The 288,358-nt window shown below is 43.9% G+C and overlaps 1 long non-coding RNA gene and 1 other non-coding gene across 2 annotated transcripts; both read left to right on the top strand.

Annotated features, from left to right (window-relative positions):
• The first annotated feature begins 62,378 nt into the window (after positions 1-62,378).
• LOC118906642 lies at positions 62,379-194,909 on the top strand. The gene is made up of 3 exons (XR_005022562.1): positions 62,379-62,625; positions 175,130-175,260; positions 194,703-194,909. It is a non-coding gene; the product is annotated as an uncharacterized LOC118906642 (long non-coding RNA).
• On the top strand, positions 63,875-63,947 carry TRNAE-UUC. The gene has a single exon. It is a non-coding gene; the product is annotated as a tRNA-Glu (tRNA).
• Positions 194,910-288,358: the final 93,449 nt, after the last annotated feature.

The following is a 288,358-nucleotide window of genomic DNA, read 5'->3' as shown; positions in this document are numbered from 1 at the left end:
TGACTTACTGTCAGCCCGTGGCAGATGGAGGTTCAGAGAGGTAGCCGTGGCAGGCGGAGCTTTAGGGCAGGTGTTATTTCCTTTTGGAAATGAGCTCTGGGAAGGTGACAGAAGCCCATGGAGTTGAGTTTGGGGTTTAGTTACTCCAGAAACCCCAGGAGGACAATATATCTCATGCATTTTCATCAGACTTTTGGAAGGGCTCCTTTCCATCGAGTGTGGGAAATAGGGAACACATGAATAGAGCTGTGCTGTTGCCTGGGTCTGATCTGTTCCTTCTCCCCACTTCTCTGTGCCCAAGAAACTAACCTGCATGGGCTGCCTCAATGGACCGTTTGCCCTCTGGCTTCCATTTAGGTTTAGCCAATAGGAGGCACCAGCTGGAGAGGTGGAGGGAGGGAGGAGAGAGAGGTTGGTGTACTTCATTCTATGGCTCCCTCCTTTCCAGGTGGCAGGTTTTCAGTGGCTGCTTTTCTATAAGAAAAGCCACATTTCTTCTCATAGCTCTCCTGCAGCTTCACCAAGTTCTGATAACCTTGCAGGTGTAAGTGGAGTAGATAGCATCTTCCTGATTTTCCAGAGGGTTCTGCACCATTGCTTGTCCATTTCTCTGAACATTGTCCACAAGGTTATGAAGAAACACTCCCCTTTGGGGTATGCTGGGTCCTGTCAGGGCTCTGTCTGAGGCAGTATCTCTGTGGATTGGCCAAATTCCAGAAGTGGGCCATGTTGATGCTTTTCACAGCACGGCCAAGGGGCAATAGGATGTAATGGTTAAGAGACTGGGCTCTGGAATCCAAGAGGTTGAAGTCCTGTTTCTATTACATTCTAGTTGTGTGACCTTGTACATGTGACTTCATCTTGCTGATCCTCAGTTTCCTCATCTGTAAAATGGGGACAGTAATAATACTTACCTCCTTGGATTGCTTTGACGAATCATTGAGGAGGTGCCTCTTTAAGTACCTGGCATTTTAGTGCTGTTACTACCTGTTCCATTTATCTATTACTGCATAACCAGTCACCCTAAAACTCAGGGGCATGTGAGGCTGCCTATGAGCCTGTTTGGGGGGGCAGGATTTCGTGGGGATGACTCATCTTTGTTTCACACATTGCTTGGGGTCTCCATTGGGATGACTGAATTGTCTGGGGGCTGATTGGCCATTGCTGTCTTCTTGTATAATCTCAAGGTCTCCCATGTGGTCTCTCCACACAGAAATCTCAGGGTAGCCTGACTTCTTACACAGCAGTGAGCTGGGTGGAAGAACAAGGCTTCTTATGGTCGAGTCTAAGAAGTGCCAGCACTTTTTACCACATTCTATCAGTCATACAAAGCAGTAAGGCCAGCATAGGTTCCAGGGTAGAGGACTTAGACCCCACTTCTCAATAGACAAAGAGGAAAGGGTCTGTGGCCATCTACATTATTATTCACAGAAGGGCCCGGTAGGAGGGGGGGAGGGGAGGGGTTGTCGACTACAAGTAAAAAGGAAAATTTGGGAATTTCAAGCTGACTCTTCCTGTTTTAGACTGTAGCTACCATCAGTGACTATTTACTGTATATAAGTCATGATATCAGGCACTAGGTTAATCAGGAATCCTGTGTGTAAGTGACAGAAATCCAATTCAAATTATTCTTAACAAAAATAATAATAATAATAATAATAATGGTAGGAGTGTATTTATTGGCTCATGTAACTAGGAACGCCCCAAAGTACTAATTGATCCGGGTCTTATGGATTCATCAGGCACGGTCTCTCCAACTCTCAGACAGACTCCCTCCACATGATGGAAACCCACATTTCACATTCTCCAGCTCCTAGAGAAAAGTCCTGGAAGAATTTGGATAATTTGGTTTCAGTTATGTGCCCACTAGTATGGTGATGGGTTGCCAGTAGAGAAGAGGGGTCCTCAGACCATCAGAGGAAGGGGAATAAGGAAGCTAGTCTGCAGAGACAAGACCACTGTGGTCAGTCTATTACAGGCACTTTATACGCTCTTATACTGATGCAATTCTGATGCTAATCATGTAGAATTAGTGCAGACCCTACAAGATAAGGGTACAGTCCCCAACAAGACTGCCCTTGTTTCAGATGCCAGTCACAAGCTCAGGGGTCCCCAGGCCACCCATACGTTTAACCATCTGGTTTTTAAACTCAGGGGTCCCATGATTTCCTCAGGTTGGACAATTCACTGGACTGATTCAAGGAACTCAGGAAAGTGCTATACTCATGATTACAGCTTTATTGTAAAGGATACAAACCAGGACCAACCAAATGAAAAGACACACAGAGTGAGATCCGGGAAGGTTCCGAATGCAGAATTTTCATGCCCTTTCCTCATGGAATCAGGATGTATCACTCTCCCAGCACACTGATGTGTTTGGCAAACAGGAAATTCCACCAAGCTTTGGTGCGTAGAGTATTTATTGGGATTTCATTACATAGGCATGACTGATTCAATCACTGGACATGTGTTTGAACTCATTCTCCAACTGCCCTCCTCTTCCCTCAGGTCAGGCTGGCTCCAAGCCCACCCTTCTAATGGTCTTTCTGGTTGACCAGTCCCTATCCTGAGTCATCTCAACTCTTAGCATAAACTCAGGTATGATTCAGGGGGCTCATGAATAACAAGGACACCCCTATAATTCAGGAAAGTCCAAAGATTTAGAGTCTCCAACCCACGGACAAAGGTCTGTCAAATTCTTTATTATACAATACATGCATTATTTCATTTAACATACAAAATTTCCATAAGAAACATCATTGTGCCCACTTAAAAACGAAGGCATTATGGATATCCTAAAATATACAGGATTTGAGCCCGAGTTTTCTTGAGCCCATTTTGGAATGTTTTTCTTACTATCTCCCAATGTCTGCCTTTAATGAGAAACCTACTTTGCTCAATGAAATGCCTCAATGTCCCCCATCTCCAATGGGGGAGTCTTAATTATTCCATGCTCAATGAATAGTACAGTTTAATGAGAGAATTCAACTTACTCTTTTTTTTTTTCTGGCAAAGGATTCTGGGAGTTAAAAGATCTGAATTCTTGTCCCAGTTCTGCCCATTAAGTACAGTTGGATGAATGGCTTTACCTCTCCAGGCTCCAGTGGAAAAATAAAGAGACTGAACTAGCTGTCTCAGAGGGTCTTACAAAGCTCTAAAATGTTCAGAACTCACTGTTACTGAACTCTGCAAGGTGGAGGTATCATTTACCGTTGGGATGACCTAAGAAAATTAATTATACCTTCCAACAGGGGAACTCTACATCCAGACATTCCCCTCTTTTATTCACCCTTCCACAAATATATTTTTGAGTACTTGTATATACCAGGGAGTGCATTAGATGTTGGGGATACAGCAAAAGAAAGGCGTACATGGAGCTTACCCTCAAGGAATTGAAGAATGTTGAAGTCAAACATTAAACCAACCATTCAAAACATGATAGAAGAAGTGGGGTATTTGGGGCATATGATAGGGGACCTAACTTCATATAGGATTGGGGATGTCTTCCAAGAAGAAGTGGCATTTAAACTGAAACCTAGAGGATTTGAAAATATTAGCAGGCTTAAAAAAAAGGTCAGTCACTGCGTCCCAGGATATTCCAAGAATCCCCAGGAAGGCCAAAGTTTGGCACATCCAAGCTTTCCCTTAATAGAGGGAATAACTGCCCAGCCTCTATTTGGCCCTCAAATTTTCTGATAGAATGAGTGACTGCATGAATATATATTCATTCCTTAATTAAAATGTAAGCATCTTAGGGGCAAGGCCAATGGACACTTCTAATACTACAACCCAATGCTGGGAACACTTCAGTTTTTCAATACATTTCATTTAATAAGTAGTTGTTGGTGTCTATGAAAGTTGGTGGAGGGAGGAAGTACAAATTAAAACTAATATATTTTTTTAATTATTATTTTTTTAATTAATTAATTAATTTATTTATTTATTTTTGGCTGTGTTGGGTCTTCGTTTCTGTGCGAGGGCTTTCTCTAGTTGCAGCAAGTGGGGGCCACTCTTCATCGCGGTGCGCGGGCCTCTCACTGTCGCGGCCTCTCTTGTTGCGGAGCACAAGCTCCAGACGCGCAGGCTCAGTAGTTGTGGCTCACGGGCCTAGTTGCTCCGCGGCATGTGGGATCTTCCCAGACCAGGGCTCGAACCCGTGTGCCCTGCATTGGCAGGCAGATTCTCAACCACTGCGCCACCAGGGAAGCCCTAAAACTAATATTTATTGAACACTTCCTATGTGCCCAGCATTGTTCTAATTGCTAATATGACAGCTCACATAATTCTAATAACAAACATCTGTAAAATGCCCCCATTTCACAGATGAGGAAACTGGGACACAGGGAAGCTAAGTAACTTCCCAATGTTCACACAGTTATTAAATGGTAAAGCTAGGATTGAAATGCTGGCAATCTGCTCTTGGCTATTATTATCAATACATCATGCCAATCATGTTGGAACAGGAAGATAAGTGAGATCTCATTCTTCAACTCAAAAGAATATCACATAATCAGATGTTTTGACTCTAAAGCCCACCTGGACCAGATGTATTGAGACAGATGGTAAGGAAAAATATCAACTAACATTTAAAAAATGTGCTTATGTACCGAACATTATGGGAAGGAGACGGTTAGTTTGTATAATCTCACTTCATTCTCCAATTAACTCTAGATACAGGGGCTGTTATTATAAATCCTATTGAAACAGAGGTTCAGAGAGGGTAAGTAACTTGCCCAAGCTCGCCCAGCAGAAGGGGCAAGGTCTAACTAGTCCATGCAAGTGCAAGACTCTATCCACTTAACCGTTTAACGGTAAAGCCAGGGTAGACACAACCCTAGATGGGATACCATTGGAAACATGGCAGTGCGGCTCAGCATTTCATATATTTGTAAGGACCGATGCTCACTGGAGGTCTTTGACTGGGTCCAGACACAGCCTGGAGCCATGGAGGTGTCTGCCTCTGCCGATAAGTCCCTCCCGGCTCTGTACAGACAGCCAAATGTCTCACACCCTCCCGTGGCTCCTGGAGAAATCACTTTCACACTCAAGGGAGGTGGAGACGTTCTTATCTTGACACTTCAAAGAAAGCCTTCTCCCTTGACATCTCCCTGCCCTAAACAGCGCTGATGTGGAAGCTGGGTGATGAAGGGTTTGCTTCGTCGCTTTGATCCTGGGGCAAGCTGGGCGACTCCTGCTCTTCCAGGCCTGAGGAATGCTGGGCCCCACTGACTTTGCTTCTTGCTTCCTATGATATTTACAGCTTCCAATGCCTCCTTTGCTTATTCAGTTTTGTCTAAAGAAAATGGCCAGGAGTTAAAGACCAGATTTCAAAAACGAAAAGAACCATGTATCTGGTGGTAGAGTATGAATTGGTTTCACCACCTGGATGGTTCTGATGTTGTTCAATGCTTCTTAATACCCATGTTCCAATTCTGTTTCTGCTCTAGCCTATGGTTCATAATTTGGGTATCATGCACCCCCTTGATCATCTATTGAGAGCTATGAACTCTCTTTCAAAAACATTACATGCAGACAGGGAAATTGGTGAATGCAATTTCAAAGGGCTCACAAGCCCCCTGAAGCAGTCGCTGGTTTCCCTGGGGGGGGGGTCCATGGATTCAAGTTAAGACCTTTTAAAAAACAACCATTGCCACTCAGAACAGGGTAGTGGCTAAGTAGCCTACTCTAGAGTTAGGCAACTCTGAGTTGAAATCCATGCCATGACCGTTTCTTCCCACTTCAGTCAATTACCTAGTCACTCCGACCCTCAGTTTCTCTGTTGGTAACTTCTAGCCCACATCTTATATTGTTGTGAGGATTACAGGAGTTCATGAATGTGGAATGTTCACCACGTGTGTCATTGGGAGTCATAGTGCCATTGGCGATAACCGCTATTACAGTGTGATTTCCTGCCTCTTCCGTTCCTGCCCCAGGAAGGAGACTCTCAGGAGAGGAAACACTTTATATACTCAGGCCTCAGTTTTCTCCTCTGACAAATGAAATAGCCCTGACACATAGCCCTATCCTGTCAACACACCACCTTGATTAGGAGGCACAACCAAGCTAAGAGAAAGGAGAGGGTTCTGTTAACTACAGATGCCATGAATGTGTGTCTCTGGTATGATTATCATTCTTTTACATGGAAAGTTTTGTTGATCTGTAGTTGGGGAGCTTCCAAATCTATAGGCATGTGGGGCTCCCTTGAAATTCCAAGAAGAAGGAGAGCAAGAAAACTAGCTTTCTGGTGGGTGACTAATCCCAAATATTTGTGTGATGCTAATTAATATTTCACAAAATTCATCACGTCAAAGCCATATTCAAGGATTCTCTCCCTTGACTTCCTAAAAGGAGAAGATAACACAGATATAAAGGAATTCCTTTAAATTTCAAAGGAGAGAGGAGAGAGACGGGGACTTGAATATTCATTGAGCCAATACATGTATCTGAGCCCAACTCAGCACACCTAAGCAGCTCAAGGGAAGGTTACAAGGCAAACACACTGATGAAGAAAGAAAAAGTGGTCCATAGGAGGAAGAAACTCTAATCCCCAGAATGCACCCAACATCCATCCATTCCCCAGTGGACTAATAACATTTTGAATGACAGGCACTGTCATAGACCCTAGAGAAACCAGGATGGATAAGGGTCTGGCTTGGCCTAAGGAGCTGCCAGAATAATGAGAATAATAATAACCATCAAAGCAGGCATCATGCCCTGCTCTTTACCTGCATCAATTCACTCAACAAATATGTACAGAACACTTCTTATGTGTTGGGTGCTGTTGTCAAACCCCTTCCCTTTCCCTGTCTTCCTGGACCCTGATGGAATCCTTTTATCTTTGGCATGAATACATGAGGGAAGATAAAGACGAAACCAGACAGAGAGGCATAGAAAAGCCAGCCAGGTGAGGAGGAGAGACGGAGCTGTCAGGGAACAAAATTTAGAGGACTCTTGTCCGTCCAGTTCTATGAAGACACAGTTTCACCATCCACATCATTAGCAGACAGTTGCATGGGGTTGTGGGCTAATTTATGACTTGGAGATTGCTGCCTGTAGCATAATTCACCCAGGGAAGTAAGGCCTATGTCAATATATGTTTAAGTAAAAAGGTTCTGGAAAACCCCCAGGGGTCAAGCTGGGAAAGAGGCCTCCGACTGCCAAGAAAGGAGAAGCAAGGGTGGAGACTGATGGCAGGGAGAAAGGAAGGGAGGTGAGAAGCATTGAAGCTCAGTAAATACAACTATTTTATGCCCAAATGCAGTTCTATAGCCACATGAGAACCAGAGAAGCTAAGGAAGTGAACTTGGAGTTCATCTGCCTGCTTCCTTTTGTTTAATCTATTTAATGCACTAATCTATTCGATGTGTTTCAACATATATGGATTTAATATACTTACTAAATTGATTGTGTATTTAAGAGGACAAATGGCAATATCACATATATATGCAAATCTATGTATATACATCCTTATCTGTCTATCTACAAATAGATACCTAGTACATTGATATAAGAAATAGTATACTTCTGAATATACTATTATATTCTGAAATATACTGAAACAATAGAGTTTCAGTTTTTACTATTTTATTTGACAAATTCTTTAATGGTTAGTTCTCAAAGGGATCTGAGAAAGTTACAATATTTATTTACACATATACACTAGTTATGGCAATGAAATCAGTTAAGCATTGCATTAAGAGCTAGATATGTAATCTCTCATCTGATTGCTGAGAATAACCCTGCAAAAGGCATAGTGTTAGCCCCATTCTATAGATGAGAAAACTGAGGCTCAGAGAGGAGATTATTCCACTTACACTCTCTGCCTCTCGATTTTCCCATGTGCAATATGGGTTTAATCCTGTCTGCCCTCAAGTATATTGCAGCTCCTCTCAGATTCTTAGCCTCGTCTTCTCTAAAATGATTGTTTGAAGGATAGTAAGAGATGGGCAAGTACAACCAGGCTCTAGACTTGCATGCGGAACAAGTGATTTTCCCAGAAACTTCTCAATGTGTGGTTAACCTGGGTATAATGGCAGCTAAAGTTATCACGTGTCTACTGTTTTCCAGAACCAGAAAACAGTCATTTTAACTCCCAGCCTAGAGACTTATTTTTCAAAGGTTAAGTAGAGAAGTGGGGAGATAAGGATGAAGTGTGCAGGTATTATTACCCCACTTGACAGAACAATATATTGATGTAGAAAGGTTTCAGCATCCTCACTTTGCAAGCCAGCATGCCTTCCAGACCTAGCTACTAGCTACTTAGCTGCATCCCTTGGAATTTAAACACCTACAGATCTTCTCTCCACCTGTCTTATCTGTATGAATCTTAATGTCCTTATAATTTCAGGTAGTTCTGGCATCACATTTTTGATGCTCTATATCTGGGTTCTCTTCCCAGGAGTTTCTGGAACTAGGCTCAAACATCATGCCTAGAAACCCAACTCATCATTTATGTTATAAATTCCCTTCCTTCTTTTATTCTAATCCATCGTCCTGGTAAATTTTGGGGAACTGAACTACAGGATGGCTGAACTACTGTGAGGGGATGTTGCGGCCCCCATTTTCACTACACGAAAAAATTCAGAGCCACAAATGAAATCCTAACTGCCTTAAGTCTTCAGATGGAGCATGAAAGATGGGCCAAACGTTTTTCCAGATCCAAAATTGGAGATACAAATCTGGTTCAGTGCTAGGATTTAAAGATTTAACAAATAAAAATGCAAGATGCTAGGTAAATTTAAATGCAGAGAAATGATGACTAAAATTTTAGTGTAAATATAGCTCTTGTAATATTTGGGATCCACTTATAATAAATAAATAAATTTTTTAGTTATCTAAAATTCAAATTTAGCTGGATATTCTGTAGTTTATCTGGCAATCCCAGTTGGATCCAAAGCTTGAACATTGGTGTGAATTTAGAAGAAATTATAAATGAATGGTAAATTATAGAAAATGGGTAGATCCAGCCCAAATATTTCAAGGTGGAATGTCTGAGCACACTTCTCCTGTGGCTACCTCGAGTATGAAAATAGCCAGCACTGACTAATTCCAAGCATGAGTCTCTAAGACAAACACGTTACATGCAGGCACTCAGCAGCTTACCACAACTCCATGAGATGGGCACTAACAATGTCCCCATTTTGCCAAATGGAAAACTGAGGTCTGGATATCTTAAAACCAATACGTGGATTTTACTAAAGCTAGAGCGTTTTAGGAATCAATAGGACCAGACCCCTTGGTATTTCTTATAGATCACAGAGGTACAGAGACTGAAGGTCACTTGCCCCCGGTCCCACACTGGTCGTCAACGGAACCAGGGTTCTGACCCTGTCTGTGTGCTTTACCGCTCCTTTCTAATTTCTTCCAAATCTACACCAGCTTTGATCCAACTCAAGTTCTACTGAGCCAGCTTTAGAGAAATTGAATTTCCTTAATAGGTTTTCCTAGACAATTGGCTTGAGAGCCAGGAAAATTCCAGGAGAGAATTAGGTAGATGTTAGAAGTCCTCCATTCTGTTTCTGGCTCTGCCACAAACAGGCTGTGCAGACCTGGGCAAATTGCTTGCCCTCTCAGAGCCTCGGTGTGGGGTCTGGCAAACAAAGGGGGACCTACACAGCGACCCCCAAAGTCCCTTCTGCAGTAGCACTCTGCAGTTCTAAGATGCCCAATCTCCTGCAAGCTTCTGCACTGGAACCCAGCCCTCACACACCCAGCATTTTAGGCTGATACAATAGACAGCAGACAAATCCCATTACAGACCACTCTGTGAGTCTCCACTTTGTCACTGACTGTTATGTGACCTTAAATAGGCATTCTGCCCTAATCTCCATGGGCCTGGCCTCTCCTATTAGCAGCTGGAGACAAGGATATTTACCTGTAATAAAGCTCTTTGAGCTCCTCAGATAAAGGGCTTTGCATTAACAAAGCTCAAAGCGGATTTTTTTTTTTTTTAATGGACCAGCACACTGGCTTTGTTTTGTGTTTTTGTGTTTCTTTTCCCCCTTATACTCCAGAGAAGTGCAAAGTCGTGTTTGCCCTCCAAATTCTCTCTGGGTTAATTCATTGTTCGCTTCTGGGTTTGAATAGACCTTTTTTTTTTTTTCTAGACGATATGCTCCCAAACTTTCGCAGTTCATGATGAGTTTAGTATCTTAGTAATTTTTTCATTATGCCCTTAACAATTCTGTTTATGAAGTCATTAGCTTCAAAAAATTAGTATTTATGCCCTAACAAGTTAGTACCATTTGAAAAAATAACACATGTAAAATAAAAGAAAAAAGTATTATTTCATACTTGAGCCCAGTTACTTACTAATGGGATATATGTGCCTGTTGGACCCTGCATGATTTCTCAAGCCTTGGAATCAGATTGATCACTGCCACTTTCATTTCATCTTCCACATTGATTTTTGTGAGATACTTGCTGTTTTTTTTTTTTTTTTTAAACACGGTCAGTCTCAAAAACCCAGCTTCTCAAAGACATGGAATTGTTGGAATTAAAATAGTGAGACAAGACGGGTTCAACTCATCCCACTCTTTTCCTCCTGCTAATTATAACTAAAATCCCTGGAAAATGTACATAAAGCAACTATTGAAGACTCTAAACGGTAGAGGAAAAAAAGAGGACCGTCTAGAAACCTTAGCCTTCTATGTATTCACTGCTGGGCATTAGAATAGCTTACAACCGAGACATACCAATGGGTACAGACAAACATCGCCCCCAAGAATAAAAATCCTGCTCTTCTGAGTTGACAGACTGGGGAGAAGACAGCCCTGCAGGACAGATCTCTTTTGACTATACCTGCTCTAGTCTAGGTGAACACTACAAAAGAAGCCCCATCCTCCCTTTTCCCACCAGGTGTTGCAGAGATGAAGGGGTAGAGCCCTGTTGACCATCCCCATCCTGCCCTAATGTGGAAGCACTCCTTCCCTTACGCATCAAATATTGTGGTGACTGTGAGGTAAAGCCCTGTTGGCTATCCCCAAATAACAACAAAGATGTGGTACATCATCCGCTTCTAATTAAAGAGTAAAGAGGAGTAAGGATTACAAAGAGAAGGGAGCTGAAGAAAGGGATTCTTTAAGTCTGTATGTAGAATGCTGGGTGTATCCTCAAGTAATCCATGCATGAAACTAACCAGAATCAACACACACACACACAAAACCTTTAAGAACTAAACTATCGTGGAGAACACCACTCAGATTTTGGAATGGCATCTAGGTAGCACATAGGTGTGGCATACCAGCATGGTGTTGCAAAGGCTTTGACGACTAGATATATATTCAAATCAGAGCCCTGCAAAAGTGGACTAGAATGTACATTCTGAACCTCAACTTTTTGACTGCTTGCTAAAATATAAGTAGGAACCAGAGTCGCATACTACTCAAAATGTCTAGGATACAGTACAAAATCACATATACCAAGAACCAGAAAAATCCCTTTCAAATGAGAAAAGACAATCAATAGATGACAATACAAAGGTGAGACAGATGCTGAAATTATCTGATAAGAATTTCAAAGCAGTGAACATTAAAACATGCTACAACAAGCAATTACAAATAATCTTGAAACAAAAGGAAGAGTAGAAAGTCTCAGCAAAGAAAGAGAAAATATAAAGAAGAACCAAGTGCAAATTTTGGAACTGAAAAACATACTGGCCAAAACAAAAAACTCATGGGATGGGTTCAGTATCAGAATGAAGATGACAGAGGAAAGAATCAGTGAACTGGAAGATAAATCAATAGAAACTAGTCAATCTGAACAGAAAGAAAAACAGACTGGAAAAAAAATTAAAAAAGGAATAGCGCTTCAGGGACCTGTGAGATAACAATAACAACAACAACAATAACAACAATAACAAATATAATATTTGTTTTATCAAACTTCCAGAGGAGAGGAGAGTGTGGGGCTGAAAAATATTTGAGAAAATAATGGACAAAAAAATTCCCCAATTTTGCAAAAGACATAAACCTACAAATTCAAGAAGCTAAGTGAATACCATACAGAATAAACCTAAAGAAATACCTACTCAGATGAATCATAATCAATTTTCTGAAACCTAAAGACATTTTTTAAAAAATTAAAAGCAATCAGGGAGAAGTGATGCATTACACATAGGGGGAAAACATTTCAAATGACAGTGGATTTCTCATCAGAAATCATGGAGGCCAGAAGAAAGTGTCATATTTGTAAAGTGCTGAAAAGAAAAGTCTATTGTAAATTCTATATCCAGAGAAAATATCCTTCAAGAATGAAGGTGAAATAAAACTTTCTCAGATGAAGGAAGACTAAGAAAATTTATCACCAGCACACCTGCTTTAAAAAAAATTGCTAAAGGAAGTTCTTCACATAGAAAAGAAATGATAACAGAAAGAAAATTGGAGCATCAGCAGTGAAGGAACAGCAGCGGAAATGGTAAATATCTGGATACATATAATAGATTATTTTCCTCTGAGTTTTCAAAACTGTGTTCAGTGATTGAAAGCAAAAATTACAACATGGTCTACTGTCGTTCTCAATGTACATAGAGGTAATATTTACAAAAACTATATTATAAAGGGAGAGAGTTAAAGTGACATAATTGGTAAGATTTCTATGTTCTGAGTTTACTGGAAGCCATAAGACTGTTATATATATATATATATAATATATGAATATTGAAAATATATAACAAAATATTATATTCATCTAATATATGAATATGATGTGGTAATATCATACATCATATTAATATAGTAGACAAATATAATATATTATCAATATTATTAATATATAATATATTCAAGACTATACCATATTATATTAATATTGAATATTATATGTGTACATATAAATTCCTAGAGCAAACACTAAAAATTAACACAAAGAGCTATACAAAAAATACTACAGATAAATTAAAATAGAATACAAAAACATGTTCAAGTCCTGCAGGAAGATAAGAAAGGGAACCACAGGAGTCAAAAATGGGACAAACAAATGCAAATAATAGAATGGCAGGCTTAAATCTTAGTATATAAATTATTACATTAAATGTAAATGACTAAACACATCAATTAAAAGATAAAGACTCACTTTAGATATAAAGGGATAGATTGGTTGAAAGTAAAAGAATGGAACAAGGTGTATCATGACAACACTGATCAAAAAAAAAGGAGTGACTATATTAATATCATAGGAGGTAGACCTCAGAGCAAAATGAATGTAGTGCAGTGTAATATTAGAACCGTGTACTTCTTTGATAGATGTAGTTCATATGGTGTCCAATAAATGTTAAGTATCTCTATTTCCATTAAAAAATTAAAATATCTTGTGCAACCCTGTGAATTCTATGCATCATCCCAGAAAGCCTTGAAACACAGTTTGGGAATCACAATTCTAGACCCAAACAAGCTGCACAATTTTCAGTTGTAAGTTGATTCAGCTGGCCTCCATTCCTGGGGAAGCATGAGGAGAAGTTGAGGAGGTGAGGTGTTATAGTAAGTGGTCAACTATGGCCTGCTAGGAGGACAATGCTGGGGACATTTTCCAGGGTATCTATGACTGCATCTCCTTTCCCCTCTCCTCTGATGATTACTCTGCTCCAGCCTCAAAGTCCTCCAAGTTGTTTTCAGATATGCCAGGCATGCTCCCATCTAGTGGCCTTTGCATTTGCTGTTCTCTCTGCCTAGAATGCTCTTCCCCTAAATATCTACATGGCTAATTCTTCAACCTCCTTAAGATTTTGACTTAAAGCTCATCTACTAGTGAGCCTTTGCTTGATCACCCTGTTTAAAATTGCCATGCACCCCTCTCTCAAACACTCCATATGAACTTTCCATTCTTTATTTTTCTCCATAGCACTTATCACCATGCAACAATCAATATCTGTTTGCTTATTTGATTAGTATCTCTCTCCCTCAACTAATGTAATATCCACAAAGGCAGGGATTTTTAAAATTTATTTTGTTCACTGCTATGCCCCCAGCAGCTAGAATAGTGTCTGCTACCTAGTAGGGATTTAACACATATTTGTTGAATAAATGTTAAAAGTGTTGATTGAGCTTCGAAGAAGGTCTCTCTGACTCATGTTATAATTCTGCACTTGGATTGAAGATTTAAGGGAAAGGAAAGTATCGGAGATTTATGGGTGAGGGAAAATGAAGTGAAAATAATTGTTTTTGATGATTAATAGTAACAATAATAACCACTCTTTATGGAGTACAGACTAAGTGTTCAGCGTTTTCCATACATGATAATCAATTTACCTCCCTTATCACTTTTCCTGCAATATACTCACCACCGAGAATTGTGCCTGACATAGACTGGGCACTCAAGGAATATTAGTTGAATGGATAAATGAACGAATGATCACAGGTTTTGTTTTATGGGGAGATTGCTCTTAAATAAGGAAGGTGCTTTATATGCTATATTATCAACCACGTTCCTATAATATCTTCATATCTAAAAAGGTGCTTTTACCATCACCTACATTTGTATATGGATATGACTCCATCCTGGGATGTATTCATCATTATCAACACATTTTATGGATAAAGGAACTGAAACAAAAGAAGACATATAACGACTTAAGATTATGCATCTTCTAAGTGATAGAGTCAGGAACTTATTCTAGCAAAACATTTATTTTTAACAGAAAATACAGCATATTTTAAATGTTTACACCTAACACATGAAAATATTTACACAAAAAAGCAACACAAAACAATCATGCTATATACAAAATAACCAATCCTTATGTATAGCAAATGTTTAGAAAAGGCACCCTTGTTTAAGGTTATATGAAATTATATGAAGTGTGTCTATGTGAGCCTTTGTTGAACCTCATTTGAAGATAATGTCAAAAGCCCAAATTTGAGATCTCTGTTTTTCTAATTGAAGTATAATTACATCCAATAAAATGCACAGATCTTAAATTTATAGTTTGATGAGTTCTGACAAATGTATACACCCGTGTAACTAACATCCCAATCAAAATGTAACCATTGCCATTACCCTACAGAGTTTCTTCATGTATTTTTTTCTGTCTATCCACTCATCCCTGTTTCCAAAAGGCAACTACTATTCTGATTTCTATCCCTACAGACTAGTTTGCCTGATCTTGAACTTTATACAAATAGATTCATACGGAAAGTAGTCTTTTGTGCTGACCTCTTAGCTCAATATATAATAGTGTATAAATAGTACGTGTTTGGATGGTTATACTCTGTTTTCATGTTTATGAATTTCTGGATATTTACCACATTATTATTCAGGATAAGTCAACATAGGCTTAATTTTAAATAATGTTAAGTAAATTATAGTATAGATGGTATACACACAATGGATTGCTGTTTGGGAAATGTTGAATTCTGGCGTGGTAGTTAAGAGCACAGAGCCTGTGGTCACCATTCCTGGGTCCCTGGGTCTCTCCCATTCACTAGATTAGTGATTGGGTGGTAAACTAAAGCCTCAGTTTTCTCATTTGTAAAATGGATATGATTTTACTAATGCTCAATGGATTGCTGAGAGAATAAAATATATTTAAAAGTTTTGACTCAATACTTGGCACAGACCAATGGCTCAATACATGGCAGCTCTTATTAGATTCAGGATGGTTAAGAGGTTAAGTTATTAAGATTTTCTTTTTAGCTTTAGGGCTCAAACCACTAGTACAACAACTACAGACTACTACTTTCTTGGCTACCTCTTCCTGCTCTCCTTTGGGATGAGCTCCTAGCACCCTCAACTGGAAAGTCAGAGGAGCGTTAGAGTGGGATGGTCGCTCCGATTATTTCTCAGAGTTATAGAAATTCCCATTTCCTCAATTATAGGCATGAGTTTCACACTCAAGCTGTGAGTTAAGAAGATATTTGGGCATAATGTACTTTTCTAGTGTTTTACTGTGTAGGTCAAATTTCTCACTCTGGCTGGAAGCTGGAAATGCGGTCTCTACTCTACACCAGAAATTTCTCTCTCAGCTTTTCACTTGTGCATAGCCTCACTTCTACTGCCTCAAACTTGCGTCTTGCCATCTGGAATAATGTAGAAGTCTCTCTGTCTGATCTTCCCCACTACAACGGTTTGGACTTGGTCCACGCACAAAGCTCATTGGTTCCTTCCTCTACTGAGACTTGTTTTAGGGCCCCAGAAAAAGCCATGTCCCCGTGTGGTACCCAAAACTTGTCAGGGGCTGTCTCTCTGGGCTCATCTCCCATCACTCTGCCCCTAGAACTTCAAATTCCATTCCACTCTCCATCAACACTGAGCTACTTGGAGCTCCTTTTACATCTTACTTCTTTCCTTTATCTCCTTACAGATGCTGTTTCCTCTTCATTGGAGCCTTTCCTCCTTGTCTGTTTGGCAAACTCCACTTCATCTATCACAACCCTTCTTAGCTGTAACTTCTGTAAAGCTTCCCTCACTATCTCTCTCTTCCATCCCTTACTTCTTCCCTAGTCTTTCTATTGGTTCAGTTATTGCAGCATTTGATGTGTCTGCATGTCTGCTTCTCCACTGATATTAATAAAAGCTAACATTGAGCAGTTACCATGGATCAGGAGCTGCTCTAAGCACTTTTTAATTTTGCCTCATTTATTCCTCACAGTATCCCTTTGGGTTGAATTGCTACTATTAACAAACACCTCCATTTCACAGATTAGAAAACTGAGTGAAGCCACTTCTCCAGGGCTCCATGACTTGACAGTGAGCTCCATGACTGGATAAATGTAATAAATATTGGACACCCACCCTTGCGGATGGGATCAAGATGGTTGGAAGGTTGGGAAGCCTTTAGACTTCTGTTTTCTTTCCCTTCAGCTGCTTTTTTGGCATGATTGGAGGAAAGAGAGCTGCCGTGCCTGGACAAACCATGTATGGCTCCCTAATTCAAATTTCAGATTCGGTCTTCATGTACTCTGTGGCCAAAGGCTGAAATCAGAATTCTTGGTCTCAGCTCTTCTCCCTACAAGCTGGTAGGGCTGCCAGATTTAGCAAATGAAAAAATAGGATGCCCATTTAAATTTGAATTTTAGATAAACAACAACTAACTTTTTAGTATAAATATGTCCCCAATATTGCGTGGGACATACTTACCCTAAACATTATTCATTGTTTGTCTGAAACACAAGTTTAACTGGATGTCTTGTAATTTATCTGGCACCCTACACTTGAGATAATGCTACCTTCCTGGCTGGGGCATTCAGTAGCCGATAAACAGAGGGAACATACTCTCATTCTGCACCTGCTTTTTGCCGAGTTTTTGGCATCAAACTCTACATTCATTAATTTAATCCTCCTAATAACCTTGGGTGGGTGGGTGGCTATTAACTGCTCTATTTTATAGATGTTTTTTCTAAGTAAAAGTTATCATTTATTGGCTTCTTATTTATCAATGAGACAGATTAAAGATGGCTGCATATTCTTTGGCATTCCTTCCATTGAGAGGTGGGAGTATATGTCTCCTCTCCTTGAATCAAGAGAGAGTAGTGGTATGATATTGCTTTGACCAACAGATTATGGTGCAAGTGATGCTTCCGCTTCTTGTCTCTTGGAACATTCATTTGGGGGCAAAACAACTACCCTATAACGAGTCCAGCGACTCTACACCACCATGTTGTAAGGAAGCCCAAGCCAAATGAAGAGGCTCTGGAGGATGAGATGCCATATAAAGAAGGATAAGTGCATGGGAGTAAAAAAAGACATCTTGGAAGTGGATCCCCAGCTAACTCCATGTGGATCCTAGTTGAACTGCCCAGCTGAACCTTTCTCAAATTCTTGACTTACAAAATCATGTGCAAAATGAGATGGCTGTTTTAAACTAAATTCTGGAGTTCTTCATCATGCAGCATAAGTAATTGGATCAAATCCAAGACCATTGACTGAGTTCTGGCCACACCATTTATTAGCTCTGTGACCTGGGTCTCCATTTCCTCACCTGTAAGATGGGGATAATTTCCAGTTTGTACAAGACGAAATTGAGGCTCTGAAAGGCTTAGTAACGTACTGGAAGCCACACAGCTAGTAAGAAGATCTGGAAGAGCCCTCATGTGCCCAGCTCCAAAGCATGGCTAATAATATGTCTCCATTTCTTCCCATTCACACTAGCTTTGAAATCTATGCCTCAATTTCTCCATCTGTAAAACAGGGATGCTAATAATACCTTCTATATAAAGTGTATTAAAAAACATGTAAAGTGCTTAGTTTAGTGCCTGGTACACAGTAAACAGCCAGTAAACATTCACGGCTATTATTATTTTATTATCTTCCCTGCCGAGGCTGGCAGCGAACATCCATTCTGTGCCTGCTTGCTTTTTCCAGGTCTCTAACTTGTGGGAAACCTCATCAGGAGGGCATGTTTAACTGAACAATCCAGAGCACTACCTTTTAATATTTAATGAATTCCTGAGACTCTTGGAGAGCAATGTGAGACATATCCTGTAAAAATCTCTTAGTGTTAATAAAATACCACCCAACAGGTTGGCCATTACCAGCAGTTAAAGTTTTCAAGCAGGTCAAATAACTCCTTGCAATGATTTGTGTGTCTCCCTTTTCTGCCCACCTTTCTTCATTTTTAGGGAAACGTATGTTATTTCTCTGTTTAAGGTGTTGGACCTTGGGCTGTCTTCCCTCCCAATTCCAACCAGTGATTTCAAACACTAACGAGGTGACTCTGTTCCCTGCTCATCCATCACAGATGTGTGAACTCCAAGCGCCAAATAATAGCTGAGAAATTCAAAGATGGCTGCCAAAAAAGAGACCTTTTCAAAAGGAGCTCTCTTACCTTTTCTGGGATTCAAGGGAGGCAGGAGGGGAGGGAGCAAAGTGCTCTTTCCTGATGGGAGGAGAGAAGGGAATTCATGTTTCCCTGGTGGTTAATACATGCCGGGACCTGTGGTAGGTGTCTTTCCATGCATCCCTTATAAAATCTTCATGATAAGACAGAATGGCTTTATGAGCTCATTTGCCAAATGGAAAAATAGAGGTTCAGAGAGGTGAAGCTCCTTGCCTAAGGTCACACAGCTAGGCAAGGGTAATGTCAAGATTGGAACCTGGGTCTTTAAGATCCTGAAGCCTCCAGTGGTCATTAACTAGAGGTGCTCTTCAGAATCACCTGGGGAGCATTTTTGGTATTTGTGTGTCCGAGCTTTCTCTGCCTCCTCCCCTTCTTCTTCTCTATCTCCCTGATTTCTTTCCCTCCCCTTTCTTCTTTCCTTTCACATATCATTTATTCATCACATTGCATTAACTGAAGTCCTCCTTTGTGCCCATGTTAGTATACTGGCAAGGTCCTTTGGTCGAAAACTACATAAATCAATTTCGGCTAGCTTAGGAAAAATAAAAGAAAGACATTTATTAGGATGACATGGAGATATCTCAGGATGTCAACATATAGCTGGACAACGAAGATTCGAGAAAGGAAGGGAAAAGGGCAGCTCTGGGGTCTTCAGTAGGGGAGGTTTCATGGGCCTTCACCCCACCGTGCTGCCATTGACATGCCTTGTGTCTCACCTTACCAGTTACTAGTTTCCAAGAAAGACTCTGATTGGTGACTGCCCCTGGACCAATCAGCTATGATCAGATGAGCAGGGTCATGTGATGCATCACTTAGGGTATATCTGGAAGTAAGGCAAGATGTTTCCCCCAAGGAGAGAATTACCAGGAGCCTGGCATTCACCTCAAAAGGTGCCCACAGTCATACACTGGGCTGCTGGAATTGAAATGAAAGTCTGCCTTCAGGCTGATGAGTATCTGGCATAAAGGTAGCCACAAGGTTGGGTCTTAAGCAGCCATGGTCACTCTTCATTCATTCAAGCATAAGCATATGCAGTCCCCAAAATGCAAGCTCCTTGAAGTCCACGAATATGACTCTGGCTCAAGACTGTTACTGCTGGGCCTGGCTCAGAGCCTGCAGCATAGTTGGTACTTGTACTAGTCAAAGCGTTCTAGGTTCTTCTGCACTAATACACTTATCCCTTAACCTCTGTATCTTAAATTAACAAATATTCATTTCTCACACACATTTCCTGTCCAGTGCAGTCACTCAGGAATCCATACAGTCACTCAGGGATCCATATGGTCAGGGATCCAAGTTGAAGGAGGTTCACCATGTGGAGTTCATTGGTTTCTGCAGCAGGGCAAGATAAACTATGGAGTATTATCTAGGGAATTTTCCTTGCAGTGACATATATCACTTCTCTTAATATTTCTTTGGTCACAACTAATCATATGACTCTTCCTGACTGCAAAGAGGCTGGCAAGTATAGACTCCTAAAGGAACACCAGCCACCAATGATAATAGTAATATCTGCCACAGTAGTCAACTAATATATGCTCAATAAAAGACTAAAAATATCTGATATTTTTGAGCCTTTACCATGCCCCACACATTGTGCTAAATGCGTGACTTATCGACTATCTCCTTGAATTCTCACAGCACCCTATGAGTTGGCATGATTATGGTTCCTATTTTACAGATGAGCAATTGGAGGCACAGAGAAACTAAGGCAATTGCCCAAGTTTACACAGATAGAAGTAGAGGGACGAGGCTTCAAACCCAGGCCCTCAGACCCTGGAGCCTGCCCTCTTGGTAGCAAGTTACCCATTCTAACTACTCGGTAGGCACGTTGGCTACTCACTGTAGTGCAAGGCAGAATGTTGCAAGTATGAAAGAGGCCAGGGAAGCAAGGGCTAAGAAGAATGGAGTTGTTTTTTTTTTTTCCCAAGGAGGATGGTCATGGAATAAATTGGGGGGATAGTCAAGGTCTTTGAGCTGGATCTTGAGTTCTTACAGGAAGAACTCATCAAGCAGATAAATGTGGGAAGTACATCTAGTCTGAGAATGTCCACTCCACCAGGTCAAGGCTTTGCCATGTTCACTGCTGCATCCCCAGTGCCTAGGCAGTGTCTGTCTAATACAGAGACAGAACTCTGGCAATACAGAGCCTGAACGTAGTACCTGCTCATCAAACACTTGCTCTCAGTGAGCCATGAATGAAATGAAATGAGCCATGATACAGTGTAAGCTCTTCCCTGATCCAGGCTGCAACTGTTCTCAAGAGAAGGAGGAGCTCGAGCCATGACTAAGAAGGGGGCAAGAAGATGTCTTTCTGGAAGAAGTGCAGTTTGCAAGAATGGTGATCCCAGATTCCTGGGCTGGTGTCTTTCTGAGAAAACTGTGAGCTGGAAGAAAGCAAGTCAGACAGTCCCCAGTGGCATCCTGCTCTGAAGGTACAGAGTTTAGGAAGCACCCAGGTGTTTCTGATCATGAATGAGCAGTGGGTCTGCCCTGTCAGTGTTCTCCTGTTTGGGAGACAAGAACAGATGAATGGAATGCGGAGGATGGACGTGAGCAAATGTCACACTTGCAAAGCAGTTGCTGGAGGGTCACTGAGATGGGAGCCTGGAACTTTATCTCAGTTAAATCCCACTAAGTTTTCCCAGATTAGAAAGGAGACTTTCTTTTCTTTAGAGGCTTGTTTTATTAAAGTTTGCCTTCTCTGCTCGTGACATTCTACAATAATGGTAATAAAAAAGGGAGTAGTGGTGACTATCTCCCGTCCTCTTTTTTAATAAGGGAATTTTACAACATCCTTTTAAAATATGATCTGGTAATTGGGTCACTGGTCTTTGAGATTCTTCCCAGGAAAATCTGTTGTTTTCATGTTGGTGTCTTTGTGCACAATCCTCGTTTGGCAGGTCTCTTACCGATGATGTAACAGATAACAAATGTGTTTAAAGCCCACGCACATCATCTTTCGAGCCTGATTTCTCAGACTCACAAACGTTTTGGACCTGTGGTCCTTAAGGATCTGCTTCCAGTTGGGTCACACCCAATAGCGCACAAACTGGACACTAAACTTTTGTTTAAACTCTTCTTTTTTTTTTTTTTGTCCGAAAGTTCTCTCTTTCTATCCCTACACATGTTGCCTGGCAAAATCATTACTTCCCTTTCATGTGTGACTCAGCTGCCATCTCCTCTGAGCAGGTGCTTAACGAAAGGTGAGGTGACAGAACCGAGAACCGTGAACCCAAGCTCTTTCCATCACTCCACATTGCAAAGGAGTAAGAGAGAGTGAGGCAGAAACTTGACTGTGGTTTTCTCATGATGTCACCTAACAGTATGGAGGCCTAAGTGCCAGGCACTGTTCTAAGTGCTTTGTGTAGATGAGTCTAGTTAGCTTGGGGTGACCAGATAGCCGGGTGACTCAGGATATTTATGCTCAATGTACCAGAGCAATTATTTATAGTGTCACCTTTCCCTCTCAAAATTTTCCTGGTTTACAAGAGAAATTGCAGATTCCCCTGATTTATTGCTCACAATAGCTTTGTGAGGCAGATGCTATTATTAGTCCCATGTTACAAGAGTGAAAACTAGGACTCAGAGGAGTGAAGTGACTAGCCTGAAGTCACACAGCTAGGAAGAGGTAAAACTCGAATTTGAATCCTGATAGATTGAATCCCTATCATGAAAGGGAGAATACTCTTTATCTCCAAGAATTAAAGAAGAGACAGTGATGTGTCATTATAAGCTGGGAAACATTTGGACACCCCGAATGGCTTTATAGAAGTCAGGGTGGGATCTGATCCTTTCATCCATTCATTTAACATGTATTTATTGAGTGTGAGTGTGTGCCAGCATGCAGGTGCAGGGTGCAGGGTCGTGAGTCTACACAGACACACACACGCGCGTGCACACACACACACCCTCTCTGCCCTTAGAGAGTATGAAGCCTGGAGGGGAAAACAGATGAAAAACCACGCTGATTACCACCAACAGAGCTTTCTCCTATACTTCCATTTTACTCAAAAACAGAGGCCCAAACTGGCCTCTTTCTGGGCAAATCCAAGATATTTGGGAGCTTACAGAATAATTTTTTTAATAAAAAATTTTTGACAACAGTAAACATCACAGAACTTCACACTTAAAATAATCAGCCAAGTTTTTTATTTCTCTTGAAAAAAATTTGGTGGGTGTGCTAATATCCGGCCCACCTTCTTCCATGGCAGGGATTGGTTGAAGGAAGTAGCAATTCCGCTCTTTACACGAGAATTACACTCTAGAGCTTAGCAGAAGCCCCATCTGGGCCACAGGAATCATTCTGTCACCTTCCTGGTACCTAAAGGCATTTGAGTTTACAATTCCTGTTTACATGTAGCTTCTTCCTTAAGTTTTCTTATGGACTCTTTCTTTTTTTTTCTAGGTTTTAAATATACTTATTTACTGAGTTTTCTATTTATCCCTAACCTGTTGGATTCTAGGTATTTCTTTTTTTTTTTTTAAATAGCTCTGCTTATGCTGCAACTGCCTTATATGATGCCCAAGGCAGACATTGCTAATCAATCATGACTCTCCTGCCCATTGAGCCTGAAGAGCCTCCATTGCTCATTGCTTTCCCCACACAGCTCCAGGCAGCCACTACTAATCAATCAGGAATGACATATACAATGAAACCCATTTGTTTTACTAACTTAATATCTACTGAAACTCCTTAAAGGCTGAGATGTATATTTTGTTCTTCTTTACTTATCCCCTGTCCCTCGAGGCAGGTCTAATGCTGAGACTTTCCCAGTGCAGTGGGGGAATAAACTGTTCCATGATAGGCCACGTCTGAGCCCATCTGTCTGCCCACAGGGGTCTACTTACTGGGCTTCTGGAAAAGGGGCCAAGTCTTCTGAAGGGGGGAGAAGAGAAAGAAGAAAACAGCTCCAGTTAATTGTCCCTTTCTCCTTTTTTTTTTCTCTTTCCCTCTTGCAAAAAGGAGAAAAGAACAATACGAGCCAGCCAAAAGCTCATTAATGCACTTGACCTTCCGAAAGAAAATTAATTCCAACTTCACACCTACCGGCTGTGTTGCTCAGCTTTGTCAAAGCTTGCCATCATTAGGAGATGACATGGCTGGAGGGCACCAAGAGTCTGCCACCTCCCTACGCTGGGCTGAGTTAGTAGGAGCTGGCAGAAAGCACGCGGAGGCGCCGGCCCTGTCAGCTTTTCACTGTGAATTAAGCTCCCTTCTGTTGGCTCTGGAAATTGTTATCACTGTCGAGCTGCCCTGATGATTCTTACCAGGCTCCCTGACAGTGAAGGCCCGCAGAGGAGTGGCCGTGAGGGTCTTATGTTGGAGGGATGGCAGATTGTGTGTGTGTGTGTGTGTGTGTGTGTGTGTGTGTGTGTGAGAGAGAGAGAGAGAGAGAGAGAATATGGGCATCCGAGTGGGTGTGTGTATGTGTGGGTGTATGTCTGTGCATATAGGTGTACAAATACACTCAAGTGGGGACCTAAAAGGGTGTGCTTGGGTATCTGTGTCTGTACGTTCGGGTGGATATAAATGTCATCCTGTGCATTTGTGGGTATGTGTGCTTTGCCAAGTGCATACATGCCTATACATAAGGGGACACATGTGCATACATGTTTAGAATGTGTGTGGTCACATATATGTATGTGAACAATGCATGGAGAGTGTATATGCAAGTCTAAGTGTGTAATTGTGAACATGTGTGCACATGTGCACGTGTAACACTGTGCATGTTTCTATGTGGACATGTCCACATTCACGCGTATGTGAGATTGTTTTCAGTGCTACATGATCCCACACAAGTCTCAAGGCATGTTTGAGCAAATCATAGACACCAAACTCCCTCCTCCTTTCTTAATGATGCTGATATTTGATATTGAAAAAAGTTAAGGTAATTATTGTGACAAAGGCCAGAACTTTCTGGACTTCTAGACTCTTTATTATTTTGATTTTAAATGATTATTTTGAAGTTTATGAGAGTTGGAAGGAACATGATCTTTTCATTGTTAGGAGCCTAATCTGGCCCCGCTGTACACGTGGGCCATGACACATTATGCACAGAAGTGTGTGTGTGTGTGTGTGTGTGTGTGTGTGTGAGATGCACATCCGTATTTGCCTGGGTATTCATATGAACAGTAATTGCCTGTGTAGGCAGTTCTCCATGCACATTGGTGAAGTTTCAGTTTAATTTGAAAATACATGCAGAGCTTCATCTGTATCAGGTAGCGTTTTAGGAGCTGGGGAGAGAGGGGAGAGAGAGAGAGGCGGGTAAAACCCCGTTTCTGTCCTCGAGAAGTTTCCTCTTATTGGCCAATTATAAATATTTACCAGTAGATCCTCATGGCTCTATGTGGAGCTGGATTCTGAGGACATGTCCAGGCTCATCAAGAAGCCATTATTGGGCTTCCCTGGTGGCACAGTGGTTACTAATCCGCCTGCCAATGCAGGGAACACGGGTTCGAGCCCTGGTCCAGGAAGATCCCACATGCCACAGAGCAGCTAAGCCTGTGCGCCACAACTACTGAGCCCGCGCTCTAGAGCTGCAAGCCACAACTACTGAAGCCCGCGTGCCTAGAGTCTGTGCTCTGCAACAAGAGAAGCCACCACAATGAGAAGCCCACGCACCGCAACGAAGAGTAGCCCCCGCTCGCCACAACTAGAGAAAGCCCACGCACAGCAACAAAGACCCAACGCAGCCAAAAATAAATAAATAAAATAAATAAATTTATTTAAAAAAAGAAGCCATTATTGATTAGTGATGTCTGCCACAGACGTGGGATATGGGGTTTGTAACAAGTATGTCATTTATTTGCCAGAATCAGAATATCACACCCAAGATGACTCTTTGTAATCCTGGGTTCAATGTCCTCATTTTATAGCTGGATAAACCATGGCAGAAAAGGAAAGGGAGTTGCTTAAGCAGGGCTGAGTTTAGAGTGAAGGAAGTGAGGAGCTTAGGTTGCAAAATTTAAGGAGACACTGTCAGATCTGTGCAAATGCCCCCTCACTTGCCTGTCCCTGAGAGTGAGTGCCTCCTTAAATTGTGTGCCCTAGATGTCTCATTTGTTTCACCTTAATCCCAGCCCTGGCTCAGTGTCACATTTAAAAGGATCACCACACACTCTGTTTGGAGACAAAGTTCAGTGACTCTATTTACTAGCATTTGTCTGATTGAAAGAAATAGAAATCAAATGAAGCTTAAGAAAAATGGGAATGGGGTGTCTCACAGAACCTAAGGGCAGGGGTTTAAGTAGGGTGAAGAAAGGTCTAGAACTTTGACCCTGGAGAGAATTCTATCTCTGTTTCTAACACTTGCTTCCATTATTCTTTCTGGGCTGAATAGCTTTCCCTGCTCCACCAGTTACCAATTCTGTCCATCTGGGAAATTTTCTTGGTTTTCTCGTCTATACAATTATTATTCATCATTTCCTTACCTCCTTACCTTATAGGGTTTGTAAGGAGTAAGGTACATAAACCATTCAAGTGGTTGACAGAGTAAGTGATATCAATCATCACCATCATCACCACCACCATCACCATCACATTGTCATTGTCTCATCATCATCACCATCATCACCACCACCATCACCATCACACTGTCATTGTCTCATCATCGTCACCATCATCACCACCACCATCGCCATCACACTGTCATTGTCTCATCATCGTCACCATCATCACCACCACCATCGCCATCACACTGTCATTGTCTCATCATCGTCACCATCATCACCACCACCATCGCCATCACACTGTCATTGTCTCATCATCGTCACCATCATCACCACCACCATCGCCATCACACTGTCATTGTCTCATCATCGTCACCATCATCACCACCACCATCGCCATCACACTGTCATTGTCTCATCATCGTCACCATCATCACCACCACCATCGCCATCACACTGTCATTGTCTCATCATCGTCACCATCATCACCACCACCATCGCCATCACACTGTCATTGTCTCATCATCGTCACCATCATCACCACCACCATCGCCATCACACTGTCATTGTCTCATCATCGTCACCATCATCACCACCACCATCGCCATCACACTGTCATTGTCTCATCATCGTCACCGTCATCAACACCACCATCGCCATCACACTGTCATTGTCTCATCATCGTCACCGTCATCACCACCACCATCGCCATCACACTGTCATTGTCTCATCATCGTCACCGTCATCACCACCACCATCGCCATCACACTGTCATTGTCTCATCATCGTCACCGTCATCACCACCACCATCGCCATCACACTGTCATTGTCTCATCATCGTCACCGTCATCACCACCACCATCGCCATCACACTGTCATTGTCTCATCATCGTCACCGTCATCACCACCACCATCGCCATCACACTGTCATTGTCTCATCATCGTCACCATCATCACCACCACCATCGCCATCACACTGTCATTGTCTCATCATCGTCACCATCATCACCACCACCATCGCCATCACCAGTGTCATTATTATCATCATTGCCATCATTGCAATCATCATCATCATCATCATCATCATCATCTAAATTCCATGGAAAGGCACTCTGAGTTGCCCAGATTGGGCTAATTCTGATCCAGTTAATTACAGCCACATTAAATGTCGACCTTCTGGGATCCAATCCCTGTTGTTTGTTGGCAATTGGTGGTTAAGGGTGTGAGCCAGGCAGACACTCCCAAAGTTCTGGGGTATTCTCTGGTTTGGTTTTGTTGGAACCTTGCTGAGGGCAGCGGAGGGTTCTCTTCTGCTCCATTTGGATCTGTTGTTCAACCCACCCCCTCACCTGTTGAAGACCCCAACAGTGGTTCAATCTGCTCTACAACCATGCCTGCCTAGCCCCAGGTTTTGAGGTTTGAGCCCACTAATTGAGGGCTGCAATTAGTCTACAATTGGTTCTGATCTAGGGGATGCCACTGAGCCCATTGGATCCAGGATAGGTAGGATTTTGTGATGCAGGGGTGGTAGTGGTGAAGGGACAGCAGGATCAGGGAAGGTCTGAAACTTTGCGTATTGCTGAATCATGATGGTTGTGGGGAGAGGAGAAACCCCAAACCCCAATTAGAATGAGAACCCAGGAGGGGAAGATGGCAACAGAATGTGGAAGGGAATCTTTTTCTTTTTAATTAATTTTTATTGGAGTATGGTTGCTTTACAATGTTGTGTTAGCCTCCACTGCACAACACAATGAATCAGCCATACACGTACAGATACCCCTTTCCTTTTGGGCTTCCCTCCCATTTAGGCTACCACAGTGCGTTAGGTAGAGTTCCCTGAGCTATACAGTATGTTCCCATCAGTTGTCTATTTTATACATAGTATCAATAATGTATATGTGTCGATCCCAGTCTCCCAATTCCTCCCACCCCACCCCTTTCCCCCTTGGTATCTATACCTTTGTTCTCTACGTCTGTGTCAGTACAGTGGCTTTGTCTGATGGCAAAGAAGAAGAAGAAGGAGAAAAAGATGGCGGAGGAGGAGGGGGAGGGGGAGGGGGAGGAAAAGGAAGAAGAGAAAGAGGAGGAAGGGGGGGAGGAAAGCAGTGAACAAAGGAAGCAGTAGCAGGAGCTGATGAGAAAAAAAGATGCAGCTGCTGCCGTGATACATCGAAGAAGCTGATAACGATGAAGATGAAGATATTTCTGAGCCCACCCAGCTTCAGGGGAGCCAAGTTCTAATTAACACAGACTTCTGGAAATGGCCTCCTTCTCCCTCATTATGCTCGAATCTATAACGCACACCTGCCCTCTGGCCCACCCCCCAGCTCCCCCTCCCCTAAGAAGAAAAGAAAGGACCCTGGGGCCCCCAACAATTCCAGAGTTCTGGTTCAAAGGAGGGTGCTCGGGCTTGGAGAGCTGTGCCCTGTGGTGGAAAGGGGGCTGTAAGGGTAGCTGGTAAAACATTTACCTATGTGGCTGGATGGAGGAAATTGCTGATCCCGTATCACCAACCCCTGGAGGTGGGGATGAGGCCCCCATGACACAGGCTTGTCCAGGTGTGGAAAATATGGTTGTGCCTTTGCTTCCGATGCCCATGTGAATAGATCTCACTTCTTCTTTTATCCAAGAAAGCCATGGAGATGATAATTAAACTAACTTCCATGTCTTGAGGGATCACAGTTTACTGGGTGCTGTGTTCAGCTTTTACGTATTTTTCAATCCTCACATGGGCACCATGAGAAAGTTGTTGTTATTAAATTGAAGCTTATGAAATCACTGACATTCAAATATTGCTAAAGTAGGAGATGGGCATTTTCATACGAGTCAACCTATTATTATTATTGTTTTTGTTGTTCTTGGAATCGCAGAGAGGTGAAATAACTTAGCCGAAGTTACCCAGCTCCAGTGTTAGGATAAGCTCCTTACCATGATTGGGAAGCTCACATGTTCTGGGTGCTATTATCTCCCGGGTCTCCATTCATAGCTGCTTCCCTCCCTCCGCCTCTCCAAGCCTCAGTTTCCACACGTGTAACTGAGGATATGACAAAGACACTGCCATCTGTTAAGCATTAATATGTTGCGGCTCTGCGCTGACCATTCTACCCCCGTCACCTGATTTTCTGCTCCCAGCCCCTCTCTGATACAGGAATTACTCAGAGCTGATGCATGCGTGGGTCTGAGCTCTGTGTCTGCACCTAGCAGAAGCCCAGCTAATGTTGCCCTTATTCTTGTGACCCCTCTTTCAGGAGCCTCAGCGTCAGAACAGGAGGGCAGAGTACACTCTGCGACCAGGAAGTAAACCACCTTCCTCCTGGCCCAGCGAACGCATGCAAGGCAAGCAGCGGTCCCTCCCGTGGCTCATTCCTAGGAAATCAGAGGCAGACAGGAACGCGAGTCTTCCAAATGTCTTATCAGGGAGCATCAACACGTCTCTCCTGCAGATGCGGATGACCCTTCATGGTGGGTGAGTCTGGTGAGATGTTATGCCAGATCCTCTTCCTACAGCACCCGTTGGGGAATGAAAGGAGGGGACAGAAGGAAGCAAACGCTTGTCGTGTGCGCATTCGGGTTATTCGGATCACTTTGTTCTATTGCTGGTTCTTTGGTCAAACCATTCATTTGCTAACCATGCATGAACAGGGACTGTTCTAGGTGCATCCAGTAGCTTCTGATCTCACCGATCTTGCACATTTGTGTGTCTTTTAACTCTCTGAAGCCTGCAGCCTGAGACAGTCCCCCTGGCAGCCACTCCACTGGCGGCTGGTCCGGCTCCCTGGGTGCTGTAGGTGCTTAGACACTGACGGCTGAATTAGACTGTGTCACACTAAGGAGAATGGTACTGACCTCTGTGAGTTCATGTCCAGGCTCATCGAAGGCACATTGAAATACTCAGAAAATATTTGTCAGATGGAAGTGAATTGGAGCACAGACGTTCACATTTCTTCCCAAGTCTGGCTGGGGTTTGGGGAGAGGAGAGGTAGGGACTGTTTTTATTTGCTGTCGCTTTGGTTTGATTTTCACCGTATCGACTTCCCTGGAAGGGAAGGGGCCCCTCAGGTGAATGGCGAGGAACCCCAGATCAGGCCTGGCTTATATTCTCGTAACTTTCTCATGTTACCAGCTCTGGATACCACCCCACAGGCCGCCTCATTGTGTAAAAGTCTCCCAAGCATACTGGTGGACCCTGCGACCATCCTAAATCCCCCCAGAACAAATCCCCCAGGCATAACAGACAGGCATTCCCTAAAGTGAGTGACCCCCAAGCACACAAAAGGTGCACAAAAGGCAAAAAATAATAGCCTGCCTTCATTCCGCCTGAGGCCTGCGATGCAATGCCATAAAGCATTTGCTTTAGGATATTAAATGCCATTGGTGATGAGAACGTCGTGTAAGATTTGCTTTGCGATGTCTTTCTTCTCAAACTGTCATTAAACATGAATTATAGGTGAGACCGCGTCTAAGAAACAACACGATTAGAATTGAGGGTTGGAGAGATCGGGTTTCCCGGGCAGTCTTGCCATGCCCTCCCGAGTCCCAGAGATGAAAAGCCTGTGTCAAAGTCAAGTGCGTGTATGCAGAAGGAACACGTGTTCCCTGCTGAGGTGAAAACAATGAAGCCTTGTAGGACATTGTAAACTGCCGGTTTCAAAAGGAGGATTCCAGAGGGCCAGGCTGGGGGACACTCCTCCTGCAGAAGCCCGCGGAAGTGAGGTTTTACCCAAGGCCAGACTGGCCGCTTTCCAAACTGCACTAGAAATGTTGCTGTCAGAGTTTTACATAATAAGAACATAAGGTCTCATCTGTAGTTTATGTTTATTATGTGCCTGGCACTTGTCACAGCAACCCGAGGATTCAAATATTATTGTTATCATTCCTATTTCACAGATGAGAAAACGGAGGCTCAGAGAAGTGAAGTGTCTTACTTATAGTTGCACAGCTGGAGTGAAAGGATTTGAACCCAGGCAGCCATGCTCCAGATCCCACAGGCTTAACTCACTATGTACACAGAGTTGTAACTTCTAATTTAAAGTGAATCCAAATACCCCTTTTGCTTCACTTTGTCCATATCTCTCTCTCCCCAAAAGTTGCCATTAACTAAGCACCAACTATGGGCCATTCTCCTGGGTGCTTGCTATGTGTTATGCCTGATCCTCATTATAACTCTGCCAAATTGGAGGTGTACTTTACTGTATTCAACAGTAAATTGAGACATAAAGTCACACAGCAAATAAGTAGCTAAGCAGGGAATAAAATCAAGTCAGCCTAATTCCAAAGAAAACCTGCTTGCCATGAGGCCATGTTGTGTAAAACGACTCAGAAGCATTGTTTTGGGGTCTGAGAGTAAGCATGCTTCTTATAGATCAGAGTCTCCTGGAAATCATGGAAGGGTTTAGAAGTTAGGGTGGGTTGGGGGATACTCTGGAGTCTGACTACTTTGGGGTCTGGATTGCCTCTGCCTGTTGGACCAAGAAGGTTGAGCTGCTCTGGATAAGCTGGTTGTCGGAGGACAGCATCCACTATTTTATAATTATTGTTGTTACTGTTGTTGCTGCTATGGTATGGTTGCTATGGTATGTTAGAGCAGTTTTCCCTTATAGAAGTCTCCATAAGTGTTTGCTGGAGGAGCTGAATTAATAGAGATGAAGGAAATGTTTGAAACAAGGAAAGAGAAAAAGAGGAGAAAAACAATTCATCCGAAATTGCAAATCAAAGAAATGGCCAGAGACTTGTTTTGTGTCATTTGTATGCTGTTTGTATCAGTCACAATAAGTTTGATTATACTGCAGTAACAAACAGCCCCCACGTTTTAGGAGCGTAAATAACAAACATTTATTTTTTGCTCTTCCAACATGTTCATTGTGTTTCTGCCGGTGGGATCAGTGGGGTTCCTTTGCTCGTTTGTTATTACAATAACTTAAGAACTGAGGCAGAGTGCTTATCTCTTCATGTGCTTCCATTGTAACTGAGGCAATGAGAAGAATCTGGGGGAATACTGCGTTGGCTTTTATAGTTTCTACCTGGAAGTGATGTGTGTCACCTCTGCTGACACATAGGCCAAAATGAGTCACATGGCCACTCCCAGCTTCAAGGGGACAAGGCAAGTGCATGTCCATCTTGTTCCCGGGCAGCGGCAGCTCCAGAAATATTTGGTAAATAGCACCAGTGAAAACCACAACGTACACATAGTTTTTAACTATTTGCAAATACCTTGTAACTAAATATTTTATATGAATTTAGAGATCTAAGTTCTCTGCACAGAATTGGAAGATCTGGCAGCACTGACCCGCTGGAGGCAAGCAGTGGTGGCCCTTTAGAAGAGGCGTACACTTTCCATTTTGCTGCTGGCCCCACCTGGCCCCCTTCACTCATTTTGGTTAGGTGCCTGGCTCCTGGGAGCATTTGGTGTGCAGACGTCTGGTTTGGAAGGATGAAAGTAGCCGCTCCAAGCTCACTGTGGCATTTTGTTTCCATCACCAGATGCGTTTGTAATCTACTCCCATCCCAGAGATGAATAATGCTAATACCCTAGAAGTGCCTTGTGCAGCCCAGGGATCAGACCCGATGGCTGTAGCACTCAGGCTTGTTGGCAACAGTGGGATTGCATAAGCCCATGAAGGGAGTATTTAAGGGATTCATGAAGTTGGGGGAGGGAGTGTGAATCTGCAGGAGGAATTGCAGAGCCCATGCCCCTGGTGAGGGGATGCCCAGGCTAGTGGGAGCTAAGGCAGGCAGCTGTTTCTCCTGGTAATGTCCTGTTTCATTCAAGCTGCCACTGCCCATACAACTACTCTGGGTTCCCAGCATCCCCATATGAAAGAGGCGTGGGAACCCTCCTGTGCAACCAGCAGCTTGGGTTGAGACAATGTTTTGTTCTCAGTTGTGACCTAAACCCAGTAGGGTGTAGAAGGACTACAGTGGGAAGGTGTAAGGTTGCATTCAACAAAAGAGAGTGTATCAGTCTGGGGAGGTTAGATTATGTTGCAGTAACAAACAATCCCAGAATCTCAGTGACTGAAAACAACTAGAGATTATTCTCATTCACTATTTTCACTCACTTGACATGCGGATCTTGAATCAACAGGACCCCAGCAATCTTGACTCTGCTTACAGTAGCCACTCATGGTAGGATAATGGATTAGCCACCATCTTCACAATTGTCAGTCTCCATCCTAGAGTGAGAGAGCTCTGGAGGGTGCCACATCAGTAATCAAAAGCTCCTGCCCAAAAGTGACATGTGTCTTCCACCCTTCATATGCCCCACTCAAGTATGGGGTGGGGGGACAGGAAATGCGCAGGAACAGACATACTTGGTGAACAAATTTGTGAATGACCACCGTATTGGGAGAGGAGACTATTGGCTTTTATAAACACTATAAATAAAAAGACGTTATTAGACAAGGGCATCATTATTAGCCACAATTCAATGCATCCATCTTCAAGACCACCTAGCCTCTGTACTTGCTGTTCCCTTTGCCTAGGACACCATTCCTTCTGCTCTTTGACGTGCTTCTTGTCCTCATTCAGGTTAACTGCCATCACCTTGTGGAGGGCTTCCCTGACTACTCTATCTAAATTGACCCCTCTTTGCCCCCTCCCCATTCTATTGTGCATCAAGTTTGAAAATTTTTCTTCCTAGCCCTCATCACTCTCTGGGCTGATGTTTCCAAAAAATGTATGTGTTTGTATTTATTTCTTGTCTTCGTTCGTTCTCCCACACTAGAATGCAAACACCATCAGAGCAGGCACTGTTGACCTTCACAGCTATATCCCCACCATCTTGGGCAATGACTAGCACATAGTAGGTGCTCGATAAAGCTCTGTGAAATATATTTGAAATAAATACATGCCCCCTAAGTATGCGTGGATGAACCTATCCATGACTACAACTAGTGTAACGCGTACTTTGCTACTCTCCGCATCCACCTTGCCAGGCAGGCACTAGCATCAGTCCCATTCTGCAGAGGAGAAGACTGAAACTCAAAGAAGTAAAATGACTTATGTGAAGCCAGAACTAGAAAATGGCAGAGTCCATATTTAAACTTGCCGAAGCTTATGCCATTTCTACTGGGCTCCGCTGGCCCTCAAAAGGCAGCTATTTATGAAGCCTCCTGGGTGCCAGGCATGGGGCCAAGTGCTAAGGGGAGGAGATACGTTCTAATTCATGGTCTTTGCCTTCTTTTCAACAGAATTCCACTTTACTAGTCTAGGGTCTCAGTGATTCTATTTATTTAATATTTGATTTACAGGTGGTAGTGGGTTAATGGTGACCCTCCAAAAAGATACGTCCACATCCTAACCCTCAGAACCTGTGAGTGTGACTTTATTTGGGAAAAGGGTCTTTATGGATGTAATTAGGTTAAAGATCTCAAGGTGGAATCATCCTGGATTACCCAGGTGGGCCCTAACCCCAACGACAAGTGTCCTTATACGAGACAGAAGAGAAGAAGACACAGACACAGAGGAAGATGAAGCAGAGATTAGAGTTATGTAGCCATGAGCCAAGGAAGCCAGCAGCCACCAGGAGCTGGAGGACGCCAGCAGGCGTTCTCCTCTAGAGCCTTTGGAGGGAATGCAGCCCAGCTGACACCTTGATTTTGGACTTCTGGCCTCCAGACTCTGAGCGAATACATTTCTATTGTTTTAAGCCACGAATTTGTGGTAATTTGTTACAGCAGCTACAGGAAACTAATACAGGTTCATATCTCGGACATGACAAAGTTGTATATTTTGGACATTGGATTGTATTCATTAGAAATATCACAGCTCCAGTCCTTTGCCCACCTCCTTAGGTGCCCCTCACCCCATGGTCACTCATGTTCTGGAGTCATGTGCCTCTACCCAAGGCCAGAACCCCATGGTCAAGCAACCTCATAATGCACTTGGTACCTACTATGACAAAGCCCCTTGTAACCTTCCCTGACAGTTTGCACACACTCCTTCCCAAGTGTCTGTCCTCTGTTGGAAGTGTAGGGCTGGACCCACAGTATAAGATGCAAGCAAAGTGCAAGGAACTTAGTAAATGATAACTGCTTCGAATCCCAGCTCTGCCACTCAGAGTCTTGGTTTCCTCGTCTGCAAAATGGGCTCAACCTTAACTTCATAGGGTTGAGATGAGTCTCAAAGGGGCAAGTATATTTAAAGCTCTAAGCAGAGTGCTGGCATTCAGTGCATGCTAGCAATTATTGCTATTATGGGACCAATTTGAGAAATATAATTATTGGAAAGCTACATTAACTCATCCAGCTCAATTTAGTTTAATAAACTCTGCTAAGATGCTGTGGGGATGCACAGCAAGGTAGGATACTGCATGTGCTGTGGAAGAAATGGCTGAGATGTTCATCATAAGATGTACTGGGTTCAACGGTTCTGCTTAAAAAAGAGCAAGAGCCTTGCCAAAGTACCCAAATGGCCTGTTTGGGGGTAAAATCTGGGTTAGAGTCTAGTTTAGTAAAAAGGAAAAGGCCACATCCTCGACTAAGCCCCGTAAGAAGCATATAGAGAGTAACAGTACTTCCATATTTCTGTTCAACAAACCAGATGGCAAGAAATGTAAAATCAAACCTATTAGGAGAAGACAGAAGAAACACATTTAAATGACTGTTTTCACCTACGTGCAGCATGACATTGATAAAAATGCAAACTATAGTCGTTAAAAGGAGGATCTTTCACCAAGAGACGTCTTTGGTTACACGGTTCAACATTCTTCTTTTGGTCCAACACTAGAAGAAAGTCCATGTGACATGTTAGTGTCTTGATCAGTCTTTGAAAATTAATGGCCGAATCAAAGGCTGTCAAAAGGCCCTCTTCTCCTCTTAGCCTTTGAAAGAAATATATTAATTTGCGCATCACGTTGTTTCCCGGCATTCCGGCTGCCATCTGCTATTCTCCCGCAGAAAAAGAATTCTCCAGAATGCCCACAAGTGTGAGCGTCACTGTCATTTCTCATTGGGTTTTGTTTGTTTCGGGCATTACATGTCTAGGCTGTGTAATATGGATTCAGTGCCGTCTCATTAATAAACCCAGCCTTTAGCATGTGGCAGCTTCAATTCTCGCCATCCTCGGCACTATTCAAAGATGCTTTCCACTCTTCGGATTGGTTCACATCGACCCTCCAACCTCATTAACCTGAATCCTGTCTCTCTTCTCCCCAGGGGGAGGAGAAGCATGCCAGCCCTTCATCTTCCCCCATTCCTCTTCCTCTCCACAGTCTGGGACAAACTCTCTCTGGAGAAATCCTCTTGTGTCGGGCATTGCAATCGCAATCACCGGTTTCCTCAAGCAGAATTCTGCCTGAGATGATGGGGGTGTGTTTTTCATTTGAAATGAGTCCACATCTGGGACTCACTTAACTTGATTTGGGAAGTCCTGTGTTTCTGATCCAAAAAAACAAAACAAAATTTTTTGTGAAAATAAGCCTGATTTTTTTTTTTTTTCCCCTTTCGGTGTGGATTGATTTGTCTTCCATTAGATTTAGCTTAGAAGGAAGAAAAGAAGAGAGGAAGAGACAGAGAGAACAATGAACACTGAATCCACTTGGCTTCAGGACCGCCTTCCCTTGCTAGCTGATGAGGCCTTAACGTCTGTGGACTGATTGAATTATCCACTTCCACTGAAAGGGAGAAGGCAAGGATGGAATCCTCTTCCTGATTGCTGTCCCTTTGGGTTTCCTGCCCAGAAAAAAATGGTGCAGGATGAAGGGAAGGCTATTAGAAACCACAAAGAAGCAAAATCAACTTGTGTATTGGCTGGCCTGAATTACCAGGATATATACTCGGAACTTTATTCCATAGTAACTGCAGAGCCCTGGAGGATATCTGGATATAGAAAATATGCAATGAGCGCCACCCCAACTCATCTATTTACTAGGATATATAGACGATTCACCCAGTATGAGAAAATCCAAGTGTAAGAATCAGATGTATGTGGGGGATGTGGATGACATACAGAGATGATGATTTACATTATAAAAAATTCATTTTCCCCCACAGGAGTACACTGTAATTTTAAAAAATTAGTTAAACCCTCTACTTAAATTTCTATCTAATTTGCAAAGAATGAGTGCTACGTATTTTTTTCACTATAGTTTTTTAATAGCTAAACCCTCTACTTAAATTTTCATTTAAATTTCCAAAAATGAGTGATACATGTTCCTTTAATGTAGTTTTTAAGAGCTAAACCCTCTACTTAAAATTTTAATCTAATTTTCCAAAAAAAATGCATAGTTTTAAAAGAAATTTGCCTAAAGTGGAGATGTATCTGTGACCCTCAGCAATTGAGTCTAACTTTTCATTTAAAAAATATAACATGGAAATATCACGTGTGAGAAAAAGAACGCACGTGCGTGCACGTACACACACACACACACACACACACTTGGGTATAACCTGCCTGACCTGTGCTTGTCAAAATCCCCCAATCTCCAACAAATCATAAATAACTTTGAGTATGAAATTTATGTATTACTATAGCACACAATAATTATTTACATTTTTTATTATGATTGTATAAGCAGGGTGGAGATGGGAAGTCTGGAAATATTACAGTACGAGCTCTGGTATTCAAATCACTGTTCTACCAGTGACTACCTCTGTGATCTTGAAAAAGTTAATCTCATACGTGATAATAACATCCACTTTATGGGGCCTTTCCAAGGGTTAAATGAGCTAAGATACTTAACACAGTAACCGCTGCTTGATTCATTTTTAAAAATGATTATTTCAAAATCAGAATTATGATTAAATATGATGAAATAAAATAATGTATGTAAGCATTCAGTAGAATTCTTGGAACTCAATAAACATTCAAAAATTTTTAAGGATCTAGCCAAAGAAATAATCAACCCAGACATTGAATACATTTAATGGAAAACAAGGGTTACATCAGCTGAAACAAGCCTATAATTAGGACAGGAAATAGCAGAGTTTAAGTTCCTTCACCAAGAGAACTGAATTTGACTTTTGCGGCACAACCAAAATTTCAAACTGAGTTAGATCAGCTTTGGAAAGAAAATCAACCAGTCACCATGCCATGAGGACCCTTCAAATGCTCTGAACAGTGCTTTTAGCTAACATTTGTTAAATGCTTAATGTATATCAGTCTGTGGTTCTAAGCTCTTGACGTGTATTAACTCAGCTAAGGCTCACAAGAGCCCTTTGAGGCTGGTACTGTTATTAGCCCATTTTACGGATGAGGACGCCCAGAAGCACAAAGTTCAGTTACTTGTCTGAGACCACGCTTAGCGGCAGAGCTAGAACGGACAGGAGCCTGCGTTTAACCAGGACCTTTACTTCCTCTCCTGTATCTTCTCTGTGATAGATTCCAGCCAAAGAAAGCCCTCTATCTAAAGATAAAAGATGCAAATACCATAAGTTGGCATGCTAGGCAACTAAAGAGTGGAAAAGGAGAAGCGAACTTAGCCTGGGAAGCCATTGTGGAAAAGTTGGTTGGAAGCACCTTGATAAGCATCAGACCTGTCAGTGTGGCCAATAGGAATGCTCCGTACTGAATGGTGGCCCAAAAAAATGTCCAATAGGAGTGCTGCATACTAAATGGGCCAAATCAAGCCAATCCAATGATCTCTTGTAGAACTTTATTTGGAAATCCTCAGTGCCTAAGAAGAAGGCTGCTTATTTAGGTCAAATCTCTGTTGCTAACGGGTGCTGAGTTACTGTTTTTTTACAGGTAATAGTTCTCTAATGTATTGAACAAATATTTACGGGAGTACTGCTATATGCCAGGCGTGGGCCAGGCACTGGGGAGAGAATAGTGAGCCGGACCCTTTTGGTTGCTACCCTCATGGAGTTTGTAGTCTAGTGGGAGAAACAGAATTTGAAAACTTTTTCAACTATGTAATTAAATTTTTGACAAGTGCATTTGAAAGAGAAGTCTAGGTTACTATAAAAGTATAAATATGTAGATATGATATTGGAAGTATTTAACAACCAATATAGCCTACCAACATTTATGACTGATGTAGGGCTTAAATAACTCATACGCCTGTTCAAGGTAGGTCCCTTTTGGGTAGGACTAATCTGGGCAGCAGGGGACGCAGAGAGGTCTCTTGAGGAAGCGAGTTTATTTTTTTTAATTAAACCTTTTATTTTGAGATAATTGAGAGTCACATATGGTTGTAAGAAATAAGACAGAAAAAGCCTGTGTTCACTTCACCTGGTTTCCCCCAGTGGTGCCATCTTGCAAAGCTATAGTACAGATCACCACCAGGTAGTTTAAATATTTTTTAAAATAAATTTTAATCTGAGTTTTGAATAGGTTCTCCATGCTCATGAGAAGGAAGTTAAAATTTACAAAAGGGGAGACGGGGAGGGGGGGAAAAGTGAGTCTTCTTTCTTCTGTGTCTTTCAGACACCCACTTCTCTCTGGAGTCAGATATTGTTACAATGTCTTGCATGTCCTTTCTCAAGTATTTGATAAATTAAAAACATTATAATCTTGCGTGTTATAATACACATAACAAATACAAATACATACACATGTATGCATTTTTCCACCGTACAGGTGACGGCCTACTATATCCACAATTATGAGCCCTGCTTGTTTTGTTTAATATCGTGGAGAGCTCTTTCATTAAGAAGTGAACCTTCAAGGTGGGTGTGAGGAACCTGAAGCATGCTGTAAAGGCATTGCTGGCAAAGGGCACTGCCTGAGCCAAGGAAACAGGAGGGACACGGATGCTTTGAGAAAGAGGAAGGAGACCACTGTGGGTGAAGGGAAGAGAAGGGGGAAGATGGTGGCCAGATGGAACTCTGGTTCTCAGACCTCTGTCTGAAGGACTTTGAAGTAACGTGTACATTCTCCATGCGGTCCGTATTCTGAGGCCCGAAGTCACCCTATGGCTGATGAAGACACTTCCCATCTCCTATGACAAACGTCCATCACTGTAGGTCAGCTCCTTACTGCATGGGCCTGCCTGATGCGCTGAGGCTTTTGCCTCCTGAGGTCTGGAGAAGCATGCTCGGAACCGGCAAGGGACTCGCTGGTTTCCCTCAAATCCTACATTCTTTCTCCAGTCCCTCTTCGGGACTTTCCCCAGCCCCTGTAGGTCTTTTCAGACAGCCAAGGACAAGGCAAAAAAAAGGAGTGGTGACAGACAGCAAGTCTTGACTTTTTTTTTTGCTCCAATTTGCAAGAGACAGCAAGATGGAAAAACGTGCCTCTGATCATGACCCCTCTGTGCTTCCTAAAAGCTTCTTTCTGAACTTTTAAGCCTCCTCAAGTTTCAAGTCCTCTCTTTTTCTTTCCCCTGTTCTTTTTTCCTCTATTTAAGCTAATCTAAAAAAGCCATAAAAAGCCTCTGACACTATAAACTCCCCTGTAAACCTTGGTTTTATAGGTTTAATTGCCCCGTTTTACAATGCTGCGTGCCTGGGTCCTGAAACACTTCAGTTTTGCAGGACAAGTTCAAATTCATGGCAAGAGTCTGGGCCACCCCGTGATGGGGTTTTGAACTCTGGGAGCCCACGAGGCACCTGGTTCTGGCCCTGGCTGAACAGTTTCTTTGCAGGCAGCTCCAAGTTGCCCAAGTTACCCAAAGGGAGGCTTGTTCCTAAGTGAGAAAGTTGCCACATCCTTAGAGAATGCCAAGTCCTCTGAAGTCCCCTGAAGCCCAGACTTGGTTCTTGTTGGAGAGAACTCTTATTTTTTTTTTTTTTTTTAAGCAATTCACCTTGGATTTCTAACGACTTTATTTATTTATTTATTTATTTATGGCTGTGTTGGGTCTTCGTTTCTGTGCGAGGGCTTTCTCTAGTTGCGGCGAGCGGGGGCCACTCTTCATCGAGGTGCGTGGGCCTCTCACTATCGCGGCCTCTCTTGTTGCGGAGCACAGGCTCCAGACACGCAGGCTCAGTAATTGTGGCTCACGGGCCTAGTTGCTCCACGGCATGTGGGATCTTCCCAGACCGGGGCTCAAACCCATGTCCCCTGCATCGGCAGGCAGATTCTCAACCACTGCGCCACCAGGGAAGCCCCGGAGAGAACTCTTATAAAAGCGCCATCGATAAACAGAATATTTACTATAGCCATGCAAGCAATCACTATTTATCGAGTGCTAGTAACTGTGCAAATGTCTTTTACGGGGGTAATCCTCACTACAACTCTGTAGGTTGAGACCACTATTCCCATGTGTATTACAAGAGAAGACACCTAGGCTCAGAGATGGAAGTTATTTGCCTGAGCACACACAGCAGGTCTGGAACTACAATGAGAAGGGGGAGGCACTTCTCTTAGACACAAAATTTATGGGACACCAAAAACCCCAGTAGTCAAATAAGAGTTTAATGTGATTTGTAACAAAATGAAGCTGATAAACTATGTCCCGTAGGCTGCCCAGCTGATTTTGTAAATAAAGTTTTAGTGGAACCAGGGCCAGGATTAGGGTGAGTCAAGTGAGGCTGAGTTGTACACGAGCAGGGTTGGATCCCGTCTTTATTTAAACTTTTGAAATTTTCTTCATTATGGATACTTGGCATTCAGTTTGATTTTTGAAATGCTGCATTAAAATATTATTTATCTCGATGATGGTGTTTTCTGGCACCCCCCTTAAATTTCATTTCCAAGGTGAGTGCCTCGCTTGCCTAACCCTAGTCCCGGCCCCGTGACACAGTGAGGAGCGCTGATCCCATGGTGGCAGTGTGTTCATCCAGCTGACTTCCAAGGTGATTAGGTGTCGTGGCCAGGAGGCCACAGTTTCTCCCAAGTGCAGTCACTGCTGCTTTGTGCAGTGGCAGCGAGTTGGGGCAAGTCTTCCCTGCAGACTTCACCTGCTCAGGCCAGAGAGGGGCAGTCTCCGGTATCAGATTGCCTCAGGAACACCCAGCAGCCTCAAGTGCAATTACCCTGATGCTCCCTTGTGACACTGTGTGCTCATCAATACCTTCAGTCTCGAAGGGGAAAGCGGGAAGGCCTTCAAGGCAAACTTTCTCATCTCATACACTGGCAAGGTCCACATTTTAGTTCTATTTGCACTTTTCCCCTCTGTCATTAATTATGTTCCATGTAGGAGCCAGGAGCCCTGGATTTCAGTTCTAGAATGGCTGTTGATTTCTCCTGGCTTCATCTGTCAGCTTCCCTCCTCCAACCATGCGGGTCCTTCTGTGGCTCCTCTCACATTGTGCCCCTTCCTGCCCCTGGATCTTTGCACAAGCCATTCCCTTGACCCTGAATGCCTCCACCCTGCCCCCCATCACCTGGCTCCCTCTCCTTCACATTTCTGTTCATGCATCTCCCCCTCAGGAAGGCCTTCCTGAAAGGCTCCTCACTGTACCCCAGACAGGACCCCCTAGCCCCTGCAACCTCTCCTTTGCTGCCCTGTGCACTCTGATATAAATTGCCCTCATTATTTATAATGGTTGGTTTAATTTCTGCATTTCCTACCAGGCAGCAAGCTCCAAGTGGCAGGTCCAGGGTCAGACTTGTCCACCAATGCCCATCATGGACCTGGAGCCCAGCAGGAACTCAATATATGTTTGTTGACTGAACAAGTGACTCTGTGGCCTATGATACTGCTCTTAATCTCCCTGACCTACAGGATCCCACAAGTAGAGTGAGTGCCGTTTCATTTCAAAGGGCCTCTGACATTCTACCGTGAGTCTGCGATACCATCTGGGGCCTAGTTAGGGAGGACACAGTACGTTGGAGTTTGTCCAAGGCCTGGGGCTCCCATGGCTCCTGTGAGATGAGATGCATTCTTACTGACCACTGAGCCAGGGAAATGGAGACCGGTCTGGTCTTTTCATCTCAGTTAAGAGATCGGAATCTCCGACAATACCAGAGATTATCCACCCTCCTTGATTAGTCTGTCTCAGACTTGGGGGCCACGGGAGCCGCTTGAATATTATCCAAATCCATGGAGGTTTCCCTAGGAGTCACTTTCCAACTCAGAGCCTCATTCTGCTTTGGGAAAGAGGATGATGTCATTATTAGGAATTAAAGGCGTCAAACGATAATCACGGACATCCATTAAGGGTTGGAAATAAACTATGTTTATTTCACATTTAACAACTTTTCAATATGGAGTCGCCCAGCCTGGTAAACTTCTGTGCAGGCTGAAGGCCCACAAAGATTATTAGCAGAGCTAGTTTGTGAGGAGTGGGGCATAGTACTCTGACAGCTCTGGGTGAAAGGTTTTGATGTTGGGCCTGGGTCCCCCACTGCTGTCTTCCTGCCCTGTCTGAATTTCAGTGGATAAGAACAAACATACACCCCCAAACGCTCTGGTTCTTGGTGTATGCGGAGGGCAGATGACCACTGGGGGCCCAAGTCTCACTCAGATCTTCTTAGACACTTTGGTTCAGACTTTTACCTTCTTCTGGCCTTCCACATGGCGCCATTTGTGAAGTGCTTTGGAAGGTCGATGGGAGAAATTCTATAATAATTCTTTGTAAGTTCAACAAAGATGCTGAGTCTTATTTTACCTTTAGAGATAAGGTATCATTCTAACCATACTCCAAGACTTGTTCTCGTGCCAGAACACTGACCTGGGGATAGCATTTTAATACCATTTGGGAGTTCCCCTTGCCTCCTCTACATAAGAAAGCCAACATGGCCCTCACAGCCCCTCTGTGGCTCAGTGGGTACTGGAAGTAGGCAGCCTTGGGTTGATTTCTGGTTGTGCTGCTTGCCATGGGTTACTTAGGTGTCAGAGTCGGTTTCTTCGACTATCCACCAAGCATGATGATGACAATTACACCTACAGCCCAACGTCTGCTGTGAGAGTTAGGGGAGATGCTGGATGTCAGGGCCTGGCCCCCAGTTCACACTGATTCACACATATCAGCCATTGTAATTGCTATTTTCCACTGTCTGGTTCTGATTCTCATGCTCTGCTACTATGTTCTTCCCTTCCCTTCCTGCCCCAGACCCCCATGCCCCACCCCATATGCCTTTCTCCCCCGTGACGCCATTCCATATCCAAGAGCTGAAACTTCCTCAGGCGGTGCCTCTCTCCATTCTGTAAACCATTTCTTACTTCTCAAAGCCCAGTTCTGAGATTGCTGTGAGGAATAAGCAACATGGCACTTGTTCAAGCACCTGGCATGTATTAGGAGCTTAATAAATGGTTTGCTGAAACTGTTGACTGTGAATTAAATGCCTTAAAAGAAATCTGTAGCTATGAAAGGTTGCATTTCCTATGTCTTCCCACAGCAAAATCTCTATTTTGGAAATTCTGCAATTAAAGATTTGTTTCTTTGGCAGAAGCAAATACGGGATTAAAAGCAAATGCTGGTTTATGCTGGATTACTAATGTTGCAAACTGCGTTAGGCTGTATTTCGTCATTTGCACCCTTGCGTGAGTTAGTTTCTCCATTCCTACTTACAAGGAGCTGAGGCTCAACTTTTAAACTGTGGAATGTGGGGTGGGGGGAGATAGAGCAAGAGAGAATTGAAAAGTTGGTGAGGTAAGAGGGAGAGAAATCAGGAGGCCATAAAAATGTGCTGAAAGAGGATGTAGGAAAGCCCCAAGGACAAACTTTTCCCATTTCACAGAATGGCTAAAACTTAACTCATGTGTTTGTTGAATGAATAACTGATTGCTTTCAAATTTATATCTATTCTTTCTGTTCAGTTTCAAACCTGTGGCTAGACTTTTTTCATTGATTACGTCGGTCTATGTGCTCCTAGGTTTTCTGTAAGGTTGTCCAAGTTTCAGTTAAATTTCCCCATCTCATACAGGCCCCCAAGACCAAGGGAGAAAATATGACCTATTTACTGTCATGAACTCAGCCTGTCACACAGTGACTGTCATGTATATAATTGGCACTCAACTCAATATTTGTTGAATTCAACATTCGGCCTATTCTGCCACTAACTTATGTTGGAGTTTTCCTCTTTAAACTTCAGGTCTTCTACTGTCTGCTACCATTGTACCAGGCTTACCAAATCAGCTCTCCTTACCTATTGCATCTCAGGTCTAGAATCTCTTGGCTTAAAAGTGAACCATGCTTCTCAACATATGTTTTCTGCAATGTCTTCAAAAACTTCTGCTAGCTCTTGTAACTATCTTTCTGGTTCTACAAATAATTTCATGAGTCTGGGCTCCTTCGTTATTTGATATTTGATTCGACTTATTCCACGAGTTTATTGTTTATGGGGACTTTGCATCTCATTTTTCTCCTTTCACGAGCAAGAATAGAGGGAGTGATGGGAGGCCCTGTTTAAACAATTTCTGTGGGAATTTTTTTTTTTCCACTGCTCAGATCTCAGGGGGGTCCATGTTCCCACTCATCAACCCCTTCCCTTTTTTGGGGGGGTACTTTGTGTGAGCTCTTTTCCTGCAAAGCCCTGACCAGGTGAGGGATTGGCAGGATGAGGTAGAATTTTGGCCAGGCTGTGGGTGGAGAACCGAGTTGCTACCACTTTGGGATTTGTCCATTCATTCACTTCATTCAGTAAACATTTATGAAGCATCCCCTCCTGGCCAGGACCTGAGGACAATGAGTGGGGGACTGGATGCAATCCCTGTCCTAGCAGAGCTTACTGTCTGTGGGGAAAGTCAGACAGGTAAACAAGCAATGACAATACGTCATGACGAATGGGATGGCTCAGGATCATAGAGATCACCTGGTACACTGAGTGCCCACTGGGTGCCAGGAATTGTACACAGTCCTTTTGTATGTATGTATGTATGTATGTATGCATTTTGTTGAAGTGTAGTTGATTTACAGTGCACAGTATGTTTTACAGTTTCTCTGACTTAAGTTTTCTCATCTGTCCAATGGGAATCCCCATAGGGCTTATTTCATAAAGCTGTTCTGAGGAGTGAAAGAGTTTTCATTGTAAAGCACTTAGAATAGTGCCTGGCACATTAACCCGCTAGCTCACCTAGTTTGTTTATGGCACATCTCCATTTGACAGATGAAGAAACTGAGGCTCAGAGCACTGAAATTGTTGGCCTTGAGTCCTGAAAACATCTGAGAACACAGGAGCAATCTGGGAGATTTCCAAGACCCGCCTTTACATGATACAAGCCTGAGAGAATTCGTTGGGCTCACAATTTGGATCTTAGATCCTAAGATCTAATTCCCTCAGATCAGACTCGTGGAAAACTACTACATACACGCTCTTCAGGAACTGTGGAAAAAGTCAGATCTAGTCCAAGGGGGAAAAAGTAACTATACACAAGCTAATTGCAACACCAGCTATGGTTCCCCCCCGCCCTCCTCCCACCTTCTCCTGAGCTCTCTTAACTCTGAAGAACCAGAAAACCCATTTACTAAGAATAGATTTTCTCCTATGATTTCTGGATACAAGGTAGGTAGGAAATAGGAGAGAAATAAATGATTCAGAGTCCCCAAACGCAATCATCTTTGGCCTGTGGTTTGGAGAGGATTTAACAGCTGTGAGTGAAACTTCAGACTCGAGCCAAACCTGAATCCTGCTTGCAGTTTGGCGAGACCACAAGTGCAATTTATCTGAAAACACGGGAAGAATCCTCTTCCTACTGCCAACTGGGACCCCAGCAATGGAAATGTTGAGAACTGGCCTGATCTTACTGCACTTCCAATCATGCTTACCTTGCCACGAAAAGCAAACAAACAGGAAAATAAAAAGTCCGATGCCTTCAATTCTCTGATGACCCTTTCAGCTCTCAAACCAAACAAAATAACGAAACTAAACAAACTCAATTCTACGATATAAAATACGATATAAAAGCTCTGATTCCAAATAATGAAATAGGGGGCGAAAATAAATATCCAGCTTAGGCGAGGGGCTGTTATTAGGCAAAATATTACATCCATATGGCAGAATATTGAGCTACCACTGAACTGATCTTTAAAAAATGCTTCTGGTATAATGTTAAGTTTTAAATAAAAAATGGCAGAAACTTGGGTGGGGTCAACCGCATAAAGAAAATAAATACAGATGGGGAAAAATGACCAGAAGGAATTATTCCAGAACATTTGCCTTTGGGTGGGATGAGTCTTGGTGATTTCTTTATTTATCACCAATTTGATGGACTTTACTGCCCGGCTCTTCTCCTGGCAGAAGTATTCTGGGAGTAAATCATTACAATCAGAGAATCATTCCAGTTCTTAACAGTATATCAGTAATTGCAGCTGACCTCTGGGAGTGGCCCAGGTAAGACAGAACTTCCTGTGAAGGCTCCCCTTTTATCTTTAGCGCAGAATGACATATCTAATGCAAATTAGCATGAGTTATGTTATCATAGTAGTATTTCCCAAAATACATTTTACAGCACATGAATTCTGGGAGATGTTCCCTCCAGAAGAGCAATCCATTTGGGAATTTGTCAGTCACTGGATTGCCTGCAGTTTCCCACTCTTGAAGGCTCAGCAGGCACCGTGGTGATTACAGGCTCTGAGAAATCCTGCGTTAAAGCTTATTTACTTTGTTGAGACCAGATTTTCACAGATTCTTTGATCACACTTTCTTTTATTTCCTATAGTTCCTATGATCCTTTCGTGGGGCTAGAGTTCCAGGGAATGACAATAGGAAATAAACTGTTAGATTGCAAAACTGACCACAGTCTTTCCCCTTTCCCAGTATCCATGCTTTTTGCAGTGTGACTGTAGCATTTCCCATCAAGCACTGGGGAGTACTTCCCTATCTTTGAATCTAGGCTGGCCTGGTGATTTGCTTTGAACAGTAAAGTATAACAGGAATGACAAGGTAGCAATTCTGGGCCTAGGCTTCAAGAGGTCCTGCATGCCTTCATTTTCTCTTAGAATGGTACCACCACCATGACAGTGAGCCTGAGCTATCCTGCTGGAGGATAAAAGACCACACAAAGGACTGGCAAGAAAGTCCCAACAGAGGCTCCGCTGGGTCAGCCATCACCCAGACAACCTGGCAGCTGACTACAAACACGTTTGTGAATCCCGCAGAGATCAGGAGAACTACCCAGCTGGACTCAGCTCAAAAGCTGACGGGAATAATCATGAAGTAAATGAACACTGGTTTTGGTAGCCACTAAGTTTGGGAGTAGCTTGTCATGCCGCAAAAGCTGACCTATACATATTCTATAAAAGGGATCACCTTGCATTAAGAAAATTATATTTTTCAAAAGTGAATACTCTGCAACTTTTAGGACTTCGTTATTTGTAACAGATACTGATTCTGATACTACCCATGTGTGTGTCAACCAGTCTGGATGGAGAATCTACTTTTAAAGACACATGCGTGGGGTTTGGGCCATATCTATGCTTTTTCCAGGAGAAAACAATCCTGCTCCCTATGTATGCCTGCCCACAGGGCTCCCTTCATAATCCTCATCTCATTCAACAGGCTTCTTGGGCTTCCCTGGTGGCGCAGTGGTTGAGAGTCTGCCTGCTGGTGCGGGGGACGCGGGTTCGGGCCCTGGTCTGGGAGGATCCCGCATGCCGCCGGGCGGCTGGGCCCGTGGGCCACGGCTGCCGAGCCTGCGCGTCTGGAGCCTGTGCTCCGCAGCAGGAGGGGCCGCGACGGTGAGAGGCCCGCGCACCGCGATGGGGAGTGGCCCCCGCTTGCTGCAGCTGGAGAAAGCCCTCGCACAGAAACGACGACCCAACACAGCCAAAAAAATAAATAAATAAATAATAATTAAAGGTGCTAATAATTAAAAAAACAAACAAACAAACAAAAAAAAAACAGGCTTCTTTTTTACATGCAGCTTCACGAGTTCCTGCAAGCCAGTCCTCTGTCTCCCCAGATGGCAAATTCACTTTGTTTCATCCGTAGCTACATGGAATGGGGAAAAAGAGCAAAAGAAGATAAAAGTGAGGATTTGCCAAGGGCAGGGCCTGAGGCCGGTGCTAGGGGTGGGAAAGGAGGCTGTCCTGAGCTGTGGGAAGCCAGAGTGAACAAAACAGAGGCAGCCAGTTGCAGAGAGATCTGGAAGGAGAGCATGTGAACAGGCAAAGAAACTCCCGAATGAACTGGTTATTGATGGAGTCAGCCTCGCACGCAGCTCTGCCATCTTGTCAAAAGGCTTTTATTTGTCCTTTTTTGTGAGAGTCCTGGGAAGCGATCATTAAAGGAACAGACCCGAGGCAGTCCGTGCTGATCTGGGCAGCGTGTGCGCCTGTGCCCGCCCCTGCCTGGCCTCCCTCTGGCCCCCACCCCCCTTTTACAAGGGCCAACTGGGTTGCAAGGTTAAAGCCAGAGGGGACCAGTTGGTGTTGCGGGGTTTTTTACAAAGTGCAAAGGATCAAAGTCATTAGCAAAGGGCGAGAGAGCAGGCCTGTTCGAGAGGGAAGCCAGCCACCCAGCGCCTTCCACGGAGCACGGCTAGTCTTTCCCAGGTCTGCTGTGGAAGCCTCCACATAGCACAGAGGAATGACACATTGCAGCCCCGCGGGGTTCTGGAAGGGGCTCCTTTGGAATCAGGCAGGAAGTGAACCCAGAAGGAGCCAATTCCAAGCCAGGAGAGTTTTGGGGGGATCTCCAGGTATCCTGAAAGGAAGATGTGAGCCTTGAGTGAAAAGTTCATGAGGAATCTGTCTGAGACATTTCATTGCTTCCTTCCTGTTTCAGATGGAAACTCACATGGCCAGAGCCAGATTGGCTATGTGAGCACTTCCAAAGCTTATCAACTGTGATGTGGCAGGGCAAGACTTATGGAGCAAGGGATTGTCCACAGAATTATTTTAAGTGGCCCACAGACAGGATTATAAATTACATAGACTCACTCGACAAACAGCTCCTTCCCTCCCTCCCTTCCTTCCCTTCTTCCTTCCTTCTTCTTCCTTCTCTCCCTCCTTCCCTCTCTGATTCTACCAAGAAGAAAGTCTCTGTTTGGTGCTAGTGTGCTGTGATAAGCAGAATAATGGCCCCCAAAGATGTCCACGCCTGTGAATATGTTACCTTGCCTGGCAACAGGGACTTTGCAGGCATGATTAAGGTTAAATCCTTGAGATGGGGAGATTACTCTGGATGATCCAGGTGGGACCAATCTAATCCCATGAGTCCTTACAATCCAAGAACTTGCCTTGGCTGCAGAGAACCAGAAAGATGGCAGCATGACAAGGATCCAAAGGTCCTGAGAAGTTGGAGGACATGTGTAAGGACCAGACGGAGGCTGCCTGGAGGTAACAGTGGTCCCCAGCTGACAACCAGCAAAGAAACGTAGGCTTCAGTCTTGCAACCACGTGGAAGTGAAGGAGCAAGGAAACGATTCTCACCAGAGGCTTCAGAAAGGAACGCAGCCCTGCCCCTCGTGAGACTTCTGACTGCAGATCTGTAATAGAAACATTGTTTTAATTAACATGTATTCCGTTTTTTACAAATAAAGTGAAAAAGAGTATGAGTGCGAGTGTAAGTGAGAAAGACCCTCCTACTCAAAACTTCGGGAAGGTTCTAACACCCAGCTAGGATTTGGTACCATTGTAGGGTGCTCATTGTTTTTATTTCTAGGCTTCATTTCTAGTTGTGGTAAGTGCTAATGGCTTTCTGTTTACGGTACTGATTTCAGTTTTCCTCCTTTGGGGTGAATTTATTTAAGAAAAACAAATTGAGTTTAAAAAATATTAGTAAGTAATAATGTGGATTTTGTGAATTGACTAATATTGAAATATCTAAAAATTGGGAAATACCAGTCCAGAGTTTTCTGAATAGCCCTTTGCGGGTTCAGAAAACTGACAGGTAACTCTGCATGTGATTTGCATGTATTTGCATTCATTATATTGACCCACACAAGGGCCAGTGAGAGGCAGGGCAAAATGGCCTCAGTGTTCTTTCAATGGCTATGCTCAGTTATTACGTATTTCTCAGCTGGCCTTTGGTATTAGGACTGGAAGGAAAACAAGTGTTCAGAGCAGCCAGCCAGGTAAGGCTTTGTAGCGTGGATTAACAGCCAGACTTTGGAACCAATCAGTATTGGCTTTGAATCTTGGCTCTGCCCCTTAAAGCTGTGTGACTTGTGTCAAATACCGTAACCTCTCTGAGCCTCAGTTTCCTTACCTATAAGAAAGAACCAATGAGAAAACTCTCATTGAGATGAAGTGAGGATTTAACAAGGTACTATTTGTAAAGAGCCCAGTTGATAACATGTAGTAAACAATATCATCCGTTATTATTACTCTTAGCTGCCTGCCAGTGGCCAGCCTGTTGGCTTATTGCTTGTGGTCTCTGCCTCTGGCGTTGGAGGACTTCCCTGAGGGGTCTTCTGGGCATGGCTGGGGCAGACAGGCTCCAGGCACGCCAGGCCTGGGCTGGTCTCTGTCACCCTGACATGCAGAGAAAAGCAGAAGGAAGGAATCCTGCAGAGCTGTATGAAGCTGGGTGGCCAAGCCTGCCTGCAGACGTTCTTTCCCCTCCACACAGAGGCTCTGGCCCTTTTCAAGGATGGAAGTTGAAGAGAGAACATGCCCTGGCTGGGAACAGAGAGATGCAAGGCTTCTCAGCTCTGACCAGGGAGGTGGCATGGAGAGGCAATTTTGCTTGGGAGTGACTGGCGGGGGGGGCAGGGAGAAGAGGGCACAGAAATAAAGGGCCTCTTTCTATCTCTGCTGCTTGGGTTGTGCTTTTAAAAAGTGTAGCTTTGGGAATCAAACAAGCTTGTTTGGAATCCTGCCTCTGCTAGCTGTGTGACTTTGGACAGGTTACTTCCCCTCTCTGATCATAACTTTAGTTAATGTTTATTAAACCCTGACTTTGTGGCAGGCTCTATTCTAAGCGCTTCACGAGTATTGAATAATTTAATCTTCACAATAAGCTGGTGAGGTAGGTATGATTATTATCTCCATTTTCCAGATGAAAAGGCACAGAAAGTTTCTGCAGCTGGACCCAAGTCACACACAGCTTATACATGGCAGAGCCAGGATTCAATCCAAGGCAGTCTGGATCTAGAGTCTGTACTTTGCTAGTCTTATGGTGATTTATTATTTTCAAGACTCTCATATTTGTTATAGCCTGCTTAAATCTTTAAAGGCTATGTTTTCTGAACCTGATTTTTCAGATTCCAAATATAGTCATCAGACTCTGAGGTCACACAAGTGTGCTTATTACTATGTGATAGACTTCGGTATCCTGTCTTAACAGCCAGAGAGCTCTTCTTTCTTCCTCCCTCTCTTCTTCCTTCCCTCATTTTTTCCTTTCTTCTCTCCCTCCCTTCCTCTCTTCTTCTGTTCATTCAACCAGCACACACTTATTCTCTTCCTACTGCATACCAGATACCGTGCATACGTTATGTTCCTATGTTACTCCTTCTTGCCCTGTCCCCTGCCCTGGTCGTTGACACGCTCTCAGTCACCCACTCGCCCCCATTCTTGTGCTCAGGAGGCCAAGCCCTTCCTAGATCAGAACTCCAAGCAGACAAAAGTGCTGGCAGAGTTTCCCCCGTCATTTGTGACCCTGTCAGCAAGCCATGGCCCCGCTGAGAGCTGCGTTCTCAGCCGAATTAGTGGCAGAAGCAGCCGCTGTTTAAAGGAGGCCTTGCTGAGACCCACACTGTTCCCGGACAGCCGCCAGACTTCTGGGGGTCTTCAGCTAAAAGGGCAGACCCCACCCAGGCAAGGCTCCTGGGCTTACATTCTGTCTCAGAAGAAATCCAATAGACGTGGAGCCAAGGAGGAGGCTGCAGGATGGGGAACTAAGTCTCAGACAGGGGTGGGGGGTGGTGGAGCCGTTCCCAGAGCAGGTTTTGCCAGTGAAGCTCTGAGAGGGAGGAGGACCTGGCGTTTGGGGCCTGCTAAACGGAGGCCTATAGATTGATCAGGGTCCTCAGGACACAATGGTGATGTCCAGGCTCTTCTTTTCAAAAGAAAAACCATCAGTGAGTTTGAGGGCAATTTGGAGGGTGTGATGGTTGAATTGCAGCTCAATCACTTAACTCAATGGGGGACTTTGGGCTTGTTACTTCATTCCTCTGAGCCTCAGTTTTTGCATCTGTAAAATGGGCATGCTGACGGCCTTCCGTTCACTGCTGTCTTTGAAGGGGATTCTATGCTCCATTTTTTTAGTGAATGTGCACTTAAATTTCTTTTATAAACAGAAATACATCAACATTGTTCCAAAGAATTCATGAAATTTCAGCAGTAATGCTTACAACAGTTATCTACCATTTATTTGATGTCTACTCAGAATGTCTTCAACGTTCATAACGGGGAATGCTGCTCTCAATCCTTATCTTCCTTGGATCTGGTTTCCCCACACCACCTAATCCTCACATATGCTGACATTTTTCAGGTCTTAATTCCTCTCTTCCTCACTTTTTTTTTTTTTAAATCATTTTCTTCTCCCATGATAACCCGCATGCTATCTCTTGGTGCCTGTGCTCATGATTTTGAGCTGCTCTGCTTCCCTGGTTCTTCTCCCTCCCACTGCCTTCCTGTCTTAGCAAAAGTTGTTCTTTCCACCCAGAATGCCTCCCTTTTCTAATTGCTGCCCACCTAAATTCAAAATCTTGTTTGGCCTTCAAGGCCCTGATGAAATGATTTTTCTTTTGAGAAGCTTCCTTTGGTTCTGTCCCCTCTGTGGTTCTGTGATATCGCTGAGCACCTATTGGTAATAATCATGGCAATGACCACCCCCAGGAAGAGCAATGGCATGTGCCTACTGCATAATGAGTGTCTTTAGGTGCTAATTATTATTGAATGTATTGGCTGCACCAATTCCCTGTAGCCATGCTCTTTGCCCTGTCACTTGTCCTTTTCTCTAACTCTGGACTCAGCCATGTAGCTTGCTTTGGCCAATGGGATGGTAGCAAACTTGATGGAGTAGAGGACTGAAAAGTCACTCAGGCATTTCTTTGCGTGCACTCTCTAGGACCCCTGTGACTGACACAAAAACATGCCTGGGTTAGCCTGCTGGAGGATAAGACAGGTCTTTGCCTCCTCTCTAAGGAGAAGGTCCAGTTATTACAGCCAGGGCCATCCAAGATCAGCCAACAACCAGCCAACTATAAGATATGTGGGTAAGCCCCAGCCGAGACCAGAAGAACCATATAGCGTGCCCAGTCAAGACCAGCAGAAATACCCAGCTGACTCCAGGACTCATGAGTAATAATAAATGGTTAAATCTTGGGACGGTTTGTTACACAGCAATAGCTAACTGATAAAATCACCATCAATTTTGTTATTGCTGAATGCTTTGTATGTGTCAGAAAACCCCACTACACCCTTTACAAACATCACACGATTTGGTCCTCACCTAAACTGGGACATGATTTCCATTTTAAAGATCAGGAAACTAAGGCTCAGGGAGTTTGCCACTTTTCCAAACCATTGGGATTGGAAAGTGGCTCAGTACCTTTCCGAGGAATCTGGTCCTGCCTTCTTTACTTTTATCATCACTGGCGATCTGACCTTTTACTTTTAAAAGTTTCTTTTACTTTTTGTGCTTCAGTTTCCTAATCCATAAAATAAAGATGATAACAGTCACTATGGTTATGGAGTTCTTATATGGAGATGGATATAATGTTTGCAAATTGCTAAGACCAGTGCTTGCCTCATAGTAAGCACTTCATAAAATATTAGATATTCCATTTCTCTTTCTCTTCCTTTTTTTTTTTTTGTTTTCGATAACCTGGTACAGGCAGACCTCAGAGAGTCCAGCCGTTGCAACAAAGCGTTACTGCAATAAAGCAAGTCACATGAATTTTTCTGTTTTCCCAGTGCACATAAAAGTTATGTTTATACTATACAGTAGTCTATTAAGTGTTCAATAGCGTTATATTTATAAAAGAAGTACACACCTTAATTAAAAAATAGTTTCTTGCTAAAAAATGCTAACCATTATGTGAGACTTCAATGAGTCATAATCTTTTTGCAATAATCACATCAAAGATCTCTGGTCACAGATTGCCGTAACAAATGCAAAAGTAATGAAAAAGTTTGAAATTCTGTGAGAATTATCAAACTATGACATAGAGACATGAAGTGAGCATGTGTTGGAAAAGTGACACCGATAGACTTGCTCGGTGAAGGGTTGCCAAAAACCTTCAATGTATAAAAAGCACAATATCTGCAAAGCACGATAAAGTGAAGTGCCATAAAATGAGGTCTGCCTGTATTTTTTTTTTTTTAATTTTATTTTATTTATTTATTTTTTATTTATGGCTGTGTTGGGTCTTCGTTTCTGTGCAAGGGCTTTCTCTAGTTGCGGCAAGCGGGGGCCACTCTTCATCGCAGTGCGCGGGCCTCTCACTATCGCGGCCTCTCTTGTTGCGGAGCACAGGCTCCAGATGCGCAGGCTCAGTAATTGTGGCTCACGGGCCTAGTTGCTCCGTGGCATGTGGGATCTTCCCAGACCAGAGCTCGAACCCGTGTCCCCTGCATTGGCAGGCAGATTCTCAACCACTGCGCCAACAGGGAAGCCCCTGCCTGTATTTTTATAGTTGTCATCTCCTATGTAGGCGAAGGCCCCTTGGAGGCTGGGTTCATGTCTAGCTATTCTGGGTGACCCACCACAGTGCCTTGCCCAGAGCAGTTGCTTAGCAAGTATATATTGAAAGTCTATTTTGACTCATTTCACTGGAAAATGAGAATGAACTTAGTGTCCTCAGAAGAGGAGGAGACCAAGAGGACATGGAGGAGGAGGGTGGGCTACAGCTATAGTGTGAAGGCTTTAAGTTAGACTCAGAAAAGAACTTCCGGGAAGGTAGAGAAACAACATTTTTTTTTTTTTTTTTTTTTTGCCAAAGGAAATGTCCTGCTTTTCCCTAGAGCTCTCTGAGCAAGTTTATACACTCTCAACTAGGCATAATTTTAAGTCTATTTGGAGACTAGAGGGTGGTACTGAGAATAGTGACCCCACGATGCCCTTGCCCACTCCAGGGATCCTTCTGAGGCTTGAGGCGAAGGCAGACAGCTCTCCTGCCTGTTCCTTTCCACTATTTTTCTTTGCAGCTGTCTCTGCATTTCAGATTTCATGGCTCTGCCAGAGACTCTATTTTGGGATTTGTGGGAACAGGCTGGTTTCAGCAAAGAGGAAGCTCTAGAAATCTCAGTAAGCTCATTCCCCCGGGCCTCCCAGCCTGCTCTGAGGGCAGGAGGGATTCAAAGAGGCTGCTCCGGGGTCCAGTGTCCCAGACGTGTGCGGACTGGAGAACAGGATGCGTTTTTCCAGCAAACTCCGGCAGCTGGGGGCAACCCGCATCTCTGCTGAAATCAGCTCGCGTCCAGGCTAGCTGCCCTGAGGGCCAAGGTGCTGCTGCTGGGGCCACATTCCCCTGCAAGCCTGCAGACACCGAGCTGGGCTTCCGTGAAAACTGACACCGAATTCCCACCGCATCCCCGGTCTCTTTCCACGGGGAGAGAAGTAGCAGGTGGCAGCTTGAGGGAGACCAGCTCTGGCACTCAGAGGAGTATGGGGGCCAACGGTCACGTGTCTGTCTGTCCACACGTAGATGGTGGTGTGGGTTTGTGGGTCTGTGTGTCCGTGTGAATATTTGAAAATCTGTGTATGCAGTGGTGCGTGGCTGTGTGTTCATGTGGGTGTGCTGTGAAGGTGCATATGTGTGTTTTCATGGGAATGGGCATGAATCTATTGATTTGTATGTGTGTATGGATTTATGTGTCCATTTTCATCACATTCTGGAGGCCGTTATCTTTAAACTTTTAATTCACTTGATTTACATAAGTAATATGAGTAGTATTGCATGGTATGGGCAAACCGCGGATCATTTAACCTATCAGGCACTGGCCAATGTTTGGATCCTTTTTGTCCATTGCAAACAGAACTGTAATGTGCATCCTTTTAACCAATGTTGTATGCACCCTTCTCTGCGTGAAGGAAGTGAAGGAGTAAATAGGTCAAAGGGTGTTCACATTTTGTTAACTTTTGCCCACCATTTGTGTTGGCACACAGTAGGTGCTCAATAAATGATCGTTGAATGAACTAACTGGTGATTGAGCATCAGTCCAGCTCTGGAACGACGGGCACCCTCACACAATCTACCACCTCCTTCTAGCTGTCAAAATCTCAAATGAAGCTGTGGGGCTTAGGAAAGAAAACAGAGAATGGAATACCCCCACTGAGGACCACTTTCTACTGATATGGAGGAAACAGTCAGTCTCTGAGAGTGTGTTCCCTCCGCAGGCACCTGCCCCGTGGCTGGCTCCATCAGCGCAGGAAGAAGAGGAAGAGGGACTCCAGGTGTGACGTCCTAGGTCCTGCTGCCATCCATCAAAGGCTTCCGAATGTACTAATAGCCCTAATGTGTGAACATCGATTTCTGGGGTGACGCCAAAGCCGAGATGATTTACATTCAATTTCCCATTGGTGATGCACCATTGATCTCCATGGGTACTAAAATATTTATTAGAAAATATTTATTAGGAAGAGCAGGACTGGAAGGGCCCTGGCCAGGGGAAGTGAGCAAGTGACCCATGGGTGAGAGATTCAGGAAACGAAGGAGAAATTCCCAGGAAGAAGATAAGGGTGGCCCAGGGACCTCCAGGAGCCAGGAAACCACAATGGGCTCCAGGCCAGAGGTGGCGGGGGGGAACCTGAGCCTTGAGTGTGTCCCCCAATTCTTGAAGCTGACATCAGATGGTGCCTCCTTGGAGATGCTTTCCCGGACCACCCCGCCTGAAACAGCCCGTCACTCTGTGTCACATCACGCTACTGGCTCCCTACTTTTTATTGAGTTTTGATTGATATACAGTAAAATCTACCAATTTTAAGTGCACTGCTGAGATGTGAGATGGCGCCTCACATGCCCCTACAGGATACACCTTTATGTGCTTTGGCACTCGGGTCCACATTCCCACACAACACAGCTTCGGGTACACATGCATACCCACTTAGCAGACGCATTACCTACCAAGCGCACACTCGTACACAAACCTACTTCCACAAGTAATGGAGCACGACAGAAAAAACACAGTTAGTCTACCCGTATATTTATCCAAACAAACATTCCTACACATTTGTGCAATTGTCCACATTCTCAGGCATACAAACTCACACACATATTTTCCACATAGACGTACATAGATACACACGTATCCACATATATAAAAATATTCCCACGCATCCTCTCTTGTACAATATTTATATGTAAACATCCATATACCCCAGTTAGACATGCAGACATACATATATGTACCCATACCCATGCACATTCACACGCATCTACACTCAGACACGCATGTACATCGGTTCCATGCAGACATGCATATATGTCGTATGCAGGATAATATATATGCATAGGCCCTGTGTACAGAGTCAAATATAGAATACACATTTCTGCCAACATGGACCCTGACACACAGAAACTTGCACACATGTGCACCCCATAAGACATATGTACACATATGTACACACATATCTAAACATGCCTTACACGTGTGTATCGCCAGGCATATCTAGACATGTGAAGCCATATGTCACATGCGTATACCCATATGAAATGTACACATATTTGATCCAAACATGCACAGAAGTTATGTTATGCCCCCTTCCCTTATTTGGCCCTGAATTCTAGAATTCTTCAATTTGGTTTGCCCCACTCAGCACCTTTCTGGACCTAATCTTCTCCCAATACATGGTCCCTGTGAAACTCTCATTTCCTGCTTGGAGTATCCTAGCAAAATGCCCCATCATGACACACCTCAATTTTTGAAGACACTTGATAATCTTTGGAGACACACAGAGGGCCCTGACGTATTCGCTGGAGATCCTAAGGGGCCTGAACTAGGTGGAATCTGGAGGTTGCTGACATCCATTCAGCAACCTCCAATGAGATAGATAAATGTTTATTTATTTGCAAGCAAAATCACAACTCCCTTCGGGACTATTTGTCCCCTAGTCAGAAATTCTCTCGCCCTCTCTGCCCTCACACTGCACATTATTTATACCTGTGACTTTAAAGCCCAGCTCCTTTGCCCTAGTTTGGAGTCTTCGGGAGACTTTGAGCTCCCAGAGGGCAGGAAAAATGTCTAAATTGCTTTGTTTTTCCCATGGCTGGGCTACCGGGTACCCAGTACTTGTAGGTATTCAATAAAAGCAAATTGAAAGGACTACTGTTTTCATGCTGTAATGAATGAGCCTAGGTTGGTGACAGCATGTCAATCAACATTTAAACAAGCAAGCTGATCAACCAGCGTCTTCCAGGAGATTGCAAATTACCATAGTTCATGGACTCTAAGATACAACTGACCATAGATGTACCATTATTTCATATCCTGCTAAGGAAAGAGAAACAACGCTCTCACTCAACTTTGACACATGCTTCCTTAATCACTTAGCATTCTTATTTTATACTCATTGAAAGAGCCCTTTTAGACTTATTTCAACATGTAGTTTCATCACATATCACTCTGGGGCATACTTTTTTTTTTTTTTTTTCTGGTGCATACTTGAAAAGGGAAATCTAAGCAAAATAAATAGGTTAAGGATTTCCTAAAACTTCTCCAACTCTGAGTCTTTCAGATCACACTAAATCAGCGTTGTTGACATCCTGATTTTTCATAGGATTATATCCTTGATGGGCACATTCACGGCATGGATGTCGCAGCATGTCTTAAGAAAGTTCTTCTCTATTATTTCTAGTATTTTCTTCCAAGGTTCTGACACCCATTCTGCAAGTTTGGATGCTAGTACTTTCTTAATCTTACCAGAAGCTGCCAAAGGAACATTCTCAGACCACAACCAGGGCACACACTGGGTCCGAATTGCCTGTTTTCCTGCAGGTTTACCTCTATAGACAGGATGGGGACTTTCTTATCTGCTGTCTTTGGCATATCGCAGCTACTCGAACTAGAGAACATGCCACGGACAAAATAAGGGAAGAGGTGGAGTGTTTTTGAACTCTCCCACATATTCTGAGAGGTTCCCTGAGCTGCTGGGCACCTTCTCTTACCCACGAGACTGTGGAGGCCCCAAGAATGAAGCCTGGCGTCATCTCAGACTCGTCTGGGCCAGTGCTTGGCTCAGAAAAGCAGGTGGAGAGGAAAACATAGATATTCTGGAGTAGCGGTCAGACACCCAGATTGTGCTTAGCTTCAGATCCTAGCTCCTCTCCTTTGCCAGCATGTGTCTGCGTGGGGACAGTTTACGCATCTCAATTTCTTTGTCTGTTGGGGGGATATACACATGTTCACTTCACTGGCATGTCATGGGGGTCAGCCATGCTTTTATTTCCTTTTTTCATTTGACAAATGTCACTCCATCACCTACAATAAGCCAGGTACAAGGGATACAGGGATGAACAAAAAGACAGAGTGTGTCCCAACGTAGGATATAGCAACAAGGACAAGATCTCAAACCTTAGCGGGCGCCAGAGTCCCCTGGAGATATTAGGTAAAATGCTGATGCTGGGGCCCCACCCTTCAGAGAGTCTGAAGTAATTAATTGGCAGGCAGTAAGACCCACCCAGGGGCATTTTTTAAAGGTTCATGTGATCCTGTGGTACATCAGGGTTTAGGGTCATGATGAGTAGCTAGTGCATGCAAAATGTTTTAAAAAATACACAGTGTCGGGCTTCCCTGGTGGCGCAGTGGTTGAGAATCTGCCTGCTAATGCAGGGGACACGGGTTCGAGCCCTGGTCTGGGAAGATCCCACATGCCACGGAGCGGCTGGGCCCATGAGCCACAACTACTGAGCCTGCGCGTCTGGAGCCTGTGCCCCGCAACAAGAGAGGCCGCGATAGTGAAAGGCCCGCGCACCGCGATGAAGAGTGGCCCCCGCTCGCCGCAACTAGAGAAAGCCCTCGCACGAACCGAAGACCCAGCACAGCCAAAAATAAATAAATAAATAAAAATAAAAGTAGCTATAAAAAAATACACAGTGTCATTCTTATCTTTTACTTCACCAACATTCATCCTTTTATTCCCCCCAAATTCCTTCACCCATAACAAGTTAGTGAAAAACAGATTCAGCAGAAGATCGTGTTAATCAGAAGATCTGGGATTTGAAACCAGGCTTGTCTGGCTTTCTGGTCTCTTTGCCTTCCTTTCCCCCTTTCCCCAGTGAAATATTGCAAGCAAATAAAATGATGGAGAAAAACATAAGGACACCATGGATCCAACATCCAGATTTTTCAAGTTCATCACTCATTCATTCAACAAATATTTATTAAGCACCATCTAGGTAGCAGGCTTGGTGCTAAGCATTGAGGATAGAGTAGTCGACCAAACAGATACTGCTGGCTTCACAGAACTTGCATTTTACCATATTTGCTTTACATTTTTTCTTCCTAAGGAAGATATCTTTTTTTTTTATAATTATCTTTTTTTTTAAATTAATTAATCAATTTATTATTTTTTGGCTGTGTTGGGTCTTCGTTTCTGTGCGAGGGCTTTCTCTAGTTGTGGCGAGCGGGGGCCACTCTTCATCGCGGTGCACGGGCCTCTCACTATCGCGGCCTCTCTTGTTGCGGAGCACAGGCTCCAGACGCGCAGGCTCAGTAGTTGTGGCTCACGGGCCTAGTTGCTCCGCGGCATGTGGGATCTTCCCAGACCAGGGCTCGAACCTGTGTCCCCTGCATTGGCAGGCAGATTCTCAACCACTGCGCCACCAGGGAAGCCAAGGACGATATCTTTACTCACAAAATATATATACGTTCCCTATGCAGCTCTCGCTTCTCGCATTTCTCTCCCTCCCAGTCAGGACATAAACACCACCCTGATTTTTGCTGTTACTTACCCACATATTTACCTCACATTTATTCATCAACACTGTATAACATTGCTTTGTATGTTTTAGAGCTTCTCATACATGGTGTCATTTATATATATATGTATATATATCTTTCTATATATTTTATATTTATAAATCTTTCATCAACAACTTTTAAATTATTTTGTTCTCCACGTGTCCATTTGATGCACATAGCCTTGTTGTTTCCCTGTTGTATGATATTTGACTATACGATGCCATGGTGATGAATTTAATCATTCTCTTCATGATGGACACCCAGCTTGTTTATACGTTTTCCCTAATATAGACAACACTGCAATGGACATCTTCATCTGTGTCCACCAGTGCATGTTCGTGAGAGTCTTGTGTGTGTATACTTAGGAGTATGATTGCTAAGTCATACAATATTCATACGTGAGCTTTGCACGGTCATTCTAAATTGCTCTCCAAATTGAGCTGAAACCAACTCACTCTCCCAGTAGCAGAGACTGAGACTCTCTGTTATTCAACCACATTTGTTTTTCAACCCCTGCCAAGCAGATGAGTCTGGAAAAAAATCTCTCCTTTTGGTTGTAATTGACACTTACTTGATTATTAGTGAGGATGGACCTCGTTACTTATATTTATTGGCTATTTGGATTTCCTTTTGCTGTGAAATGCCTGTTCTTCTCCTTGTTCCATGTTTAAAAATCCGTTTATTTATCATTAGGTCTGAGCTCTTCACCACTACACCCAGCCAGCTTCTTCAACTGAGAAAAACAAATGCATCTGATAAAGGGAGTCAAAGACATCACCCTTCTTCCTCCAAGGGCTGAAGAAAGCAGCCCTTATTGACTGGCTTCTATCACTCATCTGATTAAAGGTACCACTTACTTCCAAATGCTTAGAGCCGGGGCTGGGAGCCATTCATAAAACTCATATTGAACGATCAGCTTTCACAAAGTTTGCCTTAATGTTTTTGCCTGGTATTGATCTGTGGGGGAACTATAAAAATTGACACCAGAATAAACTTTGAAAGACGGCTCTCACTCAGCTGAACTGAGATCAATGCAAATCGACCAGGGCAACAAGGGAGGGCATGAAACAGCCCCTTCTCCATTAGCTGGTCCCTGCTTGACCAGCAAAACTCTTCTGGGTCCTTCTTGGCCGTGCTTAGGGACTCAAAGGCAGACACAATGGTATTTAGGGTAAGTGCTGAGATAGAGGAGAAACTCTGCATCCTGGGATGCGGGACTCCTACGTTCGTAGTTATCAGCACCTGAGAAATTCGATTGTTTTTAGAAGTCTCTTTCCCCCTGGGATGTTAGTGATGGGTGGAGGAGTCATGGGGCAGAAGGAGTGGGGTGAGCGGTTACTGAGCACTTACTATGCCCTGTGTCTGGACTGGGTACTTTGCAAACACTCAGAAGGCAGGGTTGGGTTGGCTCCACTTACAAGTGGCTGATGACAGGCAAGTGACTCAACCTTCCTGACCTTCCATTTCCTCCTGTAAAATGCAGAACATTGTAACACCTGCCTTACAGGACCGTCTTCCAGTTTCAAGCATGGTGCCTAAAACAGAGTATGAACCTGTGGTGACATGTTCCCTACCACCTCCCTCAGTCCTAACAGCAGCCCCGGCCATTTGAACCTCGTCATCCCCATGTTGAAGAAGTAGACACTGAAGCTCAGAGAGGTTAAGTGATTTTCCCAAGATCACACAGCAAGTAAGTGACAGGATTTGAACTCGGGGCTCTCTGGCTCCCAAGTCTATGCTCTTTCCCTGAGAGCACACTGTACAGTTATCAATCTGGGGGTGGGGCAGGGAGCGGGGCAGCTGTCTGATCAAAGACAAGATAGCTCCCATGGCATGCGTGAACTGTGGGTTACCTGAGGCCTTCTCTGCCACAGTTACACTCCTTCCTGCATTCTGTCACTCTAGGATGATCGTTGTTAGCCAACCCTGGGAGCATCTCTTCCAAGGGACCTCAGATAGAGGATGCTGCATTTGCAAATTCTCGGAAGTAGATTCAGAATAGCTGGGCGTTGCTGGGCTGCCATGTGGGAAGTAGGTGTGGAGAAATAAAGGGGTCCTATCCACTGATTTTTTCCAAGAGTACTTATTGGAGAGTTCCCTGGTGGTCCAGTGGTTAGGACTTGGCGCTTTCACTGCCATGGCCCCGGGTTCAATCCCTGGTCAGGGAACTAAGATCCTGAAAGCTGTGTGGTGCGGCCAAAAAAAAAGTACTTATTGGGGCCCTACTACGTGTCGAGCACTGGGCTAGGGGCCAAGGAAATAACGCTGAACATCGCTGATATGAAGAGATGTAGAAACATTTGGTTATGACACGGAGTACATGATAAACTCTGATTGGGGACCATGCAGAGGGAATATGGACGTACAGGAGAGGGCTTCCCAACCTGGACTTGGAACTCCAGGGATACGTTCCCAGAAAAAAAGACATCTCCATTGAAATTAGAATGACTCAAAGAACATCTTCAAATGCAGACTCTCAGACTCTTCACCTAAAGATTCTCGTTCTGTACTTGGAGGGTAGGGAGAATGAACCCGTCCCCAGGTGAACAGAGAGCCAGGCTCTGCAACCCCTAGGCTAGATGACTTCTTAACAAAGTCTTTCTCAACCATGGTTGCACGTTAGAAGCACTGAAGCTTTGCAGAAATGCCAGCGGCTGGGCCCTTCTCCAGATCAAATGAACCAGACTCAGTGGGGGGAGGGGGGCCTGGGCATCAACATTTTGTAAAGGTCCTCAGTTGATTCTGATTCAAAGAGAAGGTTGGGCACCATTGCTTTAGGAGGCAGAGGCAATGTTTGGGCAAGTGAGTGTGCAGGGAAATGTCAGGCTTCCTTGAATTTTCTTTGGGTAAGAAGGTTTTTGTCTTGTTTTGTTTTTAATTTCTATTGGAGTCTGGTTGATTTACAATGTCGTGTTAGTTTCTGCCATACAACAAAGTGAATCAGTTACATATACACATATATCCACTCTTTTTTAGATTTTTTTCCCGTATAGGTCATTACAGAGTATTGAGTAGAGTTCCCTGTGCTAGACAGTAGGTCCTTGTTAGTTACCTATTTTATGTATAGTAGTAGTGTGTATATGTCAATCCCAATCTCCCAGTTTAGCCCTCCTCCCCTTTGCCCGCCGGTAACCATAAGTTTGTTTTCTACACCTGTGGCTCTATTTCTATTGTATTAGGCACTTAGTGCATACCAACCCCTTCCCAACCCGCCAGCTAGTTGACTTAATCTTTACAACATCTGAGCATTGATATTCATTCCCGTTGCTTAGATGAGGCCATGGAGACTCAGAGAAGTTGAATTACCGCTCCAGGTCACACAGCAGAGGATCGTCCCATCCAGCGCACTCCTCACCACTTCCCTAGACATGTGTGGCCACAGAGGCTTTAAGAACATCACGGAGCAAAAATGTTTCTGGGCCACTGGCCAAGTATAGCATGAATGTGTTGCTCTGGAAATATGGGGTGTCTTGGGGCCAGGAGGGAGCTTCCTGGGTGCTAATGGAGTCCACATGAGCTGAAAAACCCCACAGTAAGAGAGGCGTTTATTATCTATCTCTCACACCAGTAAATTTATGACTGTTTCCAGTTCTAAGACTTCAAAGCACAGCACAAAACCAGCAGTGACCACTTCCCCTCACGCCTTCTCCTTTTTAGCTATCTATCTATCACCTATCTATTATCTATCTATCTATCTATCCATCTATCTCCCTTTCTCTTGTATCCATGAAGTTTGCTTTCTTCAAATACCTTTGTTTGGCAGAAGCAAGTTCATTGGCAGGAGAGAAAACTCCCCTCAGGCAGCCTGTCACTTATTGAAGAGAGTCAGGAGCTGAAAGTTCCTCCTACCCCACATCGTAAATAACCTTACCCTGCCCCACCCGCAAATCACTTCAGATTTTTGGAATAAATAGTAATTGCTGTGTTCTCCCCCATGGGCATAGCCGAGGGTGTATGTATGTGCATATGTGCATTTCATTTAATTTTTGTTTGAGCCTTGTAAAAAGCACCTTTTGCTCCACCCTCTCTCTACTTCTAAACACTTTTTTAAAGGGATTACCGCTCACTGCCCCCGGAGTCAGGGGCTCAGAAAGGCACTCACTCTAGGTCTGAGATTTACTGTGGTTCCAGGGTGTTGAGAGACACCCAGCTCAGGTCAGGACCAGAGGAGTGTTCTTCCATTGTTTTGTTTTGGGGACAGAAACTTTGACACCCTTAATATTCTTTGTTCTACCCATCACCACTCCCCCGGCTCTGGTCTGGGTTATTTTTCCTCAAGATGCTCCTAATAGCCTCCTAGCTCGTTCCCCTTCTCTCACTCTATGTCCCGCCTCCCTCTAATCCATCTTCCATGCCAGCCACCCCTGGAATGACCTTTCTGAGCCTCTGATCTGATCATCATCGAATACTCATCATTATTTCTGGTTCCTGCCTTGGAACCTTCCAGCGTCTACTTGTCTTTGGTTTCGTCCTCTAAGCAGGAGAGAGGGGTTTGGATACAGCTAGCTTATCTGAGAGATGCTCACAGGAAAGAGAAGTGAAGGAGTAGAACAGTGGGCTGGAGAAGGGAGCAGAGAGAATAGAGTGTGTGTTAAAAAGCTGGTTACTCCTGGCACCTGGGGCTCAGTTCCCTGGGAAGCTTAGGGGCTCTGCATAGAACATGCCTCCCACTGCAGAATTTTCCCACCGGAGGAGACAACGACTAGAGCATTTACCTACCGGTAAATGTATCCCATCCTCTGTTTAGAGTTACCTCCAAGGGTGCTCACGTCTCTGCTTTCCTGGGCTGTACCTATGCATGGCTGGGCAAGCCTTTTGCAGCTTTGGAAGACGCAAAGCAGAGACAAGGCGATGCCTGGTGGACATGGGGTGCTGACATCAGACCCTGGGGATGTGGGCTAGGGCATGACTAGCATCTCTCCCACCTCCCGTCCCTCTCGGGATAAAGCCCAAACTCCTTAGCATGACTCAGAACATCTCCTGGAGGTGACCCTGTCTACGTTTCTAGCCTCAATTCTTTCTCGGTCCCCGTGTCCCATCTAGCACCTTCCACTCCAGCTGCACTGACCTCTTTTTACACCCCCGGATGGATCTAGATATTTCAAGCCTCCACACCTTTGCCCGAGCTGCCCCCTCTGTCTGGAATGCCCTTCCGAATCATGTCCACCTTGAGGACAGCTCCCCTTGTGTCTGGACTTAGCTTGAGCCTCATTTTCTCAGGGAAGCCCTTTCTGACCTGTGGGTAGAAGGGTCTGCCTCTCCTCCCGGGCTTCCTCTTCTAGACACTGCCTACCCTTGTATCGTAGGAATTATTCATGTTAACTGTACACGTGTGCTTATTTGTCTGTCTCCTCCACCAGAGTCAAATCCTTAGGGATGAGATTCATGCTGTATGCATCATTACTCAGTTGGTGCTCAATAAATGTTGAATAAAAGGATGGATTGAAAGGGGCCATCTTGTATAAAAGGCTCCTTGGGTGGGGTCTTGTCTTTCCCAGCTTGGACACCAATCCTTTACCCGTAGTCTCAGCACACCTCTCACCTGGGTGAGAAATAACAACGGGGTATAGTGGCAGATGCACAGGGTTTGGGGTCAGAAGACCTGGGTTCCAGAATTTTCTGGAATGAGAACTCACCACTTGTGACCTGGAAAATGTCCTTCCCTTGGCACCTCTCTGAGTGGGTCAGCCTAGACTTCACTTGATTATTATCCCTCCATGCCTTTGCTTCTGCGCCCACAGAAGAAACAGTGGCTGCATGTTTGCTGGGTGTTTCCTTGGTTCCACGTGTGCTCTGTGCTCTGGGAAGCGGATCTGCATGGCCTGCACTGATGGGCCCCGTGCCCTGTGTGTTCTGGGTGGGCTCAGCCAATGGAAAGCACTGGCAAGAAATCAGAAGGAGAGAGAGAACAAGGTCAGGGTGTTTGGTGCCTGAGCTCCCTCACGGCAGAGTTGCTGTGGGTTGGCTGTGTCAGTTGTTTGAGGACCACAGCTCCTATCAACAGCCCCTTCCCAGATCCACACTCTCTCTGTGTTCTCATAGCCTCACCCTCCTCTCATTTCTTCTGGCCCAAGAGTGGTAACGGCTCCCCACTTTGCTAGCCTCACAGTACCGCACCATCCCTTGTGACCTCCTATACCGTTCCCACATCTCTGTAGATAGCTCTTTATTTACCTGTCCTTGAATTACCCAATTTAGGGGTACCGTCTCTTTCCTACCAGGATCCCAAATGGTGGTCCAGGTGGTGACTATCTGTTATGTAGAACTGACCCACAAGATGAAGACCGCTTGCTATCACAAGGACTACCCTGGCCCATTCTAGCTGAAATATTCTAGGAAACTAAGATATCTCCTAGGGGCATGAAAAGGAATATGAAGGTGATACAGCAGAGAGTGGTGTAGTATGTCGGTTAAGAGCATGGGTGCAGAGTCAGACAAATCTGCATTCAAGCCCAGCTGCGCTACGCAAAGCCATAGTTTGCACACCTGTATCATGTGGATAAGCATCGTATCTCCTTTTCAGTGTCGCGGTGAGGATGAAGCATGTGTATGAAGCGTTCGGCACTGAGCTGACCCATGTCACTGCAGGATACGTGCGATGATTGTCCTGCTTACAATGCCCGCTTCCCACATTATGGCTGTTGATCTCTTTGCGTGGCTTTGCCCACCCTCCCCAGTTATGAACGCCATGAAAGTAGGGTTTATGCCTTTTCTATTTCTGGATCCTTCCCAGTGCCTAGTTCAAGGCTGGGCAAACAGGAGATCCTCATGATACGTAGAAGGAAACCAGTATGTATTGACCTCCTATCCGAGAATCAGGTATTCTCAGATTGAAGACAAATAAATGGAGACTTGAATGGTTAGTGACTTTGACTGAGGTCACACAGCTTTAACTTAGAACTGATTTGAGCTGACCGACTCCAACACCTACACGTGCTTTTTTACACGGAGCCACTTGCTGATGGTTTGACCCAGAAGAGAAAATTCCAACCAAATGTTAATGACAACGTTTTACCAGCTGCAAAGAGGATATGGAAACAGGCAGACGATAAAGGTGCAGGAGTTTCAGGGAAAAGAAAGAGACCCCTGTGGTCAGAACAAAGGCACCAATGATAAGTATCTTTATCAGGTTATTCGGATGTAAGCAACAGAAACCTATTCTGCTAACACACACAGAAATGGTGTTACTGGAAGAGTATCAAGTAGCTAACAAAGTAAAAGAGCCAGATATCAGAAGGGACAGGGAACTTGTCAAGCGTGGGATCTGAGTAGCAGGAGGTAATAGACAGTCGCTCCCCCCGCAAACTGCTTTCGGAGTGAATGAACACCAGTAATCTTTGGTGTGTGAGTCACTCTACTTATGATTCAGATTCCAGGGAGAAAATGTCTGATTAGCTCACCTTGGGTCACGTGGTCTCTTGGCCAGGGGCAGGCAGGAATTGAGTGACTGTCCCATTGAGACGACATGTAATGCAGTGGGTGGGAATGATTCCCAAAAGGGGAAATCAGAATGCTGAGGCCAGAATGGAAAATAAATAGATACTAACTTGTCCAAAACAGGGGATGCCCACTGCAGTGATGGTATCAGATGCTTTTCACAATCGATGACAGTTACTGGAGCTTTCCATGTGTTAGGCAGGGCTGCTGTGTACAGTGGTGCAGGCTGGATCCTGTTCAAGAGTGCTAAGTCCTAGCCCGACCTCTGCTAGCCAAATAGCTGTATCTACCCAGAGGAAGGGATGTCTTTCTTTATGTGCAGAAACACACTAGGCACTTTGTATAAATCATCAGATTTCATCCTCTTAACAACCTTGAAATGTAGATGTGGTAGATGAAAGATGGTGACAGATGCTTTGCTTCTCCTCCCATTGAGGAGACAGTCAAATCCTTGGGAAATGGGCCACATGCTGTATGCATCATTGAGAGGTAAAGCCTGTGTCCCCTCCTCTTTAATCTGGAATGGCCTCAATGACTCGCCGGCCAATAAAATATGGTGGAAGTAACATCTTAGGACTTCCAAGGCTGGGTCATAAGAATCCTTGTTACTTTTTTCCTGGGTTTCTTGGTGCCCCGAGCCACCATATACGAAGTCCAGCTACCGTATCCTATTGATCAGTTGCAGAGTTTGGGTTCAGGAGAAGGAATGGAGACGTGGCCTTTTAATGGGACAAGTGTCAAAGAGTTTACTGTCACCTTCAGTCTACCAAAATGTTGGCTGAATACATTAAACAGATATTTATTTGTTGAGCATCAACTCTGCGCCAGACACTAATCTAGGCACTGGGGAAAAAGTGATGGACAAAACAGAAGAGCTTTCTGCTTCCATGGACACTGCATTCCAGTGAGAGTTCGCGTTTAGCTTGAATACATGGTTGATGACCTGGAAAAGAGAACTGAGAATGTCAGGCTTCTAACCTCCAACCTGATGCCTGCATCCCCTAAAATATTCTCACTATGACACAAGGTTGGATTCATCCTTTCTGAGTCAATTCCCTAATCATTCATCATCTGCATTCATCCTCAAGGCAACATCTGATGAATTCTGGAAGAATTCACAAAGAAACAGCAAGAGGCAGCTTTTGTGTCTCCTGCTTTCCATGAGACGCTGAGCACATTGTAGGGCTTAGAAACTAGATGCTGCCTGAAGCTCTCACAGTTGACTCAGGCCCCTCATCGACTCTTGAGTCCAGGAACTTGACCCGTGGGACAGACAAAGAAGGAGAGCCTCAGGGAGAACGAGGAGGCTGAAGTTGCATCATCGTGACTCAGACCAGCCAGGGTCCACACTGGAACTGAGCTGCAAGCTTCAGAGGGGGTATGAGGAGGGCTGGGCCTGAGGGCTGGGTCTGAGTAGCGCAGAGGAATTTCACACGTGGCGGAGCCAACCTGGGTTCTGTTCTGGGATAGCACATGTAAGTGGCAGGGTAAACCCCTGAGTCATGGAGCTAATCTGAGCTCTTTCAACCTGGGTACCTTGGAGATGAACAAAATCCCGACTTCAGCACCATCAAAGAGGTTAGATGGCAAAGTCAACAGTTTCAACAGGGAGCAAAGGGCTGAATCACCCAGGCCATGCCTTCCTCTGGCCTGAGTCAGGCGTAAAGGATTAAGTGTTCTATTTTGGGGAGCTCCTAAGTGCTCCCTTGGAGAACTTCCAGCAGAGGTGTGTGGGTTCCAATCAACTCCCTAACACACCTTTCTGACTAGAATCCATTTATTTTTCATTTCCATTATTGGGCAACCAACCAATGACTATTGAGCTCTGACTCTGATGCATTTTATATGTCACCTAGATTTATTTTTTTCTCAGAAGGTGCTCTGGAGAATACTAATTTTCAAGCATGCTCCTTAGGCAGCCGGGGGTGGGGATTTCTTTGCAGATTTTCCATCATCAAATACAAGATACACTTGGGAAAGACTCGGTTAAATTTTTCTTCTACTATAGTGCATTTAGAGTCTTTAGTATGCTGATGCACATTGCAAATCTCCAACAGTTATTTAGATTATTAACCTTTCCCAACTCGTTTTGGCCATAGGACTCCCTTTGGTAAAGCAAAGGAATTGTTTTTAGACAAAACGGCTTTGAGAAATGTTGTCCTTGAATTAGCACTTTAGAACAGTTCTTTCATAGTATGAGTGTAGGAATTAACCAGAGAGCTTGTTAAAAATGCAAATTCCCACTCCAGATGTTTAAATTGAATATGTCTTGGGTGAAATATTTATGTAATAAATATCTCAGGTGATTCTGATGTGGATGATTCGTGGCACCCACTTTGGGAAACACTGCTTTAAGAGCAGGTCAGAGTTGGAAAGCATGTAAGTTTAACCCCTTGTTTTATAGATGGGGAAACTGAAGCTCTGAGAAGCAACTTGTCACACAGTGAGTTTTGTCTAGAGTTAGCGACTGGCCTGAACTTCCAGCTGAGAAAAAAAAAAAAAATAAACCTCCCCATCACCTGATGAAACTTGCAGTGCTTCATATGCATCAGAGATATCTATAAATAATAATGATATTAAGTGTTAAGGGGTGTTTATTCATGAATGGGTAAGTAGTGAGTGGATAAATAAATTAATGAAAATATGTCCCGTATCCTAGGCCCTTATACTTCTTTGGATACAATCCAAGAGCATCAGATTTATTTTGCTCAGTTCCTCTTATGATAAAGAAAGCTGATGTCCAGAGAACTTAAGTAATTTGCTCAAGGTCACACAGCAAGTTAATGGTAGAGTCATAGCAGTAAGTCAGTTTTTTCTGATTCCAGATACCAATCCTGATTCCAGGATTGCCATTCCGCAGCCAACCTTGGATTCTAGAGTCAGAGGTGGATTTGTTTCTCAACTCTTCTACTGACTAACTGTTCAACATTGACCAAGTCACATGACCTCTCTGAGCCTCAGGTATAAAATGAAGATAATAGTAACTTGCTTCCCCACTTTGCTGGAAGGACTTAATGAGCTAAATTATGTATACTTTTGGCATGGTGCTCAGCATGTGGTAAGCACCTTATAAATATTAAGTACTACCAATAATAATATTGATAACCATGAGCAGTATCTAAAAGAGAAAACCAGTACATGTTGAGAAAAGGAAAATGAATTCCTTTTGTTGAATAACAAGGCAACAATCATGAGCTCATAAGGTTTGGCTCTCCTTGTGTGTCGAGTGAAGTCTATATCTCAGAGTGCCAGAATCCCAGGGTTGGAACGGGCTTTGGAATGTACCTAATCCGATATCCAACGCTCGATATAGATCCCCTGTGAGAAAGCCCAGTGGCCCTATCTACTCCCAGTTTATTACCTCCACTGACTGTGAACTCACCAGCTCCTGAGAAAGCCCAATCCTTTCTAGAAAAATAGCAGCAATCTTTACTGCCATGTCTCCCAAAGTGTTGTCCAAGTACCATTACTTCCAGAAGGTGCTCCTCAAGAAAAGCATTTAAGCAATGTCACAAGCCCTAACCACCTCCTTCCTTAGAGATTTTCTTCAGAAGCTCTGAGAAGTCCTGCAATTGGGGAAAAAAAAAGCTTCCTCTTTGTTAAACCTAAGGCTCTCTCCAAACTCATTTGACCAAAACAAACAAATAACAACAACAATAAAAACAAACAAACAAAAAGCCCTATTGAAAATCTTGTTGATCTTTTGTTTTTTCCTGTGGTATCACTTTGGGGACTTCTTCAATGGTATAAATTTTTCTCTTCTAGTAGTTCATGAATTATTATTTTTTTGCAGTCATGCCAATATGACATTCAAGATTCATTTGAGTTCAAATAGTACTCTTGTCCCTTTAGAAAAATATTTTCCAACACACAGTGCTGGTCGTAGTTGGTAAGCACAGGTACATTTGTACTGATTGTTTACAGCTGACATCTATTCCAACTGGCCTGTGTCTGTACCATACTGCTGGTTAAATATTTTGAATATTGCTTCTGCTAACAACTTCTCATTCCTCAAGACTGTCCTCTCTCGAAACCCATCACGCTTCTTCTCTCGGTGCCGTAAATCAGCTTCCCAAAGCTTCAGCCCATCCCTTCTCTAGGGATCCCTCTACTCAGCTCAGACCCTGTCCCAGCTCTCAACTTGCTTCCCACACTGGTCAGTGACTTCAGTGTCTCTCCTCTGTCCCCAGAAAATGTGCCTGAAAAGAGGGGTTGGTGATAAGTCACAAATCGCTGCACAGTGCTAGGTGTTCCAAAATTGCTATTTGACCTTGAGATTCAAGCATGCAGGAGCACACACACACACACACACACACACACACACACACACCTCCCAGACGCCCTCAAAGCAGATATCCAAACATCACCCCTTCCTCATTTCAGTGGGGGTCTCCCATCTCTCCAGGAGGCGAATCCACTGAGAAAACTTCCAGAGCCCTCTCTTGGGGAGGGGAGGAAGGTTAAAAGTGTACATGGAGCATTCTTTCTGGCTCCACTCAGAAGCCGTCAGGGCAAAGGGAGTGAGGTTTCTGGTTTCAAAGGGAGCCTGAGCAAAGCTGCTTCTTTTAGTTGCAGCCCCTCTTAGGGAAATGAGAGCTTTTTTTTTTTTTTTTTCTCCTCTTGCAAGCAGAGCCATAAATCATGAACGTTCCTTCGGTTCTGGGAGTGGGGGTGGGATTAAGGTTGTTTGGGTGGATTTGTTTGAGTGTGTGTCTTTTGGTCTTCATCACCCTCCCCCTTCATAAACATCAGCTTGTAAGTTCTCATCCTCTAGAGGATACACCGAAGGCATCGCGTTAAATATTTAGAACAGGAAACCACCTTACGCGTCTGGATGGGAAAAGTCATCTCAGGAGAGGTGCTGGTGGGGGGCCTCCTGTCTCTCTCCTGACCTCACAAATGAGAAGGCACCCTTCCTTTTGATACCCAGGTGTCACCTCAAACTCTTCCTGAGAAAATAGGGAGGCTTGGCACGCCGGCCGGGGATGGCTTGGCTGGGAAAGTGTTTCTCTTTGGAGCAAGGTTTTGTAGGCCAAGGATAATCGATAAAATACATTTTTAATAGCCTTTTTCTTGTGAGTAAGGTGGTTATGTGGCTCAGTGAAGGGAGAAAAACATGGTCGGAGGAAGAAGTCAGCCAGACCATCTGCCAGAGGACAGGTATCCATTTGTGCTGAAATACAACCCCGCTCATGTACCCTCCTGTGTGAAACCTTCTATGGCTCCCTACTGCCCAGGGAAGAAATGTCAAGTTGCCACCTAGGGAATAGGAGACCTTTCAGAACTTGGCTCAAGTCTAATATTTTTCTCCTGCTTGTCCTTTCTTTCATCCACAGCTCTGATCTCATCAAAACCCTAATTTCTCCTTTTATTATCCATGTATTTCCACATCTCAGTCTTGCTGCTCTTTGTGCCCAGAATGATATTTGCTTCATCTCTCCTTTATATCCTTGGAAGGGTCCAGCCTGATTTATTAGTTAAGAATATTTTAATAGTAAGTAGCGGTAACCAGTAAAGAAGACACATTGGCTCATGTAACTGGGACGTCAAGAAACACATGGACTTCAAGTAAGGCTTGATTCAGCAGCTTAAACAATGGCATGGAGGGCCCAGTTTCCCTCCACTCTGTGTGTCAGACACCACATGACAACCCCTTGCTAATCTTAGATCGCCCTTAAAGGGAGTAGAATAGCTCTAGTAATTCTAGCCCTCATGTAGTCACCCTGTACCATCCAGAAGAGACTCCCTTTAGGTAGCTCCTACACAAGTCCTGGGAGTCACTTTCAGTGGCCCAGATTAAATCCTGTGTCCATCCCTACACCAGTGGCTGGGACTGGGAGAATCAAATCTGTTTGCCTTTGTACATGTCATTTCCTCTGCATGGAATACGCCTCCTTGCGAAACTTCTATTTAGGCCTCAAAACCTGAGCCAAATGTCCCATAACTCTGTTAGGCTTCCTACTCCATTCCGACCTCTCTTTAGTGAGTTAGCGAATTTTTTGCTACATTTCCAATGCACTCTGTTTATTTTTCTTTGTGCACACAATATATTGCCTTATTGTCACATTTAGAAGGATGTGAGTTCTTCTAGGATACTGACCACGTTGGACTCATATCAATAGCCTGTATGTTGACTCATGTACCACTAGACATGCAGAAGGTCTAGAAATATCTGTCAAACGAATGCATATGCAATGCATATGGACATCCGTCATCACACATGGGTTCTGAGTCATCAATCAAGACAGAGGTCCTTGAAATCCCAGAATCAGTTTTGACTTGGAGCTTGATCAGGTCTTAAGCAAAGAGATGCCATCGCTAAGCACCACCCCACTTTTGCAAAAAAAAAAACCCCAAAAACCCAAAATCAGAAAACCCACGCACCTTTCAAGGATCATCTCCAGGGCATACCCAGTCCTGAGAGAGTTATTCCAGGCTGGTTCTAAAATTAGGTCAGACTCTTAGCAGGGAGCAGGTGGGCCATGTAAATTGGGTAACTTAACGAGATTTTAATACCCGAGGCTTTCTAAAGGCGTGACAGACTGTAGGGAAACCAACAAGGGGTAGTGAAGCACTCCAGGATTCGCCATAACAGGAAGTGGCTCCAACCTCAAGGAAAGCCAGAAGGAGAGACCTGAATGGAGGCTCCCATCTCACAGAAGCAGGGCCTTTGGAAAAGGGAGACGGACAAACCCCAGCGCCCTGGCTGGGAGGAAACCTGGAATAAATACCTGACCTCATTCTTCTCCTGCTGGTGCTCAAACTCAACCCGACACCAGACAGCAAGGGAGCTGCTGATGTGGTCCATGTGGGTCAGCCTCCTGAAGCAAAGAACAGAGTGGAGAGCGGAGGAGAAACACATGGAAGATACCCATAGCGTGAAGTAAGGCAGGTCCCGGCAAATGGAGCAGTGACTGCCAGGGGCCAGATGGGTTTTCTACATTCTGCTAAAGTGGCCTCATTTCTTCCTTTTGGATCAGGGAAGATGGCAGACCGTCTACCTCGAATTTAACTCGATAGCTGATGGGTTTTCGTAGCGTGTTTTGGAGAAAGATGGATCAAGGTGGGCTACCTTTCTGAACCGATCCATGGACTTCCTTGCAGGTTGGATGGTGACAACCCAATGGCAATGGCTGAAGAACTGGAAACAGTCAGGAAGATGGCTGTGAATCTGGACCACGGGCTTCAGCAGCGGCTTCGCCTGCTCACCGTGTTATCAGTGAATTGGTTAAAAGGAGAATACACCTGTTTGTTGTATTTCCTGGTGACCGAGGGTTGGGAGAACTAGCCAGCAGTTTGGAAGACAGACCAGGATGGCAAATAGTTGAAATGATGAACTGAGTTAAGTGGCATAAGTTTTGTTCCTCCCAACGTCAGGTGCAAAAGCCCAAGGTCAGGGGTGGTTTTAAGGGATGAGTACAAGTTGCCCAGGTAAAGGGGACAAAGGTCCAGTTGGAGGACAATGGAGGTGTGAAGTGAGCTACAAGTAGGGCTTGGAGGAATCTACAAACACAGTGGGGCTGCTAATGGGTGTTATCAAGAGGCAGGATGCAAGAAGAGGTGATAACAGAAGAGACATAAAGAACTCTGCCTGTTCAGGGCTTGGAAAGGAGCATAAAATTCACCCTGTAGGTGACTGAGATTCACACAAGAGTTTTTAGCGGGCAAGAGAATAGACAAATTATTTATTTTTTCCTTCATGCGTGTATGTGTGTACTTATTTAGTTTTCGTGTGATCAGTCTAGTGGTTCCGTTTTTTTTTATTTATTTATTTTGGCCCTGTTGCTTGGCATCTGGGATCTTAGTTCCCTGACCAGGGATTGAACCCACACCCCTGCAGTGGAAGCGCAAGTCTTAACCGCTGGACCGCCAGGGAAGTCCCGCATGGTTCAGTTTTATATCCTCAAAATTTTATCATGAGAATTTTCAAACATACAGAAAAGCTGAAGTAATTATACGAAGGACATCTGTATACCCGCCACCTGGATGCTACCACGGACATTTTGCTACATTTGCTGCATCACACCTCTGTCCACGCTTCCGTACTTCCTGCCCTCCACCCGTCTCCACCTTATTTTTTGATCCACTTCAATATAAGGCATTGGTAGACTGTTCCTCTAAGCCCATCACCTTTCATAGCCGTAACTACAGCTCATATTTGTTTAATACAGATTTGATTTTCCATACAAAATCATTGCATATCACAGCTAGTTAGCAAATCCAAACGTGGGATCTGAGCCCAGACCCAGCGCCCATAGCCACCGTCACACGGCATCTGGATGGAGCCACCCAAGTGTTTTAAGTAAAGGACTGAGCTCAGAGGTGATGGATGGATTATAAGGTGCCTAAGTAAAAAATGAGGCAACCACACAGGCACCTGGGCAGGGCCAAGGTGGCAGGAAACCCAGACCATGGAGAACTGATGCTCAAACATGAGCAATCCAGTTTTTCCACCAACCCACTGGCCCAAGGCTTGGACTTTCTGAATAATCTTTGAAGACAGTTGAGCTTTTGGATGGACCCTGTCCCTTCTAGTCTTCCTTAGGTCCTCGACTCAGTCCAGGGCACTTGATTTGGGAGAGAATGATATGGGCTCTGAGTCATAGGTCAGCGCCAACAAACTTCCTGAACATGCTGAAGAAAATGAGATCAACTCCCAGGAATGTTAATCCCAGAAATATTAGAAAACCACAGTGGAAGATGTGAGGACAAGAGTTTAATCCTTGGGGTTGAAGTTCTTATGCTTTCGTGTTTGGCTGCATGACCAGACCTAACCATTATGCCCAGATTACTCATTTGTGTGTGTTTGGAAAATGCTCATTTCCTTTTATGTTGGCCCAGATTTCTCACGGCATGAGGGGCTTTCCTTGGGATTCCCAGGAGTTTAGACTGGGCTTCTATCAAAGGTCTCTAAACAATGAATGAGGCCACTTCATCTGCTGTCATCTGCCATCAATACATGATTAAGTGGAAACTTAGTAGGATTCTAGTCAATGAATAAAGATCAACTGGGAAAAAAGCTAATTCTTGAATTAGTATTCTAATTAGCTAATTAGCTAATTCTTGAATTAGTATTCTCTTTGCCTATCAATTATGAATGCTAAGTTTTTTTTGTGGGGGGGGGTGTTATATTTTCTAATTCAGGATTAAGCCATCTTACCCAGTGATAAATAAAGCTGTGTTTGAATTTCCACAGGCATTTTTGCACTATGTGCAGAGTATAACTCGATAAAGACCCAACAAAACATTAAGACCCAAACCTTTGCAATCAACAGGTAAATTCTCAGTGAGAGGGATCAAAAAGAAGAAGGTCAAGGACAAATTTCATTTGTTTTCTTCCTAGCCTGGCCTTAATAGTAGAATATAATTTGGCTAATGGAGTTTGTGTTTTTTTTCATTAAATTACACGGGCATTTAAAAGATCTCTAAAACAATAGAAATATTCCAAGGAGTTAATTACACGTGGAGTTATTCAGCCATCCTCACTCTGTCATGCAGAACCGCATACATTCTCTCTGGTATGGAGAAAAAATATGAAGGTGGACATTTTAATCATTATAGGAGCTAGGAGTTGGGGCTTTGAAACTTTCCTGGAATACTATGTTTGGAAGGCTCTCAGGAGAACATCTTGCTTCACACTCTTATTTTGGAGATGCGTCTGGAACACAAACGCATTGAAGTTGTTAGACTTTATTGTCACCAAGAAGCAGCCCATACGATCCAGGTAGAAAGAAAACATCGAAGAGGCGTCAGTGGCGATCCATCATTTCTTCATGCCTTTATTCTAGAGGTATATTTTGAGATCCCACTGAGTGCCATGGACCCTGCAAGTCAGAGCTTCTCCCGGAAGTGAGTGAGGGCTCCCCCATGCTTATGAAGCCAGGGCCATCCAATACCAAAATAGTTTGGGGTCCTGGAGGAACACAGGCTGTTTACTGTGAAAACGTCAGATGAGCTGTGAGGCATTCTTGAATTGAATCAGGCAATAACTGTTTCCGCTACCTGCCTGTTTTTAAGCATTTGGTTTGATCTACAAATCCAATTTGGTGAGTCATTAATAGATGTTTAATAGATGTTCCCAAAACACAAATGTCCCACAGCCAAATCAGTCCGGGATCCCTGTACACTGTGTCTCCCTTCTGGACACGTTCAATGCACATTAGCTTGTGAGAGTCCCTAAGAGTTCTCAAATGTATGTGGACACACACACACACACACACACACACACCCCACACTGCAAACACAAATCTTTTTATTTTTTCCTGTTTTCCTTTCAGAGAACAGTTAGGTATGATGCTTAACTGAATATACCAGCAACCAGTGAACTTATCAAGCAAAAACCAACACAGCAATTCAGGAATTTCCAAACACAGATTCTGTTGCATCAGTTGATATTCCACGGGGTGTCTGCCTTCAAAACTTAGTGAAGACATGGCTGTCTACCCTCACGGATGTGGCTTCCCAGTTAGGGGATGTTTGGCTTTTGTCTAGCTCATGTCTAATTCTTTTGGATTCCTCTGAAGAGGAAGTCAAAAACCTAGGACAATACATTCAAGATAAGTAGCAGGAGAAGACCCGTAATCATGAGGGCGATGACAGCTAACATTTATTGAGTGCTTACTACATACCAGGCACTAAATATTTCACATGTATTGAACCACTTATTTCTTAAAAACAATCTGGTGAGTTGGATGGGTATTATTGTTAGCTCTGCTTTAGAGATGGGGAAACTGAGTCATGGGGAGACTAAAGCCACTCGCCCAGGTCGCCCAGTGAGTGAGCAGACAGGCTGGAGTTAAAACCAGACAGTCTGGCCCCAGAGCGTATGCTCTTTTTTTTTTAAATTTATTTTATTTTATTTTATTTATTTTTGGCTGTGTTGGGTCTTCGTTGCTGCATGTGGGCTTTCTCTAGTTGCTGCGAGCGGGGGCTACTCTTCATTGCGGTGCGCGGGCTTCTCACTGGGGTGGCTTCTCTTGTTGCAGAGCATGGGCTCTAGGTGCGTGGGCTTCAGTAGTTGTGGCTCTTGGGCTCTAGAGCACAGGCCCAGTAGTTGTGGTGCAGAGGCTTAGTTGCTCTGCGGCATGTGGAGCTTCCTGGACCAGGGCTCGAACCCATGTCCCCTGCATTGGCAGGTGGATTCTTAACCACTTCGCCACCAGGGAAGCCCAGAGTGTATGCTCTTAATTCCTTTGTATTCTGCCTCATTTTAATAGCAATCATTAATAGTGTTGAGGGCTTACTATGTATCAGGCCCTGAACTAAGCACTTTAGAAGCATTGTCTCATGTATACCCCTAGTGTGATAAGAATATCATTATCCCTATTTTACAAAAAAATGGCATTGAGTTTGGGCGAGGTTTCGCCACTTGTCCAAAGTTGTGTAGCTAAGTGAGTGGTGGAGCCAGTATTCAAACTCAAGTCCAGCAAACTCTGGAGTCCACATTCTTCATTGAACTGTGAAAATAAAAGAAAAGAAAATGGTGGACGTCTTCAGGAAGGCAAGTTCTGAGTCATTACAAGAAAACCTTTCAAATAGTCAAGGCTGTCCGACCATGGAAGGCCTGCATGCTGAGGAGAGAGCTGTCCGTGGCTTGGCAGTGTTCAGGCAGAGGGGGGGCGATCGTCTGCCAGGGTTATTGCACTGGAGTCCCTATTCCAGGCAGGAAGATCACTTGGATTCCTTCAACCTAAGATCCTACAGCTATGGGAGCATCTTTGTTGGCATGAAGGATGAGAGGGCTTCTGGTCACCAGAGATTGGGAGTATAGTAAGAGATGGCTCACGCTTTTTGGATTTATGGGCACTATTTTGGAATCATAAATGGTAACCTAACTTATTTACTGATTCATGCATGTAATAACTACTATTTATTGAGCACCTACTGTGTGTCAAGCCTTGTTCTAGGCACTGGTGAAGATCTTATAGCGTTTACAATCTGTGATGAAGTCTGAATTTTATTTTATTTTATTTTGCCCACACCGCACAGCTTGTGGGATCTCAGTTCCCCGACCAGGGATTGAACCTGGGCCACGGCAGTAAAAGCACTGAATCCTAACCACTGGACCACCAGGAAACTGCCAGGAGTCTGGATTTTAAAACAAAACAAATAAACAAATAAACAATCATTGGCAAATGACATGAAAGCTACAAAGGAAGAAACCAGAATCCAATGATGGAGAATAGCAGGGTGTGGAGGAAGATAACCTGCTCGAGATAGGGTGGTCACGGAAAGACTCTTCAAGGAAGTGGCATTTAAAGCTCAAGCTTGAATTATGAGACAGGAACAGACACAAGAAGATCTGGAGGATGAGCAACCCCAGAGGAGCGAAGAGCTTGTGCAAGAAGACTGGTGCAGGAAAAGCTTTCTCAAGCAGCTGACCAAAGACCAGTGAGGTTGGAATCATGAAAGGACATTCTTGTGTAACATGGTAAAGAGGTAGTTTGTACACCAGACAAAATTGTTTATGCCAATTGCAATGGGGAGCCATTCAAGGGTTTTAGAGAATGAGGGTAATGTTATCTGATTTAGGTTGTTTTTTTTTTAACTTTTTATTTTATCTTGTAGTATAGTTGATTAACAATGTTGTGTTCGTTTCAGGTGTACAGCAAAGTGATTCAGTTATCCATATACATGTATCTATTCTTTTTCAAATTCTTTTCTCATCGAGGTTGTTACATAATATTGAGCAGAGTTCCCTGTGCTACACAGTAGGGCCTTGTTGATTTAGGTTTTAGAATAGACCTGTGACTGCCGAGTGGAGAATGGATTAGAAGGGGGCAATAAGACATGGTGGTGGTGACTTAGAGCAAAGTAATGGTGGCAGAAAGATAAAGACATGGGAATAGGTGACATATATATCTATTATATATTGGAGGTAGAGCCAGGAGGCCTTGGTGATGGGTTGGGGCAATCTGGGATAGACTGTTGGGGAAGAAGAAAAGCAAGAGATAGAGGGTAACCTCCAGGCTTCTTGCTGGATGATAGTATTGCTCACGAGGGTATAAGAAAACTCTCTGGTGAATATATTGGCCTATAATTGCCAGTCCTTTTGCCTTGATTGCCAAATTGTTGGCCCAGAGAGTGCTGAGAGGAGCAGCGTTTATATGTTTGTAGTAGCTGAATCTGAAGGGACACAGGCCAACGATGGTACCCCAAGCTCTCGGGAACAGCAGAAAGGCTCACAACCATCGGGGGTCCACAGTTATCCCCACAGATGAGGCAACTTAACACACACACACATACTCCTAAAACGGCAGGGCTCTGTCAATTACCGATGGTAAACCACACGCTGGCTCTTGACCAATCCCAGGCTCCCACAAAAGCCAACAATTAAAAGGTGTATCCTCAGCGGATGACCAGCCGCTCTGGAGACCCCGGTCTCCCTGGGGGTTGTCTAACAGCTTTCAAGATTACAGCCCCAGCTCTAGCTCCCGAAAACCTGGCCCGGGCCCTAGGAAGTGCTTCAATAATGGATGATCACCAATGAACAGCCAGCGATTTGCTGGAAATTACGAGTGATAAATAATTGAGAGGGAGGGAGCCTGACCAACGGTACCCTAGCCTCCTGCTGATTCTCCTTAATGCATTTCCTTGATGCAACGCCCTGCAGCGTAGGGTGCAGACAGCAACGCGTCCTTCAGAAGGTGCTGACCGGCAAGCTTGGAGACTTATAAATATATGGGCCTCTCCACCTTTTACTCGAGGTAACGAGAGGCAGCAGCTCAGCAAGGACGTGGCGTGGCTGCCCGTGTCCCACCAGCTCGGACCCCACTTGCTGTGCTGTGATACACAGCCGTCCCCACAAGGCAGCCAGCCTCTGAGACTCTGAGATGGGCTGCAGGTTGAAAACCTCAGTGAGCTTAGGGAGAGATGAGAGGGATTGGGTCATCCATGAAAAGGAATTGAGGGAAGTTCTGAGATTAGTTCAATTACCCAGATCATGAGGAGTCCAAGCTATGTTGTTTTTTGTTGTTGTTTTGTTTTTTTAATCAAGCCCCAATCCTGCCTCTTCCTCCTTGACCAACCCTCTGAGTCCGTCATGCTGTTACCCACATGGTTCCCACCACTTCTTAAAACCTCTGCTGCTCTGATCTGGAGCAAGCCACAATCATCTCTCTGTGTTAGTGCAGTAGCCTCAAACAGTGCTTTCCCCTCCAGTGTAGTTTTAATAGAATAGCCGGAGAGGTTCTGTTAATGGGTAGATCCCACCCTGTCTCTTGTCTGCACCAAGCCCTCCAGTGGCTTCCATCAGAGTCAGAGTGGAAGTCAAAGTCCTTCCTGATCTGGGCACCCCTGTTAGCACTCTGGCATCAGTTCCTGATACCCTCTACATCAGCCCCTCTCTTCCTGCCACACCAGGCTCCCCGCGGTTCCTTGTCCACACCAGACACACTCCCCTGAGTCACCGTGCTTCCTCCTGAACGGCTCTTCCTCCAGATATCGACATGGCTTTCTACATCACTTGAGTCAGGTTTTCATTTAAATATCACCTTCTCCAAGAGGACTTTTCTGGCTACTGTATTTAACACTGAATTCTTGTCTGCCCACAGACATGCAGTACCTAGGTAGCTAGCTCCCTTTCTGATTTTGTCTTTCCATCAGCACTTACACCATCTGTATTAATTTTCTGTTGCTGCCATATTATAACTAATTACCATAAGCTTAGCAGCTTAAACAACACAAATTTATTATCTTACAGTTCCGTAGTTCAAAAGTCTGGCATAGGTCTCAGTGGGGTGAAATCAAGGTGTTGGCAAGGCTGCATTCCTTCCGGAGGCTCTAGGCTCTAATCCGTTCTCTTGCCTTTTCCAGGTTCTAGAGGCCGCTTATATTCCTTGGCTTGTGGCCCCTTCTCAAAGCAATCTTGCATCTCTCTGACCATTCTCTTGGAGTCACATTTCCCTCCAAACTCTCTTTCCCTACCTCCCTCTTCTACTTTTAAGGACCTTTGTGGATACATTGGGCCCAGCCAGAGAATCTAGCCAGAATCATCTCCTTATTTTTAGATCAGCTGCTGAGCAAAGGTAATTCCATCTGCAGCCTTAATTTGCCTTTACCGTGTAGCCTAACATATTCACAGATTCCAGGGATTAGGATGTGGACATCTTTGGGAGCTATTCTTTGGCCTACTACACCAAAGAACAGCTCTACTACTACTCCTACTGTCAAATTTGATTATTTATTGTGATGAGTGTCTGTCTCTGCCAGGTAGAATGTAAGCTGCAGGAGGGCAGGGCATTTGTGTCAAATCAGTTCATTGCTTTATCCCCACCGAGCATCTCAACAGTGCCTGACACATAGCAATCACTCCAAAAAAATTTTTTTTGAATGAATACGTGAACTCCCAGATCATTCTCCACCCTTCTCCACCCACCTTTGGGTCCTGGGAGGCTGATCTGTACATAGTGTGTGCATGCTGTTCCCCATCTGAAATGTTCTCTTGCCTGTCCTGTAAGTTTTTCATCCTCAGCCATCCTTAACACGTGACACTTGGACATCCCTTCTGTGAAATTTTCCGATTCTCATAGGAAAAATGAGAAAGACTCTCTCCCCTGCCTTCTGATAGTACCTTTTGGATCCTTGAACTGTGTCTATCTCCTCCTCTAGAATACCCTAAGAAGGTTGCAACATTTTTTTTTTTTTTAATTGGGGTATAGTTTTTTTACAATGTTGTGTTAGTTTCTACTGTAACAGCGAAGTGGAGTTCCTTGTGCTATAGAGCAGGTTCTCATTAGTTATCTATTTTATACATATTGGTGTATATATGTCCATACCAATCTCCCAGTTCATCCCCCCCCCCCCAGCTTTCCCCCCTTGGTGTCCATACATTTGTTCTCTACATCTGTGTCTCTACTTCTGCCTTGCAAACTGCTTCATCTGTACCATTTTTCTAGATTCCACATATATGCGTTAATATACGATATTCGTTTTTCTCTTTCTGACTTACTTCACTGGGTATGACAGTCTCTAGATCCATCCACGTCTTTTGTTTTTTTATCTTTGTATTCTTATATCTCACATATGGTAAGTATTTGATAATTTTTTTATCAGATACATTTATTTATTTTAGTGGAAAGGTCCAGATTGAGTAGAAAGGGACTCTTGATTTTAGAATTCAATAGTGACTGGGGCAGGAGGCTTTGGAGACAGAGTGTATATTACACTTTTTTTTTTTTTTTTTACACTGTTACTTAACAGTAATAAAATTGCGCTGAGTGCTTACTACTTGCCAGGAACTGTGTCAAGTATTTTATGTGCATTATCTTATTTGATTCTTACAACAAAGCTATTCTGATGTCAAAGTCCATACTCTTAACTGTGGTGCTAAAATTCCTAGGACATTTGGGATCAGAAATAAGTCATGGTGTGGCAGCCAGAGGGAGAAGATGTGCGTTCTAATACGTACATTTATACAGTAATTTCTAAATACAGAGAGAGGCAGAGGGAGAAGGGGACGGGGCAGGGGGGTGGGGGACAAATTTAACTGCCAAAACGAAACAGAAGAAAGAAAAGACAGAGAAGTGAGAAACTTGAAAGTCAAGAAGTAGTGGGTGTTCCCAGCTCAATGTGACATTTCAGACGTTCCTTTGGTGGCAATTATGTCAAATACAGCCTAATCTGGGCATTGATTTCCGGGCCTAAACTTTATCGAGGCTAACAGAATAAGATGAGACTGATACTCGGGTATTATGAACTTGACTTTAAAGTCAGGGAGTGACGTGGGAACTTCAGACACACTGCAGGTTCAGTGGAGGAGCTCTTTTAAGGAGGGACGGCTACTGTGAATCCTAAAATGACCCAGGAATATCTGGCTTAGGTCCACATAAACCCTTCTTGCAGGGCTTTTTAACCCCAAGGGGTGAGGGAGCTGCTAGGAAGCGGGGACCTTGACCTGACCCCCCATTTGAAGCAGAGCGGACCACGCTTATATGTTCTGTGTGTTGATTGTTTATATTATCATCCTTTTCAGAGGACAGATTCAGCTGCTATAGGATAAAGGGTTTGAAGCCACGTCTTCGTTTGTAAGAGGTAGGGATTGAGGATCAGAGAGGAGAGTGTGTAAGACGTCTTCTGTCTGGCCCTCACGATCCACGGTCCACCCTTCTGTACGCAGCTTTTTGCCCTGAGAAACATCCTTGTGGAAACCACATCAGTGACCCCCCTGTGTCTTCTGCTTTCTGTCTGCATTTGGCCAGTGGAGGCAGTAGCCGATCACAGAGAGTTGGATGGAGGAAGGAGAGATCAGGTGGTGTATTGGGTCCTCCTGCTCGCATTTTGCGGGGTCATTGCAGACCTTTGATCCCTCCGCCAAGGGTCACAGATCCAGTGGGGTGACTCTCTCGGTACAACCATCTGACTCCAGGGTGTGTGCCTGCCCCCTTATTTTACCCCTTCAGGTCTGAGCATGGTAATGTGCCCTCCTTGCTAGCCCCCTGCTGGGGTTCCGCCCAGCCCGTTGCTGTGTTCTCTACACCCTGCCCACGCCTTTGCAAACGGGCTTTTTATGAAGTGCTCCCTGAATTATCCTGACTTGAGTGTGCTCTTTGCCTTTTGCCAGGACCCTGACAGATGTCCTGTGACTTGCCCAAGATCACAGGAGGGAATCAGGCTAGAATTCCAGTCCCTCTGCCTTCACAGGCAAGTGGCCCTTCGGTCAAGCGGGCCCTAGTGGACACTGCCTTTCTTTCCCGGGGAAGCATTTTGGGGGTCTCTGACATCAGCCAGGCCAGAGAGAGAGGTGAGAGAATCCCACGGATCATGCCAGGATGACACCGTGTCCACTTGGAGCCATCTCAGAAGAGAAGAAGGAGAAATTCAAGTGCCTAGCATCTTCCACCTGCCCCAGGACCTGGAAAGACCTCAGGTCCCCAAAAGTCAACGGACAGAATATCAGCTAACGTTTATAGAGTGACTACTGTGCACTGTACAGACATAAACTAGTCAGACCTTCATAACAATCCTGCAAGGAACTTAATCACTTCAAATAGAAGGCAACATTGATTATGACACATCCTGTATCCAGAAACTTATAAATGAGCACTTCAACATCCAATAAGATAGGTATTATTTCTGTTTTGCTAATGAGGAACTGCTTCCTCCTCATTAATTTTATTATAGTTATCTGTATTATTACCGTCATCGGTATCATTTTTATATCTAGACCATGCATCACAGACTCATAGAACCCCCCAGGAAGGACAGGTGTCTCCACGATGCCAGCTCCAAGCAGGGGCAAGTCAAGCCTGACTCATTAAGTAGCCTCCTGTCTGAGTGTGGCTTCTGGCCCACAGCCGATACTCAGTAATCAAGGCTCCGTTGGATAAATGAATGGAAGGAGGAGAGAAGGGAGAGAGGGAGGATGGAATGAATTTGTGTGATCATGGCCTTTGGGATGCCAAGGCAGCTCCAGCGTTCTTAGTGTAGCTTTCCGAATTCGGGTTCCTCATCTGTAAAAGGGGAATGACATCATTGAAATGCCCATTCTCCTCTAGTGTTGGATAAGAAAGCTGCTGCTGGTTAAGAAAGGGCTGACTGAGCACGAAGAACAAGTTCACTGCCTCCGGATGCTTCCCCCAGTGTCACTGCCCCCGAGCCCCATGAATGCAGCCCCAGGTGGTGAGGGTAGGGAAGGGGGGCACGGGGTGAAGTTTAAGGAGATTCATGACCTTGACTGTCCTCCGCAGCCTGATTTATGGGGCAATGCCGTCTCCTGGATGAGATGTAGACGCTGTGAATGAAAGAGCTGTAGAAAATCTTAATCCCCAAATGGCAGAAAGAGATACTCTCAGGTCCGGGATGTATTTGATCAAATACATCAGGTGAGGCATGATTTTTCCACAAGGAATCCAGTCAGCTCTCAGGCCTCTGCTGGCCTTTCTCAAGTAGGAATGAAATATTTTCCCACTTAGCCAACAAAATCTTTCGCTGATTTTGCTCAAAAAGAAAAAAAAAAAGAATATGGACTCAGGATATTACAGTCCTGTCATTGAACCAACACCAGTATAGAAGGGTAAGAGGCAAGGGGAAAGGGGCAGTGGTGGAAGAACCCCCCTCGGAAAAAAAATACCCAGTCTCTTTTGGGGTGGTGAAAGGGGGCTTGGGCAGAGCCTTGATGTACACAGCTTGTTAGAGATCAGGATTCTGGGAGGTCAGGCTGGGAAAATGGAAGAAGTTGCAAATGCAGTACGAAGAGTTCTGTGTACCCTTTACTGTGTCAGCTTCACCCGTGACATGTCAGAGGTCAATTCAATGTGCAGCAACTTAACTATAGCTATTAAAGCCAGGAAGCTTTGCTCTGCCTATTTCCAGCTGTGTATCCCTGGGCGTGTCATTTAACTCCTCTGATCTCAATTTCCTCATCAGTAAGATTGTGCTAATCATAGAACCTATCCATTGGGCAGCAAGAATTGAAATAGATAATACATACCAAGAAGTTAGCACCGCATTCGGGACAGCTTGGTAACAGCTCAATAAATGCTGATGAGGATGAGAAGTATCATTAAGTGTTTCACTTGTATTATTTCCCTGAGGTTTCAGGGAAACAACCAAACACTCCACTCTGAGTTGTAGGTATCAGTCCTTCAGGTGACCTTTGGAGAGATCAGCTTGAGACTTTTCCTAGGAAACGCCTGGCTATGGGGGCATCTCCAGGACTCTCCGATGAGCAGGGGAAAATGAGATGGCTCCAAGGAGCCACTTCTGAACAGACCTATTAAAAATAAACTGAGACTTCATGCATGCATTGACGGCTAAGAGAAGACCCAACCCAGTGGCATCTCTTTCCCAAATACAATCAAATATTTACCGTTTCTCAGTCCTAGATATGGCCACCTCAACCTAGAAAGGCCTTCAGGAGGCCAGTGATAAAATTTGCAGAAGGGGGCTGCCCTGGTGGCGCAGTGGTTGAGAATCTGCCTGCCAATGCAGGGGACACGGGTTCGGGCCCTGGTCTGGGAAGATCCCACATGCCGCGGAACAACTAGGCCCGTGAGCCACAACTACTGAACCTGCGCATCTGGAGGCTGTGCTCTGCAACAAGAGAGGCCGCGATAGTGAAAGGCCCGCGCACCGTGATGAAGAGTGGCCCCCACTTGCTGCAACTAGAGAAAGCCCTCGCACAGAAACGAAGACCCAACACAGCCATAAATAAATAAATAAATAAATAAATAAATAAATAAATAAATTTATTTATTTATTTATTTAAAAAAAAAAATTTGCAGAAGGGAGAAAGCCCCAAACAATGAGCTGGGAAAGAAAAGTGAGAAGTGGGTAATTCCTCAAAGCTGGAGAAAGTTACAACTGGACCACGAGCAGAGCTCAAACAAGTAGCTTGAACCAGGCTTTTCAAAAGACAGTGATAACTATGATGATGAAGATTATAATAACAATAGCCATAAATAGCTCACATTTAAATGGCACTTTTTCACAGGTCAGATATTGCTCTGAGAGCTTTACATTTATATCAATTCACTTATATGAATGAACTCTCTGTAGTTTGCCAAGGTAGATGTTATTCTTTATTAATTTTACAAATGAGGAAACATCAGCAAAGAGAGGTTAAGTGACTTGCCCAAAGTCACACAGCCAATACAAAGCAGGGCTAGGATTCGAACCCAGGCCACCTGGCTCTGTAGTCTGTGTTCAATCACCAAAGGCATCCAGTGGCTCCTCCTCATAAAATAACCCTGCCAGTGGATATGGAAACCGTTTCCACAATTGTTCCTCTAGCCCAGGAGTCAGCAAACTTTCTATAAGGGGCCAGGTTTACTTTCTGTAAATCTGACTTTGTGGGCAAAGGCCAAGTTGAGGGTATGACGTAGGTACGCAGAAAAAAGAAATTCCCACAGTGATTTTATTGACAAATTTTAATTAATAATACTGAGAGCATTTTTTGGAATATAGGCCTGCTAACAAGATGAATGGGCTTCTTTTGGGGGGGAGACGGGGTTAACATTTGGTATAAATAGGGTATAACATGAGTGTTTCCCCCTGTCATGGTAGAACTGTGGTCTCATTCTACACAGCTTTCCCTGGCTTCTCTGAAAGATGGATCTTCTCTCTTGGGAACTCACCAGACACATGGCTAGTGGGGTCTTTCTTTGGCCCTCCTGTACCTCCCTCCTAGCGTGGGAGGACTTCTTATATGGGAGAGCAGTTAAGAGCCAGGCATTGAGCTAAGATGTCCTGGGTTTGAATTCCAGGTGAGCTACTCATTAGCGGTGTGGTTTTTGACTACTTACTTAACCTATCTAGACCAGAGTTTGTTAACTAGCACTGATTTTGTCCTCCAGGGGAGGCTTGCTTAGAGATATTTCTGGTTGTCACAACTTGTGGCAGGGGATACTTCTGTTAGCGCAAGTTCGTGTGCCCGAAGCACAGTGAGGCCAAACAAACCGAAACATCAGAGTTTGGAGCAGAGAAAGGTTTATTCTAGGGCCATGCAAGGAGACGGGTGGCTCATGCCCTAAAAAGCCCCGAGCTCCGCAAAGGGTTTCAGCAAAGCATTTTTAAAGGCCAGGTGAGGGAGGAGGGTCGCAGGGTGTGTGATCAGCTTGTGCAAGGTTCTCTGATTGGCTGATGATGGGGGAACGGGGTGGTGTCACAGGGGTTAACTTTATCAACCCTTAGGCTCCAGGAGGCCTGGGGGCTCCGCGCTCATGGTCATCAAGTAGTTAACGTCTTCCATTTGGTGGGGAGTTTTCACATCTGCAAAACAACTCTGGGAATGTGCATCAGACACCGTTATCCAGGTACTTCAGAGAGGAGCTAAAGCAGAGGAGACGGGGAGAGGCCTGCCCAGGAAGGCCCAGTAGAGTCCTGCCCGGTTACACTACTGGCATCTAGCGGGTAGGGGCCAGGGATGCAGCTCAACATCCCCCAGTGCACAGAACAGCCCCCCACACACAGCCAAGAATTACAGCCCAAAATGTCATCAGTGCCGGGTTGGGGAAACCCTGTTCTAGGAGCTTCAGGTTCCTCACCTATAAATTGAGTTCCACAGTAAGACTAAATGAGCTCTAATGTATGCAGAGATACACAACAGGGCATGCCAGATTGTCAAGCACATAAGATAAATATTCTTATGATTCCGATTTTTATTCAAAGATTGAAAAACCTAAAACCGTTCTGAGGGGTGGGGTTGGGCAGCCCCTGCTCTAGTCTGAGGTTGGAACGGGAGTTCTCAGAAGAAAAAGCGTTTTGTGTGATCATCTGTCTTCCAGCTCGTCCTCCCTGCCAGCCACCCCTCCCCTCCCCCTCCCCTCTTAGCCAAGCTCGGAGACTGGATGCAAAAGCCATTATTAAAAAATGAACATGAGTTGTTTTTTCCCCTTTTTGATCAAATAATCCAGTTTGCTGCCTCAGACAAATCATTATTCATGTGGAACCTGCCTGCAGCGCCCCTGGGGAGGAAGGCCAAATTGATTTAACATCTAATTCAGTTTGTCCCTTCTGCTAACCCCACTGGTATGCTAACTTCACCCTTGGAGGATGGAGAGGAAGGGGTTGGGAGGGAGCAGCGGGGCAGAGAGAGACACGAGGGAATTAGCCAAGGCATAGATTTAAGACCAGCTCTCTGCAAAAGCAAGATGGAGACACAGCATGTCCTTAGAGCACCCGCCTTCCTGTCTTGGGCTTTCTCATCCTTGGAGATAGTTTTCCTCCTTCTCTGAGCTTATTAGAATAATAGCAACGCCATCAAAATGACAGCAGCCTCGTCTGTGCTGAGCGGAATCCCTGAGGACATCCTGGGCGAGAGACAGCCTGACGCCCATTTTCCAGCTGGGGAAGGGGAAGTTCAGAGAGGTTGAAGGACATGCCTAGAAAGTTCTAGAACCGGGACACAAAGTCATTTTGGTCTGCTCCCCAAAGCCACAACTACCACATCAGCAGACTCCCGGATGTAGGAAGGTGTTTAGAGGGGTTCTGTAGCTTTTTCCCATAAAGGCCACCTGAGTAATCGTCCTGATACATTTGTGTTGCCTATATGTGCTGGTTGAAGGGTCAGCTGACCCAGCTTATCACACCAACTCTGAATGTTCTGCTTCTCACTACTAAGCCTGTCCCTCCGTCCTCCTCCTGGGCTTCCGGGTGGAGGTGAGGGATGTAAAAACAGCCTCCGGATGGGAAGGTGGTCTCCTAGGATCTCAGGCAGGGTTCTCTGGCCCCCTGTTGAGGTCGGGGGTGTAACTTGGATGACACATTGCCGACCGTGTCCCTCCTTTATGTAGTGGCACACCTAGGACATTATCCTGAGCAGTTAAGTGGCAGATTCAGGATTCAACTCCAGGTTTTTCTGGCTCCAAGCTGGAGTGTTCTTTCTATTGGGTGGCATGGTACCCCTTCCCCAGCATTTTATGCTCTCTTCTGCCCACCCCGCCCCAGCAAAAAATCTCCTCTTAGGAAGTGGTGTTGTATCCTAGGGGAGCTTCTGAGAGAGAGGTGGGGAGGAGAGGGGCGTGCAGCAGGCAGGGGGGTGTCTGTGCCCTAGATCAAGTATAAAGTGGAAGGGAGAGGGGAGAGAGAGGAAGTGGGGGAACTGAGACAGAGACAGAGAGACAGAAGGAAAGAGTGAGAAAGAGAGAGAGAGAGAAAGAAGGAGAGAGAGAGAGAACAGGAGGGGAGGGGAGGAGAGGGGAGGGGAGGGGAGAGAAGAAGCTTTTGCGTAAGGACTTTGAGGGAAGGGCCAATGCAGCCCTGCTAGGAGTCCAGGCATCGCAGTAAGTCAGGGAAGGGTTTGCTCCTGGCTCTGCCCGGCCCAGCAGAGCTCTGATGCTGCGGGTCCGAGGCTGATACAGCATCATTTGGCACTTTGCGGAGCTCGCAGCTTTGGGAGGATGAAGAAAGAGTACTGGCATAGCACTGGCGTTTTTTTTTGTTTTTTTTTGTTTTTTTTTATAAGTTGAACATACACCGACTGTATGATCCAGCCTTTCTGCACCTAGATATTTATGCAAGAAGAATGAAAGCGTATGTTCATACAAAGACGTGTACGTGGATCATCAAAGCAGCTTTATTTTATTATTATTATTTTTTTAATGTTACTTTTTTTAAAAAAATTATTTATTTATTTTTTATATTGTTTTTGGCTGTGTTGGGTCTTCGTCTCTGTGCGAGGGCTTTCTCCAGCTGCGGCAAGTGGGGGCCGCTCTTCATCGCGGCGCACGGGCCTCTCACTATCGCGGCCTCTCTTGTTGCGGAGCGCAGGCTCCAGACGCGCAGGCTCAGTAGTTGTGGCTCACGGGCCCAGTTGCTCCGTGGCATGTGGGATCCTCCCAGACCAGGGCTCGAACCCGTGTCCCCTGCATTGGCAGGCAGACTCTCAACCACTGCGCCACCAGGGAAGCCCAGCATTGGCGTTTTTATGGTGGACTCCGGCCTTCTGACAGTGTGAGACCCGCCCTCCAGGCCTTGCAGGCAGCCCTCACTGGCAGGTTGTCATAATGGAAAAACAGATTATTCTTCATGAGCGTGTGTGAGGTGCTCTCTAGGGATTCTGGAATATCTGAGAGATGCTAAACTTGGGGACTCCAAGCTGTGCAGGTAGGAACTCATAGATGGTGGCCTTTGAGAATCAGTGTTAGTGGAAATAATTTCACTAGGCGCTTGTTACATATCAAGCCCCCCACTGGGCACGTTGTATACCTGTGCACTTCATCCTCACCAGATGGGTGGTACCGTCACCCCTGCTTTATGGGAGGAGATATGGAAGTTCAGCTTATGTCATCACTTAGTGGCAGAGCTGGGATTTGAAGCCTTGCGGGCTAGCTGCCCTAGGGGCTCTGATCCCAGCACTCATCTGCCTCGTTGTGTCCACAGCCTCACGGGGCTGGAGGACCTGGGCATCACATCTGTCCTTCAGGCCCTAAAGCCCTGGAAGGAATTACCTCAAGGTAGCGTTGACATCCTGGAGGGTCCAAGTTCTGTGCATGAATGCACATCGTAGGGTGTGTGTGCGTTTCTGTACGTGTGGTCATGTGTGGTTCTGCATCTGTGTGTAGGCATGTGCGTGTTTCTATAGGCTTTTGCGTTTGTGTTTCTATGTATGTTTTTATGAGTGTATGTGTGCGTTTTGTGTTTCTGTGTATGTGTATTCGTGTGTTTGTGTTTGTGTTCATGTGTATATGGGCATTTGTGTGGGTATGTGTTTTTGTTTGAATGTGTATATGTGTTTCTGTGTGTGTATCTGTGTGTCCATTTCTGTATGCTTTTATGTTTGTGTTTCTTTGAGTGTTTTTGCATTTGTATTGGTGGGGTGGTGTACGTTTATGTGGCTGTTTGTGTGTATATGTGTTTTGTGTTTGCTTTTTCTTTTTTGGGTTTTGTTTTTATTTTTATTTTTTAACTTTTTATTCTGTATTGGAGTAGAGTTGATTAACAATGTTGTGTTAGTTTCAGATGTACAACAAAGTGATTCAGTTATACATATACATGTATCTCTTCTGTTTGTGTTTCTGTGTGTATTTGTGTGTTTGTACATGTGTGTGTTTCTGGTTGTGCTTCCGCATGGGGTGAGTGTGTGTGTGTGTGTGTGTGTGTGTGTGTCTTCGACACTTTGAGGCTGGAGGACGGAGGAGAAGGTTAGCCCTGGAAGAGGCTGCCCATGGGGCCGGAAGAGCATCTCCACAGGCAGAGGCGACTGATGGAGGGAGACCCTGCATAGCACCCGTCCTCGCTGGGAGGGGCAGCTTGGCCCTGACTCCTGGTCCTGGTCCTCTGGGTGTGGGCGTGGACAGCCCAGGCTCCTTTCTCGCCCCCCCACCTCGCAGCAGCCCCTCCCTGTGGCCTCGTCCCCTCAGGGCCCGCGTCCATCCCGCTGGGTGACGCTGGCCGCCTACGCCTTCTCCTGGCCCCGCCTACTGTGCCTCCGCCACCCAGAGGTGCCAGTCACCTCCGTGCAGGGCGGCACCCACCGCCCCAGGGAGAAGCACTCGCCCCACAGTCTGTGCGGATGGGGTCTCCAGGCCTGCCACGCGCACGACCGTCACCCAGCAGCACATGCCACTCCCTCCACGCCTCCCGCCCCTGCCCAAGCTCCAGGCCTTCATCCTCCGATGGGCCGTGGAATAATTCCGCCAGGAGAATCACACTGCAGGCCCAGAGGTCTAGCAACACGGGGGGCGAGGAGGGGGCTGGGATGCGGCATACGGGACGTGTCCCTTGGGCTCTGGGTGACAGAGTCCCCAACACCGGCCCGAGTCTTGTAGCGAAGATTGCCAACTCTGCCTGGGCCGTCACCAGTCGATGTAGGCAGCAGATGGGCCCCCTGACCCCTGACACAGCCGGGAGCACAGGATCCGAGGAGGGGATGGAGTGGAGCTGACAGAACTAACTCTCCGAGCTGGGGGCATTCTGCCAAGAAAAGAGGACCGCTTGCAGCGAGCTATTTCTCCATCTGCCTCCACATCCGAGGGAATGGAAGGTCCCTGGCTATGTCCAGGCGACAAATGAGGCTGCCCTCTTGGAGTGTGATGTGACCGGCCGCGCAGCCGCTGACCCGAGCTGGAGGGAGTGGTCTCTGGATGAAAATAGGCAGGAATATACCAGTGCCAGCCTGCGTGCCATCCGGGGCTGTAGCTGGAGTCAGTCACAGGATATCTGCCCTGCTTGGATGTGGGTTCGTCCCAGAGCAGACCCCGAGGCAAGGAGCTGGGGCCAAGTTGCTTATTTGGGAGGTGAGTCCAGGAAGCAGTGATGAGGGAGTGGGAAAGAGGCAGGGAAGGAGAAGACCAACAGAAGGTACATCACGGAGCAGGTGACCTCAGGAGACCCCTGGGAGACTGCAGAGGATGGCCAGCCGGGGGCGAGGGGCTGCGGCATTTACCCACCAATTCCCACCCGTCCTGGGCACTTCTGGGGGTGGGGGGCTGAGCAGGTGTCCGTGAAATGCAGAGAGAGACAGACACATGAGGTAGGACCACCACACAAGGGGAATTGCCCCCTGAAGCCGCAGGTGGCCTTGTCGCGGCCACCTGCTTACGGCGTCTGCTACATGCATGAACAGTGCCACCGTTAGCCAGTCCTCCTCTATTTTGTTGTCCTATTTTCTGGCCTCCGAAACACCCAGTGTGTCCTCTTCTTGTTTCTTGCTCTTCCCTGTGACCGCAGCGTGTGACCTGCAGCTTGGTGAGAATTTCCCATCCTTCCCCTCACCCCCTGCAGGCTTCTCTAGAGTAGGATTTCTCACCCCTACTCCTGTTGGCATTTGGGGTCGGAAGATTCTCTGTGGCGAGGGCCATCCTGGGCGCTGTAAGATGTTGAACGGCATCCCTGACCCCTACCCACTAGATGCCAGGAGAGTCCACTCTCCGCTGTGACAACCATAAAGGTCCTCAGACATTTTCCAGTGTCCCCTGCAGAGCAAAACAGTTGACAGCTATCACCTTGCTTGGTTTTCTTCAAAGCACGTATGACTGCCTGCACGTATCACGTGTATTCGCCCATCCACTTGTTTTCTGCCTGCAGCCCCTTCCACTCAGCAGGTCGCCCCATGAGAGCTGGTCCTTCTCTATCTCATTGCACAGTGTCTCTTTTCTCCCTGAGTTGCACTCTGTCCAGAGGAGGCCCTGGATAAAGAGCTGTTGCATGAAGTCCAATCATCCTGATTGGTCAGGCAGATTGTGATCAATTTGATTTTGGGGTTATTAGGTTGAAGTGAAATTCCACTTTGCGTTGACCACTATGGAATTGAGTCACCCAAGTCCAGTCCTCTGCCTTTGCGGGTAGAATCTTTCCAACCAAATAGGACTTTGATGATACCAGAGAAGGCTGCAGGGTCTCAGGACCACTTTTGGGAACATCGGTCAGTTCTGACTGCAGGGGGCTGGGAGTAGGGGTGTAGATGATGCATGAGTTAGTTGAGCTTAGACTCTGAAAGCTGTTGCTTTTGAGGAAATTATGAGACGACAGTTTGTCTTCTTTGAATTGTATCTTTCTTCTAAAAGCAGATCTCAGAGAAAAAGAAAAAAGGAAGGAAAGACGAGAAGAAAAAATGGAGGGAGGGAGGGAGGAGGGAGTTAACTTAGATGGTGTGAAATCTCCTGTTGCCTTTTTTAAAAAATGTATTTTAAAAGATAATTTTAAAAATGGGCTTTATAATATATAATGTTATCACCTGGTTTATGATGAAATATGCTGTGACCATTGCCCCTTGCCCCCTACGGTAGTTAAAATAATTTCATAGTGTGGCAAAAACATAATTTCTTAACCCATCTTTGTTGGGGAAACTTAGAATGTTTTTTAAAACCGTGGGAGGATGGCCTTTTGCAACCGTGCATGCAGGTGTTTGCAAAAATATGAGGGTGTATAAAATAGCTAATGTTGATTGAGCACTTACTATGCATCGGGCTTGGATTTCAGCCTCTTATCATATTGTTGGTAACAACCCGGTGATCCACATTTTACACGTGAGGAAGATAAGGCTCAGCGTTTAAATGACTTGCCCAAGGTCAGACAGTGCACGTGTCAGAGCAAACATTCAAACCCCACTGTCTTTCTCTAATGTCTTGCATTTTCAGCATTGCTGGTGTTCAGTGCCTGCACTGAATATGCTCGATTTGAAGTCTGCAGTGCATGCATTTGGGCTCATGTTCTTATACTGCACAGCCTTCTTCCAATAATAATTACATTGTGTTAATCTGTTCAGATTGCTATAATCAAATTAGAAAGGCTAGGTGGCTTGTAAACAATGGACAGTTATTTCTCAGAGTTTGGAGGCTGGAAGTCTGAGATCAGGGTGCCAGTATGGTCCAGTTCTGGTGAGAACCCTCTTGCAGGTTTCAGATGGCTGTGTTTTCAATGTATCACATGACAGAGAGGAAGAGAGCTCTCTGGGGTCCCTTTTATAAGGGCAGTAATCTCATTCATGGGGCCTTCACGCTTATGACCTAAATACCTTCCAAATGCCCCACCTCGTAATACCATCACATTGCGGGGGGGAGGTTAGAATTTCAACATATGGATTTTGGAGGGACACAAACATTCAGTCCAGTGCATATAATTATAGCTAACATTTGCTTGGAAATATGCCATCAGCTTCAAATGCATTATTTCATTGAATTCTCACACGAACTTTACGTGAGCGGTCAGATTATTTCTCTCTAGTTACAGTTGAAGAACCAAAGTTTAGAGTTCTTAAGTAACTTCCCCCACAGATTGAATGAATGAATTCAAGAGATGTCTCAGTGGCAGATATGATGATGATCTATTGATTCACTTACATCAGGGGTCAACAAACATTTTCTGCAAAGAGCAGATAAAGGGCAAATATTTTAGGCTTTGCGGATCAAGAGGCAAAATTGGGACTGTTACGCTGGGACTGATACAACCATTTCAAAAGTAATTGTTTAAAAATGTGAAAACCATTCTTCACTTCCTCGCTGTACAAAAACAGGCAGCAGATTGGATTTGGCCCATGGCCCCCTAATCACCCACCCTCTGACCTAACGTAGAGGTAGTTAAAGAAAGCCTTGTTGACTAGAAGGTACTCAGTTTGGGACTTAGATCGAGAGGTGGGTTTTGGATAAAAGGCGGGAAGAATGAGGGCTCAGCATCCTTTCATATGCTCGAGCCTGTTCTGCTCCTTGGGCACCGTCCATCACTAACTCTCCCTGCCGCCCAGAGCTCTAACATTCTGCCTTAGACCTGAACAGGCAGCCAGGTAGGGACCATGACCGAGGTGGCTTTGAGTCCTAGTGTCTCACATGCTGTGTGTGTTGGGGGCAGTTCGAGGAAGCTTGGGAGGCATCGGCCCCCCATCAGGTCTTGAGAGGCAACATGCTGGCAAACCCTGTTGCAAACTTAATCCGTTGGCAACTTTCTTTGCCCTTTGATGCTTTGTTTTCCGCCCCCTGCATCCGTTCTTTGAAAACTGATGCTCTGGGATTAAAACAAGGCAGGAGGCATTTACAAAGAAAGGCAACGCAGAAACCCAGACGGTGCATGTTTTATTTGTTGTCTAAGGATGCTACCGCATTCATGAAGAGGCCCTTTGGATACCAGAGGCTCCAGAGATACGGAGTATATCAAATCAGCGCTGTGCTGCTTATCTGAATTTATCTGAATCCTGTGGCAGCGCCAATGGCAGATAGAGGCCAAATGCAGCTTCCCTGATTTGCCACCTTTGGAGAATCCAGGGCCAGCAACATATGGGAGGGCAGGTTTCCTGGTTTATTTTGACTGTAGATGGAGTCACTGGGCAGACAGAACCATCTCACCGTCAGCAACCCCTGGGTGAGGTGGTCATTTAGAAGAACAGTACTCTTTCTGCTTTTTCTCAAGACATCCTGGTATAACAAAAAGTGGCTGGGCAAAGTGTCCTAAGACCTGGTTCACAGGCATCAACCTGATCCCTAACTTCAGCGTGACTTTGGGGCAGTGGCCAGGCCTCCCTACTTCTCACCCTTCTCATTTGTAAAATGGGAACAAACACCATTTCATATCAAGTGCTGTTTTTCAGTTGGCAAACTGCTGTTACACCTTTATTGGTTTTTATCAGCACAAACCCTCCACTGGGTTTTGGATAGAGATGAGATTAAACTCAAGGTCGGAGTGGTGTAAAGCTCGCTGAAGTGCATGCAACTAAGGGTTGGCAGAAATGGGGAGATAATTCTGGGTTTTCCGACACCAACTCCAACATCCTTTCCACTGCAAGAAGAATAAGACCTATGGTTGGCTTGCCTGCCAAGGCTGCGTTGAGTTTCAACAGCATGTGCAAGCGGGTTGAGCCGTGCAGAGCTATACGGCATGTCCAAGGTTGTGGCACTAGACAGACAGCATAGAGTTGTACAGAGGTAGACGAGGGGCTGGCAAGGGACTTTGCAGCCTCCCTGCCTCGGTTCAAATTTAGGCTCCCCTAATGACTAGCTGGGTGAGCTTGGACAAGTGAATTAACCTCCCTGGGCATAAGCTTCAGCACCTGTAAAAGGAGAAGATAATAGCAGCCTACCTTCCAGAGTTGCGGTCGGCATTAAATGAATCCGTTCATGTAAAGCCAGGCACAAAGCATTCTGTCAGAATCATCATCACTGCTGCCGTGCTTACTCTTTATCAAGTGGAGATTTCTTCAGTGACTGAAGAAAGCATTCACCCTGCAGAGGCCAGGACTGCCTGTCACTGCTCTAGGAAAGAATGCAGAGAAGTATTTAGGTTGCAAATCTCCCAAATGCTCAACTCCTCCCTTCCTAGGCTCTCTTCCTTCCCCATGAAGCCCCAAAGACTTGACACCTTCTACAGACACAAAAATCGCACCACCAGAATCCAACAAACAAAAAAGTCTAACAGTCATACAGATACTGACAAGCAACTGACCTGGAGGGAAGGCCCAACTCACACCCAACAGACACTGAGCATTTTCAGAGTCACTTATCATTGCAGGAAAAAGATCTTTTTTTTTTTTTCTTTTTAATAAGACTCCATTGCACCCTACTTAAGGATGATTTTCTTCCCGTTGACTCATACGGCAAAAGCACTTGGCATCTTAGGCCCTCCAGGTTTTCTACAAGGAGCAAGAAGGTAGAAAAGAGAATGAGAAAGCATGTTCCAGGCTTCCATCACCCAGCACACATAGGTTGAAAGTCTCGCCAGTGTCCAGTGGAAGAGAAGGAAGCAGAAGGGCCTGCCTTGTCTAAAAATGGCAGCATCCCAACTCAACAACCCCACTGCCTGCACAGCTTACCCTGTACTACATCCTTACATCATTCTGTACCATATGGACCTGGGTTTAGATAACTGCCTTGGGCTTTTGATTACTCCAAGTCATTTCCCATATTACGTTTTCACTTAATGATTTCTTGGGGAAATCAATGATTGAGTAGCCCTAAAAAGGCTGAGAGAGGCTTGTGGGGGGAAGAATGGAAAGGAGTCTGTGTAAACCAATCCAGAAATTGTCATGCTAAGCACAAAAGGGGAAAAGTAGAAGCAACCTAAATGTCCAACAACAGGGGATCAGTGTAAGGGATCATTTTAGCCACTGTGCTCCAAGGTGTGCTCTGATTGGTTTCACTGGAAGTATTGCACAGTAAGATCATAAGTTGGTAAATAAATAAGTCATAAAATTTTATGTTTAAACATGTATGGGAAATACCTAAGCATATGTCTTAGTTTGGCTGCACATATCATTTAATATGCTAATGTGTCAGCCACTCATTGGCCTGCTTGCTTTCAGATCCATTCCCCATCCCTCCCTTCCTCTGTTCTATATTGCTAGCTGATCCCTACAAACTACATTTCCCAGTCTCCCTTGCTACATTTCCCAGTTTCCCTTGGTTTCTAGCTAGTTTCAGCCAATGGGGGCCACTGGTAAAATATTGGAGTGTGGGAATAAGGGAGGAACCAGGGTATTTCTCCCCTGATCCACCATGTTTTAGGAGGCATCTCTGGGAAGCAGTGGCTTTGTCTTCTCCATGATTCCACCTCCCACAGACAGTCTCTCCCTCCATGATCCCAGTCTCCTCCAGGCAGCCCCTGCTCTGGTTCTGGATCCTGACTCTTGATAGCTAAGCCATGAGACTTGCTGCTGACAGGAAAAGGTGATGCAGAAGGAGAGAAAAAAAATGGACTCCATCAGTCCCAGGGGATTGTGAGTGACAGAGAAAAGGGAAGATGCAAAAGGAAGCACTCAGAATAGGAGTATTTGGAGGGGAGAAGGAAGACCGAAGGAAGACGAATGTCTGGCCCTGTTGCAAGTTGGGTTCCCTGGGACAAAGACCCTGAGATGGAGTTTAGCATAAGGATATTTATGAAGGACTTCCTTTAGAATCCACACTTGTGGAAGGGAGGGATGGGAGCAGGATTGGGCAGAGAGAAAAGTTGAGCTGTGATACAGTCCCAGCGTAGGTCTCAGCTGACCCCACGAGAAGCTCTGCAGCTGGGATAGCTCTTCAGAGCTGTCCCAAATTGGGATGAGGATCCTGGGCCTTGGTACTCCAAGTTGATCAGTCATTGGATGTAGGTGACCCTGGAGGGAGGTATGACCTTGGGCAATTAGTTTTTTTCAATCCTTTGACTACTGGAGGAATGGATCCTACATTCCCGAAGGGAATCTGGGCAGTACCTCATTGTCCATCAAAGTCACTATTCCCATTGGGGATTCTAGGAAGAGATGCTTCTGGAGCTACCAGGACCAACTGGGGACAAAGCTATATCCAAGTAGACTCCGTGGCCAGCAGAATTGGGCTAATGTAGACCTAGAGATTGAGCTTATCCAAGCTGCTCCTGGTTCCAGTGTGGAGAGATTGGGACCAAAGTACTCAAGGGCGAAGATCATGGATGAATCGTGAGCCTGTAGAGTGGGAATTAACTGCCTGCTGGAGAGAGAGGGGTGGGGAAATGGGCAAATGTAGAGACTCAGGAAGTCTGCTATGAGGCCATATCTAGGGGCCAGAGCTGATCAGGTCCCAGATCATGCTAGAACTGGCAGCAGGCTTCAGCTCTAAATGTAAGCAGGGCAAGCATCAATCAAGCAGTTCTAGGCCAACCTAGGACTTTGACTTTCTTTTCCTCCAGGAAGTCATACAAAATTCACCCTTTTTCTCACTCAGCTAGCCGCCATCTTGGAATGGAAACAAGAAGGGGGAAGATGGAGTATTTCCCTTTCCAAGGAACTGAACACTACCTAGAGGAATTAGTATGGGGAAAGGCATGCTAGTAACAGACAAAAGAAAAATGCTGAATTTTAGTGTCAGCTAAATTTGTGGCTCTTCGAAAAGACAGAGCTTTGTTGAGTAGACCAAATTCTATGTGAATGAACCAGGATTAGGGATTGACTGCTAGTGAAAGAAAAAGCCCGCGTAACAGTGGCTTTAAAAAGAAAGAGTGGGATCCAAAAGAACAGGTACAAGCACTCTGATGTCAGGATCTCATTCATAGGTCTATCTCATGATTCAAGATGGCAGCATCTATGTTCCAGGTAGCACGATGGAGGGAAGGACAAAGAAAGGGCCCAAGGCTGTGCATCAGCTGTCTTTTAAGGATAGGTATTGGAAGCTGCTACAGGGCACTTTCCTTATAACGTAATGGCCAAAAGTTAATCATATCAGCACGTCTAGCTGCAGAGGAAGCTAGAAAATATGACATTTATCCTAGGAAGTTGTGTACTTAAGTACAGCTCATAATACAGTGCTATTCAAGAAGATGAAAGTGGATATTAGGAAACAGCTAGCAGTCCCTGCTACAGTATATAGAACGTATCACATGCACTATCTAACTTAATCCCCCCAATAGCCCTAAAACGTGGATTATTCCCATTATACAGATAAGCAAGTAGGACCCAGATGCACCGAAGCTGATACAGTTATTATTAATAGCACCAGTTTTTAGCCTCCTTTCTCAAAGTCTCTACTAGCTACGGGTAATGTATTTGGCTTGTTGGGGATTAATTTTTCCATTTCTTTGGAGTTTCAAAAACAATAGGTAGGCAAGAGAGCCAGCCCCTCCCAGCTGACCTTGCTGTTTCTCCAAAGCAGTCCTGGCTTTGTAAGAACTCTGAGCTCTGTTTGTTTTGCAATTACCATGGGTTAAGGGGCCCTCTGACATTTTCACAGGGGGAGGGAGTGGGCACAAGTCCTCACCCCTTCCCCGGATTCTTTGATTGTCATTTCCTCTACCTTTAAAAGAAAATTGCATAATGGCCATCACTTAGGCACCTTCCCAAACTACTTAAACTACATTAATGCAAAAGGGCCATGTGAGGAAATAGCCCCAGATGTCACATGCCAAGTTACAAAGCGTAAAAGAGGATTCAGAGGTCCCTTTACTGAGCTCCCTTCAATGAACGGTGCCACATGGGCATATGAATTGTGGTTATTAGCCTTTCTCCAAAACCCGGGGCCAACTCAAACAGTATCAAAGTCATTAATGAGATTTGGCCCCATTAGGTTCATGTAAACAGTTGTAACAAGTCTGCAAAGCCTCTGTTAAAAAAATACATGCGTGTGTGTGCAAACGTTATGTGTATTATTTCACGAGAATTTGAGCAATTGAAAGTGACTAAGCACACTCACTTTTACATCTGCCCTCCCCCTGCCCCCCATGGAGCTGCTCCGGGGCCAGGAAAGGTTTTGGTCTAAACTAGAGGAGGAGGATGACAAAGTCAGGGATGTCACTTGTTGAGTGACAAGTCAACATCTGTCTGCTGCTTTTGTAGGACTAGCATTCACTCAGTTTTCTTCGGTAACGACCCCTCATTTTGCACTGGGGAACTACCCAGCCCTGCTCTCAATCTGTGTGGTTTGGGCAAGGTAGACTCCTTTCCCTTGAGTTTGACTAACTGACATTGCCCGTTACCCTGGTTATGGTGCTTGATTCAAGGAAGGACATATGACCCAAGTCCGTTCAGTAAGATTTAGTCCCAGAACTTTTGCTACAGCTACAGGGAAAGAGGGTTCTGCTGGTGTCTCGTGGTATCTTCCTTAGTACTGATTGTGGCCATGCTTGCTGACACTTCCTACTTCAAGGACTGGAGACCTTCCCCTGAGGGTTTTCTCTGATGCTGTCAGCCCTTGCATGGGATAAACCGAGGTGCAGTGGAGGTAATGCCCCTGGGAGCAGCCCTCAGCCAATCATGAGTAGGGGTTGGAGAATCAGTACCCCAGCTCCCTTGACCCTGGAATGGGACACACGTTCTGTTCTATGCTCAGTGGAGTGTGGACTGAATCACGTCACAGAGGTCCCGGTGCTATTGGCCATCAATTGCCTATCATGATAAACTGCTCATTACTGCACCTTCCTTTCCTTCCCTCTCCCTTCCCCATCCTCCTACCAGAGTTTTCTGGGGCCGCTTCCCAAACAAACCACTTACCCTTTAATCCTTGTCTCAGAGTCTGCTTCTGAGAGAACCCAGCCTAAGAGAGAGACCAACCCATGTTGCCATGATAGGCAAGGACCTGCCTCAGAATTCAGTCAACACAGAAGACATAGTGCAGAGAAAGAGAGAGAATGAGATACACATTCTTGATGGCCTCATAATGGACATCTGGATCCAGCCATGCCTGAAGGTTACATTACCCTCAGATTTGCCCTAAGACAAAGCATGTAAGAGCAGGGTTCCAAGGTCTTTTTTGTGACTCTTCTCATATTTCCTTTCTGTGCTTTCCTGTATGGCCCCAAATATCCATTCCCACTGTTCTTGCATCAGCTCATGTGGTCCAGTGATAGGAATGCATTCCAAGGGCTATTGGACCTTGCCTTAACTGAGAGAGGGTTACAGCCACCAGGGTGGCAGACAGTTCAAATCCTTCACTGCAGTTTCATGCCAATAACCTTCTGGCAGCTTCCTTTTCACTGCTGTGCTCTTGTCTGCCAGCCAATCTCAGGCCTGGGTATCCCCCAGGAGATGTTAACTCATCTCCCTTATCTGCTTGACTGACTGTCATCTTGACACATCACTGAGCTGGTGATGAAGACCTTAATTAGTACATGTCTCCAGGCCTCGCGTTTTGCCACCTCTTCTTCTATTTGCCCTCTCTGCACCTCTCTCTTGTCCCTTCTTTTTACCATCTCCAAAGAGAAAACCCTACCTGCTACTTAAAGCCGATGCTGTTTCTTTGACTCTCCGTCCCTCAGTTTGTCGTCTTCTTCCCAAGTCACATGGTCAGAGCCATCTGTACTCACCATGGCAGAGCATCTTTCTTTTCTTTCTTTTTTTTTTTAAAGAGGTAATTCTTTTTTTTTTTTTTTTTAACTTTGGGTTTATTTATGTATTTATTTATTTATGGCTGTGTTGGGTCTTCATTTCTGTGCGAGGGCTTTCTCCAGTTGCGTCAAGTGGGGGCCACTCTTCATCGCAGTGTGCGGGCCTCTCACTATCGTGGCCTCTCTTGTTGCGGAGCACCGGCTCCAGACGCGCAGGCTCAGTAATTGTGGCTCACAGGCCTAGTTGCTCCGCAGCATGTGGGATCTTCCCAGACCAGGGCTTGAACCCGTGTCCCCTGCATTGGCAGGCAGACTCTCAACCACTGCGCCACCAGGGAAGCCCCCAGAGCATCTTTCAATACTATCCCATTGCGTTCTCCCATCCAGCCTCTGGCCACCAGGATGCCCAGTTTGCAGACAAGGATACAGACTCAGAAAAGTTACACTTACCGATTTTAGCCCCAGAGCAGGCCTGGTTCAAGTCCCTCCTCTGTTGCTTGCTAGCTGTGTGAGTTACTTAACCTTTTTGTTTTGGAGGCTACTTATTTCCCACAGTGGAAACAATAGTTTACTTTAGCCAGCCAATGCATCAAAATGTATTCATGGAACACTGTCAAGAATCTTAAGAGTCCTAGGACTCTTAGAGTCAAGTTAGATGAAGTCTGCTCCTATAAGTGATTCAAACATACCTGGAGAGAGAAATCTGAGGCTTTATAACAACTGAGAAAGGTCCCAAGCTAGGGCATGGCCAATGGCTTGATGGCATGGCAGGTGTGCAAGAGCTCTCCCAGCTCAAGAAAAAGAAGCTGCTGATAAAGACATTCCACTCTTCATTCCCCCTAAGAATCTTCCTATTGAAAACTACTGCGGAGCTTTTTGCATTTGGAAAACATTGATGCATCTTCCAGGGGAGGTTGAAGCCTGAACGCACACAGATGGCAGCCCCACCATTTCTTTGCACAGAGGAGATGAGGGTGGATTTGTCCCAAAAGCAATTGAACGGAGAGGATTTTTTTGTGGGCATAAGCTGGGGGCACACTGGGAATTGGTTGCTGGAGGTCATTAAACCATCTTTGAGTTAAGGAGCCATCCTTATGCTGCATCCTTTCCTCAAGGGACTGAATGGTCAGGGGTTGCACCCAACAATCTCCCTCCTGCCCTTCTCCTCCCACTCAGCTACCACCATCTTGGACTCCAGTGCTTCCAGAAGTTAGAAGTCCTCCTCCGTGACGTTGGCTGAATGTAATAATTTCTCCAGTGTAACCATAAAACCAGATGCCAAATATATAATATGGACAGAAAGGAGGAAAAAACAAAGGACAGACCATTTGGCTGTTGCATGACTCTGGGGAACTGGAAACCCATGCTTTGTTGCACTCAACTTCCATTAATTATCCTTCGTGGGCTGTGTATTTTTTTTAAAGCTACCCCCGACTGAGAATGGAAAATGAAGACCTTTCCTTCGTTTCCCACGTTGAGACAATGGTATTATTAGCCCCGTGTGGACTGTGTAACTCTGGGCAATCGAGATTTGTGACTCTCCATCCCTCAGTTTGTCATACCTATTTTAAAGGTTTATTGTAAAGATCGTTGAGAAGATGTGTGAGAAGCTTAGCACACGGCTGGCACACAGCGGGGCTCAGTAAGAGTTGGGCGCTATGTGTTTCATCCGCATTAACTGTCAGAGTAGCAAACACGACATCAATAACCAGTGCGAGGCTGCCACATTTCGGGCCAAGGCACATGCAGCGCTGGAAATGAATGTGTACAGTTGCTCAAAGACCAGCCTTTCACGAGTAATGCGTTTTCGAGTGAGAGAACGAAGCCTCAGAAAGTTTGCTAAGCTAAAAGCGGTTAGATTACCTTTGCACGATGCTTTCTTAACTGGAGTCACACAGATCCAGGTCTGAACCACAGCTCAGCCGTTTAGGACCTGGGTAGCCTCCAATAACTTCCGTTCTCTGCATTCCAGGTTTTACATCGCTAAAATGGAGATAACGATACATCCTATTTTGCCGTGCTATATCTTAATCCTAATCCTTAATCCTTGGTGCTTTATAGAACCAAGCGGGACACTGGCTGACACAGTCATGATTAGTAATATAAAATCCATATCGTAACAATATAATTATTAGCATCAATAATGATAGCAATGTCCACTTGGATATTTAGGTAGCGTTGATGCAGCTGGGTGGAAGATTCAAGAATAAGAGATGTGTGACTAAAAGATTACTACCAGCTCTATGCATTCGTCCATTCAAACAATAATTATTTATTCTCCTACTGTGTGCCGGACACTGCTCTAGGAACTGGGGAACACAGCAGTAAATATGATAGAAAAGGTCCCTGGCCCCATGGAACTTCACGAGGGGCAGAATTGGGGAATGAGACAATAAATGGAAAAACTGTTAAGCGTATAAATATTGAACATGTCACGTAAAGATCAGCTCTAAGAAGAAAAACTGTGGAGGGTAAGGAAAAAGGGTAATGGAGAGATAGATGGAGGAGGTGTGACTTAAGTGGTCAGGAGAGGTCCTTCTGATGAGATGACATTTGAGCAGAGACCTGTAGGAAGTAACAGAGTGTCTGTGTGGATAACTGCGGGCGAAGAGCATTCCTGGCAGAGGGAAGAGTGAGTGCAAAGGCCCTGAGGCTGGGGGTGGGGAGGCGGGACAGAAAGCTAGTGCAGCTGAGGATGTCTGGGGAAAGGCCCTCCCATAGTACAGTACATGTTGCAGAAACAGGTGCACGAATCATCCTTTTCTAGGCTCGGTCTCAGAACCCTGCTTGGTAGCGCTAGCCGTCTGAGACATTGTGCTGAGGGGACACAGTATTACACAACTCAGGGATTCCAGCGAGTGGGCCTTCCAAGCCCTCTGGAAGTCACGCCCTTGGCATTTGCCAGAAATGGTTCTGGCGGGACGGAAGGCGCCAGAACCCCAGCCACAGCCCCTGCCACATGGCCTGGCTGCGAGGCATATCAGGCAGAGCTTTGGAATGGTTTCCTCCCCATGGTTTCCCTGGGACTAAATGCCAGTGATTCCCAGGGCTCACTCCCTGCGTGGCATCATTTGTGACGTCCGGGGCCAGAGTGCCCCAATTAGCAGCCCTTCTGCTGCCCAGATGGTTGGGGGACACAGGAAGACAGAAGGGTCAGCAGCTTGGGTGGCTTTCCTGGAGCACGGCCCTTCCCTCTGCACAGCGGACAGACGCCACGGCTGGCCTCAGAGTAACTGCTCCCAGCGCTGCCAACTCACCACCTTCCAGAAGCCGAGAATTCCCTAAGAAGACCAAAGGTCTGAGATGTGCAGAAAAGGATAATTGGATGCAATGTGTCCCTGCCTCATGTTAATTCTCATCTGTTGGGCACTCCAAGGAGCTTGGGTCCCAGAGTCCTAGGAATGTGCTCAGGTGTATCCATTGTGCAGCTGGGCAGCTGCGTCCCTAAGTTATGTCTGGTTAGGGACCCCTGCGGATGCCTTCACACAGTGATGGAGCCAAAACGCTGACCGCCGTCCTGAGTTCTTGGCATGCAGGGTTTCCTTGAATGTTCACAAGAGACCTATGAACAGGGAGTATTGTCATGATGCCTCCTTTCTGCAGAGAATGACACAGAAGCCCAGAGAGGTTAAGTAATAACCTATAAGTCACATATCGCTTACAGACGGAGTCAGGACTTAAACTTAAGTGGTCTGAATCCAGAGCCCATCACCCTTATATACACCAACACTGCTCCCCAATCTCTCTTTGTCCCAGGGGTCAGTATAGCTGGATGTGTGTGGCTGCTTCCCAATACAACTTTATTTCCGAACACAGGCAGAAGGCTGGGTTTGGCCCATGGGCCATAGTTGGCCAACTTCTGATGTAGGTGGTCATCCACTGGGCCTTGCATGGAGCTCATCATGGCACCCTTCACTGGTTATAGGGCTGACTCAGTGTCTCAACCATATCATCTAGGACCCAGATTCATTTCACATTTTGCTCAACCATCCTTAGTCATATTGGCTTTCCATTAGCATACTTGTTGCCTCATGGTCACAAGATGGCTGCAGCAGCTTCATGTATAATATCCCCAAACTGCAGGGAGCAAGGTCAGGAGCTATACAACTGTTTCATGAGTTCCCCCCCTCCAGCCCCCAACTGGAGAAGGAAGCCTCCTATCTGCACCGGGCTGCCTCTTTCATTTCATTGGTCAGCACTGAGTTCCAGGGTCACCCCCAAATCCATCACTGGAAAGTAAGAAGCATGAACACTGTATGCTCACCCTGAGTCAGGGAGGGTCCCACATTCCCTCCAAATCTAGGGACCACCAGCCATTACAGAATCACGTTATGTTGGCATGGACAAAGGGAATGTATGGTTTGAGGGTAGGTGACAACATCTGCTACACTCACAGTGATCAGCTTTAGTAGCGATTCAGAGGGGAAGTCCAACCTGCAGAAGCTTCGTGAACACCTTAGAACTTGTGCTAAGCCTCTGAGGTATGAGGCGTGGTGAGAGCCAGGAGCTGAGGCCACAGTTAGGAACCTGTCACTCACTCTTAACACCCAGCTTCAGAGGGGCAGGTGTCAGCCCCAGAGCGGAGGCTGGAGGGGTTCCTGGGGAGGACGGGGGGGCGGGGGGGGAGACAGGTGTGAAAGGGAAGGAGGATTTAGCAAACAGTTCCGGCCCCCTCTCAGGTTCAGGCAGTGAGATTCCTGTGGTTTCAAAGCACTACGATCTCTCACATTGCAACCACAGAGGATGACTGAGGTTTCTGGGAGCTGGTCCCTGCAGCCACTCAAGGGCATGGTCTGCCAGACTCTGAATTGCCTCAACCCGTATATCCAAACTAGGTCTTCTGCTTCAAGAAATTGCATGTGGAGAAATCAGAAGTGCTCGTGAGCTAAATTAAGCCTATGGTGCTCACGCATTCCTTGTGATGGGACAGGAACACAAGACCCATTTCAAGGTATGGGAGGCCTGAAATGAGACATTTGTTCTTCTTTGTTTAGATAAAGGTGTTTTGAGGTCTGGAGATGAAAATCTATATACGTAAGAAATGTGAGTTAGACACTTGCTGTTCATTCATTCATTCATTCATGCATTCATTCAAGAGATGTTGATTGAAAGCATACTATGTGCAGAGAACTATTATAACTGATAGAGATTCAGCAGAGAAAAAAATAGGTAAAAACCCCATTCCTCATGAGGCCTACTTTCTGGTGGAGGGGAGACAGGCAATTTAATAAATAAGAAAACTTCATAACTATTTCCTTAAGTTAGCGGTTTCACTTCTCTGAACCCATTTCCCAAATAGGTTCCTATACTCACTATGTGTTGTGGGTTCATTTTATGTGTCAAGTTCGCTGGGCCACAGTGACCAGATATTGGGTCAAACATTATTCTGGATGTTTCTGTGAGGATAATTTTGAGATGAGATTAACATTTTAATCAGTGCACCCGGAGGAAAGCAGGTTGCTCTTTATAATGTAGGTGGGCCTCATCTAATCAGTTGTTGGTCTTAATAGCACAAAGACTGACCTCTCCCAAGCAAGAAGGAATTCTGCCAGTAGATGACCTTTGGACTTGACTGTAACCTCAGCTCTTCCCGGGACTTCCCTGGTGGTCCAGTGGTTAAGAACCTGCCTTCCAACGCAGGGGACGTGGGTTCAATCCCTGGTCGGGGAACTAAGATCCCACATGCCACGGGGCAACTAAGCCCGAGCACCACAACTACTAAGCCCACACGCCACAACTAGAGAGAAGCCTGCACGCCACAACGAAAGATCCTGCATGCTGCAACAGAGATCTTGTGTGCCGCAAACTAAGACCCAACGCAGCCAAATAGATTAATTAATTAATATATTTTTTTAAAAGTCAGCTCTTCCCTAGGCCTCCAGATTTCAGATTTTGGACTTGCCAGCCTCCATTATCCAGTGAGCTAATTCCTAAAAATAAATCTCTCTACATATACATACACACATCCTGTTGGTTCTGCTTCTCTTGAGAACCCTGGCTGGTACACAGACATTGTGCAAAGGGCTTCACAGTATTTATTCCCATTTGATTCTCACACAACCCTGTGAAGTGGGTCTTTTTATTTGCATCCTCATTTTACAGATGAGCAAAACAAGGCTTTTTAGGTTCGAGTCAAGAGCCAAGGCTAGATAGTGGGTAAGCAGCAAAGTCAGGATTTGGAACCTGGGCTGTGTGACATCAAAGTCTACACCCCCAAGCCCAACAAACCCACTCAGTCCCAGCAGCCACACGGTATAGCCACCCTGCATGGTTTCATGTGTGAGAGTGGAGGGTCTTCCACTTTCCCAGTGATAATGTTCCTTACCTTTTCTGGGTGACAGATGAGTAGTGTGGCTTGAATTACATTTATGACAAGATTACAAGGGGCTGCCTTGATAAAAAAAATCCCTTCACCTGACCCTCTGGGAACAATCTCTGACTCTAAGTGTCAGGCTGAGCAGAAATTCAATGAGTCAAAAACCGCTCTCATCTGCTTTGGAGAAAAAATCCCGTAGTGAGCTTGTACTAAAGGTATGCACTGGGACGTGCTTTATATAATTTGGTGGTGAAAAGTGTAGCCCTAGCGATTATACTGCCTGGGTTCAAATCCTAGCTTCCCCACTTACTGGCTGTGTGATTCTGGGCAACTTCCTTAACCACTCTGAGCTTCAGTTTCCTAGCAGTAACTCTAAAAATAAATATCCACCTGTCTAGAGGCCTGATGAAGCTTAAATACAGTAGCACATGTGAAGTTCTAAGTACAGTTCCTGGCAAAAATATAAGTGTTTAATGAACATCAGCTTTTGTTTCCGGGGTAGCAGGGATGGGTCCAGGTTTTAGAGTGTGTGAGCTTATACAATGTTTGTGTATATATATGTTGGGAGGAGGTGCTATTTAAAGAAAATAACCAAGGAAGCTTGGGGGGGGGAGGTCAGTGTAATTGAGGGGCCGTGGAGCCTAAAGTCTGTAGTCTAGCCATTTGCTGTAGCAGCAATGTTTGCTCTTCATCATCTCCAGGTCCCCAAAGAAAGAAATGTCTTATAATAGTGCTCCTTTAATTTCCAAATCCCACTTGGTTATTTTCCTGACTGCGGGAAATTTCAGGGGATTAGTCCATGTGTCTTGCAATGATGTGACACTCAGAAAGCAAAATTGCTGTAAGCACCTCCTCTGAAATGGCTTCCTCGTTCTGGGGCCCCCAGAGTGAACAGCACCTGTGATCTCCTCTCTCCGCCCCCAGGGTTCTCCCCTCTCAGGAATTAGACAGGCTTAAAAAATAATTCTTGAAGGCACAGGGTTGGGCTGGGGGCTGGTGGTTGTGGTTGGGATCGGATTATTTTTAAGAGCTGGTTTCAATTTTGTAATATCGTTCTCTTGGGCAACCAAGGTGTGTCCTTAATTGAATTCTTGACAGGGAGTGAGGCAGAGAAAAAAATAAAAGAAAATGGAACAATACTTTCAATCCCTTGTGCAAATGATGATTTATCGTTATATGTGATAACTTTCACTTTTTGGCATTGTCCTTCCTGCCTTCTTATTTGATCTTCACCACAGTTCTGTGACATTAACTAGGTTAGGGTTAGTCCTGTGTTACAGGTGGGGAGACTGAGGTCCACAAGGCTTGGGGGCTTCCTTAGGTACCAGGGAGTGAGAAGTGCAGCAGAATCCACATTTCTTAGTGCCTCATCTTATGCGTTTTCCATTAAATCACAGAGATCCTTGGGATGTCTGGGTATTTTTAGTTCCATTTTACAGATTGGAAAACTGAGCCCTGAAAGGGAAATGACCTGTCTAAGATCACTTCATTTATCCATACCTTACCATCGTCACCATCATTATCATCATCATCATTCACTGGACTTATAATAACAATAGCAATGACAACAACAATAATAATAATAGCCATGTGCTCTGTATTAGGCAATGTTCTACCTGCTTTATTTTATTTTTTTATTTATTGAGGTATGGTTGATTTAAAGTATTTCAATTTTTAAATATTTCAACATTTAAAATATTTTAAAAGTTTCAGGTGTATGACATAGTGAGTCACAATTTTTCAAGGTTATACTCCCTTTATAGTTATTATAAAATATTGGCTATATTCCCTGCACTGGGCTATCCTTGTAGCTTATGTATTGTATACACAGTAGTTTGTGTGTTCTAAATGCTTTAAATGCATGAATTAGTTTATTCTTCATAAGAGTTCTGTGAGATGGATATTAACATTATTCCCATTTCATAGATAAAGAAACTGGGGCATAGAGAAGTAAAGTTACTTGCTAGTGAGTGGCAGAGCCAGGATTAAAACCCAGGCAGCCTGATTCTGGAACAGCCTCTTAGTCCCTCCATTAAGATGGTAGGTGTTGAGCTGGTAAAGGAAGAGCCAGTGTCTCCAGATCTCCAGCCTGTGATCTTTTCCACCACTTTACAAGGCTCACCTTCTCCTTCTCCCTCCTGGTACTAACTCTGGGTCCATCTGAACCCCCTTCCCTGCCTGTCTGCCCATCTTGCCTCTTGCTAAGTGAGCATTCATTTTGCTAGGAAAAGATGTTCCTGGCCAGAGGCTTAATATCCAACTCTATGCTCACTAGCTATTTGACCTTAGACAAGCTGTTATAGCTTTCTGGATCTTGATGCCTTTGTCTGTAAAATGAGGAGAGTGATGGCAACTAGCTCCTTGGGTGTTGTCAGAATCATGAGAGAGGAAGTGGATAAGGCCAATACTTCAGCACCAGGCACAGAGGAAATGTTCATTATGTACTCACCCTATCAAAGACTCAGGATGTAGGGCTTTAAGAATGAGGATGTATATCAGTTAGCTTAGGCTATGGCATGCTGTGTAACAAACAATCTCCAAATCTTAGAGGCTTGTAACAGTATTCTTCGAACACACCATGGCCACCATGGGTCAGCTTCAGCTCAGCTATACTCCGTTTTTCTTCTGGACTCAGGCTGAAGGATCAGGCTCTATCTGGGATATTCTCAATCTTGTGACATAGGGAATAAATAGGCAGTGATGGACCCCTCAGGAGCTCTTAAAGCTTGTGCTCAGAAGTGGAACGCTTTTTTTCCACTCTTATTTCATTGGCCAAAGAAAGCCACATGGACGAGCATGGTATCTCTGGGGCAGGCAGTTATAATTCTCCCATGTGGAAGACCCCTTTAAGAAAGATTCCATAAGGAGAGGAGCAAGTATGTTTAATAATGTTAATTCTACCACAGTGGGAATTGAATAGGTGCAGTGAAGAACAGATGGGTATCACACAAAAGAGTGAAGAGCAAAGACAGAGTGGGTGAATGTAACACAGAATCTGGGAGCAGTGGGACCAGTCTAGCTGGAGGAGAAGGTTCGTGTAAGGCTATTTGACTGAGAGTCAGAGACTACATTGGGCATATTATGCAATGATTGAAGGCTGGGACAGTGGGGCCATGTCTTAACTACAACACAGTTTGCTACATCTGGAACAGGTCAGCAGTCAAGTTCCCTTAGGTTGGATATTATGGGCCCGCTATGTTCAACTCATTCATGGCTCTCCGTACCTCTTGAGTGTTCCACAAATTTAGTTATTCCATTATCACCTTTGAGAATTTTACCACAGGCTCATGTTGTTATGTATCACTTTCATGAGTTTTGCCTTATCTTCATCCTACCAGTAAGATTACTTAACATTAGTCATTTAAAGGTATTTGCTTTTGTAACTTAAATAGATTTATGTTCTGTATTGGTCTGCTGGGGCTGCCATAACAAAGTACCACAGCCTGGGTGGCTTAAACATAAAATTTATTTTATCATGGTTCTGGAGGCTGGAAGTCCAAGATCAAGTTGTCAGCAGGGTTGATTTCTTCTGAGCCTCTCTCCTTGGCTAGTAGATGATTGTCTTCACCCTGTGTCCTCACATGATCTTCCCTCAATATGTGTCTGTGTTCTAATCACCACTGCTTATAAGGACACCAATGATACTGGATTAGGGCTTACCCTAGTGACCTCATTTTTAACTTACTTACTTCTTTAAAGACACTATTTCCAAATACAGTTACATTCTGAGGTACTGAGGATTAGTACTTCAACATATGGATTTGGAGAGAATTCAGTTCAGCCCATAACATGTCCCAAAGAAATATCATACCATGATCATATCATAATAACAATATCACCCCCTCACTCGCCGTAAATAGAAGCACCTAGAACAGTGCTTGGCACATAGGAGGTGTTCAGTATTTGTTGAATACAAGATAGAATGATAGTAAGATAAGTACAATTAAGACAAAATTATTTTATAACATTCTAAGTAGTTGCTTGAGTCTACTGTGAGTCTGAAGTTTCTTGTTTTCGGTAGAGAGATAAGTTCTAGAGGGGCATTAAAGACATATTAGTGACTGAAACTTTCTGCTCTACTCAATTAGAAGGACTGAGAGAGGGCTTTCCTGGTGGCACAGTGGTTAAGAATCGCCTGCCAATGCAGGGGACACGGGTTCAAGCCCTGCTCTGGGAAGATCCTACATGCCACGGAGCAACTAAGCCTGTGCGCCACAACTACTGAGCCTGCTCTCTAGAGCCCATGAGCCACAACTACTGAGCCCACGTGCCTAGAGCCCGAGCTCTGCAACAAGAGAAGCCAACGCAATGAGAAGCCCGCGCACCACAACGAAGAGTAGCCCCCACTTGCCACAACTAGAGAAAGCTGTGCGCAGCAACAAAGACCCAATGCAGCCTAAGTAAATAAATAAATAAATTTATTTTAAAAAAAGGACTGAGAGAGAATGATAAAGAGAATAACTCTCTTTATGTGATTCAGTGTTATTTTATTACCTTGTAAAATCTTCTCCCATCCCATTGGTAGTTTGTATTCTGCACTTGAGGAAACATTGGCCTGCCCACAGGACAAAGCCACACCCTTTGGGAGCACAGAGTCTTCCTGATCTCTCTCCCTGCCCATCCCCTGCCTGTTTTCCCATCACCTTATACTCCAGCTGGCTCAAGCATGACAACTGTCCCATACTTCTCCATCTCTTCATACTTTCCTCTACCTCTGCTAGGAACACCTGCCTCTACCCTACCAGCCTGGGGAACTCCTCTTCATCCCTCAGGACCCATCCAAAGATGCCCCTGGAAGATGGGTAACTTGAAAAATTAGAACACAAGCTAGCATTTGCGGTACAATTCCACCTTAAAGGGAAAAAAATACAACTGTATTTCTGGAAACCATACATAAGAACATACTAAAAAGTGATGGGGATATAGTGATTTATTTTCTTTTTGCCGACCTGTGGTTTCTGACATTTTGACAGCCAACATGTATTCTTCTAAAATCATAATAAAAAGTTATTTTTGATGTTTTAAAAGAGCAAGTGTCTTCATGTTTTCTTTTGGGAACTCTTCTTGAATATCAACCCGCTCCACAAGATACACGCACACGCGTGCACGCACACACACACACACATTCCCCAGACGGGCAAAGACAATCACATTTTGCTAACTTTGCATTTTGCACATAACTCTGTTATTTCATTAATCACATTGTTTCAAAATTATCTATTTACTTATCTCCTTCCCACCCCAGTCTGTGAGGCAGTATCATTTAGATGTTAAGACTGTGGATTCTGGAGCCACAATTCCTGGGATTGAATTCTGGACCCACCACCTCATCCATTCGTTCAGTGACTATTAAACATTTACCCTATGTCAGGCACTGTACTTGGAAGTCCAGATACACTTGTATTCAGACCAGACAAGGGCCCATGCCTGATGGAGCTGCCCACCAGGGCCTTGCCCAGCAGGCAGTAACCATTGAGTATAACACATTAGCAAACTCAATAGTATATTAGAAGGTGTAAGTGCTGTGCATAAATGAAAATGCAGAGCATAGGAAGAGGGACTGGGAGTGTGGAAGGGGGTGTGAGAGAGGAGGGATTCAAATTTAAGGGGAGTGGTCGGTCTAGGCATTGTAGAGAAAGCAAGTTTTTTTTTTCTGGCTGTGCCACATGGCATGTGGGGTCTTAGTTCCCCCGACCAGGGATCAAACCTGTGCCCTCTACACTGGAATCACAGAATCTTAACCAGTGGACCACCAGGGAAGTCCCAAGAAAGCAACTTTTGAGTAAGACCTTGCAAGAAGTGCAGATCAGTGGTGGAGGGGCATTCCAGGGTCAGGGAATAGTCAGTGCAAAAGCACAAAAGTAGGAGTACGCCTGGTGCTATGGACCGAATGGTGACCCCCAAATCCATATGTTGAAGCCTTAACCCCCAGTGTGACTGTATTTGGAGACAGGGCCTTTAAGGAAGTAATTAAGGTCAAAAGAGGTCATAAGAGTGGACCCTGACTTCATAGGACTGATGTCCTTATAAGAAGAGGAAGAGACACCAACAGGATGTACACACAGAGAAAAGGCCCTGGGCAGGCACCGGAGAAGGGAGCCATCTACCAGCCAGGAAGAGAGGCTTCACCAGAAACCAATCCTGATGATACCTTGACCTTGGACTTCCAGCCACCAGAACTGTGAGAAAATACATTTCTGTTGTTTAAGCCTCCCAGTCTGTGTTATTTTGTTTTGGCAGTCCAAGCAGACTAATACATCTGGTATTTTGGAAAAGTGGGAAGGGAGCCAGTGTAACCTGGGGCAGATTGAGTGACAGGGGTGTGGTGGATGACGAGGAAAGAGGGGCACTTCCTCAGGGGTCCTGATGAGGTGGGGGAGCAGGTCCTGCGGGGCCTGGGGGGCCATTGTATGGATCTGGCTTTTGCTCGGAGGGAACAGGGGACCCATGATGGGGTTTTGAGCTGAAAAGTGACACACTCCGAATAACGCTCCAAAAACATCGATCGCTGAGAATAAATTGTAGTGAAAAGAGAAAAAAAGCAAAGCTTATCATATTTAAATATTTATTAAAAGTCTCCGTCTTGCTCCATGTCGGGTGACTGCCTGGAGTCTGGAGGCAGGAAGGGGCGACCCCGCCTGGGATCAGTAATGATCCTCTGTTCCTTGGAGGCCCAGCCTAGCTGAGGGAGGGAAGGATTTGAGCGACAGAGCCACACTGGCCAAGCCGGGATCTGGAATTTCTGTGGGTCTCCTTTCCTGGCTTTCTCAGAGGAACCTTCACTTCTGATAGTGGCCGTGTGGCTGACAGGGTCTTGGTGCTCCGGCCGGGTGTCAGGCCTGTGCCTCTGAGGTGGGAAAGCCGAGTTCAGGACATTGGTCTACCAGAGACCTCCCGGCTCCACGTAATATCAAACAGCGAAAGCTCTCCCAGAGATCTCCATCTCAATGTTAAGACCCAGCTCCACTCAACCACCAGCAAGCTCCAGTGCTGGACACCCTATGCCAAACAACTAACAAGACAGGAACACAACCCCATCCATTAGCACAGAGGCTGCCTAAAATCATAATAAGGTCACAGACACCCCAAAACACACCACCAGACATGGTCCTGCCCACCAGAAAGACAAGATCCAGCCTCATCCACCAGAACACAGGCACCAGTCCCCTCCACCAGGAAGCCTACACAACCCACTGAACCAACCTTAGCCACCGGGGACAGACACCAAAAACAATGGGAACTACAAACATGCAGCCTGCGGAAAGGAGACCCCAAACACAGTAAGTTAACCAAAATGAGAAGACAGAGAAACACACAGCAGATGAAGGAGCAAGGTAAAAACCCACCAGACCAATCAAATGAAGAGGAAATAGGCAGTCTACCTGAAAAAGAATTCAGAGTAATGATAGTAAAGATGATCCAAAATCTCAGAAATAGAATGGAGAAAATACAAGAAACGTTTAACAAGAACCTAGAAGAACTAAAGAGCAAACAAACAATGATGAACAACACAATAAATGAAATTAAAAATTCTCTAGAAGGTATCAACAGCAGAATAACTGAGGCAGAAGAATGGATAAGTGACCTGGAAGATAAAATAGTGGAAATAACTACTGCAGAGAAGAATAAAGGAAAAAGAATGAAAAGAATTGAGCACAGTCTTAGAGACCTCTGGGACAACATTAAATGCACCAACATTCGAATTATAGGGGTCCCAGAAGAAGAAGAGAGAAAGAAAGGGACTGAGAAAATATTTGAAGAGATTATAGTTGAAAACTTCCCTAATATGGGAAAGGAAATAGTCAATCAAGTCCAGGAAGCACAGAGAGTCCCATACAGGATAAATCCAAGGAGAAACATGCCAAGACACATATTAATCAAACTATCCAAAAATTAAATACGAAGAAAAAATATTAAAAGCAGCAAAGGAAAAACAACAAAAAACACACAAGGGAATCCCCATAAGGTTAATAGCTGATCTTTCAGCAGAAACTCTGCAAGCCAGAAGGGAGTGGCAGGACATATTTAAAGTGATGAAAGGGAAAAACCTACAATGAAGATTACTCTACCCAGCAAGGATCTCATTCAGATTTGACAGAGAAATTAAAACCTTTACAGACAAGCAAAAGCTAAGAGAATTCAGCACCACCAAACCAGCTTTACAGCAAATGGTAAAGGAACTTCTCTAGGCAGGAAACACAAGAAAAGGAAAAGACCTACAATATCAAACCCAAAACAATTAAGAAAATGGTAATAGGAACATACATATGGATAACTACCTTAAATGTAAATGGATTAAATGCTCCCACCAAAAGACATAGACTGGCTGAATGGATACAAAAGCAAGACCTGTATATATGCTGTCTACAAGAGACCCATTTCAGACCTAGGGACACATACAGACTGAAAGTGAGGGGATGGAAAAAGATATTCCATGCAAATGGAAATTGAAAGAAAGCTGGAGTAGCAATTCTCATATCAGACAAAATAGACTTTAAAATAAAGACTATTACAAGAGACAAAGAAGGACACTACATAATGATCAAGAGATGAATCCAAGAAGAAGATATAACAATTGTAAATATTTATGCAGCCAACATAATAGCACCTCAATACATAAGGCAAATGCTAACAGCCATAAAAGGGGAAATTGACAGTAACACAATCATAGTAGGGGACTTTAACACCCCACTTTCACCAACAGACAGATCATCCAAAATGAAAATAAATAAGGAAGCACAAGCTTTAAATGATACATTAAACAAGATGGACTTAATTGATATTTATAGGACATTCCATCCAAAAACAACAGAATACACTTTCTTCTCAAGTGCTCGTAGAACATTCTCCAGGATAGATCATATCTTGGGTCACAAATCAAGCCTTGGTAAATTTAAGAAAATTGAAATCATATCAAGTATCTTTTTGACCACAACGCTATGACACTAGATATCTATTACAGGAAAAAAATCTGTAAAAAATACAAACACATGGAGGCTAAACGATACACTACTAAATAACCAAGAGATCACTGAAGTAATCAAAGTTGAAATCAAAAAATACCTAGAAACAAATGACAATGAAAACATGACAACCCAAAACCTATGGGATGCAGCAAAAGCAGTTCTAAGAGGGAAGTTTATAGCAATACAATCCTACCTCAAGAAACAAGAAACATCTAAAATAAACAACCTAACCTTACACCTAAAGCAATTAGAGAAAGAAGAACAAAACCCCCCCAAAGTTAGCAGAAGGAAAGAAATCATAAAGATCAAATCAGAAATAAATGAAAAAGAAATGAAGGAAACAATAGCAAAGATCAATAAAACTAAAAGCTGGTTCTTTGAGAAGGTAAACAAAATTGATAAACCATTAGCCAGACTCATCAAGAAAAAAAGGGAGAGGGCTCAAATCAATAGAATTAGAAATGAAAAAGGAGAAGTAACAACTGACACGGCAGAAATACAAAGGATCATGAGAGATTACTACAAGCAACTCTATGCCAATAAAATGGACAACCTGGAAGAAATGGACAAAGTCTTAGAAAAGCACAACCTTCCGAGACTGAACCAGGAAGAAATAGAAAATATAAACAGACCAATCACAAGCACTGAAATTGAGACTGTGATTAAAAATCTTCCAACAAACAAAAGCCCAGGACCAGATGCCTTCACAGGCGAATTCTATCAAACATTTTGAGAAGAGCTAACACCTATCCTTCTCAAACTCTTCCAAAATATAGCAGAGGGAGGAACACTCCCAAACTCATTCTATGAGGCCACCATCACCCTGATACCAAAACCAGACAAAGATGTCACAAAGAAAGAAAACTACAGGCCAATATTGCTGAGGAACATAGATGCAAAAATCCTCAACAAAATACTAGCAAACATAATCCAACAGCACATTAAAAGGATCATACACCGTGATCAAGTGGGGTTTATCCCAGGAATGCAGGGATTCTTCAATATACACAAATCAATCAATGTGATACACCATATTAACAAATTGAAGGATAAAAACCATATGATCATCTCAATAGATGCAGAAAAAGCTTTTGACAAAATCAACACCCATTTATGACAAAAACCCTCCAGAAAGTAGGCATAGAGGGAACTTACCTCAACATAATAAAGGCCATATATGAAAAACCCACAGCCAACATCATTCTCAATGGTGAAAAACTGAAACCATTTCCTCTAAGATCAGGAACAAGACAAGGTTGTCCACTTTCACCGCTATTATTCAACATAGTCTTGGAAGTTTTAGCCACAGCAATCAGAGAAGAAAAAGAAATAAAAGGAATCCAAATCGGAAAAGAAGAAGTAAAGTTGTCAGTGTTTGCAGATGACATGATACTATACGTTAAGAATCCTAAAGATGCTATCAGAAAACTACTAGAGCCAATCAATGAATTTGGTAAAGTAGCAGAATACAAAATTAATGCACAGAAATCTCTTGCATTCCTATACACTAATGATGAAAAATCTGAAACAGAAATTAAAGAAACACTCCCATTTACCATTGCAACAAAAAGAATAAAATACTTAGGAATAAACCTACCTAAGGAGACAAAAGACCTGTATGCAGAAAACTCTAAGACACTGATGAAAGAAATTAAAGATGATACAAACAGATGGAGAGATATGCCATGTCCTTGGATTGGAAGAATCAACATTGTGAAAATGACTATACTACCCAAAGCAATCTACAGATTGAATGCAATCCCTATCAAACTGCCAATGGCATTTTTCACAGAACTAGAACAAAAAATTTCACAATTTGTATGGAAACACAAAAGACCCCGAACAGCCAAAGCAATCTTGAGAAAGAAAAATGGAGCTGGAGGAATCAGGCTCACGGACTTCAGACCATACTACAAAGCTACAATAATCAAGACAGTATGATACTGGCACAAAAACAGAAATATAGATCAATGAAACAGGATAGAAAGCCCTGAGATAAACCCACACACATATGGTCACCTTATTTTTGATAAAGGAGGCAAGAATATACAATGGAGAAAAGACAGCCTCTTCAATAAGTGGTGCTGGGAAAACTGGACAGCTACATGTAAAAGAATGAAATTAGAACACTCCCTAACACCATACACAAAAATAAACTCAAAATGGATTAAAGACCTATAATATAGGTCTTTATATATAATATAATCAAAATGTAAGGCTAGACATTATAAAACTCTTAGGGGAAAACATAGGCAGAACACTCTATGACATAAATCACAGCAAGATCCTTTTTGACCCACCTCCTAGAGAAATGGAAATAAAAACAAAAATAAACAAATGGGACCTAATGAAACTTAAAAGCTTTTGCACAACAAAGGAAACCATAAACAAGACAAAAAGGCAACCCTCAGAATGGGAGAAAATATTCATAAATGAAGCAACTGACAAAGGATTAATCTCCAAAATTTACAAGCAGCTCATGCAGCTCAATATCAAAAAAAAACAAACAACCCAAACCAAAAATGGGCAGAAGACCTAAATAGACATTTCTCCAAAGAAGATATACAGATTGCCAACAAACATATGAAAGGATGCTCAACATCACTAATCATTAGAGAAATGCAAATCAAAACTACAATGAGGTATCACCTTACACCAGTCAGAATGGCCATCACCAAAATACCTACAAACAATAAATGCTGGAGAAGATGTGGAGAAAAGGGAACCTTCTTGCACTGTTGGTGGGAATGTAAACTGATACAGCCACTACGGAGAACAGTATGGAGGTTCCTTAAAAAACCAAAAATAGAACTACCATATGACCCAGCAATCCCACTACTGGGCATACACCCTGAGAAAACCATAATTCAAAAAGAGTCATGTACCACAATGTTCATTGCAGCTCTATTTACAATAGCCAGGACATGGAAGCAACCTAAGTGTCCATCCACAGATGAATGGATAAAGAAGATGTGGCACATATATACAATGGAATATTACTCAGCCATAAAAAGAAACGAAATTGAGTTGTTTGTAGTGAGGTGGATGGACCTAGAGTCTGTCATACAGAGTGAAGTAAGTCAGAAAGAGAAAAAGAAATACAGTATGCTAACACATATATATGGAATCTAAAGGGAAAAAAAATGGTTCTGAAGAACCTAGGGGCAGGACAGGAATAAAGTCGCAGACGTAGAGAATGGACTTGAGGACAGGGGGAGGGGGAAGGGTAAGCTGGGATGAAGTGAGAAAGTGGCATGGACTTATATATACTACCAAATGTAAAATAGATAGCTAGTGGGAAACAGCTGCATAGCACAGGGAGATCAACTCAGTGCTTTGTGACCACCTAGAGGGGTGAGATAGGGAGGGTGGGAGGGAAATGCAAGAGGGAAGAGATATGGGGATATATGTATATGTATAGCTGATTCACTTGGTTATAAAGCAGAAACTAACAAACCATTGTAAAGCAATTATATTCTAATAAAGGTGTGAAAAAAAAAAGTCTCAATCTCTGTAATGGTGTATTTCCCAACAAATTTTTCTGATGCAATCAGAAGAGAAATGTTGGGCCAATGCCATTGTGACAAGAATTTTTCAGATTTTAACTATGAGAGGTGATGGATGCATTAACTAATCTTATCGTGGTAATTATTTCTCACAATATATATGTATCAGTTCATTAAGTTGTACATCTTAAACTTACGCAATGTTATCTGTCAATTATATCTCAATAAAGCTGGGAGAAGAAAAGAAAGAGTAGTGAAAAAATAGAATTGGGAAGAGCAGTTGGAGGCTGATCATGTCACTCAGGGGGAGATGATGGTAGCTTGGGTCCTGGTGGAGGACAGAGCAGATGTGAGATTGACAAGTCATAAAGGATATAGTGTGTGGGTGTGAGAGAAAGAGGAGTCAGGGATGATTCCTAGGTTTATGAGATGAGCAAGAGGAGAGGGGCAGCCACTGACCACTGAGATGCGAAAGCTGAAGTTCATTGTTTCTCAACCAGGGATGATGTCGCATCTGGAGACAGTGTGTGTTGTCAAGAATTGGGAAGTGCTACTGGCTTCCAGTGGGTAGAGGCCAGGAATACTGTTAAACACACTTGCACAGGACAGCCCCCCGCCACAAAGAATGATCCAGCCCACATGTCAATAGTCCTGAGGTTGAGAAACCCTCACGTAATAGGTAGAGCGAGGTTGGGCTGGGAGTGAGACACATATCACAGGGAAAGTCAACAGTTAAGTTTTGGACATACTCACTTCCCTTCTTGTCTGTCTGTATGCTGGTTGTGTGTTGTTGGGAAATCATTTTACCTCTCTGGACCTCAGTTTTCTCATCTGTACAATGGGAATAAAAGTTCTACATACCTCATAGGGGGTTCGTGGAGTATAAAAGTAAAGCAATCAGAATGGTGCCTAACACAGAATAAGTGCTCAATACATTTTAGCCATAGATTATTGGAGGGGAGACTGTGCCTTATTCTTTGTACATCCCCAGCACTGAGAACAGGGCTGGACACAGTAGGTTCTCAGTGGATGCTTACTGACTGAAGTGCCAAACTGATCTCAGGGTTTCTGTCTAACTGTGCGTGGGTTTTCCCCAGGGCCCACTCAAGCTGGAAGTTAAAGGTGAATGTTGAAAGTCAGGTTGGTCATCTTATTTCGCAGCAGCCTGGGTAAGGAAAGGCCAAGTGAAGTTTCAGTTGAAACCCACTAGCAGGAAAGCGTGGAGAACGAGGGGCCAGGTGTAAACCAACCCTCATGTCCGTTCAGACAGGCCTTCCAAGAACCTCCCGCTGGCTCTGCCTGAAGCATGGGCTTTTGGGAAAAAAATGAAATTTCATTTATTTATGGTTTTGTAGTTTATAATTCAAGGGGCTTTACATGTCAAATTTTGTTAACTTATTATTTAATAGACAAATGTTTTATTAGGTCAACCACGAAAGAGATTACGCGTTCTTTCAATCACGTCATATGCAAGGTTAAACTGTCTTTTGTAACCGGAGTTTATCCAATTGTTTCTGTCTGGTGACCTGTGAGCATTTCTTATGGTCTCTAATCCCTCCTGCTTGGCTTCTTCTGGAGCCTATTTTAAGTGGTTTCACAGACCGCCCGTCCCTTCACCTTGTAAGTCATAGGGATGCTCTCACAAACACCAAACTTCAACTGGCCGAAGTGCAACTATGTGTCAGAGACCAGGGGGCGGGATGGGGGGTGCGGAGGATGTTTCTATATTTCTTCATGAGCCAAGCAAACAAAACCCCTGTCTTCATGTTGCTTACAATCCAAAGGCCGATGTCTGTTAGGATGACTTCAGGTGCAGGCAACAAACTCAACTAGGTGTCCAAGGTTAAAATGTTCATATATGTATGCATCTATAAGATATGAAATTTGGCATAACATCATCCAAAGGGAGAGCAATCACAGTGTTGGTTCATTAAGTGGTTCAAACAAATTATCAAAACCCTGATGTTACTCACCCTTGTATTCTTTTTTTTTAATTTTTTTAAATTGAAGTATAGTTGATTTACATGTTGTGTTAGTTTCAGGTGTACAGCAAAGTGATTCAGTTATATATATATATACACATATATATACATATATATGTGTATATATATATACACACACATATATATATGTGTATATATATATATATTCTTTATCAGATTCTTTTCCCTAATAGGTGATTACAAAATATTGCATATAGTTCCCTGTGCTATACAGTAGGTCCTTGTTAGTTATCTATTTTACATATAGTAGTATGTATACGTTAATCCCAAACTCCTACTTTATCCCTCCCCCCACCCTTTTCCCCTTTGGTAACCATAAGTTTGTTTTCTATGTCTGTGGGTCAATTTCTGTTTTGTATATAAGTTCATTTGTATCATTTTTTTTAGCTTCCACATAAAAGTGATATCATATGATAACTTGTCTTTGTCTGACTTACTTCACTTAATATGACAATCTGTAGGTCCATCCATATTGCTGCAAATGGCATGATTTCATTTCACTCTTGTGTGCTTACAGTCAGCACATAGGAGCTCAAAGATGGTGGCCACACTTCTTGGCATGCCATCCAGACACAGTAATATCCAGGTAAAAACAAAAATTATTTTTTCCTGTGTTTGGGATTTTTCTCATATTTTTATTTTAAAGTATTTCATATAAACAAATATATACATACATACATACATATACATAAATGATTTTATTTAATTGTATGTAATTTGTATATGATGTATCTATTAAGCTTAAAGAATAGCAAAGTTAATGTTCATATAATTTACTAATCAGTGTAAGAAACACGACATAATTAAATTACTGAATCTTTGTGTGTGTCCATCTCCAGTCATGTTTCTCTCCCTTCCCACTTGTTTCAATCATTAATCTGAATGTTGTATCATTACTTCATTATTATCCTTTCTGTGTTCCTTTATAAGAGCAAGACACCATTTCCACGAATACCCAACACTTTCCCTCATATTTTATTGGTTAGAACAGGGTCATATGCTTGCCCATTAATCAATCACAGGCAGGAGAGTAGGGGTGACTGTGATCTGCTTGAGCTAATCAGGATTTTTAGTTTCTTAATTTGAGAGAAAAATTATAAAATTCCAAAGCTTGTCACAAATATTAAATCAGAACATGTATATTAATCTATCATGGTGTTGAGTTACTCAATTGAAATTAATAGCTCTTTCTTCTAATCTGTAGGCCAGCTGACACCTCCAACTGCCATCTTGTAATACACACACACACACACACGCACACACAAACACACACACACAAACACACAACTCTAGAATTGGATAGTCCAGACTATATGAGTATATGTCCCCACTGAGTAACCAGGTGTGTTTCTTTACCTCACTTTGCCCTCATTCTGCTGACAATGATTTTTTAAAAATTTTTATTGGAGTATAGTTGCTTTGCAGTGTTGTGTTAGTTTCTGCTGTACAGCAAAGTGAATCAGTTTTACGTATACATATATCCACTCTTTTTTAGATTTCCTTCCCATTTAGGGCTGACAATGATTTTTATATGTCTGCTATATGCTGGACATGTAGGTGCCCAGAATATTATGATGAAAAAAACAGAAGCAGAAACCTTCCCAGGTGGGAGAACAAATATGATTCAAAGACATACAAAAAGATCACAAAATCATTATTCTAATAAACTCCATTAATGTGAGTTATGTGCTATGAATATGCACAATGGGGGCCCTATGGAGGGCTCCCCTGGAAAGTGATTGAAATGGGATCTGAAAGAAGAACACACATTAATTGGGCGGCGGCTGTGCTGTGTTGGAGCTGGCCCACAGGCTACATGAGAACTGAGAGTTCGATTTTTCAGGAATTTTGCAAGGTGTGTATTAAGCACAGTCATTATTAAGAATTCACTTATATATCCACTCCTGGGTATATATCTGAAAAAAACAAAAACACTAATTTGAGAAGATACGTGCACCCCAGTGTTCATAGTAACATTATTTACAATAGCCAAGATATAGGAGAAACCTCAGTGCCCATCAACAGATGAATGGATAAAGAAGAAGTGGTATATATATACAAGGGAATACTACTCAGCCATGAAAAGGAATGAAATTTTGCCATTTGCAGCAACGTGGATGGACTTGGAGGGCATTATCTAAGTGAAATAAGTCAGAGAAAGACTGCTATGATATCACTTATATGTGGAATCTAAAAACTACAACAAACTAGTGAATATAACAAAAAAGAGGCAGACTCACAAATATAGAGAACAAACTAGTGGTTACCAAAGGGGAGAGGGAAGGGGAGAGGGGCAATATAGGGATAGGGGAGTAAGTGGTACAAACTGCTAGGTATAAAATAAGCTACAAGGGTATATTGTACAACATGGGAGTATAGTCAATATTTTATAATAATGCTAAATGGAACATAACCTTTAAAAATTGTGAATCACTATATTGTACACCTGTAACTTATATATTATTGTACAGCAACTACACTTCAATAAAAATTTTTTAAAAGGAGAAAAGAATTAACTTATATAAACATAAAATTAAAGATATATTTAAAAAGTAATAAATTCTTAAAACTCATCACTTCCTAATTATCATACTACTCTTGACTCTTGTCTATGCTCTCAAGGTTACTTATGACTATTGAAACCATATGGTGGAAATATTCTATCATGATATGCTACAATGCTTCTCTTTCCGACTCCGTGTTCAGTGACATCATGTTAATAGCTTGAAATTGACCATGGTGGGAGTATTTACACCACAGAAATTGGCAAATGCTACAGATCAGGTTTTGGTTTTTATTGTTTGGTTTTCCCTCCAGAAAGCCAGTTGTTAAACACTTACCAGCACACCAGTGGGCAAAGGGAGGTTTAGGGAGAACATTCCAGGCAGTAGGGACAGCTTGTGAAAAGACCCCATGATGGGGTAACATGCTATACTTGAGACATTGAAATAAAGTCACTGAGAGTATGAAGAATCTCTACTTCAAAGGGTTTTGTGGACTAAATGGAAAACCCTGTGTAAAACTCCATTTAACAAAGTTCTTACCACATAATAAGTTTTCAATGATGATAGTTAAATTTTTTTAAATGTTCATCAGTGCCCAGTCTCTTCAAATGATAGCTCTTTTTTTTTTTTCTGGCTGTGCCACATGGCTTATGGGATCTTAGTTCCCCAACCAGGGATCGAACCCAGGGCCCCAGCAGTGGAAGCACAGGGTCCTAACCATTGGACCGCCAGGGAAGTCCCCAAATGGTAGCTCTTTATGTCTTAGGCGCAGTGGATTAAGCAGCAGGGTGGTGGATACAACTGGCTGCTTACCCAGTATCCATCCCCACCCCTCCTTCCTCAGCTTAACAAAGCACAGCAAGTGCTCTGTTAAAAACTATTTGTGATCTCATGGTCCATGGAGTTAGGGGCAGCTATGCACTCAGTGTTGACCAATGTGACATAAACTGAGGGCCCCTGGAGAAGCTTGCTATTGGTGCCCACTTCCTGGATTCTCCTTTATACCAGGAATATGGACATAGGTGCTTGAAAACACAACAGGCGTTTTATATTCATGGGCTTACAAGCATAAAAATGAATGGAGGAGAAGAAAAAAAAAAAGGAAGACCCTGGATCACTGATCCTAAGGATAACAGGAATTGCATGCCTCTGGACATTTTACACATTACCTTACACATTACACATTACCTATTTCAGCCACAGAGGCTAGATGTTCTATTACTTGCAGCTGAATGCATTCCCCACTGATGCAAATGCATTTTGCAGCTGTATTGTATAATAAGCAACATGGCTATAAGAGGTCCATCAGAAGACACTGAAACTTGCTACTGAAAGTATGGGCATGGACCAAGCACCACGTGGGAGTTTGTTACAAATAAAGTCAGGACTCACCCCCAATCTCCTAAGCAAATTTTTCGTTTAACAAGCTCTCCAGATATTCCTCCCATGATCATTCAAACTTAAGAAGTATTTTATTAGGAGATTCTCATGAAACAGTTAGACTCTCTAAACTTTTGGTTGGAGGACTCCTGCCTGATAATGCCCTAAGGATGAAGAGCCAGAACTACCCATGTAAGCAGATTTTTTTTTTGATGCTATGCTGGACCCTATCCCGGACCTCATAAGACAATCAGCATTTGCTCCAAGCAGCCATCCAAAGTGATTGCAAGATTACCCAGCACCCAGAAATGAAGCCTAAACATCCATCCTTTGATAAACACGCTCAGGCCCTTAAAAGTTCAAACTCCGTGTTGGGTCCTGACCTCTGAAATATTTATACACAGTGATGCACCTTCCAGATAACATCTCCTGGAATCTGCTTAGCAGCCAGACCGCAACTGGGAGGGAGTTAATAAATGCTCTGGTTGTCTACAATTCAGCCAGAAAGCTTTTGCTGAGCCCCCAGACACAGCTAAGAATAGCCAGGTTCCTTCTGGTCTTTGAGAGCTCCAAGATCAGAAATACGTCTCCTGCTCTCTTTCTTCCTTCTCTAGACTCCATGTTAGAGGCTCTCAGAATTGGTGCAATCCTGGATCATGCCCAAGAAATACCCTTGTTTGTTGGAATGGATTTAGCTCTTGGCTGATTTCTTCCTTGTACTACTCCTTGCCAGACTAGTTCAATCTTGGGTCATCCCTGTTTGGGTTTCTTAATTAACTCCAAGGCTTCCAGGGAAAGGAAGAGACAAAATGCTTTGTTAGAGCAACAAGGCCATGGGCCAGACCAGCCTCAGCTTATCTTCTCTCTCCAAGCAGACTCTTTTGAACAACCACCCTCTATGTTGAGAGTTCTACCCTTCTCCCTTACCCATCCCCAGACTAAAGGAGAGTCTGGAGAGAAGGAGCTTCAGACCAAAATCAAATCCCAGCTTGACCTCTCCCCAGCTGTGTGACCAGGAGCAAGTGACTCAACCATCCTGAGCTTCCGTGTCCTTGTTTGTGACATGGGAATGATGCCACCTGCAGATGGCTCATGCCAAGAACTTTGTACAGACCCACTAGAAGTCCTGAGAGGGCAGGATTTTGCTTGTGTTGGCTACTCTTGTGTCTCCAGAACAATGCCTGCCCTCTGAAGTTACTAAGTAAATGTTTGGGGGGGATAATCTATCCTCACAACAATCCTATGAGGTAGGTTCTATAACTCTCCCCATTTTGCAGATGTGGAAACTGAGGTTCAGAATGGCTAAGTCAATAGTCCAAGGTCATCTAGACCTGTATGAGACAAAGCCAAGATGAGAACACAGACCAATCTGGCTCCAAAGCCTGTGCCAGCCATCCTATAGAGCTGCAGATATTAGACACTTGGACGTACGGACAGACATACCTGTCTCATACACCGTGGGTGGTCAGTAGTCCTGGCTTCCTTTTCCTCTTGATCTCTCATATCATGTGCCCTCCCCACCCTGCTTTCTATCCTCCCATGCTACTTCCCATCGGAGAACAACATCAGGAAGGAAAAAAAAAAGCTGTCTTGGCTTGGCTTTGCTTCCTCAGGTCCCACTGGCTGATAGAAAGCAGGCCTTCAAACCCAAGGGAGGGTGGAAAGGGGACATATTCATCTCCAGGAATCCCAATGACACTGGGCATTTCCGCTCTAAAACTTAGTCTTCTCTTTGTTAACCTCAACTTTTCCATCACAGGTGACTTGTGGCCATATGTCAGCATCTTATGATCATTCTCAAAGTGTGATCTATAGACTAGCTTCTTGTTAGAATTCAGATCCCTGGGTCCTGCCCCCAACTTACTGAATCCACATCTCTGGGGTGGGGCCCTAGAGTGTGCATTTTTAACAACCTCCCTGTGTGGTTCTCAGATACACCAAAGTCTGGAAATCCCTGACATGGAACCTTGGGAACTGGGGAGAGGGAAAGCCACTGGGACATCCATCTTCTCTTGCTCTCGGACGTTGGTGTTCTGGTTCTCAGGCTTTCAGACTCAGGACTCAAATCCGGCCTTATACCATTGGCCCCTGATTCTCAGGCCTTTGGAGTTGGACTGAATTACACCCCCAGCTTTCTGGGGTCTCCAGCTTGCAAAGAGCCGGTGGTGGGACACCCTAGCTTCCATACTTACGTGAACCAATTCCTATAATAAATCTCCTCCTATCTATCTATCTATCTATCTATCTATCCATCATCTCCTATTGGTTCTCTTTCTCTGGAGAACCCTGACTAATACACACACACTCACACACGTTTATATTGATATTCCATCCTAACTCTTCCATTCACTTTTCTGAGTTCTTTCAAAGTCCATATTATCTCAGTTTTCTTTGGTGGCTCTGGGCATGTCCCTGAACCTCGCTGAGCCTCTGAAGCTATAAAATTGGGATAATAACCCTTCTTTATCTACCCCAGAAGGTGGTGAGATAATTGAGGGGCAGCCACTTTCTTTGAAAAGACTCAAGGGTTGTACAAATATCACGGGTTTTTATGATCATTATCGCAGCCAGGCAGTGGATTCCGGGGCCCCTGAAACACCCCCGCCGAGGTGTTCCAAGCCCTTCTAATGCATATACATGAGCCCATTCTACAGCTGGGCAAGCTGACTCACTCTGACCTTTGGCAACATGACAGGGTGAGTGAAGGGCAGACCAGTTGAAGACATCAAATAAGATTCCTGGCGCCTGTTCGTGGACCCTGTTAAGTTCTGCGTATAAATCAACACGCCTTTGCGGAGGAAACAAAGGGAAGTGGATTGGAAGAGTTCAGGACCTTTGCTCCCAGAAGCTCTGAGTACTGCTTCTTCCTGAACGGTACTTTGCTGCTTCCAGGCACTAATAGGATCAAATGACCTCATGCTAATTGGCCCAGGATTCCAGCTGTAAGATCCCACTGGATCTTGTATAACATTGGGTCGAGCTTCTCCACCAGTTCAGAGACAATGTCTGTTGCTTTAAATGTCATATCCCCAAAGAATTGCCCAAAGACCTGACACATAGTAGATGTTCAATTAATGTTTGTTGAATAAGTGATTAAACCAATGAATGAACAAAAGAATGAATAAATGTCTCCACGCCCCAGATAAGCAATAAGTGCCTTATATATCCCCAGTCCACACCCGCTGCCGACCTTGACGGATTCCTATCATCATTCCTTTATGAGTCCAGATGCAGCCCCAATCCTTGTGACAGCCGCCTCCAATCATTCCTTCATCAACTGTCAATCGAGGGCCTCAGATGTGCCAGGCAATGTTCTGGGTGCTGTGGAATACTGCACTGGATAAAAAACAAAATCTCTTGCCTCTAGCTGCTTGCATTCTACTGGAGTTGGCAGAAGAAATGAAACCCATTTGCCACCTGTGTCTTCCTGGAGTCGCCAGAGTCGGGGTCATGTCAGAGATACTTCATCCCCAGGGGTCAAGCATTGCTTTTCTTATCTCTACAATGGTCACTCTGTTCTCTGTACACACTCCGGGTCTGAGCGTCTGATCAATTGCTAAGTCCAATCACGTTTACGTCCTCATATATTTTGAATCTGGTCATCTGTCCTCTTTGCCACTCCCTAATCCAGAACACCATCAGCACTCACTGGGCAGCTGCCGCAGCCCCTGCTCCTGCCATCCTTCACCTCTTTATCTTCCCAATGGCTTGAGCACAGCACCTGACACATAAGACATTGGATAAGCGTGGCATCGTAGTTTTGTTTTGACAGCCGAGGGCCAATACAAGGGAGCCCAATACTATAATTCTGTAATTTCTGCAGTTACAACTGCGAGAGTATAGTCAGAGGCTAAGCACGCAGACTCTGGGGTCAGACTTCCAACAACAAATGTTGGCCTTTGCTACTCACTCCTTTGTGCGTTCTTAACCTTGACCTTAACCTCTCTGCACCTCAGTTTCCTCATCTGCAAAACAGATAAAAATTATACTTATAAGCTTATTGCAAAGTTTATGCCCATTAATATATGTAAAAGGTTTGAAGCATGACATCATAAGCACTATATAAGTGTTATCCATTATTGATTTTTTTATCGGGCAAAGTGTTGTGAGGGCAATTAAATAAGACAAAGTACATTACGTGCTTCTGAACAGATAGATATTTTTGTTGTTTTCTCTGGTCAGGCCATTTAGCACTTTTGAATGAATTACTCACACACAGAATGTTTTGAGGACTCCTGGGCACGATGGGCAAATTCCATAGAGACACGTCCCACCCCCCCAAATGCAATCTCTTCCAATCTCTATTCCCAAACTAATACGTATCCCTGGAGCTCCCTCCCTATTAATCACAGGAAGGATGTTGCTACATGCTCACCCACCCCAAGCTTGCCAAATATTTAAGCCCTCTCATTCTCTGTTCATGAGCATCTTCGCCCCTGACAACTCCCCTTGCAGTGGGAGAAGACCCCTGGATGCTGATCTCCACCTGCAACTGCTGGCCAATAAATTCTGGTATCTCTCCCACCTCCCCCCACCACCATTTTTTTTCCTCTTTGACTATTCCCAAGTCCTCTGTCAGTGTCTGTTAGATTTTCGTTGGAGAAAAAAAATTACTTCCTAAAATGTTCAAAAGTCTTTCCTCGGTTTGTTATTAAAGCAATTATCTAGCATAACACAGTGAAATCGCAAAAGGTATTCTAATGGGAAACAAATGCTCCAGACAAGCGACCGACTGGACTCAGAATCTTTATTGAAAAATGAGAGGAAAGCGATTAGTGGGGAAAGGCAAGGAAGGAAAGATTTTCCACCTGGCCTTGGACAGTACATCAAACGGCCGTCAAAAGGATGCTATTTATAATCATTATTGCTCTGTCTTTGGAGCTCTGTTAGTCCAACCGTGCCTCCTGTCTATTCCTGTCTTCCTTACCCACTCCCCCTCCCCACCTCTGCCTGCAACCCGGTTCACGTGGCTACCATCTTTTAGGGCTAGGTCACAAGGGGCCATGTCCTGGAGAAAGCTTGCATGGTTTGAGGCCCACTTGCCAGCAAGACAGGTTCCCATGTGTCTTCATGCAGACCCTAACATCTTTAAAAACTCATTTCAACTTTCCAATACATGAGTCCCAAGAACAAAACACAACACCCAGAAGATATGCCGGACTGTATGAATGTCCAATGGAAATTCCAGTTTTCTGGGATTGGGGTCTGGAGTAGAACAAATGCCACAGGACAAAAAGCTGAGGGGAGGATGCAGTAATTCCACAAACATTGATCAGGCACTTATGATGTGTGCATTGCTATACTTAGCACTGGGAGGATATTGGTGAAAATGAAAGTGCCACAGAGCTCTTTTAAGTATTGACACTAGTGTAGAAGGTAGATTTAATCTTGGACCAACTCCTGTTCATTGGCCAGTGCTACCTGGAATCATGACTTGCAAAGATTCTGTGCTTGGAAGGAAATAACTCTGTGATTGATTATTGATGCCTGCCAAGGACACAACAGGAGCAATGGCAACACTCTGCATATAAGACAAAGCTTGTCTAGCGCTGCTCTTCTCACACTTCAGTGTACCTGCAAATTAACAGTGATCCTGTTGAACTGCAGATTCTGATTCAATAGATCTGGGGTGGAGCCCAAGAGTCTGCATTTCTCCTGGGGGATGCTTATGCTTCTGGTCTATGGGTCTCACTTTGAGTAGAGAGTGTCTAGTGGAAACTACCAATGATACCACCACTTTTCGCATGGTCAAATAACTTTGTCTAAATCATTGTACTGGAGAACAAGAGATTCCAGGGTGTATTCTGAAAGAGCAATTCAGCATCTGGTCTCTGAGGTTCCCGAAATTGAAGGCGCTGGTCCAGCCAGCTCAGATCTTGAACAGGTGGCTTCCATTGATTGGCTGAGAGCAAATGAAGTCTCCCAGAGGGCTACAGCCTTGGCTCAGAGCCCCAACCAGAAGTTCAGATGTTTTTCCAAGTCAACTCCGAGGCTTCCACATGTCTCTGGGGGCCTCCCAGGCACTCTGTCTAAAGCTCCAGAAGGTTACATTCCTGGGTGAGTCTTTGGGCAACACCACCTCCCCCTCAGCTGAACAGATGATCACTTCAAAGGTCTTCTTTCTTGTGGTATTTTAGTACCTCTGACCTTGGCCAGGAACCATGAGCCCAGAGGCATAGGAAAGTGAAAAAGAAAAGAGAAAACATTGTTCATCAACCTCCCCACTCCCACCAAAACAAACTTTGCCAAAGCATTTTGCTTGGGCTGAGTTTGAGTTTGGATGAAGACCCAATGAGAACTTACAGAGTCACTTAACACTTGATTTAGTTCTGCACTTGAATCCTACTATTCTTGGAAGAGCAGGGGGCACCCACCTGGTAGGTGGTGTGGTATTTAAAATATTTCAATGGCTCAAAGAAAATATCCTAGCCATGCAGTGAGAGGAGGGCCACAATGTACCAGAAGATCTGTTCTGGGTGACCAGAGATATGCCTCTGCTGAGCAGGAGTGGATAGAGAAGAATTAAAGAGCAGAGGACTTGGAAATCAAACTTCTGGGGTTGAGATTCTGCTTCACTGCTTATCTGCTACATCTCATACTCTTTCCTGCTCACGTGCTGCAGTCTAGCTGGACCGCCCATCTTTCTGTTCCTCTAAGGTCATTCCTACCCCACTCCCTGAGCTCCTGCTAGCCTTTCTGCTTGGAAGGACCTTCCACAATCATACAGCTGCTTCCCTCTCATCATTTGAGTTACACCTCGCCTATCACCTCTTCAGAGAGGTCTTAACTGGTCGTACTGGCTGAAGGAGCCCTCTGGCCATACTTTAGCACATTGCCCTAAACAGTTTGTTTCAAAGCACTTAATCTCTATCTGAAATTGAATTGTAGTTTAAAATGTTTTTAATTTATTTGTTTGTATGTTAATTCTCTGTATTTTCCTCTAGAATATAAGCCCTGTGAGGGTAGAAATTTGTCTTCTGTTCACTGGTGTATTTCCACATACCTTGAAGAGTTCCTGACACATAGAAAGTACTCAATATATATTTATTATTGCTGTTGAATAAATGGTCTCTCTGACCATAGTGATTTGTTCAGGGATGGTCATGTGATTAAGACAAGGCCAATAAGAGTGTTTTCAAGACTGTTTCTCTGGGGTTAATGGAAAGGGAAGTCACTTACCACGGACTAAACGAGAAGGATGTGGGTGCTGGGCCGTGAGCAGTCGTCTGACCTGTTGGGTGGAGAAAGGCTGTCCAAGAGATGGATTCAGCACTGACCACAAAATGGGAGCCTTTCCTGAACCCAGGAAGAACTCCCTTTGGCCTTTTAAGTTACAGGGACAATGCATCACCTCTACCTCCCTTCCCCGTCCCCCCAACCCCTCATAAAAGCTTAAATTGAGCTGGGTTTCTGTCATTCAAAATTGACACGATCCTGAGCAAGACATGCAGGGTGGTGTCAAGATCTGTGTTAAGTCCCCCTCTACCCCTTCTTGGCCAGGGGACCCTGCCATAGGTCGAATGCTGGTCCCCCCCAAACTATGTCCACCAAGAATCTGTAAATGTGACATTTGGTCAAAGGTTTTTGCAGATGTAATTAAATTAGGGATCTTGAGATGAGATCTCCTGGATTAAAATTATCCAGGTGGGCCCTAACTTCAATGACAAGTGCCCTTACAAGAAAACCGCAAAGGGAGATTTGAGAAACACAGAGGAGAAGGCCATGTGAAGACAGAGGCAGAGACTGGAGCGAGGCAGCCACAAGCCAAGGGACGCCTGCAACCATCAGAAGCTGGAAGAGGCCAGGAACAGAGTCTCCCCTAGAGCCTGCAGAGGACACCCTGCCAACATCTCGATTTTGGTCCAGTAATACTGATTTTAGACTTCTGGCCTCCAAACCTGTGAGAAAACAGAATTCTGTTGCTTTAAGTCACCAAATTGGTGGTAAATTGTTACAGTAGCCACAGGAAACTAATAATACAGACCTCCAAACCCTTCTCAGTCTCAATTTCCTTTTCAGGAAAATCAGAATAATAATCCCTGCCCTGTTTTCATCAAAGAAGGCATCACACGAAGTCAAATTAACCTGGACCCAAATCCCAGCTCCTAGCTGGGGGATCTCAGGCAGCCATTGTGTTCTCCAAGCCACAGTTTCTTTATCTGTGAAGTGAATGCTTTTCCAACATTCTCTCCATAGATGTGTTAGAGGATTAAATGAAAATGATGCCTCCAAAGTTCTGTGTCCGGTGCCTGGCACATAGTAAATGTTCAGTAAATGACTAGACTATTTTAGATGAAAGCATGCTTGTATTTGCTTGCAGTGGCGTTGCCCTCTTGAAGGAGTCACCGTCAAAGAAAAACCTTGAATTATTATTTCAGGAGAGCTCCTGAAGTGCCGAGGAAGAGTGCATTGTCATTTTTGTTTGTTTGTCTGTTTTGTTTTTCTCTTTTCTCATTGTCATTTTTTTTAAATTATTATTTATTTATTTATTTATTTTTGGCTGTATTGGGTCCTCGTTTCTGTGCGAGGGCTTCCCCCAGCCGCGGCAAGCGGGGGCCACTCCTCATCGCGGTGCGCGGGCCTCTCACCACCGTGGCCTCTCTTGTTGCGGAGCACAGGCTCCAGGCGCGCAGGCTCAGCAGTTATGGCTCACGGGCCCAGTTGCTCCGCGGCATGTGGGATCTTCCGAGACCAGGGCTCGAACCCGTGTCCCCTGCATTAGCAGGCAGATTCTCAACCACTGCGCCACCAGGGAAGCCCCTCATTGTCATTTTTTAGATCGGTGACTTTTGAATGTCAGGATTAGCTGCCAAGGTGACTGATGAAGAATTATTCAGAGAGATGGTTAAACACACAGATTACTGGGTTCCACCAGACATTCCTTAACTGAGAATTCAGGAAGTAAGACCAGGAACCTGGGTTTCAAAGAAGCAGAGCTACATGTGGGACCTACTCTTTTAGATCATTATTCCTATTATTATTACTTAGAAAACAACTGCTGAAAATGTGCCAGATACCACCTACCCCCCAGAGGCTGTGCCTGGATCTCCCCTGCCAGGGATCAGCCAGGGATGGCCTCTCCCCGTGGCTGCATCCCATCGGGACCATTTTCAGGGAGTCAGTGAGAGTTTTCCTCAACTCACACCGACCCTGTGATGTGGTGTTCCCCGTTGGGCAAAGCAGAGGGCACACAGGCAAGAAATAAACCACATAAAGAGCAGTGGAATCCATAAACCTCCAGCATGTTGTCTGGTTCCTTCATCTCAGTCGCAGGACAACAGCCAGGATCAGAAATCACAGCTGCCCCATCACAGATCCACAAGCCACCCCAGCGCCCTCTGAAGGCCCTTTGCTAGAAGGAGAGACTCAACATTAGGAAAAGCTTTGTATCCATCCATTATGTATCATCTTCTTCCTTTTGTTTTTTAAATGGAAGAGGCAGAAACTTGAAGAAGTTAAAAGACGGTGTTTAACACTTTTGCTCATAGCCTAGGATGCACAGCTGTCTGGGATGCTGAGCTTGGTGGTGGAAACCACGTGGGGTTTCCAAAGGCAAACTGTTTTGAAGGGAAGCTGCTCCCTGAATTCAAATTCTGCCTCTGTGTTGTAGACATTTATTTGTTTTCTGGCTTACTCTGAGCTGAATTAGGAAGAGCATAAAATAGTTCTGGTACCCATGTCTCTAACTAATAAAGAAACACTCAACAAGCCTCCTATCTCAGGAACAATAGAAAGTGTTCATACTCAGCCTATGTCATTCATTGGCATGCCAGATCTCCAGAAAGTTTTGAGTTTGTAAAACCTGTTTGACTGTGCTCCAGGCACAGGGGCCTGAAGGGTGCCAGATAGTGTTGGATCCACTGAAACCCCAGCCTCAGGATTGGATTAACTGAATGGGCTCTGGTGCCGACTGACAGACTGTGAATCCTAGCTCCATCATTTCCTGGATAACTGCACCTCAGCTTTCCCAATCTGTAGAATGGGCACAGCAATATGACCTCCGACTTTGGATTGTTGTGAAAATTAAATAAGCCCGCCCAGAAAAGCATCTTGAAAAAGGCCAGCTTCTGGGACTTTCCTGGTGGTGCAGTGGATAAGAATCCGCCTGCCAATGCAGGGGATATGGGTTCAAGCCCTGGTCCGGGAAGATCCCACATGCCGTGGAGCAGCTAAGACCATGAGCCACAACTACTGAGTCTGCGCTGTAGAGCCCACAAGCCACAACTACTGAAGCCCACACGCCTAGAGCCCGTGCTCCGCAACAAGAGAAGCCACCGCAATGAGAAGCCCACGCACTGCAACAAAGAGTAGCCCCCGCTCGCCGCAACAAGAGAAAACCTGCGCGCAGCAACGGAGACACAACGCAGCCAAAAATAAATACATAAAGACCTTGGTGAAAATGATTCTTTAAAAAAAAAAGAAAAAAGGAAAGGGCCAACTTCGCATGCAGTAAGTTCTCAATGTGCATTAACTAGTCATATTATCTTGGGATGTTTTCCTAATTTCTCTGAGGCTAAAATGGGGCTGATACTTCCTGATTTCACACGAGTGTGGCCAGGTGTAGATGAGACAGCACGTGTTCCGTGTATAACATGGTGCTTGGGACACATGACAGGTGCTCCGTCAAAGTCAGAGGCACGTTTTCCAGTGCATGGGTAGATGTTTCATTTGCAAATACTTTTAGCAAGGAGCAGTGGGTGTCACTGAGTTGCTAGCAAATAGAAAATAAAAGAATCTCCGTTCCTGGGCAGAAAAACACTGCACTCAATCAATGATTCAGGGTAACCGTATGGCCATGATGGTCGGAGGCGTACGTGACAGAATGAAATCTGTATCAAACCCAGCAATCCAGAGCCTCAGGCTACATTTTCTATGGTAGCCACTGTCCTGCCTGGCTGCCGGGACACAATAAGATTCTGCGCCTGTGGTGCCAGATCTGAACTCTTGCTGGAGGGAGAGTCAGTTAGCATCGTGTGCTTGTTCTCTCCTAACAGGCTGTTCTCACCTGCTCGAGTGATGACTTAATGCTTCAAACCTCTGAGATGGGGGTCACACATGGCAGGGGAATAAGACACAGAGCTAGACACCAGCAATGTGTTTAGGGCATGGGAACATTTGTTCTGCTCATTGCAAGAGTTTCCTTGTTTTCTTTAGGGCTGTGCCAACAGCTGGCTGAGAAATGGAAGCTTCAGAGCGTTTCCAGGGTGGAAAGGTGTTTCTCTGAGTAACACTGCAAATGATTCTTTTTGCTTATCAAGCACCTATTACTGATCACTGGGAATACAGCTGTCCATAAAACAAGCACCCCTCTCGCTTGAAGGTGACACTCCAGGGGGATGTAGAGCTTGGGCAGAAGAATGATGAGAGATGAGATGGCATTCGTTTCCCATTCCCTCTAATTAGAGGCCCTGAGTGGAGAGCTAGCTGATGGTTGTGTAAGTTGTGTGTTGCACAACCGCAAGGCATACAAGTCACACTGTAGGCTGTCAGTGACCTTCCCTAGAGTCATTCAGTGCCTAACCTGTTCGACCAAGAGCACAGCTCTGGGGAACGGGAAGGGTGATCATGTTGGGTTATACTTAGATGAAGACCAAATGCAGCAAGTGGTACAAAAAATTACGTACAGCAGAAGATGTTACTTGTGGGCCCTACTCCTCTCCTGCTTGGGTTGGTCTGAACATCTCACAACTGCAAGACCAACATCCATCATCTACCAGGAAATGACAATGTATCAGACTTTGTGTTAGGTTTTTAAAATAAATTACAGGCAGCCCTCCGTATTTTAGGGTTCCATATTCATGGATCCAACCAACCTCAGACTGAAAATACTTGAAAAAAAATTTTTTTTGAGAAAGTCCCCAAAAGCAAAACTTGAATTTGCCATGCTGGTAACTATTTACATAGCATTTACATTGTATTAGGTAGCATAAGTAATCTAGAGGGGTTTTAAAGTATGAGGGAGGATTGCATGGCTTACATGCAAATACTACACAATTTTATAACAGGGACTTGAGCATCCCCAGATTTTGGTATACCCAGGGATCCTGGAACCATTTCCTCATGGATACTGAGGGGCGACTATACCTCATTTAAGGCCAGTACATCAATTATGAAAGTGCTAGATGCTATAACAAGTAAATCCCAACATCTTAGTGGCTCCACACAATACAAGTGTGTTTTTCACTCACATAGGAATTCAATCAGGTATTCCTAGCAGTTTTTATCCACTCAGACTACCTCTGTATTGTAACTCTGCCATGCCTTGGGGCCTCAACCCACTCTGAATCCATCCAACAGATAGGGAAAGAGAGCATAAGGAGACGCAGATGCTTAGAAGAGCCTTGTTCTGGAAACGATGCCCGTCAATTCTTCTCACCTTCCATTGGCTAGAACTCAGTCACATGGCCTCTTCTTACAGAAAAAGAGGCAGGGAAATGTTTGGCCATGCACCCAGCAAGAAGAGGAACACACACATAGCAGTCTCTTCCTTGGCTGGTTTCATTATTCCCATTTTACAGATTGGCAACAGAGGCTCAGAGACATTAAGTGAGTTGGCCAAGGTCACACAGATAACAGGAACTGGGAATCAAATCCACATGATTAAGCAGTCAAGGAGATTCTTTTACTAAATGAGGACAATATTAAAAGGAAATATTGAAATTGAGGAAAGTGGTTTTGCACTTACGTCCTTGAGTCTTACTATGAACTCTCCAAGGAATACCACTTCCTAAAGTACTTTTCTGAAATTACCCCCATACTCTTACATCCATTTCAAATGCTGTTTCCTCTATGGACCAGAAAGCCTCATCTGATACATGAAGCAAATCCTTCTGCATTTGCCTTATCCTCCATATTTTTAAAAAGGAGGGCGTGTATTTCACTCATCCTTGGATTTTTGTAACATCCAGCACAGTACGTGACACCAGTGGAGGCTCAAAGACTCTTGGTTTGCAATCATAACAGGCAGAAAGCTTTTATGAACCTATCTTACTTATCTATGTATTTTTCAAAAAACCCATGACTTTGAATTATGATTCTGAATTCTAATATTTAAAAAATGGTTCCTAGTCTTGTGTATTATTTAAAGTTAAGTTTAGTTGTCACAGAATTCAAACCAACAGCAGTTTGAACAAAGTAGAAACGTATTTCTCTTTCACATATAAATCAGATGGTAAGGAGTCCAGAGCTAATCTGAAGCCTCTTCATCACAATGTCCCCAGAGGCCCAGGCTCCTGACAAATTTTTGCTGTGACTTCCCCAAGATGTGGCCCGTGTTTTCATTATCCAAGTTGGCTGCCAGGATGGCAAGCTATTGTATTCAGGAGAAAGAGACAAAAAAGGAAAACAAACAAATGAACAAGCGAACGAGGTTTGGTCCAGCTGTCTTTTTGGAGAAGTTCTTATAACCTATTAGCCAAAACTTAGATATATGGCCACGCCTAGTAGCCAGAGAAACTATAGTCTTTATTCTCAGTGACTATATGTCGACTGAAATCGTGTACGAGTGTGCTTGGGGAGGAAGGGGCTGTTGGGAGGTGATGATTAGAGTAGATGGAAATGTGGATGGAAATTGGAGGAAAGGTGCAGCCTTTTGCCACCTGTTGAGCTGGCCTTAATAAGAGATGCCACACGTTCATTCTAGGTATCTTTCTTGACTCTTCTTAGGGCAGGGTATCTCACCTCTCTCTCCATGTTTCTTACTCTCAGTAACTCTGCCATTGCACTGGCCTGAACTACATGCATGAATTTCTAATCTAAATAATCGAATCCCCACACCTTTCAGTTGGTTGCTGTTTTCCTAGTATATGGTGCCACTCTACCCGAATGAGTTCCTTCTTGTACTTCCTTTCTCCATATGAGAAGAAGACTAAGACAGGGTCGGCCTCTAAGGGGTGGCCTGAGATAGGTCTCTTCCTTCTTTTTCTCTCTTATGATTTCTCCTTATGCAAAATGAGGAGCCAAGTCTGGCTGGGAACTTGTCATTAGGGTATAGGAGCAGGAAGCTTGATGATATCCCAAGTCCAAGTAGAGCTCTACCAGGGAACTCAGTGTTTGGTGTCATTGAGTTCTGGCTGGGTTATCAATTACCATCAGGTATTAATAAAGCTGTGCCCTGTTCCCTACTTCTTGTTTGAACAAGCACCTTTGTTAGGAAGCTTTTCGGGAGGAGAGGCAAATGGCAATGCATCATGATCTCAGGCTTAGTACCATTTGCCCACCATGGAAACCTCACTCCCACCTCTAATAAGCACCTACAGTCTAAAAGGTGCTGTGTAGTCCTGCTGTCATTCATTCATCTCAAAATCCCCATGCACTTTCTGTTATCTTCATTTTACAGATGAGGAAGTAGGGACACAGAAAGGCAGACTATCTTTCTCAAGCTCACGATGCTTGGAAGAGACAGCGCCAGGGCTCCAAAGCCAATCTCTTGATTCCACCCACTAATTTAACCCCCTGCCTGCATCTTATTTCCTATTCTCTCATTTATCGCTTGCTTCATCCTCTTTGTGCATTTATGTATTTTACTTTTACAGTTCATTTAATCTCTCTTCATTGTTCTTTTTGGTCTTTTTTTTTTTTTTTAATAATCCCATCGAATTCTTACTAGAACAATACACAAATTAATAGTCCTGTATAACTGTCTGTGGATTTTCATGTCTTTCCCCCACTGGACATCATGTTCTTTAATTCTGTGACCGGGTCTTCATTTCTGCAACCTGGTACCCAGCCTTGGTGTACTGTTGCTCCTTAATCTACATGGGAGGAAAGAGTTCGGTCCCACGTTCTCCCTCTTCAGGGCTAACCAGCAATTGTCCCTGGTGGAACAGTCACTGGCCTCTTGAGCAATCTCTGGCTGGACAAGGATGGGCTTTCTTTGATCTTTCTGGGTGATCTCGGGGGACTAAAGAAGCCAAGCCGGGCTAGCAGATTCGGGCAGCATCTGGGTCCATGATTCCATGTGGTAGTTGGAACATGATTGCAAAGGAACTGTGTCCGCCTTGCCTTGGGCCCATCATTTCATGACGGCAACTGAGCTTCCAGAATATGCCAGGCCCTGCCATCTCACACCATCCCTCATGTGGGATGGTCTCAAGTCATCGTCTCCTCTGGTGTTTGGTTTGGCTGGCTCAAAATAACTTGTGTTTATTGAATATCATTCAATGAGTCCTTAACATGCGTTAACTCACTGACTTTCACAAGAACCCTATGAGCTAGAAACTAATATAATCTGCACGTCACCAAGGAGAAAACTGGCACACTTAGCTGGGAGCGTTAGCTTTCTCAAGGTCACAGTGGTAGAGCCAGGGCTCCAGTCCAGGTATTCCAGCTCTGGAGCCCATCCTCTTAAGCACTCCACTATATGAAGATAACTGAAATGTGGTAGCCACATGGGTGTGGAGAAACCACCCCTGCTTAGCAGACTTCCTGGCAATGTAGAGTTGACCATATGGAAGGCACAAATGACCAAGTTCAGGGGCCTAGTCTTGTGCTACTTTGAAATGATACAAGGTGAGAAGTTGGTTGTCAACTGTAGTGTTTTGAGTGAGGCACACTTGGGGCTGATTTCTTTCTCTGTCTTACTGGGTGGAGTAGCATCTTTGAAGCTATCTGTTCCCCCATCTAATGGTCACCTTAACTGAGTCCTTCACCCCAGTGATTGGCCCTCAGAAGCCATATTGTATATGATGAATCCATCTACCGCCAGCCCCTGATGTTTGATCATAGTTAAACATTTGACTCAGGCTAAGCCAATAAAACTTCTTGCCCAGGAATCTGAACTTGGGGCTGAGAGAGAGAGAGAGTTACTCTGTTTCATTGTCTTAATCTACGTATAGGAGTTTGGTAGTGGTCATCTTTGACTCCCGTATAGATGGGGGAAAAAGAACCATGAAGCTAAGGTACAGAAAAGAGAAAAAAATGTATCAATAAGTCGAATTTTTTTTTCTTTTTTTTTTTTTTTTGGCTGTGTTGGGTTTTCGTTTCTGTGCGAGGGCTTTCTCTAGTTGCGGCAAGTGGGGGCCACTCTTCATCGCGATGCACGGGCCTCTCACTATCGTGGCCTCTCTTGTTGTGGAGGACAGGCTCCAGACGTGCAGGCTCAGTAGTTGCGGCTCGCGGGCCTAGTTGCTCCGCGGCATGTGGGATCTTCCCAGACCAGGGCTCGAACCCGTGTCCCCTGCATTGGCAGGCAGATTCTCAACCACTGCGCCACCAAGGAAGCCCCAATAAGTCGAATTTTTTGAGTTCCTCATTCTCATCCCTTCCCAAACGCACCTGCATCCTTGCCTTTGGGGGATGATGTAGAACTTTATTTTTCCCTTAAAGTAGCTTCTGGATTCCATCACTTGAAACCCCAAAGACACACATTCTGTTCCCTCCACCTGGAACAGAAATTTCCCAATCTTTTGCACTGCTGGCCCTTTCTTTAACTCATCTTTTAAAATGTTGTCTTTCATTCATCATTTACATGGAATTCTTGGCACACTATTAAGGGAGCAACAATATTTAATAAGTGAATGACTAAATGAAAAGGAATCTAACTAATACCTCCTCTGAGCCTCAGTTTCCCCAGTTGTGAAATGGAAGAAGAGAGGAGTAACCTCACAAAGGGGCTGTAAAGACTAAAGAAAAGATGGGGAGGGTACTTGGCACATAAGAGGCACTGGGTGAATGGTGGCCACTCTGGGCAGTCGTGGTGCAGGCAACCATAGCTTTAGCATTTCCAATAATAGGCATTCAATTTCTGCCTCAGGTAATGTCCCTATTCTATGATTTGACTCAAACCCGCAGTGGGGCGAGACTGTGGAAAAGGAGTAATCTGAAATTAGATTTGCCACTACGTTTCCCAAATCAGAATCCATTTTCATTTAATATGTCTCCATGCCATGAGCGGTGCAGCTGTGCTGGGGATTAAATGAGGAGGATAGATCTGTCTTCTGAAGAAGGGAGAATTTCCTGTACTGGTCTGTCGAGATATTTGCTTTCCCACCATTTGTCTGGGTTGGATCCCAGATGCCCCCTCACACTGGCCTCCTCCCTCACAATAACCAGAGATCATTTTAAGCATCAACTCATGGAATTGAGAAGAGAGATGGACACACACTAATGTCAAGGTCTCCAGGGTGCGTCAAAAATAAATATGATTCCTCTCTTCCCACTCCTCACACCATCCTCCAGGGATGCCCAGTATTTATTTGTCAGCTGTGCCAGCAGGTCTGGGAGAGGATCCCATAGGAGAAAATGGATCAGGGTCATGTAACGTATCACTTCAATAAATTAAAGGCAAATTATTCAATACTTCAAAGCAATTTTGAGGTTCTTGAGAAGGGGCTAGCCTCAAACCCTCAAACAATTCTACCATTAGTGTAACTTCCCAGTTTCCTGATAGAAAACAACTTGGGCAGCATGATAAAATTTGCTGGAGGAGGTAAGGGCCCATCACTCAGCAAATAAGTCAACAATCCCTGTCTCTTGGATATGCCCTGTGAAAGCCCCATTGCCGTTTCACAATAATCTTAATCCAACTGTGTCAATTCAAAAAAGTTCCCACGGCTTGTGAAAGACTGGTACAAAGTGGCCCATTAAAATAATTCAGGCATTGAGGCTATTTGCAAATTTTAAAAATGGGGGCGGCTTTAGAATAAACCACATGTGTCAGTCACCAATATGTCAGATGTTGGTGGAGACCATATAAACGAACTCGTCTTGCTCAATACAATGTTTTTCTTTCATCACCTTGCATTTTTTCTCTCATGGTTGATGAGAGCTGAATCTTATGATGTGGTGGAAAAGGTGCTGGACTGGAGTTAACTAGTAGTATGTTATATAATTTGGGGCAAGTAACTTTTATTTGGGGCTCCGGTGACCCAGTTGGAAAAGGGGGTAGTTGGACGATAGGTAGGAGATTTTATATTTGGCATACAGGTCATATAACTCTTGACTGTCCTACCCATCACAGACATCACTAATTGATCCTTTTATTCTTTCCTGCATATCCCAGATATAGTCTCAGAATCCATTTCAACTCAAAGTTTCAGGGAGCCACCACCAATCGATCCAAGGTAGACTTTGAGAAGAACCTTCTCTATCATTCCTACAGCAGATGATCTTAAAGGTCTTCATATTGTGCAAATACTATATTTATGGAGGGTAATTGTCCATGTCACCATCACTCTAAGTGTGTAGAGGAACTTTCTACTTTCATGCCTCCAGCCGAACCCTGTAAGCTTCCTTCAAAAGAACATCAATGGGGGTTAAGATTTCCAAATAATAAACCACTCACGAGTTTTAAAAAATCTGGTTGAGTCTCTCATCCCATAAAAGCTTCAGAAGGACATGGGAGAACTTAATGGAGATACCTCAAAGTGATCCAGAGGACCGTTCTGGATGATCGGCAAGATCTGCCTAGAACCAGAAGACAAGGAAGCTTCGCTGGACTCATGAGTGAGGTTTCTTCGCAGACTCAAGCTCAGTCCTACCCGCTTGGTAGGGATTTGTTTTTCCTTCAGATTATAGCTGATGAAGGCATCTGTCTGCCTCTCAGAAGTCCTTGGAAGGAACATGGGAAATTGTGGCTAGGTCTGAGGTTTTTACACAACATCATAGCAGCGATAAGTCCATCCTGGACCTGGCACATCTGTTGAGGCTGACATATGGCAGAGTAATGCTTCCCTGAAGCAATTCCACTTTGGTCAAAGAGCAATTCTGGTGCAGATGAGAAAAGAATATGGGTCTGAAGCCCATTCGTGTGCTGACGCTATTGGGCATAGCTGTTCCTGGCCTCACGATGAATCTACGAGCTTTTCCTCCACCAACCCTAGTGTTAAAGGTGATAAAACTATGATCCCATAGAAGGATGGTATCTGGCACTACTCCTTTGGGACACAGGCCATGAAACTCACAGTGGCCTATCATCCAAGTTTCCACGGTGCAGAATCTTCTCTGGTTTGGGCAAATGCCCCACAAGGTAGGGATATCAGAATAAGGCTCAAAGTAGCGACAGAAGCAGGGGAAAGTGTTTTGAATTCTGCTGGCTTTCACTTTTGTCTGATGTACACATAAGTCTCAGAGTGATGTTACCTGAGATATTGCACATCAAGCACTTAGCACAGGGTCTGGCGGGTAGAAAGAGCTCAGTAATGGGAGGTATTGAGTGGATAATTATAATAGCATCATAAGTAAGCTCCCAGCCTCTAACTTTATCTTCTCTGGTCCTCTCTCCACTCTAAGCAACGGTGATGGTGGCGATGATGTTGATGCTGATGGAGATAAGTGTAGTAATGGTTTTCCCATTTTCAAGCGCCCACTGAATGCCAAGTAAGATTGCCTACATTACCTCGTGCAATTCTTTTAGTGTTTATAAATATTATTGTGCCAATTTAACAGTTACGGACAATGAAGCTCGAGGAGGTTAACTTGCAAAACTCTTTAACAGCTAGTGACTGTAGGAGCCAGGATTTGAACCCCACCCCCTTCTCTTAATCACTGTCTCTCATTCACTTGCCCAATTAGGATTCATCAGGGACCTACTAATCTAGTCTATGTGCACCATTTCTGATTCTGGGGACACAGTAGAGGACAAGACAGAGAAGATCCCTGCTTGCATGAAACTTAAATTTTAGTCTAGGTAGACAGACAAGGAAGAAGGGAAATGCGAACTAGATGATTTCAGATAGCAGTATGGACTCCAGAGTAAAGACCTCAGCGAGACACCATAGGGAGTAACAGAGGGAGGAAAAGCAATTAAATCGAGTGCTAAGGAAGGGCCCTCTAAGGAGGACACGTTGAGATCTGAACATAGGAAATTGTTCTCACTTAAGGATCTCAGGGCAGAGGCTTCTCTGGTGGAGAAGTGGTTAAGAATCCGCCTGCCAATGCAGGGGACACGGGTTTGAGCCCTGGTCTGGGAAGATCCCACATGCCGCGGAGCAACTGAGCCCGTGCACCACAACTACTGAGCCCACGTGCCACGTGTCACAACTACTGAAGCCCGCGCGCCTAGAGCCCCTGTTCCACAACAAGAGAAGCCACCGCAATGAGAAGCCCACGCACCCCAATGAAGAGTAGCCCCTGATCTCTGCAACTAGAGAAAGCCCGCACACAGCCACGAAGACCCAACGCAGCCAAAAATAAAATAAATTAATTAAAAAAAAAAAAAGCGTCTCAGGGCAAATCATATCAGACATGCGGAAAGACCCTGAGGCAGGAGTGACCTTGCCATGTTTAGGGAAAATCAAGGCAGCTAGAGTGGCTAGAGATGATAGACGTGATTGTTCCAGCAAGAGGTGAGCTTGAAGAGGTAAGCAAAGGCCAGTTCACTAAACTATCCCTAACATTTGACGCAGAATTTGGCACATCTGCAATGGTCAATGAATGATACTGAATGGATAACTTCTTTGCATTAAACTGGTTCCTCACCAGATTTCCTTTCTCTTTACCATGAGGAATGTTTTTCCATATTTTCTCATATTCAAAAAGCTGTTTGGACTGGGAAAATTCAAGAAAGAGTTCATGGTTACACAGAAAGGACTGAAAAGAACTTCCCAAGCTGGGCTCAACTGACCTCATGCATGCTACAAACATTTCTTGAATGCCTACTCAGTTCCCGCCCTAGGATACTCCAGCTCCTGGTTTCCATTTGGAAGATAAAACTAGTCCTGTTATTCCCCAGAGGTAAGGAAACTGAGTCTTATCCATGAGTCACCCTGGGCTCAGGCAAGAAGTTCAAAGCTCTAAATGGATTGTAAACACACAAGAGTCACAAGTCCTCAGGGTCACTAGATTAGCAGTTGAGAAGGTCAGCTTGAGAGTTCTCAGACTTGGATTTAAATCGTGGGTCTGCCACTTTCTAGCTAAGTTATCCTGGGCCAGCTACATCACCTCTCTGAGCCTCAATTTCCTCATCTGTATTATGGGGATAATAATATTATCTTACTCATGTGAGGATACCTTCATTCTTAGTATACGTATAGTCCCTCCTCTCTATACCTTGACATAAAGTGTTGATAAGATAGCAAATGCTTATTTTATTATTATTAATAATATTATTATTTAGATAATTTTGCCTCAAAAGAACCTGAGAAAAACTACTTGTCCTGAAAAGTGCAGCCAGAGTGTGATATCAAAGGAAGAACGTTGCATTAGAAGCCATGAATCCCAACTTCTGCTTCTAGCTCTGATCCCTACTTGCCGTGTTATCGTGGGCAGGACATTTTCCCAATCTGGATTCTGAATACCACGGTTTGCCTCTCAGCTCAGAAATTACAGGTTCCTTTACCTCTAGAGCAGAGCGTCAAGGCAAGCAAAGGTTATGCTTCCCCAAATGTGCAGTGCCTTTCCTGGTGGAGCCAAAATCCATACAGCTGCCTCAACTCTTTGGTCCTGTGTATATTGGCACATACACAGCTTCCACGTGGGCATGACTATGTCAAAACAAGCTTTCCTCTGCCCCAAGGGGTCAACCTCACTTCTGAAAATCAAGCAGCTGACTGAGTCCAGGTCCAAGCATCATGGGAGTTAGAGCACAGAGCAAAGCATGTGCATTCACATTCCACGATGATTATGTCCAGTGACGCATGAACCAGCTTCTTGACAGGGAGGAAGTTCCTACAGGTTGGGGTGACCTTCCTAGCAATGTGTTTATTTGACAGCCCAAGGCAACGAATTCACAGAGGGGAAGGGAAGAGAGGAGGAAGGGAAGGGAAAGAAAGGTTATTTAAGCACAAGAGCATCCTCTCGGGTCAGCCAAAATACATTTAAAACTGTAACAACAGGAGATCATATAAGCAGGTTGAGAAAAAAGAAGATAATCAGAGACTCAAAGGACCTAGGGAGATGCTGAAACCAGGAAACAGGTACTTTGTCTACTTAATACTTAGGTGCATTAATTGTTACTGAATCCACTTGGCACGTCATAAATACTCAAGAGTTATTTGTGAAATGAATGAATGACAGGAAGATATTATCGTTGGCTAGAGCTACCAGTGAAGGTGTTACAGGTTAAATGGGTTGTGGGAGATGGGTAGGATTTGGATTGCCAGAGGAGGGAAGTAATTAAGGAAGAACATCAGCTTTAACAAAGATCCTCGTGAGACAATCAGTTTGGCTTGGTGTGTTCATAGATGTATTAGTCAGACAAAGCGAGGCTATGCTGAAGTCAATTTCCCTGGAATCTCGGTGACTCAATATAATAAAGGTTGATTTCTTACTCAAGTTGTATGCCCAGGGCAGGCTGTCAAGGGGCTCTGCTCCACGTAGCCACTCCAGGACCCAGGCTGATGGCAGCACTGATATCTGTCAGTTAGCTGCATCATTTGCAACATGAGTTCTTTATGGTCACCACAGTAGGGGAAGAGATCTCATGGAGAACTTGAATAAGCTTGGATTCAATGGATTGACAATAAAGCAAAAAAGACAGAGGTTAGACTTAAGGGGAAATTTTCTGGCCCTCAGAGTTGCAGAGGTTCCTAAAATGGGGAAAAGCAATGAGTCTCCCTCCTTAGAGCTATCAAAGCACAATAGAGATATTTCCCTGTATCCCCAAAATTTTTCCAAAATATGCAGGGAGGATATTTCTCCAAAATAAGTGGGGATAGCTAACAGGACCTCAGAACTGTATTCCCACTGCTGGTCTAACCAATCTCCGTGCCAGTTGGGCAGATTCCCCACTTCTAGAAAGATACCTGTTATTCTTAAAATACCCATCAATCATCCCAGAGATCTATGACAGCAACCAAATTCCAGACCCTTAATCTCAGAGAAACAGTGATTCTAAAATTATGAGAAAGGCACTGAGCATGGTACTCCTATCTAGGATATAGGAATAAGTAAAATATACTTACCTCACTGAACAGAGATGATCATTGAGGGTAATCGTAGATCTCCCAGACATCCCAACATGTGGTAGATACTATGGCAGACTGTATTTTCCAAAACTAGCTGCAATACCATCTCCAGTCTCATCACTTATTCTTACAATATGACTTTGACCCTCTTCTCATTGAAAGGAGGCAGTGTGATCCCTCTGTTTGAGTCTGGGTAGGCTTGTGACAGTAGTGAAAGTAGCATCATGACTGCCAAGAATAGGTCACAAAAAGCAACACAGCTTCTGCCTGCTTCTCTTGGGACACTCACCTTTGGATCCCAGCTGCCATGCTGTGAGGAAGCCCAATCAGCTTCATGGCAAAGTCACATGTTGGTTTCCCAGCTGAGAATCCAGGCTCCTAGAACTCAATTGCTATGCTATGAGGAAGCCTGTACTCTATTCCCACATAGGAAGACTGCATAGAGAAGCCATGTGCGTGTGTTCTGGCCAACAGTCCAGCAGAGATCCCAGAGCACCAACCACCAGACATGTGAACGAACATGCTGTTAGAGTCTTCCAGTGCCCAGCTGTCAAGTCACCCTTAGCTTTTGAGTCTTTCCTGCTGAAACTCAGGCATCCTGAAATAGACACAACTAATTCTCATATTGCCCTTTCTGAAACCCTAACCTCTAGAATAATAAAATGGCTATTTTATACCACGTGGATTTGGGTAGTTTGTTTTACAGCAATAGAAACCAGAATAGCTACTCAATATAGTTGGATCATCTAAGGCTTTAGTCTAATGATAACTTTCTGGTTACCAGAGCATTCTAGTTAGTTCACTGGCTGTCTACTAAGACACCATAGTGCCAGGATTTCAGAGTTCAGTTGAAAGTTTACTGGTCCTTAGTAGCAAAGCGTTTTTGTTCTTGCTACATCCAAAAACAGCATTCCCCAAAAGATCACCCCATAAGGAAATGTGTGACCTGAGTTTTCCCAGGACTCTGCAGTGGGGGATAGGATTTAGGTCATATTCAGAGAAGTAAGTTTAATTTCATTAGCTTATGTCCCCAAACATTAAATCTTCTGTTAACTGCTCTTATTATTTCTGAGACTCTCTAGGGATGTCTTGCCTTTATTTACAAAGAGTCTTCTTGTGTTCTTCCAAATCTAAGCTCTCTTACTGATTTTGGTATTGAATTATTTTTCATACTGTTTGCTATCCTTCATTTAAGATCTCACTCTATGGGAGAATTATGCGTTCCTGTTCCAATGATGTCAGACTCAGTCAAGTGACCTACTTTGGCCAATGGCATATAGACAGAAGTGGCATATACCACTTCCAAGCACCAGCTCTAAGATCCTTTAAGAGCCATTGAGTGGTTTTACCATATTCTTTTTTTCTTTTTCCCCTCTACCCTAAGGTCATCAAGGCCCAAGATATTGTTTATTCCATGGACATATAACATGAGCAAGAAATAAATCTTCATTGTTGTGAAGCACTGGGATTGGGGGTATTTCTCACTGCAGCACAACTTAACCTAAACTGGTTGATACACTATAATGCCTCACTATTGAGACAGCACTGACGCTAACGCCAAGAGCTAACCTCCCAGAGCTTCCAAAGCTGATACCTCGGTAGTGTTAACATGGGTACCTTTGCCCTCTATTATCTCCCTCAAGTCAGATCCATGTTGAGTTCCAGAAAAAAAATAAGGGGAATACTCTTCACCTCTACATGGCACCACATCTTGTCATGGTGCCACCTAGGACCTAAATCAGAACTGTTGGTGCCTAGCAGATCACAAAACCTTAGTGACATCAGTTCCTGCAGCTTTTGCCTCTATTCCCTCTGCCCCAAGGATACAGAAATAGATTCCAAGATTCTCTCTTCTGGGAAATAGGTTTTCTGTCATTTTTGCCATTCTTTCACTTTTCTTCCTCTCTGAGATGTTTCACTTCCTCCTCACATTTCCCTTTCTCTCATGCAAATTAAGACACGCAAAATCATTCCTGTGGGCTTGGGTCCTATCACTTTATCAGACACTCCCAGACGTATCTGAGTCCCAGATCAATAAGACAAGATACCACCTCTCTCTACTTCAAGGGCAGTCTATAATTCTTCTTCCAGATATCCCCGTGGGTAGCACCCTGGCTTTCTTTGCTAAGATTCCTTCATCAAGGAGATGGAGGCTCTCCCAGCATCCTTTATAAGTAGCAACCTCCGTGCCCACTTTAGCCCATCCTACTTCTTTTTTTGTTTGTTTATATATTTATTTTTAAAAATTTGTTCAAAATTTAAAGGTTACTTTCCATTTACAGTTATTACAAAATATTGGCTCTATGCCCCGCATTGTGTATACAGTACATCCTTGAGCCTATCTTACACCCAATAGTTTGCACCTTTCACTCCCCCATCCCTATATTGCTCCTCCCTCCTCCCCACTGGTAACCACTAATTTGTTCTCTGTATCTGTGAGTCTGCTTCTTTTACATTATATTCACTAGCTTGTAGATTTGGTTTTGTTTTGTTTTTTTGGTTTTTGGCTGTGCCGGGTCTTAGTTGCGGCATGTGGACTTCTTACTTGTGGCATGTGGCCTCTTAGTTGCAGCATGCAGGCTTCTTAGTTGCAACATGTGGGCTTCTTAGTTGCAGCATGCGAACTCTTAGTTGCGGCATGCATGCGGGATCTACTTCCCCAATGAGGGATCGAACCCAGGTCCCCTGCATTGGGAGTGCAGAATCTTACCCACTGGACAACCAAGGAAGTCACATCTTGTAGATTTTTAGATTCCATATATAAGTGATATCATACAGTATTTGTCTTTCTCTGTCTGACTTATTTCACTTAGCATAATGCCCTCCAAGTCCATCCATGCTGCTGCAAATGGCAAAATTTTGTTCTTTTTTATGGCTGAGCAGTATTCCAGTGTGTGTGTGTGTGTGTGTGTGTGTGTGTGTGTGTGTGCGCGCGTATAATACATCTTCTTTATCCATTCATCTGTTGATGGGCACTTAGGTTGCTTCCATATCTTGGCAATTGCAAATAATGCTGTTATGAACACTAGGGTGCATGTATCTTTTTGAACTAGTGTTTTATTTTCAGATATATACCCAGGAGTGGAATTTCTGGGTCATACGGGAAAAGAATTTGAAAAAGAATAGGAAAAAATTTTTTTTAAAAACCGCAATGAGATATCACCTTACACCTGTCAGAATGGCTAACATCAAAAAGAACACAAATAACAAGCGTTGGTGAGGATGTGGAGAAAAGGGAACCCTTGGACACTGTTGGTGGAAATGTAAATTGGTGCAGCCACTGGGGAAAACAGTATGGCAGTTTCTCAAAAAACTGAAAATAGATCTACTCCTTTATTTTTATTTTTCTTGTTAGCATTTACCATCGTCTGATATGTTATTCAATTGTTTACACTCTGTATCCTCCTCTAGAATGTGTGTGTTTATTGGTCTAGTACTAGCATCTAGAACAGTGTTTGGTATATAGTACGTGTTCAATAGATATTTTTTGAATAAAAATAATGAAAGCTCTATAGATTTAAAATAATAGTATTGAATGGAGCCTTGGACTTTCAAAATGAATCCCATGGAGATCCACTCCACGTGGAGAGAGTATTACTTCTTCTACTCTCAGGTCAGTTGGACCACTCTGATTTTATTTGCTGTGTCCAGGAGGGGCTAGACGTAAGATTTTATTTGAAAAGTAGGTTCAACTTAAAAAGAACTTGGGAATCACTGATACAGGCCAAATCACACATTGAGTGGATGGATAAACTGAGGTCTAGCAAGGGGAGGATGTTTACCAGATCACTCAGCCGGTTAATGACAGTGTCAGGCCCAGGACACAGCTCACTCACTGATTTACTTTGCATAATTGGGATGTAAAGATCGGGCAAGGTGACTTAATCAGACATTGCTTCTTCCATGAACTGTGGAGTCAGGACACTGAAATGAAACTGAGTTCAATGACAGGAGCACCTCCTTGTTAATAAATCCTCCTCTGTGACACCAAGGTGGAAAATTCCAAGATCTGACCCTTTCTGACTGGCAAAGTCCATTCCCCTGTCTGATTTCCTGCGCACGTGTGTGTATTTATATTTTGTCAAGTATTGTAGGTGGCAGATTTCATTCAGTGTGACCAACTCTTATTAGATAGTCAGGCACATGTGGTTTGGGTCCTTGTATCAGTAGAGGGTCCCCCTGCTACAAATAAGAAGCACCCAATGGTTATTCATTAACTCACAGAGGAGGAACTGGGGAAGGGAAACTCCAGGGCTGGGGGATCCAGTAGTTCAATGACACTATCAAACTCCCAGGTGCTCTTTATCTTTCTCTGCTGTCATTTCTCAGCATGTTTGTCTTACTCACACTTCCTTATGGCCCCATGAGAGCTCCTGGCTCACGAAGATGTCACGAGCGGAGACCGAAAAGGGGACATCTCCTTCCTGTGTCCCCTGTTATGAGCAAGGAACAATTAGCTAGAGGTCTGCCTTTGGCATCCTCCCCACATGCCCATGCTGGAACCAGTTTGCATGACTCACGACCTGAAGGGCGGGGCTGCTGCAGGGAGGGAAAACAAAATCAGAATTCTGTTGGTGTGATGATTAGTTTCACGTGTCAGCCTGGCTAAGCTCTAGTACCCAGTTATTCAGCTAAGTTTATGTGTTGCTATGAAGGTGTTTTGTAGATGTGGCTAATATCTATAATCAGTTGCCTTAAGGAAAGAAGATTATCCTTGATAATCTGGGTGGGTCTCATCCAATCAGTTGAAAGGCCTTAAGAACAGAAGTGAGATTTCTCTGAGGAAGGAGGGATTCTGCCTCAAGACGGAGCATCAGCTCCGGCCCTTGAGTTTCCAGCCTGCCAGTCTGCCCTGCAGATTTGGGACCTGAGACACATGCTCAGTACTCAAATGTGCATGTGTGTGTGACCTGAGACGCATGCTCAGTACTCAAATGTGCATGTGTGTGTGACCTGAGACGCATACTCAGTACTCAAATGTGCATGTGTGTGTGACCTGAGATACATACTCAATACTCAAGTGTGCATGTATGTGTGTGTGTGTGTGTGTGTATAATATATACATTTTTTGATTCTTTTTTCCCTCTGGTAGAACCCTCACTGGTACTAGAAAGAAATTGGGGAACGGCTATTAGGTAGAGAGTCAACATTCTTTTTTTTTTTTTAACCGAACGATGGGATTTTCAGGAATACACCATTTATTCATTTATTTATTCATTTATTCAACAAATACTTTGAGCACTCGCTTTTACATTTATTCATAAATATTCCGTGTATTTTCTGGATACTTGAGAGAACAAAACGGACCCAAAGTCCTACCCTATTTTAAATCAATGCCCTCTGACATATGCGTTCATGTCATCCTAAAATTTACCTTGATAGCACTTATCACAGTGCATTTATACAGTTATTTTGTGATTAAAAAAAAAATACATGTGTGGCTCTACCATTGGACCTTCAGTTTTGTTTGGGGAAAAAAAGCAAATATTAAGAGGCATAAGGAGATTTAAACACTGGCGCAGATGTGGTAGATTTCTGGTGCGCGCACATACCTGGCTCTCCTCTCCTTCCCTGGCAGAGACGGGATGATGCTTTCCAATCCCCTGGAAGTAAGGTGGGGCCTTGTGACTAGTTCCATCCCGTGGCCTATAAATGGAAATGATGTGAGTCACTTCTAGGCTGAGACTTATAAAAGCTAGCCTGTGTTGTGCTTGCCTGTCTCTCTGATACATCCACCCAAAGGGCCATGTATCAAATACCATCACCTTTGGGAGTTAGTATTTTGACATAGGAATTCTGGGAGGGAGCCAAACATTCAGATTGTTGCAATGGCTCTTTCTAACTGCATGAGTGATTCCCAGAGAGGGCTGCCGGCTGAGAGCATCCACGGATGACCAGCCGTGACACAGCGCCTCAGGCCAAATAGGGCTCCCGTCACTCACTCAACACCTTTTCATTGAGCTCCTACTATGTGCAAGGTATCTGCTGGGTAATGAGTACACAGATGTGAACACTGACCTCAAAGTTTGGGAAGGTAGATGCATAAACAGGCAGCTGCAATATACAAGAGGATTTTTTGGGTTTTGTTTTAATTGAAGTGTAGTTGATTTACAATGTCGTGCCAATCTCTGCTGTACAGCAAAGTGACTCAGTTATACACATAGAGACATTCTTTTTTTATATTCTTTCCCATGATGGTTTATCACAGGATATTGAATATAGTCCTCTGTGCTGTACAGTAGGACCGTGTTGTTCATACAACTCAACAACAAAAGAACAAACAACCCAATTGAAAAAAAAAAAAAGACCTTAATAGACATTTCTCCAAAGAAGACATACAGATGGCCAGTAGGCACATGACAAGATGCTCAACGTTACTAATTATTAGGGAAATGCAAATCAAAACTACAAGAGGTTTTAAAGAAGTATCTGTGCTACTAACAATAGTAACAGTGATTATAATAAATGGTACAAGGTAATGAGCACTTATTCTACACTAAGCCCTCTTTTTAGGTTTTACCGTGTATTACTTTACTCAATCCTTACAACAAATTGTGAGGCAAGTACTAGTATGATTCCCATTTTGCAGATCAGGAAAATGAGGCTCAGAGAATGAAATGATTGGCCTCATTTAAAAAGCTAGAAAACCTAGGTCGTAACTCATGTTCCATATTTAAAGCTTTTGCTGGAAATGGCTACATAGCATTGCTTCCTACTATGTGCCTAGTACCGGCCCTAGACCATGATGGGTGCCCTCAGTAAATAACGGCTGATTGAATTAGCAACCGCTACAATAAAGTCAGTACCGGAGCCCTGGGAGGCCAGCAGAGGGGCATTATTGAAACAGTCTAGGCCAGTGGTTCTCAAAGTATGGTCCCTGGGCCAGCAGCAAAGGGAAATCGGTAGGCATGCAAATTCTCAGGCCTCCAATCCAGACCCACTGAAGCAGGAATTCTGAGGATGGAGCCCAGGAATCTGCATTTGAACAGGTCTTCTGGGCAATTCTGATACACAACACAAGCTCTAGGACCTTGCTCCTCCAAGTGTAGTCGATGGACCATCTGCATCGCCATCACCCTCCTGGGAGCAAATGAGAAATGCAGAAGCTCAGATCCCACCCCGGACCTACTGAATCAGAATCTCCATTTTAACTGCATCCCCCAAAGATTCTTTTGTAAATTCAAGTTTGAGAAGCACTGGTCCAGACTGTTGGTTTTCAAACTTAGCTGCTCCTGGGAATCACCTGGAGAGTTTTAAAAATGACTAATGCGTGGGTCCTCCCTCTAGAGATTCTAGTTCAGCTGGTCTGGGGTGTGGCCTGGACATCAGACTCTTTAAAACTCCCCAGATGATTGTAATGTGCAGGGGAAGTTACGACTCGTGGGGATCCAGGACTCTTAAGAAGGCTTCCGGGGGAGGCAGCATCTAAGCTCAGCCCCGCCCCCAAGGTGGGTGTGGCCCGGAGAGGGACAGAAAAAGCCCAAGTGTTTTGGGTGCAGCTGCCACCACTGTTTCTACCTGTCTTCAGTCAGAGAGGGAAGCCTCCCAAATCAAGGGCTGTCAATCCACCCCCTGTCAACAGCCTCAAATTCACGAAAACGCTCCAGGCAAGGGTTCAGAGGCAGGGCAGAACGAGGGAGAGGTTTTGTTACATAAAGCCTGCATTCTCCGAGCTGTGCATTCATTAATTTCAAAGTAGGTTGAGTGATGGGGGAAGGTTGGGGGCAACAACACAGGTACTAAAAAGACTTTCAAAAAGTCCCTCCTTTCTTCTTGGCTTACCTCCCGGCCGACCCGACCAATCACAGTCAGAGAAAAAAGCCAGCCTGTAAGATCCAGCCTTTGCAGAGGCTGCCAGAAAAAAAGAAACAGGGCTAGTAAGAGCATAGAACTCAAGCGGAGAGGGAATCAGTAGGGCCAGAGAGAGAGGGGCCTCTGGGAGTTTGGAGCGGGTGGTGGAGAGGGCAGGGGTGAGGAAGACGTGGAAGGAAGAGTGACTTGAGAAGAGAAGGGTCCAGATTCTTCAGAGTTGGCCTTCTGGGCTCCAACACGGGAGCCGTTTCCATTGCACCCACTTCCCCACCTCCTCCTCCTCTCGTCTCCTGTGACTAATGATTTTGACCCTTCCCCAACCCGATCTGCAATATCTCAGGCCTCTGTCATAGTCGGCTTCCGGCCATCCGCAGGTCAGATGGCTCTGAGCACAGGAGCGCCAGCCTTGCAGCAGTCAAAAGGCAACAGGACGTAGCCAAAGGCAGGTTCCCCAAATACCCCCAGGGCCCAATTTTTGCTCTCCTTCCTTCCTTTCCCTCTCCCCTATCTTGTTACCATGAATTACCCTTTTTTTTCTTTACTTCTTTTTTTTTATTGAAGTATAGTTGATTTTCAATGTCTTGCCAATCTCTGCTGTACAGCAAAGTGACTCAGTTATACAGACATTCTTATTTTTATATTCTTTTCTATGATGGTTTATCACAGGATATTGAATATAGTTCCCTGTGCTATGCAGTAGGACCTTGTTGTTTATCCATTCTAAATGTTGTCGATTCTTCTCTCACTTTTTGGGGCCCCTCTCTTCCAGGCCCTAGCTGAGGAAGAAATGTAAGGCAATGATAAAGTGACAATGCACCAGAATGAGTTCATCATAGGGACTGCTTTTCAAGAGAGACCCCTTCCAGAGGGTATTTTCGCAGAACAAATTCCGAGCCATCACCCCACATGCTCTTGGAATTCCTCTTGAGGAATGGCCTTTGGAAATGCCTAAATGGACATTTCAAAGCAAAGCACAAAACGCATTATAATTATGCTGTGCATTCATTTTTTAAAACATTCATGTTTGCACCCTAGTTGTTTGACCCCAAATGAATGTAACTCAGTGAATCACCCATTTTATTCTTTTTTTCCCTTTAATGTCTTTAATGGAGTATAATTGCTTTACATTGTTGTGTTAGTTGCTGCTGTATAACAAAGTGAATCAGCTATATGTATACATATATCCCCATAGCCCCTCCCTCTTGCATCTCCCTCCCACCTTCCCTATCCCACCCCTCTAGGTGGTCACAAAGCACCGAGCTGATCTCCCTGTGCTATGCGGCTGCTTCCCACTAGCTATCTGTTTTACATTTAGTAGTGTATATATGTCCATGCCACTCTCTCACGTCGTCCCGGCTTACCCTTCCCCCTCCCCGTGTCCTCAAGTCCATTCTCTACGTCTGTACGTCTGCGTCTTTATTCCTGTCTTGCCCCTAGGTTCTTCAGAGCCATTTTTTTTTTTAATTCCATATATATGGGTTAGCATACGGTATTTGTTTTTCTCTTTCTGACTTACTTCCCTCTGTAGGACAATCAACACTATTTACAATAGCCAGGACGTGGAAGCAACCTAAGTGTCCATCGACAGATGGATAAAGAAGATGTGGCACATATGTGTACAATGGAATATTACTGAGCCATAGAAAGAAATGAAATTGAGTTATTTGTAGTGAGGTGGATGGACCTAGAATCTGTCATACCCATTTTATTCTTAATGCTTCTCCCTGAGTGATATTCGACTCTTTCCCCAGGTTAAAGCTACCCTCAAAGTTTGCAGATCTGGCCACCAAGAAAGAAATGGTCCAAAAAAAAATCAAACAAGAATCTGAAGAATATACTCCTCTTTCCCACCCCCCACTCCCAAAAACTCAACTTCTAAAAATACTCTGAATTATGACAGAATCTTCAGGAGAAATGTCCAGCCTCTGAAAGAGAACTTTGGCAGAGCAATACTGATTTGAAGGGATGCTCTCTAAAATCACAAACTGAAAAAAGCGTTAAGGGTTTTCTTAGTCACGATTAATGAACTCAGTCCCGCTTCCTCTTTTATGTGCACAGTAGTATCTGGGACAATCCCAGCTTTTAGCAACTCAGATTTTCCAGGCATCTTTCCTCCTCAGGATAAGCCACAAAGGGAACAAGCACATACTTAACTCAGTATCATAGGATGTGGTTTTCTGTTTTATTTTTCCTCTTTGATTCCTCTCCTCTCCTACCTTGAAAGGAAAGACTATTTTCACACCAAGTTAAATCCATTCAACAAGTATTTTCTGCATGCAAGGCCCTGTTTCACGTGGTGTGTGGGAATCCCAGCCACCTAAGTTGTGTTTTCTCATTTATTTGCCTCTAGGGTGCCAACAGAGAGAAATGGGTTCAGGTTGCCCAGGACACTGTGTTGAGAAAGATTCTGAGGTCCAGATTCAGTGAGAAAGTACACATATGGCTTCTTTCTCCTTACATTTAATAGACATTCAGATATTTTGAATGAATAAGTGGGGGGAGAAAAAGAGAACTGCATCCATAAGTGATGAGACCTACCAGTTGGGCAAGAGGAAGTGAATCACATCATATCCACGGATTCAAGTGAACTTTTAGAGTAATATTCATTCCAGATGGTTGCCAGAACAGACTTCTTTCCTATTTCCAGTGTTAAAAGTCACAGTATAGGTGGGTTCCCCACTGAAATAGTTTACCTTGAAGTATATTTTGCCCCATTCTGCTGAACTAGAATGGCCACACATGAAAGTATAGAAAAGACTAAAGAATTGCTCTAGAATGAAGCAGAATGAAAGAGACATGAAAACTAAATGTAACAAGCAATTCTGAACTGGACTTTTGCTACAGACACCTCATTGAGTGGAACTTGAATGGGATCTGAGAACTACATGGTAATAGTATATCAATGTTAGCTTCCTGATATTTATTGATGGTTATAATTTGGTTATATGGGAAATGCCTTTGATTTTAGGAAATAAACATAAAGTAGTCAGGGCTAAAAAAATTTACCTTGTTCACAAATGTAAATGACATCTTACCCTGTTGCTCCCAATATGAAGATGAAATTTACCTCCAGCAAATATACCCAGAGTTTCCTAATAAACACTCTGGCCAAAGGAAAAGAAAAAAAAAAAAACAGTCAACAGAAATATGTTGGAGAGCTGAATTAATATATTTAGGTCTAGCTTGGTGCTCTTTGTGGCTTGTGCTGAGGAGAAACTTTCCAACTCTCATGAAATATGCTTTAAAAGGAGAGTATACTTTTGAGATGGCCATCAAACTTTGCAGCAAAAGAACGGACTTTGAACATTATGAGGTCTTAGGTCTTATAATATTATGAGTTGTCACATCCTGGGGCAGTCATAGAGATTTCATGGCTTTTACTCTAGAAGACGAGGAATTCCAGGCACGTTTCTAAACTAGTATCTTACCATGAAATACACCTGTCAACGTTCCTGATTCTTTGAAAGATGTGCTTTTAAAAATTATATGCCCCAATGGAAGAAATGTTCCCAAATCATAGTTCTCAGGGTCAGGTTTGTGTAAGAAAGTTTTGGTGAACAAATAATTGAACAGATGCCGGAAAACCTAAGGCTTTCATTTGAGTAGAGGAGAGGGATTTATTAGACCACTAGATTAAAATTCCTGTATTTAAGACATATTTCACAAACACTTAATGGGGTTTTCCCACCCGTTAAGAGCAAACCAAGGGCACAGTGTTACATTTTAATAGGAGCAGTAACTTCACTTCATTTATAGACTAAACTGACAGAAAAAAAAAATACCAGGGTAGTCTGGCCAGAGAAAACATGACTTAATACAAGTGCTCAGGCAACATATTAGAAATCAAGATCTGTCTGTAGCCTTGGTAATTTCTTTTCCTTTTTCTATTTTTGAGAGGGGGTGGTGATTTGGAAGAAAAAAATCCTGTGGTTGGTGTCTAATGAAGTTAACACTTCTGGGGCAAGACGTCTATTACATGCAAACGTCATGAATTATAATTACAGAATAACCTATTTACACATGGAGGAACACAGGGTCAAACAGAAAACCCTGCCAAGAATCTCAGCTTTTGCCTGGGAAATACTGGCAACTGGCATAAAGCAAATGGTCTCGGGATGGGGCAAAGGCAGGACGAACAAAGAGATCTGGTTTTAAATCCATACGCTGTTTAGCAAACACACATAAAGAGATTCATCGTGGAGAACCATGGAGATTTATCCTTTTGATAAATTGGCCTCAAAAGAGGAAGAGATATCCCCACATCTATCTCACAGAATTACAGACTCTTAAACTGCTGGTACAGGTAGAACACAGGTGTAACACTTTTTCAGGGAAATTTGGAAAAATCTGTAATAAAACCTTAAATAATATGAGTACCCATCTCTAGCAGTACATCCTAAGGAAATAATTAAGCAATCTTCCAAAAAGATATACATTTACATGCAACGATGTTTATCGTAGAGCTGTCTACAGGCGTAAAGTATTGGAAAGGAGCTAACTATTCATTGATAGGCAATTGGTTAAGTAAGAGTAATCCACAAATGAGATACCATGTAGCCTTTATGAAGCATGACATTTATTTATATGTGTTGCTTAGGAAGATGTCTCAATACATTAAGTTTAAATGGCAGGATCTTAAGAAATCCAAAGTATGATTTCATTTTTTTTTTAAAAATGAATGTATATATATGTGTATTTTTTTTGAAACAAGATAAGACTAACATCTACAGGACTACCGAAAACAGTTATTCTTTGTAGGTAGAATAACGAGAAAATGTCCAGTTGCTATGTATGTCACATTTCCAGATTGCTTGGATTTGTAGACAAATGTAGATCACATTATAATTAGAAAAGGCTCTAAAGATATTGCCGGTAAAGGAAAAGAAAGTCTCTTTCAGAGAGTGGATCTCCTTTTTCTCTAGATGCTGAATTCGGACACGTCTACTTTCTAACTTTTGCCAGCTGTTGACACCGGGGGAGTCCATCCTCCACTCTGTAATGTAAGGACATTCCTTTCCTCCTAGGCTGGTGACGAGGATTAGGTGAGGTAATGTTTGTACAAGGCCTGGCCTGGTGCCTGGCACACATAAGGGGCTCAGCTAAAGAAAAGAGTGAGTGCCTTTTCGATCGAACAGGTGCAATGCACATGATATGTACCACGAATGGCCGTAACCAAGGGGATGCAGGAGGATGCCTGCTCTGTATCTTGCCTTCTGTTTGGCACTTTCCGGATGATAAAACAATCTAGTTGATGTGGTATCTCCACTTAAAGCTGGGAGATGGGTAACCATGATTAGTAACATGTCTAAAGCACCTACTGAGTGCCAGGCACTGTTTGGGCTCTTTAACGTGATAAGTCATTTAATCATTCAAATCACTATGGTAGATCAACATTATTATTACTATGCCCAGGTTAGGAAACCAAGGTACAAATAAGTTATGTGACTTGGATAAGGTCTCCCGGCTGCTTAGGGGTGGAGCTGAAACTAGAACCCAGAACTCTGGTTTCGGAACCTGTGCTCTGACCCAGCCAAGCACACCCGCCTCAAATAACTAGGGGTGAGGTCAAGGCTGAAGATGGGAATTCAGAGAAAGGGGCTGGGGTGGGGGGGGGTGTCTGTGGCAGAGTGTCAGCCGCTGAAACCTTAGAAAAGACCAGATGCTCAAATTTGAATGAGTATCAGGATGTCCCAGGGGGGTTATTATAACAGGATAGATGGATTCCACCCCCTGGAGCTTCTGATTCAGTAAGTCCAGGGTGGGGCCTGAGGACCTGCATTTCTAACAAGCTCCCAGGTGGGATGGGGATGGGTCCAGAATCACTTGGCCCTTAGGGCTGCGTAGCAGTCAGACTGGCAGGGAGCAACGGCAAGGCAGGGCCACGCCAGCAGCAGCGAAATATGCAGCCCCATTCCTGTTTCTGATTCCACAAAACGTCACGTCATAGACGTTTATAAGCAAGTGTTCACTGCTTATAAATACAACCCTATCAATCACCCTTTGATGTCCACATCTGAGTGATGCAGCATTCAGGAAGTATCTTTCAACAGCCAATCGATGCGATGAAAAGCAACTTCATTTTTTCTCCACATCTTCCCAAAGACATCGCTGAGGACCCAGTTCATCACTTGCCCGACGTCACTTCCTGTAAATCCTTTACCATCTTTCTCACTTCTCTCCCACCTCATGTGCTCAGGGACTTCTCTCCTCCAAACTGTCCCCAAAAGGCCTCTCTTCAGCCCTGGGGGAAGCATGCATCTCGTTGCCGTCCTCCTACCCTCCCAAATTCTGTGTCAGTAAAGCTCAAAGGACCAGGGCGGCAAGAAAAACACCAAGGAAGTCCCAATCTATGTTATTTTGACTGTTATTGCTACTCAAAATACTAGTAGTCATGAAATCAGGTGGTACATTTTTTTTCTATTTTAGCCAGTTAATTTTCTCAGATAATTCTACCTTAGTAATTTATTTCTGCAAGACATACACCTAGTCTATTTTTTGGTTGCTGTAGTCTTTTGGGAATGGAACAAGGGAGGCATAAACTCTACCAAATTCCACAATAAAAGAATTAGGAAATCTCCATAGAAGTTTTTTTTTTTAATAGATTTTATTTATTTATTTATCTATTTATTTATTTTTGGCTGCGTTGGGTCTTTGTTGCTGCGCTCAGGCTTTCTCTGGTTGTGGCGAGTGGGGGCTACTCTTCGTTGCGGTGCGCGGGCTTCTCATTGAGGTGGCTTCTCTTGCTGTGAAGCACAGGCTCTAGGTGCGCAGGCTTCAGTAGTTGTGGCACGCGGGCCCAGTAGTTGTGGCTCACAGGCTCTAGAGCGCAGGCTCAGTAGTTGTGGCGCACGGACTTAGATGCTCCGCGGCATGTGGTATCTTCCTGGACCAGGGCTCGAACCCGTGTGCCCTGCATTGGCAGGCGGATTCTTAACCACTGCACCACCAGGGAAGCCCCTGGAAATCTCCATAGAAATGTAAATGATGCAAATTAAAGGGAATTCAAAAGATTAACGAGAATTTTTACATGCAATTTCTGGGAACCTTGATTTATAAAAATAAATGTAGTCTGAGATTTGATATGTTAAAAAATTTGAAAGCTGTAGCCATGTTGTGACTAATCAAATCTTCTTGAATAATAATATTTTGGAAGGGAGAAAGTAGTGCTAATTTTCTCACTGACTTATTTTGGGGAGTCCAGAAAGTAGGTTATAAGTTTCCCAGTCTGTTCCAAAGAAATGTCTTTATTACCTCCAAATATCAATGGGAAAATGGCCCACTTATTTAATCTTCAGATCTCCCATCTACTCTTCAGCCAGAGGGCTTTCTTTAATGTTACACTTTGGAGTTTGACCATAGACTTCCCCAGAGAAAATATTTCTACAGCTAAAAGCAGACTGAAGACCAGTGACAGAGGTCATTTCCATTGTAAAAACACGCATCTCCTGTCCTGGGACTCAACAAAACTATTTTCAATTTTAATGAAAAAAAAAAGGGCATAAACATTTTTATTTTTCCTGACATCTCTCGTGAAGGAAAAAAGAGGATTACTCATCATCGAATTAAACCATGGTTTTGTATCTTTCAGGTTTATGGGAAAATAAGAACTCTCTCTCTTGCTTTTACCTCCAAGTCATCACCCCCAACCCCGACAAATCCACAGTCCGTTTGCCCCTGTTCACGGCCCTAAGGACGATGTTATAGAAAGGAGCCGGCTGTCTTCCCTTAGTCTATTTCAAAGATTATACACAAAGCGCTGGTTTCCATATTTCTCTGAATATACCATTACATAAACACCATGCATGAATTCATGTAAACCAGTGGCTTTCAATCCTCACTGTACATCCAAAGCTCCCGGGAGCTTGTAAAAAAATATAGATTCCCAGTACTCATGCCAGACCTACTAAATAGAAGCTCCAGGGATAAGTTCTGGGCATATTTAAGAAACTAGCACGCTCACAGTTTTCTCGCTCTTTATCCTGAAATGGGATCTCAGTCAATACCACGGAGGGAAACTGGCTGCACAAAGTCTGAAGACAAAAGGTTGCTCATCACCCATTCAGACACCAACAGGGAGGCATGTCGGGGCGCCTAGGAGCTACTGAGCATGCTCTTACCCTTGGCACTTAGGTCCTTCCAAGGTCAACATAGTCTAGGGAGTGCCACCTTGGCTGTTTCACTCCATGTCATAGGCTGCCAATTAATTCAGATAAGGCTCTTGGGGAGAGAAGTCATGGTCTCCTTAAGCAGTATTTCCCAAGTGTGGGTTTCCTGTGCAATACCCAGTAGAAAATGGATTTCTGTGGTCAAGTTCAGGACATGCTGTTAACACTCATCCCCACTTTAGGAGCCACCATGTACTAAGGCTCTGAAAAGTCCTGCAATAAAGAAATCTGTTTACACAGCATTCCCCACCCATATTTGATCAAGGCATTCTTTTCCTATCAATATCCCTATCAGTAGCAGAGGGATATGCTTTGGCAAATGCTGATCCAGACTGTGAACTGCTGAACACAGGGTCCAATATCCCCCTGGTCTTTGTACTCCTTAAAGCAACCAGAGACAGGAAGGAATCGAGGCAGCATGCAGGGCCAGGAAAGACGTGGGTTGGCCGAAGGGATTTAGAATCATGATAGTAATCAGAGAAGTTGAGTGAAATTGCCTATGTTGTCCCTGAAAGCACCTCAGCCCGGCTGGTGGTCCAATGTCCTAATTAGCTAATGGGCAGAGAAGGGTTTTACATGTTTAGAAATGAGGGCTTATCGGATCAGCACTCAAAGATACTTTTTTTTTTTTCAATTGCCATTTTCCTCTAAGAACGTGATTCTCAAACTTTAGCGTGCATCAAATCCCCTGGAGGGTTTCTTAACACACACATTGCTGGGCCTCACCCCCAGAGCATCTGACGTTGTAGGTCTGGAGTGGGATCTGAGAATTTGCATTTCTGATGAGTTTCCAGGTGCTGCTGCTGCTGCTGGTCTGGGGACCACACGTTGGGAGTGAATGTTCTAGAACAACAGAAGAGAGCAAGAGGATAGGAAGTGATGGAGAACGAAGAAAGAACCAAAAGAAGAGAGAGGATGGAAAGGCGAAGGAGAAGGAGGGACAATGGGGAGATGGGGAGAATGAGAGGTGAATGTGGGAAAGGGGAAAGAGAAAGACTGAGAGAGGGGAGCTAGGAAGAGGGATGACACTAAAAGAAGGGAGATGAGGGGAGAGAGAGAGAGAGAGAGACGGAGATAGAGCTGCTTGGAAAAAATGCATTACAGTTGTCAAGGTGTCAGTGCTAGAATCTGGGCAAAGGACCAGTGGGAGCTGAGCCTTGAGCGTTTGCGGGGCCACCTACTGTACGTACAGCTAGACGTTTCCCATCCATACTTGTTGGTGGATATGCCTGGGTTTGGAGTTTCCCAGTCTCGGCTTAGTGACACCAGCTGATCTGGAAGCAAATCTGGCTCCAGCTAAGGGAGAAAGCCATGAAAAAGGAGGACAGAGTTCTCCAATGGCCTCCTTTTCTCATCTTACCGGCCCCCGTCCTGGGTCTTGTTAGATCCTGGATCTCCTTACCAACTGTCCCCCTGACCCAGGAAAACTGCCAACTCATTCTGGAGCCAACTCTCCCACTCCAGGCATTCCTGCTCCCCGCTGCTGGCCTGGACACATCCCCCAGCCAACCCATGCCCAGGAGTTCCCAGAGCTCCCCTTTGAGGCCATGCTGGTCCTCATCCCCCGGGTCAGACAAACAAAATGCAGTCTTGAGGGTCAGAGGAGACTCCACCAGGGGCTGCTGAGGAAATTCACATATTCCTGGGGCTGCCTTCCCAGCAAGGAAATTTGTAGCATCAGAACCTGGGGCCACCTCCACGTGAGGAAATCCAAGTGGGTGGAGAGAAGCCGGAGTTTAGCTATGTCACCTGGTTCAAAAGAGACACGCACCGGTCCCTGGAGAGGCAGTGTGTTGTAGCGACGGTGGGATAAACAGGCTGAGGAATTGTAGGCTCAGCCCGGGAAGCCAGCAGGGATGGCAGTGCCTGTCTCCCCTGGAGGTGCAAGAAATCCTCCCTATAAATCAAGGAAATTAAATAGAGTGCAGGGTTTAGAGGCATTGCTCAAACTCCTAATCCGGATTCCAGGGTTGCTGAAAGGACCGCCACGCCCAGCCAGAGGAAAACTGTTTCACAGGTTTTGCTCTCCCAGGAGCCCAGCGAGGAGGCTGGACCCAGTGACAATTCAACTGGTGGAGCTTCTTTGCAATCCCAGGGCAGAGGAACGCTGGAAAGGAACTCAGAGACCCTTTCCTCTTCCTGCAGAGAAACTGAGGCCAGATGCAGAGAAGGAACTTGTACAAAGGCATTCGGGATTACACAGGGATTAGTTACCATCTGAATCCACAGGCACACACAGCTGCACCTGCAGGTGGCAACTGGAAACTGCGTCAGGGGACAGTTCACAAGGGGTTTGCTTTTAGAACCATGAGCCTGTGCAGAGTAATGCAGGGCAACAGAGCAAAGCTCCTACTTGAGGCAGGAGGCATCTATAAAATGAACAAGCAATTGCCAAACACACTTCTTTTCCTATTGCAAAGTTAGGCAAGCACATGTATCACTTTTTTGGAAAATGTAAGATGTTTCAAATAAGCAGGCAAGCAAAAGCAAACCCTACCACGAGGAATGGCTTCAGATTTTTGAGCATTTCTGATGCATCGGACAGGAGACCAAGCCCTTTCCTTCAGTCATGTCACTTAATCCCCACAAGTGCCAAAAGGAAGTGCTTTGGTTGCAGCCATTTTTCAGATAAGGAGAGTAAAGCACAGAGAGGTGAAGGTGATTGCTGAGGATCAAAATCTAGCCTTTCTGTGCTTTTCACTTAATTCTCTCAAATGAGCGTTTTTCAGCAACAGAAATTATTCTCCTACGACATCACTTTTAATGGCTGCCTACAATTCGGTGGTAGAATAGACACAGTATCTTTGATGGCAGGACTGCAAACTTTTTCTTTAAAAGCCAGAGAGTCAATACCCTCTCCTCTGCAGACCCCTGGTCTTGTCACAAGTCCTTGGCTCTGCCTTTGTAGCAGGTGAAAGCAACAACAGGCAATACATAAACCGTGGGCATGGCTGTGTCCCAATAAAACTTCATTTACAAAATCAGGAGGTGAACTGGATTTGGCCTGCGGTCTGTAGTATGCCTCATTTGCCATCCCATGCCCTACAGCACTGCCAGGACCTTGTTATCAATGTGTAATAATAACAGCCGTTACTGCTGTTGTTATTGTTGTTGTTATACAGTATAACAAAATAGCTGTGACAAGATAGGGTCTTGTATCTGCAAGCCAACTCATCAGGCACAGACAACAAATCCTGGAGAGCAATGATTCTCATGCTGTGTTGTGTTTGAGAATCTATGGAGCTTGTTAAAAATGCAGGGGGGGGGACCCCACCCGGGGGGGGGACCCCACCCCAGAGAATCTCATACAGACAGGCTGCATCAGGGCCCAAGAATCTGAAATTTTAATGAGCACTCTTAAGGTGGCCCTGATGAGGAGGCTGGGGGGCCACATTTAGGAAAACACTTCTAGATGGGTCATGGGCTGGAAAGCGAGAAGAGATGTCTTGGGGGAGACAGGCCAGCATTTAGAGTAGGGAGGAACAAGGTGGCACCCCTAGCAGGATAGCTCTTGGGGCCTTGTGAGGATCTCCCTGGAAGGGACGGTGACACAGTTGAGTGGTAAAAAGAACAGACCACTAGAAAAGCATCTACTGTGTGCCAGGTGATTCCCATGGGTTAACTCAACAACTCAAGTCCCTTTCCCCCAGATTAGAATGGTGACAGGAGAAGCAGAGCTTGCCTAAGACGCTCAGCTTGCTGGCATCAGTCTGTAATGTTGCCACTTAATCACAGAACCTGAACAAGGACCTGAGTTTGGAAGATTGGGACACAGAGGACGAACCAAGCTCAGAATGGAGGAGGGACTCATGGTGTTGGAGGCTCAAGTAGGTCCGTACAGGGAAAAGCTGGCCTGCCCAAAGAGCTCTGGATTCTGTTGATGGGCTGATTTCCCAAGGGCCTCTAGGGTAAGTTCTAGAATTTCCAATTCCAGGCCAGGGAGGAATGATTCTCAGAATCAAGGTCACATGACCCACTCTACCCACAATGCACCTGCATCAGGACTCAGGCTCCTGATGCCTGACTCATCTGCTGTGGTTTGGCCAAGAGATCCCAGCAACTTTATCCTTTCCCTCAGTGGCTACACATCTGCATACAGTTGGCACTTAATAAATGCTTGCTGATTTCCTCTGGTACCCAAATCATTTTCCTTTCTCTCTTACAGTGTTTTAGCACTGAGAGTCATGCAAGCAAAGATTTACTGTAGGTTTGTCATGGCTGGACACCTTCTGTGCTAAATGTGCTACATTCACGGAAAATAATTCAGTCTTCAAGCATCCTGGTGGTAACCATGAGATAATTCGTGTGTATTTTGCAGAAGTTCTGTGTCTGCAAAACGTTATACTCATTCTAGAGAGGTCTGAGCCAAGTCTCAGGAGGGTTAAGTGATTTTTTTTCCCCAAAAATTGTAGAGTTAAGAGGTAGAGGAGGTAGTATTTGAATGATTTGTTTAACCTATTTAACCACCATGTCACAAGCCTCTCTAGTTTCCAAACATTCTCTCACGTGTGCTCTCCTTTGCTCCTTACAGAAGTCTGTGGCTCGTTAGGGTCAGGTGGTGGTTCTTCAAAGTGTGACTTCTAGACCAGGAGCGTCCACAGCACCTGAACTTGTTAGAGGTGCAAATTCTCAGGCTCTTTCCCAGATCCAGTGACTCAGAAACTTGTGAGGAGGAACACCCAGCAGCTTGTCCAAGGATACACAGGAAGTGGTAGTAGGGCTGCCTCTTAACACCATTGTACGGGGTTTCTCATCAGAATCTCCTGGGAGACACTGCTTTTCCCTAGACCTTATAACTCAGGATCTCCAGAGCTGGAGCCCCAGAATCTGCATTTTCACAGACTCCCAGGAGACTCCAGAGTTTGCAAATTACCTCCAGAACTTCCACTGGACTAAAATCACACAGCACATTCCTCTTCCCACTGCCAAATTTCCTTCTTTCCTTTGTCCCCAGACTCCCTAGGCAGGGTACAAACTACTTATATACAAATAACCAGTTGTAGAGAGAGGCTTAGTTTGGTGCAGGGAAATCAGAAGAACCCAGGTACCCTGCCTTACACCTCTGAGTTCTTAAGCTGTTTCATTAAAAAAAAATTACAAGTCATCCACAGATGTTTATTGTATGACTTTCAAACACTATAGAACTTTATAGATTTCTTAAAAGTGAAAGCTGTTTTTCTCCCGACCCTTACCCCCATATCCAGACCACCCTCAATTACTGTTAACAGTCTGGTGTGTAGCTTTCCAGACATTTAAAATTCGTATTTAAATATATATGCACATGTACACTCAGATGATAATTCAAAACAGAAATGGGACTATATTATTCTTATCATACTGTGGCATGACCCTCTTAACAGGATATTGTGTACATACTTCTCTGTGTATGGTGTGTTTTTCAGGGCATACATATATAGCCCCTTCTTGCTAAAGGATATAGGGTATTCCACTTCCGGAAGTATCTTAATTGAATTAATTAGCCTCCAATTGATGGAGATTTTTGTAGCCTTTATTTTTCACTCTTACAAAATGTGGAACCCTAAACATCGTCAATCACCTTGAAGAGGAAATCCTGGGTTCCTGCCTTCTGTCCACTTGACGATCCTATTCTATCCTTTTCCAGCCAGACTTTTCTACGCCTAAGAGAAAAACTGACACAGAATGACAGCTACTTGTTGTCATTTCTGTTTTGTTTTTTTTTTTCCTACCCGCTTCTCGAGGATAGGGGAAGGTAGAAAACTGAAATGAAAATTTTTTCTTTTCTTTTCTTTTTTTTTTTTTGCCAAGGTGGGATGACTGGCATGAACGCCAATTTGAGCTTCAAGGTGGACACTCTGGGGTGCTACTGTCCATACCATTTTTCGAGGGAGGGGAGCTGCTTTTCCTGCTTGAAAGATGTGGCCGTAGGCAGAGACAGGGTAAATGGGTGACTTTTCCCAGGTTGAGCAGGAATCATGACAGAGACTGGGTTAGCTGCTCTCCATTGCTTGGTGTCCTTTTTCTTTCTTTCTTCCTTCCTTTCTTCCTTCCTTTCTTTATTTTTCTTTCCTTCTTTCTTTCCAGATGAACAATAATTATAATTTCATTTTTATTTCCCAATTTAACTTCTAGTATGAAGCCCCACTTGCCAGAAATTAATCTCATTCTTTTTTAAAAATTTAATTTAATTTTTAGTTTTTTGGCCACACTGCGCAGCATGCAGGATCCTAGTTCCCCGACCAGGGATCGAACCTGCGCCCCCTGCACTGGAAGCGTGGAGTCTTAACCACTGGACTGCCAGGGAAGTCCCAATTTCACTCTTTTTTGATGTTCTGCAGCCTCTTTCTTGAAGCTGATTCTGAAATCTGGAGTCTTTATATAATGGCAAGGTATGGGATGGAGATGGAATTGAATTTACCAGTTGAATGTATTACGTTTATTCAATGTAATCTGTTGATGGGGGCATCCATCAAGAGTGAAATCTTCCTGTATGGCTTGCTATTATTTTCTGAGGTCCCTCCAATCCCATGTGATTTCAATATAAAAGCTGCACTGCCGGGGGCTTCCCTGGTGGCGCAGTGGTTGAGAATCTGCCTGCTAATGCAGGGGACACGGGTTCGAGCCCTGGTCTGGGAAGATCCCACATGCTGCGGAGCAACTAGGCCCGTGAGCCACAATTACTGAGCCTGCGCGTCTGGAGCCTGTGCTCCGCAACAAGAGAGGCCGCGATAGTGAGAGGCCCGCGCACCGCGATGAAGAGTGGCCCCCGCTTGCCGCAACTAGAGAAAGCCCTCGCACAGAAACGAAGACCCAACACAGCCAAAAATAAATAAATTTAAAAAAAAAAAAAAAAAAAGCTGCACTGCCACCCCCTCACCCTCCCCCAGCTCCCTATGACTCAGTCCCCTACTCATCCCTGAGTCATTCGAGAATGGAAATCATGAGTAAAACCTGGCTTTCACCCAGGTGGTGACAGAGCACGTCCAGAAAATCAGGGATTCCCCATTCTGCCAGGGAGGCATGAGTGGAGACAGCCGATTCTCCATGGTCAGGAGGGAGATGTTTCAAAGCTCCAGGCCGCTGGGTTTGGCAGGAGAGCCTGTTGTTTTGGGAAACTGTGCATTGTAACACTTGTGAGAGAACAGAACTGTCTTCAAGGCAAGAGAAATAACAGCTGAAATAGACAATGCAACAGTGGTGAGCTATGACCTCACGTCCCATTGGGGTCATCCTCTTAATTATCCATATGTTAAAAACCCATTTCTCTTCTTTATCAATAATAATAGCTAATTTTGTTGTTATTGTTGTTGTAAAAACAGCTACTCTGTTTGGGGCACTTAGAATGCTTTATTCCCTCCAATCCTTAGGACAACACTTTTGATGGGCATTGTTGTGATCTTTATTGTAAATTAAGGAAACTGAGGCTCAGAAAGGTTAATAAGCACTTTGTTACACAATTAAGAGAATATGGCCCCCAGGGCTGGTGAATGATTGTGGTAAGCACAGAATTAATAGTCCCAATGCACATGAACAATCATTACTAAAAAGGGACAAATGCTTCTGGCCTCAAAGCTTGTATTAGTTAACTACTGCTGTGTGACAAATGACCCCAAATATCAGTGGCTGAAAACTACAGACATCTATTATCCCACAGTTTCTGTAGGTCAACCATCTGGGAGCAGCTGAGCTGGGCAGTTCTGGCTCAGGGTCTCCAGTGAAGTTGCGGTCAAGTTGCCAGCTGGGCTGCAGTCTCATCTGAAAGCTTGTCTTGGGGAAAATCCATTTCCAAGATCACTCATGTGGCTGTTGGCAGGAGGCTTAGCCCTCATCAAGTGGGTCCCTCTATAGGGCTGCCCCCAAAATGGCTTCTCCCAGAGCAAGTCATGAGAGAGAGAGAGAAAGAAACAGGGAGAGAGGAACTGCAATCTCTTTTCTTACCTCATCTCAGAAGTGATACACCATCACTCTTGCTGTATGCCACTGGTCACACAGATCCGCCCTGGTACAATGTGTGAGGGGACCACAGAAGGGTAGGATGCTGGTGGATGTCCTGGAGCCTGGCTGCTACATAAGGATGCATCTCATTACTAGAAAGTCTTCGAGGTCTTCATGCAATACAACACGTCTGAGGGCTCAGTATCCTTTGCTTCTTTTTCCTATCCATCCACCACTTGGACCAAATTCAGATGTATTAAAAAAAAAAAGAAAGGGACGCTTCTCATCAAAGTGTGGGGAGATTCAATCTTGATTCTTCACAAGAACATCACCCAACAGACTTCCTTCCTGTCAACTCAGTCTGCTCAGCAAATGAGCAGTTTACATTATCCTTTCCCTTACCCTCTTGAATCCAGGATGCTGGTTATTCCAACTCTGCCTCCATCACTCTGCCCCCCATCTCAAAACCAGCTCTCCACCCTGCTTGACCTCTCTGTCTCAGAGGCTGAACCATGTAGACTATAAGACCTGCATTCCCTTGACACTGGATTTCAATTGAGTTTGCCCAACAGGAAGCGCCAGCAGGATATCGGAGGATGGAGAGAGAGAGGGGTTGCGGTGACAATGCCTCTATCCCCTCTCTGTTTCTGCATCATCATTCTGAGAATGGTTGTGGCCCTCCATGTCTACACCTCTTATTGGGCAGCCCCACCCCCCAGGCTCCAACTCTCACTGGACCCTGAGACCTTCATTTTTCTCCACTGCCCCTTCCGTTCCAGGGTTGTTAACAACTTCCTGCTGTTGGAAATCCCTGAGTCCTTTACCATCCCCTTCTGGTTCTTTTTATCAGGCTCACACCTCTGTAAATAACCCCTTTAGAAATGTCTCTGAGTGTAACCATCTGAATGGAATTCTTTTTTCTGCGGGGAACCAGGCTCATAGAGAATGAAATGGCCTCTGACATCCACACCTTTATTTCCTCACATTTCGAGACAATCCTTTAACTATGTGCCATTGTAGAGAAGGGCATAGGGCTTATTTTAGGAGACACAGGACTTGAGAATCCTTGAGCCATATTAGGGAGTATAAATACGTTGGATTTATATGGCCGTGACCATGACAACTGCATCACTCCACTAGCGTCATCAAGAATTTTATGGACGTTTAATGTAGAATGCATGCGTGTGGGCTTTCAAAGGATTCCCAGCAGATGATTACTTAAGGCACTGAAATTTGAGGAGCCTGAGGCAGTTCTTCCTCACCCCCAAAATGCTACCATCCTACCAAAATTGATCACAGTTTGCTCTCTGGGTCATAGAACGCTGTGTATGGCATCCTCTTTATTATACTTTTTAAAATAAGAATCTTTATTGGTTTTTCTTTCTGGGGAAGGATAGTTACATAAATCCAGATTTTAAAACTTCTTTTCCGGGGGCTTCCCTGGTGGCGCAGTGGTTGAGAGTCTGCCTGCCAATGCAGGGGACACGGGTTCGAGCCCTGGTCTGGGAAGATCCCACATGCCGCGGAGCGACTGGGCCCGTGAGCCACAACTACTGAGCCTGCGCGTCTGGAGCCTGTGCTCCGCAACAAGAGAGGCCGCGATAGTGAGAGGCCCGCGCACCGCGATGAAGAGTGGCCCCCGCTTGCCACAACTAGAGAAAGCCCTCGCACAGAAACGAAGACCCAACACAGCCATAAATAAATAAATAAATAAACTACATTCCTTTAAAAAAAATAAAAAATAAAAAATAAATAACTAAATAACTAAATAAAACTTCTTTTCCCCACTTTGCTGAATCCTCCCTCTGGAGCCCACCTCCATCTGCACCAAGAAACATCACAGCTGAAGAGCCCTGTAGGATGGTCCCCACTCCTGATGGGTCCCTGGTATACAATCTGGTTGGCCCAGGATGGGGGCTGAGGGCTGGCTTGTCCCTGATTCTGTGACTGCCTTCGCGACTGCCATGTCCAGAACACCGTGCATCCTTACAGATAACTGACTTCCCGAGTCCTGACCGATTCTTAGGATCCCTATTTCCTTGCTGAGTGACTCCACTCATTTATGTATTTGTTCATTTATGTGTGTATTCAACAACTACTTATGGACTCTGGTGGTTCTAAGCACTGGAGAAATAACAGTAGACAAAATGGACATTATAGTGACACTAAGTATAAGTAACTTATGTAGCATGTTTGAAAGGGATGAATAAAGCAGGGTGGAATGGAGTGGGAGGTATGGATGAGGTTGGGATTTTAAATGGGATGGTCAGAATAGGCTTCCGTGAGGTGACATTTGAGCAATCAGTTGGAAGTGAGGGGACGTCCCAGCCTGCTATCCTGGGGAAGAGTGATCCAGGCGGAAGGACAGCTTGTGCAAAGGCCCTGAGGTGGCAACCATAGGTTAGAGGAACAGCAAAGAGGACTGTGTGTCTGGAGGGGAGGGAAAGGAGGGAGGGAAGGAGAGGTGTAGGAGATGAAATCGGAGAACAACAGGTGGAGGGTGAGGAATGATGGAGCCTTTCGGTCAGAGTAAAAAAAATTGATTTTTATACTATTTAGTCTAATGAAAAAGAAGATTCAGTGAAACACTTCCAGAAACACTCTGTACATTTATGGAAGTGCTGAACACAGAAAGGGGCTAAAGCATCTTTCCACTTTGGGGAGAAGAGCTGAAATCATTATGCAGATAAAGCAAACAGGAAGTCTCAGCTGGTCCATGTACGAATGCACACATGTGAGCGTGCGTGCACGCACACACACACACACACACACACACAGCATACTCTCCTAGAAACAAGAGTGATATAAATAGAGAAATGGCGATGGTAGCAGCCTGGAGCCTTGGGCTGATGTCTGGGGAAGCCGCAGCACTAATGCTAATGAATTCTGATGATTTGGAGCAGTCATTAAACTAATAAACCCATCTGCAAATTAGCACAGCGGCTGCAGCCAGCAAACATTTAATCAAGCCGCCTTCATTATTTTAGACACGGCACACTTGGCGGAAGTGACTGTAGGAGACATGATCGGGGACCTTCATCTGATGATTTTATCACTTGCCTGCCAGAGCGTGAAGGAGTCGGTGTCATGAAGTTGCTCTGTTGGTTTTTTCCCTGCCAGAAGGGAATGTCTGGGAAGGCCAAGCCTTCTTTTCCTCTCTAATTACACGATGCCCTTCTTTTCACAAATACCTGGTGATGCATTCATTATTTACTGTTTTGAGTTGACTTCTTAAGTTTTGTTATTTGACCCCCATCTTCTAAAGGAGTGTCTTTGCTTTGGTTCCTCCCATTTTCTCCCCACCTCTCTCTTCTCCCCAAACTTGATTCCCGCCCCCAACCTCCCCTGCCTTTTCTCAGTAACTCAGTCCTTGAAAACCTCAGGTCAGGCAATTCCCAGCATGAGTAGGGAGGATGGTGGGGTCCCAAGAGGGTCCTGATTCCTCTCTTGAAATGTCCAGCCAAATTCCTCTTCGTCACCTCTCCCCTCGTCCCCCGAAATGCCACCCTTGCTGACCAGTTCGCTTTATTATCTGTCATCTAATTAGATTAGGGTGACCAACTTGTCCAGGATTTCCTGGGACTTTCCTAGTTTGAGCAAAGGAAGTCCCACATCCAGGGAAAGCCCTTAGTCCCTGGCAAGCTTGGACAGTTGGTCATCACGTCAGAGAGTCACCACCATTTCTGTCTCATATTGGGCTTGTGCTTCCCGGGTGTAATTTGGCTTCACGTATAATTTTTATTATTGATAAAGGATGAAATGTTAACAGTTCCTAATAAGTCTCTTTCTCTCTCTCTCTCTCTCTCTCTCGCTCTTCCTCTCCCTCTCCCCCTCCCACTCTCTCTGTCTCTGTCTCTCTCCTTCTCTCTCAATCTCTGTGTGTGTGTGTGTCTCTCTCTCTTTCTCTGTCTCTGTCTCTATCTCTATCTCTCTCTCTCCCACACACACACTAGCCTCTAACCCACTGTATGTTAAAGTAGGTGGACTTTGGCTAGAGATTATGGTTAGATTTATTCAGTTTTTTAACTGAAGTATAGTTGATTTACAATATGGTGTTAGTTTCAGGTGTACAACAAAATGATTCAGTTATATACATATTTCTAAAGATTATTTTCCATTATAGGTTATTACAAGGTACTGAATATAGTTCCCTGTGCTATACAGTAAATCCTTGTTGTTTATCTATTTTATATATAGTGCTGTGTATCTGTGAAGCCCATACCTAACTTATCCCTCCCTCTGCTTCCCCTTTGGTAACCACGAGTTTGTTTTCTATGTCTGTGAGTCTATTTCTGTTTTGTATATAGATTTATTTGTATTATTTTTTAGATTCCACATATAAGTGAGATCAAGATTTATTCAGTTTTGCAAACTTATGATTACCAAAGGGGAAAGGAGGGGTAGGGATAAATTAGAAGGTTGGGATTAACGTATACACACTACTCTATATAAAGTAGATAACCAACAAGGGCCTACTGTACAGCACTGGGAACTATACTCAATATTTTGTAATAACCTATAAGGGAGAAGAATCTGGGAAAGAATAGCTATATATACATATACATATAACTGAATCACTGTGTTGTACACCTGAAACTAACACAACACTGTGAATCAACTATACTTCAATATAAAATAAAAATTTACAAAAGGACAAAGTGAAAATAAAGAATCAGAAAAAGAATAGCTATATATACATATACGTATAACTGAATCACTGTGTTGTACACCCGAAACTAACACAACATTGTGAATCAACTATACTTCAATAAATCGAAAGAAAAAAATTTATTCAGTTTTGAATCCTCTGAAAGTTTGCGTGAGATGTGTGTATGTGTGTGTGTGAGAGAGAGAGAGAGAAAGAGAGAGAGGGATGGGGGAAAGGGAAAGGGAAAGATATTGCATATTTTTTTTCTAAGAAGAGGTTCAAACATTCATCAGGTTCTCAAAGGGGTTTGTAACCCAGAAAGGTTAAGAACCGTGGCTCTGGGACATCCTGAAGTAAGGATGGGGGTGAAAGAAAACACAGTCAGAAACAGAATCTCAGCCTCCCCATCTTCTGTCTTTCCTTCTTTGCTTCTCTCTCCTCTCTTTTCTTTCTCTCTCCTTCTCACTTTTGTTCTATTCTTCTCTTTTCACCTTCTCTCTCTCTCTCATCTCCTCCCTCACCCTGTCTTCCTCTCTCTGCTTCTCTCTGTATCTGTTTCTCTCATCAAGAGGATTAAATGAGCGAATGTACAACGCCTGGCTTCTGATAATATTCAATCAAATGTTTTGTTATGTTTGTTACCATGCCTGGTAAATTCCATAAACCCGGTTGCATACAACACCCTGATTTTAAAAAGATTCAAATTGCCTTTCCTGAGTGCATGGGTGGAAGGAAGGATGGGTTCCCAGCTGGGAGGTGCTGACGTGCCCTTGTTCAGATACAGAGAGGGAGGCGTAGGGAGCTTGAACGTCACGTTCAGGATGCCGCAGGGGTCGTCCTCGGTGGTCCCTGGCCTCATTCCCAGGCCTTCCTGGCACCAAACGCTTCCTTCTTAGGCCCTAGCCTAGATGGCTTGAGGGCAACTCCTGAACTTCAGTTTTTCCTTATTACAAAAAGATGGATAATCCCTGTGTTTTCTTCCTAATGGGAGGATTTGGGATGGAATGAAGAAACATACCAGGGAGCGTTCTCTGGAGGCAAAGAACATGGTGAAGAGTCTGGTCATCACTGTGCTTACCCTCAGGTATTTCCTTTCCTCTGCCTTGGATAGAAATGGAAAGTGTGTGTGTGTGTGTGTGTGTGTTTCCTTCTGCTGAACCATCTCCCCATACTTCCCAGAGGCAGTGGTCCTATGGAGGCATAAGAGGGATAGTGGAAGAGGGAACATTCATCCTACAAAAAAAAAAGAATTCAAAGCTAATCGCTGTTCTTACCTTTGCAAACACTTCTGTCAGGTTGGAGGCTCAGGGAATCAGGGCACGAAGCTGCAGAGACTAAGTAAGTAAATAAACACACCATTTGAAGATGATGAAGTGGTTGACAGGAACCTCGCTGTGGGTGGGTTAATTGATCAATATTTGCTGAATTCTTGTATTAGATGCCATCCTGAGTCTTTAGAAGATGTCGTTCTTGCTGCAGAGATAATGGAAAAGGTCTTTAGAAAGCCAAGCCTCCTGTCCAGACATGTTGCAGTTTATTCCTTTTCTGAAACGATAATGCCAGTTATTATTGATTGAGCATTCAATGGGTGCGAGGCATGCCATGTGCATTACTTCATTGAATTCCCATGTTGGTGTCCACAAGGAAACTGAGAGTCAGAGAGGCTAAGTGACTTACCTGCTGGAGCTCAGCTTTCTGTGCCTTTCTGCAGGTGATCTGCAGGTCACCCTTTGTGTAAGAAGGGACCAGGTTATGCTGCAGTAACAAACATCCCCCAAATCCCAGCGGGTGAAAGTAGCAAGGACTCCTTTCTTGTTCATCACAAGTTGAGTGAAGGGCTCCACCCCATGTCATCCTCACTTTAAGAACAAGGATAATGGAAGAGCTGTCATTTGGAATAGTGACACTCACAACAGCAGGAGAAAAAGATCTCTGGGGAGGTCTCACACCAGCAATTAGATGCTCCAGTGAGGAAGTGATGCATGTCACTTCTGTTCGAAGTTCATTGTCTAAAATTAGTCACACCATCCCACCTAATCACAAGGAGGACACGGATTGCCTACAAGTTTAGGAAAGATGGGAGGCAAGAATGTTTGGTAAGTGTCAGTAAAACTATCACGACCTGCCTACAAAACCATCCATCAAGGGCTTAACCAGCACTTCTTAAGCAACTAACACCAAGTGAGGTACTATGGGTGGTATTTAACAATTCTTTGCTCCCTCTCACGTGAACTCTGGTTACTTCAACAATAAAAAAGGAAAATATGCAAACAACAGCTCATGCACGCACACACACAAAAAGCACATCAAAAGTTTTGCAACCTTAAAATATGCAGTAATTACAAACGAGCTTTTGGACTTATGCAAAATTTGAATTGCACAAGACTTTCCAAAATAAAACATTGCATAAGCTGGGAGTGTCCTTGTGTTATAAATGGAGATCATTCTGTATGCAGAGTTTTGCATACTGCTCTTCTTTTCTTATCATTTTGTGCTCACAGCTGTCTGTATCTTGGATTTTACAGACTATATCATTTTCTCAGGCTATAATATTCTATTGATACCATGTATTTAACCAACCATTTCTGTTGAATATTTAGTTTGGTTTCAACTTTTAGATTTTGCTATTATTTTCAACAGTACAGTGACTAAGCAGGTAGGAAATATTTCTGCACATTCCTATTTATTTCTTTGTAACAAATGCCTAGAAGTGGAATTAGCCACAGAATACAGGGTCAAAATACTATCATAAAGCTCTGCCAGTTCAGAATCCCATCAGCTTTATTTGAATGTTCATTTCATCAGAGCTTCACAAGAATGGGAAATAGGTTTTAATTGTAAATTTCAGAGTAAAATATAGGATTGCAATTATAGCTTGCGATTCTTTGGTAACTAGTGTGTGGGAATTTTTTAAAAATATTCATTAGTGAATTTTTCCTTCCCTATCATTTATTAGTCCATGTCCCTGTTCCATTTTATTTTCCTTTTGAGCTTTAGGGCTGTGCTTATTCTATGATGACTTTATGTAAAAGAGCACTTAATCCTTTGTTTAACATGTATGTAGCTAGAGTTCCTTTCAATGTGTCTCTTGTCTTGTAGTTGTCATTTTAAAAAGACATTGTGGGATTGTGGGAGATCTGAATTGGTGGGAACTTTACGGGAGCAATTTGACAAAATGTAGCCAACAATTTGAAAATTTAATACTCCTTCATGAAACAATTCCACTTCTAGGAATTTTTCTTAAGGAAATCCACAGGAATGTGGAAAAATACTTAGGTATTAGGTTATTCCTTGCAGTGTTGCAAATGATAGCAAAAAGAGGTCTTTATTTTATTTAATGAGACTTACCCAATCTGTCTTCCTCTATGTTTCTTTTTTATTGTGTTGGTAAATATTAAGTCTCAGCTGCTGCACTAAGAGAGACAAAGATGTCATTTTAATATTCTTCGAGGGTTTTTTTTTCCCCTAACTAAAAATTGTGTATGGGTGGTTGAGTGAACAGATAGACAGGTGAACAGATAGATGATAGAGGATGGACAGAAAGACAGACAGATGATGATGATAATAGATGATGGGTAGATAGATGGATATGGATGGAAAGACAATAGATAGGTGACAGATAATAGGTAGTAGATGATGATGATAGATGATGGGTAGATAGATGGATATGGATGGAAAGACAATAGATAGGTGATAGGTAATAGGTAGTAGATGATGATGATAGATGATGGGTAGATTATAGATAGATAATAGATAAATAGATGATAGATGATACATTGATTATGGATAGATAGAAGATAGATGATAGATGATAGATAGATAGATGATAGGTAGATAGATAGATAGATGATAGACAAATAGGTAGAGGATAGATAGATAGATAATAGATAGACAGACAGATAGGCAGATAGATATAGAATAGATCCGTCTCTTTGACCAACCAGTTCTCCGCATTAAATGCACATCAGCATCGCACAAAAAGCTCTAGTCACTTAATCACATCTGGGCTCCTCCCCCAGAGGGAATGATTCAGTTGAGCTGGGTGGGGCCCCCGCAGTGGAGGAAAGAACATGAGCAGTGCTCTTGGGAACAGAAGCCGAGAATCAGAGAGAACGAACAAGGGGCAGCTGAGTCCCCACCAGGTGGAAAGCTAGAGAGTAAATGAGCAAGTTCCCACCTAACGTAGAATAGAGCCCGCACTCCTCAGCCTGGCCCCGGGCTCTTTCCCCACGCTGCCCCGGAGCATGGCTGAGAGCTCTCCTATAACCAGATGGCCGTAACTTTGGGTCCTCTCCTCCATCTTTCCCCCATGGCTCAGTCTTCTCCATCCTTTTCCTCGCCTTACCAGGGTTCCCCCTCACCTCCTCACCCCTGCTGTGGGTTGTCAGTAATTCAGATCCTTCTAGCTCATCTCGGGATGGGACCATGGAGGTGGTGACATCACCTTCCGAGCATGGTTTCCCGTTCCTCTGAACCTGTCTCCTATGTGTCATGATGCCGGAAGGTGACGTCTCGGTCTGCCTTGAGCTGTGCTAGCAAACGTCCCTTCTAGTCCCCCAGCCCTAGTATATGACAAGCTAGAGTGGAGACAGGGAACATACTGGCCCTACACACGAATTGTTACCCTGGCGCATTGAAAACCCAGAGAGAGCTTTTGTTCCTTGCCATAACAAGAAGGCAGCATATGTGATAGATGTTGACTACACTTACTCTGGTGATCGTTTCACAATATACATGAATATTGTATATTGAATCATTAGGCTGTACACCTGAAACTAATAGAATGTTATATGTCAATTATATCTCAAAAAAAATAGAAAGTAGGTGTTAAACCTTAAATAAAGGTACACTTTACTTAAAGAAAAAAAAAAGATAGTCACATAAATTTAATGAGGACCTACCATGTTCCAGGTATTGAGATGGGCATGAAGGTTGGGACCCTCTCCCTCTGGTCAAGGATCCCTCCAGCTCCAGGTCACCGCAGTCCCCACCGCTCCCTAGTGTTACCCTTAGCTTGCCTCACTCATTTCTTACTCCCATGATCCCTGTGAGCATTTGAGATTCTAATCTCTCTTGTTGAAATTGTGAAGGAGTTTGGAGTAGGTTTGAAGCTGCAGAGTGGCAGAATCCATCTTGTTATTTATGGGGGAGACAGATCTATCCATGCAATCCCAGTGGAGTTACATAAGAGGTATTTCTCCACTTGCGAACTATTAGGTGAGCATCTTGGATGTGCCTGAAGGGGCACTGTTCTGGGCCCTCTGATGAGGGTGAGGCAGTTTGCCCTGGGAAGGTACCAGAGCCTCCCTTTACTCACTCTGAGGATTCAGATGGGCTTCCTGACGGAAGGTGGTGACTGAGTAAGAGCTAAACAATCTATCAGGGGTAAAAGGTTCCAGGCAGAAGAAATAGGAATACAAAGCTCAGGCCTTGAAGGCCGCAGTAAGGAGTCTGGCCTTTATCTTAAAGGCCATGAGAATCTGTTGAAGCATTTGAAAGAAGAAAACATTGGATTTTTTCCGATTTGAAAAAGAACTCTCTAGTGCACATATATGTTCATCAAAAGATAATGACATGAACTGTTCAGAGCAGTGATATTTATAAGAGCTCCAAACTGAAAACTACCCAAATGCCATTAGCAGTAGAACAGAGAAATATTTGTGGCATATTCATACAATGAATCCCATGCAGCATTTAAAAAGAATGATCTACTGATGTACAAGTACCCATAATAACATGAAGATGCTCACAAAAATAATACTGAATGCAAGACGCAGACACAGAAGCACGCATACCTTAAAATTCCTTTCAAGTAAAACAGAGAGCTAGTGGGAAGCAGCCGCATAGCACAGGGAGATCAGCTCGGTGCTTTGTGATCACCTAGAGGGGTGGGATAGGGACTGGGGGAGGGAGGGAGATGCAAGAGGGAAGAGATATGGGGACATATGTATATGTATAACTGATTCACTTTGTTATAAAGCAGAAACTGACACACCATTGTAAAGCAATTACACTCTAATAAAGATGTTAAAAAAAAAAAAAGAAAGAAAAGCAATCTGGGCCCAATATCTAAAGCAGCAGATTGGAAGAATGGTGTTGTCCTTTCCTCTTACAAGGAAGGAAGGGAGGGAGGGAGGGAAAGAAAGAGAGAGAGAAAGAAAATTATCCCTGTTCTCTGTCATTGTAAACTTCACTCAAACTAAAAATGCTTTGTGGATAATACAATTTTAAAAGAAAAAAAAATTCCTTTCAGATAAAGAATAGAAATAACCAAAACAAATTTATGGTCTTAAGTCCAGATACCAGTTGCCCTGGAAGAGAGCGGGGCCCAAAGGGTTGATGACGTGATTTCTGTTATTTCTCACTGGCGCTGGGTTACGTGATGTGTCCAGTTTGTGACAATTCATCCAGCTGAACATTTAGAACCTGTGTCCTATTCTGCTTGTATACGACACTAATAAAATCCTCCACGTTCAGCACCGTATTAGAGATGACGGTGGCTGGCCTGGGGCAAATGTTATCAATCTTAAAATGAATGGAGTTAGGAGATGCTCAGTAAGAGATAAAACCTATAAGGCTTGGATCTTCAGAGGCAAAAGAGGGAAAGCTTTGAGGGCAGGAGAAACATCGCAAGACCAAACCCAAGAGGAGGCAGGTTCCAGGCACCGTTCAGAGGAAAAAGGAGAATCTTTCATCTCAACCCTGTTGGAGCGGAGTGGAAATGGCAGCAAACCCCACACGGAGTTAGGGTTTCAAAGGAACGCAAAGAACAAGGGAAGGCGAGATTTGCTGATGAAACATTTATTCACCTAAAAAAGTAACCCATAATTAAAAGACATGTGTAATAGGAATGCATCTGGGCCATGGAAAGTCGTCCCCCATAAATTTCCTCGAAAGGGTTCTAATGCATCCCTCCCCTCCTCTGGGTACCATCTGCTTTGAAATGCTCCCTGCTTCCTCCTCTCCCTTCCAACCCCGCCGATATCTTTATCAAATTCTTGTTGAAACCTGGAAAGGGAAAAATATTTCCAGCAGTGAAAGCTTTAACTTGTCGCCTCGTGTTCTTCTCGGATTTCTAAAGCACGGAGGCCCGGAGAGTATGTTTCCAATATCCTCTCTCTGCGTGCCTTGTGCTGGCTTCTACACCAAGGAGGCTCTGACCCTGGCGTCTCTAGGGGGAGAGGGGCTTGAAGCTGGGGTCAGGCTTGTCAGAAAGGAAGAGACCATCCCGCCTTGAGCGGCCCACCGCCCCCCCTCGTTTAATACATTTAACCTGGAAGAGCCACTGCTCCAGCCGAGATTAGATTACGAGGTTGGTGAAGGTGGCCTAATAAATGGCAAATGGCGGCATGTGGGGCTGAGCTAATCTCTGTTGACACGCATCTAATGCGAGGCCCATGTTGAAGGCAGCGGGTCCCGTCTGCAGCCCGACTTTGCCTTGATGACCGAAGGGGGAGGTGAGGCCCAGGGAAAGCCACTGGGATGCCTGTCTCTTTCAATCGTCTAGTGCCGGGAGTGTGCACGTCATTATTTAAAGGTCTCCTGGTACCAGCTAAATGTCCCTGCTTCCTGTGGGCCATGAGGTCGATTTCATCTTCTCAGAGCAAGCTTTGGAGGATTGCATTTCTCTCAAATGTTTTCATGTTCTCCTCGCTGGAAGTGTGAGAATGCTATCACGCATTCATTCAACAAACCTGGTTGGATTCCGTCTCTGTGCAGGACCCTTGCATGAATGCATCAGGACCCAATTTTTAATTCTCCGTGATGATCACATAGATAAGGATGTACCTCCAGTTCTACCGCCTTCTCACTGGACAGATCAAAACTCCCTGAGTAGGGCTTCCCTGGTGGCGCAGTGGTTGAGAATCTGCCTGTTAATGCAGGGGACACTGGTTCGAGCCCTGGTCTGGGAAGATCCCACATGCCACGGAGCAACTGGGCCCGTGAGCCACAACTACTGAGCCTGCACGTTTGGAGCCTGTGCTCCGCAACAAGAGAGGCCGCGATAGTGAGAGGCCCGCGCACCGCGATGAAGAGTGGCCCCCGCTTGCCGCAACTAGAGAAAGCGCTCGCACAGAAACGAAGACCCAACACAGCCAAAAATTAATTAATTAATTAATTAATTTAAAAGAAAACTTTAAAACTTCCCGAGCCTCAGTTCCCTCATCTGGTGCTTGTCTGGTCCCTTACTCCAGGGCCCAGCACATAATAGTTATTTAACAACCATTTATAGAATGAGAGCATCTGTAGAATAAAGATTGCTAACTAGACATACACACAATAGAATTTCATGAAACGAGCCATTTATCCAAATGCCATGCTATACTCTATATTTTGTGGCAAAAAGTTTTACAATCCCTGCTCTCCCCTTGTTCCCATACCACTAGCTTAAATGTAAGATTCACGAGGGCAGGGACTGTTGCCTTTGTTCACCTGATAAAGCTCAAACACCTGGAATAGTGCCTGGATCAATGTTAGGAGCATAATAAAGATTTGATAAATTTTTATCAAATACTGAATTGAATGAATGAGTGAATGAATAAATGTGAATGTCCTGTGGATCAACCTTCCTGAAAAAATGTGGAAGGCAGACCATTGAACTATTTAATAGTTCTGCTTATCATTTTCATTTTCCCCTCTCCTTTTCAATAAGATCAAATTCTACTACTTTTAAAATATTCATTGATCCATTGCACGTCAAGTATTATGTACTCAGGCTCGGTAGACAGGGAATCTGAGCTTGGATTCCAGCTCCATCAGTTGCTGGTTCAGTAACCTTGGGCAGGACGTTTAATTTCTTGGGGTCTCCATTTGCTCATTTGTAAAATGGAGAAAATAACAGCACCTAACTAATAAGGTTATTATGAGGCTCAAATGAATTCATATACATCAAGAGCTGAAAGTAGTTACCTGGCAAAATCGTAGCTCATTATTCATGAGTATTGAATAATGTTGATATTTTAAAAATAAATCTAGTTGAGAGAATAGAGAAACAATAATAATATTAGAAAAGAGAAAGGGAGAAATAGAGAAATGAGGGCTTTAAAAAAAAATCACTTTATTGATGGGACTTCCCTGGCGGTCCAGTGGTTAGGACTCCACACTTCCACTGCAGGGGGTGCGGGTTCGATACCTGGTTGGGGAACTAGGATCCTCCTTGCCGCCTGGCATGGCCAAAAAAAAAATAATTAATTAAATTAAATTAAATTAAAATCACTTTATTGAGGTATGATTAATATTCAAAAAGCTGTAAATACTATTGTGTACAAGTTAATGGCTTTGGAGATAACTATATACCCATGAAACCATCACAACAGTCTATGCCATAAACATATCCCTCATCTCCAAACTTTCCTTCCTCTCTATTTATTATTTTGTGTGTGTGTGATAAGAACACAACATAAGATCTACCCTCTTAGCAAATTTTTAAGCATACAGTACAGTATTTTTAAGTGTAGGCACTGTGATGTATAGAATTTATTCAACTTGCAAAACTGAAACTTTGTATCCTGTGACCAACATCTCCCCTTTATCCCCTCCCCCCAGCCCCTAGCAACCACCATTCCACTCTTTCTGCTTCTATGAGTTTGACTATTTTAGATTCCTGATGTAAGTGGTACCATGTAGTATTTTTTCCGTCTGTGTCTGACTTAGTTCACTTAGCTTAATGCCCTTGAGATTCATCCATGTTGTCCAAATGGCAGTATTTCCTTCTTTTTTAAGGCAGAATAATATCTATAATATTTGTAAATACTGCATATTCAGTTTGTAAATACCACATATTCTTCATCCATTCATCCACCAATGGACATTTGTGCTGCTTCCATGTCTTAGCTATTGTGAATAACGCTACAATAAGCATGGCTATGCAGATATGTCTTCAAGATCCTGATTTCAATTTCTTTGGTTATACACCCAGAAGTGAGATTGCTGGATTCTATGGTAGTTCTACTTCTAATTTTTTGAGGAACCTCCATACTGTTTTCCGTAATGGCTGTGTCAAATTACATTCCCACCAACAGTGTACAAGGGTTTCCTTTTCTCCACATCCTTACCCGCAATTGTTATCTTTTTAAAAAAATAATGGCCATCTTAACAGGTGTGAGATGATATCGAGTTTTTGATTTGCATTTCTCTGATGATTAGTGATGTTGAATACCATTTCCTGTACCTATTGGCCATTTATATGTTTTTGTTTTGGAGAAATGTCTATTCAGTCCCTCTGCCCATTTTAAAATCTGGTTGTGTTTTTGCTATTGAGTTATAAGAGTTGCTTATATATTCTGGACATTCATTCTATCAGATATATGGTTCACATGAGGACTATTTTAAAACTAAAGACTATACTAGATAAACATACACACATATACATATAAAGATATATTATATGTAATGTATATATAATTTGTATCTCAACAAAATGATTAATATTCTGGGGAGTATAATACTGACTGAATTAACTGAAGACTAGAATAAAACAAGGAACATGGAGAACAATTTTCAAAAATGTTGAATATTGATGTTGAAAGATTCAGGAGCCAATTTTAATAATCAACTTTCAACAAGGAAGAAAATGATCATTCCCATGCCATGTAATTTGTTCCTGAACATAGGCAAAAGTGAATCACTTCTTACTTCATTCTTTGAAGCCATCATAACCCTGGTAACAGCAGTGCATGACAAAAGTGGCACAAAAAACAAAGCTACAGACTAATCTCATCTAGAATCATTAATGCCAAAATCCTCACTAATTAATTTAAATAGTATAATAAAAGAATCAACTGCCATGTCCAAGGAGGGCTTATGCTAGGAATAAATATAAAATAGCTTATCTAACAGTCAAGGTATGTATATAATAATATATAATAATCTCAATAGAGTCATAAAAGGCATTTGAAAAAATAATTAACATTCATTCACCAAAAAATCTTTCAGAAAACTTGAAACAGAAGGATAGCTGGGTGTTTTTTTTAAACATTCTAATGATTACCTATCTCAACACCACATCCAGAGTGAAGTTTCATAGTGACTTACTACAAGTATTTTTGTTGGAATCAAAATAAGACAATGATGTTCACTATCACCATTGACATTTAACATTTTTCCTGACAGGTCTAGGCAATGTTAAGAACTCATAAAACAGAAATAAATAAGTAGATAAATAGACTCAAAAAGGAGAAATATGGCATTTGCAGATGATATAGTATTCTACATTGAAAACACAAAGGAAACCATTGAAAAATGTCAAAACCCAATAAAGAGTTCAGTTATGTTGCAAGATACCAGCTAAAACATTCACAAATCAATAGCTTCTTAAACAGCAACAAATAGTGGTTAGAAAAATAAAAAGGGTTCAGCCCAAATAGCAACAATTTTCGTAAAATGCCTAGGGAAAAAAACTTATATAAAATGTAAAATACCCACATGCAGAAAACTACTAAACATTCCTAAAGGGCATTTAAAAGGATCTGATTAAATGAAGCGATTCAGCACTGTAAAGATGTCATTTCCTCCCAATTGTTTAAGCTGCAATGCAATTCTAAAACAAAATACCAGTGATTATTTTTGTGAGGTGCAAGTTAGGGAAGGGAGTGTGCCAAAGTAGTTTATTTCCAAGTTCATTTGGATGACTAAATGCACGGCATTTGCCAGTAATTTCTTTGCAAAGGTGAACGTATTTGCTTTACCAGATAATAATGTCAGGTAGCTACAATAATCTGATTGTGTGCATTGGCGGAAAGAGTCAACAGAATGTGCTTGAAGGGATAGGGGAGTTAAGCACAAAAATAGACTTTATTCAATGATTCATTTTATGATAAAGGTGGGAGCACAGATCAGGGGAAAGAAGGTTTGTTCAAAAACAGGGGCTGGGACAATGGGGTATCTTGTGTATCCTCATCAGCACTAAAGACCACCTTAGAGCTTAATTATATCCCCATGGACCCCTGCCCTATCTTTTCCAAAATCTCTCCAAACTGCCTTCTTCTAGGTTTTTCAGAGGTACCGGAAGGAAGATGAGAAAGAGAGGAAGGAGGAGGGAGAGGGGAATCCTATGAGGGTGAAACCGGACTGCATTTTCTTTGCCAGGCCCAATTCCAGGTCACTTGAGACAGCAGATGCCCAGGGTGCTAAAAATCCTTCCAGCCACACCAGAAATGTTTTCTCGGGATCAGCCTGCTTTAAGGGGAAGAAACATAAAACACGAATAACATGTCTGGTCAGCCCACTGCGTATCTGCAGATGCCAGGCTAGCCTAGGAGGCAAGATGGTTCCGTGTTAAGAGGGTCCTGAATTCAAACCCCGCCTGTCACTTTACAGCTGTGTGATTTTGAGCAAATGACCCAGCCTCCATTTCCCTATGTGTAAAACAGGAGTTCTGCTACCTGTCTCACAAGGGATCATAATCATGACTGAATGAGATATGGACCATATCTCCTTTTTAGCCTCTTTGTGCCTCAGTCTCCCCATCTATAAAATGGAGACATTACTTGTACCTGGCTCATGGGATTGCTGTGAGAATTAACTGACTTAATGCACGTGAAAGTCTTAGAAGAATTAAGTGCTCACTGTATGCTATCAATTATTGTATTATGGTCAAATCCAGATATGTGTTAAGTATTCTATTGATAGTGGTTATCATTATTATTAGTATTGTTATTACCATTAATGATATACTTTTATTATATTTTCATTTAATATTTTAATATTTATTATTTCTACCTGATTTTTTTTTTTTTTTTTTTTTTGCACCTAACAAACAGATTTTCTTGCTGAGCTGATTTCTCTGTTGTCTTGTAGACAACACTTCAGATGCCTGGTAGCAGCTAGTACAGACAAAAGCTTCATGGAGTTGCCTCTCTCTCTCCAGTTGTCTTCCTAGTTCCAAAAAACTAGATTCCCAAATGCCATGTAAAGAAGTTTTCAAGTACTTATCAGCGTGGATCTTCCAGAGTGTTCAGTCAAGAATGAGCCCAGGGAACTTCCCTGGTGGTCCAGTGGGTAAGACTCGGCACTCCCAATGCAGGGGGCCCGGGTTTGATCCCTGGTCGGGGAACTAGATCCCGCATGCATGCTGTAACTAAGAAGCCTGCGTGCCGCAACTACGAGAAGTCTGCATGCCACAACTAAGAAGTCTGCATGCTGCTACTAAAGATCCCGCGTGCCGCCACAAAGATCCAGTGTGCTGCAACTAAGACCCAGCACAGCCAAAATAAATAAGTATATAAACAAAAATAAATATTGAAAAAATATGGTTATGAACGAATATACCTTCAATAAATTATGAATATGTTAAACTGAGAATTTAAACATTATATTAAGGTATATAAAGGCACTAAATTTACAAATGTACTAAAAAAAAAAGAATGAGCCCATATACTGGGGCAAAGACACCCATCGATGACATGACAGCATTTGAGACTGGAGACCCTTTGATGAGTTGTGTTCCATTTGGAAATAAGGAGTGAGACAATGATAACTCACGGGGAGTCAGCCATCACTTTTCCCCTCCATCCTCCCCTACCCTCATCCCAGCTCAAGCCATGAGCTGCTTTTCTTTTTCTTTTTCTTTTTTAAAATTTTCATTAGAGTATAGTTGATTTACAATGTTGTGTTACTTTCTGCTGTACAGCAAAGTGAATCTGTTATGCGTATACATATATCCACTCTTTTTTAGATTCTTTTCCCATACAGGTCATTACAGAGTATTGAGTAGAGTTCCCTGTGCTAGATAGTAGGTTCTTATTAGTGGTCTATTTTATATGTATTAGCGTGTATATGTGAATCCCAATCTCCCAATTTATCCCTCTCCCCCTTTTCCCCCCCGGTAACCATAAGATTGTTTTCTACATCTGTAATTTTATTTCTGTTTTGTAAATAAGTTCATTTGTACCATTTTTTTAGATTCCACATATAAGCGCTACCATATGATAATTGCCCTTCTCTGTTTGACTTACTTCACTCAGTATGACAATCTTGAGGTCCATCCATGTTGTTGCAAATGGCATTCTTTCTTATGGCTGAGTAATAGTCTATTGTATATATGTACCACATCTTCTTTATCCATTCCTCTGTCGATGGATATCTAGGTTGCTTCCATGTCCTGGCTATTGTAAACAGTGCTGCAATGAACACTGGGATACATGTATCTTTTCAAATTATAGTTTTCTCCAGGTATATGCCCCGGAGTGGGATTGCTGGATCATATGGTAGCTCTATTTTTATTCAAGATGCCGGAGAGCTGCTTTTCAAATTAATTTGACGCCAGTGTTTTCCACACCACTAGCACTGGGAGAAGAAAGAAGGTGCTGTCTCGTTACCGTAGCTCTTGGTTACTTGTATTTTCTCCTGACCCAAGGAGTCAATATCTTTTAGTCATGAATGGAGGAAATAAAAGATAGCCTAGCTGAACTTGTGGCATTGCTTTATGCAAGGGGCTCTCCCAAAAAAATCCTTTAGAAGGAAAACTTTGTGTCCCTAATACTATGAAGGGAGCTTCCATATGGTCTGCTAAAGCCATTCACAGAGCAGAATACCTTAGAACAGGGAACAATGTTTTGGCCACCTATTAGTCTATATACTTTTTTTTTTTTTTGCCTCAGAAAAACAGAGAGAAAGAGAGTGAGAGACCCATCCAGGGATACCACAGAATTTCTGGAAAGAAGAAAGGAAATACCACTCCAGTGAAGGATTTCATGGTTTTCTTGCCTTCCAAAAAAATGCCTCTCCGAGCTGGACATTTCCATTCAATAGCTTTATTAGTACTTCTCTCCTTTAAGAAATGCTCTAGAGGATTGGATTTCAGGCAGCGAAAAACCCAAGTTCCCAAAATTAGCTTGAGGTCTTAGCGCGGAGGGGTGGGAAAAAATAGATCAAGTGAAATAACAAAGAGCTCTCCAGGATGCAGAGGCCATTTCTGACTCACGGTCCAGGCCAAAGGAAACGTGAAACCCAATGCTCAGAAAAACCTAAATGCCTGGTCATTTCTCAGAGAAAAATGCAACTGATCTGGGAAAAGATAGCAGTCATATTCCAGGGGGAACTTACACATTCAAGGATCATTTACTGAGCGCCTGTTATGTGTTAGATGTTGTCTGTCTTGACTCTTCACAATCACCCAGGGAGGCACCATCTATTTTCCTCATTTGACAGATGCAACCCAGAAGTCAGATTGCCCCATATGGTTTCTCTGTTTTAACTGATGCCAATAGAGCGTCAGAACATAGCCACTCACAACAGAAGCATTAGTGAGCTGCATAGGTTTTACTGAAGATTCTGCAGGCCAACAGGAGGGTGTTTACATCATGCACGCATGAAAAACTACCTAAAACTTCCCATCAGCCAAGTCCTCTCTCTGACGTTGGCTCCTCCCTGCCCTGCCATCTATGGAAGGTCTTCTTCATTTTCATCATCCATGGGATTCCTAGGTTCTTTTTCTTTAACCTCCAGATCAGCCTTCCTCCCCCTGTAGTCATGTGAAGTGAAGCATCAGTTACGATCCCAGAAAATAAAGGTTGTGATATGAAGATCCAAGAGCATTGATTCATCAAGAACACAAGACGGAAAAGCGGAGTCAGAAGTCAACACTTGCACACCGTCTAGAATTCCCTTATAATATCCAAGAACATTGGTTTTTGTGCCCTGCCTCGGATACTTTCAGTGAGGGAGAGCTTAGTGTCTTCTGAGACAACCCAGCCCATTGTTGGCCTGCTCTGGGAATTTTTTTTTCCTTTACTTTGAGCCAGACCTCACCTTCCTGTAACTTTCACCCACAGTTGCTAATTCTTCCTTCTGGATCTATCTGAAATAAGTCAGATACCTCTTTGGCATTACGTCTTCCTAATATTTGGTGGCAGCTAAGTCATGCATTATCTCATTCAGAAACTTCTTGACATCCATGTGAGGTAGAGGTATTTTTCACCCCCATTTTATAGATGGGGAAATAGTCTGACTAAGGTGAAGAACGTGAGTGAAGGTATAGAGCTAGTGAGTGTCAGAGGCTGAGCTTGAATCCGGGATATTGAACTCGGGGTCTCACAGCAAAAGGCAGGTTCAGTGGATTCTCCATCCATTATTGTAATTGAGCTTTGTCTACTTTATTCACTTTTTCCAATGTCAGAAACAACAATCATTAAGGGATGCTAGATGTATATGAGGAGTGTTCCAATGAGAAAAGAAATAAAAGAAAACCAAAGGAAGGAAAAAGAAAGGAGAGGGGCAGAGAAAAAGACAAACTCTAGGGGGTAGATAATGAGGGGGAAGAGAAGAGAAGAAGGGAGAGGGGGAAGAGAAGGTTATGGTTGCATATGATGCCAGTGATCTAAAGACAGCTACCAACTCTGATGCTGTTGGAAGCCTGCCTGTCGAGTCATGGGCAGGCCATTGACTTCTGGAGATACCCATGGCAGATATCTGGAGGATGCAGGAAGTGGTGCTTCTGCATCATGACCAACAGAAGATATAATGCTTTCAGCTTGTGATCCCTGAATACCATCCATTTACAAGTAGATTTAGAATCTTCTGCTGAAGGCAAGTAGAAGGTACTTAAATTTGAAACTGATGAATATTTTAAGTTACCTGGGTATTATTTTCCTCTAGAATAGGGGCTCTTAATATTGGATCCCTGCACTGAACTTCAAGGTTAAATGGGTCTTTGAACATCTTGAAATCAAATGTAAAATATTGCGTGAATGTTCAATTATCTTCTTTTTTTTTCATATTTCCACCTTCTTATTTGTAATATGACTTTCGAACACTGTCCTGATGGAGGTACGGCTGATAGAACAAAGCAACCCCAGAGTCTGGAAGAAGAGCCCTTGATCTCAGATTTCGATCACTCACTCGCTGAAGGACCTTTGTAAGCCACTTCCTCTGTGTGGGAGCAGGACGGGAGCTAGAAGCAGTTAAAATGTATTCGATTCTGTTTGGAGAGCCAGGGAAGGCCCTGAGAAGGGCCACCTGTCCTCCACCATCCGCTGCCCACCTCCAATGAGGTAACTTTACAGTGTATGTGCTGTCACTGTGCATGAAACCCCATAGCCACGCTGTGACTGACTGGAGTAAGCCACTTCAGATGCTCTCTCTTTGGGACTTGGAATGGAACACAGAGATGCTGGTCAGTCTCTGCTGGTTGGTTAAACCAAGCAGATGGAGACCCGAGAGCTAGGGGTTCACCATGTTAGCCACGGGACCACAGACGCAAAGGCGTGGACTCTTAGGAGTCGAAGGGAGGAATAAAGAAGATGTGAGGAGATGATCAGAGAGAGCCTGTGGGGCGGGGGCGGGGGAGGCAGAGAAAGAGAATGTGTATATATGCGTGTGCGTGCCTAGAAGAAATGTCTGGAAAGATAACACACCAAAATAACAAAAATTGCTCTGGCTGGGGAAAGTGCGTGCTTTCTATTCTTCAGATTTCTCCGTATTGCCTGCCTTTTTACAGCCGGCACATATTAATTTTACAATCAGCAAAAAAATGATGAATCTATTTCCATTTGGGGAAAATTTTCTTTAAAAGGAATGCGTCTGGGGACACCAGAGTTTTCCCCCATGCGAAGCCCAAGGGAGGGATGGAGCCAGTGCTTAGGCCTTTGTAGTAAATATCTCCAGACCACACTAAATCCAATCTTCTTATTTGGGGTTATTTGCTTTCCGGATGGCAGGGCTGTGATGGATCCCAGATTCAGCACTCGTGGCATCTCAATCAGCTGTGTTTAGATGCTGCTGTGACACAAGATTATGACGTTTTGATGGGATTAGGAGATAACTTTGCTTTAATCTATAAAGCCCTGTCTGCTTTGGGATCTGATTACCCTGGCAATTCCCTTCCTCAGCCCTAGCAATTAAGATTAGCCAGAATGCTCCTGTTAATGATCCCCATATTGAAAGCTCAGGAAATCAGAAATGGGTGGTTTTGTTTTGTGTTGTTTTTTTCTGATTTTGTTTCCTGTTTCCCTTTTCTGCTGAAGGCTCTAGGCTCTCTCTGAGGCTCTTGTCTTCAGATCCCAGCAGGCTGCCTATTTCATTCCTCTCTGCTTCCTGGAGAAGCCATCTTTGGGATGCCTTCTCGTTCTCATTTAATCCGAGAAGGTTTGCTTCTGTCTAATCAGTTTTACTTGTGCTTGGTACCATCAGTCCCAGCAATGCTGCATGTGGATTTTTAAATCCATCCAAGAAGTGATAGAGCTTCGATTTACAAAGATTGTAATGAAACTCCTCCTGCCTAGGAAGTTTGTTCGGTCCACCATAACCACATTGGCCCCAGGTCATATTTTCCAGAGATATCTGCTCCCAGAATCCTTCAACTGCAAGAATTTATGATTTAAGGTTGCAACATTGTTAACTTTACTCATCCTTTTATTTCCACTAAAATACAGTTGCAATGTACAGGATGCAGTACAAAACAACAACAGCAAAGGTTATTGGAAAGTGCAAGTTTAATCCACTGTCATTTAAATGAGGTGCATGCGAGAGGCAATAGATCATTATGATGGCTGTCCTGGTTTCCCCTTCCAGCCCACCTCTCCACCCTGACTTCTTCCCTGGAAGGGTGACCTGTACGTTAGCATCAACAGGCCCCTTGGCCTTGAGGATCCCAGTTCAGTTTGACCAATAAATTCACAAGAGATGTGAAAGAGGGAAAAGAGAGGGGCCAGAGTATTTATCCCCTCGGTTCTCTCTTGCTGGGTTCGGGCTTGGATAACTGAGTTCTTCTACCAAAGCCACATCTCCGGCCTGGAGGTCCTTTTCTGCAGCTATAGCTCTCTTCATGTTTTGGCAATTTCTCCCCCCTCCATGCTTACCTCTTTGGGCCTAGATTAGGTAATAGTTCAGGCTCTTGCCAACCCCAGGGTATTTCACTAGCCTTAGCAGTCTCCTAAAACACTGCCCACACTTTTGCCAATGGTCCCTTAATTACATTTACTTACATTTCTCCTGTTGAGTGAGCCTTCTCTCCTGTAGGGACCCTGACCAATCCCACTATCATGCTTGACAGCTGGATTTCTGGAATCAGAAAACCTTCAAACTCAGAGGCTCCATCCCTCCCTTGGTACAGGAACTTAGCACGTGATTTCATGTCCTTGAAACTGAATCATCTCATCTATAAGTAAGCACACAAATAATACCCAGCTCATAGGGTCATTAGGATGGTTAAGTCCACTTAGAATGTGATAGTCTGTATGGCACATAGTAATCACCCAATGAAAATCCGTTTTCTTCCATTGACTCCCATACCCAATACCAACTTCTCATTAGGCCTGGTGTCCATTAATTGTAAGGATTTTCTTCTCTGAACAAGTTCTTTTTTCAGTGAATGACATGATTATGACCCATTGACATTATCGAGTACCATGCGTTGGAAAATGAGGTGAAAAAGAAAGACTCAGTAGAAAGAAGGGCCACCCAAGGGCCCATCAGTTGCCCTGTCACCTTTGCTAATTTTATCAGAATAAACCCAGGACCTGGCAAAGTAATAATATCTATGCATATTTTATTGAATATTCATTGAGTATTTATTGAACACTGTCCTTCCAAAACTGGGTTAGGCATTCTTTCCCTGTGTTCCCACAGCCCTCAGTAAATCGCCTTACTTATTACAATGGTTGTGATGTCTAGTTTTTGTTTCATCTATTTTCCTCACTACACTTTAAGGTAACATGGCTTAGAATTTGTCCTCTTCTGAATACTTAACATACTTCCTGAGACTCATGAAAGTACTCATAAAGCATATTAAGTAAATGAGTGAATGAATACTGTGTGTCTCTTGAAGGATTAATAATATAGGAAGGCTTCACCAAAGAGACGGGACTTAATTTGGACCTTAAAGATGAATATAGTTTGAAATGGGAAGAAAATAATTGAGAATATTCCAGGCAGAGGACATCCAAGCAGGGATGGGGGAAAGAAGTATATAAACTCTTTTGACCAGAGGGGAGATTTTGTATATAATAGTGGAGAGAAATGTGACTGGATACCATATTAGTTAGGACAATGCTAGTTGCTATAACAAATAAGCCCTCAAATCTCAGGGGCTTAAACCAATGAAGTATATTTACATAAAGTCCAAAACAGGTATTACTAATCAGCAGGAAGCTCAGTTTCAATAAGTGAATCTGGAACCATGTTTCTTCCATCTTGTGGCTCTCCCATCCTCTACAGTCACCCAGAAGTGAAAAGACTGCATGTGATTGCACAGCAGCACATTGCATGTGGACATTTATGGACCACATGGTAAACATCACTTCCACTTATATATATCCCATTGGTCAGAATTCAGTCACTTGATCCCACCTAACTGCAGGCAGGCTGGGAAATATAGTCTAGGTGGGTGACCACGAGGGAGAGTAAATGGATTTGCCCGGCACAGATTGCTAAGATTGGAAGATCCCGGAGAGCCCTGAGTATCAGACTTACTTCTGTATATTACGTGGCCGGAAACAATTCTCCTTTCAGAAAATAGAAGGTGATCTATGGAAACATGATCACAGTTGAAAGACTGCCAGGGAAGGGCTCGAGAATGTTCTGGGGTGACCCTAAGCCCAAGGAGGAATAAGTCATCTCCTGTGCAGAACCTCAGCCCCAGAAAGTAGCTTTCTCCAGACCCAGGCATTATCAGGTTTCAGTAATTCTTGAGCCTCAGCCAAAAAAAATAAATAAATAACCTCTTCTCCTGCAGTAGGAGATGCAGGAAAGGAAAAAGAAGAAAGGAGGAAATACAGTTCTTAAAAGACACTCACGATTGGTAGTATCAGGGTCGCTCTCATTGCTTCCTCCCCTGACCACAGGCCATCCTGGGTTTTCCAGGCCTGAGGGGGTTTTACGGGACTCGGGGCTTATAGCACTAAAACTGGGAACGTCCCAGGCAAACTGGGACAAGTTTTCACCGGAGCTCTGGCATCCAAGAAACGTGGGTTCGCATCCTAGCTCTGATGCTTAGCGAGTTTGTGACTTCGGGCAAGTCACTTAATCTCTGTGAGTTGGGGTTTCATCACCTTTAGTACGGGGACAATGAAATAGCCACCTCCTTGGGCTGGCGCGAGGATTGACTGAGATAATGCACGGAAAACGCTTAGCAATGTGCCTGATGCGTAGAGTATGCTCAGCCAGTGCTGATGGGGGCTCTCTTCCTTTAATTGAGGCTTGTTTAAAACAGAGCCCCTGACCAGGTTGAGGTTCCCCGTGGAGGAAAGTGAGACAGGAGCACATGCCGAGGCCACGGCGCTCACTCCCCACTCAGGTCCTGCTGGGAATGCGGCCCAGGCGGTGCTCAGATGCACCAGGCAGGCGGGGCTGCACGTGGCTCTCAGCTGCCTGTCGTCAGGGACACCAGGGCGAATGGGGCTCAGATGATGCGTGAGGAAGGCAGCCCGCCCAGGAGGTTCTGATCCCCAACTCTCGCCACCAAGGGAGGAAAGGCAGGGGGTGAGGGTGACGTGATAAAAAGGCCCCGAGGAGCGTTTTATTCCCGAGCTTTCAAAGTTCACCCCTTCCTCTTACAGGAACCTAACTTTAATAACCAGAGCCGGGGAGTGAAAGAGAAAGAAACCAGACGAGCAAGCCAACCCCCTTGAAACAGGTCACGTTGTGCTCAGGAGGAAGCTTTGAAATTGTGCATGTGTAACCACAGCACAGAAGGTTAGGGCCTCCTCTACTCCCGCCTAGGCGTGAGCTGGAAGAAAGAGAAGAAATGAAAGGGAAGAAGAAAGGGGAGAAATGAAAGGAAAAGGAAGGGACTAGGAGAGATGATCAGGAGAGAGACGAGAGAGGAAAGAAAACCATTTTCCTGCACATACACACTAGACAGAAGGGAGCCAGCCATGGACCACCCATCTTTAAAGATTCGTCATCTTCTTGAGGTTGTAGGCGATGGTGAAGAAACACAGATTTTTTTTTTTTTTTGAGCAGTACTCTGTGCCATTATTCCTGGGCAGTATCATATTTAATCCTCATAACCAACCTCTGATTTTAGAGATGACGACAGTGATGCTCAGAATGGTTAAGTAACTCATCCAAGGACACACAGCCAGTAAGTGGCAAAGCCAGGATCTGGACCCAGTCTGTAATTTCTAATAATGTTGGAAATGTGAAAACCAACTTTGCTACCTAGCATGCTATAAAGGCAAAAGGGTATGGGAGTACCAAGTATAGTACAGGGATACCAAGGAGGGAAAAGTACAGAATGTACGGCCTAAAGCAAGGTTTCACAACCCCAGCACTACTGAGCCTTCGGCTGGATAATTTCCTGTTGCAGGGGCTGCCCTGCGCCTTGCAGGATGTTGAGCGGCATCCTTGGCCTCTCCGAGCTCCATGCCAGTAACACCTCCCTTCCCCAGTCCTCACAACCAACCGAAAACGCCTCCAGACATTGCCAGATTATCTCCTGGGAGCAAAGTCACCTTCCGTTGAGAACCAGTGATGTAGAAGCAGGTATAAGAAATAGAAATTACTGGGCTTCCCTGGTGGCGCAGTGGTTGAGAATCTGCCTGCCAATGCAGGGGACACGGGTTCGAGCCCTGGTCTGGGAAGATCCCACGTGCCACGGAGCAACTGGGCCCGTGAGCCACAATTACTGAGCCTGCGTGTCTGGAGCCTGTGCTCCGCAACAAGAGAGGCCGCGATAGTGAGAGGACTGCGCACCGCGATGAAGAGTGGCCCCCACTTGCCGCAACTAGAGAAAGCCCTCGCACAGAAACGAAGACCCAACACAGCCATAAATAAATAGATAAATAAATAAATAAATAAGAATAAAAATTAAAAAAAAAATAGAAATTACTATGAATTGAGAGACTAAACGCACCATGGAAGACATTTCATCCCCTTTAACCTCATTTAATATCTCATTTAATCCCCACAAGAACCCAATGTGGAGACATCATTTCTTCTGTTTTATGGAGGAGGCATCGAGTTCTTTGAGAGTTTAAGTAACATGCCCAAGTTCATACAGCTGGTAAGGGACAGAGCCGGGGTGTGAACTCAGGTCTGCGTACTCCTCTCCCCAACACTGTTCAGAGAGGCAAACAGAAGACAGGACGAATCAAGGAGAGAGACAGAGCATCACAATGCCAGGTAGTAATAACGAGGCCAAAAATGCAGGGACAGGTCCAGCATGGGGCCTGCTGGTGTCATGCCATCTCCGGGACAAAATCGCTTTAAACTGCCGTGTCACAGGCAGCTCCCAAGCTCTCACCTCCTTCTCCTAATCCATCCCTTCCTGTGAGAGTGCCCTGCACCTGAGTCCACCCTGACTCTCTCCATCTCTCGCACTCTCTCTCTTTCTCTCTCTCATATCTCATAAGCAGAGACAATATATTCCCAAATGCTCAATGATTTATGGGGCAAAGCCACTTCCCCTGACCAATCGTCTCTCTTCACAGGGACACATATGTTGGGGAGCATCTATCCCAGAAACGGCCCACGTTCATTTTTTGCCAGCAGCCAATGGCTTGGGGAATTCAAGAAATGCCCCTAAATTACAAAGGAACGGGGGTGGGGAACCTTCCTCTAGAAACCTTCTCCCCAGCTTGAGCCTAGCTGTAAATCACCCTCCAAGCATCACACCCCACTGTAAACCACAGATGTGTGGGGAACAGCAAGGTGAACTTCTGCTGGCAAGAGAGAAAGCAAGATTGACCAAGAACTTGGAAGGGGTGGCTGTTTGAGGAACTCACCCTGACCTCCCCCACTTCCAGCAGCCTGTAGCTTGGCATTTCAGGGCTGATACCTTTTGAGCAGGAAGCAAGTTTCTCCCAAGGGATTTTTTTTTTTTGCCCTCACCTCCCCCCCTCCACCTTTCCATCCCCTGTAAAATTGCATAGCATTTGTTCTTAATCTTTTCGGGGGTGAAGGTTCCCTTTGAAAATCTGATGAAAGCAATGAACTCCTCCCTTCATTACATAAATGATTGTTTACTTGTGCTAAAACCTCTGAAAATGGTTAAGACTGGTTTATGGTGGGTTTTCTAGGAAAATAAAGGGCTTTTTTCCGCTGTCATATTAAAAAAAAAACAAAAAAACCTTTTTTTGAATGTATTGATTTTTTTTGAACTTTTACTGACATATACATACCGAAGAGTGCACAACTCGTTAAGTGTTCGGCTTAAGGTATTTTCACAAACTGAACAAACCAGTGTAACCTGTGCTCCAATCTCGAAAGAGAGCATTAGTGCATCTGGAAGCTTCCTTACGTTTCCCGCCAGTAACTACCCTCCACCAAGATTAGCCACTAGCCTGACTTAAAAGAGCCTAGATTCGTTTTGGCTGGTTCTGTTCTTTGCATCAATGGATTCATATAGCATATGGTTCATTGTGTTTACCTTCTTTCACTTAATATTACATTTGTGAGGTTTATTTACAGCATCTTGTGTAGCTGCAGTTTGCTTATTCTCATCAGCACACACGGTTTTCCATCGTGTGAACGCACCATAATTCATTTCTATCCTAGTGTTAAGAGGCATTTGGGATGTATTCTCTGTCACAGAATTTTACTGAAATTCTGTCCTTTAGAGTTGTAATTTTAACTTTCCCTATCTTTGAGCATGTTTCACTTGCTAATTTATGTTAGAAATGCATAATAAATTCTTTTTGTTAAAAATCCAACATTTCAGGGAAAGAAAGCAGGGAACGTTCCTTTTGCTTTCCTTTCTTCTCCCACCCATTTTAACGTAGCTCCATTGTTACTGGTTTGCTGAGCACCATTCCAGATATTTCTCTATGCATCTATACACAGATGTATGCAATGCATGAATATAGGCTTTTAAATTTTGTTTTTACATGGATGCAGTTGCTGTGCCATTTTTTTCACTTATCAAAGTGTCTTGGGGATCCTTCCATAGCTCAACCTCACCCTTTAAACTGCTGGACATTCTTCTCTTGCATGGACTTGACATGATAGATTTAACCAGTCTCCTACTGATGTGCGTTTAGGCTGTCTCCAGTTTTCTGTTCTTGCAAAGAGGGCGGCAGTGACCATCTTTTTATGTGCTTCTTTATGAGCATTTGCAAGTGTTTCTCTAGCAGATAAATAGGTGGGATTGCTGGGTGTACACATTTGCCTCTAAGTGGTTTTTATGAGGTCAGATGGATTGTCCAAACCACCATGAGTTCTGGGTAGCACTTGCAATGTGTGTGAAGGCATTTGGCAGAAAGATCCAAACCCACTTGGATTTTCAATTTCACTGAGATCCCACTTAGAGACAGTTTCCCAGCACCCTGGTCCCTTGGGATGTGACACTTTCCAGAGATTTCATGAAGGAAAGAATCTATTGTCTGCCTATGGGATGGCTGCTTGGAAATGGGATATCTGAGACTCCAGGGACAGTCCTTCCAGGACAACTAGAGTAATCATCATAATAGCACAGCAAACATTTGTTGAGTACTTACTATGTGTCAACCACTGTGCATGGAGTGCCTCATTTAATTCTTATCACATTCCTATGGGGGAAAGTACTATTTTTGAGTCTCATTTTCCAGCTGGACGAACTGAGGCTCAGATGAAGTCACTTGCCCAGAGTCACACTTCTGTGAATTACTGGGAGATTATATCATGGAGCAAGCTTGACATGGCTTTCGCCTACAGAAACCTCACTGTCTACTGGTAGAAGCAGAATAAGCCACCAGGCATTTACAATACAGTTAGGATGAGTTGCGTGCTGGAATCCAGGCAGTGTGCTTCACAGACAACTTACAAAGGCTGCAAAGGAAAGGCAACTTGGAGAAAAGGGTAACCTACAGTCCGTCCCAGGAAGATAAAATCTGTCTGTCTCTCTGGTCCTTCCAGGCTGTGCTATCCAATGCTGGCACCCTAGCCAGGAAAAGGCGACTCATTAACTAGTTCATACTAAGAGCACGAGTAGGAATCGACTGCAAGCGAACGGCTCCCCCGCATCAATCCTCAAAACAGATCAAGGGGGAAACTGAGGCTCAGAGAGAAGTGACTTTCTCAGGAGCCAACGTGAATATGGACCAGAGCCAGGAGTTGAATGGGGTCTCTTTGTGCAGCCTGGAGCCTCTGAGTACGCAGCACACAGCCCACCCCCGGCCCTACCCCTACCCCACCCCGGCCTTCCTGCCCTTCAGACAATCACAGTCTAACATTCCCTAATCAAAAATATTCCAGGGCCAAATTGGTCCGGATGTGCTTGAGTGGTGGAAAGGGCTGAGAGCTGTTTAGATTCCAGCCCCAGCTTCCAGACTCCTCACTTAACAATTAAAAATATCAACTCACGAATGTCGTATAATATCGCTTATACGTGGAATCTAGAAAAATGGTACAGATGAACCTAGTGGCAAAGCAGAAACAGAGTCACAGATGTAGAGAACAAACTTATGGTTACCAAGGAAGCGGGGGGGGGATGAATTGGGAGATTGAGATTGACATATATACACTACTGTTTATAAAATAGATAACTAATGAGAACCTACTGTATAGCACAGGGAACCCTACTCAATGCTCTGTGGTGACCTAAATGGGAAGGAAATCCAAAAATGAGGGGATATATGTATACGTATAACTGATTCACTTTGCTGTACAGCAGAAACCAACACAACATTGTAAAGCAACTCTACTCCAATAAAAATTAATAAATAATAATAATAAACAAACAGAAAGAAAAAAATAAAATTAAAACATATATATCAACTCACAGCCCATTGTCCCCATGTCAGACTGATGGATGCCAACTTTCTCCATTTGCACTGATGCCTCCTGACTTTTTGATGCGGGACCAGTTGATGATGACCCTTTTTAATTTTTCTTCTGTTTTTATTTTCAAGTCTGCTAACCAGGCAATCGCTGACACTGTCCATACATTCTGGGCCTGATTCTGCAGAGGTCTGACAAACCCACCCAGGGGCAGGAGATTAAGCTCTTCCAAATTGCTCAGATCAAGGCGAGCCCAGATTGGGTGCTCCGAGGCTGAAGTGGCGGTTGCGGGGGACATCCTTTCATTCCTGCCCTTTGGAGACCTCCAAGACTAAACAGTTTAGGCCACATCTTGAAGAAAATTGCTTTATCCTTTCACCTTTAAGTGGATTCAGGCGCAATCAGTTGACTCGGGAGCACGTGGAGGTCAGCGCACACACGCCAGGATGGGGGGTTGTCTGCAGAATCACCGGAAGAGGGGAGGCGAATACAATAAAGGAAGATGGAAAAGCTAGGGGGTTGGTTTGCAACCTCGAACATCTGGTGACAAATAAGAGTGTGCCGGGCAAAGCATTTGGGCTTGGAATGGGGGAGCGAAATGGAGAGGAGGGTGCGGTGGAGGAGGCTTTCAAAGATGGTGACCGGGACAAATAAGGCCGCCTGTCCCTCTCAGATATCATGGGAGGAAGGAGGGGCAGGGGTGGGAAGAGGAAGGGAGAGGGAGGAAGAGGTCAGGTCTCCAGTCCCCAGAGTGAGGGGACACTCAAATGCTTGCAGATGGGATGCAGAGGATGGTGGAGTGCAAATTGCATCTGGCTGTCTGGGAGCACAGCACAGAGACAACTGGATTTATTAATACTGGGAGAACCTTTTGCACAAGTAGGAACAGCAAAGTCCCCTTGACCGAGAGCATCCCAGAACTAGTGGGCTGGTGGTAAGGAGCCCTGAAAGCATAAGATCTCCCACTACCTAAGTTCCTAGCCTGAGCTCCAATGACTCTGGCTGGCCGTGATTTCATGAGCCCTTCCTCCTTGGTGGCAGTAAGCCTGGCTCCCTAAAATTAGATCTTGGGAGAAGACACCCAGGGAGCGATGTTTAGCTGTATGAACAACTTGGATCTGTTCCTCCCTGAGATAACAGGAAAGATGCTCCGACCTGCTCTGACCTGTAAGAGAGCCAGACATCCACTCAGATGGCCAACATCTAAACTGCTTTTATGTGGGGGATTTGCATGTGTTCAGAGACCTTCTACGTATCCATTCCAGCAAGTGCATCCATCCCCTCTCACTCTGTTTTCCCAGCACAGGGGAATAAAGTTGCACCCCACCCTCAACTTGGTTGACAAATCTCTCTTTTCTTCTTTCATCTTTCTCAGGAAGTTTTCAAAGGGACCTCTCAGATACTTAAGAGCCCCAAAACTAAACTTACTTTGACATCCGTTAGGATTCCTTCAGCTGCAAGCAACAGAAAAGCCAGCTCACAGTGGATTAAACCTTAAAGATATTTAAGTTGGATATATTTGAACATCTGTAGACAGGAAGTTGTTTTCCATGTTTGGAGAATCCACTCAGCCGGGCATCAAGGCAAGCTCTGCCCATCCAGCCCGTCTACTGGGCTCAACATATTGACTTTTCTTCATGCTTGTCAACTCATGCTCACAAGATGGTGGCCACAGCTCCAGGTCACAACCTGTGCCCAAGGCAGAAAGTGTAGGCCAGAGGGGAGGCCTTTTTCTGGCATCACTTTCTCTTTCGAGCAATAAAGAAGCCATGTTTCCAGAGTCGTCATAGCCTCCATCCTACTCTCACTGGTTAGAATTGGGTCCCATGCACACTTCCAGACCACAGGCCAAAACGTAAACAAAATCAATTTGCAGGGAATAAGGGGGATGGCTGGTGGGCTGGTAACCATAGTGTCTGTCTCACCATCTCCCCCAAATCTCCTCCTTTGGTACCCTAATCTGATGAATGGCTCTACCATCTACCTGGTCACCCAAGGCAGATACGTTGGCCTACATCATCTAATAATCAAGCCATCCCCAGGTCCTCCCTCTTCCTCACTCCCTCCTTCCCCCGTTCCTGTCCTGTACACCTTTCTCTGAGCTTCTGAAACCCCTCACACAATGCTGAGCTTCCAGCAGGTACTCTGTAAATGCCAAGATTCACTCCGTTGTCTCTGTTCTACAATCCTGCAGCTCTAGGACCAACTCAGTGAACTAGGAAATTCCCACTGAGAAACTCAACTCTCTGAGCCCCAGTCATTACTTAAGAAGAGATTAGTGGTTAAATGACCAAGTATTGGAGTCATAGAGCATGGATTCAAATTCCCACTCCACTACACCTTAGCTATCGTGGCCCTGGGCAATCTGCTAAAACACTCTGAACCTTGGTTTTTTTTCTCATCTGTGACATGGAAATGATAGCACCTCATAGAATTCTTGTGAACGTTAAATGTGGTAATACATTTAAGGGCTTAGCACAGTGTCTGGTACCTAAGAACTGAAGAAATGCCTGCTATAATTGCTATCATTTCCCAAATGTTCGAGTGAGTTGCTGTGTAACTTCATCTCCCAGCCAACACTAGGTGCCCCACAAGCTCTGAATCATCTCTGGAACTTTTCTCCTATCCTGATTTATTTTTTTTAATTGTATCTATTTAAGGTGTACCACATGATATTATGATACACATACACATATGCTGTATGAACAGATCCATATGTATTATGATGTACATATACACATGTATATATTAACATATCCATCTCTTTATATCATTACTTTTCTTTTTGTTGAAGTGGCGAAAGCTCCTGGAATCTACTCTCTTAGCAAATTTCTAGTTTTCAGTACAGCACTCTTAACTATAGTCATCATGCTGTACATAAGATCCTTATTCATTCTACATTACTCCAACTTTGTATCCCTTGACTAGCATCTCCCCACTTCCCCCACCTCCCCACCCCTGATAACTACTGTCCTACTCTCTGCTTCCATGTGTTCAACTTTTTTTAGATTCCACATGTTCATGAGATCATGCAGTATTTTTCTTTCTGTGTCTGGATTATTTCACTTAGCATTATATCCTCCAGGGTCATCCACGTTGTTGCAAATGGCAGGATCTCCTTTTTTTAAGGCTGAATAATAATAATATATCATATTAAATATAATTTATATCTCATATATATGACAATTTCTTTATCCATTCATCCCTGGACAGACACTTAGTTATCTTGGCTACTGTGAGTAACGCGGCAACGAGCAATGGACGTTTTCTCCCCAGCCCACCCTCGGGAGGCAGAGCACCAGCAAAGTTCTTGAGAGCCACTGGATTCCCATTGCAACGTGGAGACCACATTCTCATCCTCACCAGTCCTGGGGGCAGCACAGGGGCTCGGTGATTGAGGCCTATTTCTATTGCTTTAGATGGAAATCGGGCAAGAGAGCTCTCGACAGCTTCTCTTATATTTATTTCTGGCCAGATCAAAGGTCCTGTCGGCAACCCGTCCTGACGTCTTGATTCCTGTTTTCCTTACTGAAATTTTTTTTCCGGATGGTGTTCGCTCCAAATAAGCTACTAAAAGTTCCCCTGGGAATAAAAGAGAGAGAGAGGGAATGAGAGTCTGGATGAGCAGAATTTAGTTATGTCTTGCTATAAATAAGTATATGGAATTGTACAGATCTCAAAGGCCTGAGATCAGCCACTGTTCTCCATGGTGGGAAAAAGACAGGCTCGTGGTTATTTCTGGATTCCGAGTGAGATTCACACAACTCACATGCACCCAGTAAAGACTGGAAAAATAAAATACTGATCATTTATCATTTATTGGGAGGAAGTAGTACCCAGTGGTCAAGGGCACAAGATCTGGAGTCAGGCATCCTTTGAATGTTCCTTTTACGACTTAATTTGTAACCTTGGGAAAGTGACCTCATCTGTCTGTCTGTTTCCACATCTGTAAAATGGAGACAAAAATAGTTCATACCTCGCAGAGTTGTTGGGAAGATTAAATAAGTTGATGAATGTAAAGTGCTAAGAATAGTACCTAGATACTCAGCCATGAAAAAGACTGAAATCCTGCCATTTGTAACAACATGGATGAACCTGGAGGGCATTATGCTGAGTAAAATAAGTCAGACAGAGAAAGACAGATACTGTATGATCTCACTTATATGTGGAATCTTAAAAATGCAACAAACTAATGAATATAACAGAAACAAAGCAGACTCACAGATATAGAGAATAAACTAGTGGTTACCAATGGGGAGAGAGAGGGAGAAGGGGCAGGACAGGGGTAGGGGATTAAGAGTTACAAACTACGATGTATAAAAAAAGCTACAAGGATATATCATACAACACAGGGAATATAGCCAATATTTTATAATAACTATAAATGGAGTATGACCTTTACTCAGCCATAAAAAGAAACGAAATGGAGTTATTTGTAGTGAGGTGGATGGAGTTAGAGTCTGTCATACAGAGTGAAGTAAGTCAGAAAGAGAAAAACAAATACAGTATGCTAACACATATATATGGAATCTAAGGGAAAAAAAAAAAAGGTCATGAAGAACCTAGTGGCAAGACGGGAATAAGGACACAGACCTACTAGAGAATGGACTTGAGGATATGGGGAGGGGGAAGGGTAAGATGTGACAAAGTGAGAGAGTGGCATGGACATATATACACTACCAAACATACAATAGATAGCTAGTGGGAAGCAGCCGCATAGCACAGGGAGATCAGCTCTAGAGGGGTGGGATAGGGAGGGTGGGAGGGAGGGAGATGCAAGAGGGAAGAGATATGGGAACATATTATATGTATAACTGATTCACTTTGTTATAAAGCAGAAACTAACACACCATTATAAAGCAATTATACTCCAATAAAGATGTTAAAAAAAATTATGAATCACCGAATTGTACACCTATAACTTATATACTACTGTGCATCAACTATACTCAATTTTTTTTAATTAATTAATTTATTTATTTATTTATTTATTTCTGGCTGTGTTGGGTCCTTGTTTCTGCGGGCAGGCTTTCTCTACTTGCGGTGAGTGGGGGCTACTCTTCGTTGTGGTGCGCGGGCTTCTCATTGCAGTGGCTTCTCTTGTTGCGGAGCACGGGCTCTAGGCGTGCGGGCTTCAGTAGTTGTGGCACATGGGCTCGGTAGTTGTGGCTCACGGGCTCTAGAACTCAGGCTCAGTAGTTGTGCCGCACGGACTTAGTTGCTCCGCAGCATGTGGGATCTTCCCGGACCAGGGCTCGAACCCGTGTCCCCTGCATTGGCAGGTGGATTCTTAACCACTGCGCCACCAGGGGAGTCCCAGACATATAGTTTCGCATTCAATCCTTGCAACAGTCTTTGACATAGACGCTGCTACTCATAGATGTTATGTCCATGTATAACTCATTTTGCAAGAGAGGAAACAGAGAAGCATAAAGACGAGAACAACTTGGCTACAGCTAGTAAGCAGCATTACCAGGGTTCAGAACCCAGTTTGCCTGATTGCTGATTGCGAGACCCATGCCCTCTGCCCTCTGCCTCTCCTAGTTAAGTGGGACCAGCTGTGCCGATGAGCCGGCCCGGCAGGTTGCCATATATTTACCAAGGGCACCTAGAGCAGGGCCCACCTTGACTGCTTAACTTTTAAGGGAGTTACCCCAACCACGCAAATTAGCTGCTCTAAGTGCATCATGGAAAAGGGAGACAAAAAACTCCGTTCACCTCTGGCTGCCTAATGGTATCTGCAAGGTAAGCTCTGGACCTGTGTAAACATGACATAGTCCAGGCCACAAGCCAAGCCTGCAGGTAGCACCAGGAGTGACTGACTGCACAGTTAGAGTTTGGGATAACTTGTCAGCTCAGAAAAACTTTGCCTACAAACTGGTTACGCCACCCTGGTTAGGACATTAACAAAGGCCCACTACCTACCCCACCCATGAATGTTCTCGAGTTGCCCTCTAGGAGGGGGTCAGCTCCTGCAGACTTAGGAAGAGGGAGCCCTGGTTCCTTGAGATGTTCCTTGATTAAAAATCCAGCCTGAAAAACACATTCACCCCTTGCATTTCAAAATCCTTCCAAACATATCCATCATGTTCCTGCTTCGGTCAAACCAGACACTTTGAAGATTTCTTTGAGAAGTTAAAATCTTAAAAGAGGACTTCCCTGGTGGTGCAGTGGTTAAGAATCCCCCTGCCAATGCATGGGACAGGGGTTCGATCCCTGGTCCAGGAGGATCCCACATGCCGCGGAGCAACTAAGCCCGTGCACCACAACTACTGAGCCTGTGCTCTAGAGCCTGCGAGCCACAACTACTGGGCCCATGTGCCACAGTTACTGAAGCCCAAGCCCGCATGCCACAGCTACTGAAGCCCGTGCTCCTAGAGCCCGTGCTCTGCAACAAGAGAAGCCACCGCAATGAGAAGCCCACGCACCACAACGAAGAGTAGCCCCCGCTCGCCCAACTAGAGAAAGCCTGAGTGCAGCAACCAAGACCCAACGCAGCCAAAAAAAAAAAAAAATCTTAAAAGAGCCTCAAGATCCTGAACAGGAACATCAAAGACATTTGTCAACACTGGACAGGGCAACAGTAGAGCAGCTTGGGCTGCCTTTCTACAGACCCAGAAAAGGGCTTTGTTTTGTTTTGCTTTGCTTTGCTTTGCTTTGCTTTGTTTTGCTTTGCTTTGCTTTGTTTTGCTTTTTCTTTCCCTAATTTCTAATACATGCATGTGCCCTCTGATTCACTTTTTCCTTTTGAAAGCTTCCTCTGGCTCCCTGTGTTCCCCTGGAAATAATAGCAACTGCTGTTTATTGAGCAATTCTTGTGAGCCCAGAACTGGGCTAAGCCTTTACACATATCCTCAGCAAACCTGTGAGTTGGTACTAATGGGTTATTGTCCCCATTCTACAGATCCAAAAACCAAGGCCCTGGGAACCAAGTGTCAACCCAGTGCATAAGCAGAGGCGCTGGGTTTGGAACCAATATCTATCTCCAAAGCCCGTGATGCTAGCCTCTATGCTTTTCAGTCTCTCATCACTCCCTTCAGTTCTGTTTCTAAAAGCACCTAACCACATATATTATCAATTTTTTCCTATTACATATCTGTTTCATTTGTTAACATGAAGTTAATCCTAACAACCACTTATTAAATAAGCCCTTATATGTGTCAGGCGCTATGCTGGTAGATCTATACGCATTTTCTCTAATCCTGCTGACAGCCCTGAGAGCTAGGTGTCAGGCACTCCATTATAAAGATGAGCAAACAAGTTCAGAGAGGCTGAGTGAATGGCCCCAGGCCAAGGAGCTGGTGCATGGTGGAGCCAGTTTCGGGAATCAGGTTTGATGGGTCTAAAGCCCATGTGCTTTGTTCTGTGTCTTAACCACTCCTACTAGTTGCCAGCTTCTCAAGGGCTGGGCTGACATTTGATGTTCTTAGTGTTCCTGAGTGGCAGGCTGTGAACTGGAGGAATTGAAAAAAAAAAAAAAAAAGGAAGAATCAAGGGGCCAAGCCAGTCAGCTGGGTGTTCTGCTCAGAACAGACGTTAGATTTGCAAGCTGGTACAAAAACGATGGAAACAAGATATGCGTATTTCTTTTTGTTTAATGGAGCAACTGAAGAACACTGGAAATAAAATTGAGTGTCAATCTCTCATATCCAGGATGACTAAGTCCCAGGTATATATTTGAGCCCAACAGATATCTGTTGAGTGAATAGATGCATGGATTCCACTGTGTCCTTGATATCACCACTCAGATATTGAATAGGCATCTGAAACTTCTTAGGTCCACAGCTAAACTCTTGGTTGTCCCCACCTCAGAACTGCTCGCCAGCCATCTCCCCATCTTCATCAACGGAGATCTATCTTTCTAGACTCTCCAGCCTTTGTGTCCTGCTTGACGCCTCTCTTTCTCTCACACCCCTGCGTTAATCCAGCAGAAAATCCTATCTGCTCTACTTTCAAAATATCCCCTGAAATCGGACTTTTCAGCTCTCCTACTGCTGCTGCTTTGGTCCAAGCCACCATCACCTCTCACCTGGGATATGCCAGTAGCCTGCGCACTGCTCTCTCTGGGAGCACTCCTTCCTCTCCCCTCTGGTTTATTCTCCACTTGGCAGCCAGAGGAGATCCCTCTAAAACCGAAGTCAGATCGTGTTACTCATCTTCTCAAAACTGAGTGGCACGCTTCCACCTCAGGACATTTGCCCAGCAGTTCCCTCTGCTTGCAATTCTCTGCCTCCAGAAACCTGCAAAGCTTGCTCCCTCATCCCCTTCTTGATGAGCCTTCTCTGACTATCTTTTATAGAGCAGAAACCTCTCCACTTCCTAGCACCCAGAATTCTTCCTTAACTTGTTTTATTTTCCACCATAGCCATACTCTATTTGTATCTCTAGAATGTCTGTTATCATATACTAGCATTTAAGCCTCACAAGAAAAGGAACTGTCTGTCTCAACTGAATTCTCAGCATCTAGAACAATGTCTGGCAGGCGGTAAATATTTGTTCAATGAATGAATGAATGAAAGGCTATCAGACTATGGTTTCCTTTCACTCTTTGGAAAGTGTAGGGAAGAATCCAGAAAGGTACTATTTCCCAGACCAAAGTTGTCCAATTGAACTTTCTGTGATCATGGAAACAGTCTACATCTGTGCTTTCCAATACAGTGGCCACCAGCCATGTGTAGTTACGGAGCACTTGAAACGTGGCTACTGCAACTGGGAAACTGTATTTGCTTTTAATTCATAGACTTGCATTTTTAGAGTGGTTTTAGGTTAACAGAAAAACCGACCAGAACCTACCAAGAAGGGACTGCACGTTCAATTTTATTTTGTTCTGGTTCATTTAAATAGCCATACGTGGCTACTGCCATGAGCAGGACAGACTTAGACGGAGCCGGGGAAGTAAAGCCCTGTCCTGCCCTCACCGCCCCATGTATAGTCAATCCCGCAGGGGGATCTGGTGGGCAGCCCCGGGAAGGCCTGCAAAGGGTTTTCTCTGGAAGGATTCGCCAAAGCCCCAAAGGCTGCTTCAGCCCTCCGAGCAACAAAGTTTGCAGATCAATCTTGAGGAAAGAGGGAAGTAGACAGCACAGTGAGTCAAAACGTTCGCTGGGGCTTCCCTGGTGGTGCAGTGGTTGAGAATCTGCCTGCCAGTGCAGGGGACACGGGTTCGAGCCCTGGTCTGGGAAGATCCCGCGTGCCGCAGAGCAACTAAGTCCGTGCGCCACAACTACTGAGCCTGCGCGTCTGGAGCCTGTGCTCCCCAACAATAGAGGCCGCGATAGTGAGAGGCCCACGCACCGCGATGAAGAGTGGCCCCCACTTGCCGCAACTAGAGAAAGCCCTCGCACAGAAACGAAGACCCAACACAGCCAAAATAATAATAATAATAATAATAAATAAATAAATAAATAAATACAATTAAAAAAAAAAAGTTCACTGAAGACGTGAGGATGGCAAACAAAAAAGCCCCCCGCTGCTCCCCCCCCGCCCGCTCGCCGTCTGGTGTTCCTGTGAGCTTCTGTTGAATCAGCTCCTGGGGTCTTGGGTCTGAGTCACCTCCCTTCCACCACCTCGTCCCCCTCCCACTTCTCTGTGCTTCTCTCTTTATCTCTCTCGTTATCCTCAGGGCCCCAATCTGCCCCTTCTGTTTCACATCCATCCTTCACAGCCATCTCCAGCTGGGCCAAGGGCTACCTTGGGTCCTCATGCCCATTCTTCCCTTCCCAAGCCTGCTCCGTCATCTGGCTCTTCATCTCCATAACAACCAGGAAAGCAAATATCCTCCAGAGGCGACAAAAAAAATTTTTTTTTCTGATGGGTGAAATGGAAGAAGAGGACTAGGAAGAGAGTTCAAAAGCGAAAAAAAGTAGATAACCCTTGCCAACAAATAAACAGAGACCTTTCTAGGGAAGAGCAAAGGGACTTGGAGCTGCCTGTAATTAGCGGCTACCACAGCCCAAAACAAAATCAGATTTTCAGTCCTTGCAGCATCGTTGCCATAGAGATGGGATCCAAGATCCGCCAGGCTGTCCTCCTAAAACGATTCCTTCCCTGACCATGCCCACATCAAAAGAAGCCCTTCCATGCTCCTTGGTGGGATGGACGGTACCCAGGACCCCACCGCGTCTCCAAAGAGTGCAGGCAAGGGAGGGAAACAGACCCAGTAGGAAAAATTCCAAAGGGTCTCATGCCAGATATGTCAGCTTCTCACGAGACACAGCAGGGGAAGGATTCAGCCAAGTAGGACTTAGGGACTTTCTATTATATGGATGCATGTGCTGGCCGTCAGAGTCTGCCGCTGATCCCTTTGATTCTTTTCATTCATTTTCCTTCTTTTTTCTCTACACACTAAAAAAATAAAATACTCAGAGATACAGAGAACAAATTGATGGTACCAGAGGCGGAGGGTGGGGAAAATGGGTGAAGGTGATTAAAAGGCACAAACTTCCAGTTATAAAATAAATAAGCCCTGGGGATGAAATGTATAGCATAGTGATGTTAATAATGCTGTCTATTGGGAGAGGTACAAAATAGGTGAAGGGGATTAAGAGGCACAAACTACTAGGTATAAAATAAGTAAGTTACAAGGTAGTAATGTACAGCACAGGGAATATAATCAATAGTTTATAATAACTTTGTATGGAGTGTAATCTATAAAAATATCGAAGTACCATGTTGTACACCTGAAATTAATATAGTATTGTATGAAGTCAATTATACTTCAATTAAAAGATTAAAATTTTACAAATAATACTGTATATTGTATATCTGAACGTTGCTAAGAGAGTAGATATTAAAAGTTTTCATCACAAGAAAAAAATGTGTAACCATGTGTGGTGATGGTTAACTAGACTTACTGCCTACTTGTTGAAATTGTAGACTTAACTAGCCTACATTTTGTAATATAGATGTACATTGAATCATTATGCTGTACACCTGAAGCAAATATACTGTTATATTTCAATTATATATCAGTATTTTTAAAATTTTTAATGAAAAAGACTACTTAAAAAAGATAGGTAGCTAAGAAAAAAATAATAAGGTTCCAATCATATTGTTCTGATAGTTTTGCTTTCTGTTTTTTTTACCCATTTCATATTAGAAAGTAAACATGGCCACATGTTATTTATCCTTTGCATAGCTGTGTCTGTCAGTCATGACCCAGGCTGGAGGCAGAAAGCCCATCACTTATTCTAATAGAAAGAATTTAATAGAAGGAGTTGTTAACTAGGTAGTAGAGAAGAGATTATGTATCGTGTTATTTATGCTATCTCTAGAAGGTAATTAGCTTATTGTCTATTACCCCAAAGTTTCTTCACTTACCATCTGCAGGATGGAGGCAAAGCGTCCTCTCCAATCTGAATCATCCTGTAGAATTTCCCGCTCCCTGATAGCTGATGAATTGCCTGCACTAGACTACAAGCTCCTTTGGGGGCAGAACCTATATCCATTTTGGTCACCATGGTATCCCCAATTCCTAGCATGAGGTGGGGCACATAGTTGATGTGCAACAAATATTTCTTTGAAGACAAAAATGAATGAGCTAGTGAATAAAGCAGAAACTAACACACCATTGTAAAGCAATTATACTCCAATAAAGATGTTAAAAAAAAATGAATGGGCTAGTGAGTGAATGAGTGATTGGATGGATGAATAGATGGGTGGATGGGTGGATTCATGGATGGATGGATGGATAGATGATGAGTATTCCATTTAGAGAAGCAGTAAATTAAAGTCTAGCCTGGTCACCCTCTCAATTCTCAGGGTAACTTTTCATTTTCCCTGAGTTGAGGCAAAGAGCATCTAAACCAAGGAACAACTACGATACTCCCCAACCACCTCCCAAAATAGAAATATCCTTTCCAAGGAAGAACTGGCCTGTGGGTCCCATAGCGCTGTTTTCTACTGCTGAGGTTTAACTAGTTCTCTCCAGGAAAGATAATCCTCTGATTTCATAATATAAAACGAAGCAGATATGATCATACATGTGCTGGGAAAGCCAAAAGAAAATCAGATACCCAGTAGTAAGAGATGCTTTCTGTTTTCTCTTTTTCCCAAACCCAAAAGGAAGAAAATAGAGGAGGAGGCTGAAAGAGAGAGAGAGAGGAACACAGCAAGTGAGGAAGAAAAGAGAGAAGACAGCTGCCACTTTCTGAGGGCTTTCTAGATGTCGTGTGCTGTATGCATGTTGTGTCATTTATTCATTCAGCAAACACTTATTGAGCTAGGCAGTCTCCTAAGGCACTGGGGACACAGCAGTGAAAAATATAAACATAATCTTACCTTCACAGGGCTTACATTCTAGTGGGAAAAGCCGACTGAACTCCACCAAGATCTGAGCCCAGACAGCTACATTTTAAGTGTGGAGTGCCAAGCTTCAAACAGGAGAAAACCAAAGCTCAGAAAAGTTAAGCAACTTTCAGGGGCAATTATCAAAACCTTTACAGATGAATTATACATAAGAAAAAAAAAATAGTGTGGATGCATAAATGAAGGGAGAATGAATTAATGTCCCCTCTCTCATTAAATAGAACAAGATCACTTTATGGCTCCCAGACACTTCTTGCAATAATCCATCCCTGTTAAACCTACAGTGTGACGGTAGGGGATTTATTCAAAATAAATCCGTACCATTGTGAGCTGTGGCTTGGCTCCCCAGGGAGATCAACACATTTCCTCTGATCAATGTACAGTCTATCACATTTTTGAGTGTTTTCATATGAAATCATTAGCATCAACAAAATGACATGGAGATTTATTCTTCAGCCAGGCCTTCTCCACATGCTAATGAAATCTTTACACAGCGTGTCAACTGTGCTCATTAGCTAGGCAAATCCTAAACTGTCCTGCCCGAGGGAGGTCAAAATGACCCAGACAGAAGCCGGGATCAAAAGACTGATTTCCACCTCAGCCTTTAAGCTTCCCAGGATGAACCAGAATGTTCTAACTCTCTCAAAACCCTCAAACCAAAAACCTCTCTTTCCATTTCAACAGATGGCTCTACTTCTCTCTCACCCTGTATCCACTTTGTCATCAAATCCTGCCCATCCTTCCTCCAAAATATTTCTTGAAAGCGTCCACTTCTCTATAAATCAACCATCAACTCCGGGTCTGAGGCTCCTTACCTAGCCGCCCAAGGGGACTCCCTACTGTGTGTTTTGAAAAGCAAATTTCATCAAGTTCACCGTTTCCAATTTTTCACTGATGTCCCAGAGGCCCCAGTATAAGTGCCAGAAACTGTTCCATAGCCCCTGTGGGCCTGTAGAACATGGCCTAGGCTAACCTTTGCCTCACTTCTCAGAGGCTTATTGCTGAAATGTTCAATCCAGCCACTGGCCTGCTTGTCCTCCCTCCTGTGTTCAGACTCTCTTTATTTCATCCCCTTCACACACATGGCTCTCTGTACCTGGAATAAATTCTTGACCCTCTTTGTATCAGTTAGCTATGCTGCATAACAAATTATCAAAAACTTAGTGGCTTAAAACAAAAATACATTTAATATCTCACGATCACTGTGGATCAAGTATCTGGACCTGGCTTAGCTGAGTCCTCTGCTTTGGGTCTCTCATCAGGTTACAATCCAGTTGTCACCTGGGGCTGCATTCTCATCTGAAAGCTCAACTAGGGAAGGATCCACTTCCAAACCCACTGGGGTGTTGTTGGGACTCAGTTCCTTGCTGGCTGTTGGCAGGAGGGTGCTCCCAGTCCCCTGTCACGTGGACCTCTTCAACATGGTCATTTCATCTACATGCAAGCCAAGAAGGCAAAAGAGACAATCTGCTTGCAAGACAGAAGTTGCAGTCCTCTGTTAAATAATCATGGAAGTGACATTGCATCTCCTTTGCCTTATTCTATTAGTCGTAGCAAGTCACAGGTCCTGCCCACACCCAAGGGGAGAGGATCACACAGGGCATGAACATCAGGAGGCAAGGATCATGGGGGACAATCCAGGCCTCTGTCTGCACATTCCCCATCTAGCATGACAAAAACGTTATTTTCCCTCCAAGCTTTGCTTATATGTCGCTTCTTTAGCTTCCAACAAAAACTGCTTCCCTCCATACATGCCCATGCAGTGGCCTGCATTTTCCTTAAATTACACCTATGCACTTTTAATGGCTTGCTTCGTGATCGTCTTCACCATTAACCTGTTCAGTTCCATAAGGGCAGGGCAAATATCTGCTCATAGCTGCATACTCAGAGTCTAGCTCAGAGATTAGCTGGTCTGTTGTGATGCTCAGTAAATGTATTTTTGAATGAATGAATGACCAAAGTATTGTGAGTGCACCCTTGTCCCAAACTGGGCAACTTACAAAACTACCCAGACCCTCACATGTTGACCTGCCTCCTCAATATCTCTGCCTGATCTTATTCTCCCTGCCCCCTTATCAATACTGGAGTGAAAGGAGATCCTGGAAAACTTTAGGGACTTTCCAAAGTAACACTGCTTACCCTGGGTAACCACCCATGCTCCATCCTAAGATGCCTATTCTTTCCTACTCATCCCATAAATCCAAAGGAAAACTGAACCCATGGTGAACTTACCATATTAGTTCAGGAAGAAGAGAGTGTGCTGGAGAGGGAGCTAGTGTGCCAAGGACCATACTGTGTCAGTACTTGTGAAATCTTTCAAGGTCAGGATTTATATCCCCATTTTTCAGATAGGGAAACAGGCTTACAAAGAGGAAGTGAATATCCCAGTGATGTGCTGGCAAACTGGTGTGAGGGAGCTGGATTCTAGTGTGTGCTGATTTTCTTTTCTTTTTTTTTTTTTTATAAATTTATTTATTTATTTATTTGTTTATTTTTTGGCTGCGTTGGGTCTTCATTGTTGTGTGCGGGCTTTCTCTAGTTGCCGTGAGCGGGGGCTACTCTTTGCTGTGGTGTGCGGTCTTCTCATTGCAGTGGCTTCTCTTTGTTGCAGAGCACAGGCTCTAGGTACGCGGGCTTCAGTAGTTGTGGCACGCGGGCTCAGTAGTTGTGGTGCACAGGCTTAGTTGCTCCACGGCATGTGGGATCTTCCCAGACCAGGGCTCGAACCTGTGTCCCCTGCACTGGCAGGCGGATTCTTAACCACTATGCCACCAGGGAAGTCCCAATGTGCTGATTTTCTTGATGAGTGTATTCTCACCTGGCCAATCTCAAGCCACCCACAGTTTAACAACTAGCTCACAAAATTCCTGAATGCTTGTCAATTGGCCTTTGCAAGCCCATGAGTGCTGGCTCCAGGTCACCACTGCACCTCCTCAGGAACAGGCCAGGGGTCCAGTGTTCTTTCTGTCATCTCTCACCTTCCACCAGATAAAAACGCCACTGAAATATTGGGTTGGCCGAAAGGTTTGTTTGGGGTTTTCCGTAGCATTTTAAGGAAAAAAACTGAATAAACTTTTTGGCCAACCCATTATTAAGCTCCTGGAGGTTGAGGCTTTGTCCAGCCCAGAGCCTTGCTGGAGGGAAATGCTCAGTAAATAACTGTTGTGTCATTGTGACTGGAATTTTCAAGGGCAGCCCAAGAGGAGCCAGATCACCCCCCTGACAGAGGCTAAATGAGGAAGCTGCAGAGGCAAATACAGGAGGGACTGGAGACCTCCCCTGGTGATAGCCTACGAGGCAGGAGCCCGTGGAAATGGCCCTCCTCTGACTAAAGCAGCTGAGCAGGAAAGTAAGCAAACCAGGGTGACGCCAGCTTGGTGGGGGACTGGGGGGCATACCTCTCGCCTTTCTGCCCTCCCGGCCCCTGCTGCTTCTGAGCTGTTGCCCAGCAGATGGATTTGTGGACTTAGGATCTTGGGAGTACCAGAGAGAAAGCTGGTGTCTGACAGGTGCTGGAAGTATACCTGGATCCTCCTCACCTGCCCCAAAGCTCCAGAGAGAGAGAACAACATGAGACCAGCCCTGAGCAGGATTTTGGAGAGCACCCGTGTCTTTGCTCGTTCATTCAATAATCACCTATTAAAGGTTTTGTTGTAGGCAGAGTGAAATAGTGATGAGCTAGACAAAATTAGTTCTTGACCTCATGGAGTTTACTGTCTGGTGGGCGAGAAAGAGAGAAATAAAGCATAACATCGAGATACTTCTGATTCCTGCTAACCAAGGGGGAGAAAGGGAGGAGACATCTAATCCAATCTATATAGAGCTTCCTGGAGGAAGTGACATTCAAGGTAAAGCCAGTCTTACTGAGGCCAAAAGAGGGGAAGGGACATGCCTACTGTGTCACATCATCTGATTCTGTGTATCTAACCCCTTGTTATCGGCCTTGCCTGTCTTTATCGGATAATGAAAAGTCTATTTTCTTACCCGTTGCTGTACACCAAACTGCCCACCACTTAGAGGTGTCAAGCAACAACCATCTTGTTACGTCTCATGATTTCACGGGTCAAGAATTTGAGTGGGGCTCAGCTAGGTGGTCTTTTGGCCCTGTGTGGTATTGATGGACGGCACTCTGCTAATCAGCTGGAGAATGGGCTGGTCTGGAGAGTCCAAGTCTTTTATCTGTGCCTGGCGATTTAGCAGGGATGAATGGAAGGCCAAGTTCATCTGGGATGGTTGATTGAAGGCCTGGACATGGCCTCTCCACATGGCAGTCTCAGGGCTGTCGGATGTCATGTATAGTGGCTCAGAGCTCCCAGAGAGAGTATAACAAGATCCAGGGAGTGAGGCTTCCAAATTCTTGAGACTTGAGCCTGAAATCTGGCACAGCATCTCCCCCACCGTATTCTATCTGTAAACAGTTACAGAGCCTTCCCAGAATCCATGGGAGGAAACAGAGATTCCATCTCTCCACGGGAGAAACATTAAAGAATTTGAAGACAACGTTTTAAAATAAGAAGACTCACGAGAAGTTGCAAAATAGTACAGAGAGTTCCTTGTACTCTTCACCCAGCTTCCCCCAGTGATAATATCTTACATGACCAGAGTATATTGTCAAGACCAGGAAATTGACTGCAGTGCTTATTAATTCAGGTACAGACCTTATTCAGATTTCACCAGTTTTCACATGTGCTCCTGTGTGTGGGTGTCTATGTGTGTGTGTGCGTGTGTATTGCATGCAATGTGTGTGCGTGTGTATTGTGTGCAGAGTCCCATGAATTATCATCACATGTATGCAGTTGAGTAACGATCATCATAGTCAAAATATGGAACTGTTCCATCTCTACAAAGAGCTTCCCTCATTTGGACAACTTTAATCTACTGTACTGCAAGGTCTAACGTTGAGATCAGTTTGATACTTCTCAGTATGAAGCCCAACTCTCCTATTTAAAAGTGACTCCATCACTGATCCTCAATTTCTTTATCTGTAAAATGGGTCAACAATACTAACCCTAGGGTTTGCAGTGGGAATTCAGTGAGAGAATTCAATAGAAATCAGGAAGCCCAACTCACAGATTTGACTTCAAATCCCAATTTCCTGCTTCCCCACCTTTGCAAACATGGGGGAATGACCTTCCGTTCAGTTCATTTCAGTTCAGTTCGTCAGTAAAATTGGAATAAAACAGCACCACACGTTGTAAGAATGTGTTGATGATTATGGGGGACGATGTGGGCAAGACCCTCAGCCCATTGCCTGCCAGAGAGAACCTCTAAGATTCTCTGCCTGCTGTTAATCTGTATCTTTCAACTTATTTATAATTCTGGCATCTTGAAGAGTTTGTATATTTACATACCAGGCTTTGTGGTAAATTGGTTTTGGTTGGTTGTATAATAGGTTAGGTAAAACCTTATATTGACTCTTAGCAGGGTGTTGTCTAAAAGAATCCTTTTTGTTTTTTCAGGTTTTTTTTTTTTTTTTTAGTTTTTTAAAAAATTTTTATTGGAGTACAGTTGCTTTACAATGTTGTGTTAGTTTCTGCTGTACAGCAAAGTGAATCAGTTATACGTATACATATATCCCCTCTTTTTAAGATTTCCTTCCCATTTAGGTCACCACAGAGCACTGAGTAGAGTTCCCTGTACTAGACAGCAGGTCCTTATTAGTTATCTATTTTATACAAAGTGGTGTATATATGTCAATCCCAATCTCCCAATTCATCCCACCTCCCCCTAAAGAATCCATTTTTAAAATAGTTCAAACCATCCTTCTCCCATTACTCTGAATAATTATAGACCATGAAAAATAACAGTCCCCAAAAGGGTTATAACCTGACTAGAGAAAACCCAACGTGAAAAATTCAACCATCCAATTTTCACACATCTTTAGTGAAGACGCTCTATTTGGGTCTGGGTTCTGAGTAGCCCGATCTCTTACTTCCCTGCAATGTGACCTCAGGAACTATGAAGATGGAAAACAAAAGCAACTTCCCTCCTAAGACAAAAGAATTATGATTCTTTGTCTTGATGTTGGCGTCTTCTCGTGCTCAAGAATTCCTTTGCAGCTCCCTGACATTTCCCTTCTCTTCTCGGGCAGTTTTCAGCCTGAATGCATTTCTGAAATGGAGAATCCCTGGGTCTACAATCAAAGCAGAATCTCACTGAGATCACAAACGATGCGTCTCGGTCTGCAAAGTCTCGGGGTCTCAGGGCTGCCTCCTTTTTCTCGCCCACGGTCTGCTGCCTCTTTCTCTTACACGACCACGTCCCTGCTACAGCCCATGTGTGTGTTCCTGGCAGTGTGCAGACTTAGAAACACGGCACTTGTATGGCTTTACTTAGGGAGGATATAAACTGAAACAGCCCCATTGCATGACTTTAAAAAAAAAAAAAAAAAGAGCTTCTGAGAGTCTGCAATGTACCCAGGCGACATTGGACAGAAATTAAATTATGACCATTTTGAAGGAAACATGAGCATTCTTTTGTTCATCTACCCTTTGAGGGAGCCTTGCTTCTCAGCTGGGTGAAACCTCTGGCCCCTTTCCGAGAACATCACAAACTTTTCTTTGTACGTATTTCCTGGAGAAAACACACAGGTGTCTGTTTTCCCTCAGCCTAGAAACAGCATCAAGTGACAGTGAGAAACCCCATGTGCATCCTGAATCCAACCCCCAGCCTCAGTAGCTGGGGACACTCGTCCTACTTTTGCACATTTGTTCACATTCAGGACCACCTCTACTTTATATGTAAAAAGGAAACAACCATTCTGACGCTCTCTCTGAGGACTTCTGGAGAGATGTGTCAGTGCAGTAAGATCTCTAAAATAGCGCATCTCAAAATTTCACGCACACATAGATCTTCCGGGGATCTTGTTTAAATGCAGATTCTAACTCTGTAGGTCTGTAGGCAGGCTCTGCGATTCTGCATTTTATGGGCTGGCTTACCAAGATGACACTGCAGCTGTTGGTCTGGGGACCACACTGAGTAGCAAGATGCTAGGGCAGTTCAATGAGGAAACACTGGGAGAAAACTTTGAGGTCCCTCACAGGTATTTTCTCATTAGAAATCTTATCTCCTGAATGTCAAGAGTGTTTGGGGTAAAGCTTTAGAATCCATTGTAGCCAATTTTTAGGCTCCGACTGCCTCAGAGTGAGCAACTAGGTCACACTCAGTCTATAGTCTTCTGAGTTCTGAAGGCACCACTGCTGGAGAAAGAGGCAAAGCCAGACAGAAAACCAAAGACTATTCTTTTATGTATTAGTTCTCCTAGGGCTGCCATAACAAACTATCACAAACTTATTAGCTTAAAACAACACAATGTCATTGTCTTATAGTTCTGGAAGTCACAAGTCTGAAAATAGGTTTCACTGGGCTAAAAATCAAGATATTAGAAGAGCTACGTTCCTTCTGAAGGACCTAGGGGGGAAATCCATTGTTTTGCCTTTGCCAGCTTCTCGTGGCCGCCAGCATTCCTTAGCTTATGGCCCCTTCCTCCGTCTTCAAAGCCAACTGCGTAGTAGTTAAAGAGAGAGATCAAGTCTGCTGTTGTCATCCCCTCTCCTTCTCCGACTCTGACACTCTTGCTTCCCTCTTATCATCTCTCCATCTCAAAATAATCACATCTGTGAAGGCCCTTTTGCCATGTAAGGTAATGTGGTCACATGTTTCAGGGATGAGGATGTGGACCTATTTGGGAGCCATTATTCTACCTACTACATCTTATATCCATTCATGAATCTAGGTGGAATAATCTCACACTGAACAGAACTGAGGTGCAGACAGGTTCTCCAGGAGGTAGTCTTAAGATGTTGATTTCAGGGATGCTGAGAAACATCTTTCTCTAAAGCTAGAAACTCCTTCATAGACCATCTTCTTTGGTTTAAGTCATGTGGTAGATTATAGTTTCCAAAGATGACCATGACAACATCTCCCATCCCATATGCTCTTATACAGTGTGACCTTGCCAGCCTCCCATCCAGAAGTGGGGGTCTATGCTTCCCCCCTCCTTGAATCTTGGTGGGCTATGACTGTTTTTGACAAATAGCGTCCAGTAAAGTACGGCAGAAGTGAAATTGTGTGACTTCAGAGGTTAGGTCCTAAGAAGCAATACAGCTTCCATCTTGTCCATTGGGGCACTCATGCTAGAACCTTGAGACATCATGCAAGAACCCTGAGGCCGCCATACTGTGAGGAAGCCCGGGCCACATGGAGTGTCCACATATAGGTACTGAGTGAAGGCACTTCGAAATGAGTCCAGGCCCCAGCTACAGAGTCACTGCCAGCCCTGAAACTCTTCCAGCTAAGGCCTCAGACATGGAGCAGAGACAAGCTATCTGCACTGTCCCCTGTCCAAATCCTGACCCACAGAATCTGTTACATAATAAAATGGTTGATTTATGTCCCAATTCTCATTGCAGCACTGTTTACAATAGCCAAGACATGGAATAGACCTAAATGTCCATCGACAGATGAATGGATGAAGATGTGGTACATATATACAATGGAATATTTTTCAGCCATTAAAAAGAATGAAACAATGCCATTTGCAGCAACATGGATGGACCTAGAGATTGTTATACTGAGTGAAGTAAGTCAGACAGAGAAAGACAAATATCGTATAATATCGCTTATATGCAGAATCTAAAAAAAAATGATACTAATGAACTTATTTATAAAACAGAAATAGACCCACAGACATAGGGAATGAATTTACGGTTACCAGAGGGGAAAGGGGTGGGGGAGAGATAAATTAGGAGGTTGGGATTAACATATATACACTACTATATATAAAATAGCCAACAAGGGCCTACTGTATAACACAGGGAACTATACTCAATATTTTGTAATAACTTATAAGGGAAAATAATCTGGAGAAGAATTTACATATATATATGACACTGAATCACTGTGCTGTATACCTGAAACTAACACAACATTGTAAATCAATTATACTTCAATAAAATATATATATGGTCATTTCCTGCCTCAAAGTCTTTGAACATGCTGTTCCCTTGGCCTAGAATATTCTTTTCCCGATTCTTCCCCCGGTGAACTCCTACTCAGGTTTTCAGCAGAAGGAACTCTCCAGACTCTTTCATGTAAATCAGGCTCCCCTGTTATTCAGTCAAGACAGTCTTTTTTTTTTCTTTTTTTATCATCAAGTAAATATTTTTTAAACAATGTAATTTATGGAAAACATGAAGACCTAAATAAGAAATTGCACACTCGAAAACACACTAAACAATACAGTATTTTTAACTACAGGTACTTGTAGTATATAGATCTCTAGGACTTATTCAACTTGCAAAACTGAAACTTTGTACCCTTTAACCAACACTTCCCTGTTTTCCCCTCCACCCAGCCATTTGGTGACCACATTTCTAACTCTCTGCTTCTATAAATTTGACTATTTTAGATTGCTGATGTAAGTAATGTAGTATTTGTTCTTCTGTGTCTGGCTTATTTCACTTAGCATAATATCCTCAAGGTTCATCCATGTTGTCACAAATGATAGTATTTCCTTCTTTTTAAAGGCTGAATAATATTCCATTGTGTGTAAATACCGCAATTTCTTTATCTATTCATCCATCAATGGACATTTAAGTTGCTTCCCCATCTTGGCTATTGTGAATGATGCTGTAAGGAACATTGAAATGCAGATAGCCCTGGGAGATCCTGATTTCAGTTTCTTTGGGTATATTCCCAGAAGTGAGATTGCTGGATCATATTGTAGCTCTATGATTAATTTTTTGAGGAACCTCCGTACTGTTTTCCATAGTGGCTGCACCAGTTTACATTCCTGCTAACAGTGTACAAGGGTTCCCTTTTCTCCATATCCTCACTAACACTTGTTATCGTCTTCTTTTTTTGATAATAGCCATGCTGACAGGTGTGAGATGATATCTCTTTGTAGTTTTGATTTGCATTTCCCTGATGATTAGTGATGTTGAGCACATTTTCACGTACCTGTTGTCCATTTACATGTCTTCTTTGGAGAAATATCTTTTCATTTCCTTGGCCCATTTCAAAAATTATTTGTTTTATTGCTATTGAGTTGTAGGAGTTTCTCATATATTGTGTCTATTAACCCTTTATCAGATATATGGTTTGCAAATATTTTCTTCCATTATGTAGGCTGCCTTTAATTTTTTTGATAGTTTCCTTTGCTGTGTGAGAAGCTTTTTAGTTTAATCCAATCCCACTTGTCTATTTTTCCTTTTGTTGGCCTGTGCTTTTGGCATTATGTCCAAGAAAGCATTGCCAAGACCAATATTAAGAAGCTTTTCCCCTATGTTTTCTCCTAGGAATTTTATAGTTTCTAGCAATTCCAGTCTTAGGTATGTAGCTAACAGGAATGAATGCACCAAGAGACAGGGAGAAGAATATTCATGGTGACACTAACTCCAAACCTAAATGTCCATCAACAGTAGAATCAATCAATAAATCATGATATAATCCTACAATGGAATAATACTCAACAATAAACAAACAACTTCACAGACAGCAGAAATGAAGCTCACACACAGTTTCAAGTAAAAGAAACCAGCTACAAGAGAGTAGTTTCATTTATATAAAGTCCAGAAACAGTCAAACTCATCTTTGGTGTTAAAAGTCAAGATAGAGATCACTTTGGGAGAAGGGATAAAGTATGGCGACTGGAAGGGCACAGAAGGGAGATGGCTTGGGGGCCTGGCAATGTTCTGTTTCTTGGCCTGGGTGTGGTTGGATGGGTGTTTACCCTGTGATTTCATTGAGCTGTTTGTTTAAGTTTTGTGGATTTTTTTTTCTATAGATATCCTATAATTCAGAAAAAGGTTTTAAAACATCAGAAGGCCCCCATCTCTGCTGCCATCTGACTTAACGGGCAACGCCCTCCTTACAGCCGCAGCTGGGGGCACTGTTTGCCTTCGCATGGGGAGGGTAAGTGCTCTGAAGCCCCACCATCAGACCTCCCTCTTTGGGCCCAGCCACTCTGATACCTCCGGTTGGCCTCAGGCCAGCTTCCTCTACTCCTGGGGTCCTTTGTGCTTCTCAGGTGGAAGTGTTTTCCCAGCATGCTCCCACCCCTCAGCCAGAGGCCTGGGGGGTCTGGGTTTTGTTTCCTCAGCGACACCCTTCCCTGTGGGCTGCTTCAAATGAATCCTGTGGAAGACAGAGACATGAGAGAGTATTAAAAATGTCAGCGGCAGATCCTGAGATACACAGCTGGGTAAATAGAGCCAGTGGAGATGTTTTTATTAGTGGCTTTATGGTAAGAGTCACTTAAGTTATGGATTTCATGTGGGAGGTGGGACAGGCAAAGAGGACTAAAGGGCCTTCCATCCATTTCCGGACCTGCTGGGACCAAAGCATCTGATGTCCTCAGATCTGAGGGGAGCTCCATCAGTTCTTGGGGGCTCCCATCATTTTAGAAAATGTCAGCCTTTGCATTATCCCTTTACAAAGAAGTTTCCCTCCCAGAGAGGGAAGCTTAAAGCTCCCTTTCTCTTGAATTTCTCTTAGAAGCTTCCCTCCTCTGGAAGAGTTGATATCAGATTGTTTCTCTGGCAAAACATGGTTAGTTTTCAAATGGGAAATAGGAAAGGCCAGTATAGCCACTCTGATCAAGTGTCATGGTCAACGTCCTCACAAGAACCAGAAATGAGTGCCGTCTCTGTAATTAAAATGTCCAGAGTGATTATTTCATGATCACTCATTATGTGAGTTAGAAAGACCAGAGTTCATATTCAAGTCTAACAACTTGTTAGCTACATGACCTTGGGGAAATTATTTAAGCTTCTGTCTCTTTATCTCTAAAAGCTAAATAAAATAATACCTACTTCACAGCGTAGTTGTGAGGATTAAATGAATATATACCTGTAAAGCACCTGACATATACCAGGCACGTAGTAAACACAGGATAACTGTTAGATACGATCAGTGTTAGAATATGTTTTCCCAACAAAACCATTATCTTAAATAGCAACATTCCCATGTTCATTGCAGCATTATTCATAATATCTAAGGGATGGAAACAACCTAAGTGCCCATCGCCAGATGAGTAGATCAAGAAAATGTGATATATATAACGTAATATTATATATAATGTAATATATATATAATACATATATATATATAATGTAATATTATTCAGCCTTAAAAAAAGAAGGAAGTCTTGTCATTTGTAACAACATGGATGAACCTGGAGGGCATTATGCTAAGTGAAATAAGCCAGAAAGAGAAAGACAAATACTGCATGGTATCACTTATATATGGAATCTTAAAAAAAAAAAAAGTCAAACTAGAAACAGAGAGTAGAAAAGTGGTTGCCAGGGGCTGGGGGGTGGGGGAAATAGGGAGATGCTGGTAAAAAGGTACAAACTTTCAGTTATAAGACGAATAAGTTCCGAGGATCTAACGTATAAAATGGTGACTAGAGTTGATAACACTATATCAAATAACTGAATTTGCTAAGACAGCAGAACTTAAATGTTCTCACAAACACACACACGCACAAAACAGGAAAGATAAATATGTGAGGTGATAGATATGTTAATTAACCCAATGGGGGAAATCCTTTCACAACGTATACGTATATCAAATCATCACATTCTATGGTTTAAATATCTTACAATTTTATTAGTCAGTTATACTTCAACAAAGCTTAAAAACTAATATGTCTTCTTAGAAGATATATTTGAGTGTTGCCTTGAAGGAGTATAATAATACAAATAGTTCAGGGCATTCTAGTTATTTTTACTGCTGAACAATCTACCTCAAACATCATGGCACAAAACAATAATCACCTTATTATGCTCATATATTCTGTGAGTCAAGAATCCGGACAGGGCACAGAGGAGGTGGCCGGTCTCTGCTTCACTGTCTAGAGTCAGCTGGGAAGACCTGAACAGCTGGGACTACAAAATCTGCTTCTAAGTGTCTAGTGCCTTGGCAGGGATGGCTGGAAGGCTGGGTTAAGACACAACTGTTATCTGCAGTGCCTACCAGCGCCTGACCCAATATGGTGGCCTCAGTGTAGTTAGACTGCTTTCCCAGTGGCTAGTGTTCCAGTGAAGAAAGCACCAGTTGCCTTGCCTTTTATGATGTAGCCCCAGAAGTCACATAGTGTCACTTCTGCCATACTCTATTGGTCAAAGCAGTCACAAGTCCACCCAGATTCAATTGCAAGGGTCTTAGACTTCATTTCCCCATGGGAAGAGTGTCAAAATATTTGTGGCTCCCCCTCCCTTTTCTTGGTAAACTACCACAGAGTTTACTCTGTGCCAGGTCTCTAGCTAAGTTCTTACTCCCCATGGTGTCATTTGGTCTTCACGATAAGCCAATGAAGTTAGCATTATCATCTTTATTTTTGTAATATATGTAGATAAGGAAACTGAGGTGACAAGAAGTGGTTTCTGGTCCAAGGGCAAACAGCTGGTCATTTGAACCCACATCTGTCTGAACCATGTTATTTGATTTTAGAATCACTGTTCTCGTTAATCTCATAAATATTGAATCCCTCCCATAAATAACAGATAGGATGATAGTTAGATAGATAGATAGATAGATAGATAGATAGATAGATAGATAGATAGATAGATAGATAGAGATAGATGCGAACCCTAAGTTGAACAGAGTTGAAGCCCAAATTCCTAAGGGACCACATACTCTTGAGAGCCTGACTCTCTGAGAGAAAGAGAAATCTTAGAAACCTAAAAGAATACAAATACCCCTATGATAGCCACCTAAGAACACTGACAAAAGCCTCCTAGGTAGAGTCTACAAGATGCTGAACATCTGGCTACTTCCAAATATTTGGATGATGGACTACCATATTTTGTCCAACTTTTCTTCCATTTGTTTGATAAACACAGCTGGCTTGGAAGTTAGTAGTGGAAGCTAAATGCCAGGAGAGCCCTTAGAGATTTTCTCATCCAAATCCCCTCTTTATACAAATGAAGGAAATATATACCCATAGAAAGCAAGGGGCTTGGAGAAAGTTGAGAACCAAGTGGCTTTGGCATCTTTGTTTCAACATGACTTGAATAGAATCTATCCTGATTTAAGTAAGATATATCTTAGGATCCAAGAATCTAACTCCAGGAAAAATCTTACACATACCTTTATAGTGCAGGTTGCAGTGGAGAGGAATTGGAAATAACCTAGGTGTCCAGCTCTAGGGGAATGATAGAGAAAATGTGGGGAGTGCACACTATGCATTAATTAGAAACAAATAAAAATATAAAATATATGTATACATTTTAATATATTCATATAGCAACAAGGAGAGTTTTTAAAACATAATGTTGAGTAAACAAATTAAGTAACAAAATGAAATTGGTACCTTACCAATTTTATATAAAATAAGTAGATGCAAAAACTCACTATATGTTTTTAAAGGAAAAATATTTAAGGATGTATTTTAGACATATGAAAGTGAATGCCTTTAGATGCCTTTAGTGGGAGAGGGAGACAAAAAATGGGGATTGGAATGAAGACGAAAAATACAATGCATACAATACAATAAAATACAATGCAATACAATACAATACCATGAAGTGAGGGGGTGTTTTGCATAAACTAAGTTGATAATATGCTATCAAAAAAGGCGCATAATCACCTCTACTCTGCAGAAGAAAGCCCTCCTATGTTTCAGCCCAGTAACATCATGGGAAATACCAGGAATTCTTTGGCTGCTGACAACACTCCAGATCTTGGCTAAAGGTCTACTGAACAAGGTTGAAGGGTGAAAGAAGCATGTCCTTTAAAAACCCTGTTTTCATCAGCAATAATGGGCTTAAGCCACATGTGAAATATGGCCCCAGTTTCACCTTTCAGGACTTCAGGAACCTGGTTTCCCTTCACATGTCTGGGGGATTTACATCTCAATGGGCGATCACACTGTGGTCAGCTAGGGAGATCACCTTTCGGAAATGATGGATGAATTTCCATCTTCCCAAAGTGGAGGACTTTCTTCAGCCGTCCGACATGCTTTCTGGATGGTCCCATTCACCACCAATATCACAGAGGGAAAAAAAGTCCCTTCCATTTCTAGAACTGTTTATACTTTGTAAAGTACTCTCAAAATCATCACATAAGATATAGAAGGATCAGGAGTTATTATCCCTGTAGCAAGAAAGTTAAAAGGCCTGGTGGGGTGGGGGCGTGCAACATTCAATGATGTACATCTGTGTGACTTTTGAATCCAATCCTACATCTTTTTAATATATTCTTTCTCATGTAATATTTGCACTCCTACAATTGCTAAGAATAATAACTTCAATGATCAATTTATGACTATGTGCCAAGTACTTTACATAGAGGAGGTCACTGCATCCTTTTACGTGTGATATACTATTTTATCCATTTTGCAAACAAGGAAACCAAGGAACAGAGAGGCCGCGTGACTTAGGTGAGGTACCACAGCTATACATGGCAGAGCTGATGTCTGAATCTTGCTGATCAGTTCCAAAATCTTCACCTGTAACCACTGTACTTTGCTCCCTAGGTCCATAGACCCAGTTTGTCTTGTACTATGTTCTTGAGATACAAGCATCTCATTAATTTATTCATGCATTCACTAAGAATGTATTGTGCACCTATTATTATGTCTCAGACATTGTGCTAAGTCTTTTAGTGGGGACATACAAGCATGAGTGGTCAGGGGAATAATCAGAGTTTCAAATTCTAGATTCAACACTATTTAAGCCTGAGTTCCCCAGAAAGCAGGCTGAGACAAAGATGTATGAACTGGTACTTTGATGGCCAAGTGTGGTCCCAGGGAGCAAGTAAGGGATGGAGGAATGAAACGGGGAAGGAAAGAGAGCCAATACAAGAATGTGTCACCATTGAGTGGACCACCGTGAGGCTACAGGACTTTCTGAGAAGCCGCATGATATGGGCCTCGGGCTGGTCTGTCTCTGAGGAGGAAAAAGGAGGCTTTCTCTCGAGCTTGCATCCTCCAATGATCAAGGACTGCACAAACAGGCCTTCAACTTCTGCCATTTCCAGGAAGATGAGTTAGTTCTTTGCTGTGTCCCATATTTTGACACCTGAAGAAAAGACCTGGGGCCAGAAATGAGAGGTACACAGAGCAGGCCTGAGGTGAAGCCCTGTGCATTGCACCTGCATGAAATATGGTCAGACCTTGTATAGAATGGGACACCAGATAATGGCTGAAATCAAAGACAGGTGAGGCAAGGGGATTGGAAGTGTTCATCGGAAGTCTCCACATCAACTATTTATCAAGTGAGTTCACAAGCCAAATATTAAATGATGATAATAATTAGAGAAATAACTGTGTTATTATGAATATGGCACCTGTCACAAAGGACAGATATACTGCCGGCCCTCTATATGTGCACATTGGACAGTGTTTTCATGCATGCAGACAACGCCCCAATTTTCATCATGATCATATGAACCAAGAGTGGAGTTCCTCATTTACAAATGAGGAACTGAAATTGAGTGTTGATGTTGGTTGCCATGGTTACCCAGACAGAGAGTGATGGCTGGGATTCAAACTCAGATCTCCAACCCCAGGGCTATTCCCCTGTTATCTGTGAAAACCTTGAATTCTTGCCCTATCCTATTTCAGGAAAGGACAGCTGAGTCGGGGGAAGAACAGCTGCCATCAGCCTCATAAAAGATGAGTTTCTTGCCCCCCACTGCTACAGAAGGAAGGCAGTGAATCTTTGGTTCTAACTGGAAATAAAGAAAATTTAGCTAAACCATTGTGGGACAGGAATATTTTCCCAATTTCATTCAGAAATAGATTTAACCCATTCAGCTGTTCACTACCAGTTCCTGTATGCTTGACTCTGGGTGAGTTACTTTTCTTCATGCCTCAGTTTTCTTATCTGTAAAACAGCAATAATAATAGCACCTAGATGATTGCTTAGAGGATAATAAAAAAAATCAGCATCGAACACAGTAAGACACCTCCAAAATTAGCAATTATTATTACCATCTCTAGACTACTTTCACCACCTGTCACTGGCCTGTCATGTTCCCTCCATCCAGGTTATATGAACAACTCACATCACGCCATTTTCCTTCTCAGAAGTCTTCAGTGATCGCGTTCAAGTGCGTCCAGAATAGGATCTTTTCTCCCTCTTCACTCATTTTCACAACCTACATGCCATTCCCAGCACACACACTGCAATTTCCCAATTCCGGGATTCTTCTGTCTATGCTGACCTTTGCGTTCACTCATCCATTCATTCAATGACACTCAAAGCCACCCCTGCGGCAGGCCCACGGCCCAGCCATGGAGATATAACACTTAACAAGACAGGTGCCTGTCCTAAGGTACTTGCCTTCTCATTTGGGGCAGGCAAATAGGGTGTATCTTGAGAACCAATTCCAGTTAGTTGTAGCTGGTTGGGTTGCCAGTACCCCTATATTGAAGTGGATTCTAGGGATCTAGGGCCACCTTCAGGCTCAGCTAAAATCTTCTGTGGTGGATTATGGATGTCCACCATTGGCAGAGGAGATGGATTTGGAACATCCTATTTGCCATTCCTTCCCAAGGGGAAATTTGACACACACGTAGTGTCCTTCTCAAAGTCTACCTCCTCTTATCTAAATGGACCACTTTCATTGATCCCCATCCCCAATCAGATGTGTGTTGTCTCTCCATTTGGACACTACTAGTACTTTGCCCCATCAGAGCCTCTGTTTTAGCTTTATGCACTTGGGACCACCATGGATGTTCGGGTGGAGACCTGAATTAGGGTCATCTTTTCACCTCCAGGGTCCAGGTTCCTCCGAAGACTTGTAGGAAACTAGACTGGGGATGTTGGAATCAAACTTACTTGCCTTTAAGCCCTGGCAGGAGACCCTTGAGGACAGTGACTGCTTATTGCCTCTCCTTGTTTCCCTACCCAGTGCCTTGTGTCTGATTTAGATTTATCTTCAGAGACAGAAAAGCAAGGTTTTCTGCTTTTCTTTGCTGTGAACTTTGTTGGCATTGTTTTTTAATGGGGGTGATGGTGATGTTGAGTGTGTTGGCCAAAGTGCTGATGGCACTGGTGGTGGTGATGGTGATGGTAGTGATGGTGCAGTTGTGGTGGTCGTGATAATGGTGATGTTAGTGATGGTGGTGATGGTTTAGTGATGGTGTTGTGGCCACTGCTGCTGGTGTCTATGGTGCTGCTTCTCTTGGTGGTGGTGGTGGTAGTGTTTTGATAGTGGTGGCTTTTTTCCTCCAATTTCCCACAAATTGATTGGGATATATTGTCATGTTGCATTCAAAGAACTGGCCACATGACTCTCAAATGATTCCCTCCAACCCTTGAATCCATGCATCGAGAGCATCCCAATACCTCTCACAGGTAGCCCAATTTTCAAGCAATTCACACAACTCAAAAGAAAGAGGTGTAGAAGGTAGCCATGACAAACCCAGGTGCACCGTTCTACTTGAAGGTAATTTTTTACAAAGTACATTAGATCGTGAGTAACTGATCGTCCTGTTTTGCTACCAAGGGAAACATGTTGTGTATTGAGAACTTATTATGGGAATGAACTGCACTAAGCACATTAGCCATAGTTTCTCCTCTAACATTTACAACCACCCTGAGACTTAGGTCCCATCTGACACATTTTACAAATGAGTAGGCTGTGGATCAGATTGACTAAGAGACGGGCAGGGCTTAAAGGCAAGTATGATTCTAACATCCCCAGTCTAGCTGCCTACAAGGCTTTGGAGGAACTTGGACCCTGGAGGTGAAAAGAGGACCCTAATTCAGGTCTCCACCTGAACATCCATGGTGGTCCCAATGCTCATGGACCACTAATCCCATTCTCATTCTGATGCAGCCTAAGATCCACCATGATTATCTCAAGCCACGCACTTGGAACACTGCACCCCGGACCCCACTTTCACTCCACAACATCGTCTGTGCTCTGCTTCCAGCCCTGATGAAGCCTCTCTGAGAAGCACATCTATCCTGCCAAGACGTCAACCACATCATACCCTTGTCCTGCTTAAACCCTCGAACAACCTGCCGACATATTACAATGAAACTCATGCCATGACTGGCCAGTCTCTGCATGATCTGACTTCAGCCACTCCTTGACCTCATCAGCTCCCACCTCCATCTTGCTCTCTCTGCCCCAAACGTGCCACCAACTTGCTGTTCCTCAAATACCCCAGAAAGTCATCTCCTCTGGGACCTTTCTCTCCAGTCTGTCTAGAACGTTCTTCCCCCAGTTAACTGCATGTTTCTCTCCTTCCCTTCATCCAGGTCTCTCTTCCAATGTCCACAGAAAAGGCCTTCCCTGACCACCTTGTCAGAAAGAGCCCCCTCACTCCCCTTGTCCCTACCCGACTTGACGGCCCATCTTAGTCTTGACAGCTACTTGACACACTTGTTTGTTTCATGTCTCCACAACTTGAAAGGAAGCATCATGAGAGCAAGGTCTTTCCTTGACTTATTTACTACCATAGTCCTCAGCACCCAGAACAGTGCTTGGCACATGGGAAGAACTCAATAAATGGCTGTAAAGAGGGAAAAGGAAGGAAGGATGGGGAGGGAGAAAGGGAAAAAGGAGAACATAAATGAATCAATACCTAAGTGAATGAATAAAGGATTGAAACACATTTGGTAACACCTAAGAGGTCAAGGGCAGGTCCCAAATCAGTCCCCTCCAAGGTCCCCTATTCAGTCCACTCAACCTGGTTCGCCTGCAGTCTTGGGAGGAGCTCCCCACGCCCACCCCATCCGTGTCCTTCATTCTCCGCATTTCTCCCTTTATTGCCCTCCCCCTCCCCCCTCCACCCTGGCCTCCCACCTCCCATGTTAGAGATTAAAAACAACAGCCAAGCTGGCATTTACTGACTGTCAAACACCTCTTTGAGTTCCTTCAGAACAGACAGACTCAGCCGACTTTTTTGTTTGTTTTCTCCCTTTTTCTAAGCTGCTGAGCTGCCCCTGGCATTGTGCAAGAGGTCACATGGAGGGACTGTCAACAGCTCCCCAATGTCAGCTCCTACCCCAGAAAGAGTGTCCAGGGTTAATGGGCCTCAGTGCCTGAGCCAGAACACACACACACACACACACACACACAAACGGCTGATTGTTTCCTCCCATAGGTCTGGCTTTTCCCTCATGGGAGAGTGGAGGTTTGAAACGCAGAAGCCTCCCTTCCCTAATTGGACATGAAAAACAGTTTGGATAAACGGAGACGTGTCACCCCAACTGTCTGATCCCTTCCCGGAGACCAGGAAGGCTGACCGCGTTGAGGGATTTTTTTTTTTTTACTTTGCTTTTAAATTTTAAAAGTTTCGCAGTAAAACATTCATGTATTTTATGTAATAAAAGAAAAGACAAAAGTCCCGAACAAAACCTTTAGTTCCACACCCCAAAGTCAATAGTGACAGTTTGTTGTTTATTATGCGCCCATGTACTCATTCAATAAATATTTATTGAATGCCTACTCTGGATCAGACACTCTTCTAGGTTTGGGGGATGAAGTGATGTGGAAAAACAGATTCTGGTTCTTCTAGAAAGTTTCTCTTTGCAGCCCAAAACAAAAGAAGGATCTGTGATAAATAGGACAGAGAGGTGGTCACATCTGTGTGATCTCACATCCCCCTCACAGAGTGATTCTTCTAGACACACTGTTCTGCAGTTTAATTTTCTATATTTAAAAATACATCTTGAACTCTTTTTCCTATCAGCCCATAAACTTCTACCTTTTGCATTTCAAACACTGCACACTGCCTTATTGTTCAGATGTACCAAAATGTATTTAAACAGTTCCCTGTAGTTGGGTGTTTGGGTTGTGTCCAAGCCGATTTCTAGAAGTGAGATTGCTAGAAAAGGAAATTAGTTGAAAACTTGACAGATATTGCAAAAGAGGCTAAAGATTTTGAAAAGTGAAAAGTGAACTTGGCCTTTTTCCTCAGTTACACATACTCTGTCCATCTCGCCTTAAAAGTAAAGGAACTTGTCCTAGGACACTCAAGGAGTTGGGACTTCACTGATATTTACTTGGCATAAAGCTACACCCAACTTTAAGAAACCTAATTTCCACTTGTCTTCCTGGGTGGTAATTATCTAGTGATATGCTGGTTTTTGCCAGGACACCATGTGCTTCTGAGAAGCCAAGGTCCTATCTTTCCAGTGCCTAGAATAGGACTAGGGACAGAGTGAGTACTCAGTAAAAGTCCATGGAGGAATAATTAGTTAAAGAACAGAGGAAAAGATGAGTGAATGGCTGAATAGATGTTGGGTGGTTGGAGATACAGATGGGTAGGTGAGGGGATGGATGGATGGATGCATGGATGGGTGGATGGATGGATGGATGGATGGATGGATGGATGGATGGGTGGATGAACAGATGGATGGATGGATGGATGGATGGATGGATGGATGGATGGATGGATGGTTGGATGGATGGATGGATAAATGCATAGCTGGCTGGATGCATGGACAGAGAGGTAGATGGATAGATGGGGAGGTGGATAGATACATAAAAACATGGAGGAATGGATGAATGACTGGATGCATGAATGGGAAAGTAAATGAATAAATCAATGGACGATAGGTAAATAAAGTGCATGCATTAGTAAGTAAATAAGTGAAAGGGTGGATGGCTGGATGATTAGCAACAGCCAAATTTACATGATTAACAAATTATAAAGATGACTACTTAGCAAAATACTCAATAGGTTATTAAAGAATTCCCCCCATAAGACTCCTTTTAATAAGCTCCTTGGGAAGGAAGAGGTTACATACCTATCAGGGCCAAATGTGTCACGTCAAGTCCAAGTACCAACATCTGGAAAAGAGGGATGCCATGCCAGGAACCCTTTGGGCCTGGAACATCACCACCTAAAACCACCACCTTCATGAATATAGTTCCTCCTGCCCAGAGTGTTTCAATGCCCAAGCCATCATCAAGGAGTTAAAAGGTCCCCCCGGTCTCCGTAAGTGGCACGTGGAGCCATCTTTCCAAAAGCAACAGGGATTAACCAGTACTCCACTTTGGATCAATGCAGCACCAGGCTTCTGTCCCAGCTTGTCTAGCAAGCCCCTTTGACCTGACCAGGAGCCTCTGGGTCTCCCGATCCCTTGCCCCAGCCCTCAAAGGCCACCAGGTAAACAGACCACCTTGGGAGCCATCAGCACATCTTCCAAGGCAAACAAGCCTTGGCCCCAGTGACGTCAGCAACCAGGAGGGTGAGACGATTAAGCCACTGTCTTTGTCTGAGGTTTGTCCCTCACTGCTGTTCTTGACAGACAGCAATGTGGCAAGAATCTAATCTGCATCTGAGAAGAGAGGAGCAAGCAGTATTCATCAAGTACTTACTGTGTGCCAGGTATTATGCTGGGCTCTGTACAACATCCCATTTTATCCTAAGGAATAGGGAGCAGTTTTCAAAAGAGAAAGCTGAGAGGCTCAGAGAGATGAAGTGGCTTGCCCAAGGTCACACAGCTAGCAAGTGACACAATGAAGATTTGAGGTCAGGTTTGCCTTTTTCCAAAGCCATTTTTTAAAATATATTTCAACTTGTGGCTGAAAGGGTAAGTAATGGAACCTGTCCCCCAGTTTGGTGTCCTCATACTGGGAAATCGTAAATATCAGAACTTGTGAATGCATTTTTTTTTTTGGTCAAAATTTAAAAGGTGTCATAAAAGGAGGTCTTCTATAGCCCAGTGGGAACAGAGAAGAGGAAACTGATCATTCTTGAGTGTGCCTATGGGCCAGGTGGACACCATGGGGAACCCAAGCTCACCCAGATCCTGTTTCTCACGGAGCTTTCAGTTGATAAGGAGGAGAGCAAACAAAGGCTCACACGAATAAATCTGCAATTGTGACTGGTGAAGGGACAGCCCATAGGGTACTGCTGGCACAAAACAGGGGATCCTGAATGTATCAGGGTTTCAAGGAGGGCTTCCAGGAGAAAGAGCCATTTGAATTGAGATTGATAGCACAAGTTAGATGTTGGTCAGATAAAAACAGGTAGAAAGAGCACTTCAGGTAGAGAATGTGTGAAGGCCCGAGGCACAAAACAGTATGTGGCACTCGGGGCAAAGAGAAGAGGTCAGTGTGGCTAGAGCACAGAGACTGGAAGAGCAGTTAAGTGAGAAAAGACTGGGGTGGTCTTTAGCCCGTATCGTGCCGGGCCTTGTAGACCACTGAAGTGGACACAGAGGCACACTCTCCAGATCCTTCTAAGGAAAAACGTGTTGCCCCAGCTGCCAAGAGTTCTGTTAGGATTTGAGTTGACCTTCAGCCATCAGCCCCTTCAAGGATTCCCCCAGGAGCAGACAGCAGCCTAGCCCAAGGTCACCTCCCTTCTCAGGGGAACCCACCCCAATGGCCGTCCATGTGAATATAAAGAACGTGAAGACCTAGCCGTGCCAGCGCAGTGTGAAACAACACCGAAGGGCCACTCTAGCTCCAGACTCCTCCAGGGGTTTGGCCAAGTCTGTTGTCAGGCCTGCCTCCTGGCCCAACTGCCCCTTCTGCCTGCGCCTGCTTCCTTCCCCTCCTCTCTGCAGGTGTTGGTCCCAAGAGCACACCTGAAAAATCATCCTGTGCCCTAGATTCCGTCTCAGAGGCTGCTCCCAGGGGAAACCAACATGCAGTGGCTGTGGGAAGGGCTCATCTCAGATCATGAGAGCCGTGAGACACCAAAAGAGGCTTTTAAGGAGGTGATGTGACGCCATATGCATTTTCCAATGTGGAAATGGATGGGAGAGGTAGTAGCAGTGAATCCTTTCCTTATTCTGTCCCAGGTCTCCCACGATCAGACACCCTAGACCCTGGAATCTTCCTTAAAGGGGAACATGAAGGAGAGAGATAGCAGAGAGGTGTGTGTCCCTTGGTCCTGACGAAGTCTTCAGGCTGTCTATGTCCACAAGCCCAGCTAAGCCAGTTCCTGGACTTGTGGAGACCAGGTAAGACCCTCACCCACTGTGCGGGACATGGGGCTAGGAGATCATAAGCAGTCAACAAGGCCCAAACTCAGCTCCCCATCCTTCTCTCAATGGGCCCCAACCTTTCATATCTGGGCCAAAGGTGCCATCACTCACCCAGGCACACAAAATCATTTTAATTCCTCCCAAACAATCTTCATGCCCTGCTATCAGAGCCACAAGAATACCAGCTAACTCTCACAGAGCACTTATATACACCAGGCACGACTTAAGAGTAGTTTTATATGAATTATAGATTATAAATATTCTAAAATTATACAACTTATAATTTATAAAGCATTACACAGAGTGTTTTACATGAATTATCTCATTGAGCCCTCAAACAACTCTGTGATGCAAGTACCATCAGTGAACCTATTTTAGAGATGAGGAGACTGAGGCTGGGGGAGATGACGTTACTTGGCTAAAGGCACACAGCTTGTAAGTGCATGAACCTTCAAATAAATGCAAACAGTCTCATTCCAGGGCTTACACCTACAGCCAGCACACTTGGCTGCTTCTCTGAGTACCAGTGCGCTTTTCCTGACTATTCCACCAGCCTCTTGCCTTTTTTTTTTTTTCCACTCTTATCTGCTTCTCTATCCCCATCACCCTGTGCTCCATACTGCTCCAGAATTAGCATTCTAAAGTTAAAAATTTTCTAATCTGATTATATCCTCCCCTGCTTAAACATCTTTGATAAAGAACCAAGTTATTTGGAAATATTAAAACCATACAAATAACATTAATGACATGGGGAAATGTCCCAAGCTATATGTTTAAGGGCACCTTTTTTTAATAGTAGGGTCTTAACTGGTCTTAACTATGTGGATAACATGAATAGGAGGAGACAAATATCCTAGAACTATCCTAGAACATTATAAGCAGTGTGGTGTCATTGGGGTTCATGGAGCAGATATGCCAAGACCTGCAAACCATTCCCAAGGTAGATGTCCAAAGAAACAACTTACACAAGGACTGTGCAGTATTTGGAAGTGTTGAATTGATATTCAATGCACATGAGATGAATGGACCTTCCTGGGACACTCTCTGAACCCCACTCTTTGGAGGAATTTGCCCATGGATGAGTTCAACGGGCAAGTTCATGTAGATCTTATTAAGCAGAAAATACCACCTGTGCCTCAGGTAAAAGAACACCTGTGCCTTGGGTAAAAGAAGGGCTATCAGGGCTCATGGATAGGAGGCCCTGAAGAATGTCTAGGGTCCCCAGCCTCTCCTGACCTGTGGCTGCCAGACGACATGTTCCCATGGCAACAGAGGAGATGGGGAAAGGATGCCAACAGCATCCTTCCTTTCAGTCTTGGGATTCTGTCCTGGGCTAATGAGATGGTGATGTGGGTGAAGATCTTGGCTGTTAGTGGGCAACCCAACTCGCTAGTCCAGTGCCAGTCTGATATAGTCATTGTCTCTAGAAACTTCTTTTCTACATTCTTTTCCAGAAAACATTCATGTGCCTAGCTCAGTGCCAGGTACTTGGGAATAATACCTAAGATATGGCCTTTACCCCTAAGCACCTCCACTGAAGATGAGTAATTATTTCTGAAAAGGTCATTTAAATACACTATAGTATGTGGGATTAATTTTAATTTAATTTTTATCTCACAAATTTTCTCTAAACACACGAAAAGAGTAGACTCACCACTCCATTTAGCTGAAAATACAGTATGTGCAATTGATTTTTCATATTTATCTCATAAATGATCTCCAAACATATATGAAAAGGGCAAAGCCATCACTTTAATTAAGTTGAGATGCAAAAATGCTTGGCATAAGATAGATGTTCAATAAATATTGAATGAATAAATATTGAAATATTGAATGAGTAAATGAATATTGAATGAATATTGAATAAATAAATTGAATGAACTAACCATCACGGGCAGAGACTGACTAGCTGCCCTCCCAAACCCCACCTTTTCCTCTCCGGTAGATGGCTAGACTGTATTTCCCAGAATCCTTTGCTGTTAGTGTAGTCACGCGACAGAGTTGTGGCCAGTGGGATGTGACAGAAGTGTTAAGTGCACATCCTGACGTGGCCCATAAAAACTGCCCATGATGATCATTTGCCAGCTACATGGAGAGGCTAAGGCTCTGGAAGGAACTTGGGTCCCTAAATGAGCATCGTTTGGTGGTCATTGGTGGAAGACATCTCACCAATGAGGAGCACCTGATTGGCCTTCCACTGGGCGAAGCCACTGAAGTTTGGGGTTATTTGTGACAGCAGCAAGCTTATCCTGCCTTACACCACTCAGCCATTCCCTATCCGTTGCCAACTTTCAGACCTACAGCTAACACCTATGGCACCTTCCTGTGATTCAGAAAAGGCACCCTTTCCCCATGCTCACCCTGTCTGCTCTCTCTCCATTTCTCATCTAGACTGATATGTCCCCCAACATCAGTCATCCTATATTATCGTCATGAATTTTGCAACCTCCATATACTGCCTGTACTATTATACTTAATGATGTTCTTCATGCCAACTCATTTTGCTGTCTAATACTTTTATTTCAAAAAGCAACTTTATATTACTCCAGTCATTGGCATCCCAGGGTCCTTTACTCCAAATAGAAAGTCACCTTGAAAATAAACATACGGAACACAAACTATTGATGCTAAATTCTAGTCAGATAACTCTGGAAGGGCTCTGGGCCTGAGGGGAGCCGTCCTTCTGTTTAAGAGAGGTTAGCAAGTGTTGGAAGAGGTAAAGCAGTCAAAGCACCGAACGAGGATTTGCTACCTGAAGAAATCCAAAGGAATGCGAAGGAATAGACAAGAGAATACGTTTTCTACTGAGTGATGTAATGTTATATAATGTCCTGGTCCTGTATCTTCTGAAAGTCCCTCCCAAACTGAGAAACTTTGTTCTGAAGGCTCACGGAAGATGAAATGTGATCAGTTTCTGGGTCCTAAATATGTGGTTAGGATCAATGACATCTGGAGGGTCTTTGGCATTTTATCTTTTACTTTCAGCCTATCCTGCCCCGTCTCTACCAACCCTGTCATGTAAGCTTTCAGAGCCTGTGGACCTGCCCCATCTTGGTTGCAAAACCAAGATGCAGTTGCCTCCAGTTTTTCCCAGGCAGAATCATTCCTGCTCCTGTCTCTGTGCTGCCTCCCCCCCCTGCCCCATTAATCAGCTCCAATTTCTCTTTCTCAACAATGTCCCCCTCCTGGGTCCAAGCCACACTTTTATTCCCAGGAAACCGAACTCAGGTGGTGGCAAATATGACCTCCTCCAGGACACACACGGATCCCTCGTGACCACTTCGTCCTTGAGCGCCGTCTAAGGGGAAAAAGAAACAAATACACACACCTCACATATCAAAACCCAAAGCACTACCCAAGGAAGATTGGTGTGTGTGTTGTGCTGTGTGTGTGTATATGTGTGTGTTTCAGTGGGGTGGTGTTCTCAAATGCCCCACCAGGCTGCTTAACAAGTTATTATTTTAATGACTTTGCAATTTTTTAAAATAAATTTATTTATTTATTTATTTATTTTTGGCTGCATTGGCTCTTTGCTGCTACACGCGGGCTTTCTCTAGCTGTGGCGAGCAGGGGCTACTCTTTGTTGCGGTGTGCGGGCTTCTTATGGTGGTGGCTTCTCGTTGCAGAACATGGGCTCTAGGCACACGGGCTTCAGTAGTTGTGGCACGTGGGCTCAGTAGTTGTGGCGCAAGGGCTTAGTTGCTCCGCGGCATGTGGGATCTTCCCGGACTAGGGCTTGAATCCGTGTTTCCTGCATTGGCAAGTGGATTCTTAACCACTGCGCCACCAGGGAAGCCCTGACTTTGCAATTTGATTTGCACAAAACAGAGTCTGGATTTACAAAAGATCCCCAAGGCCCATTGCAATTCTTAAAATAATAATAATAATAATAATTTAAAATATTTTAATTATGTAAAATAATAGTAATTATAATTATCATTATTCTACAACTCTGCCAGGAAGTCTGTAGCTAACCAGCCTTATGATCGTTGGTGAGTCACTTTGCTTCTCTGGCTCTTATTTCTTCAACTATAATATTTCACCTAGATGCTCCTTATAGCCCATCCAGCCCCAAATATTTATGACTTTATAATTCTATAAAGTATTTACAAAGTCACTGCCACTGGGAAGACGGTGTACAGCTCTGTCATCTACTAGCTGTGTGTCTTTGGGCAAGTGACTCGACCTCTCTGTTCCCAGTATCTCCATCTCTGTAAATAGGCATAAGGATAGTGATTACCTGGTTAGGTCATAAAGAAGATTAATCGAGTTAATCCAGGTAAAACACTAGGTATGGCACCTGGTATAATGCAGTAATTAAACACAGTGCTGGAATCCAAGCTAGGTGGACTTTTCCCTGCTTCAGTTTCTCTACCCATCAGATGGGGCTGCATACGGCATACCCCTCACAGAGCTGTTGTGAGGACTGAGTGAGAGCAGTGACTGGCACATGGTCAGCCCTTTGGATGCAGTTGTTATTATTACTGATGTGCTGCAGTGGCTGTTGTTATTCCCATGCCTCTGGCCCTGAGACCAGAAGAGGTGATCCCCGCAGGTGAGAGGTTCCTCCTACAGAGGTTTAGATTCTTTCAAGACTGGAAATTTCAGAAACCCAGAGATAAATACAAAACCATTGCAACAGGGCCCTGCTCAACATCCTGGCTTTCCTGGGCAGCTCCCAAGGCAAGGTGGGAGCCGGGTGGGAGGGAGGGAGGATAGAGCCCTAGAGCAGGAAGGGCTGGGAGTTCATTACTGACACGCTGAAGATTCCAGGAAGACTAATAGGGCCCCCACGGCCCCAGAGATGAACAAACACAATCTTTGTGGCGTGCCTTTGTTAAGTAACTAGGGCAAACTCTCTGTGTGTGTCTGTCTTCCTTCCTTTTATTCTACTAATGAAAGAGAAAGAGAAGAAAGATTGCCCTTTAGAAAATCAGGAGACAAGGGGAAAGCCTTAAATACTGAAACCCCAGAGGGCATCTTTGGAATCTACCCACACAAGGCAAATTCCTTGTCTTTCTAAATCCTTCCAACTGCTCCGCGGGCCAGGTGTTGGCGGCTAAGTTAATGACTGTCACACAGGAGATGAACAAGTTCAAGTTGGCTCTCGGGATCCGTGACTGTCAGAGTCAAAGAGAGAGAAGGTCTTCATTTGGGGATGTTCCAAGAGGTTGCCTGGGAGAGGCATCTGAGGACAGGGAGGTCTGACAAAACAAAGAAAGCCAGGTAGCACTTTATAGCAGAAGCTCTGGTCTTGAACCCTGAGTTCTTGTTTCAGGTCTGGTGCTCATCTGCTGTGTGACCTCAGGCAAGTCCCTTCCCTCCTCTGGGCTTTGATTTCCCTGTCTGAAAAATCAAAGGGTCAAAACAAATGGCATCTGGGCTCCCCTCTAGTCTTATCTTTTTGTGCTGAGGAAGCTGGACCAAGCTTTGAATCAGCCTCTGGGATATCATATTGAGAAGGCATTTAGAGACAATTATAGTGAACACTTCTGCAGTGATGTTGAGCTATATCCATTTACTATGGTGCCATGTTTCACCAGGCGTCCTTTTATGGGACACATGATAGATTATTCTAGTGTATGCTTTTCCCATGTTTGGGTTCAGAGAAGGGATCAGAACCCTCGGTGATAAAGACTTAGCATGAATATATTGCTCTGAGTGCCAGAATGCAATTTTTTAAATGATCACCCATTTACCCATTCATCCGTAAAACCACTCAATCATCCATCCATCTATATATGCATGAATGCCTCCATCATCCATTCATTAATGAGTCCATTCATCAGTTTATTCCTGTATCCATGCATCCATGCGTTCACCCATTCATACATATACATACACGTGTTCATCTATCTATTCATTTACTCAATCATCCAAACTTCCATTCATCCATTGATCAAGTCATACACACATACATACATATATACACCCATCCATACATGCACCCACCCTCTCATCCATGCATTTATACATCCATAAATCCATCCAAATATCCATTCATCTATTCATACACATACCCTTCCATCCATCTAGCCATCCATCCATCCATCCATGTACTTATCCATTCATTCATGAACCCATACATGCATATATAACTACATACCTACCTACCTACATACATACCACACAACCTCCTATCCATCACTTATCCATCTATGCACCCATTCATTCATTTATCCATTCAGTGATGAACCACCATCCATTCATCCATCCATCTATCTGCTCTTTGCAATGCCTTCAGAGAGAGAAGACCTTTGTCCATTCCTTTAAGGAGCTCACTATTTAGTGATAGATAGACAAGAGTACAGATATTTTCAAGAGACTGTGCAAACTCCTATGATAGGAAGTAAAGAGACAGAGGTGAGAATGGGGGAAAATATGTTGATAACAATAGCTACCAACTAATAAACAATTTCTTTATGCCTAGGTCATTGCTCATTGTTCACACCAGTTTTAGGAGCTGCATATTATAATCTTCATTTTGATGATAAGGAAACTAAGGCTTAAAGAGGTTAATTAATTCTCCCATAGTCACATAGCAGGTAAGTAATACAGCTGAGACTCAGACAGCCCTGTCTGAGAGCCAAGACCCCTTTTCCCATATTCACTCATTCCAGAGGAAGAATAAGCAAAGAAAGTCAGAAACTTAAAGAACTCATCAGAAGCCTCAAGCCAGAAGGGACCTCCAAAAACCTCCTGTCTTGGCAGATAAACTATATCACAGGGGACAGGTGAAGGACCATTTCCTTTTTAAAGGAATGGAGATTCTAACACCCTGTAGGAGGTAGAATAATGACCCCCCTCCAAAGATATCCATGTCCTAATCCCCAGAACCTGTAAACATGTTACTTGACCTGGCAAAAGGGACTTTGCAAATGTGATTATGTTAAGGATTTGAGGGGGAGGAAGATTATCCTGGATTATCCCAGTGGGCTGAATGTAATCACCAGGTCCTTATAAGAGGGAGAAGAGAGGGTCAGAGTCAGGGAAGGAGATCTGAAGATGGAAGTAGAGGTCAGAGATTTGAGTGTGACGAGCCAAGGAATGCAGATGGAACACAGAAGCTGGAAAAAAGCACGTAAATGGATTCTTCCCTGCAGCCTGCAAAATAAAAAGAGACCTGCTGATACCTTGATTTTGGCCCAGTGAAACTGATTTCAGACCTCTGACCTGAAGAACTATTAAATAATAATAAGTTTGTATTGTACTAAGCCACTAAGTTTGTTACAGCAGCAATAAGAAACTAATACACACCATTTTGGTGTATACTACCATTATCAGCATCTTCTTCCCCAAGAGTCAAGAAAGACTTTTTTGTATTTGACAGCAGTATCCCTTCTGATTTTGTTTCTTAGAGAATAAACATTGAATAACTATTTTTATAACAGCATTATTGAGATACAGTTCACATACCACAAAATTTATCTATTTCAAGTATACAATTCCATGGTTTTTATAGTATATTCACAGAAATGTGCATCACCACAATCAATTTTACAACATTGTTGTCACCTCAAAAAGGAACTCTGTACTCTTTAGCTATCACTTCTCCAACCCCCATCTCTCCCCCAGCCCTAAACAACCACTAAGCTACTTTCTGTCTGTATAGATTTCCCTGTTCTGGACATTATATATGAATGGAATCATATAATATGTGGTCTTTTTTGACTGGCTTCTTTCACTGAGCATAATATTCACAGGGTTCATCCATGTTGTAGCATGTGCCAGTACTTTATTCCTTTTTATAGCTGAATACTATTCCATTATATGGATAGACCACATTTAACTTATCCATTCATCTACTGAAGAACATTTGTGCTGTTTGACCCTTTGGGCTATTATAAATAATACCACTATAAACACTTGGACAAGTTTTTGTGTGAACATGTGTCTTCATTTCTCTTTTCATTTCTCTTGGGTTGTCTCACTTCATCCCATTCTCTTCTAATACCTAGAGGCGGAGTTGCTGGATCATATGGTAACTCTGTGTTTAATCATTTGAGGACCAACCGAACCGTCAGAGTGCTGTGGCATTTCACGTTCCCACCAGCAGTGTAGGAGGGTTCCAATTTCTCTATGATTTCACCAGCACGTGTTATCTGTCTTTTTTGATTCTAGTTCTTTCAGTAGCTGTGAAATGGTATCTCACTTTGATTTGGATTTCCCTGATGACTAATGATGTCAAGCATCTTTTTATGTGTCTTTTTGCCATTAACATATCACCTCCTTGGAGAAATGTCTATTTAGATTCCTTGCCCATTTTTTAATTGGGTTATTTGTCTTTTATTGAGTTATAAGAGTTCTTTATATACTCTGGATACCAGTCTCTTATCAGACATGTGATTTGTAAATATTTTCGTATTTATCAAGTATTAATTACATATTGATATTTCTTAGTATTAATTAAATATTTCAAATAGTTTCTCCTGTTCTATGACTTGTCATTTCACTTTCTTGATAGTGTCCTGCAAAGTGAAAATGTTTAATTCTGTTGCTTGTGCTTTTATCTATTTTTCTTTCTGTTGCTTGTGCTTTTGATGTCTATTGAATAATTATCTAAATAGGAGAATGATATATGTAAAATATTTAGCACAGGCAGGGTCTAGCATATTGTAAGTGACTGATCAATATTGAGCTGCTATTATTAACAATGTAAGGAGGCTCTAATCCAGTATTTGATACAGGCACTTGCATAGACATTCTCCCACCGATTGCTTCTAACCACCCTTGAAAGGTAGAGATTATTATCCCCCATTTACTAACAAGATACCCAAGACCTGAGAAGTTAAATGATGATTTAGGTGGTTAAGCCAGGATTCTCACCCAAGTCCTTGCCAGATCCCAAGCCTGGCACTCTTCCCAGTATTGAACAGTGGCCTCAGCACTCTTCTAAGCCCTCTGGGCCAACAAAAGACAAAGTCTACACATTAGTGCCTGACTCAGGAGAGGACCATTTCTCAAGAACTAGGGGTCACTCATAGCAGTGCAGGATGGTACCTGATTGAGGAGGGAATGGTGACACTCTGGAAGCAGGGCATATTCATAGAAGCACAGGGTTCTGATATAGGCTGGAGTGACTTGGAGAGGGAATAGAAGTCCGTGAGACCTGGAGAAACCAGGGAAGGCTTCGTGGAGGTGGTGGCTCTTAAACAATAGTAGGATTTAGGTGTTCGAAGCAGGAAGTAGTAAAGATGGTTAGGTAGAAATGACAGAGACAGAAATGACTTTTCTGCACTAGACAAAAGGAGAAACAACTTCTAATAAGAAATAATGATAATGACAGTAACTACAACAATTATAATTGTTCACATGCCAGGTATTGTTCTAAAGTTTATATGAGCTTACTTAAGTCTTTATAATGATCCTTTGAAGCAGGTAGTATTATCATCCCCATTTTACAGATGAGAAAACTGAGGCACACAGAGATGAAATAATTTGACCCAGGTCACAAGTTAGAACTGGGAGAAAACCAGAATCAGCCAGTGGGGTTGTAACGAGAAGTAGAAGGCAAGAGAACATAAAACTGCTGAATAGTGTAAGAGCAAAGGCTATATACACCTAGACATTCATAAGTTGAATCTAGACATTTTGGGGTTCAATGCATGATTCTATCCACTTTCTGGCTATGAAATCCTAGCAAAGTTCCTTAACTTTGCTGAGCCTGGAGTCTATGCCTGAAAAATAGGGAAATGGTTAAAGTTCCTAGAACGTTGATGTGAGGATTTCCAGAAATCAGTCATCCAAGTAGTGACTCAATAAATATTTAAGTTAGTGGGGTGTGCTGACATTACTGTCTTTTAGGGTGAGGGCCTTAGAAACACAAGATGAAAGTCAAAGGAGGCCCGAGGATGTGAGCAGGTGTATCCCGGAGGTTTAGAATGCCACCTTGGGACCCACTCTCTGGATTCAAATATCAGCTTGGCAACCTCCTAGCTTTGTGCCTAGAGATAAGTCACTTTGTGTCTTTGACCCACACTTTTCCACATGTTAAAAGGGGATGGAAACAGGGTCTGTTTCCAAGGGTTGCAATGAAGATTAAATGACTTCATGTACCGTACTCAGTGCGTAAACAAGGCTGGGGAAAGGGAGGCTCGTTGTGAGGGTTTATTCTCATTAATGTGAGGGGCCAGGCCAAGGGCACCCCAAAACCTCAGAACACGCCATGCAAGTGTTTTCTGAGGACGACCAGGCACGATGCATCCAGCACCCACAGCGGGAAAGCTGAGTGTATCAGCTATTATGCTGCCATCAATAGCTGTTGGTGTCATGGCCTTGGAGCCTCCTGCCTTATACATCAGAATCCATTTCACTCCCATGAGCATATGAACATTCAAGAAAGAAGGGGGGCGGGCCTCATTCTGTAGCTGAAAAGACTCCAGCAACTGCCCCAGCCCCAATACACACACACACACACACACACACACACACACACACACACACACACACACTCCCACCAGGAACCAGCCATTGTGTGATGCAGTTGAACTTTCTACTGTTCCTATTTGAGCAGCACGAGCAAGCGATTGCTTCCCAAGTCCTATTTATGGCCTTTTTGTTTTGCAGTAGTTGGCGAGGGCGCGGGTAGCAGACGGATATTGCTGTTTTCCAGAAAGTCTATTTAAAAAACAGAATGCCGTGACGGGTTGGGTTTGAAACAATGAGGATAAACATATGCTGTCGGTGACGTTTTTCTCTTCATTCGTTTGGACTTTTGTTGAAACCCAAATCTGAAACAACCATGAACATAGACATCCTATTGTAGAGACAGGGGTTTTTTTTCCCCCTTTATTTGTTAAAAAGATTCAAAAAAGAGACACCTTCAATATTTGAATCAGCTCTCTGATGAAATCTCTATGAACATCCACACTTGCCCTCAGAAGGTCTGGCAAAATCATAATTAGTTCATTTGATGTATAATTGTGTAGGGCCATCTAGCTCATGGGGCAGGTAGAACAGGAATCAAATTTTGGCTCTGTCTTTTACTAACTATGACAAACAATTTAACCCTTCTGAGCCTCAGTTTCTGTAAAACAAAAGATAATAAGATTTGTTTTCATTTATTCATCCATTCACCTACTCAAATATTTTTTTGAGCACTAATTTGGGGCCGAGTAGCATTCTAGGCACTGGAGATAGAGCAGTGAACAAAACAGACACAGATTCCACCCTCATTCTTGTGCAGGAGGAGAGGTCATGAACAAAACAAGTAAGAAAACTGCATAGGAGGTTAAATGAAGAAAAACCAGAGCAGGGAAGGGGGATTGGGTAAGTGAGACTCTGTGTGTGTGTGTGTGTGTTGGAGTGGGTTGAGGGGGAGGGGTGGTTAGATACAGTGATCCAGAAAGGCCTCACTGAAAAGGTAACATTTGAGACAAGATCTAAAGGAGGTAAGAGAGCAAACCATGCAGATACCTGGGCAAAAATGTTTCGTGCAGAGGGAACAGCATGTGCAAAGGCCCTGAGGTAGGAGTGTGCCGGGTGTATTGAAGGAGCAGCAGGGAAGCCAGGGGTGGGGACAGTGGGGGGGGCGGTGAAAGGGTGAGGAGGAGGAGATAAGGTCAGAGAGGTAACTTTATGAAGTGTTCTTGAGGATTAAATCATTGCATGAGCCACATACGTAACAGATATACAATGACCAGATTTTAGATGGTGAACCCATGAAAATGAATGAGTGAGTGGAAACTGAATGGATATCTCATTTATCCATCCAGACACTAGGACTCAGAGAGGTCTATTGACTTCCCTAAGTCCACTCAGCTGGCTCATGAAGAATCTGTGGCTAGACTTCAGGACCCTTCCTTACTACCCAACATTTACTCTTCCCTAGGTTATTGACACAGATAAAAATGTTGATCATTGCCCTCCCCAATGCCAACAGTTGACATTGTGAAAAGAAGGCATCCTGGGTGCACAGGACAGCACCCCATCACAAAGAATTATCCAGTCCCAGATAGCCACAGTACTGAAGTTGAGAAACTTTGGCTTAGGGGAAGAGCCCCAAATCTACTACTGTTTTTTCCCTCTTCGAACTCCCATTGTTTTAAACTCCATTTGGTGATTCTAAGGGTGTGTGGGGAGCTGATAGTACAAGATTGAATGGGGGGTGGGACCCACTAGTCCCCCCACCCACTCCGGGGTTGGGCTGGGGGGTGACTCCTGGCTGGGATGAACTCAATGTATTTCGCCTTCGGGGGGATCTTTGTTGAAAGCATTAGCATGGACTGCGGGGGTGGGGGGGGAAGGGTGGAGCTAGGAGCGAGCACAATTTTCCAAAATAAAGTCATAGATAAGAGATTAAGATCCCTGAGACTGTTGCTGTACTGTTCACAGCACAAAGCCTTTATCCAGGGCTTTCCTAAGCATAGAGGGATAACAGATATTATCAGGGTAACACATGAAAATAATGGTATCTTAGTTCGAAAGGGTGGGTCTTCTCTTTTGTAAAGAGTTCAGCACACTTCCGTCCACACTCGCCTTTCACAAGGACCAGCCTACGGGGAGACCCCGTATTAAGTCAACTTGGAAGGAGGGACTGGATTGAGAGCACGTTTAAGAGCATGCCCAGGGCTTCCCTGGTGGCGCAGTGGTTGAGAGTCTGCCTGCCAATGCAGGGGACACGGGTTCGAGCCCTGGTCTGGGAAGATCCCACATGCCGCGGAGCAACTAGGCCCGTGAGCCACAATTACTGAGCCTGCGCGTCTGGAGCCTGTGCTCCGCAACAAGAGAGGCCGCGATAGTGAGAGGCCCGCGCACCGCGATGAAGAGTGGCCCCCGCTCGCTGCAACTAGAGAAAGCCCTCGCACAGAAACGAAGACCCAACACAGCCATAAATGAATAAATAAATTAATTAAAAAAAAAAAAAAAGAGCATGCCCAGTGGGAGCATTATAGGGGCCGTAAAGAAGATAACTTAGTTTTCTTGAGTCTCAGCCTATAGATTCATTCATTTATTCAACCAATATTTACCGGGTGCCTACAATGTGTCAGGTTCTATGCTAGATCTTAGAGACACAACTGCGGACAAGACACGGCCCCTGACCTACAGAGACTCACAAGCTAGAGAGAAAGGAAGACAAAGCTGTAGGTACAATCATATACGGGCTCTTCCCCTGGAGTCCAAGGATCACACAGAGTGATGGAGGCTGTGACAGATAAGATCAGAAGGGCGTGGGAGCCAAGGGACGTACCTCCTCCATCCAGGGATTCAGGGAAGGCTTTCTGGAGGAGGTGAGATCTATACCAGTTTCTCAACCTTGATGCTACTGACATTTTGGACCGGCTGACTTGGTGTCATGTGAACTGTCCTGTGCATTTCAGAATGTTTAACAGCATCCCTGGCCTCAACCCACTAGACGCCGATCAGTAAATAGCACCCTCCCCCCAAAGTCGTGACCACTGGACATTGCCAAATTGTGCCCTGAACGACAAAATCACCCTCCCCTCCCTTTCCTCTGCCCCCGCACCCCCAGTAAGAACCACTGGTCTAGAGAGAGGTGTGAAGAATATGCGGAAGGCAGGGTCGTAGGAGCCTCTGGACCACTGCACTCTGTGGCCTTGTGCTGTGTGAGCCAATGTAGGAGGTGGAATGTTATTCCAGAATCCATTGAAGCTGCTGGTAGGTGCCATGATCTGGTCTTGGTTTTCAAAACTCCCTCAGTGACTGAATGGTGGGGGTGGGGGTGGGGCGGTGCTGTGAAGGTGGCATGGGTGACCAGAAGGAAGGTCTTCCCCATTGAATCAGTCTGGGGCCTGCAAGTGACCCCAGTGGAACTTGCTTGGCGCCAAGACTGGAGAGAGGAGCCCCTCCCGGGCCAGGCTTGGCCCCTGGGCTGACACATCCTCTCGGGCAGCAGTCCAGGCGCTGAGCCAGGGAGGAGTTCCTCTTCCAGGTCCGCTGGTTCCAGGAGACAATACCGACATCCCGGCCACCCCGTGACTCAGAGCAAAGGGCCTTTCCCTTTCTGGAAAGATTGCTCAGTTTTCAACGAGGATAACGTGTCAACGGGAGAACACTGAGCCTTTACATCAGAGCCAAGGCACTGTGGGAGTTCTCCTGGCTGAATCCACAGCGCCCAAGGGAAGGAAGGGACCACAGGCCTGAAATCTATGATGTGCCAGGCCCAACGCTCAGCCTATGGGACCCTGTGTTAAAACGTACAGCATACTTTCTTGTCACCTCATCTATCATACGTGAATGACCATTTTTCAAGGAATTAGAATAAAGTGCACTTTGCACTAAAACTATTTTAAACTTAATTTCAATTAGGTTCCTTATTAATATCAGTGATCACTATTCTGAAGGAAGTATTGCCATCTTACAGATGAGGAAACAGGCCCTGAGGAGTGCAGTAAATTGCCCAAAGTCACACAGCTCAGGAAACTGGGGATTCAGGGATTCAAATTCAATCTATCTAAGAATAAAATCTGAGTTTCTGTCACTTCCCACTCTTTCAAAGCTCTTCAGACTTCACACATAAACATTTAAGACTCTAGATATTAACACTTCTTCAAATTCTGGGTGTTGGAATTATCAGGAGCTATAATTCTCTTTCTACTTGATTTTCCAAAGTTCTCAAAAAAAAAAAAAAAACAGCCAGCAATCTTGCAGCTAATAAAGATAAGAGCAATGCATACCATTTATAGACTGTGATGTGCTTATACAGTATATACCATACCTCTCTCTCTCAAAGTTCAGACCTATGCTACAAAGTCCGTACTGTTATTATTCCCATCTTATTTTTTTTAATTTTTTTAACGTCTTCATTGAATTCGTTACAATATTGCTTCTGTTTTATGTTTTGGTTTTTTGGCCGCGAGGCATGTGGGATCTTACCTCCCAGACCAGGGATTGAATCCTCACCCGGTACATTGGAAGGCTAAGTCTTAACCACTGGACTGCCAGGGAAGTCCCTATTCCCATTTTACAGATGAGAAAATCAAGGCTCAGAGAGGCCTTCCAGTTAGGAAATGGCAGAGGTACAATTCAGAGTGGAGTATGTCTGGCTCCAAAGCACTCAGAGAACACAGCATGATTTTAGTCCCTGCCCACACTGCGGGCTGCTTTCTCCTCGGGCTGAGGCAGCCTTGACAGCCGCAACCAGCAGGAAGGTCATGGGCAAGACAGTAGCACCTGAACCCACTGCTTTTCTTCCCTGGAAAACAGCAGGGCTTTTATGCAGCACCAGGCAAGTACCCGGGGCTCTTGATGTGACCTTGGGAGCTCTCAATAGGAACCAGCTTTTCTCTCGCTCCCCTACATTTTCAAACCTGCAAACTCTTCTGAAAACTCAGGCACCAAGGAAGGTCACAGGGACAAAGGCACCCACTGTGTGTTTTCAAGAAGGATGTGCCAGGATTCTCCCTGCAGCAGCCAAAGCCATCACCTTAAACTGGTACAAGATCAAATCATTCCCCAGCTGAAAAGACTCCACCTTTTTTTTTTTTTTTTTTTTTTGGTATCAGATCCAAATTCCTTATGTAGCCCCTCTGACTTGGCCTGGCCAAAACTTCTACGCTTCTTCCCCTTTCTGGCCACAAACACCCACACCCATGAACATCCATGGTCCTCTGCACTTCCTGTTCTCTCTGCCTGAGACGCTGTTCTCCCCATTCATCACTCGTTCCATCTCCTCCCCAGCTTTGATCGGGCTGGTAGCAGGGAGCCATACAAGGTTCCAGAACAGAGGAGTAGAAAGAGAAAGAAACTTGCCTTACTGACCACCTACAACGGGGCTGGCAGTGTGTGGCATTTAATCGAATTCTTTCACCATCCTCTTAGTCAGTGTTATAGATGAGAACATGGTGGTTTGAAGAGGGATTGTCCTGCCCAGAGCCAGCCAGTTTCCAAGGGCAGAGGTGAAATTTAAACCCACTCTGCAGTCTGCCTAATTCCCTTCCCCTCTTTACATCCATGGTCAGAGCCTTTTGAGTCATGAGCTTGGGAAGCTCTGGGAAGCTCAGCTCTGGGGCAATTCATTGTCCCAGTGGGAGCTGGCAGCCTTCACAAAGCGTCATTAACCTCCCAGGAGGCAGAATGCACCAAGGATTTGGACTTCTTGCTCAGCCAGCCCATTGACTGGAGAATAAAAGAGCAAAGGCACCTAGAAGCATAAATCCATCCAGTATATCTGGGGATTAAGAGCCTCTTAGCATTCTTGCTACCTGTAATTAGATCCCCCAACGAACGGGAACGCTGGTGATGGGGGAGAAGAAAGAATACGACCAGTAAGTGACATGGGAGTCTTGTCAGCATGGTTTATGGCCCTACCTCAGCCCTCCCCAAACAACTTTCTGCCTGATCTCTATCAACCCTGGCTCCAGGGGCAGCTGTCCTTCCGTGTTATCTGCAGATCAGCTGAAGAACCAAACAAGGCTTAAATTCCCACCCAGGGCTTGTTGGTGGATTAAGGCAAGACTCCCAGACATCACATGGGGGCCTAGAGCGGAGAAGGTGTGTGACCTTTGATGGAGCTGTCAGATGACCCCGACAAGTCCAGAAAACACCACTCGGCAGGCCAGATGTTCGCAAAAGCGCAGAGGCAGGGCGCGGTCCCTCCTCTTCCGGAACTCCAGAGCGCCAGCGTAAGCTGATGTTTTACTCTCTCATCCAATCATATGGACTACTTAGGACACCTGCATGCCTGGGCCACACGAAGCTCTCCACAGCAGGGTTGGCAAACTTTTTCTGGAAAGGGGCAGATAGTAAAGACTTCCTACTTTGTTGCAACTCCTTGAGTTTGCTGCGGTGGCACAAATCAGCCGTAGGCAATATGTAAATGAATGAATGAAAGAATGAATGAATAATGAGTGGGGCTGTGTGCCAGTAAAATAGGTAGTGATCCCTATTTAGCCCGTGGGCCACAGTTTGTCAACCCCTGCTTTACAAAGCATGTGAGATCCTCACATAGGTGTATCAGCATTTCATGAAATCATCTTTTGTCCAAGGTAGAAAGAAGGTCCTTCTTCAGGGGAAGATTTTCCTGAAAAGGTGGATGAATATGGCTTGGCATCCTTCCGATGACCTACTTTTCCTGGGCCAGGTTGAAACTACATGGACACCTTGCCTCACTAGAATCCGGAATTGCAGGTCTGTTCTCGGCTGCACCCCCGATGTCTAGGAAATGCCTGGCACGTAGTAGGTGCTCGATGAAATAATTGTTGAATGGATAAATCTGCTGAGCTTCTGGCAATAACTCAAAACATTCTGGGCAGGCTTTTTTCACCCTCTCAGTGATAACCTTACTGGTCCAGCCTGGTGTGTCCCAGGAGCTTTGAAAAGGGTTCCAACTGGAGTTCTCATGAGTGGCAGCTGCCCTGGATGAGGCCACTTAGGCAAGCTAGAAATGCCCTTCCCTCTTCCTCCGCTGGCTAAAGTAGCTGTTAATCACTACCCAGAGATATAAATTGGCAAGTAGAAAACACCCCAGTGAACATTTCCACATGAATCATTCTGCGAATGTTCCATCTTTAATTACTTATTAAAAGCAGACCAGATTTTCCTAATTGGTTACAGTGAACATGTGTTACATTTGTAATTTAAACCAAAAAAACAACCTTTTCATGTGCAAACAAGGATAGAAAAGCAGGAAGAATTTTCCTCTAAAACATTTGGTCAGGTTTCTCAAACTTCGGAGTGGGTCGGCACCACCTGGATGCTTGTTAAAAAATACCAATCCCCAGGTCCACCCCCTAGCAGCTCCTCTGTGATGGTTCTGGGAATCTGCATTTAGAAGACGTGTTCCCTTTAATCAGCTTCTACCAATTGCTGCAGCTTTTCAAAGGACAGTGCAAGGCATCAGAGCCCACCCCACCCCCAGAAAGAATCCATATTTTGAAAAGGAGAAAATGGAAGTCCTGTGGCTGTTATGGAGGAATCCCGTCTGTGAATTACCTGTGAAGTCCTTTGACCCTCCCAGTTTTCTCTCTTATCTGCTAGGTCGCCTATTTGCTCTGTTTCCAAAGTGAACAGAGCTGACTCCAAGTCAAAGCATCTTAGGCTGCTTAATTACCGTAATTGCCACCCCAGGCTGTAGATTTTATGTTAATGCTCTACCAGGTGATTCATGTGGTAATTTACACACTGAAGATTTCACCAAGATTTACCTTTTAATCCTAAACTCACTCAAGACACTAATGCCCACACCCCCAGCCCTGGAGCAGCTGGAAGTGAGTTACAGGCAAGCCTAGGGACCTCACACAATGCCTCCTCCAATTCCTGTCCCCACCTTGATTTCCTCCTTGTCATCTGTCCTTGGGCAATCCGAACTCTCCCTTCCCTGTGACGGGCAGAGCCCTACTTGCAGAAAAATGCCCTGGCCAAGTCATCAGCTCCCAGGGAATAGAGACAAAGGACTCAATCTTCACCTCTCAACAGCTGTCCCCACATCCATGGAGGAACCTCCTGGCAGGATCCTCCAGATTCATCTTCCCAAATCACTACTTTGATCATGCTAGTCTCAGCTCAAACACCTTCGTGGCTCCCACTGGCCACAGTTTTAAATCCACACCTTTTAAGCTGACTTTCACAGCCCAGCCCTGCTCTGTTATCTATCTCTGCATAACAAATCAACTATCATGTATTATTCTTATGTCTCTGGGAAGCAACTGGGCTCAGCAAGGCAATGTGTACATAGAGTCTCTCATGGCCTTGGAGGATCAGTGGCTGGCGCTGGGGCCACGGTGAAGTCTTCTTCACCTGCACATGTGGTACCTGGTCTGGAAAGACTTAAACAGCAGGGGCTGAAACAGCTCCAGCTCCTTGGGCATCTCTCTCTGTTCTTTGTGATCCCTCCACGTGTTCCCTCCAGCATGGCAGCTTCAGGATACCTAGACATTGTATAAGATGGCTCAGAGCTCCAAAGGTGAATGACCCAAGAGGGAGCGCCAGGCAGAAGCTGCATCTCCCTTTATGACCTAGCCTCCAAAGTCACGCAACATCATTTCCATTGCAAGACACAAGGATCGCCTATATTCGAGGCAAGGAAATGAATATCCACCTTTTGATAGGAAGAGTGTCAAGGAATTTCCGAGTGTGTTTTAAAACCACTGCAAGCCTCAAACTCCTTTTCAACTATATGGGGCAGGATTTCACTTTTCAAGAGGGCTATCTGCCTCCAGTCAAACTGCCCTACTCATTGTTTTAAAACCACACTCAAAACTTGCCCTCTCCAGTCCTCCATTCACCCTATTATCTCTGCAAGCAATGCTCCCATTTTGCCCCCTTGATCCCGCAAAGCCCATCTCACCCTTAGGTCTCCCCCTTATAAGCTCAGTCTCTTGGGACTTCCCTGACGGTCCAGTGGTTAAGACTCCACGCTTCCACTACAGGGGGCGTGGGTTCGAAGCCTGGTCGGGGAACGAAGATCCCGCATGCTGTGCAGGGCGGCCAAAAAAAAAGCTCAGTCTCTTTCTTATGCCAATTATTCATTGTAAAATTTTGTTGGCAATTAGTCATTCTGTGCTTTGTGACATCTATTCCTATCTTGATGTTTGCTTTAAATCTTTTAGGATTTAATTTCTCACGTGGATACTTTATGTCCTTAGTTGGCTGGCCAAGCCTTCGTCATAATCACCATCTACAGGGCACTTGCTATGGGTCTGGCATAGTATTGATAATTGGTCCACTGCCAACAGTCACTAAACTTTTCTGGACAAGAGGCTGGAAACACAGGGATTAGTAACTCGTTTTACTGATGAGAAACTAAGGCACTGACAGGTTACCTCACACGGCCAAGTTCACATAGGCTCGGAAGCCACAAAGCTAGAACTCAAGTCCATTTCTCCATATCCCAAAGCCTAAACTCTTATCCCCTTGGTTGACCCAGCTCTTACTTTTTATCTGTATGTCTTCTATCATCTCACTCAGGCCACTCAAAGAGCATTGTCAATTTGATTTTAAGGTGTCTACCTTGATTTGATTTTCATTTCTTTACCTGGGGCTTGGGTACAGTGTCAGACATAAGCCGAGCATAAAGGAGTTTCTTAGAAATAAATAAAAGTGTACCCAGTTAATAGTGTGGGTTTGATACAGAAAGATGACTTGAGTTCCAAAAAGTACTGTTGCAAAGACTTTGGAATTAATTTTTGGGTCTTCTCCTGGTTCCTGAGTTGCCTATATTGCCTGGTCCAAACTCTTTCCCAGCTACATTTCCCCACTTCTCAAAGACGAACACCACTTTCTTACACATTCTTCAAGCTTCAGCTTTTCAGAGAAGTCTTACAAACCCCCTGATAAACCACCATCCTTCCCTTCGAGTCTAGATCAGTTCCCCCATTACGCCCTGCTACAAGTTGAATTATGTCTCCTATAAAGGTATGTTGAAGTCCTAACCCCAGGAGCCTGTGAATTTGACTTTATTTGGAAACAGGGTCTTTGCTGATGTAATCAAGTTAAGATGCGGTCATAAGGTGGGCCCTAATCCTGTATGACTGATGTCCTTGTAAGAAGATGAGAAGTGGCACATGGGGAAAATGCCATGTGACAACAGAGGCAGAGCTTAAAGTGACGCAGCCAAGGATTATCTGCTGCCACCGGAAGCTGCAAGAGGCAAGGAAGGATTCCACTGTCCAGGCTTCAGAGAAAGGAGGGCCCTACTGACACCTTGATTTTGGACTTCTGGCCTCCAGAACTGTGAGAGAATAAATCTTTGCTGTTTTAAGCCACCCAGTCTGTGGTTCTTTGTTACCACAGCTAGGAAATGAATACACACCCTATCCTACAGTATTTCTTGGATGCCCATCTGCCAGGTAAGTGTCAACCCTATGAGAGCATCAGTCCTGCCTTGCCTGCTGCCATACCCTCGGAAAGCACATAGTAGGACCTCAGTAAATAGTCCTTACCTGCATGTACGGGTGGACGTTCCTCCACCCCACGTTGGTTGAACATTATCCAGACCCGTCACTGTTCATGTCACCCCAGAACCACATAGCCATGGATGGTGCCCATTTGGCTGGATCCTTCTCTCACTGGGACACACAGTGAATTCAGAAGGGCCTGGAGACTTGCGTCTGCCCCATCTAACTGTCTTAATCCCCCTGGTCAAGGATACCCTGAGGATCATCTTGGCCCTGCCCAATAAGCTCCTCACCCTCTGAGTAATTAACTAATGGGTGGTTAGAAGTAATTCGACGCCTATCAGAGTTGAACAGCCAAGACCTCTTTGGAAGTCTTAAAACAGAGATTATTTACGATGCACAGGCCTCAAAACCAGGGAAATAAACCTAAAAACTCCATGGACTAAATCAAACTCCTTGCCTCAAATGGAAGAAGGCATAGGCTCCCAGCATTCTTATAGCCTGAGCTGTATTCAGCCGCTAACCTCTCTCCTAAATTGCCCATCCAAGATAGACCATTATTATAATGAAATACCTCAGCCAGGAATGTTCTGGGTTTCAGCTAAAAGGTTTTCTTTCTGACTGCTGTGCTCACAGGCACTGCCTTAATTTGGGGGAACTTCCCCTTCGTTGTCTTGAAAAGACTTCCGACAGGTCTCTTTCTATTCTATTTAATTTGCTTCATTTCGGCGTGTAGCTCAGCATGCCCCATCCTAATGATGATGAAAACTGGAAAAGATGGGGCAGCCCCAAGAAAGGATTAAGGAAAGAGAGCCATCATTTTAGTGAGGGAGACATGGGAGCGAAGCCTCAGGTTCTAGAAGGTCCCGTGTCTTCCTGCCCTCTGGGAGACACAGCTGAAGGGAAGAGGTCAGACCCGGATGTTTGCAGCCTCTGGACCCTCCGGGCCTCCCGGTTAGAACTGTGAGTTATAATGGTCATTGCACAGGGCTGTCCCAGGAGGCTCTGACTTTAAGAGAAGTGTTAAATGTCAGTGCTAAATTCTGAAATGCTGAGAGCTCAAACTTAAGGGAGGCCGAGTGACTGGAGGCCTGGTCAAGACTTGAGGAATAAAGGGCTTGCAGGCCAGCTGGCCATTTGAGGTCCTGTTTACATGATGTCTGCATGTCTCTTCCAGCCTCCATCCCCGGTCTCAAATTGGCGGTCCCAGGACCAACTCTGGCCCTCACACATGTTTGGTTTAATCTGCCCAGTGAGTGTTGGTTTTATATTTTGTAATGCAATTTTACAAACTGGTCAAGATTTTAAAAATGAGAAATTCCACACTAAAATTTCCAGTTCCTCTTGAAAAATCAGAAAATCTAGCCCGATAAGCCGGTATCTCCTGTCCCCAGTTAGGTGGAGAATACCCACCCTTACCCACCTCACTCACTCCTCTCACAGGCCTGGCTCTGGTGAACAGATAGTTTGGGACACCCCACCCCCCAACCATTTAACCCCTAGGCAACATTGCCCTCTTATATATTCTACAGTAACAAAGCAAATGTCACCCTTTCCACAAAGACTCTCCACCCAACCCAGACAGAAAGATTCCCTCCTAGTTCTGTTATAGGTTTGTGTTTCATTTGCCTAACTCATTTGGGTATAGATCCTCCCCTCCGTCCGAGTTATCTGAAATAACTCCATTCATCCCTCATGATGATGCACAGGTGTCACCTCCTCCATGAAGCCTTCCCGGATTGTTCCTCCTTCCTGCCCCTCCAAGATAAGTTAAGCACCCCTCCTCTGTGCAGCCATTAGCAGTCTGTTCCCCACCCCCATCCAGGCTCTTAGCACCCTGCATCAAAATGTCTGTTTCTTCCCTGTCTACCCTGCTGGGCAATGGGGGCTGCGTATGAATTCTATGAACTCAGCATGAAGCTCGGAACCTGGCACCTGGGAGGGTCTCTGAAAGTGTTTGAAGAGAGAGAAAGTGGGACAGAGAGGAAGAAGGGGCTCTTTGCTCAGGACAGTCAGAATGCTGACAGCAAGAATGCATAATAATAATAATAGTAGTAGTAGTAGTAATGATAATGATAGCGCCTAACACCTAGGGGGGCGGGGGGCTTTCCATGTGAGTCTTTCACAGATTAACTCAGTGTGTTAGCTTAGGTGTTCTGGGAAGCAGATGCCTAGGTGGAATCACAGTCAAGGGATTTGTCGGGATGCCTGTGAAGGATGGAGGGTCAGGACACAGAAGGAGGCAGGGGCAGCATGCAGACTACAGTGCGGTCTGACCCCCGGGACAGGAGAGGGGGAGGAAGTAGAGGGACTGGGCAGGAATTGCCTAAGACTGCAGCTCTGAGAAAGTCTCAGCCAGGGTGACAGGCAGTGCCCAACAAGGACCACTGGCGGAGGAGTCCCGAGCTGGGCAGGAGGGGCCTGGCTGTAGCAGCTCAGGCATGCACAGTCATTGGCTGGGGGCAGCCCCGTGGACAGCGTGCCTTCGGGGGGAACACTGCGGTGGAACTGAAGACGGGTCTGCTGAGGGCTGTCAGCCGGCCCCTCCTTCGCAGCTGGGAGGTCCAGCCCCACTGCTGCAGCACCTGCTTCATCCTCATGAGAACACCTGAAGAGCCATTGTTCTTATGGCCCTTTACCAGAGGATGAAACCTGGCCTTGGCAAGGTGGGTGATGTGGCCTAAGGCCACACACACACACACACACACACACACACAGGGCTCTCAAAGATGGAAGCAGATATCAATACCAGACCAGCTGGCTCCCACTTGTGTGTGTCTGTAGCCACCCTGCCCTGGGGCTCAGGGATCTCAGCAACCCTTGGAGAAAGACAGTGATGGCTTAGAGTGCGGGCTGACGGCTCAAGGCCCATTTTACCGACGGAGAAGGAGCATGAGACTGTGGGCCGGGAGCTGACTCGTCCATCCCGGAGTGAGGCCAGCAGGCAGGCCCAGGACTCCTGGCTTCTCTCCGTAGCCCAGAGGAAGGAGACTCAGAGGCACCAATGCTGGGGCTTAACAGAAGGTGGGTTTCCACCAGCTCCTTGTCAACCCCTCTCTCTCCACGCCCCAATAACGATGATAACACCAGCCAACGCCTAAATAACAACTTTTATGTGCCGGGACTGTTGAAGCATTACACCTTTGCACTCCGTTAACTCTCCTGGCAGCCCTATGGTGAAGGCACTTTTTTATTCTCCCATTTGACAGAGAAAATTGAGGCACAGAGAGGGGAAGATGCTTACCCAGGGCCACAGCTTTGTAAATGGCGAAGCTGAGATGCAAGCCCATTAGGGCTCCGCTGCCTTCAGCAAAGCAAGTACGAAGAATGTATTTGACATACGTGTTGTGTGAACAACAGCATCTTTGGAAAATGGTGGTTTTTATTGAGCTGTGAAATACAGATGTTGTTCAAATGCAGAAGCTTTCTAAACACGCCGTCTTCAGCCCAGCCTCCTGGCCCCCCTCCATCCACCCCCCACCACCACCGATTGCAAGCCCCGGGGGGCGGCAGGGGCTGGTGCCACCCGGCCTCCGCTCAGGTCAGGTGGTTGGGGCAGGATCGGGGCGGGGCTCGGGCGGGCGCCGGGCTGGTGGGGCGCGGGTCCAGGACGCTCGGCCGAGCGGCGGTCACCGACCTGCGTGCGAAGCCGAGGCCGCGCCCGCAAGCCCCTGCTCGCGCCGTGCCTGCCGCCGCCACCACCCGCCCGGCCGCCCGGCCGGCCACGGAGCGGCCGCCGCAGACTCGGCGGCGCCAGCGCACCTGCAATAAGGCCCCGCCGCCGCCGCCTTGCGCCCAAGGCCGCCCGGCCGCGCGCCGCTGATAAGACGCGGGGAGGGGGGCGCGGGGCGCAGGGGGAGTTCCCGGCCTTTTCCCGGATCGCGCTCGTCGTTGGCCGTGTCTCTCCCCAAAGGCTCTGCCTTGCCGATCTCCTTCTCCTGTCTGTGCCCTTCGGCTCCGTGTCACTTTCCTCTGCCCCGGACCCATCATGCGCCTGTGTGTGCCGTTTTCTCCCGTATATACCTGTCTGTGGTCACTCCCAGCCCTTTCCGCCTCACACTACCCTCTCTCTGTTTCTCTCTGTCTCTTACTGTCTGATTCTCTCCATCTCTCTGTATTCCCTCCTCTCTCTCCTTTTTGGTCTCTCTTTCTTTTTCTTTCTTTCTATTTTTTTTTTGCTTTTATTTATTTTTCTTATTTTATACGTATACATGTATCTATTCCTTTTCAAATTCTTTTCCCATTTAGGTTGTTACATAATATTGAACAGAGTTCCCTGTGCTATACAGTAGGTCCTTGTTGGTTATCCATTTTAAATATAGTAGCGTGTACAGGTCAATCCCAAACTCCTTAACTATCCCTCCCCCGCTTCCCCCCCATATCCATAAGTTCGTTCTCTAAGTCTTAAGTGAGTCTTTCTTAGCATTGAATCACTCCACCCCTGTTTTCTCTCTTGTTCCCCTTTCCCTCTCTCCCTGTTGCCTGTTCCCTTTCTCTCTCTTCCTTCCCTTGCTCTCCGAATCGGTCCCCTCCGCTCCCCCCTCTCTGTCTTCTCTCAGTGTCTCTCACTGTGACTCCCCCCTCCCTCTCTCTCCCTTCTCTCTCCCTCTCTTTTCTTTTCCTGTTTCTGAGTTATTCCTTGCCCTCCTTCTCTCCCTCCCGCCCCCTCACCCCATCTCCCTTTCTACTCCTTCACTCTCACCCTCTTTCTCTCCTTGACCTGCATCTCCCTCCTTTCTCCCTCTGCCCTCCCCCCCATACCCTGGCCTCTCCCATACCCTGGCCTCCCCCCGCCCCACTGGGCTCTCTCTCTCCGTTGCACCACCACCCGCGTGCCCGCAGGAGCTAGGCCTTCAGGGCCAGCTGGGGCAGGAACAGCTGGACCCCAGGCGGGTGGGGCTCAGCAGGTGTCCTGACATCAGTGGGCAGGGCTGTGCTCACCTGGGCGCCTTTCATCTGAGGCTCTCCGCACACTTCACAAACAGTCATTAAGGCCCGCCTGGGGGCGGGTCAGGGAATATCACAGCCTGGACTGTTTGGTTATCTTCATTATTAATAAACACCCCCTCTCCCTTAAATGAGTTTAGTGCTGGGGACAGAATCCCGGCTGACGCCCAAGAGATTAAGGTCTCTCTGGGTTGCACAGGACAAAGATGACAAACTGATAGAGCGGGGACATGAGATTCTGTTGCTTCCTTCCCGCTGGGAGCTTAGGGGCTACCCGTTCTGAGAGCACTCGCCAGGTCAAGAGAGGAGGCTGGATTTCTCAGAATAATGGGTCCCAGCCCTGTGGTCTACCAAGCAGGTAGCCCTGCCTCCAAGGAAGAGGCTAGCAGGGATCCCAGTGAAACCACAGCCTCTTTGCTCTTGGCTAAATCAGGAGTGTCAGGGAGACCAATATCCAGGCTTTATTTCAGTATTCCTTTTCTTGATCAGGCGGTACATCCAGATATTACCCGTAGATAAACAGCTAGAGGCCTCAGAAGATGTAAGCATGGGCAACTCAGGAACTGGATCCAGGGCAAAGCCTCTGGGCAGAGAAGGCCATGCCAAAAACACATTAAGGGGCAGCAAAAGCTCTGCCTTTTGAAGGCAATTTAAATCCACATTCAAGCCAATTTTCCCATCCAACATTTTTTCCCCCCAGACTCCCCAAAAGGGAGATTTCTGGCACCTACGCTGGTGGTGGCAGTCACAACTATTGTTTATTGTTTAAGCACATAGCTCCCTGTAAATAAAGTGTTCATTGAAGCCTCCAGGATGGTCAAAGTGGGGGGAAGGTGATACTGACAAAATGCTATGGGCTTTTGAGGACTTTCCGCCAGCTCTGCCCCCAGTATCAGAAGTTACTGGTATAATTCTGTCACTGAAAGGCCCTCACTGTGTGACCTCAGGCAAGACACTTGGCCTCTCTGGGCCTCCTCCATAAAATAGGATGTAAAGATTTCTTTGGCTCCTTCAAGTCTCTGGCCAGGCCTTTTCTACCTCCTGACCTCACACACATTCCCCATAGGAAAGACCTAAAGCACCTATTCCAGGGTTGCCAAACTCCCTGTTCTAAATCCCTGTTTTGATTTATTTTTTAGCTGTGGGAGGGGATTTTTGTTTTTTTAAAACAGACAAATCTAGTAGAATATCATGACAGTTTACTTTAAAGACTCATGCTAGGATATATTCTCAATGTGAAAACGAACATTCTTGAAACCTGCTATAATTTCCCTTTGGTAGCAAATACTCTAGTCTATTGGTAAAGACCTGAAAGATGTAAAGGATTATTTTAAAGACTTTTTCTTATCATTTGCAGATATTTTAAAAGATTTTTAATAGCATCACTTATTTTGACTGTCATTGAAAAGAATTTCGCCTTCACTGCTTTAGCAGTAGTTCAGCTAATAAAGTAAAATTAACAAAACATTAATTGTAGAATCTAGCCACTGGGTACACAGGTATTTGACTGTAAAATTCCTTCACTTTTCTGTCTGCTTAAGCATTTTTATAATAAATTCTAGGAACAAAAGCATAGAATGTCAACCAGCACCTCTCTTGTTCTTCTAAGAGAATATTTAGTTTTGTTTTTTTTTTTCTCACTTAGAAGTTTTTATTGACTCCCAAGAATTCAATAAAAAAGCCTGAAGAAAACTCAAGTTAAAGACAATGGCCTTAGGTCTACATAAAAGCAAATTATCAGCAACTATAAGTAGCTGGAAGCTTAGTATCTGAGATCATGAAGGCAATCTGACACTAGCGATGTATCAATTCAGAAAAACTGTTAAAATTTGTTCTTTAAATGTCCATGAATTCTTTAGACCACAGCCAAACGAAAAGTCAAATGCAAAGTATAGAGGGCTATTAATAAAAGTATAGAAATATAGGAAACTAAATGTTTTCCATGAGTCTTACTCATAACTAAATGAGTCCTTAATTGACCAAAGACCAGAAAAGGGAAAAACTGTATTTTAGATTTGGGTAGTAGTCTTCAAAAAAAAATTTTTTTTTCATTATATGTACATCCATGTTACATTAGGTGGCTACTTGAAGTTACCAGACAAATTAGTAATACCTTAAATACCAGAATGAAAGTGTTTTTCTTAAAACTCAATTAGAATTTTGAAAATAGCTTTAACTTTCAATTTTCACACTTTTATTCCATTCTGGAAAGTGCCCTTGATTTTTTTTTTTTTTTAATTAATTTATTTATTTATTTATGGCTGTGTTGGGTCTTCGTTTCTGTGCGAGGGCTTTCTCCAGCTGCGGCAAGTGGGGGCCACTCTTCATCACGGTGCGCGGGCCTCTCACCATCGCGGCCTCTCTTGTTGCAGAGCACAGGCTCCAGGCGCACAGGCTCAGTAATTGTGGCTCGTGGGCCCATTTGCTCCGCGGCATGTGGGATCTTCCCAGACCAGGGCTCGAACCCGTGTCCCGTGCATTGGCAGGCAGACTCTCAACCACTGCGCCACCAGGGAAGCGCGCCCTTGATTTTGATTTACAACAAAAGCAGATTTTTACTGCAGAGTCCAGCATTTAATTAGAAACCATTTTGATCTCTTCTTGTTACATATCAGTCTTTTTCTTTTTTTTTTTTTTAATATCTTTATTGGAGTATAATCGCCTTACAAAGTTGTGTTAGCCTCTGCTGTACAACAGAGTGAACCAGCTATATGTATACATATATCCCCATATCCCCTCCCTCTTGCGTCTCCCTCCCACCCTCCCTATCCCACCCCTCTAGGTGGTCACAAAGCACCGAGCTGATCTCCCTGTGCTATGCGGCTGCTTCCCATTAGCTATCTATTTTACATTTGGTAGTGTATATATGTCAATGCTACTCTTTCACTTTGTCCCAGTTTACCCTTAACCCTCCCCGTGTTCTCAAGTCCATTCTCTACCTCTGTGTCTTTATTCCTGTCCTGCCCCTAGGTTCATTGGAACCTTTTTTTTTTTTTTTTTGATTCCATGTATATGTGTTAGCATACGGTATTTGTTTTGCTCTTTCTGACTTACTTCACGCTGTATGACAGACTTTAGGTCCATCCACCTCACGACAAATAACTCAATTTCATTTCTTTTTATGGCTGAGTAATATTCCATTGTATACATGTGCCACATCTTCTTTATCCATTCATCTGATGATGGACACTTAGGTTGCTTCCAAGTCCTGGCTATTGTAAATAGAGCTGCAATGAACATTTTGGTACATGACTCTTTTTGAATTACGGTTTTCTCAGGGTATACGCCCAGTAGTGGGATTGCTGGGTCATATGGTAGTTCTATTTTTAGCTTTTTAAGGAACCTCCATACTGTTCTCCATAGTGGCTGTATCAATTTACATTCCCACCAACAGTGCAAGAGGGTTCCCTTTTCTCCACACCCTCTCCAGCATTTATTGTTTGTAGATTTTTTGATGATGGCCATTCTGACCTGCATGAGGTGATACCTCATTGTGGTTTTGATTTGCATTTCTCTAATGATTAATGATGTTGAGAATCCTTTCATGTGTTTGTTGGCAATCTGTATAACTTCTTTGGAGAAATGTCTATGTAGCTCTTCCGCCCATTTTTGGATTGTGTTGTTTGTTTCTCTTGATATTGAGCTGCACGAGCTGCTTGTATATTTTTGAGGTTAATCCTTTGTCAGTTGCTTCATTTGCAAATAGAGAATATTTAGCTTGAAAATCAAACTTCTTGTCTTTAAAGGTCAGAGTCTAGCTAATAACTGAATTACTTGAGGAATCTGGATGTTTAATGGCTCTTTTTGAGGAAAAAGAAATGCTGCCTGTTTGGCAGCCCAAAGCTAGCCTGGAGGATCCATAGAAAAGACCTGAAGGTAGAGAAATCTGGAATCTGTTTACACATGGGCCACTGAGTCACACTCTGACCTTGGGTAAGTAGGTTACCTGTTTTTCCATCTGTGAGATGGGGGTGATAATGCAGGGCTGTTGGGACAAGCAAGCAGATAACTTCCAGAAAGCCCTTTGAGCTTCTTGGAAATAGCACTCAAGATATGATTAGGCGCCAGCATGCTGCAAAGAAGGGTGCCTGCTGGCAATGGGAATGATCCGAGTTCACTCTGGGCAGACGTGGTCATCAAGCTATAAACAGAGCTTTTCAATTCCTCCACCTGGTGTCTTTCCTCTCCTTCCCCACCCTTCTTCCCTGCAACCCACCACCAACACCAGTCCCACCACCAACACCAACCCTTCACCAACACCAAAAACACCACCAACACCACTCCCAACAGTCTCTATCATCATACTCTCTCTGGAAGCTCCTCTCATCATTCCAACCTTGCTTATATCATCCCCCACAGCCTGAAACGCCTTCTTCTCCTAAAACTACTGCTCTCTGAGCCCAGTCACTTCTTAACAGTAAAAATGCCCGTAAGAACCAGTAATTACTATTACAGCTATCTCCATGTTATTTGGTCAGTCCTGTGCTAAGTGCTTGAAAATCATCATCTCATTTCATCTTCACTATCTCCCTTTTACACGTGTTTCTAAGACTAATAGCTACCAACTCCAAAAAACTTTTCCTAACTTATTCCATTAAGATACAACTCCTGCTGGGTGATTTCCATAAACAGTGTCCTGCAGTCCTCACCATAACCAGGCAGGATAGAACATCCTGTCCTCACTCCACAGACGGTCTCCCTTTCAATCTTCTTAGTGCTGCTACCCTCCCCGTATTTCAGTACATTTTCTTTGACTTTGTCAAGAAGCTGTTTTGTCAGTTTCCCTGGTATTTCAAGGGTGTGTAGATGCCTGTGAGGCATGTATTAGGTTAGATTAGATGCTGTAACAAACAACAACCTCAATAAAAGTTTGATTTTCTATAATACGAAGTACAACAAAAGTCAGCAGAGGGCTTTGTTCCATACAGTCATTCAGAGATTCAGGCTCCTTCCCTTTGGTAGCTCTGCCCTTCTCTACGTCCTTGGGGTCTTCTTCATTTGGCAAGTGGATGGGAAAAGAGAGCACAGAGGATGGCCTAGACAATGGGAATATCACTAATCCCACCATCTACTGGACATAACAACCACAAGGTCTTACCCAACCCCTGGAGACACTGGGAAAAGTAGTGTAGCTTGTGCCCAAGAGGGAAAAAAAAATTTTGGTGAATTCTCCATCACAAACTATCAGGAATACATATATGAAGCAAAGAAACATTCTTCTTCTGGAACAATTCCAAGGTCAAGCATTTTCAGAGCTGTGTGTACCTCACCTCGGCCCTAAGTAACCTCTCTACAATACCCCAGCTGGGATTCCCAGCCCCTTGAATAAAAATAAAAATATCTGACCTAGAAGTCTTGACTCTCTGCTAATAGAATTTCCTCAGGGCAACAATAGGAAGTCTGACCACTTCCAAGTTTAAAATCTATCAGTGACTCCCTAGGAAAAAAAATCTCCTCTTCTTGGCATGTTATGCCCACCCTTTGGGACATGGCCCTCCTCACCTTCTTAACCTCATATTCGATCACTGCCATGGGGCTATTGTAGTTTCCTGAACACACCAGGCTCTTTCTCATCCCCAGGCATTTGCACATGCAGTTCCCTCTGCCTGGAATGCCCTTCACTGTCCCCGCCAATAGCTCAGAGCAAACCCCTCCTCATCCTTCTCAGTTCAAAAGCCACTATTTGTTGAAAGCTCTCTCAAATACCATCGTAGGATCCTAGGAGATGTATGACATTGCTTATAGCTATGGGTTTGCATTTTCTTCCGACAGTGACCCCCTACTCCCACCTCTGACTGGCAGACATAACCTCTCAGAAGTCACAGTCTTTGAGAGAGGGAGGCTGGGGTCGTGAAAATAGCGATCTGTGGTCCTTCAAACTGGCTGGCCTCTCTCCACCTACAAGTTACAGTGGTCGCTATTCTTTGCTGACCCCAAAACATCCACTTTCCACGTCTTCCCTTCTGAAAGAGTCCAGTTTCTCTTTCCTTGTCCAGTGGACCCCTGTGTTGATTGAGAAAAATCCTGATTAGTCAAAGCTAATCATGTGACACCCCCCCCCATTCCCTTGCTATGATTGGTTGAAGAGAGAACGTGTGACTCATGAGGGGCTATGTGCTAGGAGCTGCTTGCAAAGCTTCTTTGTTCTTATAAAGAGATACAAGGAAGAAACGGACCTTTGTCTGCCTTTAGCCATTGGTGTGTGAGAAAGTTGCCTGAAACAGCAGGGCCAACCGGGCAGAATCAACCTAGAAAGCTTGGCCAAGGAAAAGATAGAAGGAACCTCAGTCTTCAGTGTTGTTGAGCCTCTGAATTACTCAAACCTGGTGCTATCCTAACTGCACTGCTTGATCTGTGAGATTATAAAGTCCCTAATGTCTAAACCTCCTGAATCTTGGCTTCTTGCTACTTGAAGTCAATAGCAATTCTAATAGGTGACAAGGTAATTTATCATTCAGACACTTTTGAGGTGTGCAAGGAACCACTATTCATAATTATACCAAGACAACGAACGGGAACGGAGACTAAAGCAAGCAAAGTGGCGTGTTCATCTTAAAGCTGAATTAGATACATCCGACTTAATTCAAGTTTATATACCTGTTGGACATAAACTTTCATTTCCTCATCTGCAAAACGGGGATGATGTTATCTAATCTGAATGATTGGTGTGAGAATTAAATAAGAAGGGATGTGAAGTACTTCCAACAGTCTTTAAAACATAGCAGGTAACTTTCCTTCTTCCTACATACTAAGGAGAATTCTGGTCTACATATTCAGTTTATTTCCCTAACTCACCTTCAACTGTTGCCATGCTGAATCTTCAGGTTCCATTATACAGAATCACAAGAACAGAGAATAGGAATAAGGAAAAAGTGTCCATAGGTTTTGTGCCCATTTCCCAGTGTCCAAGAGATACAAATAAAGAACTTGAGGTATTAGGAAATTACTTTTTGGTTGTCTGTGTTTTATTAACAGTGATGGGGGACCTAAGCCTGAATCACACAGCTCACAGATGCCTTACAGTAATAAGTGAGTGAATGAATGAATAAATGAATGAATGAATGCCTTACTTGGACCAACAACCAGGCAAGAATCTATCTACCAAGAATACGGCTCCTCTAAGGGTGGATCTGAAAAGAAATATGTTTAGAGAAATGTGCTATTCCACTTCATTCCTACTTTTCAGTAGCTGTGCTTTTATGCTGGCCATTCTGTGTCCTCTTGTTCTCCATGCGCCAGTTAGATAGTAACCTCAGGAATAAAATCAGTCACACCTATAAGACAAATCTTGCAGAAATCCCTGTGTCTATATTGTTCTTTGAGGAAAACAATCTGATGTAACTAACAAAGTAATCTTATGGTGCCTCTGTCTTCAATTCAAGTCAATCAACGTTTATTGAGCACCTACAAGGACTCAGGCACTGTTACCCCATCCACAGGTACCTGAATTTAAAGAGGAAAGGGAAGGGCAATACTTAGTCTAAACTGATCGATTTCAAATGCGCCGCCAAGCCCCTAAGGGAATATTTCCCCACAAAGGGAAATATTTGTGATTTTGGAACCTCTCTGAGTCTTCATCATCCCACTGAAAGAATGTTCTGTTTATCTCTGACCTACAAGTTTGATAAGTCATGAAAGAAAGTAGGTTAAAAATAAAGAACTCGGGCTTCCCTGGTGGCGCAGTGGTTGAGAATCTGCCTGCCAATGCAAGGGACATGGGTTCGAGCCCTGGTCTGGGAAGATCCCACATGCCGCGGAGCAACTAGGCCCGTGAGCCACAACTACTGAGCCTGCGTGTCTGGAGCCTGTGCTCCGCAACAAGAGAGGCCGCGATAGTGAGAGGCCCGCGCACCGCGATGAAGAGTGGCCCCCGCTTGCCACAACTAGAGAAAGCCCTCGCACAGAAATGAAGACCCAACACAGCCATAAATTAAATAAATAAATAAATAAATAAATAAATAAATAAATAATATGAGTTAGTCTAAACTATAAATAAAATAAAATAAAGAACTCAAAGGACAGTCAGCTTCTTGATCAGCCATATTGAAATTTTTAAAATAAATATTTAATATGATTTTTTCTTATGATTAAAGAAATAACACAGAAGAATTTGGGTAATATAGAAATGTGCAAAGAAGAAAATACAAGTCACCAGTCAGAGAATTACTGGCACTATATCCACCCTTACACAATTTTTCTTGATGTGTGGATACAGATATGTTTTGGTTTTTGGCTGAAGTGGTATCATGTACTGCAGATTCTTTTTATAATTTTTTATTTTATCGAACATTAATATTTCCTCCTGTTCTTTAAGACCATGGTTTGACTCACTATATATAGTTGTCCTTTGTATATATTTTCTGTAAGAATCTACTGCTGAGTAGCTAATTTCCCTTTTCCCTATCATGTCGTTATGACCATCTTTGTATACATATCTTGGTGACATCTCTGCCTATCTGTATAGCATCTGGCTGTCCCCACCACCTCAATAATTGTCACTATTTTTTCCCCCATTTGATAGGCAAAACACAGTATCTTGTTTTAGTTTGCATTGATTTTATTGTAATGCTATTGAATAGCTTTTTATAGCTTTAATTCACCATTTATATTTCTTCTTTGGAAATTGATCATGGAAATTGATATCCCCACCCTTTTTTCTATTTATACATTTATCTTCTTACTAATTTATAATAACTCTTCTTTACATAATAAAACCAATAATCATTTTACTCCCATAATGTATATATTTTCTCCTAGTCATCTTCCTTTTGATATTTATGGTGTCTTTTGGTTTTCATTTTTTATTTGGTTTAATATATAACTTATAGTTTTGCCTTCCTTTTTTTTAAAATTTTTTTATTTTATTTAATTTATTTATTTTCTATGGCTGTGTTGGGTCTTCGTTTATGTGTGAGGGCTTTCTCTAGTTGTGGCAAGCGGGGGCCACTCTTCATCGCGGTGCGCAGGCCTCTCACTATCGCGGCCTCTCTTGTTGCGAAGCACAGGCTCCAGACGCGCAGGCTCAGTAGTTGTGGCTCATGGGCCCAGTTGCTCCACGGCATGTGGGATCTTCCCAGACCAGGGCTCGAACCCGTGTCCCCTGCATTGGCAGGCAGATTCTCAACCACTGCGCCACCAGGGAAGCCCTTGCCTTCCTTTTAATGACTAAAATAAAAGGCTCCTCCATCCAGTGTTCAAATAAAGGTTTATCTATATTTCTAATTCTTTTATAGTCTTACTGTTTACAGGTGACTCAATCTACTTATATTAATTAATTTTGCTACATGACATAAGGTAAGTGTTTGACTTTATTTTGTCAAATAGTTTATCATACATCACAGCATCATTTTTCACTTAATGGTCATTTCTCCATTGATTCGAACTTCTACCTTTCTCATGGATTTTATTCTTACCTATGATTGGGAGTATTTATGGGATTTTATATTTCATTCCATGTATCTAGGTGTCTATTTTGCATTAGGCCCATACTGTTTGAATTATTGTAGCTTTATTATGTTTTAAATTTGGTAGTGTAAGACCTCTTTTATTTTTCACGTGAAAATTTATGGCTACTCTCACCTAATTTTAACTTTAAGGTTGTTTTCACTTAATTTTGATGAGTTCTTTTTAAAAATCTTTCTTTTTGGAATTTTATTAGGTTAATTTTTAAAACTAGAGAAAGTTTTGGTTCTTTTTTTTAACGGTCTGATTATTTCTTAAAATTTTCCATTGATTCAATCAGGTCATCTGCAAATAATTACATGTTTCTCTCTCTCTTTCTAGTTTATCTTCATCTTATCTGTTTTTTCTGCTTTACTGCATTGGCTAAAACTTCTTAAAAATTATTAAATTAAGGGTGATCACAGGACTCCTTGTTCCTGACTTTAATGGGAAGGCTTCCATTATGAATGACGTTGCTAGTGATTTGAAAAAAGATAATCAACATTAGGTTAGGGGAGCATACTTCTACTTCTAGTTTAATGAAGGTTGGTTGTCATTTTTTTGTTTTAAATCACGTGGATTTTGTATATCAAATACCTTTTGATCTACATCAAAATAACTCTGTTGGACCATCTTATATTTCTGGTTTAGACCCTGCTTCATCATGATGATTATTCTTCTAATGTTGGATTTCCAGCTGTCCTTTGGAGAGCACTAGGGTTCTATGGAGCCCCTCAGGGAATATGTGGGAGTGGGTTTAGGAATGAGTAGGGAAGAAAGGAGAAGTTGGGGTTTAGGGAGAAACAGACCCAGAAAGGGCTGTCCACACCACCCTTGCTGCAACAAATTCAGACCTCACGAAGTATTTTATTGGAACAAAGTTTCTTAAGCAAACAAGCAAATAAATTAAAATACTACTTTTACATACCACGCGATTTAATATCTATGTTTCTTTGTCTACTATGTTCTCATTTATATTCATAAGTGGATATGGCCTGTGGTTTCCCGTGTTTAGTGCTGAATTGGCGTACTCTCTCCCGTTATCTATGGGAAAGGTTTAGGATGACCAATCTGTCCAGGTTTCCCCAAGGTTTTCTAGGTTTTATCAGTAAAAGTCCTGCATCCCAGGAAACCACTCAGTCTGCGGGAAACCAGGACAGTTGGTCGCCTTGGCAGTTTATGGAGAATGAAAATTTATTATCTCTTGAGCATGGAATACAACTCACTGATAATTTCCTTTTGACCCAGAATTTTGTTTTTTAAAGGTGACATGTTGACAACTTTGCAAAGGTTTTTCCTGGTTTTTATACATATATAGAGACACATACACATACATGCGTATGTATATATTAAATTTTTAGTAAAATCATTAATATTTCCCTAGAATATTTTCCATGTCACTAAAATTTTCCAAAGTGATTAATATAGAACAGGGGTCTCAACCAGGGGTGATTTTGCCCCCTCTAGATATTTGGCAACATCTAGAGACATTTGGGGTTGTTATAACTTGGAGACAGGGGGTGCTACTGGCATCTAGTGGGTAGAAGCCTAGGATGTTGCTAAACATCCTGCAATGCCCAGGACAGCCCCTCACAGCAAAGAATCATCCAGGCCAATAGGGAGGAAGTTGAGAAATCTTCACACAGAGTTGCATATAGCACCCTCTTATAATTTAAATATCCCTATTATAACTTCATATCTTGTTTCTCATTGTTAACTTGGGATATTTAGGTTTCCTCATTTCCTTTCCTTCTTTGATGTTTTCAATAACTTGTCCTCTTAAAAATGTGTTTGTTTCTCAGAAAACAATCTCTTAAATTTACTAATCAAATGTTGGTCATTTTTCAATCCTTACTTTCTGGTTTTATATTAACCACTTCTTTTCTTCTGCATTTGCTTGGTTTGTTTTGATCCTCTTTTTCTAACTCCTTTCATCGAAAGCTATTAGGTGTGAATCTACAAGACCCATTCCCAGCTGACATTCAGTGACACACACTGTGGCTTGACATCATTTTAACCATCAAAGTCGCCCCAAAGTCAGGGGGCAAGTGGTCGAAGCATACATCACAATCTGTTTTCCAGCAGAAATCCTGGCTCCAACAGCTGGATTGATTCAACTCACTGTGTTTTAACTAAGCCTACTAATGTCCACAATTATAAAATGGGATTTTCTTTCAAAAATACAAAGAACTTGAGATTTAAAAAAAAAAAAGATTCATAAGGAGACCCAAATTATATAGGATATAAAGCAAGGGGATGAAAGGAACAACTTTAAAAGTTGGAACAGCTGGAAGGAGGGATAGGGTCCAAAACAAGCACCAAAAATGAATGGAAATAATGGTGGTGGCGAAAAGGTGGTGAGAGGGAAGACAGACTGCAACAAAAATAAGTATCAGGATTGGGCGAGAAGGCGATGCATAGTCATGACTATCCTCTCTGCATCCCCCCAGGATAGAGATCATCATTCCTCTTTTATAGATAAGGACGTGGGGAGGTTTAGAAAGAGCAAATAACTTGCCAAAGTCACAGGGCTCCCAGAGGCAAACCCACGTGTTTTTCTGATTCCAGAACCAACATTTTTCCCCTACGCCAGGAATTTCCTCACAGTTACCCCTCTCAGGTAAGAACTAGTCTAAGAATCTCACCACAAAGCAGTTTCTCCAACGTCCTCTGTTTCACACACTTCCGCCTGAAGGAAAAATAAACACCCACAACTGAGAATTCAGCTAAGCTGGGAAAAGTCCACATAAGGAACATAAATCTCTAGTTTACAAGAGCAAGGAAAATCCCCCTTGGGAAGGTTCTGGAGATGGCTCAAAAAGACAAAGTCTGGGAATTTAGAAAGAAAAGCTAAAATGGGTTTGACAGTGATCCTCGTGAGCTGTCACATCCCGGGGGCACCCACATCCATGGAGAATGATGGCAAGGAGGGTTATTATTTGATCATGTGAGGGTTGCCAAATGCCCAGTGGGGCAGTGAGGGTGGGGAAAGGGATAAACGTTCCTTCTACGTGGTATCTGCACACAGGAGTGTGTAGCTTTGCCTCTGCTTAGATTTGCCTGTGAAACCTCTTTCATTCAACTCCACGAAGTGCACTGACCCAGATGTTGGTGATCTGGGGATTATAAAGAATCAGCGTGCGGGCAGAGAACTCACAATCAGTTGGAGGAGACAGGCTCATGAACAAATAACCACCACAATGTCCTCCCCAAGTAAGATGCTGTTGGGATTCGGTGAAGGAAGAGAAGTTCCAAGGTCAGATTCAAAATACTCATCTCTATATATTGGAATATTATTCAACCATGAGAAAGAAGGAAATTCTGCCACTTGGGACAATATGGGTGGAGCTTGAGGACATTATGCTAAGTGAGATAAGCCAGACAGAGAAAGACAAATACAGCATGGTATCACTTATACGTGGAGTCTGAAAAGAAAGTCAAACTCGTAGAAAAAGAGAGTAGAAAAGGTATTGAGGGGCTTCCCTGGTGGCGCAGTGGTTGAGAGTCTGCCTGCCAATGCAGGGGACGCGGGTTCGAGCCCTGGTCTGGGAGGATCCCACATGCCGCGGAGCAACTCGGCCCGTGAGCCACAATTACTGAGCCTGCGCGTCTGGAGCCTGTGCTCCGCAACGAGAGGCCGCGATAGTGAGAGGCCCGCGCACCGCGATGAAGAGTGGCCCCCGCACCACGATGAAGAGTGGTCCCCGCTTGCCACAACTAGAGAAAGCCCTCGCACAGAAACGAAGACCCAACAAAGCCATACATACATACATACATAAATGAAAAGAATGTAAGCAGAGAAGAATAGCATTAAAAAAATAATAAATAAATAAATAAATAAATAAATAAATAAATAAATAAAACTTAAAAAAAAAAAAAAGGTATTGCCAGGGGCTGGGGCGGGGTTGGTGGGGGGAGAGAAATAGGGTGAGGCTGGTAAAAGGGTACAAATTCTCAGTTATAATATGAATAGGGTCAGAGAATCTAATGTAAAACATGATGACTATAGTTGTTAACACTGTATTGTATAACAGAGATTTTTCTAAGAGTAGATTTTAAATGTTCTGACCACACACACACAGAAAGATAAATATGAGAGGTGATGGACGTGTTAATTAGCTAGGTGAGGGGAACAGTTTCACAATGTACACATGTATTGTCAAATTACCATGATGAAAACTTTAATACCTTACAATTTTATTTGTCAGCTATAACTCAAAAATGTTGAAATGTTTAAAAAATTAAAATTAAAAAAAAATTTAATGTAAAAGCCCCTACCTCCTCGTTGTAAAAACAAGTAAATATCCATTAGGTGTCTGACTTACAGTGAATGCTCAATTGTGGTAGCTATTAGTATTGATCATTAATATTTAATAAAATATTTAATAGTTTAATTAATATTGATATTATTTTACAATATAATTATTACTTATATCATTATCATAATTATTGTTATAAATGTGATATATAAATTAATATAATTGACTATCCTATTGTTGCTATAAATGTTTAATATACAATTTTTATGCTTTAATATTAATATTTTGGTGGATCCTTATTCTTTGGGAATGCCAGCCCCCTTGCACAATATATACTACAGAGTAGTTTTTATGTAAATGACCACCTGAGCAACTCTTCATTCTTTGCTCTGCAGGTTGTGCAAATGCCTTATGAGGGTTAAGACCATGGATTCAAGCCAGACTTACAAGATCTGTGACCTTGGCCAAGTTATATAACCTTTTGTACCTTCATGTTCTCATCTGTAAGTGATGCAGTGGTACCAACCTCACAGTGGTTGTGAAGTATAATTAGGTTAATTATATATAACACAGCAGCGTGTCAGGCACATAGGAGAGTGCTATGTGCTTGTGTAGTATTATTATTATTATTATTATTATTATTATTATTATTATTATTTGATGGTTTCTTCATCTACAGATATTCCCTGTGAGACCCAAACCTGAATCCCCATGAGCTGCCATTTTCCGGTAGGTCCAACTGAAGAGGCTACCAGTGATTCTGGCTTAAAGAAAAGGTGGAGGGCTTCCCTGGTGGCGCAGTGGTTGAGAGTCTGCCTGCCAATGCAGGGGACACGGGTTCGAGCCCTGGTCTGGGAGCATCCCACATGCCGCGGAGCAACTGGGCCCGTGAGCCACAACTACTGAGCCTGCGCATCTGGAGCCTGTGCTCCGCAACAAGAGAGGCCGCGATAGTGAGAGGCCCGCGCACCGCGATGAAGAGTGGCCCCCGCTCGCTGCAACTAGAGAAAGCCCTCGCACAGAAACGAAGACCCAACACAGCCAAAAATAAATAAATAAATAAATAAATTTATTAAAAAAAAAAAAAAGGAGGAGAGTGTGCTCACATTTTTGTCTGCTGTGAAACAAGAACCCACAGATAATAATCTCATAGTTGAGGCAGTCCCACCCTTGGTACCGAAATTACTGGACTCAGAAAAGACCCATTTATTGTTTTAAAAGTGGCTGGAGAATTTTCCTTCGGAGCAACAAAGCTCTCTCTATCCACTGTTTTCTTGCTTGGCAGCCTATACTTATTCGTTCTTTCATTCACCAAGTATTTATTGAGCCTCTACTCTGTGCCAGGCACTCTGCTAGCAGCCAGGATCTTGCCACAAATAACACAGTATGGGCTTGTCCTTATAGTTTTACATATAACAATAATACATGAACATATTATATATAATGTATAAATAAGAGAGCTTATAATCCTCTGTTTAATATATTTTTAACATATTACTAATATATATTATATTATATATATATGAGCTTATAATCCAGTAGGGAGACAGGCATTATTAAAACAGCTTATATTTTAGCGGAGAAATAAAGGAAACAGCCCATTTGAAACAGACCAGGCCTTCTGCAAAATATTTTTTGCTCTGTGTAGAGAATCAGATTTTTTTTCACTTCAGTCAAGTTTAGCAAACATTGATTGAGCATCTATTATGTTTAAGGCCCCGTGCTAGGTACTCTGAGGATACACTGTCAAAAGAGAAGCTGCCCTCAGGAAGCTTGCACTCTGGCATGATTAAGACCCCAAAGTGTTCATTCTCAAAGTGCTCATCTCTATTACAGGGAGTGGGATGGCTGAGGGGGTGGGGCCTGGGACCTGATCTCAGGTCCCTGAGTCCTAGCTGCCTGCAAGCGGGCACTGCCTACCTATGACCTTGGACAAGTGACCTTGCCTGAGTCTCAGCTGTGCATCAAAGTAGCTCCTACCTCATGAGTTTGCTGTGCAAATTCAATGAAGTGCTATGTCAAGGGCCAGCAAGGAGCATGGTAAACACACTCGAAAGATAGCTATTAGTATTGCGATCATTTTAGTGCATCATGGTGGAGTAGAAGGATATCATTTTAAAAGCCCTTTTTTGAATTAAGAAAGTGCTGGATTTAATAAAGAAGACTGTTGGATTTTTTTTCCTGTTGTTTTTCAAAGTCAGAACGGACTTTGCCACCTTCAACTGCAATTTTCTGTTACACGGGTTGTTTTTGAGGGCCTCTTGCCTTTAGACAAGGCTTACCTGTCAACCTCTATTTAGGGTGACCAGCTGCCCTGGGTTGCCACAGCCTGGAGGATTTCCCAGAATGTGGGACTCTCGGTGCTAAAACCAGGACAGTCTCCCACAAACCGGAATAGCTGGTCCGTGTGCTGGGCCTTCACGTACAGTAGATCACACGCTTGCACGTGTAAAGACTCTGCGTGTGCTGCGGTGCGAGCCTCAGAAAATGAAAGCGACACCCGGACAACACCCAGCTGGGTCTGGCACATAGAGGACAAGGTCCGTGTGACACAGCAGGGTCATGAGACCTGCTGCCATCCACCTCGGCGGTGCCTAAACCACATGCAGCCTTTCAGTGACTCATGAGGCTTCCAAGCAGGAAGCTGGGAAGATTTTTAAGTGATCTGGGCCTCAGCTTCCAATGACTCAGGGCAGCCCTGGCTCCTGACAATAGATGTGACCCCTTCTGAGTCACTCTGGGAGCCTTCGGGATGTTGATAGAAATGAAGGGCTAGAGGGTCCATGCGGGGTGGCAGCGTGATTGCCTTTGCTTTTTTCTGAGGGTTGATCCTGGATTCAAATGTTGGCCCTGCTACCTTCTAGTGATGACTTGGGGCAAACTACACACCCGCTATGAGCATCAGTCTCCCCTTTGGAGGACTCGATGAGATAATACATACTTCTCACTTAGTGTAGGAAGGGCATATAGACAGGACTTCATAAACAGTAGCCATGACGGATTATCGTTACTATTGGATCAACATTATTATGAATAGTATTGGTATTATCAGATATTGTGAACATAGCTATTTCCTATTCTTCATCCTTCAAGTAAGCCATTTAAAATAGCTGCAGAATCTCAGATGAACACTTCCAGCAACAATAGCAATCATTTAGAAGTGGTAGTGAGCCTATTTACAAGTTTTAAAAAATGATATTCAGGTAGGATACATTTAAAACACAGATTTTAAAAAGATTTAAATCTTTTCTTTTTTTTTTCCAGCCTTGGAGAAGACAATTTTCTCTAATTCTCTTGGTCTAAATCAGTCTCTCCCAGGGAAAGTATGTGTTATTTTATGAAATCACACCAAAATAGAAGGAGGGATTCAAGTGTTAAACAGGTTTGGACAGATGAATGGATAAAGAAGATGTGGCACATGTATACAATGGAATACTACTCGGCCATAAAAAAGAAGGAAATGATGTCATGTGCAGCAACGTGGAGGGACCTAGAGATTATCATACTCAGTGAAGTAAGTCAGATAAAGACAAATGCCATATGATATCACTTATATGTGCAATCTAAAATATGACACAAATGAACTTATCTACAAAACAGAAACAGACTCACAGACATTGAAAACATACTTATGGTTACCAAAGGGGAAAGGGGGTGGGGGAGGGATAAATTAGGACTTTGGGATTAGCAAATACAAACTACTATATATAAAATAGATAAATGACAAGGTCCTACTGTATAGCACAAGGAACTATATCAATATCCTGTAATAAACCATAATGGAAAAGAATATGAAAAAGTTTATATAATTATATACATGTATAACTGAATCACTTTGCTGTACACCAGAAACTATGCAACGTTGTAAATCAACTATACTTCAGTTAAAAAAAAATAAAAATAAAGTGTTGGGGACTTCCCTGGTGGCGCAGTGGTTAAGAATCCGCCTGCCAATGCAGGGGACACGGGTTCGAGCCCTGGTCCGGGAAGATCCCACATGCTGCGGAGTAACAAAGCCCGTGTGCCACAACTACTGAGCCTGTGTGCCACAGCTACTGAAGCCCGTGCTCCTAGAGCCCGTGCTCCGCAACAAGAGAAGCCACCACAATGAGAAGCCCGTGCACCACAACGAAGAGTAGCCCCCGCTCACCGCAACTAGAGAA

This window comes from Balaenoptera musculus, chromosome 14 (assembly GCF_009873245.2).
Source record: "Balaenoptera musculus isolate JJ_BM4_2016_0621 chromosome 14, mBalMus1.pri.v3, whole genome shotgun sequence".
NCBI classification, from domain to species: Eukaryota; Metazoa; Chordata; class Mammalia; order Artiodactyla; family Balaenopteridae; genus Balaenoptera; species Balaenoptera musculus.
The sequence above is the reverse complement of the archived record's forward strand: the minus strand, read 5'-3'. Positions and strand labels throughout refer to the sequence as shown.